A 288,358-nucleotide genomic window follows, 5' to 3' on the forward strand; every position below is an offset into this window, starting at 1 on the left:
GTTAGTGTGAAGTACATATGTATATAAAGGATTGATGTATATAAAGGATTTTGCAAATTTTAAAGCACTATGTAAATGTTAGCTATTACTATTTTATTACCCATAAGTATGCACCTAGATATCAAAGATTAAGGAATTAAAATGATGGGATGGGATTTAAAGGTCTGTTAGGGGAATATCCAGTTGCCAAAAATGCTTTCCAGATTTAAGAGTCTCAAAGTAGCATTTAGACTGGTGATTGGCTATATGATCTCTCTGTAGTGGAGCCATGATGGGAAAAGGAATGTAAAAAAATCTAAGTCCCCTCCAGTGATTTGTCTGAATTCACAAAATTCTTTCTGACACAATAACTCGGTCAGGTAGGTCATGCACGAATTCTCATTTCCATTTCACAGATCAGGAAACAAACAGATTCAGAATGGTTGAGTGATTTACCCAATTTCAGAAAGACCTAGAATCAAACCTGTCTTCTCACTGTAGGTCCAGTGAATTTTCTCCTACAACCAACTGCCTTAAAACAATTCAAAACACCCATTGTAATAGGCGGAGCTTCACTTCCTAGGATGCATTGAGAAAACACCTGAGACAGAATCAATTACACCCAGAAAAGGAACACTGGGAAATGAGTGTAAACTGTTTGCATTTTTGTTTTTCTTCCCAGCTTATTTTTACCTTCTGAATCCATTTCTTCCTTAGCAACAACAACAACAACAACAAAGAAAAAATCGGTTCTGCACACATATTGTATCTAGGATATACTATAACATATTTAATATGTATGGGAATGCCTGTCATCTAGGGGAGGAGGTGGAGGGAAGGAGAGGAAAATTCGGAACAGAAGGAAGTGCAGGAGATAATGTTGTAAAAAATTACCTATGCATATGTACTGTCAAAAAAGGTTATAATTATAAAATTAATTTTAAAAAATAATAATAATAAAAAGAGAAAACACCTTAGGATTCTAATTTGGGTTCCTCCATTAGACCAGGAATCTCATATGATTCATTACTGTGGTGTTGCACATTAACTGATATTTGGAGAGAATGTTTTTTCTCAGTTAACTATTTTTTTAATCACTTTCCAACCTGGGTTTCTTGAAATTGTATATACAGGCATCAAATGTGTGTTCAACTCCTTTGAAGACCAAAATAAATACATAATTATAGAGGAAAAGAGCCAAAGAACAGGAAAAAGAAAGAAAGAAAGAAAATGTCCCATAAAATATATGATATTTAGTTACTCTCTTAGAGCTCTGAATTTCCTTTTCAGCTGACCACCCAAAATCAACCTGATGAGACTTAAGAAAATGATCCAGGATGTGGCTCTAATCTGGAATTTTGATCTTCCTGTTTTGAAATTTTGAGCTGAACTAGGAAAAAATATGGGTCATGAATAATGTGTATCAAGCATGGTACATTGTCAGCCCATATTTAATTGCGTGCTTTCTTTTTATGAAAGTTTTGCTCTTGTTGTTTTACCCCAAGTAAAAACTGGTTGCCTCTGATTTTCAACAGCTGCAGTTCTGAAGGTTTGGTAAAATGGTCAGACATATGAATTAAGTTATGTTTGTTGATACCAAATGGAAAATTGTCCAACCACTTTTTGCACCCTTTACCACATCCTTCAGTCAGCTTTTGCAGGCTTGTTACTAAAGGAGACTTCTGCTGTTGATGGTACAACAATTTGCTATAAACCCTATACAACACATGACTGAGCTAACAGTACTGGATCCTTGCTTCTTTATACTTAATATAAGAGTTCATAATTCTGCCATTTTAAGTTAAATCAACAAGTTGAAAGCCATCCTCAGAGACCATTAACTAGCTGTTTACTTCTCAGATCTTCCCTTTTTCTGAAATCTCTACTTTTAATTAGTAGCAGTAATAAGAATATTATGCATGACTCTAAGATTTTCTTGACCAAAACTGTATGTTGTATATATCCCCTTAATTTGATTTAATGTGGAGAATAATGTGGTCAGATCTATGTTAAAGAAAATTCTTTTAGTAGCAGTATGTAGGAAGAGAAAGGATAAAGCCCTGAATTAAAGTAGTAGCTCTATGACTCGGGAAAGGGGTTGGATATGAAAGGTTTTATAAAGGTAGAAATGGCAACATCTGGCAACTGATCGAATATATGAGTTGTGGGACAGTAAGAATAAATGTGAAGAATGAAGTAATGCATCTGGAAGATTGGAAGAATATTGGTGCTTTCAAGAAGAACAGAATATTTCATAGAAAGGTGAATGTGCAGAGAAAGATAAGTTTAGTTTTGGACATAATGAATTTGAAATGTCTGGAATATTAATTTGACTTATTTTAATAGGCATTTTATGATCCAAGACTGAAGCTCTGGGAGAAGGCTTGGACTAAATATAGATCTATGAATTATTTAACATAAAGATGGTAATTAAAAGCTGTGACCTGAGACAATAAAAATTGACTATATTATAATGATGATGAATGAATTGATGATGTTGGTGGTAGTGTTGGTCCTACTTCAATTTATCCAACAATGGCATCTAATTCATCCCAGATAGAGTGTGGAACTCTGAGGAATTATTAGGAAAAGTTGTAAATTTGCACACTCAACTTTTTTTTTTCCGATGAGGCAATTGCAGTTAAGTGACTTGCCCAGAGTCATACAGCTAGTAAGTATGAAATAAATATCTGAGGCCAGATTTCAACTCAGGACCTTCTGACTTCAGGACCAGAGTTCTATCCACTGTGCCATCTTGCTGCCCTTTCACTTAACATATTGTTAAGTTTAGTTTGTATCCTAAAATACAAATCCATCATTTAAGTCTACACAATCAATAAAACAATAAATCAAACCCTAATTTGTAGTTTGCCAATTATTATTTCATGACTCCAGTTATACACTCCCATCCCATGTCCTCAGTTTGTTTTTGTTTTTTTCCAACTGTGATGCTCTGGTTTAAAGGTTTCCCCCAATTGATAAATGGTCGAAGGATATGAACAGGCAATTTTCAGATGCCGAAATTGAAGCCATCTATAGTTAAGTGAATTAATAATTTCAATCACTCTTCATTAAAGGAATGCAAATTAAAATAACTCCAAGGTACCACCTATGAGATTGGCAAAGATGACAGGAAGACAATGATAAATGTTGAAAGAGATATGGAAAAACTGGGACTCTAATGCATTGCTGGTGGAGTTATGAACTGATCCAGCCATTCTAGAGAGTAATTTGGAACTATGCCCAAAGGGCTATAAAACTGTGTATAACCTTTGATCCAGCAGTGCCACTATTAGAGACCTAATCCTGAAGAGATCACAAAAGAGCAAAAAGGACCCACATGTGCAAAAATGTTTGTAGCAGCTCTTTTTGTAGTGGCAAGGAATTGGAAATTGGGATACCTATCAATTGGGGAATGGCTAAGTTGTGGTATATGAGTATAAGTGGTATGTATGGTATATGAGTATAGTAGAAACTATTGTTCTGTAAGAAAAGAAAAGATGAGCAGGCTGATTTCAGAAAAGCCTGGAAAGACTTACAGAAACTGATGCTGAGTGAAATGAGTGAACCAAAAGACAGTAACAACAAGATTGAGTGATAATCAACAATGACAGACTTAGCTCTTCTCAGCAATTCCAATAGACTTGGAATGGAATGTATCTTTTGCATCTAGAAAAAGAATTATAGACTATTATACTGAATGCAAATTGAAGCATACCGTTTTTATTTTTTCCCTTATGTTTTTTTTATTTTGTTCTGATTTTTCTTTTATAACATGACTACTATGGAAATATGTTTAAAATGATTATACTTGAATAACCTATATTAAATTTTTTGCTGTCTTGGGGACATGGGAGCTAAGGGAAGGAGGGAGAAAAAATATGGAACTCAAAATCTTATAAAAATGATTGTTGAAAACTATCTTTATATATAATTAGGAAAAAAATAAAATACTAAGTGAAAAAAAAAAGTTTAAGATCTCACTTGTGACACATACTATGTAACTTTGGACAAGTTTTTTAACCTTTCCGTCCTCCAGATAACTCTAAAATTATAAGTTTCAGTGAAAGTACCAACCTGCATAGGTGGAGTTTGCTTACCTGAAATTTCCCTATGCCAATGAAATTGCAAGATCAATCCCTACTTCCTATTTTTATCACATTGTGAATCTTCCTTATTTATGTGAACCCCCCACACTGATTTACTTGAGCAACGTGATTTCAAAGCTAACTGAGAAGAGTCACCTCCATTCCCACTGTTCTACTGTTGCTTCTCACTGAAACAGGGTGGATGAGAATGTTCCATAAGAGAAGAATAAAAGGACTCCTAGTGTAACAAGGGTGGACCCTGTTGAGATAAGATTACATAAATGTGAAGTGTACCCAGTCAGGAATTTTGTTAAGACTATCTCTAGCAGCATTCCACAGCATAGGAGTGGTACTGGATGGTAGAGAGCTGTCAAGATTGAGGTTTAGCAACAGATGAGCAATGAAAGAACATGAGACAAAAGGTTTAAAGGTAGAATAGACTTTGTACTTGCAATTTTTGAGGCAGAGAAGGAAGAAAATAAGACTAGAGCACTTATGATGGACTCAAAGAACAAGAAAAGGTAGAGGCCTGCAGGTGCCAATGAAGACATATTTTAGATTTTAGGGGTTTAGTGGAGATTTAGTCTTAGAGGAATAAAGTTTAGAGAGGCTTAGAGACAAAGATGGAATGTTATGATCAGGGAAAAATTTTAGAGTCTAAGATAAAGGAGAAAGCATAGTTTTAGATGATTTTAAGAGTAATAAAAGTAATAATAACCAACATTTATATGGCACCTTTAAATTTGCAAAGCTTACAAGCCTTATCTCATCTGTTTTGATTCTCATTAGCAAAGCATGTGACAATTCTTGAAAGGGGATAATAATAGGATGTACCTCCTAGGGTCATTGTGATGATCAAATAAGATAACATTTGTTAAGAACTGAGTACAGTGTCTGGCACGTAATAAGTGAATTATTAATATTGTTTTCCTCCTCAAGTACTTTAAGAGTTGTCAGATAAAGAGGGATTAGATTTGTTCTGCCTATCCTGAGATGGCAGAATTAAAGATAATAAGCAGAACTTGCAAAGAGGCAACTCTAGGCTAAATGCAAGGAAAAAACTTTCTAATAATTAGAAGCATTCAAAAATATAATGGGCTATTTGGGAAATAATGTGTGCCTCCTCAATGGAGAATCTTCAAGCAAAGGGTAATCATCACTTGATTGAGTCCATTGGAGAGCAGATTCTTGCTCAAGGAGAGATTAGACTAGAGGCTTCTGAGGTCCATTCCAACTCATATATTCTGTGATTGTCACCTATGATGGACTTGGCTTTTCTCATCAATGTGGTGATTCAAGACAATGGCAATAGACTTGGGATGGAAAATGCTATCCACATCCAGAGAGAGAAGTATGGAGACTGAATGTGGATTGAAGCATAGTATTTTTGTGTGTGTTTGTTTGCTTTTTTCTTTCTCATGGTTTTCCCCCTTTTGGTGTGACTTTTCTTGCAGGACATGACAAATTTGGAAATATATTTTAAAATATTGCATATATTTAACCTATATCAGATTGTTTGTTTTATTGGAGAGGGGTAAGGTAAGGGAGGGAAGGAGAAAAATTTTGAACTTGAAGTTTTGAACTGATCCACCCTTCTGGAGAGCAATATAGAACTATGCCCAAGAGCTCTCAAACTGTGCATATTCTTTGATCTGTTCCCAAAGAAATCATAAAAAAGGGAAAAGGATCCACATGTAGCAAAAATGTTTTGCAGTGGCAAGGAACTAGAAACTGAGTTGATACCCATCAGCTGAAGAAAGGCTGAATAAGTTATGGTATATGAATAGTATGTAATATAATTGTTCTATAAGAAGCAATCAGCAAGATTGTATCATTATCATCCTCTCACATGAAGAGATCCATTCTACAGGTCTGAGTAAGATCTCCAGCAGCCACTGGCAGGTGGCTCCCCTATCACAACAGATAGACACAATTAAAAGCACACACCAGAGAGATCAGAAGACTGAGGTCAAAGTCAATTCTGATTACAAATCTGCTTGACCAGTCACCTGCGCCCCGCTTGGAAGGGAGAAACTGTGCTCTCTGATTTTCCTGCATTGCATCTATGGGAATCCTAGGAGAAAGCAGTATAGGCAATAATCCAGTATGGAGTTGTTTTGCATGAAGAAAAATCTCTGGATAAATATCCTTAGCAACTTCCCACAGAGCTGTGGGATATAGGGAAGAAGAAACTGACTCTAATGGGTCTTGACTTACATATTACTACTTATGGGTAGATCACATGGGCTTAGGATACAGCCGGTCCATGGATAATATTCATTTTTATTTATTTATAAAATTTTTACTTAAAAGTTCTATAATGATATATCTGCATGAACTTCAATAGGAGCATGGTAGGAATAGGGAAAAGGGGAAGAATTTCTTTAAATAGGGAACTGAGTCATAGATAATCCACACCAAAACCTAGATTAAAAAGAGAAACAAGGCACCACCCTTGTGCCAGGGTCTCACCTCTCTAGCTTACTCCCATCCCATCTTTAACTATGTCTGTCTAATAACTTCTTTTAAAAAAAAATTTTATTGATATATTTTATTTTTACATTATTAACATTTATATATGTTTGGAAGACACTTTGGAAGAAGTGTCTCATTAAAAAACAAAATAATTTAAATAGAACTAATAATAATAACCTTATCTAAAAGTACATATAAATTCCAACCTCCCCCATGTCTATTTTTTAAAGTAACTGAAAACTATTTTCTTTCCTTCTCACTTCCCACTCTATTAGAAAAGAAAACAAAAAACAAATTTCTTGTAAAAAATATGCATGCATACTCAAGCAAAACAATTTCCCTTCATGGCTATATACAAAAATACATATGTCCACTTTGCAACTTAAATCCATATGCTCTTAGTAATGGTTGAAATGTGTTTCCATCAGTTCTCTGGAATCAAGAATGATCATTTATTGATAATGCTTCTTCCAGCTTTCAAAGTTGTTTGTTTTTACACTGCTATCATTATTATAATATTGTTCTTCTGGTTCTGCTAATTTCATTCTTTATTATTTTTTAAGAGTGCTCAAAATTGTTCATTTTATAATATTGTATTATACTATAAATTGTTCTATTTCTGCTCATTTTGCTAGTAAATCGATTCAAATAAGATTTTTCCATGATTTTTTTTAACAGAAAGTTTCAAAGTAGTTTATTTTCACTTCTACATCAAAGCCAGGTATAGCAGTTGTAAAGGGGGAATTCAGTTTAGTTTAATTCACACAAATACTAACATTTATTCCTATGTTCGAAGTCCAAAAATGAAAATTTGCAATTAAGCACTAATAAAGCCACATGTTTAGATAATGTTTATCTTTAAAAGTATTACTAAAGAAAAGAAAATATGATACTGAACCTAAATTCTCAGCTATTAACACATGTTCTTAACTCTAGGAAGTCACAAACCTAATTTTATTTTTAATTCTAAAAATTATAAAATTTAATTTAAAAAATTATAAAATCTATAATTGAACTTTCTACTCTTTCTTTTGCCTCATTTTAAAGTTGGTCTTATATAATGGCTTTAGAATTCTTTATAATGGCTTCAGAATTCTTCTGAAACTCTTCAAATCATAATCCACTGTCTCATCCAGAGGTTTTATCAGATCAGTTTTTTGTTTGTTTTGTTTTGTTTGCTGAGGCAATTGGGGTTAAGTGACTTGCCCAGGATCACACAGCTAGGAAAATTTAAGTGTCTGAGACCAGATTTAAACTCAGGTCCTCCTGATTTTAGAGCTGGTGTATCAGATCAGTTTTAATTGGACTGAGTGTTACCTTCAGATTTAATGTCTTCACTGGTTCCATTGACTTCATGAGCATCACTTTCCTTCCATTCAGTATTTAGGTCATTACTTTTTTTCTTCACTACTGGATTTGACACTACCTTTTTTTTTTTTTTTTTTTAAATCATCAGATTTTAAAAATACTCTATCCTGACTTTTGCTTCTATATTATATGATTTTTAATCTTGATTTTTTGATCTTTGGTCTCAACTCCAAGATCTATGTTTTCTTTCTGATCTCTCATGGCTTTTGCTTCTGTCGCTCTTTACTCCTGCTCCACCTTCATTCATCTTTTATGATTCTGGTACCTACTGCATCTTCTGTAAGATTTGACTTGAATGCCTATTTCATGAATGTCTCCTCTTTGCCTTTTTCTGTCATGAACCTTCTCTTTTCCCTTTTCTTCCTCTTCTCTTCTTCTCTTTCCTTTCTTGTTCTCTTTCCCTCTCTCTTCTCATTCTTGCTTTTCTTTCTTTTTTTTTTTAAATGAACATCATATTCAGGTTCTTCACTTGTTTTCTTTAACTTTTCTTTTAATTCTTCTACAATGACTTTAATTTTTGGCATAGCCTATGTGTTGTTTTCCCTCTGAGTGATCATCTACTTGGGACTGAACATCTCCCACTATTAAAAAGGCTCCCACACCCTTCACAAACTTTCGTTTGTTTTTCTTGTGCTGCAAAAGTCTCAATGGTCTTTTAATGAGATTCTACTTTTAATTTCACTGAAGCCTTGAGATTTGGGGTAATGGAGGTGGGCACCTCAGGGATGTGTTTGACAATGAAGTCTTTGAGCAGAGCTGGAATACTGGCAAACATCAGTAAGGGTCATGGAAAATGTCAATGATATTGTGGATCTAAGTAATTCTCTTTGTTTTTTTTTAACTGTTAAATAATTTTCATCATTCCCTGGGCTTCTTCAGCTTTTCCTTCAGAACCCTATTCTTTAATCTGTTGCAGAAGTTCATCGATTTTGTCAGTTAGAACTTGAATCTTCTCTTCATTTTTGCCAGTCAGTCTAGATACTCCAGATGACTGCTATCTCTGAGATAGAGCCAAACAAGCAAGGGCTTGTCAAATTCTATGCTTTACTTCTGCAAGCTCTGTAAATATCACAAGAAATATGTCATAAACAACTTTCATAAAATGACAACTCTTCTCATACTGTTTCCATAGGTTTTCATCATGAATCTTTTCACATGGATCTGTGAACAATTCAGCAGGACAAAATCCACAGAGGTACTATTTACAAATGCTCTCATGATTCTACCACCTGTTGTTGCACCCAAGCCATCTCTTGTTCCCCCAGGGCTCTCAGGCAACAGGGACTGCAGCAGCAGCTGAAGAGGAGTCAAAATGGCGGAAACAGCACAAACAGCTTCCCCTCCATTTCTTCTTAAAATTGACTATTTCTTATTTTTTATAATATAATAGTATCTGGCTCCCATCCCACAGCTTAGGTTCAATCATTTCTGTAAAAACAGTAACTAGAAAACATAAGAATAGGTAGACTTTTCCTTACAATGATAGCTAGTATATATCTAAAATCAACACTTGCTATTACTTGCAATAGAGAGAAATTAGAATTCTTTCCAATAAATTCAGGGGCAAAACAAGAATATCCACTGTTAAAAATAAAAATAAATTTTAAAAAAATTAAACCATATTTATTTAGTTGTAAAAATAAAAATCTGTCCCCCCCCAAAAAAAAAGAATATCCACTGTCACTACAATTTATTTGACACAATCAGAGAAATGGTGGCTATTGCAACAAGACCAAAAAAAAAAAAAAAATTGAGAGAATTTGTACTTGGATGAGGAAATGGAAAGAGGAAATAAGGAAGAGATGAAACTATCCTTTTCACAAACAACATAATGATGGTCTTAAAGAACCCTAAAGAGTTAAAATGAATTTAAACAGTTAACTTATTAATTGTTTAATAACTTGGAAGTTATAAAATATATCCATCCAAATCATCACTATATTTAAGTAATAACAATATTACCACAGAATGAAGACCTATAGAAATTCCACTTAAAATGACTGTATAATGCACAAAATATTTGGGAGTCTACCTTCTAAAATATATGCACCCGAACTATATAAATAAAAATACAAACAAATGTTTATAGGAATACAGATCTAAATAACTGGGGAAAAAATTGCTCTCATAGATAGGACAAGCAATATAAAAGATAATACAACCTTAATTTAGGTATTCAAAGACAAATTCAAAAATGATTTTATAGAATTTTTTAAAAAATAAAATTCATTTAGAACAGAAAAAAGGTTTAAAATTTTAAAAGAAATAATGAAAAATAAATGTAAATAAAGGGGGCTTACTCATATCAGATTTCAAAACAGCAGTACTGCTACAAAGCAATAATAGGTAAAACAATTTGGTACTGGTTTAAAAAGAGATCAGCAGGACAGATTAGGTACACAATATACAAGCTAGTTCTTTTCCTAAAAGTCTAGTGAGCTGTTATTAAGACTTGATTAGCTTCCAAATCACTACTGATCAGAGAAATGCAAATTAAGACAACTCTGAGATACCACTACACACCTGTCAGATTGGCTAAGAGGACAGGAACAAATGATGATGAATGTTGGAGGGGATGTGGGGAAACTGGGACACTAATACATTGCTGGTGGAGTTGTGAAAGAATCCAGCCATTCTGGAGAGCAATTTGGAACTATACCCAAAAAGTTATCAAACTGTGCATACCCTTTGACCCAGCATTGCTGCTATTGGGCTTATATCCCAAAGAAATACTGAGAAGGGGAAAGGGACCTGTGTGTGCCAAAATGTTTGTGGCAGTTCTTTTTGTTGAAGCTAGAAATTGGAAGTTGAATGGATGTCCATCAATTGGAGAATGGTTGTGTAAATTATGGTATATGAAGGTTATGGAATATTATTGCTCTGTAAGAAATGACCAGCAGGAGGAATACAGAGAGGCTTGGAGAGACTTACATCAACTGATGCTGAGTGAAATGAACAGAACCAGAAGATCTCTGTACACTTCAATGCTGTATGAGGATGTATTCTGATGGAAGTGGATATCTTCAACATAGAGAAGATCTAATCCAATTCCAATAGATCAATGATGGACAGAAACAACTACACCCAGAGAAGGAACACTGGGAAGTAAATGTAAATTGTTAGCACTACTGTCTATCTACCCAGGTTACTTATACTTATTCGGAAGCTAATACTTAATGTGCAACAAGAAAATGGTATTTACACACATATATTGTATCTAGGTTATATTGTAACACATGTAAAATGTATGGGATTACCTGTCATTCGGGGGGAGGGAGTGGAGAGAGGGAGGGATAATTTGGAAAAATGAATACAAGAGATAATATTATAAAAAAAATTCTAAATTAAAAAAAAAATGAACTGCAAAATACTTTCAACCATATTAAAATGTTCTAAATAATAAGAGAACCATAAATCAAAACAAATCTAAAGTTTCATCTTATGTCCTATAAATAAACTGTTTTTTAAAAATAAAATTTAAAAAAAAAGACTTGATTAGCTCAGAAGGCTAAAGTCCAAGACAAATCTGAATGGATAGTTTCTTGGTGGTCTTGATTCAGTTAGTGGCAATGCAGAGAGTTGAGGTGTGAGAATCTCCTTTTGGTTGGTGCAGGTTCAACATGATGGAATTCATGAATTTGAAATGGTAGTGGCAAAAAAGGAAATTTTATTGTTGGCACTGCAGAAGTCAGCTTAGCTAGAAAGAATGACTTTCTCAGTGGCAAGGTCCTGGCAGAGAAATAAAGAGGGGTTATCACTGAGAAGAGAATGTCTTCACAGTGGGCAGGATCTTCACAGCGGGCAGCTATGCCTCTGCAAGTTATGAGTTTAAAATTGCCTTTTTTATAAGAGATGAATTGAATGAAATTCCTTCAATGTTGTCACTGCCCCCAGGCCTAGATTTCCAATTGAATAAGACCACTTAAATTTGAGCTAAGTAGGAGTGGTCCTAGACTAATTTTCAACTCAATAGAGGGTACAGCTACTCAAAAGAGTGTGTAGTTAGTGTCACCAAGTTAACAGAATGAAACTAATTATCTTGATTCCCTGAGGTGGGTCTCTCCCAGAGGAAAGTTTCTCAAGAGTTCACCCCATCTCTTCCTCCTCAAAGTCAGAGAGGACATTTTCAGGGTCCCCACCCCCTCTCTCCCCTTCAGTCTTCAGACTTTTTGGTCTTTCTGGTCACTTAAAGACATAAAAAGACTCATCCACCTAGAATAAGAGCTCTTTAGACATGGCAGATGTCCCAAGTCCATTATTAGTTATCATAATCTGCCCAAATTATGTGGAGGAAAGGAGATGACCACATCTACTAGATCCTTGCTGAAAAGATCCTTTTTTATACTATGATTAAATACATCTCCTTTTACTAACTATTAGAGTAATCCATGAGTCTCTCATTTTAATCCAAAATTACTAAGGGTCTAGTGAGTCAAGCTCAAGCCCACAACCTTCAAGAAAGTGGAACCAAGGTTCAAATGGGAGCTATTTCCTGGAAACTTTGCTAAGTACTTTTCTTTCCTTATTAGTCAATGAATACTCATTAAGCATCCACTGTGCAAAGTGCTTAGGACACAAAAAGATGCAAGATAGTCCCTGTCTTCAAAGAGCTCACATTCTAATGAAGAAGACAAGCAAACTATGTACAAACAAGTATTAAGTTCTGGATGAAGCAAAACAAAAATATTAAAAAACACCAAATAACTGACAAAGGAAAAGTTGGGACAAGATAATGACAAAGGAAAAGTTGGAGAAGGTTCCCTACAAAAGATGGTATTTCAGTGAGAACTTAAAGGAAACTGAGGAAGCCAGACAGAAATGAAGAGTAATTCCAGGCATAAAGGATAGCCGGAGAACATGTCTAGAATTGAGTGATGGACTATTTTGTTTGTGGAATAGAAAGGAGGCCAGTGTCGTTCCATGGCAGAGTATTTGTTGGAGAATAAGGTGTTAGACAACTGAGGGAGATGGGTTATAAATGGCTATAAATGCAAAATAGAATGCCTGGAGGCAAAAGAGTGTCACTGTAGTTTATTGAGTAGGGAGGGTAAAATGGTTGAATGATCACCTTAATTTTAGGAAAATCACCTTTGTGGCTTAATGGTAGATGGATTAGAATGGGAAGAGACTTATGGCAGGAAGGCTATTGCAATATCAATTATAAGTTGATGAAGGCCCGTACCAGAATGATAGAAGGTCAGAAATCATATTTGTATTGCAGGATAAGAGTGAGGTGTTTATTAGTTTTTTTTATACAGATGAGGAATCTGAGTCTCAGCAATATGAAGGGACCTGGGCATGTTCACTTGGCTAGAGGTGAAATTGGAACTCAAAACCATTTTGTATCATGGAATGATTGATGAAGAGTTGATTTAAAGCCAGGAAAAACTGAAGTCAAGTCCTGCTCCTGACACAATCTGATGTGTGACCCTAGTCAAGTAACTTCAATTTTCAATGTTCCAGGCAATTCTCTAAGATTATAAATTGCAGGGAAAGCACTGATTTGTATTGGTAAAGGGAGTTTCCTCACCGGGGAACTACCTAAATCAAGTAAATTATGGGTCCAATCTTTATCCCTTATTGCTATTTATTTCCACTACACACTCAACTATCTGTCTGCTAGTTCTACTAGGTTTTCTTCAAGTAGATTGTAAATTGTGTCAAGGATAGGAGGACCATATGAATATTTTGTTAAATTGTCCTTCATGGTCAGCCAATAAACATTTATTAAGCATCTATTATGTGCCATGTACTATGCTAAGCTGTGGGGATATTATAGAGAAAAGTAAAAAATAGTTTTTGTTCTTGAGGATCTCACAGAGATCTAAAAGGAGAGACCACATGCAAATAATCACATACAACAAGCTACATATAGGATAAATAGGATAAATAGGAAATAAGCAACAGAAGGAATGTGTTGCTTACTAAAAAAAAAAAAAAAAAAAAAAAAAAGGTAGAATTTTAGCTGGGACATGAAGCCAGGAAAGCCAAGAAGCAGAGTTGAATTGAGAGAGTATAACACTCTAACCTAAGCCTTCATCTTCTTAAACTAAGATTCCTAATCATTAAATAATTTGTTTGTGGGACTTTTGAAAAGCACATGAGTAGAAAATTCCACATTTCTTTTTTTTTTTTTCAAGTACCAAACATATTGCTTTCTATTTATACATTCTTCAGTTGATTGTTAACCCAGGTGGGGCAATTTTATTACTAAAAATAAGACAACAAATAAATAAAATTCACCAACCCTTCAAGAAAAGCAGCAAAAACTGATTGGAATTGCTCTTAATATTTGTTCCAGTGTGGAGTATGTCATGCTGGGCTGCTCCAGTAGAGGTCATTGCCACTAGGGAAATGCTCCTGGAGATTAGTTCAAGGTGAAGCAGGAAGTCCAGTAGGCTGTCTGAGCTTTGCAAACAACTAAAGATAAAAGTACATTACATTATGAGCTAGAATTTCCCATTCTTGACTCATTGTGATCATTGGCAAGGATTTTAGTAGTACTCATATTTACACTAATGATTCTGCTTCTTTTAACTCCTCCACTTTTCACCCCTACCCTTTATCACAGTAGCAGCTTGCCTGAGGGTAAAGAGCACTGGCTCTAAAGTTAGAAGAACAAACTTTCAATTCCAGCTCTACTACCAGTGCAGTTTGGAAGAAAGTGATTTAATCTCTCTGGATCTTAATCGCCAACTTTATAAAATGAAGGCATTAGACTAGAACAGGAATAACCAATATGCCACATGTACACTCCCAGAGAATAACAAAAATAGCATTTATATTGTACTTTAATGTTTCCAGAAACTTTACAAATATTATCTCATTTGATCCTTATAACAATCTTGGAAAGTAAATGTTTTTATTATCCCTATTTTCCTGATAAGGAAACTGAGATCAGCTGACTTGCCCAGGGATTTTGTGGGATTTATTTCCAATCAATAAAGCTATAACAACATCCTTTTTGGAGAGGCATATCTCACTCTTAATTTTCTTTATGAAAAATTAATTTTGTTTCTTACATGCAAACATATAGGAAACTCTAGAGTTGATTGTTTTCACATTGAAGCAGTTTATTGAAAAATCTATTGAAAACCAAGGGCAATAGGATCAAGGAAAAGACTGGGAATCCTTAGGTTTTTGAGGCCCCTTTTCGCACTAAATTCTGTGAAAAAGGAAAACAAGTAGATCAATAAGAGATGATCAGAGTTTACAAAACCACATTGAGCACTCTGCCCTCTTTAACATCACAATATCCCTATCTGATAGTTCAAAGTATATGGCAGAAACCCCATGTGATGGCAAAGGCTATGAAATGATTCATCCATGTGGTGAAGCCAGCCGGATTTCTTTTCTTTTCGCAATGGAATTTTTCCACTAGGTTCTTGCTGTTCATCCAGGAGAATATTAGGAGTCTCCCTCTCTGTTTGTTTTTCCTGTTGTCACTCACAGATTCTATAAATATTTGTTGAATGAATGCTGAATGAATGACTGGGTAAGGTCACCCCTGTAGGGTTACCAGCTGCAGCCACTGCCCCCTTGGAGCCCAAATATCTCTGCTGAGCAGCTGACTGTCATTTGTCCTTCTTCTGAGTGCCCTTGCAAACAAGGGAAGGTTAAGGGTCTTGGTGCTTCCTCCTCTCAGTGGCGGTGATAGGGAGCCAACAAATTGCAACAAAATCCAAAACATTATTACTTTGAGCACCAAGCTCACTTAGTTGCTATTAAAGCACCTCAGAGAACAATTACTCCAACTCTCCTTCATTTTGCAGATAAGGATACTGCGACGCGGCAGAGATTCAGTTCCTAAGGTTGCACAGGTATGTACACAGGTGAGATGTTCTCATCCCAATCCAAACCCCACCCCAATATTTCTCTACCAAACGCGCAAAAAAAAAAAAGTCAGTCTCACTCATGTGTAGAGTCTGAGTATACAGCCCAAGAAGATTATATTCCTTTGCCTCTTAATATAGATTAAGAGAAGATTCAACCACTAAGTTAGTCAGCTGTCCTTTTGTTAGCCATAACTACAAATTTCTGCCACCCCTTATATCAAATGATAAATCATTCATTGTTCATTTCTTTAAAACTGTCACTTGAGAAGGAAATGCCATTTATATCACTTTGTCCCCTAAGGGCCAGTACCTTGTATAGGGAAGTGTTTCCCTCACAGCTTTCTAAAAGTCAAGATGGTCATGAGTCACCCCAATGGACAAGGTCCACGTATAATATAATCAAACAGCATTATCACATGACTTTTCCTCATAGTTTTAGAGAAAGACAAGGTCACATTAGAATTAGCAGCCAATTCTTTTTAGTGGAATAAGAATAGGCTCTGTACCTATGATTCATTCATATTGAAGACTTCCAGACAAGCAACTACTTCTTCTCTGCAACTTATATCCTTAAATGCAGTCCAATATTTTGTCATGGGATATGAATCAGATTAAAATAGAATAGTTAACAAAATAAATAAAAATACAATAAAACATAGATAATATTAATATATGTTTTTTTTAGTCATTATGTATCTGTAGGGTGCCTTATGTATAGTTAACTCCTATTTCTATTTGAGTTTGATACTCCTGGCTTAGTTAAGTGATTTGCCCAAGGTCACACAGCCTGAATGTGTCCAGAGATACACTGTGAACCCAGATCTTCTGGTTGCAAGGATGCCTCTTTATCCATTATACCAGTGGTGTCAAACTCAAATAGACACAAGAATGCTAACTCATATAAACAGATCTTTGTGTGCATATGTTGACTTCGAAAACCACATATTAACATTATCCATGCTTTATTATATTTTTATTCATATTTTAAACTATTTCCAAATTACATTTTAATCCAATTTAGGGTATAAAATGAGTGTTGCTGGCAGCAGGTTAGGTACTTCTGCCCAACATCATACTGCCTCTCCTTAAAAGAACCTCTGTTATATCATTTGTAAATAATGATAATCCACGATCTTCTTTCTGCCTTCTACCCCTCAGTGCAAAGGGGTACAGGATAAGGTTGTCATTCCTTCCTTGTGTTAATAAATTGGTTTTGCTGTCTTGGGCTTGGCAAGAATGTTCTCTCCTCACTCCTATGGTTTAAAGAGCTACTGTACTGCTGGCAAATCAAAAGGGGATAAGGAGAAAGAAAGCAGGAGAATTAACATAGAACAAGATAAGAGTGGTCCTTATTCCACAGCAGTTTCTTTGAGGTAGCAAAGTTTATTCAGTAAGACCTGCCAGACACTAGGACGGATTGTCTATTATAATTGTCAATAATTATACAAACCATCACCATCATCTACAGCTCTTACTAGTACTACTAGATGACCTTTCTATATTTTTAATTTGAGCCTCAAAATACCCCCTATGAAGCAAGTAGTACCAGAGTATATATACGACACCTGGGCAAATCATTTAATCCTGTTTCCCTCATTTTCCTCACCTGTAAAATGAATTGGAGAAGGAAATGACAAACAACTCTGGTATCTTTGCTAAGAAAACCCCAAAAGGGACTGTGAAGAATTGGAAATGAGCAAAATGACTTAACAACAAACTTCTGAGTCTTAGTCATAAGATTAAAATTCTGGTGCCATTTAGCCTTATCCCTTTATTTTACACTTAAAGAAATTGAGACCCAGAGAGGTTGTCACTTGTCTAAAATTAGGCAGGTAATAAATTTCACAGAGATTTCAATTATTGTTCTCTAACTCCAGAGCCTGGCATCTTTCTAAGTTTTTGCTGTCTTCTTATTTCTTAGTCAGTTGGTGGTCAATTATCTTCTTCTCCTTTTACAGATGTGCACTTTCACTCTTTCTCTATACCCATCTCTTTATCTCTTTCTTTCTGTATCTCTCCCTTTTCTCTCCACTTCTCTTTTTCTCTCTCTCTCTCTCTCTTTCTCTCTCTTTCTCTCTCTTTCTTTCTCTCTCTTTCTCTCTCTATTTCTCTCTCTTTCTCTCTCTATTTCTCTCTCTTTCTCTCTCTTTCTCTCTCTTTCTTTCTCTCTCTTTCTCTCTCTATTTCTCTCTCTTTCTCTCTCTATTTCTCTCTCTCTTTCTCTCTCTCTCTTTCTCTCTTTCTCTCTCTATTTCTCTCTTTCTCTCTCTCTTTCTCTCTCTCTCTTTTTCTCTCTCTCTTTCTCTGTCTGTCTCTGTCTATGTCTCTCTTTCCTTCTGTTTCTGTTTCTTTGTCTCTTTCTGTTTGTATGTCTGTCTGCCTATCTTTCTATGTGTCTCTGTCTCTTTCTCCGTGTGTGTCTCTCCTCCTCTGGTGTATCTCTTAAAAATACTCCCTTGGGATTTATCATATGTTCCTTATGCCTTCCTACTCATTCAACAAAAGAAAAACCATTAAAATTCAGTTTATTCATAAGCATAATAATACAAAAAATAGAAAAATAGAGATAGAAATTCTGAGCCAGAGGACTATATAGTTTCACACTTGTATTTTACAGATGAGGAAATTGAGAACTTTGTACTTGAATTGGTTTATCTAGGGCCCTACGCAGATATAGATCAGACCCAGTATTTGAAACCAGCTCTCCTGATTCCAAGGCTAGTACTTTTTCTGTTATATTGCATTGCTTCTGCTGTCAATAAGAGAAAATAAGTATTTTAAATAGCAGGGAGAGAAATCCATATAATTATAACAAAAGATCAGAGACTTTTCTAGAATTCTCCTGGGAAAGTTATATGCATTCTGTTACATTTTCCCAACTAATTTCTGTAATCATTACAATGTAAAAGCTGGCTTACAATTTCAGAAATTGGACAAAAACTAATGGTTAGTCATTTATTCATTTCCTTAAGAGAGTTAATAATTGACCTGCATCAATGTTTGCCTTCCAAAAATCCATGGTAATTTAGTTTATTTTGGTTGAATTATGAAGTACTCCTTTCTTCCACCAAATCCATAAGGTATAGAATGGAACATGAATGATCATAGCTTTGTACTATCACCCCTTCCTCTACCCAGTCTCATCTCTCACTTACCCCTGCTCTGTTTACTTCCCCTATGCTTAAAAGCTTATTTAAGTCTGTGCCAGCAAGAGATGGAAGTGAAAAGTGCAATGGACCCCAGTTGAATCTTCATGAAGGAAAAGGGGTCAGGATGAAGGACAGAAGTATAAAAGAGTACCTTTTGGTAACTATGTGAGGGTAAGAAACTAGGCTGACTGTTCAATCCACTAACCTGGAACCAAAGTTTGACTGTACAGAAGTATGGTAGTTTGAGCAGGCCAGGCAGAAGGGAATATGACAATCAAAGAGCTATAAAATTCCCTTGGCCCTTGATTTTTTTCCTCCAGATAAAATCTGTGGCCATGCCAAAAAAGCTTATCCCAAAATATCTTTCTTGCTATTTAAGAGAAACAATTTCCTTTGTGCAGGGCAAAGTAATAAAGATAAATTACTTCCTTTTGTGGATTACTCACCAAAGAAGAAACTCTGATACTGAATTGATGGCAAAAGTGAGTCAGAGGAGCATAGAGGTGGGCAAAGAAATAATCATCTAGACCTAGTAGGTTTTTGTTGATTTGTTTTTAATTCTAAAAGGAACTCTTAAAGCAAGATAGAGAATATTCTGGATTGCCTCTGGAAAATTTCCTAATACCTTTAATGTCTGAAACAAAAACCCATCTTTTAATATCAATACACTTGTGGTGATATTGTACATCTTTAGAGTCATAGAATATTAATATCACTGAAGAATTAATCTTGTGGTTCAATCAAAGGGCAATGAAGAGAAGCATGGTGAGTTGAGTGGTACATATTATAAATATACATAGAATCTTGAACTTGAATGCATTGGACCTGAGTTCAGATCCTGCTTTTGCCAGCTTTTTTGGAAAGTCAGTCTGTCTTTTTAGGTTTCTGTTTCCTCACCTAGAAGGTATGAATGATTTCAGTCAGCATGGCACAGTAATTCGAAAACTGGGTTGGGAGTAAGGCCTAGGTTTAAATTTTACCTTAAATATTGGTGTTGAGTTACTTCAATCATGAATGACTCTTCATGATTCCATTTGTTATTTTCTTGGCAAGTAGAATGCCATTTTCTTGATGTGGTTTGCCATTTTCTTCTCCAGTTCATTTTACAGATAAGGAAAATGAAGCAAACAGAGAGAAGGTCACACAGGTCACACAGATGGGAAGTATTTGAGAATAGATTTGAACTCAGATTCAAACTCAGGAAGACAAGTTATCCTGACTCAAGGTCTGGTACTCTATATATCGTGCCACCTAGTTTTCCCAATACTTATTGTCTGTACAACTCTGAGAAAGATTATAAACTACAAATAATACCACTATCCACCTTACAATGTTGTTGTGATGATCAAATGAGTGATCAAATTCAGTGCTTTGCAAACATAAAGGGTTATATGAATGTAAGCTATTACAGTCATGAATTAGGAACAAAATGATGACAGAAGTACCTATATCAACAAGACCACAGACCATATAGAAATATTTAAAAATCATGAGTATTACCTATTTTCCTTTTAAACCTGTTAGTCTACTTATTTCTATCCTTTTGGTTTCCTTGGTAAATGGACTTCAAGATACAAAACTATATTTTTTTGTTGCTATTCCCTAGTCATGAAAGATTAAGGGGATCCACCCAAAAGAGTAAATTCCAGCAAAACTGAATAATGCTGATCTTACACAATATTAATTAATTCACTTTTTTTTTTTTTTTTTTTTTTTTTTTTTTTTTTTTGCTGAGGCAATTAGGATTAAGTGACTTGCCCAGGGTCACACAGTAGGAAGTGCTAAGTGTCTGAGGCTGGATTTAAACTCAGGGCTTCCTGACTTCAAGGCTGATACTCTACCTACTCTTCCATCTAGATGCTCTCTTTGGTTTTTATTGGTTTTGGGGAAGGGGGGAGGGCAGTTGAGATAGTTTTGTTTTTTGAATGAAATGATCCTGTCACCAAAATACAATGTTCCATGTCATATTTGAGAATTATTGAATCAAGATTGGTCTCAAAGAAAACTTAAGAAAATGTACTTATCAGAAAAAGTATGGAATCAAGGATATAAAATACTGCCTGGATCAGACACAATTTATGTGCTCCGTAACTTAAATTTTTTTCTTTTGTAATCCTTGTTACAGATGCAGTGAGGATAATCAGCAGCCATACCTTCAAATTTGTTCTGATTAGGCATATTCCATGGAGCTCTGAGATGAATGAGCAAGCCATGAAGCTCAGTTGGGTTTCCCTGAACTTCTGGTACATGCTCTGGCTCAGGATGAAAGACTTTTGCTAGATGGCACAGTGGATGGGGCACTGGCTCTGGAATCAAAAAGACCTGAGTACAAATTCAGTCACAAACACTGTGTGACCCTGAGTAAGTCACTTAATCCTGTTTGCCTCAGTCCTTCACCTGTAAAATGAACTGGGGATGGGAGTAGCAAACCATTGAGAGAATGATGAATTGCTGTGGTGCCACAGCAGAAATAAGGTCAGTAACACATAGCCAGAGAAGATATCATATGTGTCTTGATTAATGCCCTTAATTTTTTTCCAGCAAAGCCAAGACAGGCTAGAAGTTGGCACAAAGTAGCCAGTACAGCTAATAAGTCATTCTACAATGTATTCCTCCTTTAAAAGAAAAAAAAAATCATCTATTCAATTTATTTTTTGAAATAACTAGTAAGAAAATAATACATTTAAATTAACTATTAAAATTAAAGAGATGGCAAGCTCCTTAAGAGTAAGGACCACTTTTTACTGTCACTTACAGAATCCTGTACAATACTCTCAACAAATAGTAATTATTGGTTTATTGATTGATGGATAACAAAAGCAGAAGCCCATGCCTAACTGGCACATCACCCTTGGACATGTGCTAGGACTTGTTCATTGGGTTCTCTCAGCATGTCATTCCCTTTTATTCAAAAAGACATGCCACTGTTTCCTGTAGGCAATAACATGGATTATACATACTGACTAGTTTGTCACTTTCTAAACTACCTCTGAAATTAAAGATCTGGATTAAAGCTACTTCTGGGTTGTTGTCCCCAAACATATGGACTGAACTCTTTGAAGAAGACATGGGGAACTAATTACCCCCTGCTATTTCCAAATCTGTCTTTCCCCTTACTCCCAAAACCATGTGGAAACTTCCCTTAAATCCTTTGGGAGATCTGCATGAGGAAGTTTTGCCTTGATTTTGCTTGAGAAGAAATAAGGCTTGAATGTGTGGTATGTGTTTTTTGTACATAGCATGGGATCAGCATTTCATTCCCAGTCAAGAATGACCTTAGAGTTGCATGTCAATGAGCAGGGACAAAGTGAAATAATATCAATTCATATACAACTTTTTACATCTTTAAAAAACACTTTTCACGTGTAATGTGTCTTTTTTTTTTTTTTTTTTTGCTGCAATTATATATATCACATGATTTGACACCAAGCACAGGATTTTGAACTGCATTATTTAATTCTTCATCATGAAAATTTACTTTTATCTCCTTGGATATTAGACATACCTTTGAAGATTAATCCATTTTTTCCAGGTCTAGCCTCAATTATAGTCCATAGATTTTCAATTATCTTAAATCAGACCATTTCCCAGGTCATGGAGACATTAAATAATAATGCAAAGTTGTGTTGCAATATTCCATCTCCATTTGGGAATTTCTGTAACCCCAGAGCTATTTTTTTCTCCTGAGGCAGTTGGGGTTAAGTGACTTGCCCAGGGTCACACCGTTAGGAAGTATTTGAGGCCAGATTTGGGCTCAGATTCTACTGACCAGGGCTGGTGCTCTATCCATTTTGCTACCTAGCTGCCCCACCCTAGAGCTCTTTTGCTTCTCATGATATCATTATATTCATTAGAGTTCATGATGTTTTTATTAACATGAAGTTTTTTCAACTTTACTTGGACATATAAGTAAAAATTAGCTTTATCCAGTTTTTAAGAATCTAGCATTTGTTTTGTCTTGCCCAAGACAAGTGTTTTTTCCCCTCATAGTAGTGATACACAGCAGGGGGTTTTTTTTGTTTGTTTGTTTTGCTTTGCTTTATATTGAGAGTTTTTTATTTTTGTTTTTGTGTTTTTCTGGTCTTACTGTTCTTCCAATTACAGGAAGCTTATGTGGCATTACAGAGGAATCATCAACAACTCCAACAGCTGCCACCTCTCTCTGAACATCTTTGTTTTTCTGAAGATAAAGTAGGCTGTTTTCCAGCCATAGACTAGTTTTTCATTTTTTTAAACCATATTTTCCTCTGTACTTTGGTTTAATCTGTTTCATTGCAGGTTTAAGTAGTCTTAGTAACATATGATTTATCCACATGAACAGCAACTGCAGTAGCTTTAGCAATCATTGAAGTATTCTTTTAAAGAACTATAACTTTTGCAAATTATCTTGCAAATTATCCTCATGCAGATCTCCCAAAGGATCTAAGGGAAGTTTCCACATGGTTTTGGGAGTAAGGGGAAAGACAGATTTGGAAATAGCAGGGGGTAATTAGTTCCCCATGTCTTCTTCAAAGAGTTCAGTCCATATGTTTGGGGACAACAACCCAGAAGTAGCTTTAATCCAGATCTTTAATTTCAGAGGTAGTTTAGAAAGTGACAAACTAGTCAGTATGTATAATCCATGTTATTGTCTACAGAAAACACTGTTGGAAGTTGGAGAACAAGTGATTGATGTAACATCAAAAATGGGGTATAAAAAATAATTTTGCAAATCTTATCATTCTTTTTTTTTTCCTTTTTTGGCTGAGGCAATTGGGGTTAAGTGACTTGCCCAGGATCATACAACTAGGAAGTGTTAACTGTCTGGAGGCCATATTTGAACCACCTCGCTGTCCCTTGTCGTTCATTCTTAATGATCACATAATTAAAAGCACATCAAAAAAGAGCCAAGACATATGTATGGCATAAAATCCAGCCAACCAATCAACCAACAGAGAACTAATTTAAGATGGGAAAACCAGTTCAACTCAGTTTCATCTGAGCAACTTCAGACATTATGACTCATCCTAGTACATCTACAGAAGCATATACTCATATGGCCACTGCTGTCACAAAATGAAATCTTGTCAAAATCTTGTCAAAATTATTCCTTGTCCCAAATATTTATATCACCAGACATATAAGGAGAGCAAATAAGTGTCTAGTTTAAATATATTCCTACTGGATGACATTTTTCTACTTCACTTGTCCCTCTGTGGACATTCATTACTTATTCAGATTATTAAAAGTTTATAAGAAAACTTGATATTTTTAACAGGAACACTAGTTCCATAGGAAGAGTAATAATAATTATAATAATATGGATAAAATGATAGGCCTAGAGTTACAAGAATCAGAGTTCAAATCTGGCTTCAAACACTCATTAGTTATGTGCCCCTGGGCAAGCCATTTAATCCTATCTACCTCAATTTCCTTTACTATAAAGAAGGGGTAATGATAGAACCTACCTTCCAGAGTTGTTGTGATAATCAAAGAGATAATATTTGTAAAACACTTAGCACAGTATTTAGCACACAGTGGATGCTATATAAATGTTTACTCTCTTCTGATAATTATAACAATAATAGCAAAAAATAGCTAGCCTTTATATAGGACTTTAAAGGTTAAAAAGTACTTTATGTACATTAATTGAATTGATATTTTCTAGTTGAAAAATGACTTGAACAAAAGCTCCCTAGTGGGACTGGAACAGAAGAACAACTCAGTGTTGCAAAGATGAAAATCCATCTAGGGAAGTTAGAAATGGAAGTTGGAGAGGGAGAGAACAAGTGATTGATGTAACATCAAAAAATGGGATGAGGAAACAGAGAAACAAAGAGACACAAAGAGAGAGACAGAGACAGAGAGAGAAAAATTGAATTAATGAGGCTAGTCATCTTTCATTTCCCAGTTTCTTAAATGGATGTACTTCTTTGGATTTTCTTCATCATGTCCCAGTCTTCATATTTATACCTCATCAATATCCCCTATTCCTTGGATCCCTCGAATGGAGGATGGAGTGAGGAGCTCCTCCTAAAACTTCTACATAAGGAGGGGGCATAGGATAGTCATCTCTTTGTTTCTAACCTGGCTGCACTTTGGATTTCTTCATCATGCTTCTGTTTATGTGGTACTTTTCCTCTCCTCATTAGATTGAAAACACCTTGAGGATAGGGAGTGTTTTTTTGTATGTGTGTCTTCAGCACTTAGCATTTTTCTGACACATGCTAAGTACTTATCGACTGGAAGAAAAAGATGATTATATGTAAAATTATGACTCTCTGTTACACTAACTTACTTTTTGAGAAGTATATAATAAATTCATAACATTACTTTCAAAACTGTCCTGCTTATCTGTATTTCCTTCTGAACTTTCTTTTTTCCTCATCTGTTCATTTTAAGATTCTTTAAAGATCCTCTTATTTATTTTATTCTTTTATCATTACCTCCTCTTTTGAAAAGAAAAAAATCTCCCCTCCAAATCAAGAGACTAACACAATCTTTATAACAAATAAGTATAGTCAAGTAAAACAAATCCACACATTTGCCATGTCCAAAAACATACATTTCATTCTGCACTTTGATTCTATTTCTTTGTCCAAAAGAAAGCAAAATACTTTATCATCAATGTTCTAAAGTTACAGTTGATTAATGAATTGATCAGAGCTCTTAAGTCTTTCAAAGTTGTTTTTGATTTATAATGCTGTTGTTTAAAATGCTTTCTTGGTTTTGCTCATTTACTATGCATCATTTTTTGCAAATCTTTCCTGGTTTCTCTAAAATCACATTTTAGTAATTTCTTTCTTTCTTTCTTTCTTACTTTTTTTTTTTGTAATTTTTATTACATTCCTAATACCAGTTTGTTCAGTTATTCCCCAGTTGATAGACACCAGCTTTGTTTATTTGTTTATCCTTGCTACAACAAAAAGAGCTGCTATAACCATTTTTGTGAATATGAGTTTTTTTCCTCCTTTCTTTTATCTTTTGGGGAAATAGCCTTAAGAGTGGCATTGCTAGGTTAAATGATATGCACCATTTAGTGACTTTTACTATCATTGTGGTGATATGAGTGCTATGAGTTAGCTTAGGAACATAATTCCAAAATGCTTTTTAGAATGACTGGATCAAGTCACAGTACATTAGTGTTCCTTTCTTCTTACTTCCTCTTCAACAATGATCATTTTCCTTTTTTTTCCCCCCCAATCTGATAAGTGTGAAGTAGAACTTCAGAAAGTCTTAATTTGCATTTCTCAAATGAATTGTGATTTTAAATAATTTTCATATTTCTGTTGATTTCTTAGATTTCTTTCTTCTAAAACTATTTATATCCTTTGACTATTTACTTATTGGGGAATAGTTGTCATTTTAATAGATATGACTCAGTTTCTTGCTTGAGTATTGGATCTTTATCAGAGACACTTGCTGCAAATATATTTCCTATTGACTATTTCCTTTTTAATTTTAGCTGCTTCCGTTCTGTTTGTGAGGTGGAAAACCTTTCAATTTCAAAACTTTCTTTCATTTTATGTTATCCTTTATCTAACAGGCACTTAGTAAGTGCTTATCACAAATTTAATCATGAATTCTTTCCCTATCCATAAATACAAAAGAAAATTCCTTTCTCATTCTTCTTACTTGATTATGTTATATGTGTTATGTATCCAAACTGAGCTTATAGCATATAGTACGTGACGTTGGTCTTGATTCAATTTTTGTCAGACTATTTTCCAGTTTTCCCAGTAGTCTTAATCAAATGCTGAGTCCTTATTCTAGTAGTTCAGATTTTTGTATTTGTCGAACACTGTGTTACTATTTGTTTCTGTATGAGAGCAACTAAGTTTTCATGGAGAGAAAGAGGGAGAGGATGTTGGGGTTAGTCCCAGTGGGATGCTAAATCAAGAGGTTTTGAACATCTATGAAAAATATAAGAGCCCTCGTTACTTAGAAGTGAAGGACTTACTAACAGAGAACATAGAGCTTTTTTATTTATTTCATAGTTTAGTGTCTAGTCTGGGAAACCACAACTTCAATCAAGGCTAGAGAATGGAACAATTAGCATTTAGGACTTGGGAGAAGGCATAATTGTAGATCATAACATAAAGTTCTATATAAATGTCTCCCCCAGAAACCAAAGTTAAAGAAAGAAACATGCCAAAGTCACTGTGCCTTGAGAATGGTTGAGGAATGAGGGAGCTCGTAAGGGACTGTCAAATTTTTTAATGGAATTTAAAGACAAGTTCACTTCTGTAGGAAAAGGGGAGCAGAGGTGATAGGCCTGAGGAAAGGTAAAAAGGTTTAGATTAGTCACTGTGACTAATGTGACAGAGAGTAAATCAGAAAACAAAAGTTATTTTCAGCAAAAATGAAGGCTCAATTTAGATTAGATGATATGAATTTGTAGTGTACCCATTGGCATGATTATATGGCTTTCTCTAGCTTTCAGTCATTAAATATTAATAACTGGCTAACATCATAGGAACAGGAACAGAGAAATTCAGTGGCGGGGATGGCTCAGAGATGAGGACAAGGGGAACAGGAGTAGAAGTACAACAAGAGAGTAAGGAATTCAAGGACAGCACATAGTTGAATTATAGTGGAGATGAGAAAATGAAAGTAAAGTAGTGTTGGATTGGGAACATAGTGAGAGGTGGAAAGAACATATTGAGGGTGGAAAATGAGGTTAAGAGGAGTGGCAAAGGAAGAGAAGAAGTGACAGAAAATGATGATTAGGGAAAGACATTTCAGAATTTTAGGTCACTGTGGTTAGATAGTATAAGTGATAGTGAGACCAAAAGTATTAACATTGGGCGGCTGAATTACAGCCAAAATCCCAAGTACTAGGATAAATTCAACAAATTTTTCTGGCAAAACTGGAAAACAGTCTGGCAAAAATTAGGTTTAAACTACCTATGAAGATAAGCTCCAATTGGATATGTTAGATATAAAAACATCACATCATTAAAAAAAAAAAAAAAAAAAAAGTAGAGGAGTAAGGAAGAAACTACTATTTGCTATTATGGAAAAGGAAGTGTTCATGATTGAACAAGTAATAGCAAAACTCATAGAAGGTCACAGATTTTTCAATGGAAAAAATTTAAATAAAAAGTTTTTTTTTCCCCACAACCAGTTTGAGTAAAATTAAAAGGGAAACTATTAATTGGAGAAATATTTGCCATTAGTGTCTCTCATAAAGGTCTAATATTCAAGCTACTTAAAGAAACTCAAAAATCTATAAGATTTCTTTAATAGATAAATGGTCAAAAGACATAAATAGGCAACTTTAATAGAAAAAAATAAAGCAACCAATAGCCAAATAAAAATAAATTAGAGCAATATAAATTAAAACAAACTGAGGTAAAAAAAAATGAATAAATCAAAATAGCTGGGAGGCAGAAACCTTATATTCAGTATATTGACAGATTTTTTTTTTTAAAAAAGAAGAAGAATGGCAATTGTTGGAGGGACTGAGGAAGGAAAGGCTCACTAATGCATTGCTGATGGAGCTGCAAATTGATTCAACCATTCTGGAAAAGAGTTTACAGCTGTGGCCCAAACTTCACACTTTTTGGCCCAACAGTACTCCTTTGTCTACTTGACAAAGAAATTAAAAAAGAAGAAAAATGCAAAACAAGCAAACCCAAAAGTGTAAGAGCTTTTTTTGTTTGCCAAAAAACTTGAAACTAAGAAGGTTCCTATAAATTGGGAAATGGTAGAACAGGTTATATAATATAAATGTAATAGCATATTACTGGATAATAAATAAAGGGCTGGTTTCAGAAAAATTTAGAAAGACATATATGAACTGATGGAAGTTTAATTTATACAATAACAACAAAATTGTAAAGGAAAACAACTTTGAAAGACTTAAGAATTTTTGCCAGTGAAGTGACTCACCATTATCCTAAAGTACCTATGCTGAAAAATGCTACTCACTTGGTGACCCAAAGTGCATAATTAAGTATGGATTTTAAGACACAGTATAGAATTTTTTTCCTTGATTATGTATGCATTTATATTATAAAACATTGGTTTTTCTTTTTTTCTTTTTTCTTTAATTGGAAGGGGAAAGTTACAGATAAGGAAAAGCACTAGTAGTGGGGTTGCCAAGAGAAAAAAGATACAGAAAAAAAAAAGTCATTGAAGCATTTTTAGAATACAAAAGAGAATAAATAGTAGGATATCCAAAGGGAAAGGACAATTTTGAAAGTTATTTGCTAAAGTTATATATTTGAGTACAAATTTTGTGCACAATCCATTTTCTATATTCTACTTTTCATAGGAAAATGCTTGTTTTAAATAATCTTAAGTTCATAAAAAATTTTATTTTAATAAAAATATAGATCATGGTAGCTGAAGAGTTTGGTGAACTGGCAGTCCAGGATGTTCTGGAAGATGTTAGTAAATATATTGATATCCTTAAATGTGAAGGAAGGGGAGAAGATGAAGAATATGGGCTAAATCCTGATGGTCTAAAGGACAAACAGTAATCTTCGCCAGAAAGTACTTCATAAAACACAAAGTACCATTTTTTAAATGAGCTATTATTAACTACATCAAAACACTATTCATAACCTTGTTTCTGTGGGAAAATGCATTTGCAGTTCCAAATAAAAATGCCACACAGATCCTTCTGTCTGACAATAAGAGTGGGGGCTTAATCCTCCCCCACTTCCCAGCTGTCAGGGGGTAAATAGTCACATGGCAGTACACAGCAAATCACTTTCTAGAGTGGAGAGCGAAAGCTGCAAATGCTCCAAATTGGTCATGTAGTTTACGCAAGTCCAGTGAAGAGGGTTCCCAGAAGCTCCCAAACCTTAGGAAGCAAGTCAAAAATATTTCCCCATCAGGAGGACTCGGTGTCTCCAGAGATCTTTATGTCCTCAACTGAATCAATCTGAACAGAAGCTTTAGGAGCGAAATAATTCATTGAGTTAATGCATCCTCTTTTGAAAAATAAATAAACAAGTGAAAACAAACAATTAAGAAATACCTGTTATTTATTTTATTATCACAACAAACTTATGAATCAGGCCAGGGTCCAGAAAGTGGGTATCTATGAAATAATTCTTGAGGATACACTGGCAGGAAAAGACTAAAAATGACAGTTTGGGGGTATTCACCGATTTCATGAGATAACAGGGTGGGGGGGGTTGGCAAGGTATACATATTCTGTGAATGAGAGAGATTTCCTAACAGTACCCAGACATTTTCCAAGGGTATAACCAGCCTGAGAGTAACTAGCCTGAGAGGATGGTGAATACCTTTTACAGGAAAGAGGCTAGCCACAAAACCAGTAGGATTCCCAACTCAAGTTGTAGCTATTGGTGACTTGATCAATCCTGCCCACCAGATCAGATGTCCCTCTTTCATTGCCTCTTCACCTGTCCCCACTATAATCCACTGTTGCCACTGCAAGCCTACTATGTGATCATGTCTTAATTGCCCAGATTACGTCTTCCACATTCCAGGAATTTATTTATAACTTTCTTATCAAAGGAACCCAAGCAACTGGAACTAGTCCCAGGATCCAGATGTACTGTCTTAATCAAATCATTCATTAATATGGATACATGTGTGTGCACATTTACACATATGTAAATATACAAAATTTAAAATAATATTTTAAAGAAAGCAAAAATACTTTTGTAACCAATAGTAAATAAAATAAATATCATTTGAAATATTTATTTTAACTTTTAATTTCTGTTTTATATTTGTCTTATTATATATATATATATATATATATATATATAACATTTTGGGACAGCTAGAGGGCACAGTGGATAGAATGCTGGGTCTGGAATCAGGAAAACCTAGGTTCAAATGTGACCTCAGATAATTTCTAGCTGTGTAACCTTGGAACAGGCATTTAACCTCTGTTCAACTCAGTTTCCTGATGGGAATGATAATAGCTCCTATCTCCCTGGATTAATGTGAGAATCAAATGAGATAATAATTATCTAGCACTTAGTACAGTGCCTGGCACATGGTAAATGCTAGATGAATATTCGTTGTTATTATTGTTGCTATTGCTGTTGTTTTTGTTCTTGGGCAGGTAGATGGCACAGTGAATAAAATACCAAGCTTCATATGAGGTAGATCTGAGTTCAAATACAGCCTTGGACATTTATTGGTTACCCTGGGCAAGTCACTTAACCCTGTCTGCCTCAATTTCCTTGTTTGTCAAATAATCTAGGGAAGGAAATGGTATACCTTTCTGGCATTTTTGCCAAGAAAGCTCTAAATGAGGCTATGAAGAGTTAAACAGGATTGAATAACAAAAACAACAACAGTTGTATCAAAAACAATAAATAAAATATATACATATGAGTACATAAATACACATGTATGTACATGATCAAAAATGTATAATAAAAAATGGAAATCACTTATCTATGTATTGCAAATAGCAGTAGTCCCATTTCATAGATGAGAAAAAAAAAACTAATTCAGAGAAATTAAGTGATAAACTAGTAAGATGTAGAGCATCAAACTAAAGACTTTCAACTCCAAATCCAGACTTTTCCCATTATACTTCCCTTTCATGAAAGTCCCTGGATGCCATTTCAGGGATGAAAAAATAGGCCCTATGCAGGGTTCCTCAGTTGACATGAGATCCTGATAGTGCTTTTGACAGCTGAAAGCAACTTTGTCCTTTGTCAGAGGTTTTCTTAGCTATAGAATGAAAATTAAAATGTCCACCCTGCTTTAATCATGAAATTATAGTAAGGTTGAAATGACATGATGCATTTTGAAAGATCTGGAAAATTAATAACAACAATAATAATAATAGCAATACCATAAAATATTTATATAACACTTTGAAGTTTAGAAGCATTTTACAAATATTATTTTGTTTTATTCTAACAACCCTGGGGACATAGGTGCTATTATTATCCCCATTTTATAGATAAGGAGACCCAGGCAGACCAAAGTGATTTGCCCAGGATCATATAGCTAATAAATGTCTGAGGCTGAATTTGAACTCAGTTTTGACTATATAATTTGGGACTCGTCTCAGGGTCTCAGCTTTCCCATCTGTAAAATAGAAGGGTCTGAGATTTGTGCCCTAAAATTCTGTAAGGACCTATAATCTCCCTTCCCTTCTCTTTCCTAAACACATACTTTATCCTTGTTCCAAATATCTCTCAGGTTGGGGAAATCTGGGTCAGGGAAAGTGAGTGGGTGAAAAGAGAACTAGGAGAAAAAAAAAGATTCAAAATGTCTCTTTTGGAGTACAGAAGTAAAACAAATTAGAAAGCTGCAGAAAATAGGGCATAACATCTTGGTGGGCTCAGAAAAACATGCAGGTTTGTTCTACAGTTAGTTGCGTGGATGGTGAAAAGCCTGGACCAGAAGGCAGAAGATGAGTTTTGCCTGAGTCAGCTAGATAGTTATGGACAAATTGTTTTACCTCTCTGGGCTGTCATTTTTCTAAATGTTAAGGAAAGGGAAAAGAACAGGAAGAAGGGAAGGATGTAATTTCATCCTAAATTGAGAACTGGAAAGAATCTTAGAGGCCATCTAGTCCAGCCCCTCCACATCCATTTTGCAGATGAAAAAATTTAGGAGTTTATGATTTGCTCAAAGCACAGATAATATTTAGTCATAGCAAATCCAGATTCTGAAAGAGAGAGACAAAATAAGAGGAAAAATAGCATGCTATCCTGGGAGAACAGGGGATGTCCAGACACAAATTGGAGGAATTCTTGTTCTTCCACAGATAAAGACACAAAACAGAAAGGAAGCTCACAGGATTTACAAATTTCTTATCATAGTTGCAGGAATTCAGGTGCTCTCGTTGTAGGTCTTTATTTCCATGGCACTAAAGTTGTCCCATGTTTGATCACTTGGTTCTAACATTCCCTGAGTATATGATGATTACCCCATTTCAAAGGTGCCTGACAGAAAACAGTTTAGGCACTGGTTCAGGGAAAACAGAAATCAATCAACAAAGGGTGGGAGCCTCTAACTGTGGAGGGATTATTCCTAGAGATATGTAGAGATCTTTGTCACAGTTAAGGGTTCCTATCTAGAGATCTGTTGTGAGAAGTCTCCAGAGCCCAGAAAGGGAGGGTCTAAGTAGGATAGCTTGAATCCAAGTGACCTAAAGCAGGTCACTTGGAACTTTTGGACTCTTCCCTCAGGGGACACCCATGGCTCTGAAAATACGGGCATTTGCTTATTTTGGACACTTCTTCTGTTCCAAGAATTGCAAGATTTACATCCCTTGTCTGGGTAATTTAAACAACTCCATGGCTGTTGGAGAAGCAAGTATTTTTGTTCTGTGGTATTTGTCATTTCAGATAAATACTTATCATGAAAAGCCGAAAGGCATTCAAAACATAGGGACCATGCACTTGTGTTTCCCAGACATTCAGGATGACTGTCTGGTGAATTGGCTGAGACAAGATCCCCAGCATCTTCTTCTGAGATAGAGAGAGACAGAGACAGAGACAGAGAGAGACACAGAGAAACAGAGACAGAAGAGAAAAACAGAGAAAGAGAGAGACACAGAGAAAGAGAGAATAGAGAGAGGAGTAAGAACTTGCTGTCTTGGGAGAATATGGGAAGTCCAAACACAACCTGGAAGAAGGAACCTTCCTTTGACAAAGACATTATTTCATGTCTGAAATGAAATTAAATTCACAGGGTCTAAAAATTCTTATTGTGGTTGCAAGAAAAATAGGCAATCTTCTGGAGAAAAGCAGTTTGGATCACTGGGTAGGGGAGAAAACATTTTTTTTTTGTAGCATTTGAGACCATTGATGTGACTCTAGCTATTAAAGTGTCTACCCTGCTACATTAGAGTAGGGCCCATCTCTAATACTCATGAGGAGAAGGCAGGAAGAATCAGGCAAGAAGAAAGGAAGAAATGAAAGAAGGAAGAAAGGAAAGAAAGAAGAAAGGAAAGAAGGAAGAAAGGAAAGAAGGAAGGAAGGAAGAAAGGAAGGAAGGAAGGAAGGAAGGAAGGAAGGAAGGAAGGAAGGAAGGAAGGAAGGAAGGAAGGAAGGAAGGAAGGAAGGAAGGAAGGAAGGAAGGAGAGAAGGAAGGAAGGAGAGAAGGAGGAAGGAAGGAAGGAAGAAAGGAGAGAAAGAGGGAGGGAGGGAAGAAGGGAGGGAGGGAAGGAGGGAAGAAGGGAGGGAGGGAGGGAGGGAAGGAAGAAGCTTGATCTCCTTGACTACTTTATACCTGAATGATGTGAACTGTGAAAGCTGTCTCAAGATGGAGACAGTGTTTCTTTGTTTGTTTGTTTGTTTTATAGCTTTTTATTTGCAAAACATATGCATGGGTAATTTTTCAACATTGACCCTTGCAAAACTTTCTATTCCAAATTTTCCCCTCCATCCCCCCAACCCTCTCCCCTTGATGGTAGTTAGTCCCAATACACGTTAAATATGTTAAAATATATGTTAAATACAATGTGTTTAGATATTTATACAGTTATCTTGATGCTCAAGAAAAATCGGATGTAGAAAGAAAAAAAAAAATTCCTGAGAAGGAAAACAAAAATGCAAGTAAACAATAACAGAAAAAGTGAAAACGCTATGTTGTTGTCCACATTCAATTCCCATAGTCCTTTCTCTGGGTGTAGATGACTTGCTTCATTATTGAACAAATGGAACTGGTTTGAATTATCTCATTGTTGAAAATAGCCATGTCCATCAGAATTGATCATTGTATAGTCTTGTTGTTGCCATGTATAATGATTTCCTGGTTTTGCTCATTTCACTCAGCATCAATTCATATAAGTCTCTCCAGGCCTCTCTGAAATCAACCTGTTGATCCTTTGTTATAAAACAACCAATAACATATAGAACAATTCCAGAACATTCATATATCATAATTTATTCAGCAATCTCCAAGTGATGGGCATCCACTCAGTTTCCAATTTCTGGCCACTACAAAGAGGGCTGCCACAAACATTTTTGCACATACAGGTTCCTTTCCCTCCTTTAAGATCTCTTTGGGATATTGAGATATTGGGATTTGGGATCTTTGGGATTGACTGATATAGCACTAAATAAATAGATTAGTTTAAGTAGTATTGTCATCTTTATTGTAATAGCTCGATCTATCCAAGAACACTTGATATTTTTCCAGTTATTTAGATCTGACTTTATTTGTGTGGGAAGTGTTTTGTAGTTTTGCTCATATAGTTCCTGACTTTCCCTTGGCAGATAGATTCCCAAATATTATATACTATCAATAGTTATTTTAATTGGCATTTCTCTTTGTATCTCTTGCTGTTGGATTTTGTTAGTGATGTATAAAAATGCTGAGGATTTATGTGGATTTATTTTGTATCTTGCAACTTTGCTAAAGTTGTGAATTATTTCATTTTTTTTCCCTATCACTGTTTTTTTTTGAAAACTTATTTTTTATTATAGTTTTTTATTTACAAGATATATGCATGAGTGCTACTACTGGGCTTATAGCCCAAGGAAATACTAAAGAAGGGAAAGGGACCTGTATGTGCCAAAATGTTTGTGGCAGCTCTTTTTGTAGTGGCTAGAAACTGAAAAATTAATGGATGCCCATCAATTGGAGAATGGTTGGGTAAATTATGGTATATGAATGTTATGGAATATTATTGTTCGGTAAGAAATGACCAGCAGGATGAATACAGAGAGGCTTGGAGAGACTTACATCAACTGATGCTGAGTGAAACGAGCAGAACTAGGGGATAATTATACACTTCAACAATGATACTGTATGAGGATGTATTCTGATGGAGAGAAGAGCTAATCCAATTCCAATTGATCAATGATGGACAGAATCAGCTACACCCAGAAAAGGGACACTGGGAAATGAGTGTAAACTGAGAGCATTGGTTTTTTTTTTTTCATTTTGTTTTGTTTTGTTTCTCTTCCCAGATTATTTTTACCTTTCGAAATTTGGTTCTGCACATATATATTGTACCTAAGACATACTATAAGATATTTAATATGTATGGGAATGCCTGCCATCTAGGGGAGGGGGTGGAGGGAAGGAGGGGAAAAACTCGGAACAGAAGGGAGTACAAGGGATAATGTTGTAAAAAAAAAACAAAAAAAAAAAACTACCTATACATATGTACTGTCAAAGAAAATGTTATAATTATAAAAATTAATAAAAATTAAAATAAAAAAAAGAAACAAGATATATACATGGGTAATTTTACAGCATTGACAATTGCCAAGCCTTTTGTTCCAATTTTTCCCCTCCTTCTACCCACCCCCTCCCCCAGATGGCAGGTTGACCAATGCATGTTACATATCTTAAAGAACAAATTAAATTCATTGTTCTTTAAATGTTCGATAGAATTCACATGTAAATCCATCTAATCCTAGGGATTTTTCTTAAGGAGTTGATTAATATCTTCTTCTATTTCTTTTTTTTAAGTGGGACTATTTAAGTAATTTATATATATTCCTCCATTTCACTTAGGTTATCAAATTTATTGGCATAAAATTGGGCAAAGTAACTCCTAATTACTGCTCTAATTTCCTCTTCATTAGTGGAAAGTTGTTCTAAAGAGTAAAGTGTCCCAGAACCAGGTTTCTTTCTCCAGAAATCACATGGTTTACAAGGAGGGGGATCTTGTGTGTGTGTGTGATTAAGCTGGGGCCACCTTGGCATTGAAACTCCCACATAAGGTAAAGATGTGATTGGGTTGAAAGTTTTTCCTCATTTATGACTTAGAATGTGAGGTGATTTGTCCGGGCTAATCAGGGTAAAGATCCAGCCTATAGGGAGTGTTAGTGCAGGCCAATATAAAATTTTTGTGTGTTAACTGGACCTTGCCTCTCCTTGCCCAACTGCTTGTGGGGGAGGGAGATGCCCTTTTTCTTGAGATAGTAGTAAAATTCCTTTCTGTTTTTGCCTTGAGAAATCTTCTTAATTTATTTGATTTATTTGAGCTGGTGGTCTTGTCCCACACATGCCTCATCTGTAAAATGAGGGACTTAGATTAAATGACCTGTGAGATCCCTTCTACCTCAAAATCTATGATCCTTATCCCCTGTGGACTTCTTACCTTGGATCATTCCTCCAACTCTGTGACCCCATTCTCCTATTAATGAGTTCCTTCCAAAACCTCCATTTTGAGGAAAGGTCCAGGTCAATTGTCCTATATCCCTCTCCTTGAACTGCTTTTAACTGAGTTTTGCTCTCATTCCCCAAAGTGTGTATCATTCTCTCTCTGCCCTTTACTTTTAAGCTAAATTAATTATTTCACTTCAAGGCAGAAAATTTTTTGGTTTTTGGTTTTTTTATTGTTTAGTTTTTTATTCACCAACCCTTACCATACTGCACATAGTAAATGTTTAACAATACTTGTTGACTCATTGGCTAACTGATCCTGTAGGTATAAAAGAGGTGAGGTGCTAGAAAATACTATAGGTACATAATAGCAATGAAAGAAGCTGAAAGATAAGAGAGCAAGAAATAAGGGGTTTTCTCCAAAAGGAGTCAGGACTGAAAATAGCTCTGAGAGGATGAATTCATATGAACTTCAGAAAGATTTTCATCCTGGTCTCCATTTCTGCTCAATTGTGAACCACTGAAGGCCTCTGAGCCCAATAGTGTATATTTGAAGGAAAGGTACTCTGACTTCAGTCCTGAATCCAAAGATTTGGAACAGGTAAATTCAGTCTTAACATAATTTAGATAAAAAAAGAAGGCAGAGTTTAGTTGATGTAATCAGCTTAACAGTGGCTGCCTTCGGTGTCTTGGGAGCAGGATGGGTCAGATTGTGGGGAGTGGCCCCAGTGATGTGATTTGGTATGCAGCTGAATCACAAAGAGGTGTATAATCAGGAGGGGAAGACTGGGCATTCCAGAAGGGCACTGAATTGTACATATTCCTCAGACAGCTTTTAGAACTTGAACAGCACCTCATATTTTTATAATTATTTTAGTTAAGAAAAGTTTGACTATAAAACAGATCTCTTTGTCCTTTGTACTTGAATAGGACCAAAAATATAATGATGTTGGGGCCAAGATAGAGTATGTTTGATTGTGGCTGGCCAGAGCAATAAGAGGTTGGAAGGCTCTACCACATATTGGGAACAAATAGTCCATTTGAACATTTGGGAGGAAGACATTTCTAGATCTAGAGTGCTCATCTCATTTTTTCCTGGAGCTACTTCAGTTCTGCATTGTTCCTAGAGCATAGATCTTCTTTGATGCAAGCACTCCATGCTAGGTAGTCCTGTACCAGTGTCTCCCATGTCTCACAATAGAATATGCTAAAGTTCTTCAGAAAGATCTTGAGAAAGAATGAGAATAAGAAACAGATCAGAAGGTGCCATTAGTTAACCCACAAGCACATGCTAAGCACCTATGATGTGCCAGGCAAAGATAAAAATAAAATTGTCATCTTCCCTCAATTAATTTACCAATCAGCATACGATTGCTATGTGTTAGACTCTGGGGTTACAAAGATAAAGTTACTTATCCCTGTCTGATGTATAAATAGCTATGTGGATAATATGGGCAAATGATTTCCCCTTCTCCAAAACTCAATTTTACTTATCTGTTTAAAAAAAAAAAAAAAAAAGTAGGTTGGACTAAGTAACCTTGAGAGCCCTTGCTAGCCCTAATTTCTGGGATCTTCAATCTGTGATATGCACCTGAGGAGGTGCAAATGATGAGGTTAGTGGTCGTTATGAGAAGGTGCAAGAATTGGGTTGAGAAATCTTCTCTGTTAGGAGGCGCAGGTCCTATGAGAAAGAATTCACAAACCCAAAATTTGTGTGACAAAAGGGATTTATTGGCACTGAGAAGCCAACTTGCTAGGAAGACAGACTTTTTAGTGGGCAAAGTCCTGTTAGGAAGATAGCAAATGTCCTGGCAGGACAGTTTGCTAAGAAGATGGCTTCCTTGGCAAGCATAATCCTGTTTAGGACTTCTGCAAAGATATCTGGGCATGTAGCCCTAGATATATTAGGGTTTGCTTTGATATTTGGCCTGGAGATAGGAACCAATTCCTGAGATTGATTTACAATTCAATTTAAAATTAAATGAGATTACTTAACTGGGAGTTTGAGCCACTGAGAGTTGTTTGTGGCAATTCAATAGATTGTTATTGACCAAGATTTCCAATTGAATGAAACCACTTAACTGGGAGTTTGAAGGCTTTTCCCAGGGTCTGGGAGCTCCCAAAGGGGATACAGTTTACATCTGACCCCCAAAAGATCTCAGTTTATGTCACACCAACTCTGAGAATACCATTAATGCTCCTCCCATATGCTTAGCACTACTATATACTGACTATATACACTAGAATGTAGTATAGAGATTTAAACTCTTTTTAAAGTTTATCTAATCCAAGTTCCTTACTTGATACATAAGGCAATAGAGAAGTTTTGTGATTGGCACATGATTACCCAGATTGTAAGGGAAAGAGTCAAAAGTCAAATCCAACTCATTGTCCCTTCACAGTTGTATTCTTCCTATAGAGTCCCAGTTCATTTCCCCTATAAAAACTTGTTCTTAGGAAAGATCTAAATAATTTATACCCAGCAATGTTTTGGCAAATTATGTTTATTGACTGATTTTGGAAGTAGGTACTATTTCATTTTTGTTTTGTCTCTGGTATTTGCTTAGTACAATGTTTGAAATATATTAGGTGCTAAATATATTTGCTTATATATTAATCAATGGTACCTTCTGCTCTCTTTCTTGCTGCCCTATAGAGAGCTATTCCCCAGTAAAGAACATCAACTCACCCTGGTAAAGGTTCCTAACTAAAACAATATAAGAGTGTGAGCTGTTGTTCCAGCTATGAGAATGATCTGAAGAATTTAGTACTCTTCTGGGATGTCCAGTTAGCCAGGTAAAACAATTACTCCTAAAAGAGTTTTATGTTTCATCTGTACTATTAACATTTTCTTTATATTTTCTTAAATTAAAAAAAAAAATCCTGACTTTTTTGCATCTCATTATTTTTTCTTATTTTGTACTTAAGTTTAAAATAAAATAAAAATCATCCCAGGGGAAAAAAAAAAAAAAGAATCCAAGGAGCACCCATAAATTAGAGAATCTTTAAACAAGATATGATATCAAAAGGTTATTTACTATCACTGTACTAAAAGAAATGGTTTCAAGGAAACCTTAGAAAACTTTTATGAACTAATGCTAAGTGAATTGAACAGAAACAAACAAATAGTATATATAATATACTAAAACCAAACAATGTTTGGCTTATACATAGTTAAACATTGTTTAGGAAAGAATTAATTTCAAGAAAAGGAGAAAGATTATTTAAAGAAAAAGATAAAGAAGATGTATGTGAAACTATTGTATCTGAGGGACTATTATCCCTGGCTAATGTCAATGATGATGGTGTCTGAAGAAAATAAATATAGCATCTCATTATTTCTAAGATATAAATGCTCACACTGAAAATTTAACACTGGGCTTTCCCAAGCCAGTTTGACCTGACTCCAATATATCCTTGTTTGTACACTTGTTTGTATTTAAAATCTTAAACTCCTTCTCCTTGGAGTATTTCCATTTCAAGTCTAATTTTTAATTGTGGAATGAAGAGCTTTATTTCCTCTTAAAAGAATCGCACTCAGCTGCCAAGCAGGTGGGAATAGTAGGGTCATCGAAAGTATACACTATAACTGTTGGCCAAGGCCAGTCTTGGTAGATTTAGAACTTGAAAATGACCTTAGAAGTCAACTAGTCCTGTCAGCTCTTTTTACAGATAAAGAAACTGAGGCTCAGAGAGACCAAGTGATTTGTCCAAAGTCACAAATAGTATATGCCAGAACTTGTATTTGAAATGAACTCTGCTTCAAAATCCAAGGGATTTTTTTCTAGAGAACCATAGTTGATTGGTTATTTTTTGTGTGATCTTCAATCTGGGCCAATCAGTGATTAAAGCATCAGGCCTGAAATCAAGACCTAAGTTCAAATTTGACCTCAGATACCTGCTAGTTTGTGATCCTAGACAAGTCACTTAATTCTGTTTACCTCAGTTTCCTCACCTATAACAAAATTGCAAACTACTCCAGTATCTTAGCTAAGAAAACAAAAAATAGAGCCACAAAGAATTGGACATGAAATAAAATGACCTTCAATCTTCTTCATTTAATACTCTCCTTAAACTGAGGAAGTGTTCTTGTTATCTCTCTTTTACAGATAAGGGAACTGAGCTGGGAAGGGCTGAAAAATGATTAGCCTAGAGTTACAGAACTAGAGTGGGTGTCTTTGGCAAGGACTTGTCCTTTCCCTTCCTTCCTTCCTTCCTTCCTTCCTTCCTTCCTTCCTTCCTTCCTTCCTTCCTTCCTTCCTTCCTTCCTTCCTTCCTTCCTTCCTTCCTTCCTTCCTTCCTTCCTTCCTTCCTTCCTTCCTTCCTTCCTTCCTTCCTTCCTTCCTTCCTTCCTTCCTTCCTTCCTTCCTTCCTTCCTTCCTTCCTTCCTTCCTTCCTTCCTTCCTTCCTTCCTTCCTTCCTTCCCTCCCTCCCTCCCTCCCTTCCCTCCCTCCCTCCCTCCCTCCCTACCTCCCTCCCCAGCAAAAGGTAACACCAACTAGTGGAATGGGAAGAAAATAGAAATGTCTGCCTTAGCCAAAGCTATTACCAGGAACTAAAAAAGGGATAGTTATTGAGGACTAAAGAATAAATGTACAGAAGAAAACTAAAGGATTAACTAAGGAAATCTACATTAAGTGCTTTGGATTTTCTGGCTGTGGAACATCTTTTTTTTTTTTTTTTTTTTTTCTTTTTTCTCTCAGGAAAAATGTCCAAAGAAAAGAATTTAACTGAGAAATTCCAGATCACAGATACTTTAGGCAAGTAAAATTTCATCACATTTTCAGGAAAATCAAGGAAATCCTTCCAAATACAGAACAGATTTTTGACTATGCCAAGGACACTGATCACAACATTTTCAAGTATCTCTCTACCTTCATGCCCATTCCACTGGCCAAATGAATTAGAAATGTTCCTTCACTCAATCTCTTGAAAACAGAAAAAGGACAATGGAGAAGAAGGAAGATTGAATATGAATTGTGGTCTACCAAAGAAAATCTCAAGATGATAACAGTGGTTTCATTGCAGAAAACTGGTAGGGGAAAAATAAATGATTCTTAGTATTTTCCTGCAATATCTATAGGGAACAGAATAATTTAGTACAGAATACAGTAGATCAGAAGTTAGAGGCTCAGAATTCAAATTCATCCTCTGTCACTTGTTATTTATATGTTTTTGGGAAAGTCACTTAACCACTATGCAACTGAGGAGGTTAAAATAGATGATTTTAGAACACTCATGTGAATCCATTTACTAAACTTCAATCTTGTTCCTCTTTTTTGGTTGAGACATCTGGAAAATTATTTATTTAATTTCTTATTTCTAATAATTCTAATATTCTTATTTCTCTTAACATACATGACCTCCTCTTTGGGGCAGAAAAGTGAATCAGTGGGTAAAATGCTGAACCTGGAGTCAGGAGGACTTGAGTTCTCAGAAACTAGCTGTGTGATTCTGGACCTCAATTATAAAATGAGAATAATAATCACCTTCACCTCCCAGGGTTGTATGAGGATCAATTGAGAAAATATCTGTAAAGATACCTGGAACACAGTAAGCACTTAATAAATGTCTATTCCCTGCTCCTCTCTGGATGACAGAAAGGATGAAGAAAAGAAGTCAGGAAGGACCAAGTGGCAATTATAAGGCTCTGGTATAGCAGAGTATTCAATCTGGAACCAAAGATCCTGGGTTTGAATCCTTGCTCTGTTCTTTATGAACTATATGGTTTATAATATCTGTTAATTAATCTCCATGAATTTCATCTGTAAAATGAATAAATTGTACTTAATGCTTTCTGAGGTCCATTTCAGCTCCAAGTCTAAAATTGGAGGGAAACTGCTCCTGCCCTCAAGTTCTCTTCTACCAAGGTGAAGCTTTTCTTTGTTGTTGTTCAGTCATTTTAATTGTGACTGACTCTGTGACCCCATTTGGGCTTTTTTGGTAGAGAAACTAGAATGGTTTGCTATTTCCGTCTCCAGCTTGTTTTTACACATGAGGAAGCTGAAGCAAACAAGGTAGAGTGACTTATCCAGGATCACACAGCTAGTAAGTGAGGTTTTAGTGATCAAAATGCACAGTGGATAGTCAAAAAGACAGCCATCTCTGTAGAATACTGATTTGTCTTAGCTATCTTTAGAGAAATCTCATAAGGTAGTTGCCATATAGAGATGAAAAAATGTGCTGCACATTTCACCTATATCTTATCTTGAAAAAATAAAATAAAAGAAAGAATCTGCTATAGTATCCTTTTTATCTGTAATTTCATTTTGTCAGCATCAGATTGAGTCTGTGGTAAACAAATTGATATAAATGTATCATTCAATGCATGTTGCAATAGAGAATTGACCTCAAAACTAAGACTAATGACAATGATAGCTAACATTTACATGGTATTTTACAGCGTGTAAAAATTTTATAAATATTATCTAGTTTTATCCTCACATCAACACTGGGAATTTACTATTATCTCTTATTTTATACATAATGAAATGAGGCAGACAGAGGTCATACAGTACAATAAGGGTCTAAAACTGGATTCGAACTCAGTACTTCCTGACTCATTGTGCCATCTAGCTATCCTAAGAAAACCCATGTTGAAGTCATATCTCTGACACATGTTGGTTATGTGACCCTGGAGAAGAAGTGCTCTGAGCAACACATTGAATATTAATTGCAAAGGCACAACCTCTATTGGTAAGGGAGTCCCTTCACTTGGGAGTTCTCTATATCAATACATCATAGGGCAGCTAGGTGGTCCAGTGCAGGGCTTCTTAAACTTTTTCTCCTTGAGACCTCTTTTTGCCTGAGAAAATTTTATGTGGCTAAGGTGTTTCTGGCAGTGTTCATGCATGCAAGGTGTGAAATGTGCATATTCAAGGCTGCTGTGAAGTTGCATGAAATGCTGCCAGAAACAACTTGGATTCATTTGATTTTGAATTAATTTTTGGTCATTATATTAAGAAACATTTTACTGATGCCAGATTTTTCACAACCCCCCATTCAATTCCATGACCTGATATGGGGTTGTGACCCAAGGTTAAGAAACTTTGGTGTAGTGGATAGAGTGCCGGGTCTGAGATCAGTAAGACTTTCCCAATTATCAATTTAAATCTGGCCTCAGACATTTACTAGCTATGTGACTCTGGGTAAGTCTCTGCAAAATGAGCTGGAGAGGGAAGTGACTCCAGTATCTTTGCCAAGTAAACCCCAAATAGGATCACAAAGAGTTGGACACTGAAACAACTAAATAAGGAAGCTCCTATATGCCTCTTCTTTCCCAGATAATTATTTGGGCCATTAAAAATGGGAATAAAATGATCTAATTAGCATAATTTACATGATATTAGTATAATAATAATACATTTTCCATACATTTTGTGTATGAAATTGTATTTTTCCAGTTCAGTCACAAGAGATGCAATACAACTTAGTAAATAAATCAGGAATCAGGAAAGCACGAACTCTGACACTTACAATGTGACCCAGGCAAATGAATTGACCTCTTTATATTCAGACTAGAAGTTTAGACATATGCAGGGCACTCTGTATAGGTGGAGAAAATTGTCACATCAGGAGATGCTATGTCTCCACAACAACAAAAAAGATCACAATTATATCTTGTCTTATAATCATATAAGTTGCAATAGTAAATAATAGTTGCATGAAGTTAAAGAACTGATTTCCTAGTATACTCATGTCCCATTTCTTTTTTAGCATTAAATATATTTTTAAAAGTCTATCTATGAGAGTCTTTATTTTGGGGTGTGAAGACTAAAATCTGGTGGGAAGAATGACAGTGATATGAAAAAGAAAGAAAAGAGGCTCAATGAAACATTAACAACACACAAAGTAGAGCAGAAGTTCAGAGACATAGACAAGAAGTACAATGCTGATAATAATCTTTTACTTAAATATATATTGGAAAATAAAGTCATACAAAATATCCCCAAAGTCTTAGTACAACATTAAATGTAAAATCAATTCAAAGTTTCACATACAATTCTCCTTTTCTGTTCTTTACAGGTGGAAATATTCATGTCTGTTGATGTTTATCAAGTCCACAATTTTTTTAAAAAAGTGAAATATATATAAAAGTTTTATTCTAATTCCCTGGTATCATTTCATGTTTGAATACTCATTTGTACTTTTTTCAATTGCTATACAATCTAGTGGGGTAACTAGAATATAGTTTATTTATACTTGGGGTGTGAACATAAATACTGCAGAACTTAGAAACAGAATGAGCAAAAGATGCCATCACGGAAATGTATGAGAAGGGAAGATGGGCTAGTCATTTGCAAACATAAAGGTCATGACAGGTGGCCTGCCAGGTGCCTGTCTAGTGGTAGCTTTATAATTTCGGGAAATAGAGAAGAGGGCTTCCAGCACAGTAGACTCTATATGACAAATGCTTGGGAGTACACGAATAAGTGTCCTTATTGGATTGTGACTTGAATCTTTGAAAGGAGCCTCCAAATTGATTCATTCATAGATATGAATACTGATTATCTGTTGAGAAGCATTAGCATATATCCCTATATTTCAGGCTAATGCTAGGTGTTAGGGATGCAAAAATCAAATAAAACAGATCTTATCCTCAAGGAGTTTGTATTCAATCACATCACAGAATATTAAAGATGAGAGAAATCATAGAGATTATTCTAGTCCAATCTCTCTATTTTGCAAAGGAGGAAAAGTTAAATGTGGCAACAGGTGATTGTATTGAAACAAAATCACATTTGGTAGAGCTAGGACCAAATCCCAGGTCTTGTGTCTGCAATGAGTCCAGAGGTGTTTTTACATTTCCAAGGCACAGGGGAACTGTAATACAAAATGGAACTAAAGATAAGTAGTACTAAAGTACAAGTGCTATAAAAAGACTAAGTCCACTAGTTTTATTATCAATCATTCTATAATACAGAGAGTTACAGAGTTACTAGTACCTATCAGAAACCAGAATAATGAGTATTGGTAGCACTATTTGTCTGAAATCTGACTTTTGTATGTTTATTATCCAAGGACTCAGATGGTGGGTCCTCATTATAGAATCATAGAATTTTAGAAGCTTCTGCTTGCCCTACTTGTAATCCAGTGAAGATAGTCCATTTGGATAATAAACTATACATATCATACAAGGAAAGGGAAGGTTGTTTCTTTCGTTTGAATTTTCCTTTGAGGCTTTTCTGGCTCCCTTCTGTTATGGGTGATCTACTGTAACAAATCTCCTTATAAAGGTCTTATGGAATCATACATATGGAAAGTCAGTTGATTGTCAATCAACAAGCATCTGCTGCATATTGGGAAAAATCTGGTCAGGAGCTCAGCCTGAAAAGGTATGAAGTTATGGATCTACCTATATCTCTTTAAAATGGAGGTTTGGGGAGGAACCAGCCCATCAGAGAAAGAGACCTCAGGAGCAGCAGGTGCTTCTAGCATGAGAAATCCAGGGGTTAAGTGAGTTTTTAGGGCAAAGAGATTTCTGTGCATACGTGATAAAGTGTACCTTACAATTTCCTAATGAATGAAAATAGAGACTAGGACCCAGAAGATCTCAAGGACCTAAAGTAACTATATCTTATGACATGCCATAAAAGCACCAAGTTATTGTTTTATTGTCAATAAACAATAAAAGTATATACCTTCCCTCCCATATAAATGGAATATAAGCTTCTTGAAAATAGGCTGCCATTCTTTACCTTTTTTTGTAAGACTGCAGGACCTCCATAGTATATGGAGTGTATAGTAGGCACTCATTAAATCCTTGTAGAATTGAATTGAATCTGGTAGAAAGAGTTTGGAGGAAAAATTCATAAAACAAACTCCTTAAATAAATCATTCTTCATTCCTGGAAAGAGGAAGCAGACAGGATTTGGTCTATCAGTTGTAATTTTCTTGGTTTAGATGGTCATATTATTAAAAAAAAAAAAAAAAAAAAGGAAAAGAAATGGTAAAGAGGATATACAAGAATAGACTTTGTTGTTGTTTGTCTTTTGTTTTTGAAGAGGATAAAAGCCATCTACATCCAGAAAAAGGACTTATGGGAACTGAATGTTTATCACAACATAGCATTTTCATCTTTTTTGTTTGCTTGCTTTTTTTTCTTTCTCATTTTTTTTTCTTTTTGATCTGATTTTTCTTGTGCAGTATGATAAATGTGGAAATGTTTAGAAGAATTGCATATGTTTAACTTATACTCGATTACTTGCTTCTAGAGGCGGGGTTGAGGGAAGAAAGGGAGAAAAATTGGAACACAAGGTTGTTCAAAGGTGAATGTTGAAAACTATCTTTACATATATATTGAAAATAAAAACTATTTTAAAAAATTTTAATGACATCACAGGTGACCTGTTTGTAGAAGAAAAAGTAAGGCTGATGACTTTGTACAATTCTGCATCACTTAAATCCAATTCACAGGCAAACCAAGACAATGTCATTGGTCCTCTTCAAAAACAAAGGATGAACAACAGTATTCAAAGTCATCAGCTTCTCTCTCTTTTACAGACCCATCAAAACTCAAGGGTAGGATAAAAGTCAAGACAACTGGTGATGGCCTAGGATACAACTGATGAATTTGCTATTTTCCATGTTGGACCAAATTTCAAGTGTTCCATAGCTACTATTTCAGTTCTTTCATGACCACTGGAACAAATTGTTCTTAATTACTGGAGGAATTCTACTGGAGGAATCCCTTCACATGTTTGGGATAGCCATTTCCCTAAAGCACCAACAGGTTTGAGGTCTGTCAACCATCTGCAGATAGTTTTACCAAGGGATGGTCTGTACACATGTTTGTGTGGATGGCAACTCCTAACTCAAAATGACTACTCAGAGATTTCTCAAAGTGAAGAACTGAAGTTTTATTAGAATCTTTTGAGAAGCAGGCAGTCTAGTCTGCTCACTGTAGTCTTGAGAAAGGAGAGGCGAAAAATGTTTGTGGCAGCCCTTTTCATAGTGGCTAGAAGCTGGAAGATGAATGGATGTCCATCAATTGGAGAATGGTTGGGTAAATTATGGTATATGAATGTTATGGAATATTATTGTTCTATAAGAAATGACCAACAGGAGAAATACAGAGAGGCTTGGAGAGACTTACATCAACTGATGCTGAGTGAAACGAGCAGAACCAGAAGATCATTATACACTTCAACAATGATACTGTACGAGCATGTATGCTGATGGAAGTGGATATCTTTAACATAGAGAAGAGCTAATCCAATTCCAATGGATTAATGACGGACAGAATCAGCTACATCCAGAAAAGGAACACTGGGAAATGAGTGTAAACTGTTATTTTTACCTTCTGAATCCAATTCTTCCTGTGCAACAAAAAATTCGGTTCTACACACATATATTGTATCTAGAATATACTGTAATATATTTAACATGTATAAGACTGCCTGCCATCTGGGGGAGGGGGTTGGGGGAGGAAGGGAAAAAATCTGAATAGAAGTAAGTGCAAGGGATAATGTTGTAAAAAATTATCCATGCATATGTACTGTCAAAAAAAAAAAAGTTATAATTATAAAATAAAATAAAAATTAAATTATAAAAAAAAATACTGAAAAAAAAAAGAGAAAGGAGAGGCGATTTCACAGCAGTTAAGAGTGATTATATAGTCATAAACCACAGGATTCCATGATCTCCCTCCCCTTATCAAGTATAATTTTCACTACCTGCTCAAAGTTTGCTGAAGTGGAAATAGCACAGATTTGCTAAATTCTACTTAGGCCAATATAGTTGACTTATTACAGGTGTGTTTGCCTAAGTTTCTGATGGTAAGTTTGTTACAAGGTTTACAAATGCTCTATTATAAGGTTTGTACATGTCAAACCCATCAGACCTTCATAAACTAAAATTTAAGTTATAGGTTCAAGCTATCTTAGTTAATGATTTTATGAGAAACCACATAATACCTCACAATAAGAAGATTTATTTAAAGGTAAGTAATCAATCAAGGCAAGGATTAACAGGTTTCTAGAATAACCAAGGAGACTTAGTTTACTTCAAGGCTTCCTCAATCAACAAATAGAGATAGCTAGTTTGGAGGCTTCCTGAATATATCCAGGCCATTAAATAATTAGTCAAGTTCTTCTCTAAGGAGTTTTATAAAGTTCAAGGGGGTTATGCAAGTCTTTGCTCATCTTCCCAGAACCTTAATGATTAATAGATTCTTGGTGCTGAGTCTTGAATTGTTCAATTATTATTCTGAGAAGTCCTCAGTTTCCCTTTTCATTCATGCTGAACCTTCTTGGAGCTACAGGTGATATGGATACCAAAGGTGGATGGGCAGCTTTGAAAAGGGCTCAGCAATTCTTCATAGAGGAAGTGACTCCTTATTTCTTTCTGTCTACTGAAGAATCAGGGATCTTCAAGTCTCTCCTTTGAAGGGTGGAAGAGGGGTTAGTATTTTTCTCCTCACCCCTGGCACATGTTGGCTATGAGCATATGAAATGAAAGTACATATTTTACCTAGAAGTATCAGTTTTCTAGGTAATCTCTTCTAAATGTGAAATTCCTTCTAAATATAAAATTCCACACCAGACTCCCTTTTGTCAACCAATGATTTATTTAAATAAGTTTAAAGACTTCCAGCCAAGATGGCGGCATGGAGGCAAACAGCTGCTTGAGCTCTGCATTTTCTCTCAGAATTAATTTCATAACAAGCCTCGGAATTAATGCTTGACCAGAAAAGAAACCGACAAATAATCACCAACAGAAGACATCCTTGAAATTCACCAGAAAAGGTCTGTGTTTGCTCGGGGAGGGTGAAATAGACTGGGCGCAGACTGAGGGTAAGCAGCCAGAACTAGGCAGGCAGCTCACACTGTGCAGACTCCAGGGGGAAGTGGTGCAATCTCTGACGTTTCTGAGGAACAACCTTTACCCCAGTGTGGATATTCCATCTTGGCAGCAAGCCAGGATCATTAGAGAAGGTATAAACACCAGAGGTAAAGAATAAAACTCTGGAAAGCTAGCATCTCTGGGACCTGGCCACCCCCACCCCCACCCGGAGTGACTCAGCACATTTTTAGAGCCTCAGAGCACAGATGCAACACAGCCATTGCTGTCCTGTAAATGCCTCGCTTCTGTCTCCCGCAGTCTGTAGAGGAAGCCTAGTAACACCATCCAGCCCCATCCCCCCCCAGAAACAGACCAATTGTTTCTCTTGTCAATTTATTTTATTCGATTCCCGCTCTGACAAAATGAACAAGAAATTCAAAAGGGCTCTAACCATTGACAGCTTCTGTATGGAGAGAGAGCAGACTTCAAATACTGAGGAGACTAAAAGCAGACTGTCTCCAGAGGAATCCCCTAAGAGGGATATGATCTGTTCCTCAATACACAAAACTCTCATAGAAGAAATCAAAAAGGCTCTCACAAGAGAGCTAGAAGAGAAATGGGAAAAGGAAAGGGAAACTTGGCAAGAGAGCCTGGAGAAGTCATCCAGAGTGGATAAAGAGATCAAATCATTGAGAAATAAAATTAGTGAGTTGGAAAAAGAAAACAGCTCTCTAAAAAATAAAATGGATGAAATGAAAAAAATTCCATAGAAGAAAAAACTCACTTAAAAACTCAATTGGACAATTACAAAAAGATATAAAAAAAAGTGAGTGAAGAAAATACATCATTGAAAATTAGAATTGAGGGGCAGGTAGGTGGCACAGTGTATTCACAGTGTATTCACTGAATTCAGGAGGACCCAAGTTCAAATCTGGTCTCAGACACTTAATACTTCCTAGCTGTGTGACCCTGGGCAAGTCACTTAACCCCAGCCTCAGAAAAAGAAGAAGAAAAAAAAAAAGAAAGAAAAAGAAAATTAGACTTGAACAAGTAGAATTGAATGACTCAAGGAGAAACCAAGAAGTAGTCAAGCAAAACCAGAAAAATGAAACAATAGAAAAGAATGTCAAGTACCTCAGACCTGGAAAACAGATCCAGGAGAGACAATTTGAGAATGATCGGACTCCCTGAAAAATGTGAGGAAAAAAAGAGCCTGGACACTATTTTCCAGGAAATTATCAAAGAGAACTGGCCAGACGTTTTAGAAACAGAGGGTAAAATAGACATTGAAAAAATTCATTGATCACCTACTGAAAGGGACCCTAAAATCAAAACGCCAAGAAATATAGTGGCCAAGTTCAAGAACCATCAAACAAAGGAAAAAATATTGGAAGCTGCTAGAAAAAAGCAATTCAGATATGGAGGAGCCACAATAAGGATAACCCAGGATCTAGCAGCGTCCACATTAAAAGAACAAAGGGCCTGGAACATGATATTCCGAAAGGCTAAGGAACTTGGTATGCAGCCAAGAATAACTTACCCAGCAAAAATGATCATCTTTTTCTAGGGAAGAAGATGGACATTTAACAAAATAAATGAATTCCATCTATTCTTGATGAAAAAAACAGATTTATACAAAAAGTTTGATCTTCAAATACAGAACTCAAGAGATTTCTAAAAATGTAAAAAGAAATCTTGAGAACTATATTTTTGCCATAAAGATATGTAAAGAACACATGTATAATTTGTCCTAGAAACTAGAGGTGGAAAGGAAAATATATCATAAAATATAAATATATTATTATTATATTAAATATATTATATTATATTAAAAATAAATAAATATATAAATAATTATATATCAAAAAATAAATATATCATAAGAAAAATCATGAAGCGGCAAAGGTAATATCTGAGAGAAAAAAAAAAGAGGGGGATGAACATAGGGTGTATCACTAGACATATTCGATTTATGGTGAAACTTTTTCCACTTCATTGAAAAATGGGTGGGAAGGAGTAAGCTAAGGGGAAGGGAATATGGAAATTGTGAGGAAAAGGGGTAAAATAGGGGGAGGAAATTTAAGATGGGGGAGGCATACTAAAAAGGAAGGGCTGTGAAAAGCAAGTGGTGCTCACAAATTTAATACTGGGGAGGGAGGTAAGAGGGAAGGAAAGGAGAAAAGCATAAGCAGGGGTTAATAGGATGGCAAGAAATATAGAAATAGTCATTTTAACCATAAATGTGAATGGGGTAAACTCCCCCATAAAGAGGAAGCAGTTAGCAGACTGGATTAAAAGTCAGAATCCTACTATATGTTGTTTACAAGAAACACACCTGAAACAGGATGATACATTCAGAATAAAGGTAAAAGGGTGGAGTAGAATCTACTATGCTTCAGGTGAAGCCAAAAAAGCAGGGTAGCCATCCTCATCTCAGATCAAGCAAAAACAAAAATTATTGATCTAATTAAAAGAGATAAAGAAGGGTATTATATCTTGCTAAAGGGTAGCATAGGTAATGAAGTAGTATCAATATTAAACATATATGCACCAAGCATGTAAATTCTTAAAAGAGAAATTAAGAGAGCTACAAGAAGAAATAGACAGCAAAACTATAATAGTGGGAGATCTCAGAATTAGATAAATCAAACCACAAAATAAATAAGAAAGAAGTCAAAGAGGTTAAATAGAATACTAGAAAAGTTTGATATGTTGGCGAAAGCTAAATGGAGACAGAAAGGAATATACTTTCTTCTCAGCAGTTCATGGAACCTATACAAAAATTGATCATATACTAGGACATAAAAACCTCAAAATCAAATGCAGTAAGGCAGAAATAGTAAATGCATCCTTTTTAGACCACAATGCAATGAAAATTACATTCAATAAAAAGCCAGAGGAAAATAGACCAAAAAATAGTTGGAAACTAAATAATCTCATACTAAAGAATGATTGGGTGAAACAGCAAATCATAGACATAATTAATAACTTCACCCAAGAAAATGACAATAATGAGACATCATACCAAAATGTGTGGGATACAGCCAAAGCAGTAATAAGGGGAAATTTTATATCTCTAGAGGTCTATTTGCATAAAATAGAGAAAGAGAAGGTCAATGAGCTGGGCTTACAACTAAAAATGCTAGAAAAGGAACAAATTAAAAAAACCCAGGCAAACACTAAACTTGAAATTCTAAAAATAAAAGGAGAGATTAATAAAATTGAAAGTTAAAAAAAAAACTATTGAATTAATTAATAAAATTAAGAGTTGGTTCTATGAAAAAACCAACAAAATAGGCAAACTCTTAGTAAATCTGATTAAAAAAAGGAAAGAGGAAAAGCAAATTGTTAGTCTTAAAAATGAAAAGGGAGAACTCGCCACTAATGAAGAGGAAATTAGAACAATAGTTAGGAGTTACTTTGCCCAACTTTATGCCAATAAATTCTATAACTTAAATGAAATGGAAGAATACCTTTAAAAATATAGCTTGCCCAGATTAACAGAGGAAGAAGTAAATAGCCTAAATAGTCCCATTTCAGAAAAAGAAATAGAACAAGCTATTAACCAACTCCCTAAGAAAAAATCCCCAGGACCAGATGGATTTACATGTAAATTCTACCAAACATTTAAAGAACAATTAACTCCAATGCTATATAAACTATTTGAAAAAAATAGGGATTGAGGGAGTTCTACCAAATTCCTTTTATGACACAGACATGGTACTGATACCTAAACCAAGTAGGCTGAAAACAGAGAAAGAAAATTATAGACCAATCTCCCTAATGAATATTGATGCTAAAATCTTAAATAAGATATTAGCAAAAAGACTACAGAAAATCATTCCCAGGATAATACACAATGACCAAGTGGGATTTATACCAAGAATGCAAGGCTGGTTAATATTAGGAAAACTATTAGCATAATCGACTATATCAATAACCAAATTAACAAAAAACCATATGATCATCTCAATAGATGCAGAAAAAGCATTTGATAAAATCCAACATCCATTACTACTAAAAGCACTTGAGAACATAGGAATAAATGGACTATTCCTTAAAATAATAACGAGCATATATTTAAAACCTTCAGTAAACATCATGTGTAATGGCGATAAACTGGAACCTTTCCCAGTAAGATCAGGAGTGAAACAAGGTTGCCCACTATCACCATTATTATTCAATATTGTACTAGAAACACTAGCCTCAGCAATAAGAGTCAAGAAAGAGATTAAAGGAATTAGAGTAGGCAAAGAGGAAATCAAACTATCACTATTTGCAGATGATATGATGGTATACTTAGAGAACCTCAAAGACTCTGCTAAAAAGCTATTAGAAATAATTCAGAACTTTAGCAAAGTTGCAGGATACAAATTCAATCCACATAAATCCTCAGCATTTTTACACATTATCAACACAATCCAACAGCAAGAGATACAAAGAGAAATTTCATTCAAAATAACTTTCAATAGTATAAAATATTTGGGAATCTATCTACCAAAGGAAAGTCAGGAATTATACGAGCAAAATTACAAAACACTTTTCACAAAAATAAAGTCAGATTTAAATAATTGGAAAGACTATTAAGTGCTCTTGGATAGGCCAAGCGAATATAATCAAGATGACAATACTCCCTAAACTAATCTATTTATTTAGTGCTATACCAATCAGACAAGAAACTATTTTAATGACCTAGAAAAAAATAACAACAAAATTCATATGGAAGAACAAAAGGTCGAGAATTTCAAGGGAAGTAATGAAAAAAAAAAAAAAAATCAAATGAAGGTGGCCTACCTGTACCTGATCTAGAACTATATTATAAAGCAGCACTCATCAAAACCATTTGGTATTGGCTAAGAAATAGACTAGTTGATCAGTGGAATAGGTTAGGTTCACAGGGCAAGATAGTGAATAAAAATAGCAATCTAGTGTTTGACAAACCCAAAGATCCCAACTTTTGGGATAAGAATTCATTATTTGGCAAAAACTGCTGGGAAAAGTGGAAATTAGTATGGCAGAAACTAGGCATGGATCCACATTTATCACTACATACTAAGATAAGATCAAAATGGTTCCATGATTTAGACATAAAGAACGAGATCATAAATAAATTAGAGGAACATAGGATAGTTTACCTCTCAGACTTGTGGAGTTAAAGGTTCTGATAAAATATACAGAGAATTGACTCTAATTTATAAGAAATCAAGCCATTCTCCAATTGATAAATGGTCAAAGGATATGAACAGACAATTTTCAGAGGATGAAATTGAAACTATTTTCACTCATATGAAAGTGTTCCAAATCATTATTGATCAGAGAAATGCAAATTAAGACAACTCTGAGATACCACTACACACCTGTCAGATTGGCTAAGATGACAGGAACAAATAATGATGAATGTTGGAGGGGATGTGGGAAAACTGGGACACTGATGCATTATTGGTGGAGTTGTGAAAGAATCCAACCATTCTGGAGAGCAATCTGTAATTATGCCCCAAAAGTTATCAAACTGTACATACCCTTTGATCCAGCAGTGCTACTACTGGCCCTATATCCCAAAGAAATACTAAAGAAGGGAAAGAGACCTGTATGTGCAGCCCTTTTTGTAGTGGCTAGAAACTGGAAAATGAATGGATGCCCATCAATTGGAGAATGGTTGGGTAAATTATGGTATATGAATGTTATGGAATATTATTGTTCTGAAAGAAATGACCAGCAGGATGAATACAGAGGCTTGGAGAGACTTACATCAACTGATGCTAAGTGAAATGAGCAGAACTTGGAGATCATTATACAATTCAACAATACTATGTGAGGATGTATTCTGATGGAAGTGAATATCTTCAACATAGAGAAGATCTAATCCAATTCCAATTGATCAATGATGGACAGAATCAGCTATACCCAGAGAAGGAACACTGGGAAATGATTGTAAACTGTTTGTATTTTTGTTTTTCTTCCCAGGTTATTTTTACTTTCTGAATCCAATTCTTCCTTTGCAACTTCAACAACAATAAAATTCAGTTCTGCACATATATATTGTATCTAGGATATGCTATAACATATTTAATATGTATAAGACTACCTGCCTTCTAGGGGAGGGGGTGGGGGGAAGGAGGGGAAAATTCGGAACAAAAGGGAGTACAAGGGATAATGTTGTAAAAAATTACTACTGTACTGTTAAAAATGTTATAATTATAAAATTAATTTTAAAAAATAAGTTTAAAGATTATTTTAAAATGTAAAACATACACACACACACACACACACACACACACACACACACACACACACAATATCCTTGCTCATGAGCTATGCAAAACTGGAGTTAGACTGATTTGATCCACAGGCCATAATATATCCATCCCTGATCTTCATTTTCAGTCCTTGTTGTAATGGACAAGTACAGAATACTGATCTACATCCCATGGTTATGAAATTAATAAACTTGAAAATCACTTGAGGCTAGGTGTAAAGACAATTCCCTATATTCTATTAACCTAATGGTTTTAACCAAATGAAAAGCCAGTGACTACCTAGGAAACAAAAAGAATACCTTTTAGCAGCTAAAGATAATAGAATTTTCAGTTTCAAAAAGAGAACAGTTCTGAATTTTCCTTAATATTTTATTTAGGGTCATTCCTAGAGGGCCTTACAAATGGAAATACAGGAGAGGACCTGGTGTTTGAGTTGGTCATTGAAAAGCAAGCTGTACTTCAGATCATGGAAGTGCAAATTCAGGCAAAGTCCTTAAGCTAAAGTCCATGTTTTATTGTTATTAGATCTTAGGTGGCAGGCACAGTGAATATAAGGCTGGGCCTAGAGACAGGAAGACCTGTGTGTTCACATCTGGACTCAGACACTGTATGATCCTGGAAAAGTAACTTAACATGTATACCTCAGTTTCCTCCTATGTAAAAGGGGGATAATAGTGTGGAGACTGAATGAGATGAGGTGAGATCTTTCAAGACAGTTGAGAAAATCAAGTAAGGCTTCATCTACTTCAGATGAGTAGGCCTGAAGGACTTTGAGGATTGAGTCAAGGGCATAATTGAGTCCCCTTCCTGCTATCCTCCCAAGACACAATTTCCTCCCTATTTCAGTCAAATATGGGCAACTATGTACTTATTGGTCAAGTTGAATTTAGTGGGTAGATCTCGCAGTTAGACTCTCAGCCAATGAGGATAAGGGTCAGTGGTGGGGAGAGGGTGTTTGCATTAGGAATTAAAGGTGCTGATCCTGCCCACAGGAGGCGTTTCCTCTCTTTGATTGTCTGCTTGAGGGGTGGGATGCCCTTCTCTCGAGAATGTGCAATAAATTTTGCTTTACTCTAGAGATCTCTCCAGCTTTTTTTATTAAATGGTTACCCCTCACCATTTCCATACCACACAAGACTGAATGTGGATCAAAGTATAGTATTTTCACCTTTTTTTTTTACTTTTTTTTCTCATGTTGTTTCCCTGTTTTGGTCTGATTTTTCTTGCACAATATGACTAATATGTTTTAAAAGATTGTACATGTCTAAACTGCATCAGATTATTTGCTGTTTTAGGAAGTAAGGAAGAGAGAGACAACAATTTGAAACTCTAAATCTTACAAAAATGAGTGGTGAAAACTATCTTTGCATGTAATTGGAAAAATAAAATACTATTGAAGGAAAAACAAGAAAGAGTGCAAATAGTTCAAATCAAAGCCATTTATTGAAATGGTATAACTAGAAACATTATTATCTCTCATATAAATTTAGAAAATACTCTTCCACAATACAAATAATAATAACAGAGGGGGAAATAGAGAGAAGAGTTCAAAAGTAGTATTGCAGTGAGGGTTCATGTGAGGGGCAGTTCATACCTGTGATACTGGCCAGGTGTCCTCCAACTACTCTATCTTTTTCATATAGTCTCTGTTGAACATTGTGGACACAGCCCTGAAGCAACTGAATAGTGACCCACTGAAATATTTTGGCCAGATGACTCTTATGTACCTGAGCTTTTGCATTAGCTAAACTCTTCCCCCCAGCCTGCCCTCTTTTTTTTCTCTTTTCAAAAAAGCAATACCTGACCTCAGGATCAGAAGACGGTTTCTTCCAGGCTTAAAGACATCCTATCATCTAAGAATGAGATTCTTAGCCCCAAGTGTGAAGCCCTTTAGAATAAAGTAGTCAGTCCAAGCAAGCTATCATCCGCAGGCTTAGTCTATGTTTGTTTCACATTCTTTTCTAGTGAATCTCCAGTTATCTTGATCTCTATCTTGCCACTAGACCCAGCTAGCTCTGGAGGAAAAAGTGAATAAGGTGACTTTATACAATAATCCAATTCACTTGCATGACATAGACCTCCCCAGTCCTCTTCCAGGAAGAAAGGACAATCACAGCCTTTAACCCAAATTACTTTGGATTTCATAGATTGTTCAACAATAGGTTATTGTTTGGGCTTGACTGGTTTAGAGTGAATGTAAATAGCAATTATTTCTGTTTTGGTCAGAAATCCTGAGGGCTTTCACCTCCCAGATTATTTTGTTTTGAGCTTTTGACTAGGTAAAAGAGTCCATTCTCTGCCTCTATTTCTTACTAAGCTTTAATCATTGAATGGGAGTTGGCTTCAGTCAAACTGAGACCTGTTAAAGATTTTAGATCTCCACTGCATCCAAAATCATCCCCATTAATCTTGATTTCTATCCAGATGGCTCTGGAGGAGAAAGTGAGGCTGGTGACTCTGCATAGTCCTCTGACACTTTAATGCAATTCACTTGGAAGTCATGATGTCCCTGATGTCACAGTCAACAAACAACAATAACCTTCCTTCCTGGACTCATTCTATTTTATGGTGACCAAAAAACCCATGCTTTTGACGTGAGTGAATTCTGTAAAAATTGTGTAAAATAATATTCCCTTTGATCTGTAAAAGAATCGCAATCAGAGTCTCCCAGGCTCCAGAGAGTCTAGAAAATAGTCACATCCTCCCAAAATGAGATAAGCAGTATCATTCAAGGGCAAATCAACTCCCATGCATCTTTTGGGGAGTCGCATCCTCATTCAGGAAACTCTACTTTCATTCAATTGGGAGATTCTGGTCTGATAATCAGTTCAAACTGCTCCCAGATTTGCTCATAAAATAGGTTTTTGCCAGCTCATTCTTTGCAAACTTCTTCATTTAAGAGATTTGTCCTAAGAGAGAGCCTCTTAGTGAAAAATAAATTTCTCTTTTGCCAATCAATATTTCAGGAATGTGAATTCTTTCATGAAGGACCTGCACTGACCATTAGGGGTTTCCCACACCTCAACTCTCTGTACTTCCACTAACCTCATCACTTTCTTTTAAACAGACTCTTAATTTTATCAAATAAGAACAGTGTAAACAAAGTAGACTAGCATCTTCCCTTTAAACCTGTACTCTTAGAAAGTTATCTTTTTAAATTTACTTAATATTTCTATTTTCCCCAGTTACTTAAATGAAAATTTTTTTGCATTTATTTTTAAAATTTTGAGTTCTAGATTTTCTCTCTTAACCTCACCCCCAGTCCCTACTAAGAAAAGACATGTGAAGTTATGCAAAACATTTCCATGGAACTGATGTTGTGAAAGAAAACATAGATAGCTCCCCCCCCCACAAAAAAAAACCCTCAAGAAAAATAAAGTTGAGAGAGAATGCTTCAGTCTGTAGGTAGCTTCTTTCTCTGCATATGGATATGATTTTTCATAAGTCCTTCAGAGTAGTCATGAATCATTTTATTGCTGATAACAGCTGTCATTCAAAGCTGATCATCCCAGAACATTGCTATTAATTTATACACAATACCTTTCCCTTTGCTTGAGTTCATAAAGGGCTCTCCAGGTTTTTCTGAGAGAATCCTGCTCATCATTTTCAACAGAACAATAATATTCCATCATAATCACGTACCACAATTTATTTAGCCATTTCCCAATTGTTGGACATCTCCTCAGTTTCCAATTATTTGATCTGATAATAGAGCTGCTCTAGGATATATAGGTCCTTTATCTTTTTTTTTTTTTTAATCTCTTTTGAGATTCCTGCCTAGTAGTGGTATTGTTAGGTCAAAAAATATGCATGATTTTATAGCCCTTTGGGAATAGTTCTTATCTTTTATCATTTATCAGTTGGGTAATGGTACTCATAAATTTGACTGAATTTCCTTTATGTTTGGCCTTATCAGAGAAATTTGCTTCAAAATTCTTTTTTACAATTACTATTGTTAACTGTATATACCCCCTGTTTATTCTATTCTCTTGTTCCTTTCACTCTGTCCTTACACAAAAAAATATTCCCCCAATATGCTTCCCATATCCTATTCCCCTCCTACTTTCCTGCAGGGTAAGATGGATTTATATATCCATATTCCTCTTGAGCCAGTTCTAATGAGAGTAAGGTTCACTCCCTCCTCTTCTCCTTCCCTTCATCCTCTCCACTGTAAAGGTTTGTTTTTTTTTTTTTTTTTTTTTGGCTTCTTTTTTTACAGCAGATAATTTAAACCATTCTACTTCTCCTTTTACATTTCTCCCAGTACATTTCTCTCACTCTTCAATTTCATTTTTTAAAAATATTATCCCTTTATATGCAACTCACACTTGTGCCTTCTGTCTATATGTACTCCAACTGCCATAATAAAGAGAAAGTTATAAGTATCATCCTCCCTTGTAAGAATGTAAACAGATAAGTCTTATTAAGTCCCTTATGATAATCTGTTTCCTGATTAACTCTTTATACTTCTTCATCTTGTATTTGAAAATCAAATTTTCTATTCAGCTCAGGTCTTTTCATCATGAATGTTTGAAAATTCTTGAATTTTCCACCTTTAGTCCTGAGGGATTATAATCAATTTTGCTGAGGAGATGATTCTTGGTTGTGATCCTAGCTGCTTTACTCCCCAGAATATCACATTTCAAGCCCTCCAAGCCCTGAATGTATTAGCTGCTAAATCTTGTATGTTATCCTGACTGTGGTTCCGGTATAATTAGATTTTTTTTTTTTCTGGATGCTTATAATATTTCCTCCTTGACCTGGGAGCTCTGGAATTCTATTATAATATTACTGGGAGTTTTCATTTTGGGATGTCTTTCAGGAAGTAATAAGTAAATTCTTCCAAATTCTATTTAACCCTTTGGTTCTGGAATATCAGGGTAGTTTTTCTTGAAAGATGATGTCCAGGGTCTTTTTTTGATCATGACTTTCAGGTAGACCAATAATTTTTAAAATTATCTCTCCTAAATCTATTTTCCAGGCCAGTTGTTTTTATGTTTTTCACATTTATTTTATTTTATTTTATTTATTTTTTACTATTTTTCATTCTCTTGATTTTGTTTTATTGTATTTAATTTCTCATGGTCATTAGCTTTCATTTGTTCAATTCTAATTTTTAAGGAATTATTTTACTAAGTAATCTTGCAAATCTTTGGCCAATATTGCTTTGTAAAGAAAGTATTATTCTCCTCATTAGATTTTTTTTGTATTTTCTTTTGTATCACTCTCAATTCCCTTCCTGATTTTCCCTCTATTTTTCTTCTTCTTTTTTCTTTTTTTTTTTTTTTTTCCTGAGGCTGGGGTTACACAGGGTCACACAACTAGGAAGTGTATTTTTCTTACTTTACTTTGAAAGTCCCCTTTGAGCTCTTCTATGGCCTGAGATGGATTTTTAATTTTCTTGGAAACTTTGGATGTAGATGCTTTGACTTTGTTATCTTCTAAGTGTGGGTTTTGATCTTCCTTGTCACCATAGTAACTTTTTATAGTCAGTGATTTTTCTATGGTTTTTCTGTTGTCTGCTCATTTTCTTAACCTATTACTAGACTTTTGATTCTTTATTAAGTTTCCAGGGTGGAGAGTACAGTGTCCCAAGCTTGAAGGATTTTGTTCAGTTGTTTTCAGAGATGCTTGTAGGGACCTGTCCAGAAGTACTCTTTTCTGCCCTGAAACTATTAGGAGCATAAGATCTAATGTGCTAAAGCAAAAGAATCCTTACTCATGCTAGTAAAGAGACCTCCTGTGAGCTAAGACCTCCAGAAGCTTCCTCTAACCACCACTGCCCATACTTTTAGTGTGCTAATTTCTGAAGACCTTCTCACAAATCTTTCCTGCCAAGCATCTAAACCATGGGGTGAGAGATATGGAAACAGCCAGTACTGCTGCTGAGTCAGAGGTCCTTAGATCCATTCCTGCTTTGCTGGCACTGGGTCTGGGGGCAGGGCTATGCTGATATGACCTACATGGGGACAGCTCTCTGGATTCCCATACCATGCCCCAGACCTTTCCTGTTGATCTTTTAAGTTATCTTCAGCTGGAAAATATTTTACTCTATCTTTTAGTGTATTCTGATGCTCTAAAACTTGTTTAAAATCATTATTTAAAGAAATATGGAATGGTTTAGGGGAGAGGTCAGCAAGTTCCTGCCTTTACTCCTCCATTTTGACTCTACCTCCACAGAGTTGTCTTAGAGCAACTAATCAATGTATTTCCTGGATTTGTTTCTCTGAAGTCCAGGCAATGATCATCTCCACCACCAAATCATTCGGGTTTTCAGGGTCTCTAAAGTTTTTACTTCAGAATTTCTACCTTTGTCCAAATAAATACCTGATCAAAGACAAGGTAGAGGATATTCTATGCTTGGGAGTCAAAGTTGTTATTTCTGCTAATGATTCAGTAAATTCCTAACCTTTCCATATGTATATGTTGCTAGTAAAGATTTGAAAAGGGCAAGGTATATGGATGGGAGTCTTGTTCTAAACTCTTATAGAGTCTTAAAATGAATATCTTTTTGTTTATCTGTTTTTAACTTTCAATAATGACTGAGCTCTACCTGAACAATAAGACAAAGTAGTACAAACAAAACTAGAGAATAAAACATACAATTCTAATTCCTCAAAGCAAAATAAAACCTAACATAATAGTTAAGACAAATAAGTAACTGGCAAGATTGGCATATGCAGTGATATTCTTTACTTAACAACTTGTTAAAAGAAAGAAGACTTTAATTATTTGTTAATAAGGGAATATCAACTTCCTAGCCTCTATCTAAACTGAAGTGCAGTTGTTTGTTTTTCTTAAACTTTTTCACATACATATTTACAATCATTATCTTTCACCCATTCTTCACTCTCCTGAAGGCTACCAAGACTCATTTGCCTCCTTCCCCTGCTCTTGCCCCTCTTCTCATTGGTGAGGTCTTCCTAGGACTTGGCATCCCTTGTTCACTATTGGATATCATGTCCTGTTCCCCACACACACTTCCAATGTATACCTCAGCTTCCATTGATGTACTGTCTTCCTCCATTAGAATGTAAGTTCTTTGAAGACAAAAATTGTCTTTGAATTTGTAGCTCTAGCCCTTAACTCACTGCACTTGGTGTGACTATATTGTCCTCTAAGTTGTTTCCAACTCTTTCTGACCCCATATGGGGTTTTCTTGGCAAAGATACTAGAGTGATCTGCCATTTCCTTCTCCAGGTCATTTTACAGATAAGGAAACTGAGACAAACAGGGTTAAGTAAGGGTAGCATACTAGTAAGTATCTTAGGCCCGATTTGAACTCAGAAAAAGGAGTCTTCCTGACTCTAGGTCCAGCATTCTACCAATCGCACTACCTAGCCCTCCCAGGTGCATAAGTAATTCCTTAATAAATGCTTGTTGATTTAACTAGACTATGTGTTTTGCCCTTTTCATTTTGCTTTCTTCCCTCTATATCACTTCATTAATCTACATATTTTTCTTTATATTACACATCTCCTTCAACACCATAATATCCCAAGTTTATTCAGTTACATTCTGTGATAGTTTGTTTCCAATTTTTTTTTTTTTTACTATTAGCAAAAGGGTTGCTATTTAGGAATATCTATCTCTCTATCTCTCTACCTCTCGATCTTTCTATCTATCTATCTACTAGCATTCCATGGAAGAGTATCAGAGCCACTCTAGCAACTTCTAGTGAAAATAATTAGTTCTTTGAGATAATAAGCATTACTGGCCACTGAACAGGCCACTGATTCAATTAACTTTAAAAATGGAATGATTCCATCCTCTGTCAGTCTCTTCCCGAGTCTTGCAAAGACTCAGAACTCTTTGAGCCTTTGGTGGAGGGGTAGGCAAGGCTGCTGATGCCCTCACTCAGCCCCAATTTCTAACATCATGGTAGTAGAATGGCTACAAGCATATAGCAACTATAAGTACATACTCTACTTAGGTGAACTTAACTCTGGATTTTGATCTACTTTTTTTCCCTTTCCTATATTTAGGTGACTGAATAGTGAAAATGTGGTGTATGTTTCCCATCTAGAAAGCAACCCTGTAAGTTCAAAAGGTCCAGAGATCTTTTAGTGTCAGATACACTTTGAGAGAAACTTTACTAATGCTTCCTATGGAAGGAAGATGAATTTCAGTTCAAAAAATCCAATTTTTGCCAGGCTTCCCAAAGAAATGGATCCAAAGGGAATTACTTGGACAGTGCTTGGGCAGTACAAAGCCAAGGCAAATGTCTGTAGTATTATTGAATTGTTTCAATCATGACCAATTCTCTGTGACCACATATTTGGGTTTGTTTTTTTTGGCAAGAATATTAGAACAGTTTGGAATTTCCTTCTCCAGTGCATTTTACAGATGAAGAAGTAGAACAGGCAGGGTTAGTGACTTGCCCAGGGTCGCATGAGATTGTATTTGAACTAAGGTTCTTCTGACTCCAAGGTCTTACTTAGTTGCCTCCTGGGTTCCACCTAGGTGCCCCCAGAGTAAATATTTGGCAGTCCTGAAAACTGATTTATATATATTTTTTTAACTTAAGTATAAACCTGCTGGGAGAGCATAAAAGTAGTTGTATTATTATTGATGTATTTGTTAATGGCCTTTTGTGAGCCTCTAGTGTTGAGCAAGACTTTTCCATGAAGAAACCAAAAAATTTTCTTCTACTTGATTTAACTTAACATAAGTTTCCCAGGATTCTAGAGTGGGGACATTAAGAGCCTGCCCTTCTATTATGAATCATGATTTTCCCAGGACTAAACCCAATATATTTGTTTAGAACTGAGAGATACTCTTAACTATTTAGGGAGAGGACTAGTCCATTCTGCTGCTCCCAGTATAAGTTGTCATTATAAAACAAGGTCTTTTCTCCCCAGCAATAACCTCCTTAGAGTATAAACCTAATATGGATTAGTTATCAACCTTTTGCTATCTTTTGTTTCATGGTTCCATTTTGTTTCCAAAATGGTTGAACCAATTTACAATTCCAATAGCAGGATATTTATGTGCCTACTTCCCCCCAGTACTTCTAACGTTGATTTTTTTGTTGTTTATTTTTACCAGCTTTGATCATTTAATGGGTTTAAGATTATCTTCTGGGATATTCTAATTTGTATTTCTCTGATTATCTATTTAAATGTAATTTTTAAAATTACATTGTCATATTTCCTTTTAAAACATTGACTTTTAACCAGCTACACCCAGCAAAAGAACACTAGGAAATGAGTGTGGACTGCTTGCATTTTTGTTTTTCTTACCAGGTTATTTTTACCTTTCTAAATCCAATTTTTCTTGTGCAACAAGAGAACTGTATAAATATGTACACATATATTTTATTTAAGATATACTTTAACATGTTTAACATGTACGAGACTGCCTGCCAGATAGGGAAAGGGAGTGGAGGGAAGGAAGGGAAAAGTTGGAACAGAAGTGATTGCAAGGGTCAATGTTGAAAAATTACCCATGCATATGTTCGGTCAATAAAAAGCTATAATAATTTTAAAAAGAAAGAAATTATATTTAACAAAATGAAAAATTGATTTTTTAGAATATGTTTTAGCCAGGTTTCCAAGGATGAATATCTGTAAATTTTATAAATGTTTAATTTTTTTACAAATTTTGTTTCAGAAGAGAGAAGGGGAAGAGAGACAGAGACACACAGAGAGACAGAGAAATAGAGAGATAAAGTGTGTGACAGAGAGAGAGAAGAAAGGAAGTAAGAGGGGGGAGGGAGGGAAAGAGAGATAAGAAAGGAAGAGAGGAGGCAGAGAGAATGAATTTATCAAGTACTTACTATTACTATATGCTAGGTAGTATATTAAGCACCAGTGACACAAATAAAATAATAACAACAATCTGGTCACTCCTCTTGGGAAGATTATTTATTTCTAATAGGGGAAGACAAAGAAAAAGAAACTGGAAAACAGAAAGTAGTCAGGGAGTCCCCCTAAGGGGCAAGGCTGCTAATGAAGAGGGATTAGGTAGAAAAAGAGTGAAAATGAGTGGACAGTGGGAGGGGGGTGGTGAGTAGATATAGCCTAGCTGCCCCATGAAAGGATGGTCCAGGTTGGGATTTTATCCTTATATTTTCTGATTATACCATCAAGCTCTGCTTCCACTTTGATTTTTTTTTTTTAATTTAAGGGATTGAATACCTATTTTCACAAAGGATCAAGAGCCTCTAGTATTCTGGAGAAGCTTCTAGGTGAGAGTATTATTTTCATTTGTCAAGTCCTGATCTAGGGAACCACAAGTACTGAGAAAATGACTAAGTAGGTCTGATCCATAAATGCTTGATATGTGATGGCAGCAGATTGCTTTGGGATCAGTAATACAATAGAGTAGATGGCTAATGATCCTTTTGTGGGTATAGGTTTTGATAAGTGAGATCATAGCAACAGTAGAATGATAGAGATTGATGGGATTTTATAAATCATCTAATCCAAGACCCTCATTTGAGAAGTGAGGTATGTAAGGTCCAGAACAGGGAAGGGATTTTACATAAGCTGGCTAATAGCAGAAAGCCAGGATGACAACCATGTTTCTCATTTCACTTGGTTATTTCTGTTAAAAGACCTCTGATAAGTATCTGATATGATAAATCAGATAGCAAACTTGACTTACATTTTCTGTTAAGAGTTTTGGTTTTTGTTCTAGGGAGTATAGTAGCCCTTACTACTTACTTAATCTCTTTCCTTCCTTCAGTTTGAAGTCAAAGTGACATTTCTGGTTTTTATGTGAGGTTAGTATATTGACTCTACTGTGTTGAAATCAGCCCCCAAAGGGACCATATCTACCCTTGATATTCAGCAGTGTATACATGCTGGATAGGAGGGAGAAAGCCAGGCAAGATGCATGATCAACTGCACGGAATGAAGTTCTCTGGGGGTAATGCAGCATCTGTAGGCCATCTGTGGGTGAGGTATTTGCTGGACTGAATGGAAGTCCTGTGTCTGCAACTGTTTGCAATGCTAGAGTCTAGGCATTCTTCCAGCAGTTGGAGAAAACCAAATTCTATGCAGAACTCCCAGCCTTAGAGAAACTAGTCACCTGGAGAATAAGAGTCTTAGTAGGGAGAGTAAAATTGCTTTAAAGTAGAGGAAATATCATGAAAGAGAAAATATAGATATGCTATTCTCTATCACCCCTAAGTACTAAAGTTGAATTTTTATTGTTCAGCTTTCAGTCAATTCTGATTCTTTGTGACCCCTTTGTGTTTTGTTTTGTTTTGACAAAGTTATTGGGGTGGTTTGCTATTTACACCTGCATCTCATTTTACAGATGAGGAAACTGAGACAAATAGGGTTAAATAACTTGTCCAGGTCACACAGCTACTAAATATCTAAGATCAGATTTTAATGTGGGTCTTCCTGACTCCAGGCTTGGCACTGTATTGAATGAATTGGGTTAAATTACAGTGGAAGAGTTTTAGATTAGACATAAGATAAATGGAATGTTCTTGATGGTTGACTTATTAGCCAATTAGGATGAGATACTTAAGAAGATAGTAGATTCCTTTTCCTTGAAAGTTTTAAAATGGAATAGTTTGGATCATCTGCTTATGCATATATTTGCAGAGGTTCTAAAGCTGGTTTCTGTGAATCTGGTTTTAGACAAAAAGATAGCTAGAGGCATAGATATCAAATAACTGTACATCACTACAAAGGCAGGCAAGTGTTGCAAGTGTTTAAAGCACACAGACATGAGTTCAAAGCCAGCCTTAGAAATTTCATATCTGAGTGAACTTAGGCAAATCACTAAGCCTCACTTTGCTACCAAAGAATGAAATGGCAAACCACTTCAATTTCTTTGCCAAGAGAACCCCATGGAAGAAGTTCGTTGGGTCATGAAGACTCAGATATGATTTAAAAGGAATGAACAACAAGCCCTGTGTATTTTATTTTATGCATTTTAAAAACAACAGCATTTTTCTGAGAATAACTCGAAGGTTTCATCAGACTGATGAAGAGGTCCATCCCACATAGAAAGATGAAAGAACTGCCACTCACAGGTGGAGGATCATATGGCCAGCTGAGAAGTCATAGACCAAAGATATTACTTGCAGGATCTTTCTTTCTTTCTTTCTTTCTTTCTTTCTTTCTTTCTTTCTTTCTTTCTTTCTTTCTTTCTTTCTTTCTTTCTTTCTTTCTTTCTTTCTTTCTTTCTTTCTTTCTTTCTTTCTTTCTTTCTTTCTTTCTTTCTTTCTTTCTTTCTTTCTTTCTTTCTTTCTTTCTTTCTTTCTTTCTTTCTTTCTTTCTTTCTTTCTTTCTTTCTTTCTTTCTTTCTTTCTTTCTTTCTTTTTTTTTTTTTAATAAAAATAGCATTTAATATTTCCTCCCAGTTCCTTGTAAAAGTTTTTTTTAAATAATATTATCCCTTGTATTCATTTTTCCAAATTACCCCCCCTCCCTCTATTCCCTCCCCCCGATGACAGGCAATCCCATACATTTTACATGTGTTACAATATAGTCTAGGTACAATACATGTGTGTGAATATCATTTTCTTGTTGCACAATAAGCATTAGATTCCGAAGGTACAAGTAACCTGGGCAGACAGACAGTAATGCTAACAATTTACATTCACTTCCCAGTGTTCCTTCTCTGGGTGTAGCTACCTCTGTCCATCATTGATCAACTGGAAGTGAGTTCAATCTTCTTTATGTTGAAGATTTCCACTTCCATCAGAATACATCTTCATACAGGATTGTTGTTGAAGTGTATAGTGATCTTCTGGTTCTGCTCATTTCACTCAGCATCAGTTGATGTAAGTCTCTCCAAGCCTCTCTGTATTCCTCCTGCTGGTCATTTCTTACAGAGCAATAATATTCCATAACCTTCATATACCATAATTTACCCAACCATTCTCCAACTGATGGACATCCATTCATCTTCCAGCTTCTAGCTACAACAAAGAGAGCTGCCACAAACATTTTGGCACATACAGGTCCCTTTCCGCTCTTCAGTATTTCTTTGGGATATAAGCTCAATAGCAGCAATGCTGGGTCAAAGGGTATGCACAGTTTGATAACTTTTTGGGGCATAGTTCCAAATTTGCAGGATCTTTCTTAAAACTAATCTTCCTGCTACAGCCATGGCTCTCTTCCTTGAGTTAGAACCTCAGGGAAGAACATGGACCATAACCACAAAGAAGTTTCTTTAAGAATCAAATATCCAGTATCAGATAAAAACTTCTTTGACACAGAACAGATTGTCAGAAAGCCCAACCACAGTTGCAAAACAGGATGCCCATCTGGAGGCAACACCCTTTTCAAAGGTCTATTTGGGCTAGTCACAAATAAAATAGAGAAATATCTTCTCACTTGGAAGAAGTCATTACTACTATATGTCTTTTCCAAGTACACAATTTTCTTGAGCTTGACTTTTCTGGACTAATGCTACCTCGTGCTACCCATCCCTTTACCTGACCAACCTAGCCCTTTCCTGCTGTAATCCACTCCTTTCTTGAAACCTGCTTATCTGTGTTTTAAATCCTCCATCTGCTTTCCAAGGTGACAGTAAAAAACTTGGGATAAATATATTCTGTTCTGGTTTATTTTGGCAGGGATGAGATATTGTAGAAACAGCTCTAGGCTTGGAGTCAGGAATGACAGGATGAAATCCCAGCTCTATCATTTATTAATTATAATCATGAAAGTGTCTTAATTCTTGAGCCTGTTTTCTACTCTTTAAATGGGGGAAGAATCCCTTTCTCCCCTCTATCACTTGGAAGTGTTTTTTGTTTTTTTTTTCCTTCAAGACTCAACACAAGCATGACCTTTTACCTGAAGTTTTTCCTGATCTTCTCAACTGTTAATTGGGATTAAATGAGATAATATTTGTTGGGAACAGGAGATGGAGCAACAACGTTGGAGTAAGAAAGAGCTGGGTTCAAATTTTACCTCAGATACTTAATATCTGTGTGTAACCCTGAGTAATCATTTAACCCTGTTTGCTTCAGTTTCCTCATATATAAAATGAGCTGGAGAAGGAAATGGCACATCACTCTAGTGTCTTTGCCAAGAAAACCCCAAATGAAGGCCATAAAGAATTGGACCTGACTAAATAATAGCTAAATATTAAATAATATTTATAAATTACCTAGCATATAATACTTAATGCCTACTCCCTTCACTCTCTGCCATATGTATGTGTACATATATAGATATATACACACATGTAAATATAGACACACACATATATGTATGAAAACATATATATATTTGTGCATGAGTATATATATATATATTATACACATATTTATATATTTTTACCTATATTTACACATGCATGTATTGTCTACTCTAACAGTAGCTTCTTGAGAACAGAAACTTCTTTTTTTTTTATACTCTCACTGGAATATAAAGCACATAGAAGGTGCGTAACTACATGTTTGTGGATCAGTTAATGGTTATTGGGAAGAAAGTGTTTTGTAGAATTATGTAAACATGAAATTTTCTTTATATTTCTTACCAGGAATTCAAAATAAGGTGAAGAGTGGGTCTGTGAAAAGAAGTGGTAAGGAGTAGCAAAGACAACTCTAGTATTATATTCATTGACTGCTCCCTAGAAGTTGAAATGCTGTGTTGTGTCTTTTTATTTGTTACTTTAATTCCACTGATATAAAAAGCTCTCAGATCTATCAAAGCAAGCCAACACCTGTCTTGTGACTTCTAGTCTTAAGGAGTTATCTAGATTATTGAGAGAGTGACAATATGACTATTGTCAGTTTCAGTCAAGAAACAAGACTTGAATACAGGTTTTCCTGATTCTTAGGCCAGTTCTCTATGACCAACTGACTGAATCACAGGTCCAGGAAAAATAGGTGCCCTAATTAACTGGTGAAATTGTAGAAAACCATTTGGACTATCTCAAGATCTACAAAGCTGTGGGTAGACTTTGGTCCAGCAATACTGATGCATTTAGTGGCAGTGCAGAGAGTTGTAGGAGTCCTCTCTAGTCGACACAGGTCCAATGTGAAAAGAATTCATGAACCCAGAAAGTTTGAATGGCAAAAGGGAAGTTTATTCTGTTGGCACAAAGAAGCCAGCTTTGCTAGGAAGGTAGACTTCTTAGTGATATAAAGTCCTGGCAGAGAAATAAGGTTTTCACCGAGAAGTTCTCTTCACAGCAGGCAGGAGTCCTGGTAAGCAACTGTGCCATGGGAATAGGTCCTTTAGCATGGCATAATTCTTACTTCAGACTTCTGCAAACATAGGAGTTTAAAATTATCTTTTTTATAGGAAATCTGAGACTGGGGTTTCAATCAAATGAGATTCCTTCAATGTTGTCACTGCCCCCAGGCCTAGATTTCTAGTTGAATGAGACCACTTAAATTCCAGCTACTAGGAGTGGTCCTGGACTAATTTTCAGCTCAATAGAGGATGCAGCTACTCAGTAGAAATATCAGGTCCAGATCTCCAGCTAAATGAGACCACTTAAATTCGAGCTAAGTAGGGAGTGGTCCTGGCTAATCTTAATGAAACCACTTAACTGCCCCAAGAGGAGGAGTTTCAGAGGACAGTTTCAGGGCTCACCCCAAAAGTCAAGAAGGGCAGTTTCAGAGTTCACCCCATCAGTACTACTGCTACATCTATTCTAAGAAGATAGGCATTCCATCTCTCATCTCTACATTTTAGCACTGGCAGCCCCCCATGCCTACAGTGTTTTGTTTCTTCTTCACTTCTTACAAATCTAGTCTTTCAGGTCTTTCCTTATCCATTCCCTTGCTCCCTAAGCTATTAACAATTATTACTAACAAGTATGTAGAAACCCTGAGGGTCTTCCCCTCCAGATTTATTTAATTATTTATTTATTTAGATATTTTGGACTAGGGAAAGAAGAGATTCTTTGCCTCACTGAATGGGTGCAGCCTCAATCAAACTAAAGCCCTTTGAAGATCTTAGCTTAAAAAGGCCAAGGTCTCCCATTTTATCCATGGTCATTTTCAGTCATCTTGATCAACATTTTGCCACTGATCCCAGATGGCTCTGGAGAGGAAAGTGAAGCACGTAACCTTGCCCAGTCCTCCCTCACCTTGCATGTCATAGCATCACCTCCCTGATGTCATGGGCCTCTTCAAGAATGAAGGACAAACAAGAACCTTTGTGAGTAAAGCTGGCCCATAAACTGGAACTGGTCAATTGGAACATTCCTTCCTTTCCTCCTTCCTTCATTCCTTCCTTCCTTCCTCTTTTCTCTCTCCTTCCTTCTTTTCCTCCTTCCTTCTTTTCCTCCTTCCTTCTATCCATCCCTTTTCTCTTTCTCTTCCTCCTTCCTTTTCTCTCTCCTTCCTTCCTTCCCTCTTTCCCTCCCTCCATCCACATAGGGTATCATACCCTTACCTACAGATGCTCTTAAAAGCATTTTTTGTCCTTTTTTGCATCTCTGAACTCTCCCAAGATCTCTTGAGATTTACTGGCTACATTTCATTCTTAAGGACCATGCCTTAAACCAAAACCAATCTGATTCTCCTAAGCCACTAATAGGTCCTAGCCAAGTCCCATTTGGTCACTATTTGGGTCCAAATTGACCCAGATTGAATTTAAATAGCAATCATTTCTGCTTTGGACAGAAACCCTAAGGGTCTTTCCCTCCCAGATTCATTCATTTACATGTTTATTTAGTTTTTTACTAAGTGAAAGAAGAGATTCTTTGCCTCAATTGCTACCTAGCTTTAATCATTGAATGGATGTGGCCTCAGTCAAACTGAGACTTGTTGAAGACCTTAGCTTAAAAAGGCCAAGGTCTCCCATTGCATCTAGGGCTGTCTCCTCTCTTTTTGATCTATATTTGTCACTGAACCCAGATGGTTCTAGAGAGGAAAGTGAAGTAGAAGACCTTACACAGCCCTCTCTCACTGAAATCCAATTCACTTGCATGTCATGGCAGTACCTGCCCTTCTAGAACAAAAGGACAAACAACATCAACAGCCTTTACTACATGCCAGGCTTACTCAACCCTCACAACAGCTCTGGAAGCTGGGTGCCTTTATTCAGATGAGGAAACTTGGGCAAGGAAGTTAAAGTGATATGCCTAAAATCTAACAACTGGTAAGTATCTGAGGTGAGGAGACTCAAGTCTTCCTGGCTCCAGGTCCAGTGCTCTATCTACTGTCCTTAGCTCTTAGAGCTTTTCCCTCCTTTTAGCTACTGTGTATAAATCTTATAAGCACTCACTTATATATACATATTACCTCCATTAGACCACAAGCTCCTTGAGAGTACGAATTATTTTTTTCCCCATTTCTTTGTAATCCCCAGTGCTTAATAGTGCCTAGTACACTGTTATTATTTATCCTTTGTTTTCAAAGAGGATGGATGACATCACAGGATGATGTCTTGACTTTCAAGTGAATTGGATTTAAGTGAGGCAGAGGTGTACAAAGTCATCAGCCTCTCTCTCTCTTAAAGTCATTGTTGGATCAGAGGTATTGTCTTCAAAGGGTCACATTGTTAAAGTGAATACAGTAGACTAAGCTTGGATCCCAAAAAGAGTTGTGAAAAGGGACCTCCTTCTCTTTGCAGAAATGGTGAACTCTGGGAGTAGGACATTGAATACGTTGTCAGATTTAGTGGATATGTTGGTGAGTTTTACTGGAATGCTTTTTCCCCTTCTTGCCTCTGACTCAAGAAGACATGGGTCCTTTTGATGCGGACCTTACCTCTGAATGTCCCCAGCAACTCACTAAGATTCTAAGTTGTAGAACATGTATAGCTCTCCATTGATAAAGGGGGTTCTCTATATTAATTAGATCATCATCAAGTCATCAGATCATAGATTTAGCTCATAAAGGCCAACCCCTTCATTTTACAGATGAGGAAACTGGATCTGAGAGATACTAAGTAACTTGGTAAAGATCACACTGCTAAAGATATTTCTGAGGCAAGATTTGAACTAAGTTCTCCATTATTCCAAGCCAAGAATGGTATTCCTTTTGAGATACAGTAAAAACAGAACCGATAAACCCCAAAGGCAATATGCCCAACTTGGAATCAGGAAGATTTCTGTTCAAATTCTATTGCTCACAGTGTGTTTTAAGGATGAATAGTTTAACCCCCACTTATACTCAAGGATTATAAATGACATTTACCCAAAGAAAAATTGGTGAAAGGAGTTTTTTTCACTAAGAGATTCCTTATATTATCATCCTCATATATTATTGGTTTGGATCAAGTGCTAGGCATTGAGAGGATACCAGGAGGAATTAAGATAATGACTAATACATGTATACTAAGTACTTATTATGTGCTAGGCTTCAGGCGTGAGGATGACCCCCCCAACTCTTATTTCCTCACCCTAGCAGGAATGGGTGAATGAGAACAATTTGTTCCAACAGCCTGAGAGAACTGAAGCAGGAGATGTCGAGTGCTTATTACACCAAGGTCATCAATTGCATATCAGGCCATCAACAGTCATCCAACCTATCTTGCCTTTAGTCCTGCATTTGACTTCAAAAGAGAGATTGATTGCTTTGTATAACTTTGTCTCACTTAAATCTAATTCACTTGAAAGTCAAGATATCATCCTGTCATTGGGTCTCTTTGAAAAGGAAGGACAGACATGAAAAAGTGCTCTAAATGATTATTGATCAGAGAAATACAAATTAAAACAACTTTGAGGTACCATTACATACTTCTCAGATTGGCTAAAATGACAGGAAAAGATAATGACAAATGTTGGCGGGGATGTGAGGAAACTGGGACACTAATACATTGTTGGTGGAGTTATAAATTGATTCAACTATTCTGGAGAGATAATTTCATAGAGTTCTAGAGAGACTTACATGAACTGATGCTAAGTGAAATAAGCAGAACCAGGAGATTATACACAGCAATAGCAAGATTATACTATGCTCATTTCTGATGGACAGTTCCAGTGGTCTTGTGATGAAGAAGTCATCTGCACTCAGAGAGAGGACAATGCAAACTGAGTGTAGACATAGCATTTTCTTATTTTAAATTATTTTTTTTCATTAAAGCTTTTTATTTATAAAACATACACATGGGAAAATTTTCAACATTGACCCTTGCAAAGTCTTCTGTTCTAAATTATCCCTTCTTTCCCCCCATCCTCTCCCTAGATGGCAGGTAGTCTAATACATGTTAAATATGTTAAAATATATGTTAAATTTAATACACACACACATATATATATATACAGTTATCTTACTGGACAAGAAAAATTGGATCAAGAAAGAAAAAAAAACTGGGGAAAAAACAAAATGCAAGCAAACAACAACAGAAAGAGTGAGAATGCTATTTTGTGGCCAACACTCAGCTCCCATTGTCCTCTTTTGGTGTAGATGGCTCTCTTCATCACTGAACAATTGGAATTAGTTTGAATCATCTCATTGTTGAAGACAGCCAAGTCCATCAGAATTGATTATCATGTAATCTTCTTGTTGCCATGTATAATGATCTCCTGGTTCTGCTCATTTCACTTACCATCAGTTCATGTAAGTCTCTCCAAGCCTCTCTGTATTCATCCTGGTGGTCATTTCTAACAGAAAAATAACATTCCATAACATTCATATACCATAATTTATTCAGCAATCTCCAAGTGATGGGCATCCATCCAGTTTCATCCAATTCAATTTCCAGTTCCTAGTCTACAAAAAGGGCTGCCACAAACATTTTTGCACATACAGGTCCCTTTCCCTTCTTTAAGATCTCTTTGGGATATAAGCCCAGTAATAACACTGCTGGATCAAAGGGTATGCACAGTTTGATAACTTTTTGAGCATAATTCCAAATTGCCCTCCAGAATAATTGGATCCATATACAACTCCACCAATAATGCATCTGTGTCCCAGTTTTCCTACATCCCCTCCAACATTCATCATTATCTTTTCCTGTCATCTTAGCCAATCTGACAGGTGTGTAGTGGTATCTCAGAGTTGTCTTAATTTGCATTTCTCTGATCAATAATGATTTGGATCACCTTTTCATATGAGTAGAAATAGTTTCAATTTCTTTATCTGAAAATTGTCTGTTCATATCCTTTGACCATTTATCATTTGGAGAATGGCTTGATTTCTCATGAATTTAAGGCAATTCTTATATATTTTGAAAATTAGGCCTTTATCAGAATCTTTGAATGTAAAAATGTTTTCCCAGTTTATTGCTTCCCTTCTAATCTTGTCTGCATTAGTTTTGTTTGTACAAAATCTTTTTAACTTAATATAATAAAAATTATCTATTTTGTAATCAATGATGATCTCTAGTTCTTTGGTCACAAATTCCTTCCTCCTCCACAGGTCTGAGAGGTAAACTATCCTATGTTCTTCTAATTTGTTTGTAATATCATTTTTTATGTCTAGATCATGAGCACATTTTGACCTTATCTTGGTGTAGCAGTGGTCCTCAAACTTTTTAAATAGGGGGCCACTTCACTGTCCCTCAGACTGTTGGAGGGCCGGACTACAGTAAAAACAAAACCTCACACTCTGTCTCCGCCCCTCAGCCCATTTGCCATAACCCGGCGGGCAACATAAACTTCCTCAGTGGGCTACATCTGGCCTGTACAGTGTTAAGTGTGGGTCAATGCCTAGTTTCTGCATACTAGTTTCTAATTTTCTCGGCATTTTTTGTCAAATAGTGAATTCTCATCCTCAAAGCTAGGGTCTTTGAGTTTGTAATTTTGGTTTTGTTATTTTGCCCTGTGAACCTAACCTATTCCACTGATCAACTAGTTTATTTTTTAGCAGTATCAAATGGTTTTGATGACCACTGCTTTATAATATAGTTTTAGATCTGGTACAGCTAGGCCATCTTTATTTAAATTTTTTTTTTCATTAGTTCCCTTGAAATTCTTCCCTTTTTTTCTTCCAGATGAATTTTGTTATTTTTTTCTAGATCACTAAAATAGTTTCTTGGGAGTCTGATTGGTATAGCACTTAATAAATAGATTAGTTTAAGTAGTATTGTCATCTTTATTATATTAGCTCAATCTATCCAAGAGCACTTAATATTTTTCCAATTGCTTAGATCTGACTTTATTTGTGTGGAAAGTATTTTGTAGTTTTACTCATATAGTTCTTGACTTTCCTTTGGCAGATAGATTCCCAAATATTTTATACTATCAACAGTTATTTTAAATGGAATTTCTCTTTGTATCTCTTGCTGTTGAATTTTGTTAGTGATGTATAAAAATGTTGATGATTTATGTGGGTTTATTTTGTATCCTGCAACTTTGCTAAAGTTGTGGATTATTTCTAATAGCTTTTTAATAGAATCTCTGGAATTCTCTAAGTATAACATCATGTCATCTGCAAAGAGTGATAATTTGGTTTCCTCATTACCTACTCTAATTCCTTTCATTTCTTTTCATCTCTTATTGTGAAAGCTAGCATTTCTAACACAATATTGAATAGTAATAGTGATAATAAAATAACCTCATTTTGTTGTTTTATCCCCATTACATATAATGGCTTACTGATGGTTTTAAATAGATGCTATTGACTATTTTAAGGAAAAGTCCATGTATTCTTTACTCTCTAGTGTTTTTAACAGGAATGGGTGTTGGATTTTATGAAATGCTTTTTCTGCATCTATTGAGACAATCATATGATTTTTGCTAATTTGCTTGATATAGTCAATTATGTTAATAGTTTTTCTAATACTGAACCAGCTCTGCATTCCTGGTATAAATCCTAGTTGGTCATGATGTATTATCCTGGAGATGATTTTTTGTAATCTTTTTGCTAGTATTTTATTTAAGATTTTTGTATCAATGTTCATTAGGAAGATTGGTCAATAATTTTCTTTCTCTGTTTTCATCCTATCTGGTTTAGGTACCAGTACCATGTCTGTGTCATAAAAGGAATTTGGTAGAACTCCTTCAATCCCTATTTTTTTTAAAAAATCATTTACATAGCATAATCGTTCTTTAAATGTTTGGTAGAATTCACATGTAAATCCATCTGATTCTGAGGAATTTTTCTTAGGGAGCTGATTAATAGCTTGCTCTATTTCTTTTTCTAAAATGGGACTGTTTAACCAATTTACTTCTTGCTCTGTTAATCTGGTCAAGCTATATTTTTGAAGGTATTCATCCATTTCATTTAAGTTATCAAATTTATTGGCATAAAGTTGGACAAAGTAGTGCCTAATTATTGCTCTAATTTCCTCTTATTAGTGGCAAGTTCTCTCTTTTCATTTTTAAGAGTAACAATTTTATTTTCCTCTTTCCTTTTGCTAATCAAATTTACCAAGGGTTTATGTATTTTGTTGGTTTTTTCATAGAACCAACGCTTAGTTTTATTTATTAATTCAATAGTTTTTATTTTCAATTTATTAATTTCTCCTTTTATTTTTAGAATTTCAAGTTTAGTGTTTTACTGGGGGGGTTTAATTTGCTCTTTTTCTAGCTTTTTTAGTTGCAAGGCTAATTCATTGATTTTTCTTGTTATTTTATGCAAGTAGGCCTCTAGAGATATAAAATTTCCCCTTATTACCACTTTAGCTGCATCTCATACATTTTGGTATAACCTCTCATTATTGTCATTCTCTTGGTAAAATTATTATGTCTGTGATTTGCTGTTTCACTCAATCATTTTTTAGGATGAGATTATTTAGTTTTTAATTGCTTTTTGATCTATTTTCCCCTGGCTTTTTATTGCATCATGATCTGAGAAGAATGCATTTACTGTTTCTGCCTTTCTGCATTTGAATTGAGGTCTTTATGTCCTAATATATGGTCAATTTTTGTATAAGTTCCATGAACTGCCAAAAAGAAAGTATACTCCTTTCTGTCTCCATTCAATTTTCTCTAAAGATCTATCATATGTAATGTTTATAGTATTCTATTTACTTCTTTAACTTATTTATTTTGTGGTTTGGTTTATCTAGTTCTGAGAGAGCAAGGTTGAGATTCCCCACTATTATAGTTTTGCTGTCTGTTTCTTCTTGCAACTTTCTTAACTTCTCCTTTAGGAATTTAGATGCCATCCTACTTGGTGTATATATGTTTAGTATTGATATTGCTTCATTATCTATAGTACACTTTAGCAAGATATAGTTTCCTTCCTTATCTCTTTTAATTAGATCAATTTTTGCTTTTGCTTGATCTGAGATCAGGATGGCTATCTCTGCTTTTTTTGACTTCACCTTAATAGATTTTTCTCCAGCCTTTTGCCTTTACTCTGTATCACTCTGCTTTAAATGTGTTTCCTTTAAACAACATATGGTAGGATTCTGGCTTTTAATCTAGTCTGCTATCCACCTCTGCTTTATAGCAGAATTCACCCCATTCACATTTACAGTTAAAACTACTAATTCTGTATTTCCTACCATCATATTAACCCCCAATTATACTTTCTTTTTTCCTTTTCCTCTTTCCCTCCTCCCCAGTATTTTACTTATGAGCACTACTTGCCTCAAGCAGTCCTCCCCCTTTAGAGACCCTCCCTCATCATTTCTGTTTTCCTTTCTATTTATCCTACCCCTTCCCTTTTCCCCTTTCCCTTCCACTTTTCTATAAGGTGAGACCAAATATGACTAATATTCTTTCTTTGAGCCAAATCTGATGAGAGTAAGAGTCAATGTTCATCATCCTCCCTTCTTTGCCTCAATTATAATAGGTTTTATTTGCCTCTTCTTGAGATGTAATTTCCTTCATTTTACCTCCACTTTCCCCTTTTTCCAGTACAATCTCCTTTCCACCTCTAGTTTCATTTTTATTTTATAATAGTAAAATCAGATTATACATGCACTCTCTATGATACCTATAACAGAAATACTATTCTCAAGAGTTTTTTTTTCTTTTTACTTTTTTATATTTCTCTAGAATTATATATTTGGAGGTCAAATTTTTTGTTTAGCTCTGGTCTTTTCATCAGAAATAAATGAAATTCACCTGTTTCATTGAATGTCCATCTTCTTCCCTGAAAGAAAATGCTCAGTTTAGAAGAGTAATTAATTTTTTTTAATTTTTTATTTTTCCTGAGACTGGGGTTAAGTGACTTGCCCAGGGTCACACAGCTAGGAAGTGTTAAGTGTCTGAGATCAGATTTGAACTCGGGTCCTCCTGAATTCAGGACTGGTGCTCTATCCACTGCGCCACCTAAATGACCCTAGATGGTTGCATTCCCACAACATAGAATTTTAATTCTTTTTGTTGTTGTCTGCTTGCATTTTGTTTTCTTTCTCATTTTGTTCCTTTTGTATCTGATTTTTCTTATGCAGCATATTTGTGGAAATATGTATAAAGGAACTGCACGTTTAACATGTATTAGGTCACATACCAACTGGGGGAGAGGGAAAAGGGAGGGGAAAAAATTAGAACACAGGGTTTTGTAGGAGTGAATGTTGAAAATAATCTATGTATATATTTTGAAAATATACGTTTTGATTAAAAAAAGAAAAGAAAGGGCAGAATAGGGGCAGAGCCATTATGATGGAGTAAAGGCAGGAATTCACCCAACCTCTCCCTGAAACATCCAAATTCCTTTAAATAATGATTCTAAACAAATTTTAGAGCATCAGAATCTCCAAAAAGGGAGCAGATGATTTTCAACAGAAGGCAACTTAGAAGCTTAGCAAAAAAGGTTTGTAATAGCAGGACGGGAGTCCAGCATGCAGTCCCAATGCAGCCCTGGACTCAGCCTCAGGGTTAGACCCAGATGGGTCCCAGACAGACCTTTGTATGAACAATAGTACTAGTGACTTCCAAACCTCTCAGCTCAGAGATACCAAAGTGAACTTGGAAGGTCAGCAGAAAAACCAGGAGGGAACCCAGCATGTAATCCCAGCAGAGGTGGCACCAGTGCAGTCCCAACCCCAGCTGCAGCATCAGAGAAGTGGGACTTCTGAATCAGCCATAGTGCTAGAGGCTAGAAGTCCTACTGAGTTATTTCAATTTTGATTCTTCTGCTGCCTTGTGAGTGTGTGTGCTTGCATATGTGTATATATCTAAGCAAACAAATACCCAAGAGAGATACAAAATGTTTTGTGTGTGTGTGTGCAAAAATACTTGTAGTACATGTGCAAAAATGATATCAGCAAGATGATTTCAGAGAGATCTTGAGAGACTTACATGAACTGATGCTAAGTGAAGTGAATAGAACCAAGAGAACAGCAACAGCAATATTATACGATCATCAGTTCTGATGGATGTGGCTCTTTTCAAAGCAAGGTGATTCAGGCCAGTTCCAATAGTCTTGTGATGAAGAGAGCCATCTGCATCCAGAAAGAGGACTGTGGGAACTGAGTATGGAACACAAGATAGTATTTTCACATATGGAGGCTAAACTAGATGGCATATAAAAGTTATGAATTCAGAGCATAGATTCCATCAACCTCTAAGTATGGTTTAAGTCCCTTTAAGTAGATCCTAAGTATAGCTGTGCTGAGTCTCCTAGGGGTATATCTTCATAAACGATTACATATTGAAGCTCACCTGCCCCCCCTATATTCACTTCTTAGGATTAATATGTATTTTTTCATACTAATTTCCTTTTAGTGCAAAATAAGACAGAGGAGACTTTCATGAGAACATTAGTGGCTAGAAGGAACAGAGGTTCTAGGAAGAGGGGAAAGGACTCTGAAGGAGAAAATTGGGAAATACACTAGAAAAATGTCACCCCTTTCCTAATATTGCTCAAGACCAGCACTCATATCTATAAATTCTGTACAATTCACAAAGAACATGCAGTTCTTTACATGATATGAGATTTTTGGTCCCATGTTATGCAGTTTCCACAACTTGCTTATTTGATAGGTCAGTGAGCTTACATGGGTAAGAATAAAAATTTTCATGTGCATACCCTTTTATCCAGCAGTGTCTACTGGGTCAGTATCCTAAAAAAAATCATAAAAGAGGGGAAAAGGACCCACATGTGAAAAAAAAATGTTTGTAGTAGCCCTTTTTGTAGCACATAGTTATCTCTAACCAACTCTCTGCTGAGAGTAAAGTCTCTTTTTTCTCATTTGGAGCACTGATGATTCTATGATCATAAGTTCAAAATGGAATGGTATAGCTCTGTACACAATGAGAGCTCAATAACGACTTGAGTGACTGGGGCTTCATCAGGTGAACTTTGAAGAGTAAGAAAATAAGGAAATAGAAAAATGAATGTGGAATTCTCATATTCCACAGGAGGGGATACTACTCAGAAAAATAAATTGAAAAGACAGAAAATAAATAAGGACTTTGGGATGAATAACATTAAACACTCATGTGAGAGGTAGCTACATGATGCAGGGGATAGAGTCAAAAACTTGGGAGTCAATGAGATCTGAGTTCAAAGCCAACATTTACTAGCTGTGTGATTCTGGTCAAGTCATTTAAGTATTTACCTCAATTTCCTCATCTGTAAAATGAGCTGGAGAAGGAAATTAAAGAATTCCAAGTCTAAGTTTTATTGTTTGACTATTTTAAAAAGCATTTGATTGAATTAAGTAAACATATACACAATATATGTTTAATCTGCATTATTATTTTCTCTAGAACTTAAGTCTAGACAGTCAACAAAATTGTAAACTAGTTCCAGCATACCTCACTATCCACATAGAAAAACACAAGTGGATTAAAAAATGCCAATTACTCAAACTATAATATGAAAGGGGAACTGTTGTTATGATACAAATGATATGTATATGTGTGTATACAAACACACATTCTATAGTTAACAATGTTCTTACATTTTTAAAAATCATATTTGTGCAACAATCTGTGAGGGAAATAGTGCAAATATTACTTTTTCCCTGATTGCCTTTTGCATCAAACTATTCCTTATAACATTAGAGGATCCTAGAAGAGCCCTCAGAGGTCATTTAGTCTGACCTCCTCGATGTACAGATGAAGAAACTGAGGCACAAGGAGGTCAAGTAATGTTCCAAAGGTCACAAAGCATCAGATATGGTATTTGAACTCAGACTCAGAGTCATACCAGTACCCAGTACTGTACCTCATCCAAGAGAAAGGTGAGTATCACTGAAGTTGAAGAAATTAAGGTTGAAGTCACCTTAGGTGCTTTTTTTTTTTTCTTTTTTTTTTTTGGTGAGGCAATTGGGGTTAAGTGACCTACCCAGGGACACACAGCTAGGAAGTGTTAAGTATCTGAAGCCAAATTTGAACTCAGGTCCTCCTGACTTCAGGTCTGGCACTCTATCCACTTCACCACAAACCTTTTGTTCCAATTTTTCCCCTCCTTTCCCCCCCACCTCTCCCAGAGGCAGGTAGACTAATATATGTTAAATATGTTAAAGTATATGTTAAATATAATATATGTATACATGTCCATACAATTACTTTGCTGCACAAAAAGAATCGAACTTTGAAATAATGTACAATTAACCTGTGAAGGAAATAGAAAATGCAGGCAGACAAAAATAGAGGGATTGGGAATTCTATGTAGTGGTTCACACTCATTTCCCTGAATTCTTTAGCTGGGTGTAGCTGGTTCAATTCATTACTGTTCTATTGGAGCTGACATGTTTCATCTCATACTATATGTATGATCATCATATAGTATTGTTGTTGAAGTATATAATGATCATTTATAGGTCCTGCTTATTTCATTGAACATCAGTTCATGTAAGTCTCTCCAGGCCTTTCTGAAATCGTCCTGCTGGTCATTTCTTACAGAACATTAACTTTTTATTTTCAAACATATCCATTGATAATTTTTCAACACTAATCCTTGCAAAATCTTATGTTCTAATTTTCTCTCCCTTTCTTCTACCCCTTTCCCTAGATGCCAAGTAATCCAATATATGTTAAACATGGGGGGAATATATGCTAAATTCAATATATGCATACATATTTATATAATTATCTTGCTGTACAAGAAAAATCAAGTCAAACAGGAAAAACATGATAAAATAAAACAAAAAGAGTGAAAATTTGGTTTCCTTATCACCTACTCTAATTCATGTAATCTCTTTTCTCTTATTGTTAAAGCTTACATTTCTAATACAATATTGAATAGTAATGATGATAGTATTGGGAATGGTTCTAGTTTGTCCCCATTACATATGATGCTTGCTGATTGTTTTAAATAGATGCTACTGATCATTTTAAGGGAAATACCATTAAATCCCTATATTTTTTAGTATTTTAATAGGAATGGCATTGGTTATTGATAGTCAATCATGCTAATAGTTTTCCTAATACCAGCTGGTATAAATCCTCCTTGGTTGTAGTGTATTATCATGGCAATAACTTTCTGTAATCTCTTTGCTAATATTTTATTTAAGATTTTTGCATCAATATTCATTAGGGAAATTGGTCTATAATTTTCTCTCTCTGTTTTCACCTTACCTGATTTAAGTATCAGTACCATGTCCGTATCATCAAAAGAATTTGGTAGGACTCCTTCTTTCCTTATTTTTTCAAATAGTTTATATAGTATTGGGGTTAATTATTCTTTAAATGTTTAGTATTTATTTATTAATTCAATAGTTTTCCTACTTTCAATTTTATTTTCAGAATTTCAATTCTGGCACTTAATTAAGGATTTTTAATTTGTTCTTTCTCTAGCTTTTTTAGTTGTAAGCCTAATTCATTGATTTTCTCTTTCTATTTTATGCAAATAAGCATCTAGAGATATAAAAATTTCCTCTACTAACCACTTTGGCTACATCTCACAAATTTTGGTATGTTGTCTCATTATTGTCATTCTCTTGGATGAAGTTATTGTGTCTGTGATTTATTGTTTCATCCATTCATTCTTTAGGATTAGATTATTTAGTTTCCAATTAGTTTTTGGTCTATTGTCCCCTGGCCTTTTATTGCATATGATTTTTATTGTATCATGACCTAAAAAAAATTGTATTTACTATTTCTACCTTTCTTTTTTTGAGGTTTTTATGCCCTAATACATGATCAATTTTTGTATAGGTTCCATGAGCCTCCGAGAAAAAAGTAAACTCTTTTCTATCAATTTTCTCCAAAGATCTATCATACCCAACTTTTCTAAAATTCTGTTTGCCTCTTTAACTTCTTTCTTATTTATTTTGTGGTTCAATTTATCTAGTTCTGTGCATACTCTTTGACCCAGCAGTGCAATGGCACTGTATCCCAACTGTATCCCCACTGGGTCTGTATCCCAACTAAATCATAAAGGAGGGGAAAGGACTCACATGTGCAAAAATGTTTGTAGCAGCTCTTTTCATGGTAGCAAAGAATTGGAAAAGGAGTGGACACTTATCAATTGAGGAATGGCTAAACAAGTTGTGGTACATTAAATTAATGGAATATTGTCATTCTATAATAAATGATGAACAAGGTGATTATAGAAAGGACTGGAAAGAAATGCTGAGTGAAACAAGCAGAACCAGGAATATATTACATACAATAACAGCAAGAATATGATGATCAACTCTGAAAGACTTGGTTTTTCTTGGTAATTCAGTGATCCAAAAAAATCCCAATAGGCTTTGGACAGAAAATGCCATCTGTATCCAGAAAATGTATGTAAATCAACACATACTATATTCATTTCTTTTTTCTGTTTTTTTTTCCCTTTCTCCCATGTTTTTTCCCTTTTGCTCTGTTTTTTCTCTCCCAACATGATTCATAAAGCAGTGTGTATGAAAAAAAAAAAAAAAAAAGACTTACTACAATAAAAATAAATAAATAAAGCAAACTCAAACAGAAAAAAACAAAAACAAACCCAACAACTTACAACCCAGAATGCAGGCTCCTTGTCTCACAGGGTCATAGTTTTCAACAAGGGTACATAAGTAATTAAGAACCAGTTACCCAAAAATGCTCAATACCCTTAAAATTAGCTCTTGTTAGCCAGTACAAGCTAGCTCCAGCATACTCCTGGGTGCACCTTATGTTGGAAGAGATCTTAGTAGAATTATGAATACAATCTCACTATTTTGTAGATGAAGAAGTGAGCCCCAGAGAGAGGAAGTGACTTGCCCAGTCTAAGTGCTTGAAGTGGGATTCAAATCTATGTCTTCCTAATTCCAATGTCAGAGATCCATACATCTATCTACTATACCACAATGTCTTTCACTTTCTATTGGCTTTCATCATAGAAATAACATGGATTTCTGTTTTAAGAATCATACTTTAAACCAAAACCAATCTGATTCTCATTGGCCACCAATAGGTCCTAGGTCAAGGCCCATTTGGTCATTATTTGGGTCCTGATTGATTCAGATTGAATGTAATTGAATTATTTCAACTCCAGCCAGAAATCCTGAAGGTCTTCCCCTCCCAGATTCCTTTATTTAAATTTTTTTGAACTAGGTGAAAGAGGAGATTTTTTTGCCTTAATTAAGCTACCTAATCTTACTCACTGAATGGGTGTGATCTCAACAAGTCAAACAGATCTATTGAAGGCCTTAGCTTAAAATGTCCAAGGTCTCCCATTTCATCCAGGGCTATTTTCAGTCTCTTGATCAATAGCTTGGTTCTGGAGGGCAAATTGAGGTAGGTGACATTGCACAGTCCTTCCTCACTTCAATTCAAATTGCTTGCATTCTTTGATAATGATGTACAAACAAACAACAATCTCCACAACCATGCAATAGAGACAAAGAGATGTCTGTATTTATTCACTATAAATAATCCATGCAAACATAAGCACACACATATACATACTTAAAACACATATACATATTCACAATTTTCTACAAAAAGCTTGGTGGGAGAATTCACAGAAAAGTAATAGGCCAGATCAGGGAGAAGACTTCACCTTACAAATTAATGAAACAAAGGATTAATATCCTATGGTGTAAACATTCTATTTTCTTTCTTTTTTGTTTCATGGTCAATTCCAGGGGAGTTTAGAAACCAAGGCCTCACTAGCTTGGCCTATTCATTCCTCAGAATTTAGTCAATGAGAAAGAAGCTGGAGTTCTAGCCCATAAGTGAAATACCAGGCAATCCTGGAGGTGTCATTTTAGGCTCACCCATCTATTGCACAAATTAATTAGTCCTTTAGATTTCAGGTGTTCACAGTGCCTTTAACTAAAAGCCACACCTTTATCTCACTCTAATATCATGCCTGTTTGGCTTCTGAAACATTATAAAAGCCTTAGATAACTCTTGAAATCAGAACCTTGCCCACTCTTTAATAAGCTACACAGATTAAATTTCCCTACTTACCATTGTTTTCATCTACTTACATTGTACCAATGTAAGAGCTGGAGTCATCCTGTACAATTCTCACAAATCTTTCTATGGTTTTCCCTTCTTATGTCTGGCTTATGAACTTGTCCTGACATACTAATTTGTTTTCACAGAAATGAAATTCAAAGTTATCTTTGCATACCACAGGCCAAAAGCAATTTTGCATTTGTTAAGTGCTTCCAATGTGCCAGGTCCTATGCTAAGTGTCGGGGATTTTGCTGTTGTTTTGTTGTTCAGTCATGTCCAATTCTTCCTGGACCTATTTGGGGGCTTTCTTGACAAAAGATACCAGAGTGGTTTTCCATCTCCCTCTCCAGCTCATTTTACAGATGAGGAAACTGAGGCAAATCAGACTAAGTGACATGCTAAAGGTCATAAAGCTAGTAAATATCTGAGGGTATATTTGAACTCAAGTCTTTCTAACTCCAGCCCTGACACTCTATCTACTTCATTACTTAGCTGCCCTTAATAATGACTATTCACATTCAGCTCACATTCCAATGGGGGAAGAAGATAAGAACTTATATAAGTATGCACGAATAAAAATAAATAGAAATACATAGTAAAATAGTGCAAAGTAATTTGGGAGAAAGTGCACTAGCTATTGAAATGGGGACAGGGGATCAGGAAAGGCTGCATGAAAAAAATATAAACTCTGGACAAAGGATGTGGGATCAAATTTAACCTCAGATACCTAATTTCAATGTGAAGAGCAAGTCATCAAACCCACCTGACCCTCAGTTTCCTTAACTGTAAATGAGGAAGTTTGATTCTATGACCCCTGAAAGTTTCTTCCTCATCAGCTTCTGATTCAGAAGGTCCGAATCCAGGGTGCATGAACCCATAAGAGGATTCATGTAACACATATACACATATAAAACATATTAAAATTTCAGGGGGTCAATGAAATTGAGAGATAAAAAAAAACACCTTAATTTTTACTAATGTTGAACTGAAATTTAGCATTTCCTTCAATTAGAAATATAAGCATCAAGCCATTGTTCTGAGAAAGGATACTCAGGCTTCACCAAACTGCAAAAGTGTTGTGTCTCACACACATACACACACCAATTAAGAATTCTGGTCTAATATGTGTATATCTCCTTCAAGCTTCTAATTATAAAAAGGCCAATCCAATACATTACTTCATAACTATTCATTTGAACCAGAGCTATTCTTCTAATGTTCAGGCATTCAGACTCTGAAGTTATCCTCTGCTAATCACCACCCTACTCTTGCCAAGTCAGCATATTGAGGAAGTGATAAAAGATTAGAGCTGGAAGGCATTTTTACAAAATGTTTAACTTGGAAAGTTTAAGTAATTTTTACAGAACCACACAACAGAACCAAGACTAGAACCCAGGTATTCTAACTTCCAGTTCAGAGCTCTGTTCAATATCCTCAGTCAACTCATGTTTTTTTAAGTACCTACTATATGTCAAGCCCTGTAGCTAAGAGAGATAAAGAAAGGCAACAAACAGTCCTGCTCTCAAGAAGCCCACAGTCTAAAGGAGAAGACAACATTCAAACATTCAAACAACTATGTACAAAAAAGATACATACATGATAAATTGGGAATAGTGTCAGAGGGGAGACACTAAGATTAAGGCTTCCCCCCCAAAAGTCATGGGGGACAGTTTCAGGGTTCACCCCCATAAATCTCAGGAGATTATAAGGAAATTATAACCTATATAGATTGCTTGGGTGTACTTTAATTCAATTTCAAACTACTGACTTGAAATTTATGGACTATAAACAACATTCAAAATCTCACCTCCATTCCATTGCATGGGTTGTCCTTCATGCCTGGGTCTCCCCTCTGCCTCTTGGAATCTCTAGTTCCCTTAAAGGCTCAGCTTAAGAGAGGACTTAATTTCCTAACACTCCCAGTAGTTAGTATACATTCTCCACATATACCCTAAATAACATTGGGTTTACTTAAATATGTACTTTCTGTCAACTTAGTTTTCCCCCAAGTAAAATGTAAGCTCCTTGAGGGTAGGGTTTTGTCTTCACACCTGCAGGCTCCAATAGCCTGGTACATAGTAAGTGCTTTATAAATATATATATATTTTTAATTGAATGTCTGTATGTATCAGTTAATCAGTTAATTTTGAAGTCTTCTGAGTAGGGAAGATTTGCTTGAATTTGCCCAGATGGTATACTTAAAGATTCAGGATATAGAGAAGTTCAGAGAACCCAGTCCACCTGCCTCCATTTACACAAATTGCTTAAAGGCCAGTCAGGATTTGAAAAAATATACACTCTTCTTCTTCCTACCACATACCACTGCAGTATTTATCAATGAGATAACATGAAGTGCTATACAAATATAATTAGGATTGTGTTTGTTTTTTTCAACACAGGAGTGGTAGGAATGACTTTTCATTACTATTATTAAGAATTAATTTGACTTGTTTTCCTACCGAAACTAAAATCTCCAGGAAGGCAAGGGTTAAGTTTTATTCTTCTTTGTAATCACCATAGTTCTTAGCAACTATGTATATGTGTGTATACACATACATACATATATATGTATATATGTATATATACATATATGTATACTCACATAAATACACAATGTATCTATATGCCTACATATGTACTTTCTATATATATGCATATATATATATACACACATATACATACATGTATGTGTGTGTGAATGGACTAATAAATACAAAAAACTTTCATTGAAATCATGGATCCTTTGAGCATGTTGAGTTGTTGAGTCATTTCATTTCTATCCAACTCTCTGTGAGCCCACTTTGAGATTTCTTGGGAAACACTCTGAGGTAAGGGTGGGGAGGGGATTGGCCGTTTTCTCTCTTCCAGTTCATTTACAAGTGAGAAAACTGAGGCAAACAGAGTGAAGTGACTTGTCCTGAGGCACATAGTCAATAAATGTTGGAGGTCAAAATTGAACTCAGGCCCTATCCACTATGTTAATTAACTGCCCACCCAAACCCCTCTGAACTTGGCAAATTGATAAAGTATAAGGTTTCACATATTACCTACTGTTAACAACAACTAGGCTGTTCTGCTTAATTGTTTTCAAGGACTGTACTTTGTGGAGAGGTTTAGTTGTTTGTTGAGAGCTTGTGCTGAAACCAAATTTAACAAGAAATAGAACACATAAACAAGGAAATTTAGTCCTGTGGAAACAGAGAAATACTATGAGAACTGACTCAAGAATGGAAAGATTATAAACAAACCATGTAAGTGTGTGTGCCTTAATCCAAAACAAGAATTACTAGACAACCTTCACCCCTGTCCATATAACATGTTCAGGTCCTCACAGTCAACAAAGCCAATAAGTCCTTATAAGTTTGTACATTCTTTGCAGCCAATAAAAAAATCAAAGGAAATAGGGATTGCAATTTTTAGTCATATCAGAAAGTCCTGAGACTCAGGACAATTACTGGGAAATTATATATTTCGTATCTTTCAATTTTCTGCTTTGAGGAAACCCTAGATGCGAGCTACAACCAACATAAAAGTCCCTACAGAGCTGGGGGTGGGATGGGAGCGGTGTGTAACAAGGAAATCAAATTCCTTTCATTAGAGGTCGGGCTTCCCCAGAATTGACCCTGGTACAGATCACATGTTTGGGTCCAGATTGGAGGGGTCCCTTATGGAGTTTAAAGGAGTGAGATCCATTGATTGGTACACAGTGGAAGGTTTTTATGTAAAAATGGCCTCCTGTGAACTGTTTTGCATCTTAAACATTTTCAATAGGAGTGAAATCAAGATTGCCCCTCCTCAATACATATAGATAATTAACTATGTGAAAGTTGAGACATCTTTTTACTCATAACTGGAGAAACTCAGATATAAGCTAACATATGAGTATATTTAGAGGTTTTCCTAGAGTATTTCAGTATAAGGAGAATGAGCTAAAGAGAGAATCTGACCCTCTTGGATCAGATCCCTTAGGTTTGAACTTGGGCAACGTGAGAACCTTGGAGAACCCTGGGTCACATACATTTTTATAAAGTAATCCAATGCCTCTTGTCATGGTGCTCCACCAAACCACTTCTAGTAGTGTTTCTGCCCTAAACAGCTCCTTACCTTGTCCTTCCTTAGTCTCAGGTTTGTAAACATCCCTTATCTTATGCATTCTGCGTGGAATCTTGGGGGAAATGAGGTAGGAAACTCAGATGCTTCTACTAACAGTTGTTCCTACTTCTCAAGAGCTTTACTCCAGGGTACCCTTTATACAGAATTCAGCACCACAGCCCTTCTGTATATATTTACACACCTCTGGCCTTTGTTTAGTTACTCCTGTTCCTTGCCCATGACAAAATGGACAATACCTCTTCTTTTCCCAGACATGGGCAAGCACCCACTCCCATCAGCAGAAGGGAAGGACAGGTGAGAGAAGCTTTCAGAAAAGCTCCACTTCTCCCACCTTAGGGAACAAGGAGTAAATTTTCAACAACCTAAGAATTCAAGCATAAGATTATTTGGCACAAGTATCTATTTAACTGAAATTGATGTTTTAATCATAGTTTCTGGGAAAAACTGTGATTTCATAATGAATACAGTACTGGTAGTGGTTTATTCCATCCTAGATACACACTTGCCATATGATCTTGGTTAAGTCACTTCTTCAAGCCTTAGTTTCCTAATTTGTAAAACAGGAATAATAGCTCTTACCTAGTTGTGAAGTAAAATGAGATGATATACATAAAGTGCTTTATAAATCACAAAATATTACATAAATGTATTATTTAGGGTTATTTTATTGTCATTATTATTATTATTATTATTATTACTGTATGATATTGTGTCACCCAATGGTCTTTATATAAAATCTTTATAATCAGTTCTTTGAATGAGTCAGGGCTAAACAAAAATTTCTTTCATTCAAAGTTATATGAATCATAGAGTTGAAAGAAACAAAGGAAAACAGGTAGTCTAACTCATACCTGAAAGGAATTCCCTCTTTAATCTCAATCAATCAATAAGCACACACAAGAGCTAGATGGGAATAGTAGAAAGAGCAGCAGGGCTGGAATTAGAAAGACTTGAGTTTGAATGTGATCTCAGACATTACTTGCCGTGTGCCTCTGAGCAAGTCATTCATCTGCAAAATAAGGATAATAATAGCATGATCGAATGAGATAGTATTTGTAAAGTGTTTCATACAGTGCTCAGCACAGAGTAGATACTCTGTTAGATATTGAGGCTACAAAAGTAAAAATGAAATAGTCCCTACCTTCAAATAGATGAAACAAATGATTATAAAAACTTAAACACTTGGGTGATGAGAAACTCATTATCTTGAGTGTAAACTGTTTGCATTTTTGTCTTTCTCCCCAGGTTATTTTTACCTTCTGAATCCAATTCTTTCTGTGCAACAAGAAATTCATTTCTGCAAACATATATTGTATCTAGGATATACTATAACACATTTAACATTTATGGGACTGCCTGCCATCTAGGGGAGGGGGTGGAGAGAAGGAGGGGAAAATTCAGAAAAGAAGTGAGTGCAAGGGATAATGTTGTAAAAAAATTATCCATGCATATGTACTGTCAAAAAAAATTATAAAATTAATTTTTTAAAAAAAGAGAAACTCATTATCTTGTGGGGTAATCCATTTTACTTTTGGGTAGTATTACTGGGAAATTTTCCCTCAAGTCAAGTACCATAGAGGTACAACAATAGGTAGCTCACGTCTCAAAATTTCTTGAGGTGTTTTTAGCCAGTATTGAGATTATTTTTTTCCAAATTGGTCCAGAGAACTTAAAACCTTGATCCAGTGCACAGAATGTCATGTGGTGACTATTCTACTGATAGTGAAAAAGGGAGAAGGAAAAGCCTCAGCTCAAACCAAGAGTTATTGAGAAGAAAAGGGCCTCTGTGTGGTCATTTCATAAGCTGCCAACTTGGTGAATGAGGGCCAAAACTCATTTCTATACTCTCAGCCATGGTGAAAAGACAAAGGAGGTTTGACTGAAAGGAAGAAAAAAGCATTTTTAGAAGAAACGTGAAAACTACAGCCCTTTCTAGTATCAGAGAATTTCAACATTAAAATGAACTCAGAGGTTATCTGATCTGTACCTGAACAGGAAATAATCTGTATAACAATCCTGACAAGAACTTAGTCATCTAGCCTTCACTTGAAGACTTTAAATGGTGAATTCATTCCTCCAAAAGAAGCTCATTCCATTCAGAGATTCTAATAGATCAGTGATCCCACACCCTTACCTGCCCTTACAGCATGTCCCAAAAATCTTAGTGCAGTTTTAAACTTTAATGGTTTTTAGTAACCAATAAGATTTAATAGCTTTAAACCAGACTAAAACTTTTGGGATACCCTGTATAAAGCCCAAAGCTATCTCTCTATAACTATCACTTCTTATTCCTAGTTATATAAGTTTTATCCTACTATACGACAACTTTTTAAATACTTTAAAATGGTTATCTTGTCTACCTCCTCCCAAAATTTTTTTCCCATGCTAAATAGCCCATTTCTTCATCCAGTCCTCCCATGGCACAGTTTGGAGTCCCTTTATTATCCTTCTTACATTCCTCTGGACATAAGCCAGTTTGCCATCATGATCCCTAAAATATGTGGTCTGACCAGGGCATGAGACTTTTCACCTGTCTGGTACTGAGCACTCTCTTGTATGCTTAAATCTGATTTTGGCACATCATGGGACAGTTAATTGCTTCAAATAAATAAATATTTATTAATCACCTACTATGTGCGTAAGCACTGGGGATACAAAAAGATGCAAAAGACAGTCCTTGCTCTCAAGAAGTTTACAATCTAATGTGGGGGGAGAGGAGTAGGAAGGAGAGAGAATAACTAGTAAACAAATATATACAAAGCAACTATAATCAAGTGGTTAGAAAATGACCATTTACAAGCTATGTGATTCTATCACAACTTCTATTCATAGAAAGAGGATAATAATAGCACCTATTTTATAGGAGGTTGTATCTTAAATGAGATAATATTTATAAAGTGCTTAGGACAATGCCTGGCACCTAGCAGATGCTTAATAAATGCTTGTTTCCTTCCTTCTTTCCTTGACAAACAGTTTTGAAAAGAACTACTCCCTCCTGGAAAATGGCCCTCATGGAAAGAGTGGTTGCCAATAATGATAATAATTAGCATTCAAAGTTAGAAAAACTCTTTATAAATATTATTTCATGTTACCTCATAATAGCCTTTAGGCATAGATCTTAGTATTATCCTCACTTTAAAAATAAGTAAAACAAAATACAGCAGTGTAATTGATTCATCCAGAGTTACCTAACTGCTAACTCCCCCCTTGAGGAGGAAGGGAAGGGAAGGGAAGGGAATGGAAGGGAATGGAAGGGAGGAAGTGAGGGAAAAAGGAAGGGAGAGGGAAGGAAGGAAGGAAGGAGAGAAAAAAAGAAAAAGGAAAGTCCATATACTGTTTCATTTTGATAATTTTTTCCCTTTATCTTTCTTAAAAGTTTTTGGTTATTTTTGCTGCTACAAGGAGTGTCTTCTTGAGATAGGAGGAATCCATTCTAAAAATGAAAGCAATGCAACAACAAAAGATATGAAAGAAAGTATAAAATTACAGAAACAACATTTCTGGACTGAAGAAACCTAAAATAGATGTAATCTCACTCTTGAGTCTAATGAAAGTGATGAGGTCTAGAGTTCAGGAACCAAATAATAAGATTAGGGTTCCTGGTGTTCAAGTTGTTAAATGATGAAGCTAGTAGCAGCTTCAGGGTTCAGGGAACCAAATGAAGAGCTTTGGCTCCCCTAAATCTCCTTTGGATTCTGCACATGGGAACCCCCTTCTGGTAGCACAGAGGTCCTTCATAAAGAAATTTACAAACCCGAAAAGCTAGACTGATAAAAAAAAAAAGTTTATTATCGGCATTGGGAAGTCAGCCTTTGCTATGCATGAATAGAAAGACTGAATTTCTTAGTGGCAAGGTCCCAGCAGAGAAGTTTCTAGTAGAGAAATCTGGACAGAGAGGTAAAAAGTCTTAGGTGAGAGAGTTAAGAGAGAGTAATGCTGAAAGAGAATATCATCTCAGCAGTAAGAGTTTGCTGCTATGCCAGGGATGGCATATTAGGTCCTCTACAAGGACTAAGCCCCAAGTTGGCTCTTTTTATCTACAAGCTAGGGGCAGTTCTTGATGGGACTGGGTACATTTTGAACTAAATTGAACAGAAAATCTTCAATTCAATAGGGTTGGAATTCTCCAGCTCAGGACTCAACCAGATAACAGAATGAAGCTGTTTGTCCTCAGGCAGCATCCCCCACAGAGGCAGGATTCAAGGAGACTTTCTCCTTGAAGAAGTTTTAGAGAGTTTGGGGGCTTTGAAGGAGTTTTAGAGAGTTTCAGAGCTCCCTTGTCATCAGGATCAATAACTTCTGCTTGAGCCTGTCTGTTTCTTAAATTGACCAACACAACATGCTCTCAATTTGTTCTACTTCTTAAGACTTGCTTGGGAAATGCATAACTCTCACATAACTGTCCTGGGGAGTCAAAGTTCCTTTTTCCATTCTCTTATAAAGGTAAGAATGAATTGGAGAGTGGAGAGCAAGTTCTTAGCCCCCCTACCTTTTGTTATGAAAGGGAATCGTGAAATGGGGAGGAATAGGATTGCCACAGGGAGAATGCTTTGTAAGAGCTCTAAGCATATGAGCTGAGGTTGTTCTCATGACTATCAAGATAACCATTCTTAGCCATGATAATCTTCTTAGCTTTATCTTTATGTTCCAGTTAGCAAGAGGAAATCTTTGAATAATCTTCTAACTCCCTACTTTCTCCCAATTTTTATCTTTATAATTTTGAAATTATAAATATTTTATTTAATTATTTAATTAATAAAATAATACAGTTCTTTAATATGGAATAATATTTTATTACATTCATATACCATAGCTTATTCAAGCAATTCCTCAATTGATAAGCAGCTCCTCAAGAGCTATTAATATTTTTGCACATGTAGGTCCTTCCCCCTTTTTCTCTTTGGGATACAGATTTAGTAGTGGTATTGCTGAATCAAAAAGTACGCACAGTTTGGTTACCCTTTGGGCACAGTTCTAAATTGCTCTCTGGAATGGTTGGACAAGTTCACAAGTCCACCAGTAGTGCATTAGTGTTCCAATTTTCCCACATTCTCTCCAATATTTATTACTTTTGTTTTTTGTTATGTTGGCCAATCTGATATGTGCGAGGTGGTATCTCAGAATTATTTTAATTTGCATTTCTCCAGTGAACAGTGATTTTGAGCACTTCTTTAAATGCCTATGGGTACCTTTGATTACTTCATCTGAAAATCACCTGTTCATATCCTTTGACCATTTATCAATTGGGGAATGGCTTATAGGCCTATAAATTTGACTCAGTTTTCTATATATGTGAGAAATAAGACCCTTATCAGAGACACTTACTGTAAAGATTGCTTCCCAACTTTTTGCTTTACTCCCAATCTTAGTTGCATTGGTTTTGTTTGCACAAAAGCTTTTTAACTTAATATAATCAAAATTGTCTATTTTTCATAATGCTCCTTATCTCTTGTTTGATCATTGATTTTTCTCCTTCCTATAGTTCTGACAGGTAAACTCTTCCTTGCTCTTCTAATTTGCTTATGGTATCACTCTTTATGTCTAAATCAGGCACCCATTTTGAACTTATCTTGGAATAGGGTATGAGATATTGGCTTATACCTAGTTTGAATCCTATTGTTTTCCAATTTTCCCAGCAGTTTTTGTCCAATAGTGACTTTAAACTGTAGTCTTTGGGTTTACCAAATACCATGTTACTTTTGTCATTGAATACTGTGAATCTTGCGCATCAAGTCTATTCCACTGATCCACCAACTCTATTTCTTAGTCAATACTTATAATTACTGCTTTATAATAGAGTTTGAGATATGGTATTACTAGGCCACCTTCCTTCGCATTTTTTAAAGTTAATTTCCTTAATATTTTTGACTTTTTTTCTTCCAGATGAATTTTTTTTTCCTTTACCTCTAGCAGATAGTTTTTTGGTAGTTTGATTGTTATGGCACAGAATAAGTTAAAGTAGTTTAGGCAGAAATGTGATTTTTATTATATTGGCTCAGTCTGTCCATGAGCAATTGATATTTTTCAATTGTTTTAGCTTTGTTTTATTTGGGTGAAAATTTTTTATACTTGTGGCCACATATTTCCTGGGCTTGTCTTGACAGGTAGACTCCTATATGTTTTGTATTGCTTTTTTTAAGTTATTTTAAGTGGAACCATTTTTATCTTATTTGAAAGGAATTGGGCAACATGGGCTTTGGCTAATGTGGCAGAGGCTGTGGCCATAACGTCTTAGTGAAGATCACAAGAAACACTGAAAAAAAGTTCTCTGGGAAGATATAATTTCTCAGAGAAAATGAGCTACTATTATAATTAGAGAGAGCCTTTGAGGTCAGTGTTGATTTTGGAATTTGATCCAAGGGTTATCCCATAAAGCTATGAAATCTAGAAAACATTGTGGAGGACTAGCAAAGACACTCCTTAGAAAGCAGTATCCCAGATAAACATAACAAAGGACTCTCAGCCTCAAGGACAGCTTGGCAGTTTATATAGAAACCACAGAATTGCATAAACAAATAACTTTGGTTTTGCTTTCTGTGGATAGGTGTGTGTGAATTTTGAGTTGAAAAGGAGTATACTTTCTTCACCTTATCACATCTTTGTGACAGCCATCTTGTTTTTGAGGATTTAAAGCTAGCTTAGAACAATGAGGATCTATGGGGAAGAGAAATGAAAAAAAGACAATGTTCAGGTTTAATGCATACCTACAAGTTTCTACTTTTTTCTTTTAATTAACATCAAATCTTATCCAGTCCTGATTATAGTTCTGTTCTTTGTAATACTGATACATTGGTTGGCTGTGGAAGTTGATGGCCTGATCAAAGATGTGTCTCTAGCCATAATTTCCATTTAGATCAGTGTCTTTGTAATGGTCTATTCTCTAAAGTGTAATCGTTCTCTGGGAGCAATTTCCTTGGGGAGCTTCTGGAAACAGCCTTAGTTTCAGTTCAGTTCAATAATCCCAAAATGCAGCCAGGAGTTAAAGTCCAGATCTTTTATTGTCTCTTCCAAAATCTTGTCTCCTTCACTTGGAGCTCGGCTAGTTTTCTGGAGGCCTTCATCTCTCCTTGGTTCCCAAGAGCTCTTGTCTGAAAGTCTCCAGCCAGCTCAAAGGTGGAAGTGGGAATGAATCTTGAATCTTCTTCCCAGACAGTGGGCTTGTGGGTTTCTGCCTTATAAATCTCCTAGAAGTCAATCCTAGTTTGAATCTCCCAAAGTTCTCTCCTGAAGTTCCCTCCTTGACTGAATCCTGACTCTCAATCTCTGCCCAGTGTGCTTGTCCTTTTATATTCTCTCTAAAGGTGTGAAGTCTAATGTGTGAACCAGTGAGTGAGCTTCTTTAAAGGTGTAAGCTCCCTTAAAGGTATGAACTTCTTTGAAGGAATGAACTAAGTACATAAGTACCTTGTTTCAGGTTCTGGCCCATAACATTTCCTTGAAGGATCAGATCAATCATAAAGAATCATGCTAAATTAGATAATTATTGTCTCTTATCATTCCAGTGACTTAGCACATTGTAAAAATCCTAACATGTCTTGGTTTGTAATTAATTTCTTTGGGTTCTTGTCTCTCAGCCCCTCGATTAATCGCAACAAGAGGCATACCAAAAAAGAGGAAGTAGTTTGAAGAGTCATTTATTGGTGACTGATAACGTAAGATGTATCCCAGTGGGGTTCAATGTGAGACATGTTTCTGTTTTAATATTTACAAATGCATATGTTCTAAATGTCATAAAAATCTGCTCTCTCTGACAGATGCTGCTCTCCTAGTATAAATTAATTTGTCTGTATTACAGTGAAATCTTAAAGCCCTTGGTGGACAGTAATATAAAGAGATGAGATAGTAGGGGATAAAGTGCTAGGCCTGGAGTCAGAAAAGACCTGAATTCCTGGGCAAATCAAAACCTCACTCAGCTTCAGTTTCCTCAACTATAAAAAAGAGAATAATAATGGCACCAAGCTCTCAGGATTGCTGAGGGGAATCAAATAAGATAACATATGTAAAGCATTTTGTAAACCTTGAAGCGTTCTCTAAATGTAAGCAAGAAAGGGGGAGGGAGAATTTTTCAAATGCAAAAAGATAATATTGTCAAACTTTTAAAAGTGTATGTGAACAGTATTTGTCCCCAATTTACTGATAAACAAAATAGGACCATATAATTTGAAGGATACCAGTCCCCTCCAAAAAATAAATCTGTCATAGGGGTCTGAATTAGGACATTGTTTTCAGAAGGCTCTATTTAATGTGGGTAACTGAGTCAAATTCATAAAAATAAGAGCCATCCTCCAACTGAAAAATTGTCAAAGGATATGAATAAGCATTTTTCAAAACAAGGAATCAAAAGTCATGAAAAAAAAATGCTCTAAATCATTATTAAAGAAATGAAAATTAAAACCACTCTGAGACATCACCTCATATCTATCAGAAATGACAAATGAGTAAAAATAGATACACTAATAAAGTGTTGATAAAGTTGTGAACTGTTATAACTATTTTGGAGAATAATTTAGAACTATATAATTGTGCATCCTTTTGGACCCAAAAATACCATTACAATTACTGGACCCTTCTCATTTCCAAAATATATAGAGAACTGACCCTAATTTATAAGAAATCAAACCATTCTCCAATTGTTAAATGGTCAAAGGATATGAACAGACAATTTTCAGATGATGAAATTGAAACTATATCCACTCATATGAAAGAGTGTTCCAAATCACTACTGATCAGAGAAATGCAAATTAAGACCACTCTGAGATACCACTACACACCTGTCAGATTGGCTAAGATGACAGGAACAAATAATGACAAATGTTGGAGGGGATGTGGGGAAATTGGGACACTAATACATTGCTGGTGGAGTTGTGAAAGAATCCAGCCATTCTGGAGAGCAATCTGGAATTATGCCCAAAAAGTTGTCAAACTGTGCATACCCTTTGATCCAGCATTGCTGTTATTGGGCTTATATCCCAAAGAAATACTGAGAAGGGGAAAGGGACCTGTGTGTGTCAAAATGTTTGTGACAGCTCTTTTTGTTGTAGCTAGAAACTGGAAGATGAATGGATGTCTATCAGTTGGAGAATGGTTGGGTAAATTATGGTATATGAAGGTTATGGAATATTATTGCTCTGTAAAAAATGACCAGCAGGAGGAATACAGAGAGGCTTGGAGAGACTTACATGATCTGATGCTGAGTGAAATGAGCAGAACCAGAAGATCACTATACACTTTAACAACAATCCTGTATGAAGATGTATTCTGATGGAAGTGGAAATCTTCAACATAAAGAAGATCCAACTCACTTCCAGTTGATCAATGATGGACAGAAATAACTACACCCAGAGAAGGAACACTGGGAAGTGAATGTAAATTGTTAGCACTAATATCTGTCTGCCCAGGTTACATGTACCTTCGGAATCTAATACTTAATGTGCAACAAGAAAATGGGATTTACACACATATATTGTATCTAGGTTATATTGTAACATATGTAAAATGTATGGGATTGCCTGTCATCAAGGGGAGGGAGTAGAGGGAGGGAGGGGATAATTTGGAAAAATGAATACAAGGGATAATATTATTTTAAAAATTACTCATGCATATATACTGTGAAAAAAATTATAAAAAAAATTTATATCTTAAAAAAAAAAAAAAAAACAATTACTGGACCATTGCCAGTCATGTTGATTTATGTCTCATCACTGGAGTCTGATGACTCTGGAAAAGAGAATGAGGATGATGAATTTGCATAGCTCTGCCTCACTTAAATTCAATACATTCAAAATTCAAGACCTCATCTTTCATTATGTCAATGGTGCTCTTGGAGAATGAAGGACAAACAACAACTGTAAGTAGTAGTAGATGCTCCCTGAATATCTATCTAATTCAAGCTGGGCAGTGCTTCTTCTCCTCCTCCTTCTCCTGCTTCTCCTTTCACTTTCTCTTTCTGTCCCACTGTTCACATACTTATATGTAAGTGCTCTGTCCAAAGGAATATAATTCTTGATTCTTTATACTTCATAAGGTATGTTGGAATCTAGGAGTCTAGGATTTAGATTCCTGCCCCCTTCCTCCCCATTTAATCATCATTTTTTTTAAAAGCTGGGATAATCAACTTTTTGTGATTTGCTGCTTTCATTTATGATTTCTTGAAATACAGCTCTGAAAAAATAGTCTTTGGAAAAGTCCATTGTGATTCAAATGAAGCTAATTGATGCCTTTAAACTCAAATCGCTCTTTTATTGATTAATGATAGGTCCTTGCTCATGTTTGAGTTTTGATGGCTCAGAATAAGGGTAAATAACAATTGATTTCCATTCTATTCAGAAACTCTGATAAGCCATCTTTTGTCTCAGTTCTACCTACCTTTTAAGCATTACATAATGAAATTTAGGAAAGACCTTAGCTTAAGCATGGCAAAATTTCCTACTGTATACTGCTCCATTACCAATCATTTCCAAAGACTGGAGAAGAAAGTTCTGAGGCTGATGACTTTGCACAGCTCTGCCTCTAGTAGAGTCAATTCACTCATAAGTTAAGACATGATCTTCATGATGTCATTGATCCTCTTCTAGACCTAAGGACAAATAACAAATCTGAACCCCAAAGATAACAAAGAAAAATAATAAGATCCCAAAACATCTATAGCAGCTCTTTTTGTGATAGCAAAGAATTTGAAATTGAGAGGATGCTCATCAGTTGGGAAATGGCTGAATAAACTGTGACATATTATTGTGATAGAGTTGTTGTTCAATTCTTTTAAGTCATGTTCAGATGATCCTGACATCACTTGGAGGCAGGCAAAGATGCTGGAGTAGTTTGTCATTTCCTTCTCCCAATGATAGAGTACTATTATGCTATAAGACATAACTGGGGGATAGATAGTTTCAAAAGAAACAAGACAAGTCCTATATGAACTGATGCATGGTTACAGCAGTGTTCTAATGATAATTAGCTGTGAAAGACTTGTCTACTCTTATTAATGTAATGGTCTAAGACAATTCCAAAGGTCTCATGATGAAAAAATGTTGTCCACTTCCAGAGAGAAAACTTATGAACTCTGAGTGCAAATTGAAGTATAATTTTATCACTTTTTTGTGACATATTTAATATGGAAATGTGTTTTGCATGATTTCACATTTAACTGATATCATATTGCTTGCCCTCTCATTGGGTAGGAGAGGAGTAGAAAGAAAGAGTTGAAACTCAAAATTTAAAAAGAAAAGAATGTTAAAAGTAAATAATAAAATAATAAAAGGGAAAAAAGGAAGGTTTCTCCCTCCTCCCCTTCTATTTTCCCCCCCACTCTCCATACACCCTTAGTACAGGCAATACCTTTCTTTTCTTTCATTCGTCCCCCCCAAAAGTGTTAAAAATCTTTTTTTTGAGGAGGGAAGATGGGAAATTCACCCTAATGGGAAATGTTGAAATTACTTATTTTCAACACAGATCTAAATTAAGTGCACAATTAACACTTCTAATTTTCCAACTTTGCAAGAATTCAATTCAGTCCTTACATTTATTGTTCTCACACCACCTCCAGTCTAAAATAGGATGATATTATGTCTGCATATAGGGCACTGTTGGTGTTAAAGACAAGGAAATTAAGGAAAAGGGATAAATTGCATAGCCCCTCTCTGGGTCTGTTTCTGTGAGAAAGCAATGAAGAGTAGATAGACAATCTCTGTCCACTTTCTCCCCCACTTCCCCAATGAAAGGAACTGACAGAACTGTATTCTTTAAAGAAGGGGACATTGCTGACATGCTCAGATAAGCCCTCCTTCAGCATGAGGCTCCCCTCTTCATATCTCTGCCCCAAATTTGTTGGGTCTCTTACTGGCAATGTCCAAGGGGAGGGAACTTGGTTGCTTATTCTAAGATAAGCTTTAGCTTTCATCTGACAGAGATAGTGGTTTCTTAACTCTTTATGCCCTTTGATAGTATCAAATCCTAGAAAAGAGGGGACTGGAAAAGTCTGCTGGCTCCAGGCAGAGAGGGTAGGGAGAATATCTCCATTCAGAGCTTCAGTAAGATGACAGCATGTGCCCTCACATAGAGGAATGCCAGCCTCATTCAAAGCTATTCAACCAAATAAAACAAATATATGAAGAAGAATAAAGAATGTAGAGCAACTAATAGTAAGCATTTCACAGTTGAGCCTAATTGGCAAATAGCTCATGGTAAGAGTTCTTCTGGACTTCAGGAAAGAATCCATTAACTTGGCAGAATTGAATTTTTGTGGTTTTTGTTTTGTTTTGTTTTGTTTTAACCAAGGTGCCACAAGATCAGAAGGAAGCTACTCATCACTACAGGCCAAATAAGATAGAAGTAGAGTGTGGGAAGGGATAGAGAGGAAAAACTGGATTCATTAAGTTTTGGTTACTACCCTGAAATCTTCAGTTTATCTCATCTCTGGCAGAGGCCTGAATTAAGGAGTGGATCAGGTAGTTCAAAGAATTCTGTTCTAGCTCATTCCTGACTCTCTTCTCCCTTTGTTCTTCAAACAAAGCAATCACTTTAAGATACACTGTAGTCTTGTAATAATTCTATTCTTGGCTGGCACCATCACCTTCCAGTGACTTACCAAAATTATTAAAACAAAAAGGAAAGAGGTTACAAACACTTACTCCCTAGGCTCTTTTGTTTATTATTATTATTGTTGTTGTTGTTGTTGTTGTTGCTTTGGCTCCTTATATGTGAAGAGTGATGGTGTAACTATCAAGGATATGGTCACAATTCAGACATAGAATGCACCATAAGTATTATCAACCAAGACTGGATGGGTTTATAATATTAATCTGCACGATACAAGTGTTGTTGTAAATAGGCTTAAAAGCCTACTAGTCAAAGGAATTAATGTACATATTCATCATATTAAGCACTTGAAGAGCAGAGAGTTTGTGGAAGCTTATAAAAAAGAATCAGAAAAAGAAGGAAGAAAAAAGCAATTCAACAAAAATAACTATAAAATGTAGCTCATATTTTATACTCTTACATAAACATAATCCTTAATCTCTGCAAAGTATGAAGGAAGAGGAATTTTCTCAACTCTTCTCAAGGGCCACGCTTTGTTATTATAATTATATAGATTTCAGTTTCTTTTGTTGTTGTTGTTTATTTCTTTATTTATTCTGTATCAATTCATATAAATTTTTGCATGCTTCTCTGAAGTCTTCCTATTTACCATTAAAAGTATTCTTTCTAATACTCTTACAGTCTCTGCATCTACAACTTTGACATTGGCAAATTTTGTCATTGGTTTTTATGAAATGCTTTTTTTCCCCATGAAAGCCATTTCCTCACGACTAATCATCAGAATAAAAATGGGGAAAAAAGTTCAATATTGATTTGCATGTATGTACTGAATTTCTTTTTCCAGGATGAGTGCTTGGTAATTGGCAATACCAAAATTAGAGGGATAGAGACTGCAGTGCCGTCAGTGATATAAGAATTTCCAGATGAAGAAAATCCTAATCAATGAAAGTCATCACCTTTTCTCAGAAAGTTAGTTAGATTAGTTGATTTTGGCCAGGGCCAAGGACAGCAGTTACCTTCAATCTGGTTTTTCCTGAATCCAAAATGAACTTTTTTTTTTTATTAATTTTTATAATTATAACATTTTCTTTGACAGTACATATGCATAGGTAAAAATTTTTTTACAACATTATCCCTTGTACTCCCTTCTGTTCCAAGTTTTTCCCCTCCTTCCCTCCACCCCCTCCCCTAGATGGCAGGCATTCCCATACATATTAAATATCTTATAGTATATCCTAGGTACAATATATATGTGCAGAATCGAATTGTGTTGTTGTTGTTATTGCAAAGGAAGGATTGTATTTGGAAGATAAAAATAATCTGGGAAGAAAAACAAAACAAAACAAAATGAAACAATGCTCACAGTTTACACTCATTTCCCAGTGTTCCTTTTCTGGGTATAGCTGGTTCTGTCCATCATTGATCAATTGGAATTGGATTAGCTCTTGTCTATGTTGAAGATAGCCACTTCCATCAGCATACATCCTCGTACAGTATCATTGTTGAAGTGTATAATGATCTTCTAGTTCTGCTCGTTTCACTCAGCATCAGTTGATGTAAGTCTCTCCAAGCCTCTCTGTATTCCTCCTGTTGGTCATTTTTTACAGAACAATAATATTACATAACATTCATATACCACAATTTATCCAACCATTCTCCAATTGATGGACATCCATTCAAAATGAGCTCTTTATTCATTATACCCTACTTCTCTTGGCATATTAAAAGACATTTTCAATCACAAACACTTTCAATGTTTCTCTGAATGAATTCAGAGAATTCTTGTCAAAGAAAAATAGACAAGAGTTAGATTTTCCACACTTATCATCTTTTATAATTAAAGAAATGCATAAGCCCTTATTCATAATGGAATATGCTTATAGTAATAGTCAGAATTCTAGACTGAGAATCCTAAGAATTAAGTTTAAGCTCAGTTCTGCCTTTAATTAACTATTGATTTTTCCATATTGGCAAAGAGAACTGGAAATTAAAGAAGTTCCATTAATTAGGAAATGATTGAATAATTATGGTCTAGGAATATATTGGAGATTATACTATTATGAAAAAAGTTTCAGAGAAACCTGAAAAGACATATATATATACTAATACAGAGTTAGATGAGCAATACCATAAGAATAATTTATATAATAGCAAAAACTGTCAAGACAAACAATTTCAAAAGATTTGAGAATTCTGATCAACTCAACAATCATCCATAAATCCAAAGGATTCATGAAAAAATAAAACAAAAAAAAAAACAAAAAAAAAAAATCAACAGCATGCTACCCACCTTCTGACAGAGCAGATAATGAGGTACCCTTTTTTTGGTATGGTCAGGGCAGGAATTTGTTTTGCTTGACTATGGATATTTGTTTTGAAGAATTTGTTTTCCTTTTTTCTCCTAGCGGGGAAAGGAAGTGGAAGAGAAGAAAAATATATTTTAGTTAATAAAAATATCAAATTACATTTAAAATTTAATTTAAAAATTAAATGCATGCTCCTCTGCTTCCAAACACAGAGGTTCAAGTTTTTCTGAAGGGAAAGAAGAGGATAGCAGTAGCAAATTCCAGAGGACTTGTGTAGTAAGAATGCTCCAGGAGAAAAATTTCAGGACAGGCAAGTTTCAGATAGGGGAATGCCTAGAATAGAAGTAGGAAAAGAAACAAATGATCTCTTTCATAACTTTGCCAAAGGTCAACTCTATCCTGACTACTAACCTGGGCTCTCTCTATTAGCTAGAGCAGAATTCACAACAGAAACACTGAGAAACCCTCTTCCCAATCATGGTGCCCTAAGGAAGATGTAAAATAAAACATGGTATCTGAATCTTACCTACAATGTCCCAGAAAATGAACTGAAGAAAGGAAATGGGAAAACAATGCAGAGAACTTTAGCAAGTGAGAAGACTTAGGGGAAAGAATGAAAGGTGAGAGTTGAGCCTACAAGAAAGCCTGTATTTGAAGACTTGGGTCTCAGGTTATCTTAAACATCTGATAAATCCTAAGGTTTCAGTTATAAAATCTGGAACTCTTCTGTAAAATCTTGAGAAGATGATGGATGATTATGAGCAATATTGTCTTATAAGGGTAGGAAAGCCAGTCTAATTAAAGACTGGTAAGATATACAATATGCAGTCATCCAAGAGTATTCATGAATGAAAAGGAAGAGTGATAAATAGAAGGAAAATGGAGAAAATTCATAAAAATTATTACAACAAACTGTTTTTTCTATGAAGGATAGTGGAGCCACAGACTGAACCCTAAGATTGCAGCAGCATATTGAATCAAGCATATAGAAAGAAATTTGATAATTTGATTTTATTGCTGGAGGCAATAAAATTGTGGGCACACTGGGAGAACAGTCTCTAAGATATCTAAAGTGGGAAAGAAGATACCAAAGGCAAGGGAAAATAAGATCTCATTGATTTTTAAAAGTGACCAAAAACCATCAATAACTTCTGATTTTTATTTCTCCTAGCTATATAAAACCTTTTTGAAGTAATGCATATAAATATTAGGTAATTAAAGGACTAATAGTGAACAAGAAAATCAATTTGACATTAGTTTGACTAATTAAATTAGAAAACAGAGGAGTAGGCAAAAAGCAAACAGAAGCTTAGTAAGGGAAAGGCAGGGGAACATTGCCAGCAATATTCAACAGTGGACTACATTTTTACAACCTCACAATTGTCTGAATGATGTAGAATATATAAGAACCTATTGCTGCTGAATCTATTATTATTTTGTAGATTATGAAAAAAAAGTCCAATTCAACAGAGCAATATGACACCAAAGAGGTTTCTCAAGGTCATTCAAGATCCCTAGTTATGTAATAACAGAAATAACCCTCGTTCAATAACTGTCTGATAATAAACATCAGGTAAAAACATAAAACACAAAGATATGTGTTCCTCAAAAGTATTCATCAGTAGGATGGAGGAGATCCAGTGCAGAGTCCAGGTCAAGGAGGGATTTCCTATCAATGGTGATGACCTTCCGATACTGGTTTTACATGATATTATGTTTATTACAACAAGTCTCAATACATTGCAGTCTTCTATAAGAACTCTGTAATCAACCAAAGGAATTTAACCTGTCCATCCACACAGGAAAGACCAAATGGATGAAAACATGGCTAATGGATAAAGAAATGGAGACTAAAAGGAGAAGGAGAATGGGCTTTGATGAAATTGCAGGTTCTTTTTCTGACCCCAACCTTCCCATAATATCAAAGGGCCATCTTTTAGATACAAGCATTTTACTAATATTGCCATGTGACAATAAATTCTGAAATACCACTTTCCTCAGAAAAATTCAAGATGGGCATCTCAGAGAGGACAATTGAAGAGCGCAAGGTAGTGTATGCCTGCTACAAAATATAACCAACAAGGAATTTCAAATAATAATAGCACAGTGCCTGGCACATAATAAGCATTATATTAATATTGCTGTTGTGACTGTTAGTTTCATTATTATTGCTATTTTTAAATTATTATTGTTATTCTAGACCTGAGACTAAGGACTTCTCTCTTAGATTCTCACTGGTATCCATCACTGAGGCCTGAGCTAGCTAATCTGATCATCCAAATAAAGCTTCATGGAAGTACAATTTGAACACTTTGGAAATAAAAAAAATTCAAAAGGTGCCAAATACAAGCTGAAATTAATACAGGAGAGATATTTGATTCAGTTGGACAGATTTCTAGTTTTTTACAATTTTGGGACAAACACTCAAATTGAATGATTCAACCAAGCCCCAGCTGGAGGAAAAAAAGGAGCAACAGAAAGGTGAACTAAGGTTTGTCTATTTGCTTAATAAGCAATGGAGCCAGCTCATAAATAGTAGTAATAGATTTTTTTAAAAAGTTTATCTAGTATGTTCCTAATAACAATAATAACAATGGCTTCTACTTTTATGACCAAGATATACAAAGCACTCAGTATACATCAACCCACTTAATCCTCAAAACATCTCTTTTTAATAGGTGCTATTATTATCCTCCAGACAACTAGTTTCACAGTGGATAGAGCACTGGAGTCAGAAAGATCTGAATTTAAATCTGGCCTCAGACATTTATTAGCTGTGTGTCTATGGGCAAGTCATATTATCCCATTTACCTCAGTTTCCACATTTGTAAAGTGAGCTAGAGAAGGAAATGGTAAACCAGTCTAGAATCTTTGTCACAAAAACCCCAAAATAGGGTCATGAAGAATTGACACAAATGCACAACAATAACAAGAAATTATTATCTTCATCTTATGGATGAGGAAACTGAGGCTGCCTGAGGTTATATACCCAGTAAATATCTGAGTGAGGAAACAATCCATTATGCCAAACTGCTCACCTTCTTCTCCCTATCCCATTCTTCAAGTATAATTAAAAGTCTTACAGTCTCAACTCAATAACTAACTCAACTCAACACACGTTTTCTGAAAGTGCTGAACATTTATTACAATTACCCAGGCTTTAGGTAGACCCTCCCAAATTCACCAACAGAGCTGAGGCCTGTCAGTTACCCATAGTCTGGTTTATGCCATCTGCTGAGTTGGTTTTACCAGGGTGTACTCACGTATATGCTACAGCTTCTTGGAACCATAGGTGAGAGTTGAGTGTAGACACCCAAAGGAATTTGGCAAGCCCTTGCATCAGAAGTACTAGTCCTGCCTGAACACCTCATATACCCCAAAGCATGTGAAGACTCTTCTGGAAAAATGGGCAGATTAAAACAATTTATTCCAATGGCCATGAAGGCAGCCAAACAGGTACCATAGATTACTCTTTGAGTGTGGTCAGAAATCAAAGTCATAGGTTTTCTATAGTAGAAGGGGTTTGTTTTCTATTTAAATAGCTTAATCCTACTCAAAAGTACTTGTACATGAATACTGAGAGTTTCTCCATCCAGAAACTCCACATACCAATCACAAGTCTAGTCCTTATCCCTTTACAAGATATTGTAGTAGGCAAAACCAAAACCAAATAATCCTGTTCTGGACTTCAAGGAATTTATATTCAACTAAGGATGAGAGTAACACCTAGACAAAAAATACATATAAAGTATGTAAGTACACATATAGCAATTAAAAAAATAATTTCAAGAGGGAGAATAATGTCAAGAGGGAGACAGTTACTATTTAATACTTATAGACTTACTATTCAGGTTGTTGATCTATTTTCTCATTGCTGCCTACATTGACTCGCTCTCTTCCTTTTTTCAGTAATTTTCTCCTATCCTCAATAATGTCTTCTATTGACATTTCTTGTTAGCAAGTTGTAACCAATCAATATAACCAACCTGCTTTCACCCAGTCAAACTACTTTGTGTAATTTGTGTGTATCATTATATTTATGTATGTAGATACACACACATATGCATATTTTCATATAAGTATGTATATGTATATGTGTGTGTATTTGTATACACATAGAGAGAGACATGCATACATACCCCAGGAATTCCAAAAGGACCCTTTCATAGCTTTTAAAGATTTTTTTTGTAATTATACAATTTTTTGGATGTTACCGGGGGTTAAATGACTTCCTAGGGCCATATAGATAATAAATATCTGAGGCCAGATTTGAACTCAGGTTCTCCTGATTTCAGGGTCAATGCTCTATCCATTGTGCCAGGTAATTTTTTTTAGCTTTTTATATTTATAATTTTTAGCCACAGGGAATTACAAATTGTTTAGTGTTAGCATTTTCATTATTTATTTTATTACCTATAATACTAGGAAAAATATCATCTGCCAGTTATAACTTATAAAACACATAAAATTCTAACATCCTAAATGGGTAAAACTAAAACTACCCAAAGAGGCCTTTCTCTACATCCTCTTTCTACTATGCCATCCTGAGCAGTTGCTCAGCTCAACTATCCAATGTTGTATAAAAGGATCATATTAAAGAAAGTTCTTTAAGAACTGCCTTTTGCCATTGAGAACATATTAAAAATTAACAAATTCCAAAGCTGAACTTTTCCAAATGGAATAGATTTAAGCTACTAAAAGAAAAGTATAGATCTTCCAAATGTGTGTGTGTGTGTGTGTGTGTGTGTGTGTGTGTGTGTGTGTGTGTATGCTTACTGATGCACATAGATGTATGTGTGGCCTTTCAGGAGTAGGACTTGCAGTGGCTTTTCAGCTGAAGTCATCTGATATGCTCATCTTAGACATGAAAGTACATTTGCAGGGCACTACAATTTCTGCTGACTTATTATCTGGGATGATAACTTGGCTATACAACTCCTGGGTGTGAGCCTCTTAGACCAGGAAAACAAGCAAACACATATGTCCATGCTTTGTGGTTGCTCAGTTGTCTCCATGATCACATTTGGGGTGTTCCTGGCAAAGATGCTGGAACGGTTTGCTATTTCCTTTTCTAGCTCTTTTTATGGAAGAGGAAACTAAGGTGAACAGGGTTAAGTGACTTGCCCAGGATTACACTGCTATTCAGTATTTCAGGTTGCTGGATTTGGAAACTTGGGTCTATCTGATTCCATAATCCATTGTACCAGCGCTCTATCCATTGTACCTCTAAAGTTTGAGAAATGAGCGCCTTAGTCAAAATTAGGTCCAATTTCTGAAGTAAAAAGGAGTCCTGTTCCCTCACACTTTGTCTGAATGAGTCCTCCTCAAAAGCCAGAGGCACAGAGCCTAATCACACCCCAGGAATCCATTCAGGCCAGATTGACACATGGATCTGATCAAAGTCAGAACCCTTCTACTGGGTGGGCATGGGCAGAAAAACTAGTCTTTCCTTTTGTTATGACCAAATTAGATTAAGTTACTAGATAAAGTTACCACAGGGAGACAGCAGCTGGTGAGGAAGGTTGCAGCATTCAATAGGATTCATCTTATAGAGGTCTCCTAACTTTCAGTTCAAAGTTTTTTCAACTGAACTGTATACTGCCCCACCATAGAAGATTTATTTATTTATTTAAGTTCTTACTATGTGAAAATACTGGAGATAAACTTTCCCCTCTGTTCTTGTCCATATAGTAACATTCAATGTCCCACCTCCATACCTTTTCTTTAGCCTAAAATTCACTCCATCTTTAACTCTATCCTCAGAGAGTCACTTTCTTCCTTTAAGGTACAATTCAACCATCTTCTACATGAAATTGTTTTTGATGCCTCCAATCACAAGTGCCTTCAATCCCCAATTATCTTGTATTTAAGTACTTTTCATATATTTATATTTATGATATACATATACATTGTGTGTGTAATATGTAGATATTACACACATACACTTTTTGTACTCTCTATTATATTGTAATTTTCTTATAAGTAAGAATTTTTTTTTCTTTTTACTTGTTTCTCCAGAGTCTAGTGAGTAGGCATATAGTATATGCCTAATAAACATTTGCTACTTGAATGATATAGCTATTAAAATCCATACTTAGGAAAGTCAGCATGAAAATAATACATGATATAATTATAAAGAAGCCTGGGTTATAGTCTTAGCTCCATCAGTAATTTCAATATAATTTAACTTCCTTCAAGTTTTTCCACATATAAAATGGAGGTGACAGCACCTGTTCTATGTCTTCGAGATGTTATGAGATTATGTGTAAGAAAGCAACTGGAAATTATAAGGTGATATAAACATGAAGAAAGTAGATGGGCAAAGAGGATAAAACTCTACTTGAGGAATCAGGAGGCCTGAGTTCCATGGCTATGTGGCCTTGAAATGACATTCCACCTCTTGTGTTTTCTTTACTATTAACAAGAGAGGGTTGTAAGAGTTGAGTCTTGTCTATAGATAGATGGATAGATACAAACTAGATGGTTGTTTTTGAACTTTTTTCTTAAAGGGGATCATGGCATCAGGAAGGTGATGCCATGACATGCAAGTGAAATAGGAGGGCTGTGCTAGGTTGCCTGCCTCCCTTTCCTCTCCAGAGCCATCTGAGTTCAGTGGCAAGATATAGATCAAGATGATTGAATATGTCCCTGGATGAAATGGGAGACCTTGGCCTTTTTAAGCTTAGGTTTTCAACAGGTCTCAGATTAACTGAAGCTGCACCCATTCAGTGATTCATGGCATTATCTCCTGATGTCATGAACCTCTTTGAAAATGAACAACAACAATCTCTGTGAGTAAAGCTGGCCCAGAATTGGTCAGTTTAAAGACTCCCTCCTTTCTTTCCTTTCTTCTCCCTCCTTCCCTTTTTCCCCCTTTCCTGCTTCTTCTCTCCCTCCTCCCCCTTCCCTCCCTGTCTCCTCCCTTTCTCTCTCTTCCTTCTTCCCTCCCTCCTTTCCTTCCTTGTTTCTGCCTCCCTCCCTCCCTTTTCTTCCTTCTTTCCTCTCTCTCTCCCTCCCTCCTTCCTTCCTTTTTTCCTTCCTTCCTTCTCTCCTTTTCTCCCTCTGACCACATAGAGTATCATGTCCTTACCTACAGATGTTCTTTAAAGCATTTTTTTTCTTCTTTTGCACCTCTGAACCCTCCCAAGATATCTTGGGGTTACTGGCTAGTTATGTTTCTTAAGGATCAGGCCTCAAACAAAACCCATCTGATTCTATGTGGTCACCAAAAACTCCTAGGCCAAACCCAATTTGATCATTGTTTGGTTCCTAATTGACTCATTTCAAATGTAAATAGTAATTTCTGCTATGGTCAGAAACACTGAGGTTCTTCCCTTCCCCCACACATACATGTACACATATACATGCTCACACACATACATATAGCATGTGGTAAGTGCCAGGCAACAAACTAAAGGCTGAGTATGCAAATACAACCAAATAATATAACCACTATCTTTAAGGAACTAATCATCCAATGGGAGGTTTAAAGAAAGGAGAGATGGGATTAGAAGGCTTTTGCTGAAGATGTTTAGAAGAAATCCAAAGAGGGATTTAGGGATAAAGGAATGTCCAGTCTAGAGGGTCATCAATGAGGAGAATAAAATGCTTCGATTTTAGTTAGGTACATTATTACATATATGAAGAGGCTCTCAAAGCTATTGCAATGCAGGGAAGCTCACTAAAGCAAATTTCTTTGGCAATTAATGGTTAGGCAGATTGAACTCCTTGAAACTCTCTCTTAGAAGTCCAGAATCAAAATAAGTCATGGGGAAAGAGGCAGGCTTGCAAAAATAAGAAACTCTTCTTTCCCTAGGCTTTTACTAGTGAAGCCAAGGATGCCAGAGCCCCTTTCTCCACCCCTACCTTTCATGAAGTTGGAGAAGGTGAAGGAGTGGGAAACAGGTCTGAAGAAAATGTTTACCTAATTCATAGTATGAATTCTGACTATTCCTTTTATTATTCTGGCCAAGAAAAACTTATTTTTTGAAGACATATCCCCACATTCTTCTCCTCCTTGCCAATGCTGACTTTGACCCAAGGCATCAAATCATTATTGCCACATTTCTGCCAAGGCCCATTCCACAGAAATTCAAGTACTATCTTGTCAACTTATTTTTGTCCATCTCTCCTCAGAGTACCGCTGATGTTTATTTTTCATATGTTTTCAAGATTCAAAAATACTATGTTTAAATCATTTCACTGGGTACTAAAAGAAACATAAAGATCCCTCTATTCAAGACCTTTATGAGCTAGTAGGGATGATAATTATGATAGATAAATATTCAATCTGAACTGGAGGTTTTTTCCAATCTTTCTCTCTAAATCTTTGACCTACTTTTTCTAACTCCACACTTGTTACTCCAGTGTCTTCTAGTGTACTCTACTTGGATACCCCACTGGTACTTAAATCTTAATCAACAATGGTAAAAAGAAAGAGCACTGAATTTGGAATTCTTGAAATTAGTTTCTTTAAAGGGAGGAACTAGTTTTTCTTTGCTTCTCAAGTACATAATCTAATGGCTTGCCCAATGTAGGGGACTTGATAAATGTTAAATTTAAGTCAAAAGACCTGAGCTCAAATATCATTTCTGAACTTCTTGTACTTAGTTTCCTTGTCTATAAAATCATAGATTATAAGATATGGAAAGCATCTTAGGGATCACCCAGAGCAGAGTATAATGAATCTGATCTCTCTTCCTCTCCACTGTAAAAGGTTTTACTTGCCTCTTTTATGTGATAACTTACTCCATTATACCTCTCCATTTCTCTTTCTCTAGTACATTCCTCTCTCATCTCTTAATTTTATTTTTTAGATTCATGGCTGAATAAAGTGTGATTATGACAGAACATGATTATCTATAAGAAATAATAGTATGGCAGAAATTAGGCACTGATCAACAATTAATACCCTATACCAAAATAAGGTAAAAAGGGGTTCATGATTTAGACATAAAGGATGACATTATGAACAAATTAGTAGAACAAATGATAGTCTACCTGTTGGATCTGTGGGGGAAGGGTAAAATTTATGGCCAAGGAAGAACTAGAGAACATTTATGAAATACAAAATGGATAATTTTGTTTACAATAAAAAAGGTTTTGTACAAACAAAACCAATGCAGCCAAGATTAGAGGAAAAGCAGAAAGCTGGAGATTTTCTATAGCCAATGTTTCTGATAAAGTCCTCATTTCTGAAATAGTTAAAGAAGTGACTCAAATTTATAAGACTACTAAGTCCTTCCTGAATTGATAGTCAAAATTGATAAATATTTCAAATATGAACAATTTTCAGATGAAAAAATTAAAGTCATTTCTAGTCATATGAAAAAATGTTCTAAATCACTATTGATTAGAGAAACACAAATGAAGACAATTTCGAGATACCATTTCATACCTCTCAAATTGGCTAAGATAACAGAAAAGGATAATAATTAATGTTGAAGGAGGATGTGAGAAAACTGGAACACCCACTGTTAGTGAAGTTGTGAAATGATCCAACCATTCTGGAGAGAAATTTGCAACTATGCCCAAAGAGCTATCAAACTGTACATACCCTTTGATCCAACAGTCTCATTACTGGATCTGTATCCCAGAGAGATAATTAATTTAAAAAAAAAGGACCCTATTTGAAGCATTTCTTTTCATAATGGCAAGGAACTAGAAATTCAGTGAGGAACTTGCTGAATAAGTTATGGTTTTATGAATGTAATGGAATATTTTTGTTCCATAAAAAACGATGAACAGGCTGATTTCAGAAAAGCTTAGAAAGACTTACATGAACTAATACTGAATGAAATGAGCAGAAGTAGGAGAACATTGTACATAGTAATAACAAGATTATGTGATGATCAACTGTGATGGGCTTGGCTCTTCTCAGCAATGTGGTGATTCAGTGCAATTCTAGCAGACTTGGGATGGGAAATGCCAATTGCATTCAGAGAGAACTATGGAGACTGTATATGGATCAAACCATAGTATTTTTCACCTTTCTGTTTGTTTGTTCACTCCATCTAATAGAAGAGATATTTGCATTAACTCTGGAAGGAGGAGGGGTAGGATTTTAGGAGGCTAAGACAGAATCTTCAAAGCATGGGCAAAAGGAAACAAATAGAAAAACAGGACATATATTTAATGAATAATAGCTGACATAATATAATAGCTAACACCAATGTAATATTTACTATATTCCAGGCACAATGCTAAGTGCTTTACTATTATTATCTTGTGGCAAGGCAATGCGAAGTAGAAGTTGTAGAATTTATATAGGAATGTACTGGAAATGGGATTCAAAAAAACACTATAATCATACAGCTATCATTTCAGAGAAAGAATCTGAAGGATTTCCTAACTCCAATCCAATCCTTTATCCATACAATCTGCCTCTTAATACTTACATATTATTTTGAATTATGGTCTTTGTGTCAAATACCATTATGAAGTCTAAAAGTTCAACAGGACAAAGACTGGGTCTTAACTTATCTTTGTATCCCCACACAAAAGCAATGCTATTTTATCTTTCATGAAAAGACTTGCTACATTTGAAAGTGACCCAAAAAAAACCCCACCCCCAAACTTGTAAGGAACACCTTTACTGAAAAAGATCTATATGTACAAAAATATTTATTGTACCTCTTTTTGTGGTGGCAAAAACTGGAAACAAAAAAAGTACCTACCAAATGGGAAATGACTGTATAATACACATATAGGGACCGTACTATAGTAATATAATGGAATACTATTGTGCCATTAAAAAAATAATGAAAAGGATAATTTCAGAGTAACCTGGGAGGCCTTGTATTAACTGATACAGAGTAAAGTGAGCAGAAACCAGGAGAACAATTTATATAATAATAACATTATAAATTTAAACAAGTTTAAAAGACTTAAGAATTCTAATCAACACAGTGACTAACCATAATTTCAGAGGACCAATGGTAAAAATATGATACCTAACATCTGAAAAAGGGGATGATTTGGGGTAGAGATTGAGAAATATTATTTTTGGAATTGGCCAACAATTTTTTTTCAGAATTTGTTTTGACTATGTATATTTATTACAAGTATTTTGATTTTTTCCTTTTTTCCCAGTGTAAGGCAAAGCAGATAGTAGCAAGGAAAGGAAATAGATGTTTTTTCATTGAAAAAATAAGTCAAATTAAAAAAAAAATTCCCCTATTCCTCTTCCCCTCCTTATGCATTCTCCAGCCATGTCATCAGTTTACACAGTATGTGTGTAGTTTGACTCTTGAGAATGTATGCTTTCTAAGCCTGCTACTATCCTGTGCACCCAGCTAAATGTTTTAGTCAGGCTGTGCAATGTGGCTTAGAGTGCTTTAAGATCTTGACCTCTCAGCAATTATTTGTCAGGAACTGCTAGAGTCATCTTCTATGCCATTTATTTTGCAACATTCTGGATCAGTATTGAATTGGCAGTCTCAGCAGTTTTCAAATGGCCCCAGCAACCTAATTTAGCCCTTGCCAAGTTAAATTTAATCCCCCCCCCCTTTTAATAACATTGCCTAAATAATCAGGTGGCAAGGTAAATATAGACTTTGCTACATCTAGATAGAAAGCAATGGGCAGGATCACCACTAAATTATAGGTCAGTACACTGGATCAAGTAGCCTTTTCAATAGAATTTTCAAAGAGATCTATTCTTTTCTCTCTCCTTCGTGACTGGTAGGAGATATGATAGCTCTTTTGCCAAAGGAAAAAAAAATACATCTGTCTAATCAAGCTTCAATGGAACCAGACCGCACATATGAATTTTCACATCTACATACCAAACTTGTAACTTTTCCCCTAAGCTCACCTCTCTTCCTGACTTCACTATGTTTGTCTGTTTTCTTGATCACTTGTGCTCACAATCCCAAGAATCTTGGGGATACTAGCTCTTTTTTTTTTTTTTTTTTTTGGTTCTCCATAGCCACATAACCACTAAGATCTGACTTTTCTATCTCCCTAAATTTCTCCCATCTATCCCATTTTTGACCCACAATTAACAACCAACACTCCAATTCCCATTACTTTTTACACTGTGTTACAATCATCTTTTAAATCTTTACCCCAACATTACCACCTGGAATGATTAAAGTCCAAATTCCCTAGCCTGACCTTCAAAGACCTTCAGAAATCTGTAATCAGCTTCGATTTCTAGCCTTTTACTCCTATTATTCCCTGTCTTATAATCAATGCCCTGGTCATCACAGATTGTTTATTGTCTCTGACAAATATTTCCCTATTTTTTCTGCTTTTATCTATGCCATTGTCCACATCTTAACTGAAATTTTACTCAACTTGTAAGATCGAGTTTGAATGTTACTTCCTCTAAAGAATCTTTCTAACACTACCTTCTCCTTTCCCCACTCAATCCTCCTGTCCTATCAATGATCCTATCCTATAAGGAGTTCTTCATTTTTTGTGTGTTATAGACCCCTTTTACAGTCTGGTGAAGCCCCTTCTCAGTATAATGTTTTAAATGCATAAAATAAAATAAGATCATAAAGGAATCCAATTATATTAATGTTTCTAGGTGGTTCACTGGACAGAGCACTCGTCCAGGAGTCAGGAAGACTTTTTTTCACATCCAGCCTTAGACACTTACTAGCTGTGTGATCTGGGATAGACATTTAACTGCCATCTGCTTCACTTTCCTCGTCTGTATAATGAGGATAAAGAAAGCCCATTTTTCTGAGGTTTGTTGTGAGGATCAAATGAAATGACATTTGTAGAAGTTTAGCACAGTATCTGGCACATAGCAGATGCTATATAACATCTATTAATATTAGGATATAGCAATAGAGTTATCAGAAGATTAAATGTTAAAATTTCATAGACCCTAGAACAAGAACTTCTGCTCTAGACCAAATTAAAAGAATTAAAAGTGGTATGAGTGGCACCAGACTGGAAATGAAAGTTCTACCTTTGGCATTGTTGATATCTGGCAGCAATGAATCACAGGTCTCATCATGTGTCACATGTCTGGTGGAAATTCAGAGTCCTGGACTACTGATCTCTGAACTATTATAGCACTTAGTATTTCTCACTTAGATCCAGTAACAGGAATTTTGCAAACCAATCTGTGCCCACCAATTTGCAACATAACTCATAGTTATTAGAGACCTGTAGCTACATTCAGAGTTGTTTTTCTCCTTGGGAAATATTTCTTATATATAGTGATAGACTCCCCCCAAAATCATTTTCAAATCTTAGCAGCCAACGTACCCTCATTTTCAAATAATTCCTTTATGCCCATCCTTTCATTCCTGGCCTCAGATTTCACAGTCTTTCAATACTATCACAGCTCAATTTGGCTTTTATTAAATTTTGTTTTCAGTTTCAATATAAAAGGATCAGAAATGTTTCCACTTTTAGGCTATCAACTCAAATAGCCCAGGAGAATAGAGTTTAGAACCACATTTGAGAGATAAGTAAATCAAAGAGTATAAGAATAATCATATCTTAAAACAAAATTCTACTTTACCAATGAGCCCATCATCTTATCAGGATGGATTCTGTCTCCACAAGCACAAACCACAAATCTATCCAGGATCCCTCATGGAGTATAATGCTTTCTGGTCTATTTTATTCTGAAAATTCACCAGAGAAGAGGATTCACCTAATACACCACAGGCCATCCTTTGACTCCTTCACTCTTTTGTAAATACCAGTGCAATCCTCACACTGCTTGCCCATCTGCCCTCTTACTTTTTCATTACCAAACACAGGCATGTATATAAAATGCTTTGCGAGACTTAAAGTGTTTTACATATATATGAAAGTAACACTCTACAAATGCCAGGTATCATAAGGGCCACATGAATACCAAGCTTCTTTTTTAGTTACACATGTCCTTTAGGATATCTTCTATGCCACTTCTCTTGTACAAGTTATTCTATTAAAATATTGCAGGCTGGTTACACATACCTATGCAATTGTAATTCATTTGTGATTATGACATTGCAAAGTTTATTTGTTCCATAATTGGTAGTCATATAGCATCACAGGAGACTATTCATGTTTTAAAAAATACATTTGCAGCAGTGAGATATCTGCAGATCACTAAAGGAACTGAGAAATAACTGCTTTTTTTTTTTAAAGGATTTCTTCTAAATACAATATTTACCTTACAAAAACCAAATATGCATAGAAACAAAAAAAATTTTTTAAAGATTTTAAAATGGAGGAAACCTTAAATGTCAGTTTATCCAACAACTTCCTTATTTTACAGATAAAAAAATTCAGATCCAGAGTAGTTATGTGAAATAATATCATAGATCCTGTCCTGTTCTTGAGCTCCTCAATCCATCCCTACTGACCTACTCATTGCTCCACACATAGGACATGCCATCTCTATGCCTTTATATTATTCTTCATTATGTGCACTCAGTACTGGAGATATATAAAGATAAAAATGAAATATTATAAACTTATCAAGGAGTTTAATGGTCTGTCAGAGAAGATAAAATATGTAAATACATTTATGTGCATAGCAACACATACATATATACAAATACATACATATACATATATGTAGATGTATAAGGTAGTTTTTGTGAGAGGCAGATTGGATCAGAAAAAGTTTTGTGTAGAAGATAATGCTTAAGCTTAGCTTTAAAGGAACAAAAAGATTCTAAGCAATAGTGATTCCATAAACACTTTGCATTTCAGGTATGCATGGATATGAAGATGGGAGAATAGAAAATGGTATATAAAGAATGTCAAGAAGGATGTTTTTATTGGATTGTAGAATTCCAGAAAGTAAATTATACATAATAAAGCTGAAAAGGTTGAAGATTAGCCATGATGGCAACAGCTGACCTTAGAAGAAAGGATACTGTGCTAATACATCCCCAGTTGTGAAACAGTTTTGAGAAAGCTTATTAAGGGCCCAAAAGAGGGCCACATTCTATGAGAGAAACAATCTTAACATAGAATAACAGTTTTCAAAAAATCCAGTCTTAACAGTAAAAATGGTAATGGGGGGGTTAAGTGGGAAGTTTTTCATAATTAAAAAATAAGATTCTCACATAATTAGGGAATTTATTGGGATAGGACAAAGGCCTAGAGCTTAAATAAAGGTATAGAGAAGGCACTATAGAGGTAAATTGGGCTCATCAAAGCTTTATTAATAATGCTGGGTAAAAATAATGCTAAGTTTGAAGTACATGGAAAGTAGATTGGTTTCCCCATCCCCTACTAAGAGTGGAATTTCAACAAAAGCCTGATTGTGGTTTGGACATAAGACAGAGAGGCTCTGTCTCCAGTTCTGTATTTATACCTGGGGCAGAGTGGGGAGCAGAAAAGTACTATCTTATATCAAAGAAAAACTATGAGGACCTTTCCCTTCTCCAATCCTTCTCCATTAGGTTATCCACTACAACACATTTCCCTAAGGCTTTAAGGTTTACAAAACCTTTTCCTTTCAACAACCCTTTAAGATAGTAGTACAACTAGTGAAATGCCCATTTTAAAGATTAAAAAATTGAGGCTCAGAGAGACCAAGTGATCTGTTCCACAACATAAAAGTCATGTCCCAGACTAACAGAAATAAGTCAGTCACCATCCAAATTTTACAAATAATGGAGATGTTGAGGCATACAAAACTTGTCAAAAAGAGGTCACCTCTTTGTGCCATTATAAAATATCAGATTTTTAAAAGATTTTTCAAATATATTTCCTTGTTTGAGTCTCACAGCAATGGTGAGGAAAATAGGGCAATGAGAACCAAAGAGACCCAAAATCATACAGCAAATTCATGGCAGAGGAAGGGCTTGAGCCCAGATTTTAGGACTATCAGTTCAAGGCTCCATTAAATCATGCCAAGCTACATGAAAGTGCCAGCCTGGACACTTAATGGACCAGACTTTTCCCACCACAAACAGTCACACTGTCTTTTAAGACCTACCATAGCAAGGGTTAGAAAATAACTCAGTCCTTCCTTGTCTAGGGTATAATGGTTTCTTTGGGGCTAGTGAATCTGTTCCAGGATAAGAATTCAGTTGTGTTTATAGGTCCCCAAACATCTGGCAGCCATCAGCAAACAGCTTTGGCTTTTAAATAAAGGGCTTTTATTCTAGTGGTTAGGGGAAGAAAACAAACAAACCCAAGTTGAGTAAGTTGTTGACATCACCAAAAAAATCTCCAGCTTTTAATAGTTCTCATTTCCCTGTCTCATTGTATGGAGCATCCTTGAGGGGGAAAAAATAACTGATCCAAGATAAGTAATGATTTACCCCAAAACAGCAGACCAATAATTATTTGAATAATTTTATTATTTGTGTACTTGTATAGGGGAAGTTTGGCTTGGGAAAAGTAGAATATGATCGGATTTTTTAATTTGGAAAGCTGATAAAATCCTCTTTTCCTTTAGTTTGGCTCTCAAACATTACCTCCTACATGAAACCTTTTCTGATCTTCTCAATGGCTAGTACCCTCTCTCCCAAACTCAGTTACATTTAGCTACATTGTACTTATTCTCTTTATAATTTATTCTACATATACCCATATGTCCTTGTATCAAAATCAATTCCTTAGGAGGTAGGGATTCTTTAATTCAGTTTTTGTATTTCCAGTATTAAGCACAATTCCTGGTAAAGTATACTTCAGTATTCAAAATATGATTACTGAATGATTGGTATAATAATGGGAAAATGGAGACAGGAATTGCTTAAAAACCAGTTTTCAAGTTGGTAGGAAGCAATTTCTTATGGTCCAACCTTCTAACCCTTTTTCACACACAATGCCTCAAATATCCTCATAATCCAAGCTTTAATAAGAAAAACTCCATAGGAAAAATAAATAAATAGAAACACTCAGAGCTTGATTTTCCTACCTTAAACAGTTGAAGTTTCTCATTCAAAGAATATACCCCTTGTACAAAGCACTTGAAGATGGCAATTAAAAAACAGCTGTGGGTAATTGGTTCCCAAAGGGGATTGTTACCTTTTACATATTGAGCCCACCATCTTGCCTAACAAACTTATTTTAACTACAGGGTGTTAAACAAACTGTTAACTCTGATCTGATGCCTTACTAGGAAAATCTGGGTTACTATCCTCACTTCTGTGCAATTAAACTGCATTCCTTGTCGTGAGAGAGGATGGCTGTATGTTATTTTCTAGTGCCAATGAGTCATCTGATTACAAAAAATATCTATGGTAGGACTAATGTGACCTACCTAGGATTTCCAATGTGAGCATCTCAAAAAGAATATTTAAGAGAACAATAATTATTTAGTCTACAGAGGTTTCAGTTTATTTGACTCTCCAGCAAATCAAAGGGCTATGTTTGTTTTGTTTTTTTAGAGGGAGAAATACAGGTCATATACAGAGATATAGCCTATAATTACAAATAAATACTGCTTCTGCAAATCAAAGTGTAAGAGGTAACACAGGAAAATAGTGGACTTAAAACATTCTCCAACAAAAAATACACATCAAAATGCCAAAGATAATATTCACATTTTCAAACACTTTGTTTTCACAAAAAACATTTTTTTCATTAAATTTTATTTTTTTCAGTTGTCCCATATCTGTCTTCTCTTACTCCTCAAAAAGAGGAAAAACAAAATTCTTGAAACAAATAAACAGCGTTAAGGAAAATAAATTCCTGTATTGGCCATGTCCCAACACACACACACACACACACACACACACACACACACACACACACACTTCTGCATATTATTGATTCATCATTTCTTGTCAGGAGATAATTATCATTCATTTATCAGCCCTTTTAAATCATGACTCGTTATTGTGTTGATCAGAATTCTTTTTAAAAATTTTTTTGATTTTGATTTTGTCCCAAATCTTCTCCCTTCCCTTTACCCTCATCCTTACCAATTGAGAAGGCAAGAAATATGAAATTTAATATGCACATGAAGTCATGCAAAATCTATTTCCATATTAGCCATGTTGCTAAAAGGAAAAAGGCAAGAAAAATAAACAGGAAAAAAATGACTCTATCTGCTTTCAGAATTCATCAATTCCCTCTTTATCCCAAGGTGGAGAGTATTCTTCATCATAAGTCCTTTGGAATTGTCATGGATCACTGAACTGAACAGTTACTAAGTTTTTCACAATTTAATATCATTACAATATTGCTGTTACTGTGTACATTGTTCTCATTGTTCTGTTTATTTCATTTTGCATCAGTTCATACAGGTCTTCCTAGATTTTTCTAAAACAATTTCCATCATTTCTTATAGCATAATTGTATTCCATCACAATCCAAACTTTTCATACCCAAACTTTTTCAGCCATTTCCCAAATGATGGGCCTTCTCTCCATTTCTAATTCTTTTGTCACAACAAAACAAGCTTACTTTAAATGTTTTTGCACATATGGATCCCTTTTCTTTTTTTTTTAAATCTCTCCTTGGGGCACAGTTCTAGTAGTGACATTGTTGAGCCAAAGATTTATAACCCTTATAGGCATAGGTTCGAATTAATCTCCCAAGTGATAGGATTAGTTTTCAGCTACACTGACAGTGAATCATTAGTGGACATATTTTCCCACATCCCCTCCATCATTTCTCATTTTCTGTTTCTATGTAACTAGGACACTGAATACATTAATTTAGATAATATTTGAATTTTTATTATATTGCTCTATCTATGAGCAATTAATACTTCTTCAATTGTTTAGACCTGTCTGTGTGAAGAATGTTTTATAATTGTGTTCAGGTAGACTCCTAAGTATTTTATATTATTTAGAGTTATTTTAAGTACTCCATACACCTTCAATAGGAATTATTTTTCTTTTAATCTATGTCCTATAATACATAATGCAATTTCATTGGCTCTTTTGTAAAAATAAGGAGAAATAAGATTCAAGACCAAGGAGTAAAGGTTGCTAGATAAGATAAAATATTGTTTTTCAGTCATATTGTTTCCAAAAAGTGTAAACTACTAAAAAATTATATTACCAAGCAGCATATGTTTGCTAAAAACTTTCAAACACACAAACATTCTCATCAAGAAAGTTTAGTAGTTGGACTGCATCCCTGCTTCAGTGCCCAAAAGTCAATTACAAGTTTCCCTAAAACTGTTGTAGCTTATTATAGTTAAAGGTAATTGTAGTAATAATTTTAAAAGTAAATTATATATGTGAAATATATATATAATTGACCATAATACAATGACTATCTCATTCATCTATTTTACAATTACAAGGTTGAAATTATTTAGATAGAGAAAAGAAATTATCTAGAAAACTCACTTGAACATTGTTTGCTGTGGACTTTCATTAGATCTCATCCTAATTCTCAAAGGTCTGAACAACACTAGAATATGTTTTAAATAGAAAGTGGTCCCACAGCATTGGCACAATACCATTACAAAGATTCAGGGACTTACCTGTTCCCTAATAATGTAACTTCCTGATGAAAAAGGTCTGATTTCACAGAGTAGTAATGAGTCAAGTTATCAGAGCTTCTTGAATCCTTCCAACTATGCTTGACATCATAGGGTACAAAAAATAGAATTGTATTTGAATATGCTAGAAGAGGACAATTAACAGTTCATCTATTAGCTCAAGGATTTCTATTCATGTCAAGAATAGAAGAAAAATGACATACTAAATTCTATTCTAGGGTCAGCAAGGTGACACAGTGGATAGAGCACCAGCCCTGAAATCAGGAGGACCTGAGATCAAATCTGGCCTCAGACCCTTAACACTTCCTAGTTTGTAACCTTGGGCAAGTCACTTAATCCCAATTGCCTCAGCCAAAAACAAAAACAAAAACAAAAACAAAAACAAAAACAAAAACAAAAAAAAGAAAAAAACTTCTAAATTCTTTTCTACATCAAGTAAAAAACCATATCAAGCATGCCACTGACATTGAATTTGGAGAAATTCTACTTCTTTTGTGTAAATTACCCAAAAGTCTGACCCTGAGAATTTCATTCCTATCAATTTTCAATTGATTATGAGTTTAATAAAAAAAAATTTTTGACATCAATAGGAATTTATGCATTATTTCATAAATTGCAATTCAAGATTTCTTTTATTCTAAAACCAAGCAGCATATGTTTGCTAAAAACTTTCAAACACACATTCTCATCAAGAAAGTTTAGTAGTTGGACTGCATCCCTGCTTCAGTGCCCAAAAGTCAATTACAAGCTTCCCTAAAACTGTTGTAGCTTATTATAGTTAAAGGTAATTGTAGTAATAATTTTTAAAGTAAATTATATATGTGAAAATAATTATCCCATCTGCTCAATCAACTTAATATATCTATTATAATAGATATCATTACTGTGGTCAGTTCCTCCAGTAGTTTAAGTTACAGCTCACCATCCTATCTCTTCTATGTTCTTCCAGAAATCTTCTATTAAGTCTACCAACATGTTAAAAAACCTCTTCTTAGGTCTTTTAGTGTTTTGTAGACATTGGTAATAATGATGATCACAATAACTAGCATTTACATAATGCTTCAAGGTTTGTGGAATGAATTACATTCTAAGAATCTCAATCCTATTAAAGAAATGCCATTATAATCTCTATTTTGCTAATGGAAAAACTGATATTGAAAATTTTGTGTACTAGCTTAACATGAATCAATATAGCAGGCAAAAAAGGAAACATAATCCCCCTAAGTTGTATTCGTAAAGTGTTCAGATGAGAGAGATGTAGTCTGTCTTTACCAAACCACATGTGGGGTATCATGTTCACTTCTAGGTATCTATATTTTAAAAAGGATAGTGATGGGCTGAAACAACCAGAAGTAAACCTCAAGGATGGTGAGAAGACTGAAAATTGAAGGAGATTAGTATTTTTAGTCTGAAGAAAAGGAGATTTGGGGTATAATTTTCATCTTCAGTTTTTAAAGGACTACCAGTCAGAAAAGGGATTAAAACTGTTCTTTTGGGCCTTGTTGAGCAAAATATGGAACAGGAGACTTTGAAGAGAGAGAGAGATTTTGGTTTGACATCAGGAAAATCTTTCTAGTCATTAAATCTGTCCCAAAAGGAATAGGCTCGCTTGGAGTTAATGAGTTCCCTTATCATTGGAAGACTAAATGATTTCCTGCTAGGGACATTATAGTTAAGATTCCTGTTCAATAACTTCCAACCCCAAAAAAACAAAACAAAATCCCCAAAACAAACAAACCCTCAAAGCCAAGCAGTTATTAATCATGTGCCAAACACTATGTTAGACTTTGGGATACAAACACAAAAATAATGTAAGCCTTATCAAAAACTTTACATTCTATTTGCAGTATATGTGTTCAGTTAATAAGTATATATGAGTGCACTATGTGACAAATACTTTGCTAGGTACAGAATATGAAGAAGTAAACACCAGACAAGATAAATAACAAGTAATTGGGGAAAGAGGATGTGCTCAATTGAAGGAAGTAAGAATCACCTCTTAAAGAAGGTGGCACTGGAGTCTTGAAGAAAGTTAAGGGTCCTGAAAATTAGGGGGAGAAGCTTTCAACATAAAAAGTTATATGTTGCAATTTTTGCAGAACTGTATTTTATTGTCTACACAAAGACAAAGCATAATCATATTAATGCAGAATGAACCTAGTAATTCACAGGAAGAGGAATTCAAAGACCCAGAAAAAGGGAAATTCCAGGAATAGAAGATAGTTTGGGTAGAAGTATAAGAAAACAACATCACTTATAGAGGTACATGTTTGGCTACAATTGACTCAAGAAGGATAATATATTCGGGTATTAGTTGAACCAGATGAACTGTATTCCTTGCTAATTCTGAGAGTCTATGGCTCTCAAGGTGGGTTGAGGAGACAGGACCCTTTTCAATATCATGCTTCTCCCTTGCCAATAAAGTCTTTGGCTCTGTACATTGGCTGAGTTCTGGCCCTTGCATTTACTAAGTTGGTAGTTCACAAGATAATGAAACAATGCTTCTTTCCTTCTCCATGATTTTGGCCAAGGTTTGCCTTTTCCTTTCACTACAACCACTATCACCATAATCTTCATTATCAGAGTACAAAACAAAACTCCCTTGATAGGATAAAAGCTTTCAATATTTTGGGAGTTAGAGTTACATTTGGGAGAATTTGAAATAAATATTTAGAATATCTTAAGTATATTCAAATAAATATCTGAAATAATATTTGAAAGAAATATTCTCAGTACAGATTGTAAAACATGCAAAGATTCTTCTCCTAAGGAACTTCTGAGATCTCAGTTCACCAATATTTATGCCTAAAGACACAGTCTAAGCATTCTAAAAATTAAGTATCAATTCTGACTCTAGCTACAAATGACCAGTTCTCTCATTTATATATATATATATATATATATATATGTATATATATATATATATATAAATTTTTTAAAAGCTTAACAAGACATATGTATTTTACCCAAGCTTAGTGTTGTTACACAGATAATTCATAATTTGTTACAAACATAACAAATGTTTAAATAGCTATTAATATTGACTTTTTTAAAGCCTCTATATATCTTTTTTGAACGAAAGGTATAAGTAATCACTTGCTAAAATACTGCTCAGGTTTTTCAGTGAAAAACTATGCTAATACATATACACATATTCATATATACACATACACATACACATATACATGATATATTCAGTTTTCCTGGGTAACAATTACAATTGTTTACCTGACAAAATAAAACACATAAAAAATAACTTATCTCCATTTATGAAAATAGTCTAAGCAAGAAACAATGTAGCTCAATTAAGCTTTAAACAAGACTGCATATAAATAGGTTTTACTAGTAGCACCCTTTACCCTTCCAACCCCCATTTTATAGATAAGATGGGGAAAAAAAGGAAGAGAACTCAGAATTAACCATACCATAAAGCATTTAATCACTAAGATCATTCACTTACTAAGGAATAAAATTAACAAACTTGCTGTGAGCAGCTTGAACATTACAGCTTTGACCAGTAGGAAATAAAAGACTATGTATTTTTTTTAAAAAGAAGTTTGGTCTTTACAAGATATCTCAGTCCTCAAAAATATTTTGCTAAGGAGATAAAATCTCTTAAATTTTCAGAGACAAAAGGGCTTTTGTTTGTTTTTTTCTTAGTTAACTAAGAATTGTTAAGATTCAGAAATTTAAAATTTCAATTTTGGGCTTCTTTCAATTAGTTTTTACTATGTATTTCTATAACTTACCTTCATTATTATATCAGTGTTATACCTCAGTAAAAACCTACGGCAGCACTACTAGTATTGTACCATTCCTAATGAACATTTTCATATTAAAACTTTATATTTAGATGAATTTAGTAAAGCACTGGACAATCACTGAACTGATGATATGCAAAAAATAGGGGAAGATTTGGTTTCCAGTTGAGACCTTTTCTGTTTAGTACAGCTTAAATATGGCTGAACCATGGGGGTATTCACCTTATTTTAGTTTGGACAACTTATACTAATGTATATAATTATGCCAAAATATGGCTGGGTTGCTCTAAGAAAGCATTTTGGCAGGCCATGAACATTAGAGAGCTCTGCTACCCAGTTATGGAAGGAAAGCAAATCTCACCACACATATTCTTCATCTTCATCTACTATTTGTGTGCTCTGTCAAACAAGAGTCAAGTCAGTCACTCTGGCAAAGGTTCCCCAAGAGTCAATTTATTTTTCTGAAACTGACTCAGCTTTTGAAGGGAAAGATTCTAAATGAAATCTTATTTTTTCTTAATAGCTTTTTATTTACAAAACACATGCATGGGTAATTTTTCAGCATTGACCCTTGCAAAAACTTGTTTCAACTCTTCCCCTCCTTCCTCCCACTCCCTCCCCTAGATGGCTGGTAGACCAATACATGTTAAATATGCTACAAGTATATGTTATACAATATATGCATACATATCCATAATTATTTTGCTGTACAAGAAAAATTGGATTGAAATAAGGTAAAATTTACCTGATTAGGAAATCAAAAATGCAAGCAGACAAAAACATAGGGAGTGGAAATGCTATGTTGTTGTTCACACTCATTTCCCAGAGTTCTTTCACTGGGTGTAGCTGGTTCTCTTCATTATTGAACAAATGGAACTGATTTGGTTCATCTCATTGTTGGAGAGAGCCACATCCATCAGAATTGATCATCATATAATATTGTTATTGAAGTATATAATGATCTCCTGGTCCTGCTCATTTCACTTAGCATCTGTTCATGTAAGTCTCTCCAAGCCTCTCTGCATTCATCCTGCTGGTCATTTCTTACAGAACAATAATATTCCATAACATTCATATGCCACAATTTACCCAACCATTCTCCAACTGATGGGCATCCATTCAATTTCCAGTTTCTAGCTACAACAAAAAGGGCTGCTACAAACATGTTTGTACATACAGGTCCCCTTTCCCTTCTTTAAGATCTCTTTGGGATATAAGCCCAGGAGTAACACTGCTGGATCAAAGGGTATACACAGTTTGACAACTTTTTGAGCATAGTTCTAAATTGCTCTCCAAAATGGCTGGATGCATTCACAATTTCACTAACAATATGTCAGTGTCTCAGTTTTCCCACATCCCCTCCAACATTCTTCATTTTCTTTTCCTGTCATTTTAGCCAATCTGAGAGGTGTGTAATGGTATCTCAGAGTTATCTTAATTTGCATTTCTCTAATTAATAATGACTTGGGCATCTTTTTCATATAGCTAGAAATAAATTTCCATTTCTTCACCCAAAAATTCTCTATTCATATCCTTTTACCATTTATCAATTGGAGAATGGCTCGATTTCTTATGGAGTCAATTCTCTATATATTTTGGAAATGAGGCCTTTATCAGAACCTTTGACTGTAAAAATGTTTTCCCAGTTTATTGCTTCCTTTCTAATGTTTGCATTAGTTTTGTTTCTATAAAAGGTTTTTAATTTGATATAATCAAAAATTTCCATTTTGTGATCAATAATGATCTCTAGTTCTTCTTTGGTCACAAATTCCTTCCTTCTCCACAGGTCTGAGAGGTAAACTATCCTATTTTCTTCTAATTTATTTATAATCTCATTATGCCTAGATCATGAACCCATTTTGACCTTATCTTGGTGTATGGTATTAAGTGTGGGTCAATACCTAGTTTCTGCCATACTAATTTCCAATTTCCCCAGCAGTTTTTGTCAAATAGTGAATTCTTATTCCAAAAGCTGGGGCCGTTGCATTTGTCAACACTTGATTATTGAAGTTATTGACTATTTTGTGCTGTGAACCTAATCTTAAATTAAATTTTCTTGAACCAGTTCTCTTGACCATTTCAGAAAACTACAGTGATTTAGGGTTTTGTTCCCCCCCCCCCAGGCAATTGGGATTAAATGACTTGTCCAAGGTCACACTGATAGGAAGTGGTCAAATTTGAACTCGGCCCGATTTTAGGGCTAGTGTGCCATCAACTGCACCACCTAGCTGCCTCTGATTTAGGTGTGTTTTAAATGCATTAACCCACATCTTCTCCAAGGAGTCTAGATTTGAATCTCAGTCCCTCTTTTCATATCTTCCCATTGACAGTTACTCCTCAATTCAACTTCATCAGCTAATCCATCATTGGTTGTAACTATTTCCCCACTTGTCACTCCTATCTTCCCTGATAGCTAAGGGTTAAAATTAGTTGTTGGCCCAAATACTAGTTCTACCTACTGTATTAGTACTCAATTTGTTGACTGTTACCAGATATATTTTCTGTCCTTCTGGAAACTTAAAAGCTTTTTCCTAGTTCACAGAAAATCCCTTCTAGTGCAGTTTAGCTATGACAATCTCTCAGGTCCATCTGTTCCCATTCCTCTTTCCCTTTCATTTGGTAACCCATCTATCCACTGCTCTGTTAGGAATAATTGGGCCCCACACTTTATCCCACTTGTAGTTTTTTTTTTTTTTGAAAAAGTGAGAAAGGTAGGTAGAGAGAAAATCCTTATTCTTCTCTTTCTTCAACCAAGAAGTCATTTCTACCATCTAACTATGTCATTTTATGAAAGCGAGAAAGCTGTCTTAAACTTAGGTATCAGAATACTTAGCTTATAGGAATACAATTGTTGAACATAGAACAAGGTTATGAATTATCAGTCTGATGCTGATTCTGATTTGTGCAGACCTCCCTATATTCCTTATTCTTGTGGAATAGGGAGACTAGGTTTAGGAAAAAACAATAGGTCTGAAAAATCCTATGTCCCCCCCACACTGGATGTTTTCATGTTTGAGACTGTTGGGCATCGTGCATGTCCCTGGGACTCAAGGCCTTGCCATACTTGAAACAAAGAAATTTTTGCCTACACAGACATGCCCATGTAGCTTGAAATTATATCCATACCATTGCCCAAGAATTCATTTTGAGGACTCTCTCTTAAAATTCCATTTGTTTTTAACCTGCCTCCTTCCTTGTAATGGATATATATAGGCCTGCCATAGGTAATATACAAGCCAACATACAAGTGAACTTTAGAACACTTTTTACAAGCTATCATTTTTGACCCCTTTGGTGCTACTATATATATATATATATATATTCCTTCATATATTTGGTTAAACTTACCAATGAATTGTTTATTTGGAGTTGTTTTTGAGATTGGGTCTAGCTATCTCACTCTATACACTCAAATTCAGTAATCATATGCATATAAGTTTTAACCTGCTTTTTAGATACTCTGTTCCTTTGGCCCTCCCAAGGCTCTGGAAATAATATGGACACTCAAGTTCTTTGACCCTATGAAGCTCAGGACTCAGAGCTCAAGTGGTCACCAGTCTCAAGTTCCTCCAGTGGCAAGGCTTACAGGTGTACAGCCATGTCATCTATCTAAATAATACATTTCTAAGTGCTTTCTGAAAATCCTAAGTCTATTTTCTACATAAATGTGGAAAATTGACATCATATAATCATCTTAGATATGTAAGTGTTCACACTATATGAGGTCATATAAAACTAAAGAAATTGTTTTGGGTCACAGGTCATATTCTCAAACTGGTATAGCTATTTCATAATTGAGTAAGAACAATCTTAGAACACTCTCAATGTGCTCACTTTCCAACTATATATATATGTAATGTTCATCAGAGAATCAGTGATAATTGCACATTAGCCAAAATAAAAGCTTACCACTTATTTGACCTGAGGCTACAGAATCAAAAAGTCTTAACATTTTTTAGCACAGAACATATAAAAGAATAATTGTTATTGTTATTTACAATTGACTTGGAAGAATAGATTCCTTGAAGGCAATATTTTAATTTGAATCATAGAACTAGTTACTGTAAAAACCAAATTTGACATTCCTGAGGCATCCACTCTCTTTAAACAATCAAACAACAAGAAGGGAAAAAAAAATCTTTGGCTCATTCTTCTTCAGCAATTATCCCATATTTCTACATTGAAAAAAAAAAATCCTAGGCAACAAATTTTGTGATTTCATCATTGTCTTTCCCTTCTTAACTCAGAATTGGCTCCTTAGAAGTTTTAAGATACCTGTTAGTAATACTTCATGTTGAAGGCACTCAATACAATCCACTTTTATTTCCTGAAAAAATATTGTACAAATTTCCATGTTAAGTTCTTATAGGCCTCCTCAATTAGAATATTATGCACCAAGATTTGCAAGACAAGCATACTTCAGGTCATGGATATAGACATTTTATCTATACTTGATACAGCTTTCAACATTGAAATATTTCCCAGTCCTCCTCAAATTTTGGTAAAACTTTAAAAAAAAATTCTAATGCTTGCCATCATGTTTTATCAGTTTGCTTAATAAACTAATTAGAAATTATTAAGTGCTTATTTTACTATGTTCTAGGCAAGGGTAGGAAGCAAGGTTTAGAACTAGTTAGAAATGAAGTGATAACCTATTTCCAAGCAAGGTACAGTGAAAGCTTACCAAAATTGAATCTATTAACAGCAAGACTGTGTAATGATCAACTATGACAGAATTAGCTCTTCTCAGCAATACTTGATCCAAGAGAAAGAACCATGGAAACTGAATGAGGATTGAAGTGAACATACTATGTTCACTTTTTTTTTTCTTTCTCATGGTTTTTCCCTTTTGTTTTGATTTTTCTTTCACAACATGAATATGTTTAAAATAACATGTATAATATCAAATTGCTTACTGTCTTGGGGAGGAAGAAGAAAAAAGAGAAAAAATTGAAACCCAAAATCTTTTAAAAATGTTGAAAATTATTTTTACATATAATTGGAAATTTTTTTTTTAAACTACTAAATGGGGAGGACAAAAGTGATTGGGCACAAATCAACATTAAATTTTCATTGAGTAATGTGATGATATATTATGTGTAAAATTTAGCTCAATTTCACATTTTAGCCAGTAATGTGGTAATCTATCACAAAATAATTTTTTTTCTTGCATCTTATCCTATGCCTAAGGATTTTTCAATTTTTTTCAAAATTTATTTGTTTGAAAACTTTCCCCCTTCTTATATTGTTACTTTCAATTATTAGGAATGTATTTCAATTAGTAGCAATGTGATATTAATTACATTTGCATAATGCTCATAAGAACATAGATAATATAGAACATATATAATATATATTACATAGTATAAAACAATACACATTAACAGCATGAGATTCAAAAAAAATACAATTTTCCCCACTTATATCTTATTGTCATCAATTACCTTCCTTTTTTGCTATTTTAAATTAGCATTTATTTTAATTACCTCCTCTTAACTTTAAAACACACACACACACACACACACACAAAATCAAAACCCTCATAACAAATATACATAGTCAAATAATACAAATTCTTACATTTATTATGTCCAAAAATTTATCTCATTCTGAATCTTGATTCTATTATTTCTATTTCAGGAAGTAGCTACTGTGTTTTATCATTGGTTCTCTGGAACCAAGATAGGTCAGTCTTTCAAAGATGTCTTATAAATGATTCTCCAAGTTTGCTCAATTTATTCTGTACCAATTCTTATGTCTTTGGTTTTCCTGAAACCATGTCTTTCATAATTTCTTATGATGCAATAGAATTCCATTATATTAATACAGCATAATTTGTTCATCCATCCAACTCCTCTCTGATGGATACTCCCTTAGTTTCTAGTTCATTGCCATATATAAAAAGAACTGCTAAAAATATATTGATATACATGGTTCCTTTTCTTCCTTTGATTTCTCTGGGATATACATATAGTAGTTGTAGAACTGGATCAAAGATATCAACAGTTCAGCAGCTTTGGGGACACAGTTAAAAAATTGCTTTCAAAAATAGCCAGACTAATTCACAGTTCCAACAGCCCATTTAATAGGCCTGTTTATGCATAACCCTTCCAACATGTCATTTTCTTTTTCAATGTCAGTTTTTCATGTCTTTTTCAAGTCTGATGGGCATGAAGTAAGACTTCAGAGTTGCTTTAATTTTCTTTTTTTCTAATTAAAGAGCTCAGCAATTTTTTTTCATATCATTTTTGATAGTTTGGATATGCACAGTCTTTTGAAGAATACAAACAAGCAATTAGGGAAACATATTATAAATTTTAATTAGTTCCATATACATATACACACACACCCCCAACATACATGACTTTTTATCAGCAATTTGCTATAAAGATTTTTTTCCCTCAATTGCTGAGCTGGTTTTATTTGCATAAAAAACTTTATATAATCAAAGTTGTCTGCTATGTAGTTTCATTTAACCACTGTGTGTCTTGGTAGGTGGACTCTGAAGTATTTCATAAATTATGCAGTCATTTTAAATGGAATTTCTCTTCTTTTTTACTGCTAGGTTTTGTTACAAGTAAATATAAGACTATTTGTGTTGATTTATTTTACATTTTGTAACTGCTGAGGATAATTCAATTAACTTTTTAGTTATCCTAACTAAACCAACATATCAACAAGTGACAATTTCCTTTCTTCTTCATTTAGGCTTGTTCTCTCAATTTCTTTTCTGTCTTACAGCTAAACATAGCACTTCTACCACTAGGACTACATTAAATATTACTTTTGATAATGAAGATACTTATTTTATCTATGCTCTGGCTTATCTCCAGTCTTGATTTCAAATAACAAATGTTTGTCATATTAAGAAAAGATTTACTTATTCTCATTCTTTCTAGTGTTAACAGAAACGGATTATAAAATTTCATCTATTGATAAAAAAAAAAATCACAATTTTTTGTTCTTGTGATTACTATGATCTGTGATATTTTATTTTCCTAATATTGAATTACTCTACTATCCACCCCGTTTCATCCACCTCTTAGGTTTGAACAGAATTAACTTATGTGAATCTTTTAACTTGGATTCAATAGAAGTCTCACATGTGCACGATTTACAGGGGGTAATTTTGAAGCTTTAAGAGGCTTGGCAAAAAAAGCCCTTGAAGGTGACTTTCCTCTAGCCTTTAAACTACCATAGCTGAAAATACTATACTCAGTCTGCTTAGCTTAAAAGCTAAATGAACAGTGAATTCGTTTGACTGTTCTAGCATTTCCGCCCTTTCTCTCATCTCAAAGCAAAGCAGACCAAAAAAGTCATATAGACTATAAATGACTTTAATACGGCTGGTCTGTTTGTAAAGTGTAGTTGTCTCTTTCAATTTGCTAGTTCCACTGTTCGTTACATATTTTATTTCCTATACTTTTACTAATTAGCTAGCATTTAATGAGCTCTTAGTAAGTTTTTTTTAATTATTATTATAGCTTTGTATATACAAAACATATGCATAGATAATTTTTCAGCATTGACCCTTGCAAAAACTTCTGTTTCAACTTTTCCCCTCCTTCCCTCTACCCCCTCCCCTAGATGGCAGATAGTTCCATACATATTAAATGTTAAAGTATATGTTAAACGCAATTTATATATACATATTTATAGTTATCTTGTTGCACAAGAAAGATCGGATTTAGAAAGAAGGTAAAAATAACCTGAAAAGAAAAAACAAAAATGCAAGCAAACAATAACAAAGAGCAGAAATGTTATGTTGTAGTCCGTACTCATTTCCCAGTGTGTAGCTGGTTTTGTTCATTACAGATCAATTGGAACTGATTTGGATCCTCTCACTGTTGAAGAGAGCCACATCCATCAGAATCGATGATCATATAGCAATTCTGTTGAAGTATATATTGATGTCCTTGTATGCTTATTTCACTTAGCATCAGTTTATGTAAGTCTCTCCAAGCTTCTCTGTATTCATCCTGATGGTCATTTCTCACAGATCAGTAATATTCCATAACATTCATATACTGTAACTTATTCAGCCATTCTTCAACTGATGGACATCCACTCAGTTTCCAGTTTCTAACCACTACTTTCCCTCCTTTAAGATCTCTTTGGGATACAGGCCCCGTAGTAACACTGCTGGATCAAAGGGTATGCACAGTTTGATAACTTTTTGAGCATAGTTGCAAATTGCTCTGCTTGGATCTGTTCACAGTTCCACCAACACTGCAAAAGTGTACCAGTTTTCCTGCATCCCCTCCAACATTCATCACTATCTTTTCCTGTCACCTTAGCCAATATGAGAGGTGTTGTAGTGGTATCTCAGAGTTGTCTTAATTTGCATTTCTCTGATCAATAATGATTTGGAACACCTTTTCATATGACTAGAAATAGTTTCAATTTCTTCATCTGAAAATTGTCTATTCATATCCTTTGACCATTTATCAATTGAAGAATAGCTTGATTTCTTAGAGTCAATTCTCTATATATTTGAGATGAGGCCTTTATCAAAACCATTAGCTGTAAAAATGTTTTCCCAGTTTATTGCTTACCATTTAATCCTGTCTGCATTAGATTTATACAAAAGCTTTTTAACTTAATATAATCAAAATTTTCTGTTTTGTGATCAATAATGACCTCTAGTTCTTCTTTGGTCATAAATTCCTTCCTCCTTTATAGGTCTGAGAGGTAAACTATCCTACGTTCTTCTAATTTTTTTATAATATCATTCTTTATGCCTAGATGATGAACCCATTTTGATCTTATCTTGGTATACAGTTTTAAGTATGGTCAATGCCTAGTTTCTGCCATACTAATTTCCAATTTTCCCAGAAATTTTTGTTAAATAATGAATTCTTACTCCAAAAGCTGAGGTCTTTGGGTTTGTTAAACACTAGATTGTTATAGTTATTGACTATTTTGTCCTATGAACCTAACCTATTCCTATTCCACTGAGTCTATTAGCCAATATCAAATGATTTTGGTGACTGCTACTTTATAATATAGTTTTAGATCAGGTATAACTAGGCCACCTTTGATTTGATTTTTTTTTTTCTTTTCATTAGTTCCCTTGAAATTCTTGACTTTTTGTTCTCCCAGATGAATTTTGTTATTTTTTCTAGGTCATTAAAAGTTTCTTGGGAGTCTGATTGGTATAGCACTAAAGAAATAGATTAAAGTTTAGGTACTATTGTCATCTTTATTATATTCGCTCGACCTATCCAGGGGCACTTAATATTTTTTTCCAATTGTTTAGATTTGACTTTGTGTGGAAAGTGTTTTGTAGTTTTGCTCATATAGTTCCTGACTTTCCCTTGGCAGCTAGATTCCCAAATATTTTATATAATCAACAGTTATTTTAAATTGAATTTGTCTTTGTATCTTTTGATTTTGTTAGTGATGTATAAAAATGCTGAGGATTTATGTGGATTTATTTTGTATCCTGCAACTTTGCTAAAATTGTTGATTATTTCTAATACCTTTTTAGTAGAATCTCTGGGATTCTCTAAGTATACCATCATATTATCTACAAAGAGTGATAATTTGGTTTCCTCATTACCTACTCTAATTCCTTTAATTTCTTTTTCATCTCTATTATTTTTTCTTTTTTTTTGGTTTTGCTTGACTGATTCTTGGTGTCGAGTAATTCATTTCCATTTGTTGAAGTCTGATTTTTAATGAATGATTTTCTTCATTTACTTTATTTATTTATTTATTTTTGTATTTGTCCAACTGAGTTTTTAAATTAGTTGTTTTTTCTAAGGAATTAAATAATAATTATTATTTTCTTTTTCCAATTCACAAATTCTGTTTTTCAGGGAGTTGATTTTTTTTACTCTATCTTTTAATGAGTTACATGTCTTATCCTGACCCTCTTGCAAAGCTTTTCTTTCCTTTCCCCATTTTTTCTTCCAGCTATTTTTTTTTAAGATCCTTTTTAATTTCTTCTATGAGAGCCTTGTGTGATGGGGATCAGATCACATCCATCTTTGGAACAAACAAACTGTTTTTAATCTCCTCAGGGTTTGAACTCTGCTCTCTTTCTGTATAGAAGCTATATATAGTTAGAGCCCGCTTTGCCCTTTTGCTCATTTTGGGAAGAAAAAACCCCATAAAACAAAAAACTACGGTTTGCTTATGGGGGACAGTGGGGCATTTCCAAGCTGCTTCTACAGACAATAGGAAGTGGCAGTGAAGGGGCAGTGGGACAGCACCCACTGGCTGCGCTGGGACCTGAAACCAGCAGCAACGGAAAGGTAGCTAACTAGGGTTTCACTGGGACCAACTACTGTGACTGCACCTGGATCATGCTGAGTCACTCAGGTACTGGGTGGGTGTGGCCAGGTCACGAGAGATTCTAGGATTTTTGGGGTCATAGTCTTTACCTGCCAGAGTAAGTAGCCACACTGTAGTAGAGTTCTCCCCACAGATTTTCCACCAGCAGAAACCCTTCCCTGCCCTTGCTCAACATGAGTTGTTTCCCACGCTCTCACTGCCTGCCTGAGTCTGTGCTTGGCATAGCCCTGTTCCCATGTGGAGCAAAAACAGACCTTTTCTGGTGAATTTTGAGATTATCATCAGTTGGTAATGTGTGGTACTCCCAATATTCGTGAGTTCTGACAGTCAAGAATTTAAAATAAAAATAAAACTAATTCTCTATATCAAAAATAATTTTTGGAATGAGATAATCTCATTTAATTCCATTTCTTTTTCTTTTTTGCCAAAAGATGGGTTTATCTAGGGGAAGAGGTTACAAACAAATGAGGTAAGATAGGCACCAGAAGTGACAAATATGAAATAAGAATTGGGAGAGCAATAAGGTTATCATTATTAAGTAAAGAAGTTTGAAAGAATTCATTAAAGGCCATGAGGCTTAGGTATGCTATTGACTGGCAGGTTAGATCCATAGAAGAATTTAACAGACTAACCAGTTAGTTTTAAGTAAGGAGAAAGATGCTATTAGAGGGGAAGACACTATAAGGGGAAGACAAAACCACATAGTCCTAGAAAGAATTTTAGCAAAGATCTTCATCATGAGCAGATCTTTTATAAGAGAAATACAGCCTTGGGTGATTCTTAGAACCAAAAAAAAAAAAAAAAAAACCAGCTCAGAGGGAGGAGCTAAATGGAATTTACCTGGGAGACCAAAGATGCTAATCAATATCTCAAAGGTTGTTTAAAGATACAATCACCTTATATAAACAGGATAGTCTGGGACTTAGTTATGCCTGATAAAAGCCAGACAGGCTTCTTCCAGATAGAGGAAGAAGTCCACATTTAAAAAATAAATAAATAAATAAATCCAAGCTGGGTTTCTCTCATCAACTCTTGCAGGTTACAGCTCTGAACACCTTGGTAAAAACTGGGTCTTTAACTTCTAGGAACTAACTCAGAGAGAACTCCTTTTCTGTTCCACTTCCAAAACTTAAATTACCCTTTTAAAAAAAGATAGCCTGGAGGAACTTCACCTGACTTTTTAAGTTCCCCCCACCTAGCAAAATCCTATTCATTAAAATAAAGATTTATTAAGCAGCCACACACAAATATTAATCATACATATATACATGTCATATATTCATGCAGATATATATAATATTGAATAGTAATTTAGATGTATGCATGTCTAGATATAGACATTGTCATATCTGAATTGTACATATCTGAATATAAATCAAATAGTAGATACTTTTGGCAGGGCAAATACATGATACCAATAACTAATGTTGTTGTTCAGTTGTTTCATTGTGTCCGATTCTTTGTGACCCTATGAACCACAGCACACCAGCCACTTTTATCATTCACTATCTCTTGAAGTCTGTCCAAATTCACGACCAGAAAAGGCTCTGTAGTACTTTGAGCTGAACCTTAAAGTCATGGTTTCCACAAACAGAGGTAAGGAGAAAAGACATTGCAGGCATGCGGGACAGCATTTGCAAAATCATGCAATATGGAGATGGGATGTGTGGGGATCAGAATATAGAAAATATATGAAATTATTATGAAAAGACAGGCTGGAGTCAACTTATGAAGGTCATTAAACATGAGAGAAATTTTATCTTATTTTAGAGGAAATAGGGACCCATTGAAGCTTCTTTGAGCAGAGGATTGATATGGTCTTATCTGTGTTGCAGGGATATCAGTTGGTCAGCTGAATAAACAGAAAAGGAAGAGACTTGAGGCCACTGCCATGATCCAAACGAGAAGAGATGAAAACCAGAGTACCAGTTGCACAAGAACATTTGGCTCTTACACTAAGATTCTTTCACATGAAAATCTACAATTAATTATCAAGTAATTAAGAGATGGGCTTCACAAGGTAAATAATACAAAATATTCTCAACTAACACTGCTGCAACTGAAGAGAAAAGAATGCGATACTAGCTCAAACATCTTTCAATTCTACTCTAGAACTAATAAGGATGCTTGCTTCTCACCTCCATTGTTTACTCCTTTTTTGCTCATAGTTTAGGATCCATGGTTGGAGTTCCTTTTTCCTCAGGCAAAGGAAACTTGGGACAAGCAGGAGGAAGTCTATGGAGTTTATTTCCACTTTTACCTAAGAACAAAAAAAGGAGGGGCAGGCATGGAGATTATAAAAAGGAAAGGAGTTGAGAGGTAGAATATAAGGAGGAAAAAGAAATAAAACTTTTTTGTGAAGTTTTGAGACACAGTGATGGAGATAGAGATGCAGTGAATCAGTGAGCATTTATTAAGTACTCACTATGTTCCAGGCACTGCTAGGGATTAAAAAAGGCCCTAAAGGAGTTTATATTTAATAGGGGAAACAAGATGTAGCCAAATTACCAATAATTAAATGTCCAGAAGTTTATATTTGATTATGGAAGTAAAAAGGAGCCATAGAAGCTCACTGAGAAGGAGGTGTGATTTGGTCACATCTATACTTTACAGAAATAATGAAGAAACTATCTGAAGCCTAGATTAAAAATAAATGAGATAGAAATGTTAAGTATATAAATAATTAAAAGTAAAAGGAATGTGAATCAACATTCCAATTTTAACCTTTGCCTAATTTGTTAGTGTACTAGTAGAATTTTTTTTCAAAACAAGTTAATCTTTTGTTTTTAATTAACTGTTTCCCAGTGACTTGCCTTTCCCCATCTCAGAGAGCATAAGCTACACGTCTTGAAAGTCTCCTTGATGAAAATGAGAAACAGGCAGAACTTCACAGATCATTTTATATAATGAAATATATTTACTTACAGAAATTATTAAAAAGTACTATGAATATAACATTTCATTTATAATTTTTTAAAAGAGCATCTGATTTAGTAGTGCAAAATATAATTTATGTATATGCTAAGATCATAAGATTCTTTGAAAGATGCATTAACAGGGATAAACTTTGCATGATATTCAGATTATCAGTATAAAAACAAGTTTTAAAACAAGAAAAAGTGTGCTTACCAAATGTTTTTCATTATCATGAAGGATTTCCAGTGTAGTCAAAATGGAAAAAAGTATATCTAGATAAGATACTCCAGACACTGATGTGATCTTGCATGGATTACATCAAGTTTCAAAACATTATAGTCTAACTGTAAGCACCCAAGAGCTTAGCCAAATGATCAAAAAAAAAAAAAGATGAAAAAAGGCTATTGTCCATACTATAACATGTAGTAGTGAGGGGGGGAGGGGGGAGACAGGACCCTGAAACTAAATTCGGGGTTTCAGACTACAAAGAGTCTGGGAAAAAGAATACTTTCCAGACAAGCCCTTCCCAAGTTAAGCAGCACCATTCAATTGGAAATCTTGGTCAAATCATCCTCCATTGATCTTTTGGGGGTTATCCCGAACCTCTTCAACAAATTCAAACCTGTAGGGAAAAGCCTTCAAAATAATTGGAGATCTGGGCCTTTTTTTTTTTATTGAGTGGCACTGATTCTCTTTTCAACTGGAACCAAACTTCAGACCGCCACTAAAAGACAATTTTGAACTCCCAATCTCTGCAGAAGTCCAAAGTAGAATTATGCTGCCAAGGGAACTCTCTTCTTGGCACAGCTGCCTACCAGGACTCTTGTCAGCTGTGAAGACATTTTCTTCTCAGTGATAACCTTTGTTACTTCTCTGACAGGACCTCTTGCCATTGAGGAATCTGTCTTCCTAGCAAAGCTGGCTTCTCAGTGCCATAACAATCCCTTTTGCCCTTAAGAATTTTTGGGTTTGTGAATTCTTTCACATTGGACCTGCGCTGACCAGAGGGGATTTTTACTTCTCTACCACTAGAACAGCATCAGTAATGTTACATAGTTGTTACACACTTATTTACTATCATCTGTACCTTGGAGATTCACTGCAGATAGATAATACTCTGGGCTCAGAATTAAAAAGAAAATGATAAAATAGCTGGACATCTGAACAGCATAGTCCATGGGTTATTAATCTGGAGTCCATGGAAAAATTTCAGGGAGTTTGAGAACTTGGGATCTTCAATACTCTTATAATTATTATTTCAATATAATGTGTTTCCTTTGTAATCCCATTTTAAAAATTCTATGTATTTAAAAAAAATTGTTTTGAGAAGGGGTCCATAAACTTCAGATTGCAAAGTGATCCATGACATAAAAAAGTTAAGTATGTCTGTTCTGGCCCAATCTATATAGAAAAATATGACATAAGAGTTTTGTGTTCAATCATGTCAATTGTTTCTTTACCTCTACAGCTCATTTTTTAAAGCTCATTTTAATTTTACCTAAGGCAAATGACATTAAATCACTTGCTCAGGGCCATTCAGCTATTAGCTCTTAAAACCAGGTTTGAAATGAGGAAAATGAGTCTTCTTTTGAGGCTCAACACTTTATCTAACTGCCCCATGATATGAATTGCATTTGAAAAATAATATTTTCAAATATCCTAAGCTATTCCAGAAACAAAACACAGTATTTTTTAATACCAATAGTCCTGCTGATACTGGATAGTTCTAAACAATTTGTAAAACAATCAAAATTGTTATCTCAAAAGATAATTAAGAGGAAAAAATGGGGTAGAAATGGAAACATGTTACAACTACTGATCTAGTGAAAGGACTTATCCATATGTGTGGGTAAAGCAGGTGTGATGGTTACATAGCAAATGAGAGGGATCAGCAGGCTAATTCTATAGTAATGCCTATCTTAGTGTTGTAAAGAAGATGTATAGAAATGGCCTTAGCATATTCGATAATGCCTTATGAAAGGTTCAAAAGAGAATACAGATTAATTCCAAAGAGTAGGAAAGCCTCACTGAGTTGAAATCTCCACTTCTGGAGATAGTGTCCACATCAATGAGACCAATGAAGCTCTATATATCAATAAATTACTTTAAAGAGGAATTATTTTAAGTATCATTACTGTAAAAAGTACTACTTGTACTGCTTTTCTAACATTTAAAATTAGTATAACTTGCAGCCTCTGCTATTGCAATGGGTTTGAATATATTTATATTTGAAAACCAATTCAGAAATTGACTTTCAAGTTATAATAAGAATCCAAACTGTGTTAATTTTACAATTTAGTATCATCTAAAAAGTTGAAAATGCAATAAAGTATAACTTACCTACTACTAAAAAGAAGCAATGTGGTATACCAGTGAGTACAAAGAATACTGGACTCTGGCCCTTGTCCTGCTTATTAACAAGATATGTGTCTTGGGCATTTGCCCATTTACTTTTCATCTTTGGGTGTCAGTTCCTCTTTGGACCAGATGATCTCTTAGCCCCCATATAGTTCTTACCAACTTCTAACAAAATTATTTTGGGGTTTTCTTTAGTGTCAAATGCAGACTCTTTAATAAATATTAAATACAAGTTTAATTAAGCTGAAGTTCCCTGCATGGTCAGGAAAAAAGGTCTGGGAGCCAAATAAAGAATTGGAAATATATCACACTCAGTATCATTATATTATATATACTCCCTTCAAACTAAATTTATTAGCTCTTAAAAATTCAGGCTTTGAAGCTCAATTCATTATTATATTCTGATTTCTAGTATATAATAGCTAATAAGTTATAATAACAATAGCATTCTAAAGTTTATTGAAGTGAACTAATTGTTACCCATTTAATGTGCCAGGCACTTGCTAAAGCACTGGGGATACCTATCTCCCTTTACCCTCAAAATAGTCTGAGGAGGCAAAAGCATAACAAATCCTAATTTTATAGATAAGGAAACTGAGACATGCAAAGGTTGATGATAGATATCACACAAAATCACACTCAACTAGCAAATGTCTGGGGTCAGACTTAAAGCTCAGATCTTTCTGACTCCAGGATCTATCTATTGGGCTATCTAATAAGATTTTTGTATGCTGACATACTAAATGTCTATGTAAATAAAAAGAGAGACAGACAACAATTTTTAAAAAGTCTTAAGAGATAAGTTTTGATTGTATTCAAAATTTTATTTATTTCAACAAAAAACTCAAGACAATGATTTTAAATAATAAAACATGGTAAAGTCTATTCCAGACATTTGTTGGTATTTTTAAAGATAGCTTATTAAATTAAATTTGGACTCCTGCAGTTCTGTTGTGATGCTCTCTACAGCACTTTTATTAATTCTTTCCATTTCATGCTCAATCCATACTTCCTACACAAAGATTAGATTCATTTTTGTGAGCTAGATTCCACTACTGCAAAAAGCACACACACAGAACAGTAATTTTCCATATCTATAAAACATAAGAAGTCTGTTCAGCCTTTTTTGGTTTTGTTACATTGCCCACACCGAGATCAGCATAAAGCTAAATTTAAGCAAGGCTTCACTTTAGCAGTGCAATGAATGGCATCAACCAAACTTCATTAAACACAAACCAAATACAAACATGGTCAGCAAAATTAAGCTGTGTATTAGTGATGAAAAAAAGAAACATTTAGTGGGTCACAACTAGACTGGTTTTCATTGTGCAAGTCTCCTCAGGAAACATCACTACCCGATTCACATAAGAAATGGAACACGCATCAAAGCCTTTGTTCATGTAGAAAATGCCCTTCAAACAAATTCAGTGATATCATAAGGCAATAGAATATTAAACAAAATGAAGCAATTTGGCCCAGAAAAATGCTTATATAAAGTTTATACATAAGATACACACACACACATAGTACATTTTAAACTGTGTGTATATTTATCATTGACAATTAAATGGATTGGCTCAGTGAGGTGAAAAAAGTATCCATTTTCTATAAATACATGTAGTTATTGCTAATATGCTACACATTACACCTTGACAAAGAAACTGTAGTAACTTGGAAATTAAAGCTGCCATATTGCCATTGCTAGCCCTGCAATTAGCCGGTAGACATTCATTGTGACATGCCATCTAATTGTGAAGAAAAAGCATAAATACCACTACAAAAACAAAAGGCTTATGTACCATCCCTCAAATTTTTGCTCATTTAAAAAAAAAGTCCAGTTCACCACAAGTTAACATCCTGACAAGAGTCAAAAGCAAGTTTAAAGATATGATGGGAAGGGAAGAGTAAAATACAGCATGCATTTACAACTTACATTAATCTAGTCTATTTAGTTATACAAAAATTCAATTTAAATAAGACTAGACTAACTGTAGTAGGCACAAAAGAAAAGCTAACAGTAGACTTAGTTTGATACTGATTAAATTTAACAATAAACTCATCCTGCCCTTCTTAATACTCTACTGCAATTTAAATTTATTGATGACTAGAATATTTGCTTACTTAAAAAAAGATATCAAATACCTGCATCATGAAATTACATTCTTATTAACAATAAGACATACTGTGTAAGAAAATAGGTCATGTGTGAAATGTTTCTGAAATGCATTTTTTTCTCACAACTATCAAAACATTCACTCACACTAAAACAAAACCAACCCCCCTGAAAAAAGTTAAGGAAAACAGAATAAGGATTAGGGGTACAGGGAAAGAAGGATTTAGCTACACTAATTACAGCACAGTGATTAACAATGGTTCAAGACAGAACCAACAAGAGTTGGCCAAAAGGTTGCCCTCAATACATGGCTACCATTAAAAACCAAACTCAGTCCACTTTTGGTTCATTGCAGTGAGACCAAAAAAAAAAAAAAAAAAAAAATCTCTCTCATATATACATATAAATACAAGACTCCAGCTTTTTTGTTTTTTAAGTGTTTTCTTATTTGCTTTTGCAAGGCCTAGTTACCTAATACAATTTATATTTGCTCTGCAACAACTACAAGAGGTAGTCATAAAGCATGAAAAAGTTTTCTCCACTAGTCAGTCCCCTCACTGTGAACTATTGCACAATGATATTAGACACTCCATATTGGCATGAAATTACCATCTAGTCCTTTGCTAGCCAGTGGGCCAAAGATGATTTCATCCCATATATTTACCAGATTCGTCTACTGCCAATTCTGAAACTTTCTCTACTGAAGGATACTGTCATAGTGTTTGCTGCAGAGCAATTATATGTTCCTCTCTTATTTAAAGGGTCCTGGAACCAATTCTCTTGATTCTCTATTTGTACAAAACAAGGTACCAGTTGGCCAAGATGACACGTTATTTTTTTTTTCCTTTTTCACAGATGCAAGTGCCATGCAAAATAAATTAAAGAACAGATACCAAAACATACAAGTAATAAAACTATTGAAGGTAGATTTTTAAAGCATTTATATAAACATAATTTATAATACTTCTCTCTTTTTTCTTTTTTTTATTTTCTTAAATACAGTCACAAAGCTGTGGTTATACGTCAAGGATTTCCTCTGCCGTGCCTCCACAGCGTAATCTGTAGCGTCCTGTTCGCCAGCTTATAGTAGGGTCCCACAATGCCGATAGGAAAATGTATATTGTCATGGATTCTCGGATGAACCAAGCTACTGCATAATCAAGTTTTGAAAAACATAGAGCGCCACCCTAGGAATTATAAAAATTAACATTTAATGTTTTCTTTCTTTATTGCATTCCATGTCAAAATTATTTTAGAAACAAACTCCTGCTTTTATCATCACAATTGAATTTACATACAATTTAAAGTGTAATTTAAACTTTTTAAATACAAATTTCTCATTAACTAACAATGACTTCCAAATTTTTTTAAAAATTAACTATAAAAGAAAATCATGCAATGCTGAAGCAATTGTCATTGGTTAGTCCATCTATCATATATATCACATACAAAAATGTACTTCACACAGCTCACATTTCCTTTAGAAGAAATTGAAATAATTCTAAATACGACATTGCACTAACAGAAAATAATTGCTCAAACTCCCTGCCAAGACCCAGAATAAAACTGATGAGTGCTTCAGATTAATAGGTAAAGAATTCATTCAACTCTAAGTTTAAAAAAAAAAAAATTTTTTTTTTTAAACCAACTGCCAAGCTTTACATGCTTATCCACATACCTGGACACCCCTGAGTTGAATATAGTCAAATATAAACCAGGCCAGGCAATGACACATGAAAAATACCATGATATCCCATCGAAATACATGGTGAGCTGCCCATCCAATAATTAAACTAGCAACAAAGCATTCAGAAATTGGTTCACAAATTATTGTTGCAGGCAGCATATTGATTCGTAATTTGGTCCATCTAAAAGAAAAAAAAAATTATTTTAGAAAACAAACGACCCAATTTCAAAAACCATTAGTTTAATTTCTGATCAGACCATTTTTCTGGAAGACTACTCCCTTTAAGATTTTAAGAATTTTCTGTTGTACTATCTAGCAAAACAAGCTAAAAGCAAAAAGAATAGATTAATTGTAATGGTCCACACTCTTGATAAATAATACAAATTATAAAATCAAAACAAAACTTTTTAATTGAACACTTTTAGGTGTTAAACATTTTATAAAATTCTATACACAGTTTTATATAAAAAATGTCTATACAAACACACACACACACACACACACACACACACACACATACACCCCTTTTCAATGGACATTAAACAATATATTTGGCACCAAAAAAAAAATTCATTCATTAAATCAACAGTATTGAAAAATAAGGATAAAGGAAATAAGGTGCTTTTATTTACCTGATCATTCTGGATTGAAACTGAGAAATTGAATAGGACCCAGAATTTTGCATTGCAACTTGAGTGGCCATTGCAAACTTCCAACCTCTGGAAATTAATATATAAATAAGAAATTATTTACAGTTTTCTATACTAAAAATATCTACAATAATTTGTTTGGAAATAATTTGTAGTTTGGAAATCTTTTGTAAAATTGATGTTGAAGAAGACAAAACTAGCAAACCAGAAAAAATAATCTAATTGAAGTATAGCATAACTGTAAGTTGTTTTAGTTTAATAATATTTCTGTATTTAATTTAGCATGTTACATGTAAACTATGGTTATGCTAAGTATGCTAAACACACACACAACTAAAATCTGGATTTGCAGGACATAGAATTAGATGAGACCTCAGAAATCGCCTCATCCAATTCCCTTCAATTTCACAGATGAAGACATTAAAATCACAAGAAGTAATCTAATTTGTTTATAGCTACATATCTAGGAAAGTAATAGATCTGGGATTCAAAACTAAGCACTCTAAATCAGTTTTCTTTCCACTTCATTTTTCTAAGTAAACAGTATAGCCTATGAATATCATATACTTAGGTTTGGGGATCTTGTCTTTTCAATGTACTTTTGACACCCAATTTGAAGAAGTTTTCTTCATTTGTAAAATGAGTATTATAATAGCTTGTACCCCACCAATTAGAACCCCAGGATTATGGTGAGGATAAGGTGAAATTATTTATATTTTATAAATCTTAAAATGATATACAAATGCTAGCTATTATTAATGATCATTTTTATAGCATAAAAATTTGAGGCCAGTTACAAAGCAATTTTCATTTAACTTTTAGAAAATAAAAATATCAAATTAACTATGGGTCAATTCTGAAATCACTGTAAATGTTTTCATCTAAATTCTAAAAGGTCAAAACATTAAGTCTTGAATTACAATAAAATACACTTTTTCCAAATACAGAAATTCATATATCTTCCAATGAAAAAATTTCTTATCACATATGCAATCTCTTAATAACTCTAAATCATATTGTTAAATTTGAAAAAAAAATTGAAGCATCTAGGGATTTATTTCCTTTATTAGGATATAGGTAGGAATCATAAACATTGTTTACTTTTTCACCTTTTCATAATTCTTATATGCTATGCATGTTTACCAATTTAAAAAAAAAAGTTAATGCTACAAACCTTCAAATATAATACTAACTGACCACTGCTTTTCTCAAAAAAACAGATAATTAAGTTGGAGACAGTAAAGCATCTAAGTAATATTCTAGTGGGAAGAAATCTGTATACTCATTTATAATTTTTTTTAAATTGCTTTTCTACTTCATATACACATACTACTTTCTTTATGCTGCTAATAAAAACATTCTCATTTACGTTAATTATCTTACCTGTCAGCTATTGCTTTGGCCATAAAATAATCTTCAGCAATGTACTGGGCAAATGCAATAAGCCCTCCAGCTTGATCTAATACATCCTTCCTCATTAAACATGACATTCCTGTCACACACTTGAACCCAGTAACATTAGCTGAAATATAGGACCTTGGATGTGAAGTTCCAAAATATACCTGTCAAAATAAAAGTCAAAATTAATGTCTTTTGGTACTGAAATAGAAGTATAAACATGTTATTTTTCCCCTGAGGCAAGTGGGGTTAAATCTCTTGCCCAGGGTCATACAGCCAGGAAGTGTTAAGTTTGAACTCAGGTCCTCTTGACTTTAGGGCTGGTGGTCTATCCACTGAGCCACTTGGCTGCCCCATATTCTACCATTTTTGCAGGCAAATGTTTAGTTTCAAAATGGAACACTTGGGCATTTTAACACATTCTCAATCTTTATCCTTCTTGACCTTAATGCAGCATATGACTTTGTTGAACAACTCTCTAATGGATATCTTTTTTCTCTCTGAGTTTTCATGATACTCCTCTGTCTTGTTTCTCCTCCTATCTGTCTAGTCAAAATTTTTTTCCTTTGTGGAATTATAATCCATGTCCTACCACCTCAAACAATAGATACCTCCCAATTCTATCCTAGACCATTTTTTAGTTTCTCAATACCTTCTGGATAACCTTATAGATGCCACAATTTTAATTATCATCTGTATAATAATGACTAAATCTTTGTGGTCTGCCCTAGTTTCTCTCCCTAAACTCCAATTACATTTTCCCAACTTATGATATATTATAGCTTTTGAATTGGATGTTTGGATGTTGTTCAGGGGGGTGGGTGAGTGAGGGGAGGGAAGAATCCTCAAGTTTAACATACCTGATTTCATTATCTTTCTCCAAAAAAATCTATCCCTCTTATAAACTTTCCTGTTTCCATTGAGGACAGCATAATACTTCCAATCAAACAAGTTTCCAACCTTGAATCACTCCTAGCTATTCATGTTCCTTCACAGCAATGAGTTTTACTTCCTCATGCCACTCACACAGCCATCACACTTTTATTCAGAACCAAATAATTTCTTGCTTGGATTACTGCAATAGTTTCTTAATCATTCTACCTTAAGTATCTCTTCTCTCCAACTCAACTTATGCACAACTACCCAAGTGATATTATTAAAGCAGAAGGAAAGAAACATCTAACATTCCATGCTGTTTCCAACACTGCACAGGCCTATGCTTCATATATCCCTCCTCAATCCTAATTCTTAGAACCCCTAGTATAACTTCATACCTCAGCTTAAATGCTATATGTACAGGTGATCTCCTCACTATAGCTCCTTGAGGGTATAAACTTTTTTATTTTTATTCTTATATTCCTAGGACCTGTCTGAAATACAATTGGTGTTTAATAAATGCTTGAAAGCTTAGTCCAAAAGAGGAGACATGAAAAGACCCCTACCTCTGCTCTTTTGCAGAGGTCATGGTCCATAGTGTATGTAACAGTTTTACTTTTTAAAAATATGATCAGTTTTGTGAAATTTTTCTTTTTCTTTTTAAAAAAGTTGTAAGAGAAGACTCTCTGGGAGGGGAAGAGGAAAGGATACAGGGAAATTGATGGAATGTGAAAATCAAAGTTACTGATGAAATGTATTTAAAAATTGCTCATTGAGAAATACTAGCTCTAATAGACTGATTATCCTTATAATTTCTTTTATAAGAGGCTTGTAAGAAAGAAATAAAAAATATTATCTTGGCCTCTTCTTAACAAAAATAATTTTTAAAATGTATATATTAGAAAATATATAAAGTTTCATCAAGTATACATAAAATGTCTTTGAAAGAAAAAAATGTAGGTACACACTACATATTTTTCACAGACATCTCTATATCATAGGCTTTTAAGGAATAGGAAAATGATTATCTATATTCAGCTCAAATCTAGCACTTTAATATTTAATTTGAATTAAAAAGGTTAAATCACCTATTTGCAGATGTTGGCCTTTTTTTTTACCAAGGGGGGGAGGGAGAGGGAAAGGGAGAGGAGAGAGGGAAAGAGAAAGAGAGAGAGAGAGGGAGAGAGAAAATGAATTAAAGAAAAGGAAGAAAGAGAAATCAATCTGGAAGAGAAAGACCTTCAGGATTTCTGGCCAAAACAGAAACAATTGCCATTTATGTTCACTTTGTGCCAAAATCAGTGCCAAAACAATGAGCAAGTGTCATTGGCCTGGAATCTACTGTTGGTCAATCTATAAAAGTCAGAGTAATTTGGATTTAAGACATTATGCTTAAGAAAGAAATATAGCCCATAAATTCCAAGATATCTTGCATGTTTCAGAGATTAACATTTACATTCTTTTGGACAGAGCACCTACAACTGGTATAGTACAACCCTATGTAAACAGAGGGAAGAGAAGGAAAACAAAACAGAGCTGTGTTGCTCAGCTGGCTAGTTCCAGCTGAGTCCTCAGTGAGTGGCTCCTCCAACTCCTCACAGAGATTATTGTTGGTATTTTGTTCACCCCAAAGTAAAGGACTTTGGATCTGGCAACATAATGGCACTCATGAATACCATAACTTACCTGTTCTAATGTAGCAGCAAAACCCTGTCTATCTGCAACGTAGGGTAGACCATGAACCAAGCCTACTTTTTCTGTCATTTGATTAACCATGTCAGTAAGTGTGTCTGGAATTACTAGAAAAAAGAATGAGGGGATTAGTTTTCTTTAATTAAAATGTCAAAGACACTAAAAGTTTTTTGTGAATCATAATATAAATATAAAATATGACTGCATTTCAGCTTAAATATAACTATCAAATAACATTTCTGGGCAATGTGCCAAATTCCAGAAAAATACATACAACAAACCTAAACATTTACAAAGAAGAACTTAATAATAATAGTGGAGCAGAGTTCATGTCAACATACATTTATTTAGTGACTAATTGTGACTAGTGAATAATAGTGACTAATTGGGAGACTATATTAAGAATTATGCAAAAGAGAATTAGATGTGAATTTTAAAGCACTGACAATAAAATGTGTGCTTTAAGAAAAATTACCTATAAAAACTTACATAGCAAAGTTTTCATTCAATTAAAAAAAAAAAAGAAACCCTCACAATAGCATTTCTGAAAACAGTAAATTTCTCAACAACATTAAAAGGATTGGAATTTTAAAATCTTAACTTATGGGGCAGCTAGGCACAGTGGATAGAGCACCACCCTTGAATTCAGGAGGACCTGAGTTCAAATCTGGTCTCAAACACTTAACACTTCCTAGCTGTGTGGCCGTGGGCAAGTCACTTAACCCCAGCCTCAGAAAATTAAAAAAAAAAAAAAATCTTAACTTATAAGCAATTTGTAAGACAGACATTTTCTGTAAAATCAAAAGGAACACTAATCATTAAGACAGATTTTGAAAAGATATTTCCTTTATAACCAATGTAAAATACATTATGATTGGCTGAAATTGAAGAAGATAGATTTAGGAAAATATTAAATTACTGATGTAGTTTGACCAAGTAACATATGGACCTTTTCAATGCAATAATTAAATTTCAGATTTCATTATTATCATCAAATACTTGGTTAAATCATTTAAGTGTGTATGTGTGTGTGTTCAAATTAAAAAGAAAATTCAATATGGCATACTTGATAGCAAAATAGCTTGAGAGTCAAGAGTTTCCAAGTTGTCAAATATTTACTGTGTCATTCCAGACACAATCACCTAACAACTAAGTGTAACATCTAAGTTGCAGAATATTTGCCCATTTTCATTGATAGGAGTTTTCAAATAGTGAGTTCCCTACACTAATGAACTTAGATGTCCAGAACACTACACACAACCCCCAAAAATTTCCACTAAGAAATGTACCTATTGTTCTTTGTGAATACACATTGTTCTTTAAAAAAAAAAAAAATGAAATAATAAACAGAGGGAAAGATAAGGAAGATCTACAGATGTACAGATGCAAAAGTTAATTGGGTTACACAGAAGTCTTTTTGTATTTAAGAACGTGTTAAGATAAGTCCTTACATGTGCCGTTAAAGATATTAAGTATTAAAGATAAAGAATTACAATGTTAATTTATACATCTGAACCTCCACCATAAGCAATCATGTAAGGACAAAGTAACTTTTTCAAATCAGGAAAGAAGAGCTTGCAGTTAAATTATTGTTCAATTGCTTATGAACAAGCAAATTTATAAGGAAAAAAAAAAAACCCTCACCTTTGATTCCACTATCACAAATCCATATAAGATCATATTTTGCAACTTCATACCCTGGCATTAAATTATTAATTTTGGGATTAATCCCAACCTTCTTCCCACCTAAAAAAAAAGAAAAAAAATGAAAGGGATGAAATGATTCTATATACTCACTTTAAAGACATCATATAGTCAATGGGAAAAAAAAGACACCATAGACAACTCCACAACACACTTTACAAAATAAATATATTTAAAAACAGACTCTGTTATAAAATAAAAATGAACACTGAAAATTTTAATATTAACTTTATCTTATTTTTAAGAATTAAAAAAAAATCTAATGATATAGAAATTAGTTTTTTATCTAAAAGAAACTTCAAGTCTTTTGACCTTTGTGAATTTTGTAGCATCAGGTTTTCAGTTCTAAAGTCATGCTTTCCTTTCATTAATTGAATTACTATCAAATTAAATAAGCTTTCTGATTATCCTATAGTATCTTTCTGGCTTAGTCCCATAAAGACTGTATCTATATGAGAAAAGACAAACTCCTATCTGATTCCTATGTACACAGTAGATGTTTTTAAATGTCATTCAACTTAAATGACCCCGAGTATATTAAACATTAATACCAACTATCATATCTATGAATTCAGGAGCTAATTTTGAATTTCAGAAGCTTGTCTTGCTCCGTTGAAAGTGTATTCTTCCATACTTGACTCCCAATTTCACAATTTAACTTTTGGCTATTCTAAGACAATCAGTGAGATAAAGAAAGGTTTTTTAAAAAAGGTATTTCACATATAAAGAGAAATATAAATATGATGGGCAAATGTTTTCTTTAAATGACAAGACCATTTCATGTGAGATAATCTTACTCTCATTGCTTAAGTTTCTTTAAGAAGTTCACACAGTGTAATTCAAATAACTAAGGCCATATATTTTTAACAAGGAGCACAATGGTGGAAAATGTCAAAAGCTTTTGATATGGAGTAAAAAGATTTAATATCCTTCAGAGATTAAATAAATTAGTATCTGTAATCAAAACACAATTCATAAAACTCTACTATATTACATAAGACTATAGGTATGCTACAGTACAAAGAACAATAAAACAGGTATACAAGTGAATCCAAGAATTACTATTACTTACCTATAAACAGTCTAGCATCCACATTTGGGTATTTACCAAGAAGCTTTTTACATACATCAATAGCTGGATCATCATGATCTTGTACACAAAGCAGTATTTCATACTAAACAAAGAAATTATTGCAAGTTAATTAATTTTAAAACTTCAAAAATCAAGGATATTATGTCCATTATTTATCAATACTTATGGGAAACATATATAAATAAGCTAAAAGTTAAGAAATCAACATTGGTGACACAATCAATTATGAATATTTATTGAATAAAAGTATAAAGATCATGCATTTCTTCAGAATTTGGTTCTGAACAGGAAGGCAGGACCCAAAGTATTTAAGGTTTATCACTTCCACATATGGTTAGCCAGGGACTTTAAATTAAATCCAAAAAATTTCTATCTCTTTTATTGTCAACTAAGTTCTATTGAACAACATGATGTTAAGATTTGTAGTAAATAAAATTCTGTCTTGTAAAAGCTTAGAATCTTAAAACTTAATATTATTTATTAAAGATGAAATGATCACACTACAATTAATTTTGAGTGTACTACAATTAATTTCAAGAGACTATCAATGATTTTATTGTACTAAATATTGATGACTAAGTGATGTTTGCAGAAGACATATACAACTATAATCTGACTAGTAGTTAAATCTACTCCATGGTAATAAGTAAATCACAAAGTTGCCATTTCATACATTATTAATTTTTTGAAAGTGTTTTACCTTCAAATATGAAAGTAATACTAGTGAAAAAAATAGTGGAGAATTATATAATACTTTGAAGTTTTTATTTCCCAGGATTGATAATAAGTTTATGCTGATCTATTCAAGTCTCAGGCTCTTATGTATTTCAAGCAATAGAGAGAATGTTAAGTATTTGCAGGATTAAAAGCATACAATATTACTTTTTATGTGATTGCAAGGAATTCTCCCCTTCCCACCATGGCATAAAATTTCTACATGCCTAATACTTACTTTCATTTTTATTACTCTCACAACCACTTCCATTTACCCTATCAATAACTAAAGGTAGGTTCTAACTAGGATTTGTTTTCCATGAGAACTATATTAACTACTCTGCTATTTAGAAAACTAACAAAAATATGAGAATGGAAAAAGACATTTATATGACAACAATCTCTTAATTTCTTGAAATTTATGGGATGTCTAGGTCTAAATAAGTATCTGCAACAGTATGTAATTGAACCCATCTTTAACTTTTTTTTTTTAATTTACAATGATCTGTTGTTTTCACATTACATTCTTTTCCAATATATCCTTCCTCCCACACCCACTGGGCCACCCCTTATAAGAATTAAAGGAAAAAAGAAAAAGTGGTTTAGCAAAATTAACCAACATATCAATCAAGTCTGACAATCTATACAATATCCATAACTACAGTGCCCAATCTCTTTTTAGTCTAAATTTGACAATTACAAAACACTGAAATCCTAAAAGTACCATCTTCCTTTATTGAAACTCTAAAATTTTAGTCAACAATTGTATGAAGAATTCATAGACTCTTTCCTCAGAAGAAATTAAAATCACTAAGATTTTTATTGTCAAATTAAGCTGCTCAACCACAATACTGTAAAAAGTTCTATAATTTTTTCACATATTTCAGAAGATTCAGATAACATTCTGCAATTAAATATACCAAGAAAATACTTACAAAGATGATTAATTTACCAGCATAACCGCCACTACCATCTTTAACATAACTCCAATTCAATTAGGTTTCTAGTAGTTAAAAATGATACTAAAGTGAAGTTTGCATTTCAAGTCAGTTCTAAAGAACTGGAACATAAACAAATATCTTCCAATTTTCAACTGTCAAAATCACCTTTGTGTCTTGATAGTTTGATAATATTTCATTACTGTACTAAAATATTTAGCAACTGGCAATAAATAAGATACTAGATCAATTAAAGGCTGGTTATGATAGGACAAAAATTCTTCATATATATGTTTGCTATTAAAAGAATTAGTAATGCTTTAAAATATAGCCTTTATCGGGGCAGCTAGGTGGTGCAGTAGATAGAGCACCAGCCTTGAATTCAGGAGGACCTGAGTTCAAATCTGGTCTCAGACACTTAACACTTCCTAGCTGTGTGACCCTGGGCAAGTCACTTAACCCTAGCCTAAAAAAAAATAAAAATAAAAATAAAATAAAATAAAATAAAATATAGCCTTTATCAGAAAAAAATTCACCTTAAAAATTAAGACCTTAATCATTATAATGCTTTAGGAAAAAAATCATGAAATAATTTCTCAATTATATTGTCCAATGAGGGAAATATGAATAAATGAATGTGTAGTTTTCTAAAGGTTTTGATAATAGTTTATCCTGAATTATGCTTTTACTAGAATGACTAAAAAACTCATTTAATTATCTGTTTCCTTTTCTCTCCTTTTCCCTCTTTGCTCAAGGCTGAAATAAACAATAAAATTACCAAAATCTTTAAATTAAAAGTAAAAGGAAGGATATCTTGATAGTCTATGAATTTTTTAAAAATAATCTCTTGATATTTAATAATACATTTCAAATTATTTAAGCTTTCACTTTACAAAATATTTATTAAGACATTAAACATTTTAAAAGATCCCTAAATTTATAATAATTGATAATTATGTATATAAATTAACAATGTATATAAATCCATCAATTCAACTCCATAAAAATTAGTAAACAATTTTATAATAGTATAATAGTGAGTTTTTCTATTTTTAAAAGAAAAAAGTTTTAAAATGTACTACCTAATCACATTACATATTAAATGAGTATATTTCTACTTCTAGATAAACGTCCAGTTTGAAAAACACATCCTGTTTATAAAAAAAAGTATTTTGTTAAATTTGTATTTATCCTGACTAACTTTCCAATAAAAACAGAATACAGGAAGTAGAATGAATACAACAGTTCTGAATACAATAAAGAGTTTAAACAAGAAATAGTGAATGCTTGAAGAAAGTAGGTTAATTGCCTGATTCTTTAGCCTAATTTTTAGCTGTGCATTTCAAAAACTAATTCAAGTAAGAAAACAATGTAAATATGTAAGTTTTTGCAATGTTTTGGGACTGTAGTAATTTTTTTCACCTCAAACTTTAGCTGCATTGTAATACTAATTTTATATTTTTATACTAGATTCAGTTCTTTTTTAATACTTTTTACCTTCAATATTATGAAGGCATAACACCTCTGGCTTTCTTTATCTCTCCATTTACTTATTTCCCTACAAAACAGATTCACCTATTCTTAATCTATGGATCTACTGTCTTCTTTCTCAAAACACCACAATTTTTTGTCATTTTAAGCATTTATTCTTCATTTTGGCACATAAGCCATCTGAGATGATAGAATCAGAAATTCAGAGTGGAAGGGATCTTTTAAGATACATAGATTCAAATTTCTCATTTTATAGAAGAGAAAATACAGAATCAAAGCCATCAGAAGTTAATACACTTATTTTTCCCTACAGGACAAGATAATTGAGAAATTATCTTTTTTTTTTTCTTTTCTTATATCATTATTCTGTAAGGATCTTAATTTTTTTTAAAAGGTGAAATCTTTTTCTTATAAAGATTTCAAAGCATTTTTAATTCTACTAATAGAAAACAATTATTTATCTGAAGAATTTTTGTACTATCATGATCAGGCTTTTAACTGTTCTAATATCCTATTTATTACCAGTGATTAATTATATTATATTACAGTAATAAAAGTGAAGATCTAAATCCTTCAAGGTAGGATCCCAGATTCAAAATTCAATTTCTATTATATAGGATATAGATTCTACAAAGTACAGAAAATTTGCTTTACAAAATTGCTTTTGTGGCAAAAGTGTGGCAAATAACTTTGCCTCACTAAATGTTATGCAAAATACAGTGGTATCCATCTTTTTTAAAAGTTCACATATTGTATGGATCAAGTAAAGAAATAAATTAACACTTGCACAAATTTTAAGGCTTAACACACTTTCAGATAAGATTCATACTATATATAATGTCCACTGTAAGTCAAGATATAAGAAAACTTTAACTTGAGATATGACTGTATATTTACTTTCAAGACTCCATCTCTCCTCTCACCATAAAGGGAAAAATTATTTTGCATTTTAGCTAATGTTTGGCATTAGCTTTTTAATCTTGAGCCAAACCACGTTGTTTTTCATTTGTTTGTAGTATGTTTGTTTACATAATGCTTCTTCCATTAAACTATGAGGTCCTTAAGAACAAGGTCTCTCTCTTTTGCCCCTTTATGCAATGTTAGTGTTTAGCACAGTGCCTGAAATAAACTGGGTAGAAACACTTAATAAATGCTCATTGACCTATTGGAAGGGGCATTGTATTTGGAGTCAAAGAACATGGGTCTGAATGCTGACTATAGTCATTAGACTTTTCTGAACCTCAGTTTTCTCACCTGAAAAATGAGAAATACAGATGATCTCTCCAAATCTAAATTTTATAAAAATAGTGATTTAATGAAGATTTGATTTTATATGTTACTCTACATTTAAGAAACTATCTAGAGATACACATTCTCTTTACCACCTGTGCTAAGATTCATAAGCACATTAAAACTGTTCTTAGAGCCCATAGTTTATCCTCTTGATATCCTCTGTCAACTTAGCACATAGGATAATGTCTAGCACATAGAAAGTATTTAATAAATATTTGCTGACTGAATGACTGATATGAGCTATTTTTTTAATTCAATCATTTCAGTCATACCCAATTCTTCATGATCCTATTTGGGGTTTCCTCAGCAAACTTCCTAAAGTGGTTTGCCATTTCCTTCTCCAGGTAAGCATTACAAATGAAAAAACTGAGGCAAACCGGGTTAAGTGACTTTATTTACCCAGTGTCACACTGTTAGTTAAATATGAACGGTATTCTTCATTCCAGACCTGGTACTCTAGATGCCCCCAAAGCTATAGCTACCAAAATGTTACTGTTAAAATATCCTTTCCTGATAGGATATCAGCGATATCCTATCTCTGAGGAGGAAAAAAAGAATATGTTCTATCCCAAACCGGATTTAAAAAAATTATAATGATGTACTTACTCTGGGATAATCCAATTCAAAGAATGTTTCTAAATTGTTGATTAAGTTAGGATCCACACCCTTCAATGGTTTCAGAAGTGTAATGCCAGGGAGTTTGCTATATGGCTGTTTGTCTGTTGCCTTCTTGTTGAGATGTAAACGTCTGTAAAAGACAAAATATAAATACAAATGTTTAATATACATTATATAAGTTCTACAAGACAAGTGAACATTGTTTTTATAACACAATACAAGTTGTAAATGACAAACTTGACAATTACAAAATGTGAGTTACAAGTAGGTGTTTTAATGTTACTGTATATGGAAGGAAATCAATGGTACTTTTGTTATTTCTGGTCCAAAAAAAAAAAATTTCAATGCCTCCTCCATTTCTTATATGTCATTCATACACACCACATACATGATTAATAAATATATGCTATAAACATGGAAATTTGCCTATTGAACTGTATATTACATGAAATCAAACAAATATTTAATATTAGACACTATTATGAAGCTTTTTAAGAAATTATTTTAAACTACCTCCTATAAAGCCCAACACTGTGTTAGGTCCTAAGGATGCAAAGACAAATGTGTGTGTGTGTGTGGGGGGGGGTGTATAAACAGACACACATACATACATAAAACAAATACTCTTATAGAAGGAAAATCCTGTATGCAAAATCTTGAATATTGCCAACTGAAATACTCAGTTTACTGAAATTCATCATATTAACAAATATACATTTGAGATTCATAGATTTATAAAATGATGCTTGGGTTGAGTCATGAAGGAAAGCAGAGATTCTTAGAAAAGAAGGTGAGGAAGGGGCACTTTTGAGACATGCAGGACAGTCTAGTACAAAGGCCACAGAAAAAAGGAGGTTAGCCACTATGAAAAACAATTAAAAAAAAAAACAAAAAACAATCATTTTGGCTGTAAGGTAGGATGCTTACAGAGGAATAATAAATTATCTGGCTGGAGAAGTAGGTCATATTGTCAAGGCCTTTAAATGCAAACAAAGAAATTCAGATTTTATCCTAGAATAATAATAGGCAGCCATTAGAGTTAATTAAGTAAAGGGTGACAGGTAGGGTCAGCCCAGAACTTTATTTTTTTTTTTAACAATTGCTTTTTATTTTTCAAAATACATGCAAAGCTAGTTTTAAACATTCATCCTTGCAAAACCTTGTGTTCCAAAATTTTCTCCCTCTCATCTCAACTCCCCCTTTCCTTATATAGCAAGTAATCCAATACAGGTTAAACATGTGCAATTCTTCAAAACATATTTCCACATTTATCTTATTGTACAAGAAAATCAGATCAAACGTGAAAAAAAAAAATGAGAAAGAAAAAACAAGCACCCCTCCCCTCAAAAAAGGTGAAAATACTATGGTGTGATCTACACTCAGCCTCCATAGTCTTCTCTATGGATGTGAATGGCTCTTTCCAACACTTTTCTATTGGAATTGTCTTGAATCAACTCATTGTTGAAAAGAGCCAAGTACATGGCAATTGATCATCATATAATCTTGTTGCTGTATACAATATTCTCTTGGTTCTTCTCACTTCACTTAGCATTAGTACAGGTATATCAGTTCAAGTGCATCAATTCATGTAAGAGTCATCCTAGATTTTTTTTTAATCAGTCATCATTTCTTACGGAATAATATTCTATTACATTCATATAACATAATTTTATTCAGTCACTCCCTAACTGATGTCAGCCCAGAACTTTAGAAAGAGTCTTTAACAGTTGTATGGAGAACAGATTAGAGTAGGAAGAGACTTGAAAGAAGAACTAGAAGACTCTGATAAGGTAGTGAGTGTCTAAAGACAGATGAGATATTAGAACTAAAATAGAACTAAAAGATTTGGGCATCAATTGGTTATATAAGTAAGAGTTGTTGACAACAATAAAGTTGAAAATCTGGGGGAATAGAAGGATAATGGTGTGTTACATGTAATAATGTTGAGTTATTAAAAATAAAATTCAACTTTACAGCTTTTTCAAAATTAAGTGTATTGTCTTTAAAAATTCAAGACATATAATGATCCAAGGCCATCCATCTCAAGTCATCCTGATCACACTAGACCCAAATGGCTCCTGAGGATAAAGTGAGGGCAGGTGAGCCCTTCCTCACTTAAATCTAATTCACATCACCTCCCACATGATGACATAAGGACAAACAACAACAAATGAAAATGAGTAATATACTCACTTCAAATTTGTTTTTACATCCAAAAGGCTTATGTCAGCCACTTGCAAAAGTATCCAAGAGGCACTCCTACACCCAATCTCACATCTTAATTGTTAAGTGTACATATTCAAGATAGGCACTATAAATTACTAAAAGTCATGTAATCCTGAGGAAAGCACAGAAACAAGTTCTATTCACTTTTATTTAACTTTCTTTCATGAAACAAAAATTTTACATCCCAGTGAAGACCACCATAGGAAAACCAGAGATTCAAAGATCCAGTGAATAATGTCAAGAAGCTATTATGTTTAATTCCTTCTTAAAACTCTTACCTTTTTAAATGAAAAAGAGCTAAAGAAATTATTTTTAATGCCTGTATTCTCTGATAATAACAGGTAACTTATTAAATGGGAGATAAGGAAATTACTGGATGGAACTAAGTAACTAAGAAGCATTTAGTTTGCTCCCAACTAAAGATAGAGACAAAAATTAATATATTTGTTTTTCTGAGTTGTATGGACTGAATGAAAATAAAGGAATGCTATCAGAAACGAGTTATGGAATCAAAACTGTTTATAAATTAAACACCCCATTTTCTGAATATTATTAATTCTCTGTAAATTGACATTACTTTTTGAAACTGAAGACTAGCAATTGAAATAATAGCGTCAACTACATCTCAAAATTTTGCCTTTAATACAAGTAAAAGGAGTATAACAGAGTCTGGGATCTAACCCTATTTTTACCCTTTTGAATATGAATAATTTTTACAATATATAATATAGTGTGATGTACTAAATTATACTTGGTGCAATTGTTTATAACTTATTTTTTATAATTATCTTACCTATTCTGAAAAAAAAGGCAGAGAATTATTAGAAAATGAGGGGAAATTTTTGAAGATATACTAGAAGAAAGAAAAAAGTATCAATTTGCAAGATAAGAGGAAAAGATCTATACAATTTAGTCTTTGAATCCTTTTATCACATCACTGCTGGAACAAAAGTATTAGCTTGCTTTTATTGATTTCCTGAGAAACATATTAATGTAGTACATTGTATTAGAGAAAAAACTTAATGTAACTTTCTTTAGATTGAAAAAAAAGTTTCCCCTCTACTATGTGATCAACGACATATCACTACAAGTTGTGGAGCTTTGGTTAAAGTAAAATTCTATTCACTCAAGCTACTTCAGTAAGCAGATATATTTTTTCTCACCTAATTCCTATTATATAACTCAATTTTTCACTGGCAAGATGGTAGACTGTACTTGATCTCTAAGATCCTATTCAGCCACGAAATTCTATCTCTATTCTAATATCATTTACACCACATCACCCTTAATATTTCTCTAATTATTCTTTAAGAACACTATGACCACTAAATTATTTCTAGATTCCTTAAAAAAAACTGGTGGCATAGTAAATAAAATTTGAGGATTACTTTTTTTATGTTGTTGTTGAGTTGGATTAAGGCTTCCTCCTCTCCTGCGTTCTTTTTTTGGGGTTAAGTGACTTCCCCAGAGTCACACAGCTAGAAAAGTGTTAAGTGTCTGAGGCCAGATTTGAACCCAGATACTGACTTCAGCGCTGGTGCTCTACCCACTGTGCCACCTAGCTGCCCTCCCCCCATTCTTTTTGAAATAAACAAAGATGAGTTAAAGAAAGCCTGGAAAAACAGCATAACAAATGGAAGGTTATCTTTTGTGAAGTTGGGAGCCATTTTCCAGAATCCTAGCTTAATAAGGAAGAAGTGTGCTGTTTTCTTTTAAAACAAGCATATACAAAAAACAAATTATCTGGAGTTCTAATGGAGATAGATGAACCAATTAGAGGAAGTAAGGGCCCTATACCTAGGAAACTAAAAGGAGAATAAGGAGGACACCTATAGGGAAAGAGGCTGGAAAAATAAACCTGTGCTAAGGCAGAGTGAGTTCTAGGTTATCCTGTCATTTTCCCCCTCCCTCCAACTCCCTTGTTGATGCCTAGAATTCCTTTAGAAATGAAAAAAAAATTTTTTTTATTCTATTATATAGGACTATTCCCCACATCACAGTAATGATCTTAATAATAAAAAAGATCCAAAAAACCTCATTCTGTCAATTCCAGATCAGCTCACTTTAGGCCTAGTACCCAGTTTTAGTCTCTTTTTTTCATTTGTATGATAAACTTTATATAAGCAGTTCACTTTAAAAGAGCTATTTCCTTTATCAACATCATTCTCATTCACACTAGTCATAAGATTTATTCAGCAACAAAAAAAGGAAATGAGAATTGAGGAGAAACTTGAGGGTTTTTTAATTTTTGTAGAATTTTTCTAAGTTTCAAATCACTATTCTATTAGTTCTGGAAGATTTTTTTTTTATTCAAAAGGAGCAGAACAGAATACAATAAAGTATTATATTTTGAGAGAAAAAAAGAATTTTGGAATGATAATAGAAGCATGGAAGAAACAACATTTTGGTGAGAATTTGTACAAAATATTTAGATAGAATAAGTAAACTGAGTCCAAGAACCAGATCCCAAGAATGGTAGAGAAGCATGAAGTAACAAGGCTATTTTCCTTATTTGATTCAATGGGGCAACATGAAGCTTTCAAGGCTTTCTTCCAACAAGATAATTAATATATAACATAAAAATCAAAGGAGCTAATAATTTCATGATTTATTTTGATGACAATTTCATTATTCAAAAAGTAGAAGCAGCAACGAGGATACTTATTCCATATTTTTACTAGCAAGAACAAACTGGTTGCTCAAGCAAAAATGATGACAACTCTGGAGAAAGTCACTACTGTATCTTAATTTTATGGTAGAGAAAAGAAAGTAAGCATAGTTTAACAAGTGTCCTAAATTTCAGGATGACAGATTTTCAGAAACAAGAAAATATTGACTATTCATCTGCAAAAAATACTACTCTGATACCTTTCATGATGTAGAGATAGTAACAGCCTTTGAGTTCTCAAAGGCTCTAAAAGAGGAAAGCAAATGTAAGGAAGGTTCTGCTGTGCTACACTAATATCTTAACATCAGATTATAACCTAGTATTAGATTATTTCTGCTTCTGAGGGCTAATCTCACTAAATACCAGGAGCTATATATATGCAGAGAAGTTAATAACAAGAATGGCATTCAACCTCATTTTCTATTCTTGTTCCAAGGACAATCAAGAATGGCAGAAAAGGGATAATTTTCAGACCAAGTATAAATATTAACTGTTTATTGTCATAGTCTTATTTAATGCCTCAAGGAAATGACAGTGCCACAGGTACTGAATTATACCAGTGTTGACATTATTGCTATAAGTGAAAAAAGAAAGCAAGTTGCTTATAAAGAAAAGAATGCCTTAGTCTCCTCAGAAGCAAATAAAAGGTATTGATGGATCTGTTTACTCTCTTCATACAAAGGTAACAACATCAGTTCATGGAGCACTTAAATAATTTGTAGTGCTCAAAATGAGCTTAATTGGAAATATCTCCAAAATTACCTCAGTCTGACATTTTTTCAAAGGTTAAGATAAAGAAATTCTACAAAGGACTAAATAAAATATTCCACATTAACTCAACAATATATATACACATTAATACTAGATTTTGTAGATGCAAACAAAAGAATGGAAAAGGATAATTCTGTTGGACAGTACAGTACAGTTGATGGTCTAGATTTCAGAAAGTGATAAAATGTTAATAATGAAGATTAAACTTAAAAGTATGTCACTGGTATAATTTTCCCCCTCTTCTTAAAAGATATTTACCAACATATCACTGCATCCATACCTTCTCAACCAATACAATTCTTTTTCATTCCTTCCTGCAAAATCTCCATGAAGATTCACTTTATGTTTTGGGACCCTTCTCCTAGACTTCTTGGTATTCTTATCAGAATCTTTCATTCTTTCTAATATCTGAAGAATCATAGAATCATTATATTATAGAAATTAAGTAAAATTCATCTCTTTTACCTAAATATTTAGTCTTTGATGAGACCTCTACATAGTCTACACCAGTGGTCCTCAAACTTTTTAAATAGGGGGCCAGTTTACTGTCGCTCAGACTATTGAAGAGCCAGACTATAGTAAAAACAAAAGTTCATATTCTGTCTCCGCCCCTCAGCCCATTTGCCATAATCCGGCAGGCCGCATAAATGTCCTCAGTGGGCCGCATCTGGCCGTAGTTTAAGAACCCCCTGATCTATACAATTTGCCAATGTGTAACATCCAGCTTTTAAGAAGAGGGGGGAAAGTACACCAGTGACATAGTTTTAAGTTTAATCTTCAGTATTAACATTTTATCATTTTATGAAGTCTACAGCATTAACAAAATAATAAATCATGGCCTGACTTTTAGTGTTTGCCAAAGTCTAAAATATAAACATCCATATTAAAAATTTAGCAATCTGCTCTCACCAGTTTGATCTGTTTCCAGCAAACTCCCATATAGTATTGTATTATTTTAGAGGAAGTATCCACTTATCAAGGTCATAGATCTATTGAAGTAGCATTTATGTTATTATATTTAGATATCATTTAAATTTATTACTAAAGGACTTGTGATAGCAAATTTCCTAATGACTGATGTAATAAGCATAATGAATTTAATAAATAGAACTGGAAATCAGATAAATTTATTAATAAATGCAATAATCTGTGATGTTAATAATAATAGCTTTTAGCTTATAAATGAATCCAACAAGGAAAATGAGACTTTGAAAGATTCCTTAAACCTGCAAGCGACAAAAAGCAAAGATTAAACCTTTTGCATGATTTAGCTAGTCAAACCGGACAAAAAGAATGAAAGCCCAACTTCCCGAAATTAAGTGAGCTGTTGTAGAACAGTTGTCAACTAACTTGTCTATGTAGCAAAATAGTGAGATGATTTTACAATAGGGGTGAAAAGCCTAGTTGAACTTAATGATATCTGGTTATCAAAAAAATAAATTTAAATTCAACTTTAAATTTAACTCAAGTACTAACAAATGCAACTTACATTTAAATGCTACTCAAAAAGGGGAAAACTCTTTTGACACGTAAACAAACTTCCTTCGAGGATAATGAAAAACACACAAAAACATTGTAGGCCTAAAAGCAGCCACCAATTAAGAAAGCATTAAAGCTCAAACTCACATTCTACTTAATCCCAAAAATCTATCAAAATCCCTATACCTAATATTGGACAATTCTACAAGTATACTCTTTCTGTTATTGTTTGCTTGCATTTTAGTTTCTCTTCCCAGGTTATTTTTACCTTCTTTCTAAATCCGATTTTTCTTGTGCAGCAAGATAATTATAAATATGCACATATATCTTGTATTTAGCACATACTTTAATATATTTAACATGTATGGGACTACCTGAAGGAGGGGGTGGAGGGAAAGAGGGGAAAAGTTGGAACAGAAATTTTTGCAAGGGTCAATGTTGAAAAATTACCCATGCATATGTTTTGTCAATAAAAAGCTATAATTTTTTTTTAAAAATGTAAGTCATATGTCATGTTCATATTAGAAAAAGAAATTTAAACATTTCAGCAACTGTTTTCTTAACCACTCACTAATGCATGATAAAAATACACATACTTTACTTTTGGATCAATTTTGGTATTATACTCGACTGTGGCTGCACAAGGATTGATTGCTATGGGGCATTATATATGCCCTGCTAATTAAGGGCTTTTTAGATTCACATAGAAATCAGTCTTCACAATTAGTGTAAAACATAAACAGGATTAAGTGTCTTCTAACAGTCAGCAGTATAGCGCCTACTGTGATGCTAAGGGATTCTCATAGACTTTTAGCTTAAAAATAAATCTTAGAGAAAAACGAACAGTGATTCCCAATCCAAACCCTGAAGAATAACCAAAAGAGAATTTAGGATCAGTTGTCTCACTCATCTCTAATAACACTAAGAATTTGATGGTATCTTCCAATAACTGCTGTTTATTATTTAAGGAGCACTGGAAAACAAGGATGTTGAAAGACACAAATATATGGTCTTAAGTTTTTTGTTTTTTTTTTTTCCCCCCTGAGGCTGGGGTTAAGTGACTTGCCCAGGATCACACAGCTAGCTGGTGCTCTATCCACTGCGCCACCTAGCTGCCCCCTGGTCTTAAGTTTTCAAAAAAAAAAGTAAAAAAGAAATAACAGCAATAAAATATTAATAAAAACAGTAGATATTCCACTACAGACTTTCTTCTAAACTAATATAAAATTATTAATGATTACTCTTTGGATCTGGCCATTCAACTAGTTCTGAATATACCTGATTATGCTGATATTTTACATACATTTACTTTTTACAAAAGCATAGCAAGAAACTTTATTAATTGTTTTGTTAAAAATCTTGATAACCTCTATCTATAGGAACTCCCTGGTCTATCAGTCTAGTGATCTTGAATGGATCTTGTTACACAAAGGAGGGAAAGTGGGGGAAAGGGAAGAGGAATATTAGTCTCGCATGGCTCTCTTTCTTTTTTCCAGGTATTATTGAAAAAATGATTAACAAGCTCTACAATTTTGCCATGAATTACTGTCAAGTTCAAGCATCTAGAAGATTGTTCTCTCTTCACTTTTTTCAATAACTGGACAATTATGTTTCCAGACATGTAATACATCTCTCTTATTCTATGCCTTCCCTCTTTTATTTTCAAAGATCCCTAATAATGGCTCAGGAACCACATCAATTTATTCTTGGTATCCTCAAATACACTTTAATACAAGTGGCCTGAACTCAAATCAAGTATAATTGAATGCTCTTTTACTTAAACTGAGTTTCAATTCATCATTAGACATTTTTGTTGTGACCTTTCTTGTCCAAAAGATTTTCTTCTTGGCAGAGAAAACAGAAACAAAATAAAAGTTGAATAGCATTGCCTTCTCTTGTCATTATCACCCCCATCTACCCTGAACAGATAGATGCCAAAGGCCTTCAAATATCAGGAAGCTATCATGTTCCCACTAAGACTTCTCTTCTATTCAATAAACATTCTGTTTCACATATGTCGTGAACTCAACTCCCATCATCATTCCGGTTGCCTTTCTTTGGACTCTCTTCAGCTTATAAATGTTCCACATAAAAAGCAACTTACAAAACTGAACCTCATTGGTCCTACATTTTAAAGAATGAAATTATCATTTAAGTAAGCAAGAGATATTGGATGGTAAAGGGGAAAATGAAATGAAGAACTTAAGGATATCTGAAAATTAGTTTGCAGAAGATATAACTGAATACTAGAAAAGGTGACAATTGGCATAAAAAGTACATAATTCCCAATTTCTGTGTACAGTAGAAGAGACTCAAAGATAGAGTAGATTAAAAGAATACAGAAAGTCAACACTAATTCTGTGATGAATATAAGAAGGGATGCCAGAATATGGAAAAGGAAATATAATGATATAATGATATAAAATATAATGATGCTCACTGTAAAAGCATTATTCATCTCTGGTTATTTTTTTTTCCCCACAGCTATATTTATTACTATTTCCTTCTTATAGCTTCACAGTTCCTGATTCCTAAATCATAAGCAAGCTAAATGGTACAGTAGACTGCAGGGCCTAGAATCAACAAGAACTGAGTTCAAATCCAGTCTCAGATACTTATGTATCTGGGCAAATCAGTGGTTAGCAATGTGTTTCTTTATAGGATCACAAATTTAGAACTAGAAAAACCTCAAAGATCATCAAGTCCAACTTTCCCTACTTTACAACCTCTCAAGAGGTTGACTTGCTCAATGTCAACACTGATAAAAAGTGAAAGCTGAAATTTGAATCCAGATCTTTAAAATCTAAATCAACTTTTTTTTTTCCCTATAGACCAGAGGCAAATGACTCACTTCACAGTACTTTGGAAATCATTTAGTCTTTACCTAATGCCACCTAAAATCACATGACTTTTCAATATTTATACCAACTATTTTACTATTCAATAGTCTATGATTTTATTGATGTATGTGTTATGTCCATCAAAACAGAAGCCATTCCCTCTATACTTTAATAAAATTCATATAGAATTTCATAGATAGTGTATATAAAATGACCAAGGTGATGATGACAAGCTCCTATGAATTTGGTTAGGTTTATCTTTGGGCATATTCAGTTTTGTAGAATCTAACAGTTTAAATTATACTGGGATGTCCTTTAAGAACTGAGAATCCCCTTTATTCTGTAACAAGGAATCTAGAGAGTAGGACTTTAATGAACATTTTGTCAAGCAATACCATTTAGTCTAAATCTCTAAACCTATGATTTCATTGGCAATTAGAATGCTCAGTGAAGAAAGTCCCTTTTGAGGAAAATCAGAAAATGTTCTGCAAATAAAAGTTTGCGGGTGCATGAGCATACACACACACACCTTTCTCCCTTATCCCTCTAACTCCCTGGAAAGTTGCTTAGGAACTACAAGTTAAGCAAATTGCCTAAGATTACATAGCCAATACATCAGATATGAAATTTAAATCTAGGTCTTACTGACAGCTTCTCTATTCACTATTGCATGCTGTCTCTCTCTTTCAGAATATAAAGGTCCTGATCAATCTCTAAAACAGGAATAGAACAATATGAAAAAAAATGTTTAGGTCCAAAACTACTTTCATTATAACCGGCAGAGTGTGTATGTGTGTATTATCACAGATTTCACATACACACTAGTGTATATAGAGTATAACAATTAGCACTCTTCAAAGTTTTCCCTTCACAAATAAATTGCATTTTTTTATTAAGAAGCTCTCTACTAGTTTTACCAGGATATGGAAAGTACATTGCAATAAAAGTTCAAAGATCTATTTTCTAAACTGTTTTTTGCTACTTATTGTTAACCCTTGGCTATGTCATTTCTCTAGGCCTTAGTTTTCTCAGTTATAAAAGGAAATAGTAAATCTCTGCTCCACTCAACAGGGTAAGTACCTTGGCAATTTCAGATTAACCATGAAATATAAACTACTAGAAAGAAAAAGCAGATTCAGTCTCATTATTGTTGTCCTTACAATTCAAAAGTACATTTATTTTTAACATTAAAAATCACGCAAGAAAAATTAAAAGAGAAACAGATCATCCATCTCTCATAGATATGGAGAGGAATTATATTCTTAACCAAACAAGAAATGGAGGCATTTACAAATGATAAAACAAATATGATTTTGAAGACATGAAAGTAAAATGCTTCTGCACAGAAAAAAAAAAGAAAAAAACCATACTTAGGATAAGAAAGGAAGTAATGAAATGGAGAAAATCAAATTTTTCTGATAAAGATTTGCTATCCATGATATATATTAGCAACAAACAATAATTCAAAACTAATAGCCATTCCCCAATATATAAGTGATCAAAGAATAAAAATAAGCAGTTCTCAAAATAAAAATTTAAAATGCTGAGTATTCACAATCACATAAAAGAACGCTCATTTCACTAAAAAGAGCTCTGAGGTTCTACCTCATACCTGGCCACTGATAAGAAAAAAGTCCCTACATATATACCAAAATATTTACAGAAGCACTTTTTGTAATAACTAAGAATTGGAAACAATGTCCACTGATTGGAATAGCTAAACCAATTGTGGTAAATGAATGTCATGGAATATTACTATGCTTTAAGAAATGATATGTATATGAATACAGAGAAGCATGAAAAAAAATCTTCAACTGTTGCAGAGTGAAGAGGATATACACAATAATTACAACAATGTAAATAAAAAGAACTACACTCAATAAATCAAATGGTAACAAAATTTTAACTATAAACAATGACTTGAATAAAGAGATATAAGGAGGCACTCCCAAACTACTCTTCCATGGAAGTGGTAAGTTCATAATTGTGAACAATGCATTCACGCAATTCACTTTGTACAAGCCGGACTTTTTCAATGAATTGATCAGTTATGCTGATCTTTTCTTCTTTTAAAAATATGATTTCTAATATGGAAATTCCCTTTGGGAAGGGAAGAAGGGATAATGAAGATATGATTTAAAAACAGAAGACATCAATAAAAAAAATTATTTCAAAAAAAAATCAGCATATATACCATATATGTTCAATTCAAAAAATTATTTGGACAGAAGCTAAAAAAACTTAATCCCCTAATTAAAAGTGAATTATCTTACATCAACAGAATTTTTCTATTATCAACATGTCAAAAATTGTTTTCTATGTCAAATATTGGTGGTAATTATGTTATTACACAAGCATTGAAAACTTTAAAAAATTAAGCTGTTTCCTGCCTCCTCTACTCCCTTCCTCATACCTCCTCCCCCCAATGCTTTCATATATCTAAGAGCTACCTTCATATCTAAATCCTCTCATCTCTCACTTAAAGCCCTGGTATATCTCCAACTTCATATTTGACTCCTCCATCTAGATGTCCCAAATTCATTTCAAATTCAACATATTCAAAATAGAATCTATTATCTTTCACCCTGTAGAAACACTTGTAAGTTTCCTATTTCTTTTGATAGCACTGCCTTTCTTCTAGGAAATCATGTCTATCTACAACCATGGTGCCTTTAATTCTATGTTTTCTCACTTTCTATTTAAACCCAATATGCTGTAATTGTTTTGTTTTCTTTTAATCCACTTTTAACATATTTATTACCTATGTGACTTTAGTCAAGTCACTTAACTTCTCTGGAGTCAATTTTCTCTTCTTTAAAACTGGGGATTGGATTAGATGGATTCTGAGGTTCCTTCCAATTTTAGATTTATCATCCTATGAGCCTAGAAACATCTCTCACATTCATTTGCCTCTAACTCACTGCAATCATTTTAGTCCAGAAGCTTGCCTTTACTGAAAGATCCTAATTGTCCTTTCTACAAACTAATTCTGAATATATTATTTCCCTGCTCAAGTTGTTTCATTGCCCTTAGTATAAAAGACAAACATCTCTGTATATAGCATTTAAAAGTTTTCACAATATGGCTGTAGATGTATCTGTTTCTCTATCTCTTTCTCCAAACTGGTTACATAGGGCTCTTAATGCACTTTACCCATATTTACTATTCCTTATATAAGCCATTCCATCTCCTATCTTTACACATAATATTCCTTTTCTCCATCCACAGCCTCTTCCTCCCCAATGTTCTCCCTATTTCCAAATGTAGAAATTTCTACTTCCCTTCAAGATGCAGCCCAATTACCACCTCCTCTAAGAGACCTTTTCTGATTGTTCCAATTCTTAGTGCCCTCCCCCACCACTACTGCAATTCACTGTGAATACTGTAAATACCCTTTATGTACTATCTTCAAAGATATCCTAAGAACAGAAGTTCCTTGAGAGAGGGGCTACCTAATTTTATACTTGTGCCCCCATTTCTAAGTTCAGGATTTGGCACATAGTGGTCATTTAATACTTACTGATAAACAACAAAAATATATCTGAGGGATTCTATTTTAAAGCTGACCAGGAAAAAGGATGAATGAGGTTCAGGATGTTCAGCATAGACTTGACTATATTCACAGCTGTTCAACTCTATTGTGTTTCAGTTTTCTTTGTCAAGGAAAATGATCTTTGGACTGAAAAGGATACAACAACAACAACAAAAAATAGCTAAAGATCAGGCAAAATTCAAGATAAGAAGGAAGATAATAAAGTACCACAGTTACTCTTCAAGCTAGTAGGCTATCATTTAGTTCAAGCTACCAAGCTATCATTCTAAGATAGTCAAAAAACTGGCATATGTGAAGGCGAAAATACTCTAAAATATCCTTGAACAATCAGGGAGAATGGGACACCTGATACAGAAAAATGTCCCAGTTTCCAAAAACAGGGTTATGTCTTAAACCACAGGCCAGTAAGCTTAAGTTTAATTTTTGGCAAAATTCTACAATATATTTTTGAACAGATGATAAAAGTATAATTAAACTAACCTACTCGTAGTATAGATCTACTTTGTACAAAGCAGAATGTGATAAAATGTTATAAAGAATATGAGAAGGAAGAAAAAAATTTTTATCTGGGGGAAGTCAAGAAAAATGTTCTTAAAGGAAGAAAAGAATGTCAGCTAAGAAAGATGTGGAAAGAGTACATTCAAGATATAGTAGATTCTCAAAGTACGGTAGACCAAATCAGGGGAAAGTTGGTAACAGTTTGGCTAGAAAAGAATGTAAATAATACTAACAACAAATTGCATTTCTATAGCTAGCTCTTTATGATTTTTAACTTTATTCATTCTCATTTGATCCCTATAAATGTTTTGAGATATATACTACAGATATTATAGTCTTTTATAGATGAGGAAATTGAGGTTAAGTTACTCATAATTGAACTAGTTTAAGTGTCAGAACTGAATTCAAACTCAGATCACTTTCTAATTAGAAGTCTAAAATCATGATAACTCAAATAGAATGAAAAAAGCTTAAAAGTACACTGAAGCTACCCCACAGAACAACTCAACTTCCAGGTTGTTTTTATCCTTTGAACAAAGGGAAAATTTATTGAAAAGAAGAAAGTGATATGATTATCATGTATTAGTATGAGAATTTTTTTTTTCTCTTTTCTTTTTCTGATGAGGCAATTGGGATTCATGACTTGCCCTGAGGTTGCATTTGAACTCAGGTCCTCCTGCAGATGATAAGCACTGAGCTTACCAGTAAATTGTTTATATCCCAAGGAGATCTTAAAGGAGGTAAACCATTTTGAGGCAGCCCTTTTGTAGTGGCAAGAAAAATGGAATCTGAATGGATGCCGCTCATCAATTGGAGAATGGTTGAATAAATTATGGTATATGAATGTTATAGAATATTATTGTTCTGTAAGAAACAACCAGCAGGATGATTTCAAAGAGGCCTTAGACAGACTTATATGAACTGATGCTAAGTGAAGTGAGTAGAACCAGGAGATACGCAGCAACAAGAATATATGATGATCAATTCTGATGGACATAGCTCTCAACAATGAGATGATTCAAACCAGTTCCAATTATTTAATAATGAAGAGAGCCATCTACACCCAGAGAGAAGAATGAGTATGGTTTCACAATATGACATATTCACTTTTATTTGTTGTTTGCTTGCATTTTATCTTGCTTCTCTCTCTCTCTCTCTCTCTCTCTCTCTCTCTCTCTCTCTCTCTCTCTCTCTCTCTCTCTCTCTCTCTCTCTCTCGGTTTGAGTTTTCTTGTGTGGCAAGATAATTGTATAAATGCATATATTGGATTTAACATATACTTCTACTATGTTTAACATATATTGTACTACTTGCCATCTAGGGGAGGGCATGGGGGAAAGGGTGGGGAAATTCAAACATAAGGTTTTGTAAGAGCTAATGTTGAAAAATTGTCCATGCATATGTTTTGGAATATAAAAAGCTTTAATTACAAAATAATAATAAAATTATTTTAAATATTAGGATCTGTACCAAAAACAAAACAAATGACTAATCACCACCCACCTCACTGTATAATTCTAAATGTTCCTAAACTGTAACACTTAAGTGTTCCTCACTTTTAATCCTAATTACTAAAGTCAAATATGCCATCAGTCATGTTGATCTTGTATGTCACCCAGAGGGGTTTAAAATCTAAGAAACTTCATTAAAAGGTGCCTCTTAACACCTGTAACTTCAGTATTTAAATAGTTTCAGTATTCCTTATTCCCTTGATCTACTCTAATGCTAAGATTTACTTTTGAGGATTTTTTTTTTAATTTAAGAAAATATGTACTCAATTGATTTTTAAGGCCCACAAATAAAACATATTTTGAATCCTATTAAGTAAAATTTCAAGCAGTTAACTTTTACAAAGTAATTTTTTAATTATCAAAATCCACAACTATTCATGACTTCTACTATATTCATCCATGACATTAACTTTATGTAAAATGAAACATTGGTTTTAAAATCCAAAAGTTGGATCAGTTGAGTTTAAAAATTTTTTATAATAAAGAAGTTGGAAATAAAAGTAGAAGGAAGAATTGTTTGTTTCCTCTCCTTTGTTTTTTTATTAGTACCAGGAAAGAAATTTTAACTTAATTAAAAAGAACTAAAAATATTGTTTAAGGGGGGAAAATGAAATTTATACCTAATAATTGGGTTTTAATTCCTGTTCTACTTTTCATAATCAATTCACCTTGGACAAGTCATTCTTAGAACTTCAGCTTTCTCATCTAAGATAAATGGCTATTTAATTACCAGTTAAGAATTCTAGTAGAAAATATAAGGTAATGCCATTTCAAAAGTATTCACAATTGGCGAGCAAAAACAATTGATTAAAACTAGCATTAAATATGAGGTCAGGTATAAAGAAGAGTGGTTTAGATACTAGAAAAGAGGAAAAGACAGACTATTCTTTGGAAATTCTACTCTTCAGTAAAATGGTTTTAAATATGAGATACAGAAGGATAGCAGATTAGTACAGTCCTTTCTAGAAGAAATAAAGTACTAATAACTGTCCTAATGTAACAAAATGTAACAAAGAATCACCCCTTTTTACTTTTGATTGTCATAGCATTAACCTAGACCTAGAATTCTGAAGTAACACTAGTTTTAGTATCAAAACAACCTAATAAAACTTAATGTTTATATTTCTTTAACAGGATTAAAAAATCTTGCATAAAAGTTCTCTAGGCAAATTGCCCAAAGGAAATGGTAATTTTAGTATTTAAAAAAAATTTTTATCAGGAAATAGTGACTTTAACACCTAATACCAATTTGTCTTAACATTTCCATTTTGTTCATTCAAAATTGGCCAAATTTAGAATTGGAAGGAACTAAAGAAAACATTTACTCCCAACATGTTTCCCTTTCCAAAAGAGAAAATCAAGGTTCAGAGAGGTAAAGGTAGTTAACTTTGGTCACCTAGGTTGGAATTTAAAACTACTCCAAATTCAGAACTCTTTCCACTAATTATAGGCTTGGGGAACACAACAATAAACAATGATGGCCAGTGCAGCTTAAGTATTTCAAAACTTACTCACAAAAAAAGGACAGTATTCTAGATAAATAAAATTTACTCATGAAAACTGATTATCAATATTAGAAAGCTGTGGTAGTAGTAACATGTATCTACTACAGGCCAAGCCACAAAGCTAGGTTCTGATAACATAAAGACAAAAGATAACAAATCTTGAGATTATATTTTTATAGGGGTAAAATAGGAGAGGGAGTTTTGTACATGTAAATATGATTGTGATTCTAATCAGAAGTAATGGGCTGAAACTTTGAATTGGTGCACTTGAATCAGACAACTGAGCACTTAAGGCTAATTACCTATTCTATAATGACTATTAGCATATGTTTGAATTGCTCTTCCCTCAGTTAATTGCTGGCTCAAAGTTTGGGGTTAAGAAAATTGGAGGACATCTGTCAGATTGGCGATGATGACAGGAACAAATAATGATGAATGTTGGAGGGGATGTGGGAAAACTGGGACACTAATACATTGCTGGTGGAGTTGTGAAAGAATCCAGCCATTCTGGAGAGCAATTTGGAACTATGCCCAAAAAGCTATCAAACTGTGCATACCCTTTGACCCAGCAGTGCTACTACTGGGCTTATATCCCAAAGAAATACTAATGAGCGGAAAGAGACATATATGTGCCAAAATGTTTGTGGCAGCTCTTTTTGTTGTAGCTAGAAACTGGAAGTTGAATGGATGTCCATCAATTGGAGAATGGTTGGGTATATGAAGGTTATGGAATATTATTGCTCCATAAGAAATGACCAGCAGGAGGAATACAGAGAGGCCTGGAGAGACTTACATCAACTGATGCTGAGTGAAATAAGCAGAACCAGAAGATCACTATACACTTCAACAATACTGTATGAGGATATATTCTGATGGTAGTGGAAATCTTCAACATAAAGAAGAGCCAACTCACTTCCAGTTGATCAATGATGGACAGAGGTAGCTACACCCAGAGAAGAAACACTGGGAAGTGAATGTAAATTGTTAGCACTAATATCTGTCTGCCCAGGTTACATGTACCTTTGGAATCTAATGCTTATTGTGCAACAAGAAAATGGTATTTACACACATGTATTGTATCTAGGTTATATTGTAACACATGTAAAATGTATGGGATTACCTGTCATGGGGGGAGGGAGTAGAGGGAGGGAGGGGATAATTTGGAAAAATGAATACAAGGGATAATATTATAAAATATATATATATATATAATAAAAAATTATTTAAAAAAAAAAAAAAAGAAAATTGGAGGTAAGGATGAGAGGGGGAGAGAGGCAAGAGAATTTAACGTGGCCACAGGAGGAAGAGGATAAAAGTGGGGAGATTCTGGACTCTAGAATCAAGGAGGGATCCTTGGCAAAATTCCTGGCAGTTTTGTCCATCTCCTTCACTTCTCCCGCTAAAGACCAAGGACTTTAATTTATCCTGACTCTGCCTGATCCTGAGGCCTCCAGGGAGCTACATGGGACTTTACAATCCTAGACTCTCCATGATTTTTCCTCCAATGCAGTTCCCGTCTTTGTTCTTTAATAATACTTATAGAGCCTTTCCCAATATGATGGAGACTTAATTCCATGCATATGTTCCCTGATGTTTTTAACTCTACTTTTGTTCAAGTAATTTTTAGTACATGTCATCCAACATCTTTGGTTCAAGTGAAATTTTTATAATTTTGAAATCATGTGATTGTTCCATGCCAGACATCATACAATATATGAGGGGAAAAGGAAGGAAAGGAAGACGCCGAGAAAGAAAACAGACAAATTTTTGTAGTAGGGAGTAACTCTGCATTACTGAAATTGCTACACAATTTTGCCAACAAAATTTAACCCAATTTCTTCCTATTCAATTCTTAGTCCAGTTCACTATATATCAGTAGGCATAATCACAGATTCACAGAAACTAGAATTTTAAGGCATTTGAGTAGCCATCCAGTCCAACCAATATGAGGAATAAAATTTTATACCTGACAAGTGATCATCCATACTCTGCCTGAAGATCTCCAATAAGGTAGAATCTACCACATGTTTGTTTTTTAATCCCTTCATATCTTGAAATATTTCATCCACTTTTTATTCAGGTATCATCACCAGGAATTTTGCTTTGTATTTTCCCCTTTATATCAAACCTAAAGTTACTTCTTTTCAACTTCTCATTACTCTTGACGTTCTGTCCTCTGAGTCAAACAGAAAAAGCCTATTCCCTTCCTCTAACAGCCTTTCATATACTTAAAGGTATCTGTCATATTCTCTTTTAAGTTTTGCTCTAGATTCCTAGTATTCCTAGTTCTTAAAACAAGGACTCAAACCTTTCATAATTCTATTTGCCCACCTCTGAATGTTCTGCAGATTGTCAAAATTTTTCTTAAATTGTGCTGTCCAAAGCTGAATATAATATTCCAGATATTGTCTGGGTAATACAGCTTATATGAACTATTTCTTCTTGGAAGAAATGCCTCATATATACACAGCAAAGTGCACATTGGCTTTTCCAGCTGTTCCACCATACTGTTGACTCATATTGAACCTGCTAACTACTATATTTTTCAGATCTTTTTCAGACAAATTGTTTTCTATTTTTAAAAAGTTTTATTTACTTGGTAAGCAATTTTTTTTGACAGTTAATGTAAAAGATAGATGACAGACTATGTTAATGGCCACATGCTCATAATCCAGTCATTGTGAACTCTCAACCACTTAGGTTTTCCTGTATACACCACTAGGCCAATATATTGATTAGTCACAAATTTAATTAAGGAAGTGTTACGGTGTTTTAGAGCTCAATAGTCAGTACTATAACATTCACAAACAGGAATTTCTATAAAACTTCATCAGATATAAAAAAAGCCATCTTATATGTAATACTTTTCTCCATAATATAGTCCAACATTTCTGGCAAGAATATAATTTGCCTGATTTATTGTTTTGTTTTATCTTGACAATCAAGAGAAATAGTTCACATTTATCCTATGGTCACATTTATCAAGGAAAATTACAAGATCTTAAGTTAATGTAAGCACAAGATTTATCTTGTACAAAGAGAACCTTTAATGCTAATGTTATTCTAATGCAAAGGTGTTTTTGTAATCAACAATCAGGAAGTTGTTATACCTCTTTTACAGAAAATCATTTATGACGGCTTAGTTTCATATTTTCAACAATATAGACAATTTTCATAAAGTTTTTATAGAGATGTGGGGAAATAATGTGTTATCGTATTTTGTTATATACTTATTGCATTTTAATTGAATATTACTTGAAAGTTGTTCATTTCCTTTTTTTTTTTTTTTTTTTTTTTTTTGGTTTATAATACTGACACTGATACATTCTCTTTTTTTAAAATCTATCATCCAAGATATTTGAGAATGGATCCCTGAATGTTTTGATACAGATTCTTCCTATGTGGATTTGATCAGATATAAGAACTTATTTTCTGATGGAGAGCCAATTCCACTTTCTCACTGATTATTATAGAGTCCAAATGCTGCAGTTCTACTGTTACTGATGACAATGGATATCTATAGAAATTCTGAAAATCTGTTCCATTTTATATCTATTTGTTCCCTTCCAGTTTCAACTAAAAAGTCTCTCAAGTTAAGCCAGGTTAAGACTTGATACTAAGATTTCTATAAATTCACTTTCTTCTCCACTACTTTTTAAAAAATATTTTCTGAGGTCAAACTACTCATTATCTTTCATTTCCTCCATAAATATTTTACAAATGAGGTTCTCAGGATCACAGATTTAGGTAGTATTCTAAACTAGTGTTGCCCTTGGCTATCATATCTGTCTATTAGGCAAGGAGATCAATCGGAGGCATTTCTAGGGTTCTTTTACCTTCAACAGATCAGTAGTTATTTTATAACTGCTAAAATTCTCTTTTAAAGTGGCACTAATCAGTCAATGACTCTGGATTTTTTCTATTTCTTCCCCATTTTTCAGAAAGCAACAAGCATTATTTAAATGACTGTGCCATTTATAACAGTCCTGCCTCTCAAAGAACTTACATTCTATAATGGAGACAACATGAGCATATATAATATAGAATATAAAATAAAAAATATATAAATAAGTTAAATATAAGTGAAAGAGGATACTAGCAGCCAAGGGCAAAATCAGTAAAAGTACTGAGTAAGAAGTTAAGTTCAGCTCAACTCTGAAAGAATTGAAAGATTATGTGAACTATAGATAAGAAAAGAATATATTCCAGGTACTAAAATAGCAACAGTTTGCTTAAATTGGTCAGATTGTGCCCTTATCCTTTATTTTAATTTAGAATTGATTTTTCCTTTTTCTAAATAACTAATAATGTGTTTATACAAAAGACCTGATGACCATCTTGGTAAAGTCACTTCCAGTCAGGTTAAACTTAATTATATTTTTGGTAATGTTTTTTAGTTCTCACTACATCTTTTTTTCAGCTTTTTAGTCATGATATCCTACACTTTGCTTTCCCAACTATGTTTTACCATCTTCCTATGGGCATATTTGGCACATTAAAGTCAACAAGTATCAAGGCAAATATTAATTAAGTTTGAAGGATCTTGTCAGGTTCTTGTTTTCTTCCTTCCACTTTCATCTAAAAAGTCTCTCATGATAACCAAGAATAAAAAACTCTTGATGCCAAGATTTCTATAGATCAGTTTCCTATATACAGCTTTTCTATCTTTTCTGAGATGAAACTACTCAATCTTTCATCTCCTCCATAAATGTTTTACAAATGAGGTTCTGAAATAGTTGTTGGCATTAAATGTAGTTACCTTCACATTGCTGTTTGCTTACTTGCATCAAGTAAACCAAGGTGAAATGACCAAGAGTTCCATAAACTATTTTCTGTGGCCTTTGGATGATGAGAAAAATAACTGCACCAACTACTTTCCTGCAGATCATCCTTACATTGAGCTACAACTTCACTATGTCTTCTGATTTTAAGTACCTATGAAGCCCGTCAACAAGCTGGGTCAGTTCCTCAGCAACACTTCAGCTTAAAGTCAGTGGGCACATTTCATATATATCATTAATTTAAAAAACTAAAAATGATGTAATTCTGAAGTTTTCTTTGCCCACTTCCCCATCCTTTTTATTACTGCAACTGTCCCTGAAGAAATGTAAAAGAGTCATAGAATTCTTGGGATCATTTTAAATTTATTTTATTCCATGATTTAAGATGGCCAAAGAATTAATTCGTTACCTACTGGCAAATCTGCTTGTGACAAGTCCAGTCAGGTTTTAGAACTATAGACACTGTCTATTTCCAAGACCACATTTAAAACTTTTCCAGCTTAGCAAAACTTCCCAGAGGCATAGCCAGATTCACAACTGTTAAGAAAATGGGACAGAGAGCTAAGCAGAAATGGCTAACAATTACTGGAAATTTTTTTTCAACAACAGCATTGATAACATTTACCAATCTTTTTAAACTTTCTGGTAAAATCAGAGGGAGGGCATTCATAACTAGCCTATAAGTTAATATGCTAACAACAAACTGGAAAGAAAGGTGGGAGCATATAAAATGCTCCTTATGTGTAACCTTATGTGTGATGTAACATTTTGTCCATATCTTATCAAGTCACAAATATATCCAACATCAGAAGGAAAAAGAGACATGGTTTCATGTGCCATAATGCACCAAATCACCTTTTTTTTCTCATGTATAGACAAAATTTCAGTTCTTGCTTTTGTCAGAATCTAAAAAGATTATAGCAAAGTTAGTTAAATTACTGAGCCATTACTCCATATTTTAAATTTACTAATGAAAAGTGATCAGATGTTTGTAAAGGTGACAAATCTTTAAATTCTCATAATTGCATGCAGGTTTTGAGCTTTTCACCCTCAAAATACTAAAAAGAATCAAGACTTGAGTGATGAGAAAACGTCATATGTTACAGAATATGGAAAGTCAGACATTTGAATAGACAAATTATTTTTTCTCAAATAGATCTTAACTTTGTCAATACCCATGAATACTGCCTTTCAGTTTTTTGAATTCAAACATTTAAATTAATTACAAAGTTTAAAAATACAAAGGTTAAAAAAAAATTTTCTTTGATAATGTAATGCTCTAACATTAGGAATATAGAGCAGCATATTCAAAGATTTTTTTAAATGTTAGAAATAACAGAACTTAGCATTTTGTTCAATCTTCTGATCTGAGCAATTAAAAAGAAAAATAAGGCACAGAACTTGGTAAGAAGAGGACTAAAAGGGAGGGTTTTTGTACCCCAATCCACAGCTCTAGACTTACATGAAAAGATATGACACTTCCTTTTTAAAACTAAGAAATCATGCAGGCCAGTTCCAATAATTGTGTGATGATGAAAACCATCTACACCCAGAGAAAAGACTGTGGGAACTGAGTGTGGATCACAACATAGCATTTTCATTTCTTTTGTGTTATTTGCCTGAATTTTATTTTCTTTCTCATTTATTTACTTTTTTGATCTGATTGTTCTTGTGCAACAAGATAACTGTACAAATACATATGCCTCTATTGAATTTATATATATTTTTACCATATTTAATATATATGTGATTACTTGCCATCTAGGATATGGGATGCGACCAAGGAGAGCAGGGAGGGGAATTGAAACACACGGTTTTGCAAAAGTGAAAAATTGTCTTTGCATATGTTTTGAAAATAAAAAGCTTAAATTAAATTAATTATAACAATAAAAAATAATGAACCATGTAATTACAAACTAGTAAAAATGTTTTAACGCAAAATTTTAATTCAAAATTATTTGTTATGGCTTTAATTATATTTTGTACATCCTTGTGAAAATTCTGAAAAATAAAAGCTTTTAACATCAACTACAGTTTAAAAAAAAAAAAAAAAGGAAGAGGGGTTCCCTATTTAAGAACATGTGTCAATATTCAGTGAAAGAGGAATCACAAACACAAAAGTGAAGTCCTTATAATTTATGAACAAAGCTTTAATTTAGGTAGTGGCTATTTGCTTTACAAAGGAATTATTTTCCAAAACATATTCCTAATGATTTAACTATATCAATTTCCCATTAAGCTTCTAAATATAAGTTGATTTAACATTAGAAACACAACTTTTCAGAAACACACCTATCATATCCACAGGTATACCAACAGAAAAAGCCAAATTCATAAACGTGGAAGGAGGCTCTCTTTTTTTTTTCCTCTTTTTTTTCAAAATTTAAAAATATTTAAGTATATAGCAATGTGTTCAAATTTCTCCTATTAAACTGTAAGCTCCTTGAGAACAAGGACTTTAATTTTTTTTTCTTTGTATGCCTAATATAATGCTTGGCCCATAATAGGCATTTAATAAACACTAGCTGTTTGATGTAGCTTAATAGAAATCGTTAAGCAAACAGTTTGATAATACTTAAAAACCTCAGCTAAGTTGATTTTAATTCTATCAATGTTTAAACTCACAGTTTTGAGGCTCATAAAAAAATAAAATGTCTTTGTGGAAAAATTTGATAATATGATAATATATATCTGTTGTTATTATTAACAGAATAGGACTATGATTTGTTGGCAATACTACTTTTAAATTTAGTTATCAAAAGCAATTAAATTAACTATCTATAATTTGACTAACCACTAACTCAAAAACCTAGAAGATTGACTTTCAAGTTCCTTCATTAATCCAAGAAAATCACCAAGGCTACTAGCCTGGAATATGTTCCTTTATGTTTTAGAAAGTATCAAGAGTTGCAAAACTTTTCTTTAGTACTAACAAAGATAAATACACCAACAATAGTTGTGGGGGAGGGGAACAAGTCCAACTGTACTGGAATGGAGGCAAAAAGTAAGAGAAAAACCAGAATGTGAAAAAGCCTTTTTTTCCCCTTGAGGAAAACTGGAGTTAAGTGACTTTCCAAGGGTCATAAAGCTAGTAAGTATTAAGTGTCTGAGACCAGATTTGAAGAAAAGTTTTTTCTTAACACTACCTAAGCATGGGTAGATGGCACTAATTACTAGATACTCAACAAAGGATTGTGGTGGCAGTCCTTAGATACCTAATAGAAAGTTGTTTATCTATAGAAAGGATGAACTGATTAAAAAAAGAACTAAAGCTTCTTTCTTTTATCCGTAAAACTGCATTTTATAGATAGCTAAGTAGCATAGCTGAAAGAGTGCTCCAACTGGAATCGGGAAGACTCATTTCTAATCCATACTTAGACATGTATTAGCTGTGTGACCCTAGGTAAGTCACTGAACTGTATGCTTCAATTTCCTCATCTGTAAAAAAATGAATTAGAGAAGGAAATAGGAAATAGGAAAACATCCTACTATTTTTGCCAAGAAAACCCCCAAAAAGGTCGTGAAGGGTTGGACATGACTGAAAACTAAACAACTACAGAGAAAGATATAAGCCAACAAGATTTCCAAAATTTATATCTTTCCTATCCTTATTAAAAAAAAAAAAAAAACACAAAACATTTTAATCTCACTAAACTAAGTCCACATTTTAAAACGAGGGAAGGTTTGATTTTTGTGAAAAGAAAAATTCTCACGAGGGCTTTAAATTATTTCCACATTAAGGTAACTAGGCTCAACTGAACACTCAAGAAAACTATCAGCAATCCCAGACATATTCCAAACAGCTCAGACGACCTGTGTTGGGTATTTTTCAAGGTGGACAGGGGCTACACCTAAGTAAACAGATCAGACTCTTCCAGGAAGAGAGAAATCAATAGGGTGACCAGCAGGTGGCTGTGTGCAACTCCCCGAGGAAACAATCATCCCCTCAAAAGAAATGTGAACAATGACAAGTGAAAAAATACATCCACCACACCACAATTTTTGTTCCAAAGACTACTCAATCCCTACTCACATTTGCCCCGGGATGATTCTAAGAGCTATCTAAATAATAAAAAAAAAAGCCGCATTTCCCTTTCCTTCTTCCTAATGGCAGTCACCCTTAGACTTCTCATTCCCCAATCCCGGTAAGCAGGCACCCTTCGGCTCTGCACTCCACTGCAGTTGCAGTTCAGCATCCATACAAAGACAAACCTCCTTACCCCACCAGTTATTCTTATACATTCTTACAAACACATACATACACTCCCCCAAAATTAAAAACCTCAATCTACTTCCCTACCCCCACACTATTTCTCATAGTCTCCGCTGCCTCTGAAAACAACCTTCTCCATCCTCTTGCCCCTTCCGGGGTATCCCCCCAACAGTGCTACCCAGTAGGCCGCAGAGATAACAGCTCCCCATGGCCAGGAATCCCCACTTCACACAACATCCTTCCCAGGACCCTCCTCTGAGGGTTGCCAGGGCACAAGGTGCCTCCCCGCCCCCTCCCCACTTCCACCTTATCCATGCAGACTCGGAAAACAGACAGCACAAGCTGAATGCAGTCTCCGGTCTCAGGCACAGCCCCCGGCGACCCTCCCTCCCCGCCCCCCAGCTCTCGCCTCCACTCACGTGTAGATAATAGACATGAAATGCATGAGCCATAGCACGCAAAAGAGGGTGAACCCAAAAACGGCCATTCCCTCTTGGGCCAGGTCCAACACCGCCATCACCGGGACCGCCCGGCCCGGGCCACCGTTCCGGCGCCCGTCGACTCCTCTTCTCCCCGCGTCGTCGTCGTCGTCGTCGTCGTCTTCGTCGTCGCCGCCGCAGCCGCTGCCGCCGCAGCGACAGCCTCGGACGGCTGCTCGCGCAGCCCCGAGCCCGGCTCGCGCGCACCGGGGGCGCGGGGGAGGAGCTGGGTCCGGGAGGGGAGGAGGGGGAAAGAGGATGGAGATCGGGGAAACGGGGGCGGGGATGGCTCGGCCGAGGGAGCCAGCCAAGGGCGGGCAGTCAGCCGGCCAGGTCCGGGACGGAGAGGGGCTGCTGCCCGCGCGCGCCTGCGCGTCCCTCAGCGGACTCGGGATGCCCCAAGCTCCCGGCGCTGCGGCTGGAGCTGGAACGGCTGCGACGGACCTCAGGGGCCTCCTTGTTTCCACCCCGCCCCCGGCTAGAGGCTGCGCGCTCCGCTCCTGCTCCTTTTCCTCCTCCCTCTTCTTCCTTCTTTTCCGCCTTCTGTTATCGGCCGCCCGGCTCAGCGACGCGCTGAACCTCTACCGGCTCCCTTAGAGTCCCTTCACACACTAACCGAAAGCGGCTGCTCGCGCCGCAGAGAACCCGGTGCGCCCCGCCTCCTCCTGCCGCCTCCTCACCTCTCTCACCCGCTCCTGCCCAACCCCGCATGGCAGGCCCTCCTCAGCGCCTCCCCGACAGCCCCCACTCCTGCCACACGACTGCGTGACGTCACCCGTCACCGCCGAAAGGGGGCGGTGCCAACGCCCCGGTCCCGTATCCCCCACCCCTTCCCGTAGGCTCGCGCCCGGGGCCTGACTGGGCTCCGTTGTGCTCTCCGATGCTAGCCAGCCAGCTAGCCGGAGGGAAACAGGACAGAGCCGGGGCGTCTGGAACCTTTATCTCTCTCCCTCCTGAAAAGAAATGATTTTTTTTTTTAAAGTTCTCCTCTTTTCTCTTTTTATTCCTCCTTCCCTACAAAAGGATAAGCGGGGTGTGGAGCAATGAATGAGACCATTGGGGGGGGGGGGGGAAAGGAACAAGGCTTAGTATTGCATATTATCTAAAGGAATTCTTTCACTCTTCATCTCCACCTTCTGGCTTCTCTGTCTTCCTTCAAAACCCAGCTAAAATCCCACTTTCTACGGAAAGCATTTCCTACATCCTCCTTAAAGTCGGTCCTTTCCTCTGGGATTATTTCCAATTTATCCTTTATATCCAGCTAGCTACCTATATGTCATCTACACACATATTACCACGTAAAGATATGTGAAAACATAGAAATTCATGACATATATACACATATAAGTGGAGATATGTACACATATGTATTCCTACATGTAAAGATGCAATGCATGTCTATCTTCTTTGTATCCAGGCGTTTTTTTGTTTTCCCCATTAGACTGTGAGAACCTTAGGAGCAAGGACTTGTTTTTCCCACTCTTAGCACAATGCCTGGCACATAGTAGCCACATAATAAATGTTGTTTGAGGAAGAAAAGCAGAATATGAAAGAGTTGAGAAGTATTTCCATATAGCAATGGAAAGAGTCCAGTACTTGAGTCAGGAAAACTTGAATTCAAATTTTATCTAAACCACTTATTAACCATGTTCTACCCTGGGCAAATCACCTCATTCTTCTGAGCCTTAGTTTCCATATTTATAAAATGAAGGGTTTAGACTGTCTTCAGCTCTACCTCTTCCAATCCTAAATTAGTTCATAAATTTAAATCTAAGCCAATATTATCCAATAATCCTATTATCCTATCCTGCAAGATATAATGCTCTTCTTTCTCACTTCTGCCTCTTACCTTGAATTAACTAAACCACCTGGAGATGGTTTATTAAGCACAGATGAGGCTAGGAGAAAGGGGAATTTGGGATTTGAAAGAAGTGTATTTCTTTAATAGAGTTCTATGTGTTGTTGAAGACTTATTGGCCGGGAAATTGACTTTAGGGAAGGTATTTCTCAAGGTCTGGGTTTTATAGAAACCACAGATTGTAGTAGTTGGATGTGTCCATCTGCAGAAGGGCAAGTTTTGGTAGAGTTTATTTGTATGAACTCGTCTCAACTTGCTTTGGTTTGGTTTGGTTTGGTTTTTTGTGGGGGACTCCTTAGATTGTTCATTGAGCTTATACTTTCAAAATCTTTTTAAAGCTAATGGTTTAAAACTGTGTGTGTGTGTGTGTGTGTGTGTGTGAGAGAGAGAGAGAGAGAGAGAGAGAGAGAGAGAGAGAGAGAGAGAGAGAGAGAGAGAGAGAGAGAGAGAGAGAGAGAGAGAGAGAGACCCACTCAGAATCTATTGCTGTACTCAGAGGTCTGCTATTCTAAAAAGTTTTTATGGGGAGATTTTCAGAATGCTAGGAAATTATTTCTAATAATGTTTGAAAAGATTGTAACTTTTTATCAAAACAGACATTGATTTGTTTTGAACCAATTATCTGTCAATAAATGGTGCCATATGATTTTAATAAAACAAAAAAATTGCTTGGAGATGCAAGATAATTTGAAGAAGAGAATGCTAACAACTGGAAACATAATAGCTATCTAGAAGTGTTCGGGACATCTTGATTAAGAGCTCAAAGTATATGAGCCCTTTGATCTCAGAGGCAAGATGAATGAGGCGGGAGACTCATAGGGTATAAAAAGAGCTCCAGTTTATTATGCTGTACAGCCTTGTTGATATACATTTTTGCAAGCATGGTCAGCTCGTGAACAGTAGGCAATCCCTAATCACTATTTAAAGAAGCAGCTCGTGGGCTTTGTGCATGCATGGTATCTGCCAATGGGAAGAGAGTCAATCCAGCCATATCACCAACTTGCTTATAGGTGAGAGGCCCTATCAAGGCATTCCTTCTTATGAGCAGCTGTGCTGTGACCCTCAGACTGAACCTGTTACCAGTAGTGCATTACTGCTCCTTGCTCAACAAGGGCATTTCTGCAGTGGCAGAAAACTTGTGCATCAAAAGTCAAGGTGACCTCTTTACTCCCTTGTGTCAGAGTCCCACATTCTAGCATAGAAGAATGCCCAAATATTTTTATAGAATCTACTGTACTGAATATTACCCAAGGGATTTAACAATTTAGGTAAATAAAATGTTCCAAGAATATAATAAAATACTAAAATTTAAGACTGTAAATTCTATTCTCAATCCAATTTACTATGTAACTAAATGAGCTCAATCTTTTAAACTGGAGTGATATCATTTCATTTATGGGAATTGCTGTTTTGTTTTGTAGAAAGCTAAAGTAGCAATTGCTTAGTGATAAGTTTTCTATAATATTAATTTCTGACCTTGAAAACAAGAAGACCAGGATTCAAGTGTAGCCTCATATTTAAATTTTGCATCTGACAGTTCCATGATCCTGGGCAAGTCACTTAATCCTTCATTGCTCTAGACAATTCTTTGAGACTGTAAGTTGCAGATCTGCATTATTAGTAAAGGTCCAGTCCCTAACCATACTCTATCTAGCACTTTGATCAGGAGAAAGAATAAGAAAACTAAAAACAGAATGGTGTAATTCAAAAAAATATTAGAAATCAGTTTTCTGTGTGTAAACTATAGAACAAAACAATATGGTAACTAAAGTTACTGTTGGATAAAAGTAAATTTTGTGCACTGATTCTTCCCCTACATAACTGCTGATGATGCAGCAAATAGAGAACTAGACCTGGAATCAGCAAGACCCAAGGTCAAATCCAGGTTCAGACATTTGCTAGCTGTGTGAGTCTGAGCATGTCATTTAATTTCTAGATCAGTTTCCACAAATATAAAATGGGGTCAATATTACCTATCTCACAAAGTTGTTTTGGGGGTCAAATGAGATATTTCCTTACCCTTTACCCTTTTTCCTCACACTAGAATTATATGCCAATGACAATATGTGGCTTGGAAGTGATTGGTGGTCTTCAAAGAATATAGTTGTGGTACAAAAGCTTTAGTAGAACTTACTAATCTGGAAAGGAAATAAGCATGTTATAGGAAGACCAACCAGGACCAATTTAGCATTCTGTGTACAAAGTATTAGTAGTGGGTTGGTCATGGAGTAATGATATTTTGGGGGCAAAAACAAGTCATGGAAAGCATCCACAAATGTAAGGAGAAGATGCCCAAGATGAAAAAAAATCACATCTTTAAATACTAAGTATGCATTTTGTTTTAAGGTAATAACTCTATGACAGCAAAACTAAATCTATTGAAAATAGGAAGAGAGTTGATATAGTAGAGAGAGAAAGAGCTATCATAAATGTCAAGAGACCTAAATTCTAGTTGGTATGGCATTCCTAACTAGCTGTGAGACCTTAAAAGATTCACAGGTTCATAATCTAGACACAAAGAATGATACTATAAACAAATTAGAAGAACATAGGATAGTTTACCTCTCAGACTTGTGAAGAGGAAGGAATTTGTGACAAAGAAGAACTAGAAATCATTATTGATCATAAAATAGATAATTCTGATTATATTAGGTTAAAAAAATTTGGTACAAGCAAAACTAATGCAGACAAGATTAGAAGGGAAGCAATACACTGGGGAAACATTTTTACATCCAAAAGATCTCATTTCTAAAATATATAGAGAATTGGCTTAAATTTATAACAGTTCAAGCCATTCTCCAATTGATAAATGGTCAAAGGATATGAACAATTTTCAGATGAAGAAATTGAAACTATTTGTAGCCACATGAAAAGGTGCCCCAAATCACTATTGATCAGAGAAATGCAAATTTAGACAATCCTGAGATATCACTACACATCTATAAGATTGGCTAAGATAACAGAAAAAGATAATGATGAATGTTGGAGGAGATGACTAATACAATACATTGTTGGTGTAACTGTGAACTGATCCAACCATTCTGGAGAGCAGTTTGGAACTATGCACAAAAAGTTATCAAACTGTGCATACCCTTTGATCCAGCAGTGTTTCTACTGGGCTTATATCACAAAGAGATCTTAAAGGAGGGAAAGGGACCCCCCACATATGCAAAAATGTTTGTGGCAACTCTCTTTGTAGTGGCAGGAAACTGGAAACTAAGTGGATGCCCATCAATTGGAGAATGGCTGAATAAATTATGATATATGAATGTTATGAAATATTATTGTTCTGTAAGAAACGACCAGCAGGATGAATTCAGAGAGGCTTGGAGAGACCTACATGAACTGATGCAAAGTGAAATGAGCAGAACAAGGAGATCATTATACACGGCAACAACAAGACTATATGATGATCAACTCTGACAGATGTGGCTCTCTTCAACATTGAGATGATTCAAAACAGTTCCACTTGATTATGATGAAGGGAACCATCTATACCCAGAGAGAGAACCATGGGAACAGAAGGTAGAACACAACATAGCATTCTCACTCTTTCTGTTGTTATTTGCTTGCATTTTCTTTCTCACTTTTTCTTTTTCTTCCTTATTGATCTGATTTTTCTTGTACAACCAGATAACTATAAATATGTATACACATATAGGATCTAACATGTATTCCAAATATTTAACATGTATTGGACTACCTACCATCTAGGGGAGGGAGTGGGGAGGGGAAGAAGGGGAAAATGTGCAACAAAAGGTTGGATCAATGTTGGGAAAATTACCTAAGCATATGCTTTGTAAATAAAAAGCTTTAATTAATTTAAAAAAAAAAAAAGATTCATTCAACATCACTGGTCCTCAGGTCCTTCCTATTCTACAGGATAAGAAGGTTGTTTTAGATCTTTAAGATTATTTAAGAGTTTAGTTATTTTGTTCTGAAATTATGGAAACTTTATTTTCTTGCGATTTTGTTAAACCTCACAAACATATCTGTGTGTGTGTGTGTGTGTGTGTGTGTGTGTGTGTGTGTGTGTGTGTGTGTGTGAGAGAGAGAGAGAGAGAGAGACAGAGAGAGAGAGAGAGAGAGAGAGAGATGTGTGTGTGTGAGTGTGTGTAAATTCAGAGACTTCACCAATGTGGTATAGGGAACCAACAGTATAAGGATTACCTTGTGAGGAAATTTCCTCTATGAATAAAGTTCTTCAATTTATATTCTTAAGAGTATTGCCTTAGCTACTAAGCAATTAAGTGATTTGCCTAGGCCTAATAGTCATTATGTATTACAGACAAATGGATGTTGAGTGCCCACACACACATACAGAGTTTTTACTTTTCTCATCATTCTCTTCCTCTTCTCCCACAATATAGAAAACAATTATAACAATGTTTAATTGTTTTTCTTTTCTTAAATGATAGATAGATAATTTTTTTTCTGTATTGAAGTTCAGACCAAGCACATAAAATATATCAACTCAAATCAAAATTGAACTATAAAAACTTAGTTATGGCTGAACCTGAACTGAAACAAATGGAAAATTTAATGACTTAATTTCCTTGTCATAGAGTTAGGAAGGGAAAAGTAAACTTAAGACTGAGGAAACAGCTGCATGAGTTACCACAGAAAAGCAGTTTTATTAAACTTTGGCAACTTAACACCTTAACAGACTCAATTGCTCTACAAAGAAAGCATATGATATTTTATGCTGGAAATACATTCACTGAAAATTTTGCATTTTGTTTTGTGCTTTATTGTTAGGAAATTTTTTGAAAATAGAATTCTACAAAAAGAATCATAGTTCAATGAGTCACTTTTTTCAAATTTTAATTTTACATTACATCACCTTAAAAAAATTATTTTGTGAGGGACTAAATAAACCTGATAATCTCTATATCACTTGAATTAATTAGAAAAAAATTCAACTTTTAATATTCCTTTGTTTATATAGACTGAACACATTTGTTTGAGTGTTTTCTTTTAGCCAGAGGAACTTATAGTCACTACTCCACCTCCAGTGAATGGAATCATATTGCAGAAGCATCATTGTCACAAGGGGGAGTCAGCAAAAGAATCTGTTATATCTCAGGGATACTAATGTAAAATTAATTAAAATTGGAAAAGTTGCTGACAGTAGATCTATAACATATTTGACAGCTTAAATTTTTAAAAGATACTTAGTGCCTATTTCCTTAAAATGCTGAAGGGATATATGAAGGACTGAATACTGTTGTTTATTTTAAACATTGTTATATCTGTTACTGTTAAAGATTTTCTGAATATGCTAAAAAATCCCAATACATATCTTCAAGAGTATTCTAATGCAGATGTTTCATTTTTATTTGTATATTTAATTGTCATGATCCTATTAAGTTAAAGATAATCATGATTATTTTTCTGTATGATAGAAAATTGAACAATAATTATCCCAAGATAGATTGGTCAAAAATGCACGAAGTAGATAAGAAAGTCAATAAAGGCTGGTTTGAAATATGTTTTTCCTATGTCATTGATGTCATTGATTATTGATTTGATTATTTTCCCCAGAGTTAGAAGTACTGTTTGATACAATTTAGAAGAATGATCAATCTATTTGCTAAATAAAGATTATGTTAAACTAACAGTCTGTTACTTTGTTAAAAGGTAACTTTGTAAAAGACTAAAGCATTCAGATACTATGATAATCTCTTACAATGACTATTTGTTGAAATGATGAAATTGCTCTTCGTAAATTGCCATTTCAATGACTGAAGATAGTTTTTGTGTATGTGGGTGTGGCAAAGGAGAAATGCTAGAGTTCACTAGAGTTCAGAACATTCACAGCTGCTTTGCTAACTCGTTTTCAAATTACTCACCCTGTGCTCCAACACATTGCTCATTTTTCATGTTTCATGTGTGACTTCTAACTTATCTTAAAATATTCTAGATTTTGCTCTGATATAACACCAACTTTCTTAACGGAAGTTCGATTAGGAAAAGATTTGAAAATATGACATCAATTCCTTTTTATTTCTTTTAAATTCTTTTAGGAATTTCTTTTGCGGAATATTTTAAAAAATATTTTAGTGATGCCATCTGCTTTTTTAAATATCACCATAATTAATCTCTTCCCCACCTCTTTCCACACAGCCATCACATATAAAATATATTTTTCAAAGAAAAAAATTAGGGAAAAATCCGTTTTCTCTTTCTTCTTTTCTATTTACCTTGCATATTTCATGCTTCATATATATTTGTTTATGTATTGTCTCCTCCATTGGATTATAAGCTCCTTAAGGGGAAGGGCATGTCTTTTGCCTCTTTTTATATCCCTAGTATGTAGCACAGTGCCTTGCAGATGGTAGGTCCTTAATTTCTATGACTGATTGATTGAAAACTAGCCAATATATTGAAAAAGGCTGAAAGCCTTTCTGTGCATAGGGATGAGGTTATCTTCTTATATCTCTTCTTTGGATTTATTCTTGTTCTTTGAAATTTTGCTGCATTCTATGACTGATTTCAGAAAGACCTGGAGAGACTTACATGAACTGATGCTAAGTGAAGTAAATAGAACCATGAGAATATTATATACAGCAATAACAAGAGTATGTGATAATTAGCTGAGTTGGTCTTGGCTCTTTTCAACAATGAGGTGATTCAGGACAATTCCAATAGACTTTTGTTGGAGAGAGCCATCTGCATGCAGAAAGAGGACTGTGGGAACTGAATGTGGAACACATCATAGTAGAGATAGAAGTTAATCTAAAAAATATCTGGGGTTTTTAGCATATTGTAAGCTCAATGTGAATCTACAGTGTGATGTTATAGCTAAGAAAGCTAATGCAATTTTGGCTAAGATTAAGAGGAACGTAGATTCCAGGAATGGAAGAGTGATAATCCCCCTGTGTTCTGCTATCTGTAGACATCATATGTAGTAGTGTGTTCAATTCTGGATACTAGATTCTTAAGTAAACATTGATAAACTAAATAGCACCCAAAAGATAACAAGGAGAATAGTGTAAAGCTTTGAGTCTACATGGGTTGCCTAGAGAAAACAAGACTTGGGGGTGGAGGTAGGATGTTTTTCCATGCAACTGTTATTCTTCACATTTCTTCCTATTGGATGTCATCTTATTAGATTCAGCCCAAATCTCTAACTATCAAGATCCTGATTATTCTAGTAGGTTAGCTAATCCTCTAAACTCTGATTCATCTGCAAATTTGATGAGTACATCATTTGTCCCTTTATCCAAAACACTGATAAAATGTTAAAGTCAAATTAAAGATGACTTCTTCAAGTTAGTTACAATTGTGGGTGTGTTTTTTTCTTTTCAAGTTTGTTTCTCTCCAGTTTGGAAAATGTAAAGTGGATCTATGAAAAATTTAAATTATTCAAAATCATAAGGAATAGAATCAAAGGATAACTTGTTCTCTGAGTCTTAGTTGTATAAGTTGATATTTCAGAACACCAGAGCAAAATCCTTCATTTATGGTTTTTGTTTTTTCTTTACTTTTTTCCTTTTCTTTTCTTTTCTTTTCTTTTCTTTTCTTTTCTTTTCTTTTCTTTTCTTTTCTTTTCTTTTCTTTTCTTTTCTTTTCTTTTCTTTTCTTTTTTCTTTTTTTCCTTTTTTTTGCTGAGGAAACTGGGATTAAGTGACTAGCACAAGATCATACAGCTAGGAAGTGTTAAGTGTCTGAGACCAAATTTGAACTTAGGTCCTCCTGACTTCAGGGCTGGTGCTGTATTTATTGTACTTCCTAGTTACCCCAACTCTCCATTATGAAAATGATCTTGTTTATTAACTGTTCTTCAGAATTCTATTTTCTATAATTTAAATCAAATTCTTTCCTCTCTGATTTGCTTCTTCTACTTCCTGTACACAAAGACAAGTTAGATCACTGCCACCTTAACCAAACTCAAACTTATAAAACCTTAAGAATTTTTATAGTAGATTATTGTCATGGTTCAAAACAAACCTTATCTGAATTCTTTTAAAAACAAACTAGAACACCTTGTTCTGCTCACCACCACCATCCTTTTTGGACTTATATATTCTAAATATTCTAATGTAGATAGGTTCTTGAATGGACCACAGAGGTAAAATAATCACATTGAGAAGAGGGGGAGAGGAAGTCAAAAAATTTCTGTCATTTTTCTATGTGGAAAAAAAAAAGCTCCAGGATGTTTAAAGCAAATATTATGCAATCAAATAATAAAACTAGAGAAATATTTAGATTTGGAGACTTTAAAGTACAAATAAAGTATAATGAATAACAATTTTCCCCTTTGAATGGTGAATATTATAGAAAATACCCCTCCCTGTATTAGATAACTTGAACAACATAAAATATAGCAGCAAATGTGTTGATTGGTAGAAATTTTTGTTGTTTTCAGATTATAGTTATCTTTAAAAAGTGAAGCACTTTTATTCTTCAGAGGTGACCTCTCTCTCAAAAATGTTATAACATTTATCTGAACAGGTAATATCCAAACTAAAAGAGAATCTGAGGTGACAAGTGTTTGTTTGTCTCTTTCTGAATTAATATGGCAAAATGAAAAAAGAAGTTACTTAGTTCAAACTCAAAATCTGATACTTACTAGTTATGTAAAACTCTGAGGTGACTGAGTGAGGCAAATCACCTGTTCCAAGCCTCAATTTCTTTAGCAGTGGTACTGCTATGAGGGTACTATTAGCTTATATTTTGATAATGCTGTAAGGTTTTCAAAATATTTTATGTATAGTATTTGGTACTCATTATAACCTTATGAGGTAGGTCCTATTAACATGCACATTTTAGAAATGAAAAATCTGAGGTTGGAAGGTTAAGTGATCAGAGTAGAAACTACTATTATCTAAGGCATTTTGCCTGTTTGCCTCGGTTTTCTCATCTATAAAATGTGTGTAGTAATAGTACCTAGCTCCCAGAGTTATTGTAAGGATTCAATGAAATAGCATTTATAAAATGCTTTGTATATGGAATGTGCTATATAAATATTAGCTAATATATCTATTATTATCATATGTTAATTAAATGGGTAAATAAATGAATTATTTTTTCTGCCATTTAAACTCTTGCAAACTAGAGTATATATTTATTTAAATTGTGTTGTATAGCATCACACACAAATGGGTACTTGACTAAGAAATGTCTAAATAATTGATCTATAGTTTAAGAAAATAAAGTATTTTTCTTTTAAAAGATGGACAACTCAGTGACCATCCTGAAAGACAAGTGTGCATTTCTGGAATTAATATTTTAATATTTAATATTTAATAAATTTACTATTTAAAGATCTATGATTTCATTAATGTGAGCAATACTATTTTTAACCAGCTATTATTCTGCTGTACTATTGTTCAAACAATACTGATTTCTGTAGAGCATTTGTGATTCTGTAGATCCTCTACATCTTTGTCTTTACAGATTCTCTACAAAGATGTCTCTCTCAAAATTCCTTACCTGAAGACAACCTAGTGATAAGCTTTTCCATTTTTATTCAGTCTTGTCTTCAAATTACAAAATGTCTAGAAAATCTTAATGCAGTTTTTTAGCTTTAATAACTTCAAGAGTGTAAAATTGAAAATTACATTATTTGGCATATTTACTTAAATTTATTTAACACTTATTCAGTCTTATAAAATTTGCATGGTAAAATTTGAATTTGAATTTTAAACAATTTAGAACACCCTTTCATCCTACAATTCATGTATAATAGCTTCTCATTCTCACAAACTAGTGGTTTGGTAGAGGATGTTTTTTCTTGGCCACTTCATTTGCCTAGACTCTTTAGACATTAGACACTTGGGGGGGGGGGTTGGCACATTAAATGCTTTTATGCATTTGTGCATTAAAACATCGTTCTTTCAAGAAAATTGGATTTACACACATATATTGTATCTAGGTTACACTGTAACACATGTAAAATGTATGGGATTGCCTGTCATCTAAGGGAGGGAGTAGAGGGAGGGAGGGGATAATTTGGAAAAATACAAGGGATAATGTTATAAAAAAAAATTACTCATGCATATATACTGTCAAAAAAAATTTATAATTATAAAAAAACCCAAAAACATCATTCTTTGATTGATCTTAAGGCTAGGATTATAAATGTAATCTGTCCAGTTATTGAGCAGACACTGAAGAAGTTTTTACAAAATTTGAAAATCATCTATAGTGATATATTATACAAGACATGTTATTTTAAATTTTTTAATAAAAAACATGTCATTATGTTAAATTTTTGAATTAACTTTTCAAATATTTTTAAACTTTCTGGTATTTATACCTTTGAAATGATGAGCGTTTAAAACTGCACTTTTGGGACACATTGTATTCTATCATTGAACCTATCCTTGAAGTCTTTCCAGTTTCAGAATTTGTGATCTCCTGATGTATTTTGAGAATTTGAGTCTTTTGAGAATTCAGTGTTATTTCCATACTATAATGAAATAACAGAGAAGAATGTAGAATTAATTTGAATAAAAGCCTTGATGTGCTGTTTGAAAAACTTTCAGGACTATCTTTAGTGAATAGACCCTCTTTGGGCTTGTTTATTTTTAATTTTTTTGGTTTTTCTTGATATTCTATCTTTTGAGGATGGTGCATCAGAAATATGACAGAGAGACTCCCAACACTTGTCAAAACTGAAAACCACTACCTGCTTTTTTTGTGTGATAAATGTGGAAATTTATATTATTAGAAAAAATTTAAGATCATTGATATGAAAGCTGGGACACATGACTAACTTGATGGAAGATTAAATATTTTCTCTGATTCTCATGACCTTTCAAACCTCTCCAAAATAAAGCAATTTCATCTCTCTACATGATCTGGGATCCTAAGAATCCCAACAAAGTAAAAACTCAAAGAACTAATTACAGAGAATGCTAATCCCTAAAACCTAATATACTTCTCAGTATATCCTCCCCCACCAGTCATCACAAGCAGGATTGAGTTTGAAACAGAATTTAACTCCACAACCTGTATTCCACCACCACCCTCCCCCCAAAAACTGCAGACATCTAAATGACAGAAATTTGTCCAGGTTGTATGATAGTTGTGATGACAGCAAAGAGCAATAGCACTGTGTGCCACAATAGAGATTGATCAAGAATGGAGGAAGAGAGGGAACAGAATTTGCTTGTGTTGCAATAACAGTGCCAATGAACTGAGAAATTGAGGAAATGGGGCAGGACATGTGTGTTTAGCTGTGTGTCACTCCCTTAAGCCTGAGAAAAAAGTGTCCATCATCAACTGAGACCTATTGTGTCCCCTGAGAAGTCATTTAGAACAGAAATTGAAAATAGCAAAGGATGAATTTCTTGGTCTGGAATATGATTGAAGCTCTTTGAGATCCAATTCTCAAGGGAACCATCATCAAAGGGGAAGAAATAGGAAAATAAGCACTAAAAAGGAGAAAAGAAGAAAACTCAACTAAAACTCTTGAGCATAAGCAGAAAAACCAGTTGAGATGTTAATAGCAGAAGGAACTTGACCTCTAGATCAGGAGAAAAGATTAAAGCATCTATGTACGATATTATGTATAAGTGTTAACAAGACAAAGGAAATTCAATTAACCCCTGATAATGCAGAGAAACCTGTGGATTCCTAAAAGAGCATGGAACCACAGTTGAATGTTTCTGAATGTTTTAAAAGAGAAATAATATTTGTGACAGCACAATTTATAGTCTGCATAGCAGAAATAATTGGCAGAACAGAAAAACCTATGAATCCATGGTGGCATGCCTTGCCGAACAATCAAACAATGACAACCCCCCCAAAAAAGCCTAGATAATTGGGAATCCAAATATACAGAAATACATAGCATTTATAACAACTCTAATGTCTTGAACAAAAAAACTAAAAAATTTCAGGTTACAGGTCGTTTCTTAAATGTCCATTGAAAGCAGAAGTGGTTAATTTGAGTTTTGAGTGGTTGATTTGAGTTTCTGGTCTGGAGTAAGATATAGGGATGATACACTATTAGCCTAGTTAAAATATATTTGCTTTGAAACCTGAATATCAGATCAAGACTTTAAGTTGAAAATGGAATAGAAAGAATAAAACTGCATGTTGTTTTATATTACTGAAAAGGCCCTTAGATGACAAGACTTAGACAAAGATTGATGTGGGTGGGAGAAATACAGTCTTACCCTACAGAAAGGGGCTAGGTTTTTATTAGGAGCTAATCAAATAGAAAACTGAAAAGAAGATTATAAAATGCCAAAATCCAAGAGGATGAAGTAAACTGAAAAATGTATAGCTGGGGAATAAAGATCTAGCTTAGAAAAATAGTCTGGAGGAAAGAGAGCATATCTTAGAAGAACTGATCATTTGTCATATTCTCCACCATATCTCCAAAATTTCATTCTTTTATTGTTCTTACTTCTATCCCTCCTTTGTCCATCATATCAACTTGATTGCAGCTCCAATCTGCCATGACCCCTCATGACTTCATCATGTCAGAAACATTATAGCATTATATTATATAGAAAATAGCAAATACCCAAAAAAAAAAAAAAAAAGCAAGAACAAAATCAGTGTAGACAGCCAGTAATTCACAGGAAAGAACACCCAAGGGGGAAGGGCTATAATAAAATATGATTTCGGATTACTTATACATAAATATGAAGAGCCTAGGAAAATTTAATAAAATGAGATAAAAATAAAATACACAGATATCATTGAAACACAATGGGATGTGATTCATCACTGGAATAAGCCAATAAAAAAGTACACATTAGTCAAAAGTAATACATCAGATCAAAAGGCTAGTGGTGTCATTCATCTAATCCTTAATCTCTTCCATAAATTCCAATCCTTCATGTCTAATTGGTTTTTGTACATCTCCTTCTCAAAGTCTGCAGGTACAAAATGTAATGTATCTTTTTAAATTCTTATTCTAATTCTAATGTCTCTGTTGACAGTACCACTATTTTCTATAAACAGATTCACTTTTGACTCTTCCTTTACTTCCACCATCATTCAGTCATTTACCAAGTCTTGTCAGATTTACCTCTGTAACATCTTATATATATTACCTCACCACTCACATAGGTCTTACAATAGATCAGCTCCTATTCCCTAAACTATTGTAGTTCCCTCCTAATTGCTCTCCCTGTTTTCCATCTTTTCCATCTCCAATCCAATATTTATACAGCTGCCAAATTAATATATTTGAGACATGATGGTGGCACTCTCCTGCTGAAGAATTTTCAGTAGCTTCTTTGACATCTCTGGAACTCTGCTGGCGCATTACAGTGCTTTCAAGAAACAAGCAATTTGTTTAAGGCTGCTCCTTAATCAAATTCCTTGTGTAGTACTGTAGCATTGACCACAATGGGGAGGGGAGGTTTTTATATATCTGTCATTAGCTATGTGGGGGAAATGGAGGCAGCACTCTCTTGAGAAAGGAGAGAGAATCCAAGTGAACAAAAATCAGAAGTGTATCCAGATTAGAAGGAGGGGTTCTCTAGAATATGAAAATTATAATAATAATAATAAGGACTTAAGATAAGCAGGAAGCTGGATACAATAGAGAACATACAAGCCAGGGAGCTCAACATTGAATCATGAGAGTGATCTACAGATACTGTCTTCTAATAGACATTTTGTAGAACTGAGACTGATTCCTCTGAAATTTTTTATGGAGGCACGAGCTCAGATGTGTCCCACTGTGCTGTTTATTGTTCTAATGCATTAGTAGAGCCAGGGCCAGCCTGAAGATAATTTTAGTAGAATCCATGTTAGCTGGCTTCAAGAATTTGAAGGGCTGTCATAAGGAAGAGGGATTGGATTTTGTTTTGCTTGGCTCCAAGGGAAAAAACTACAATGCATGAGAGGAAGTTGTAAAGAACATTAGGCTCAGTAAAAAGAAAAAGGGCCTAATAACTTTGCCAGAACATGAAATGGATTGCTTCCAAAAGCAGTAACTTCTCCCTAATACAGTACCATAAAGGATATCTTGTTGAAGATGTTCCAGAGGGAACTTCTCTTTACATATAGGTTAGATATATGACTTCTGAGGTCCCTTCAAAATTTGAGCTTCTATAATTCTATAAATCAAAATACTTTTGTGAAAAAAAAGATTACTGATTCACCACTGGGATATATAATATATGGAGAGAATATTCAAGAGGATCTAATTTAACGAAATGGTTTATATACTCATCATAAGCTATAGTATTTAAAAACTCTGGGATTATAGATTTAGACAAGAAGAAACTTCAGAGATCATTTAACTCAACCCCCTACTTGATCTAATACCAAGACCCTTAGTTCAGGCTCTATGTTGGAATGAAATGGCACTTGACAGTCATTGAACAGTCAACAAAAAGGGGTTTGGGGCATTGTTATTTAATTTTGTCTGATTTTTCATGTAGGATTTTTCATGGATATAGTGTGCCACTCTTGTCCATGAGGTTTTCCTGGAAAAGATGCTGGTTTACTATTTCTTTCTTCAGTGGATTAAGATGTATAGTATATATTAAGTGACTTGTCTAAGATCACACAACTAGTAAGTGTCTATGACTCCTGGCACAGTACTCTATCCACTGAGCCACAGCTAAGTGGCTGTGACCAAGGAAGGGGTTTCTTTTGCCCTAACACAGCAAGGATATGAAACAACATAGCTCTTTGATTTTTTGAATATAATTCTTACCCTGGTCTCCATATAGAAATTCACCTGGTAATCAGGGAAGGAATGATATTTTCTGTGGTCCTTAGAAATATATCAAGTCTGAGAGACCTCAATTGGCTTGTGGCTAAAAGATTGTATGCTTCACAAAAACAAACAAACAACAACAAAAAAGAAAAAAAAGAAACTGTAATCACAAGGCAATTCTAATAGACTTGTGGTGAAAAGTGCTATTCCCATCCAGAGAGAGAATCATAGAGACTGAATGTGGATTAAAACATAGTATTTTAACCTTTTTGTTGTTATTTGTTTACTTTTTTCCTTTTTTTCTCATTTTTTTCTTTTGATGTGATTATTATTGCATAGAATGACGAACATGGAACTATATTTAAAATAATTCCACATATTTAACCTATATAGGATTGCTTGCTGTCTTGGTGGGAAGAAGGAGAGGCGAAAATTTTAGAACACAGGGTTTTGCAAAAGTAAATGTTGAAAACTATCTTTGTATGTACTTGGAAAAATAAAATACCATTAAATTTTTTTTTAATTTAAAAAAAAAACTGTAATTGGGGAAGCTAGGGCCAATCAGGCTCTAGAGAACTTTGTCTTCTTTTAGGGAAAGCTAATTCCTAAAGATTAGAGGAATATGAGAAGCCTGCTCTTCCCCATGTTAAAAATGAGGAGGAAAAGTTGAGTCCAGGAAATATAGCTAAATATTAATCCCACCATGCCATTCATTTTATGCAAAATAAACTGAGGATCAAAAAGATCAGGTAAATTATCCCAAGTCTCACAAGTAGTAAATAATAAAGACAGATTTTTTTTAATTGACAGTACATATGCATGTATAATTTTTACAACATTATCCCTTGCACTCACTTCTGTTCCCTCTTTTCTATTCCCTCCCTCCATCTCCTCCCCTAGATGGCAGGCAGCCTTATACATGTTAAATATGTTATAGTATATCCTAGATATGTGTGTAGGACCGAACAGTTCTCTTGTTGCACAAGAAGAATTGGATTCAGAAGGTAAAAATAACCTGGGAAGAAAAACAAAAATACAAACAGTTTACACTCATTTCCCAGTGTTCCTTTTCTGGGTGTAGCTGATTCTGTCCATTATTGATCAATTGGAACTGAATTAAATCTTCATATCCACGTCCATCAGAATATATCCTCATACAGTATTGTTGTTGAAGTGTATTATGAACTCCTGGTGTAAAGACAGAATTTAAAACCACTTCCTCTGATTTCAGATCCAGCATTCCTTTCTACAATGCTGCTTCCTGACAGTTGAAACCAAAGCCACCCACCAAGATCTATTACATTCCATTATATTGGAGGAGGTAAATTATTTCTAGAAGGATCAATATTTCACAAATCTTTGGATGACATAAATTGATTTTCATTTATGATATTGTCTGAAAAGCTTCATAATAGATTTTGTTTTAGCTTTCTGGAGGTTATTATTAAAGCAAAAGCCAAAATGGACAATTTACAGTTTGTTTGGTCATAAGGCTGATTTCAGGATATCTATTATTTTCTGGCATACAGATAAGGAAAGGGTGTCTAGGATGTTCAGGAAGCACTAGAGTCTCTGATATGAGCGACTCTCAAGTTCTTTTCATAGCTGCTCATTCACTTTTGATGCCACCTGGCATGTGCAGAGATCATACCTCAGTAAAATCATCTCAGCAGAAGGGCTAAATTAGTTTGAAAGTAGTCAGCAGGCCTCAAACCTATTGGTTAGTTAGGGAGATATCTACCCCAAGCATGTGAAGATTTTCCCCAGTGGAAAGAGGGAACAAAACATTTCTTCCACTGTCCTCGAAAGCAGCTGAAAAGTTTAGAGAATGAGCAGACATCAAAGACGGCATCATCCACTGGGTCCTCAGCCAATACCAGTTGTATTGACTTTTGTCTTGATACTGAACTGGGAGAGGGAGAGTGAGGCCTATGACTTCACATAATTCTGTATTACTTAAGTCCAATTCGTGGACAAGTCAAAACAACACCCCATGATGTCACTGGTCCTCTTCAAAAATGAAGGATCAACAAAAACAAATAAGGAAAATAGGACCCCAAGGGTCTGAGCTTCATTTCACATTACCCTCACTATTTCTGATACCATTTGCATTCCTTCCTTCCTTCCTTCCTTCCTTCCTTCCTTCCTTCCTTCCTTCCTTCCTTCCTTCCTTCCTTCCTTCCTTCCTTCCTTCCTTCCTTCCTTCCTTCCTTCCTTCCTTCCTTCCTTCCTTCCTTCCTTCCTTCCTTCCTTCCTTTTTTTTTTTTTGCTGGGGCAATTGGAGTTAAGTGGTTAAGCCCAAGGTCACACAGCTAGGAAGTGTTAATTGTATGAGGCCAGATTTGAACTCAGGTTGTCCTGATTTCAGGGTTAATGCTCTATCCACTGTGCATTTAATTTTTTAAAAATTTTATTGACATCTTTTACACTTTACCACCTTCATTTCCAAATATCTCTTTCTTAACTTTCTACCCCGTAAGCTACTTCTTATAACAAAGAATGACAAAAAAGGGGAGTTGGGAGAAGAGTTCAGCAAAACTAAACATCATATCAATCAAGCTTGACAACCCAATACTATTCTATATATGAATTCAAGATGTATACTGAATATGTGACTTTAGGCAAATCACTTAACTTCTCACTTCTACAGATAATACTTTAAAGATTCCAAGTTGCAGATCAGGTGCTGATTGATATAGTAGAGGAAGCTTTCTCACCAGAAGCTCATATACCATTGAAATCACAGGAAACAATAGGAAACAATAACAATAACAAATAAACAAAACAAAAATCTGAAAAAAATACAAAATAATATATATTCAGGTGCTAAAAATTTAGTAGTCAATTAAATAATCAGTAGTACTAACAGCATTTAAGTAGCAAATTAATGTACTTTAGATATATTCTTATTTGACTCTCACAATGCTATGAGATAGCTATTATTATTATCCCCACTTTATGGGTAGGAAAACCAAAGCTAAGAAATATTAAGTGATTTGCCAAGGATAAGAAAACTAAAAATCCCAGATCTAGAAAGAGTCATAGGCACAATTTGAGTTCAGATCTTTCTGATTACATATCTAATGGTTAATCCTCTATAATATAGAGACTATATTTACTATAAAATCTCTCTCTACACGCACACACAAACACACATAGATAGATAGATAGATATATAGATAGATAGATAGATATAGATATGATGTAGAGTCTAAATCACCTAGCAAATATTATATGTAAAATGCTATAACAGATAGATAGATAGACTTACATGCACATATCCAATAGAATATAAACTAGGAGTCCGGAATTATTTTATTTTTGTCTTTGTAGCATTAATACCTAATGCAGAAAAGTACTCTATATGAGGTTGAGAGTGGAGAAAGTTCTAACTGAGAGAACAAGGAAGGAATCATGAAGAACAGCATTTGAGTTAAACTTTAAGATCATTCTGGTCTGGGGTATTGAGGCAATATTTTCTTAAGTCCAATATTCTATGTTGAATTAATTTAGAATTAGGACTTGAGCTAAGCCTGAAAAAAATGGATAGGTATAAAAGAATCTTCAAACTGGAAGAGACCACACAGTCCAAACCATACCAGAGACATGAATCACTCTCCAATACCCTAAAAGTTGTCCTCTAGCTTCTGCTTGAAGATCTCCAGAGAAAGGGTCCCACTCAGTTTCTCTCATCTGTATAGTGTTCATAATAAGAGCACTTACCTCCCAGGACTGTTGTGAGAATCAAATGAGATAATATTTATAAAATGTTTTACAACTTTTAAAATGTTGGCTTTTGCTATAGTTATTATTGCTGTTGGTCATTCCTACTTTTATATAGCTTTAACTTTGGAAAAGTTTTCTTTATATTGAACTGAAATCTGCCTCTCTGCAATTTCTACCATCATTGCATTTCTTTGGTGCCAAGCAAATTTAAATGTCCCCATCCTATTTTTCTCTTTTCTCTGGATAGTTCTTCAGGCCATCAGTGTACTTCCTGAACTATGGCAACCAGAATTGAATATATTATTTCAAATGTGACCTTTGATCAAGGCAAGCAGAAAAAGACAGTATGACCAAATGTACAAGTTATAATTATTGATATATAGTATGGAGACTAGCTTGACCAAAGCAAAAGTCTATTAAAGAACAGTAAGAAATAAATGTAAATTGAGTAGAGCAAGATTATAAAGACCTTGAAAGCTAAACAGGGAAGTTTAGATTTAGAAAACTGGGAGTCACTTAAGGGATTTAGTAGAAGAGAGATAAGATGAAAGTTGCAAAAGTAAGAAAAATTTAGTATGGCAGCAGAGATGGTTCTGAGGAGGGAAAGACTGGAAGTTATGAAGTCTACCAAGAAGTTCTTGCAGTGGTACAGATGAAGTGGTAATGGTTTGTAGAGGACAGGTTTAAAAAATGTGTCCTGAAGAAAAGGGGAAAAAAGTGAACTACAAATCCAAGAAAAGAAAAATAGTGATCAAGTGATTCATTAGTAATCAAGAAATTGTTACCTATTATCAGAAGAGCATTTGGAGAAAAAAATTTGAGAAAGAAAAGGAAGGCATGATATAAAAAGAAGCATATTGGGCTAGAGAACTTGTGATTCATAGGCGACAAGAAGAGGAGCTCACAACTCAACCTCATATCAACGTCCCATATACATTTAGTGCCTAGAAGCATCCAGGACACACAGGGAATGGTTACTCCCTGGTTTATTATGCAATCTGAGTCCACATACCCTAAAACCATTGTTCGAAAGCTTTCATCAATGCATTTGCTTTTTTTTCTTTTTGTATTTACTTTTAAGTCATCTAGAGAGCATATTTTATTGAAAACAAAAGTATTTCATGAAATGGCATAGTAGGAAAGGCAGCAACAAAATATTTCTTCCAAGAACTTGAAGTAAACTCTCCCATAAATCAATATAACATCAATGGGAAGTATATATACATGAAGGGAACACACATGGATGATTGCACAAACACATGTAGCCAAGGAGCTAATACAAACACACATAAAGGGAACACATGAGATCAGTGAATACTCAAAAAAAGTTCACTCATGCCTCTGATACTTCAGAGCCTTTGGTATCTTCTAGTAACATCTTTACATGATTCTTACCAGAACTGTTTCTGGGTGGTCCCATAATCTCTGCTGAAATATTGTGTATCTATATATATATTAATATTATGTTGTTATATTGATATATTATTACTATATCATGTCATTTATTTTATCTCTCTCTCTCTCTCTCTCTCTCTATATATATATATATATATATATATATATATGTAGATATATATATATGTAGATATATTTGTAAATAGATGAATTATATTCACTATTCTGTCAAACATTGCTAAAAAGGAGACATAACCCCTGACCTGCCAGATGATACTTGGCTAAACATGGAGTTGTCCACTTTGGGCTCAGCAGAAATCCTTAGCTATCTCTTCAGAGGAAGAAGATATGCCGCCAGGGTCTTTCAACTTAAAGCCCATAGGTTTTTTCTTAGCTTTTTCAGAAAAAAGCATAAACCTCTGCCCAGGATCAACAAAAACTCTGTATCTCACCTTCCTCCTGATCCATCTTGTTCCTTTAGAGTCTTGGCTCTCTATATATCAAGCAGGAAATTCTCAGGAACACAGAGCTCTTTAGGGCAAAGATCAGGATCTTCCCAGATAATTAATGCCTTCAACTATGTTTTTTTTTTTTTCTTTTAAATCCCTTTCTTGTTCCAAGGAATATGGAGAGCCTCTATCAGGAATTTCATCCTAATTTATGGTGAGCTTTTCATAGGCCTCCCAAATTTTAATAGCTAAAGATTAAATGATAATAGTTATTTGCCTAATAAACTTCCAAACAACTCTGGGATTCAAGGTTCTCCAGCTTTCAAACTCTATCTTCTTTTCTTCTATGTAGAAGAATGGTTGGAGAAGGCAGAGAGACAAGGACAAGGGACAAGTTCATTGTCTTATCTTCCTGCCTAAACAAGTTCCTTGCATGTTTATATTCAGATATAACCAGGCCAGAATCTTGGAGGGACTTTAAAGGTGTGTTCTTATGTAAGTTTGTGACATAAAGGAAGTTAACTAATGATCTTAATCCAAGGAAGAAAATTCAACCAAATAGCGATCTCTGACACATTCCAATGATTAGTTACTGAAATATGGCGATTGAAGTATATGTGCCATTTCAAAGGAGTATAATGGATTTTTAAAAGAGGGAGAAGTGGGATTGCCTCATATATTAAGAAAATATATTTGAGTGGGTTGGTTATTATCCTTCCTTCTTGGAGAAGACTAAAATAACATCACTGTGTTAGAATGGAGTTGCAGTGTATCTGAGTGTAGCATATCAGACCAATAAGAGTTCAGAATGCTCTGCTACAGATAATCCATAATAATCCATACGAATATTTGGGTTAGCTTATCTAATTTTGCATATCTTGCATTTTTTGGTGGAGGTTAACTCAATTCTGCTTTGCTTAGCCTCATCATTTAAATGGGGAAAATTAATGAACTTCCTTATAATTCTCTTTTTAAAACTGATCAATTTTATTTTTTAATTTTCAATTATCAAATTATCAATTTTATTTGTATTTTCAATTTTCAATTATTTTATTTCCAATTCACAGAACAAGCAATTCTATAACAGTATAATAAAATGAAACTGCACATAAAACTGCAAATCTATAATAAATAATATAACTTGCTATTCCCTCCAAATATACCACAAAGTTATCCTGTAAATTCTCTTTTCTACCCTCCACCCACCTATCTAGAGATGTCTACCATTGGACAAAAATAGGTTTACATGCATGTATGTATTCACACATGTATACATGTATAATACATATATGTATGTGTGTGAAATTTTTCTATATATGTTTCTATTTATCAGTTTTTTCTCTGGATGCAAATAGCATCTTTCTTCATATGTCCTTTATTTTAAACCTATGTTTAATTTTGCCAAATTTTAACTTTTGTTATTACAACTTTTTTTTTTTTTTTGCCATCTCATGTATGTATGTACCTTTTTCTCCAACTTCCTTCCATTTCTATGAACATGAACTATGAGTAAATCAATTCTGTCTTTGTTCCTAGATGGGGCATGCCAATTTACTTCTCTATTGCCCTTTACAACACTCCTATAAATTTATGGTCCAAAATACTCCTTTCTAGTCATCACTTTCTTAAGCTACTCAAAGGCAAGAACCATCTTTGCTCTTACATCTATAAACCCAGTGCTTTTACATTCATTCATCCATTCAACCCAAAATGGTGAAGTATGATGGAGAATGTGTGAGTGAGGATCACTGGAGACAGAAATAGAAATGATATGGGTATAGAAAATATACTTAGAGTTCAACTTTAAAAGTCACAAAAATAGTTTGGGAAATGAGGGAGGGGGAAGTCCTGACTAAGTTTCTATAGCTACAGAGAAGATCAAAACACAAACTCACAAGAGACTTGGGTTCAAGTCCTTTCTCTGACACATATTGGCTATGTGACCTTGGGCAAATACCTTAACCTTTCAATGTCATCAGGCATGTTTCTAAGTCTATGACTACAGATGGCAGTAAAAGTGTTGATTTGCATTGGTAGAAAAATTTCCTCACTTGGGGATTCCTAGGCTAACAGCAAAAGCAAACAGAAAACCTCTGATGTTTCTATGATGCTTTGTAATTCACAGGGTATGTAAAATGCTGCCTGCTCAATAAACTTCAGTAGCTGCCTACTACCTCTAGAATCAAATAGAATAAATGCCTCTGATGTTTTTAATTTCCTGGTCTTCTTACACATCACTGCTCTCTACACACTCTAGCATCCAGCCCTACTTGATGATTTACTAAGCCTTACACCTGACACTCTTAAAACCATCTCTGGGTCTTTGCAGTATCTCTTATCCATGACTGAAATGTTATGGTTCTAATTCTTAGAATATTGTCTTTTGAAGGAGACCTTTCCCAGTTCTCACTCACTTCCTCTGCACCTGCTAGGGCCTTTCCAGATACTGCTTAACTGCCTCTGGGCAACATTGTAGACTGAACTCTGGGCCTGGAACCAGAAAGTTGGAAATCAATTCAAATATAATACTTGTTTGACCTTAGACAAGTCACAAAACAAATGAATAAACTATAGCAACAACAAAAACCTTCTGTTTGCCTCAGTTGCCTCAGTTGTAAAATGGGAATAATAATAGTATCATCTTTTCCAAGTTGTTGTAGGGATCAAACGAGATATTTGTATAGCATTTAGTACAGTATCTGACATATATTAACTAGGTGTTTAATAAATGCTTATTTCCTTTTTTTCTTCCTCCCTCCTTCTTTTTCTCCTTTCCTCCTTCTTCCTTCTTCCCTTTTCTTTCTTCCTTCATTCCTTCTTCTTTTCCTTCCTTTCAAGTTTATTTTCCATCTACTCAATATGTATATTGCTATTGTCCAGTGATTCAGTTTTGTCTAACTCTTCATGATCCTGTAGCCCATGGCACACTAATATTGTCCATGGGGTTTTCTTGGCAAAGATATTGGAGTGGTTTGCTATTTCCTTTTCCAATTTTCTCATATCTATTTATATATTTCCTCATTGGAATATAATGAAGACAAAAACTGAAGTTTGCTCTTGGCAGCCAAAGTATTTAGTACAAAGCCTAGTATGTAAGGAACACTTAATAAATCTCATTGGCTGCTTGATTGATCTCCAGAACAACATTTTGAATTGTAAAGTCAAATATAATTATCCTCATATTACACATGAGGAAACTAAGGCTTAGAGAGATAAAAGACTGGTATGAGATCACCCAGATGGTAAGTTATAGAGCAAACAATGTATCTATATCTTTTGATTTGAGAATAAATGCTTATGAATCCCTACCTCAGGGGACTTTGTTTTGTTTTTTGGTGTGTGTGTGTGTGTGTGTGTGTGTGTGTGTGTGTGTGTGTGTGTTTGTATGTGTGTTTTAACAACTAATACAGCAACTCTTCCATTTGTCCATTTGTTTCCTTGAGCACTTACACTCACAGGACACAACTATAAAAACTAGTAGTATGAAACAAGGCACTGAGGAATAGAACACATGTTAATTAAACAAGCTTGAATGGACAAAACAAAAGGCACTGAAAATAGAGGACTGACTGTACTACCATCAAATCAACTAAAGGTCATTTATTTAAACAAGACATAAATAATATCAAAAAAAGGAAGAATAAAATAATAATTCTATCTTTCACTAACACTGGAAAGAAAAAGGAAAGAAAAGATTAGAATTTTTTAAAAAGAGAGAGAAAAGAACTTCATATATTATGGCTTTTTGGTTAATGAATTGGTTTTTACACAATGTTTTTAATATATCTTATTGGTTACTTAATTGATTATGTCTCTTCATCTCTTAATCTTCAAGGGGAAAAAGCAAAACAAAATAATGATTTCTGTTTTCTAACTTCTGCATGAATCTACTTCTTAATGAATCCACTTAATTCAGTGCCTGATTTTAGTATATAGAGTTCTCCAGGAACAAATTTCCTTTGGATGGCCCACACATGATTTCAACCTCCAGGATAATAAAAATAGGAAGGAACAAGGAAGAATTTCAAACTCTCTTTTGAGACTGGATTGATATTTCACAAAATAGGCATGTTGAAGTTAGGATACTTTAAATGAGATAATCTCATGTTTTCAAATGTTTAATGAGGGAAATAATAACTTTTCAAAAATAAGGCAATGATTATCAAACTCAGTTAATATGTAGTTTAGTTTTAACTGTTTTTTTTCTTTCTTTTTAATTATTTTCTTTTAGATGAATAAGATGGAAGCACAGTTGAAAATAAATATGATGTAAAGGGGTCTTAGAAAGAGCACTGAATTCAGAGCCAGAACATTTACTGTCTCTTATTGTTTTTCTCTTATTCTATATTGTTTTAAGCAGTTATATGTTTCACAATGGATAGAATTCTGGATTTGGAGTCTGGAAGAACTCATGTTCAAATCCTACATCAGATACTTATTTTGTGGGTCTGGGCAAGTCACTTAACTTCTGCCTCAATTTTTTTCATCTGTAAAATAGATAACAATAGCACCTATCACTGAGGTTTATTATCAAGATCAAATGAAACAATATTTGTAAAGTATTTTGCAAGTCTTAAAGTAATCCATAATCCTTATTGCTCTCTGGTATTTAATAGATGTACATTATATTCATAGCTGGGTTGGAGGTTTCAAGGTCCAGATTTCAGATATGGTTCAGTTTATGAGGGCATATCCTACTGTCATGTGATTCCTTAGAAATGGTTTGACACAAGTCTGGAATGGATGTAAGCTAGGGAAAAGGTGCCTCAGACATTGTCTTCTACATCAAGGTGATTACTTCAAGTCATTTACACAAATTAGTGCTCAGTGACTGATTCTATGATAGCAATCCCTGATCTTCTCTGCCCTCTTAGAATCATTCGTTTCCTTCAAAATTCAGTTCAAGTGATATCTTCAAGAAGAGGTCTTTTCTAAAATCCCAAGTCCTTAGTACCTCAACAAAGTACCTTGTAGTTATGGTATAATCTATCTAGCTGTATTTTTATATATTTATTTACACACATCTTGTCTCCCCCAACAGAATATAACTTCTGTGAGAGTAGACTGTTTATTATTATTTTTTTTTAATTACCAATACCTGGTACAATGCTTGAACATTCAAATAGATTTATGTTCTCATCGGTTTGGTCTGCAGGTGCAAACCTACCCATGCTTGCCCAAACTATTTGACTCTTGTCAGTGTCTTCTCTTGAACTCACCACAAATGGTCCACCAAATTTGCTTAGAGGCCTTTCTTTCTTTCTCAGAACATTACAAGAGTACCAGTGGAACACTTTTGTTTATCAGCCTATCACCCCTCACCATCACTACATAACCAATTTATCTTTTCTTCCTATCATCTATTTTCTTTATGATATCGTTTGTTTATTTTCTTTAAAATTCCTCATTGATTTTATGTTGTAGCCTGTAACAATGTATCCCTCTCTATTATACTGATTCAGGCCACTCTGTGTGTGTGTGTGTGTGTGTGTGTGTGTGTGTGTGTGTGTGCAATTTCCTTAATTTTCATTTTTAAAAAAGCCTCATCAAGATGATTTTAACTCAGTTATTTTTGAAGGCCCTGGCTTTTGGTGGTCTGGTATTTTTTTTTAATTTAGGTGACTAGGAAGTTGCTTAATAGTTCAAGCCTTAGTCTGATATATTAATTAATTCTTAAAGATGGTTTTACTGTTTTGTTAGGGAGAATTAGCCAAGCTTATAGGGAAGGTATGTTGCTTTTATTAGATAAGCTAAAATAGTTTTTCTTTAAAGGTTTTTGAAGCTGTTCTTAAGATTTAGTTCATTCAGATAACCATGACTTAGGATATTAATGTAGCTTTCTAGTCACTTGAGTACAAAAACAGCTGGAACATAAGGGATCTTTCTTTCCTTAGGCTCTTGAATATAGTAGGAAAGATATAATCAACTTAATCAATTGTATGCCTAATAAATATACTGTCCCTGCTTTAATATCCTTCCCTTTCTATAATTAAATAAACTCATTTTGTTGCCTATTAAATGAACTACAAGTGTCACATTTCATTTGCAGAGCTGGGCCTTCAAACTATTACAATCATCTCTGGCCTATTACATGTAGTATTTTTCTGATCTGTTATTTTTTCAGTCATGCCTTACTCTTCATGATGCCATTTTGAGTTTTCTTGTCAGATATAGTGGAATGGATTCCCATTTCTTTTTCCAGCTCATTTTACAGATGAGAAAACTTAGACAAACAGGACTAAGTTACTTGTTCAAAGTCACACAGCTACTAAACATCATGAGGTTCACCTCATGCTTGAAACCTGAAGCCTTTGTGATCTCATTTGGAGTTTTCTTGGTGAAAATATTTGTAATGTCTGGGCTAGCTTTCTGGAGGTCCTCCAGACAGGCCTTGGTCTCAGCAGGATAGTCACCATGAAGATAGTCAGGAATAGAATCTAAAGTCTTTATTCTCACAGTCTGTCTCCTTCATCATGTGCATCTGTTACAATCTAACCCAGTCTTGGTCTGAGTAGAGGAGTGCAGGAGGCAGGAAAGCCACCAGGAGGATGGTCGAAGATGGAATGTTTCATTTCCAGTCCTTCTCAGCCCTTAAGTACCCTATTAAAATTACATCATTATAGCATACTGATTATATGTGAACTAGAGAACCATTATCTCACCAAATGCCCTGAATTAACACCTTGTTTCAAGTATACTTCTCCAGAGTTCTGGCCCTCTACAAATATTGGAGTAGTTTATCATTTCCTTCCCCAATTGAATTAACAGATAAAGAAACTGAGGCAAACAAAATGAAGTAACTCATCCAGGAGCCACACACTAAGTGTCATGAGGCTATTTGTGAACTCACAAAAATGAGTATTCTTGACTCCATGTCCAAGCTGAAGAATTATCTCTATTTTAAAGGAAAGCATAGATTCATTTTCTATTTTTTAATTCCCTTTTTTTACTTAACTAAAGGCAATTCCCGTCTCTTTACTACAGGAGCTAAACTGGGATTTTTTTTTAATTTTGTTTTTTATTAATTTTTATAATAATAACATTTTCTTTGACAGTACATATGAATAGGTAAAAAAAAATTTTTTACAACATTATCCCTTGTACTTACTTCCTTCTGTTCTGAGTTTTTCCCCTCCTTCCCTCCACCCTCTTCCCTAGATGGCCGGCATTCCCATACATATTAAATATCTAATAGTATATCCTAGGTACAATATATATGTGCAGAACCGAATTTTGTTATTGTTGTTGTTTCAAAGGAAAGATTGTATTTGCAAGGTAAAAATAATATGGGAAGAGAAACAAAACAAAACAAAACAAACAAACAACAACAACAAAAAATAATGCTCACAGTTTACACTCATTTCCCAGGATTATTTTTTTAAGCTTTTTTTAAAATTTTCAAAACATATGCATAGATAGTTTTCAACATCCATCCTTACAAAACCTTGTTTTTGAAAAAAAAATTTTCTCCCTCCCTTCTCTGTACTCCCTCCCCTAGATGGCAAGTAATCCAATATATGCTAAACATGTGCAATTCTATACATATTTCTATCATTATCATACTGCACAAGAAAAATCAAATTAAAAAGAGAAAAAAAAAAAAGAACCCAAAATGCAGGCAAATAACAACAAAAACAAATGAAAATATTATGTTGTAATCTACATTCAGGTCCCACAATCCTCTCTCTGGATGCAGATGGCTTTTTCCATCACAAGATCTATGGAATTGGCCTGAATCAACTTGCTGTTGAAAAGAGCCACATCCATCAGAATTGATCTTGTTGTTGCTGTGTACAATGTTCTCTTGGTTCTACTCATTTCACTTAGCATTAGTTCATGTAAATCTCTTTCTAAAATCATCCTTGTGGGATTCTTTTTTTTTAATAGCTTTTTATTTTTCCAAATACAGGCAAAGATAATTTTCAACATTCACCTTATATTTCAAATTTTTCTCCCTCGCTCTCTCCTTTCCCCTCCCCTTGACAGCAAACAATTTGATATCAGTTAAACAATTCTTCTAACCAGGTTATATTTCCATATTTGACATGCTGCACAAGAAAAATCAAATCAAAAGGGAAAAAAAAAAAAAAACACAAGAAAAAAGAACAAGCAAACAAACACCGCCACCACCACCACCAAAAAAAAAAAAAAAAAAAAAAAAAAAAAAAAGTTAAGATTCTATTCTTTGATCCACATTGCATTTCCATACTTCTCCCTCTGGATGTGGATAGCTTTTTCTATCAGTAGTTTATTGGAATTTCCTTGAATCACCTCATTATTGAAAAGAGCCAAGTCCATCACATGAACTAGGATTCTTTAAGTGAAGAGACAGAACAGAATTGATGATTCTTCTGTACCATTATGATAACAAGGATGGGGTAGGAATATCTATGAGATAAAGTTTTAGGAGCTTATTATCTTTCCATTCTATTTCCCCCATTTTTCTTGCCACCATTTCTCCAGACACTTTATAGACTCATCCCTGAAACACTAGAACTAAAGTGAGGTAAAAAGTAGAGACCAAAGTTAAAAAAATAGGGGGCTGAGTTTAGCAAGAACTGATCATAAGATCATAGATTTAGATCTAGAAAGAACTTTAGAGATTATCTTTTCCAACTACTGAGGTCCAGAGGAGTGAAATGACTTGTTAAAATTTATATATTTAAAGTCACACGGATAATAAATAGCAGAAGCACGATCTGAACCCATGTTTTCAGACTCAAATTCTGATGCCTTTTCCAGGACAAAGTCTTACATCTCAAAGTAATGTTCTATAGCAGCAAGAAGAGAAAGAGAAGGAGGGGATGGAAATCTCAATTTATAGCAGATAAAGGGGAAAGGAAGTTCCTGTGACTACCCAGCTAGAGCAAACAGTCTTATGTAAGTGCCTCAAATATGATCTATAATAAAGCCCATAAAACCTCATGTACACAAACTCTAAAACCTTTGTACCTGCCAAAACACTTACAAAGTTTGATGTGGGTGAAACTGAGAGAAGTAGACAGGTAGAAGAAAGGGAGAAGTGTTGAAGGGGAAAATGTCAAAAATCATAGAATTTTGAGATTAATCCACCTAGGAATCCAGGAATTCTTAATTTTTATGTATGTGAAGGCCTCTTTTGGTAGTCTAGTGAAATCTGAATGCATAAAATATATAATATACAAGATTACAAAGGAAATTGAAAACAGTCTACAGATACCCCACACACACACATTGTGTGTGTGTGTATGTGTGTGTGTGTGTGTGTGTGTGTCTGTAAAAAATCCATAGATGTTAGGTTAAGAACTCCTAGTTCTTATGTGATGTTCCTAAGGTCACAAAGAGTCAATATTACAATCCAAGTTCCCTGACTCCCAGTGTTCTTTGCACAAACAAAAGAGGGAAGTTCAATAAAACCAGTCTGCTGGTCTTTTAAAACTAGAGTCAGACATGCTTGATATTCTTTACAATTCAACTTTGAATTCTGCTTCCAAATCATTCTTTAAAGTACCTCTTTCTTGTTGTATGAATTAAATGCTATGATTCACCACATGTCTTTTGGGAGGAAGGAAAATAAACTTCATATTCTCCAATAAAGCCCATCATCCTAGCTATTCGTCTGAGCTTATGTAATAGTGGTGCAATTTGAAGGTAGACAAGCTAGTTTTGCAGCTAAGCATGTCTAGTTTTGTCCTACATATGTCTCTAATTGATCATACATATTTTTAAATTGGTGCTTTCTTTTTATGGTTATTTACTTTACAAAAGATCTCAAAACATGAAATCCACAATAAAAGCACCTGAAAAAGAAATTCTCTATAATCCAAAGGTTTTCAACTTTTTTGTGTTCCCTGGACCTCTTTTGCAGTCTGATGAAACTTATGTTCCCTTCTCAGAATAATGTTTCTAAATGCACACAATAAAGAAAAACAATTGTGGTCGAATGCATTTACACACTCCAGGATCAGATCAAGATCATATTCTTTGAGTCTTTACAAACCCATTTATGAATTCACAGGGGTCAAAGAGAAAAACTGAGCAAATCTTTTCTCTAAAAACCTAAAAAATTTTATCAAAAAACAATCCAGGACATACTGGACAAATACCGAAGTAAAACTAATAGCAACAGATGGTCAGCTTTCCTATCACTAGGAGAATATCATAATTGATGTTCATTAACTCACTAAGGTCCATCAATAGTCATGAAATTACCAAACTCTCTATATATTGACACATCTGATTGTTTAACTAATGTATTGATTATGGAATTATTAACACCTCAAAATGTTAAACCTGCTTTGCAATGACAATGTTTACTTTATATATATATACATATATATATGTATATATATAAAGTTTAATTGTGCCATCCCTGTCACAGACTCAGTCTGCTTTTCAAAAACCAAATTAGATAAGTACTAAGAGGCATATCACTGACTAGACTACCAGGTGATAAATATTTTTACCATGGTTACTCATAAAACATAAAGACAAAAAAAGTGGCTGAGGATACAATGGAGCATTTATTTTTTTCTTGATTGTATAGACTTAAGAACATTATGGAGGAAATGTTAGTGTTACAAATTAAGCATCATGTGTGCATTTTTATTTATTTATTTATTTTTGGAGAGGCAGTTAAGCACTTACTAACCTTTGGTACAATGCAATGAGTTCCCTTCCACTTCTTTTTTTAATTGCAATTTTTATTGACTAACAAGCATTTATTTTCTCTCCTTCCCATTTTAAAAATAAAAGCCTTACAATAAAGATGCAATCAAGAAAAAAAAAAAAAAATCCTGAGCTTCATCTTGGCCAAAAATGTGTTTCATTCTGAATCTTGAATTGATCCCTTCTCTGTCATCATGTGGATAGCAAGTTTCATCATCTTTTCTTTTTTTTTCTTTTTTTATTAATTATATTTTTTATTTACCAGATATATGCATGGATAATTTTACAGCACTGACGATTGCCAAACCTTTTGTTCCAATTTTTCCTCTCCTTCCTCCCACCGCAGATGGCAGGTTGACCAATACATGTTAAATATGTTAAAGTATAAATTAAATACAATATACATCATCTTTTCTTTAGAGTCACAGTTGATCATTGTGTTGATCTGAAGCATTTGTTTCTAGGTTGTTAGTTTTTCACAATGTTGTTACAATATAAATGTTTCCTGGTTTTTCTCAATCCACTCCGAAGCAGTTTAGACAAATCTTCCCAGGTTTCCCTTAAACTATCCATTTCATCATTTCTTATAAAACAATAGTATAAAACATCAGTCCTTATAAAACATTATATTCATATGTCATAATTAGCCATTCCCACTTGATGGGCAGTCCCTTAGTTTCCAGTTCTTTTCCACTTCAAAGAGAGAAACTATAATTATTTTTTGTACATTTATATCTCATTCCTTCTTCCTTATATATATTTATGTATATACACATGTACTCTTTTGGGTACATATGTTTATTATGTTACCAAAGACAAAGTAACTTTTTGAAATGCCCTACTTCTATAATTGTCAGTGGCAGAAGAGTAGAAAAGAGTGTAGATGAGGTTTCAAAGCATATAGTTTTTAGTCTATCTTACAAACATTAGAGAATTGGCATTCTATTTGAAATCCCTGTAGAATGACTGAGTGGGCACACTTAGAGGAAATGAATCATGTCAATATTGGCATTCTTGTTGTAAATGAAGTCAGAAGTCAAAAGGAAGTTGTAGTTAAATGCAAGGGTGACTCACAGGTTGTCCTTAGGGAGGTAAATACAGGAGTAGTCAGAATTATGTTTATAGTACATTCAGATCAGGTTCTTGATCAAGATGACATATCATTTAGTAAATGCCTGCAATCTGCCAAGTATCCTGGGAAAGAAAGAAGGAATGAAAGAACGAAGGAACAGTGGGAGGAAGGAAAGAAAGAGAAAGAAAGAGAAAAAGAAAGAAAGATCTTTATTTTTGAGGAGCCTATATTTAATATGTATAGTATCTACACAAATAAGCAAATATAAAATATACATCTCTTAAAAAGGTGAAGTCCTGAGCCTCTGGGAGTCAGTTACACTACAGGGTCTAGGGGACCAAGGGGAACTCACCTTTACCAGTGATCCTTTGTCTTGGGGTGCCAAAAGTAGAGAGGGCCTCTGGTTCTGGGGACTCAAAGATAGGAACTAAGATGCTATACATTTAAAGTGTTTTCAGGATGTGGCTTTTCCCTCATCATATGGGGCCTAGGATTGATGCTAAGATCCTTGGCTTAAAGCAGGGAATTTTTCTAACTTCATTAAAGCAAAGATCAGTTCAGGACAAGCATCCTGGGTTTTCTCCCAGAGGCCATTTAACTCTCAGCCCCAACCCCTAAATTCCTCCCTCTCCAAACATACATCTTTAATTGCCCTAAAGAGATAGCATAGTATGACAGAAAGAGATCATGACTTGCAATCAGATTTGATTTCTAAGATCTTTTCACCTCTGTGACTCTGGGCAAGTGAATTGAGCTCTCAGTGCTCCGTTTTCTTTACTATTATATATAACAATAAGCTTCAAGGCAGTTGCCAATTTGTTTTGGTAGAGTGAATTTTAAAAACGGGGTAGAAGGAGTTCTCTTCACCAATGAAATCAGAAGTCTGGTATACTTTCACACACTTTTGTGCACATGTATAAATACATCTTTATGTATCTACAAATACAGACATGAATTTGCTATTTATTTGTTACATGCACATATATGTATGTGAATATACATATTTGTACACACATATGACTATATCAAACTCTAAAGCATAATCTAATAAATATGTACTTGTACACAGGATATCACAAAAGCTTTCATGAAGTTTTAATCCATTAAACCTATGTATCTGTTTACATATATGTGTATGCCAGACCTGTACAATATATGTGTGCTGTTTTCATCAGTGAAATCACAGGTCTAGTACACACATTCATTTATACAGACACATGTGTGTATGCATCTATATATAATCATATATATGCATTTTATTTGTGAGTATATATGTGCATAAACATACTAAATTGTATATATTTATGTATATACATATGTACATCAAATTGTATAGTATGTGGTATACACAATGTATTTGTGTATATATACATCTATAATATACACACACGGGGATCTCAAAAATCTTAATGAAGTCTTAAGCTTTTATGTGTGTATGTGCATATCAGACCTGTAAGATATGTGTGTGTATTTTTTTTCACCAATGAAAACCCAGGTCTAATCCATACACACACACACACACACACACACACACACACACACACACACACATATGCAAACTATTATTATCCTACCTTCAAAAAAGTTAAATGAAAAAAATTTTAAAGAGCAGCAGATTGAAGCTATCTCTTTGAGTTGGGTCTGGGTTGAAACATATAGTGACAGATGAAACTTGTTCAAAATCAGCCATGTGTCATAAAGCAAAAAGTGTGGAAAGGTATTTTAAAATTGCCTAGCTGTGTACATCTATATCTTTGCAAGAACTACATCCCAAATGTGTAGTGATCTCTTTATTTCTCTGTTAAAATTTTTATTTGCTTAAAGACAAATAGTAACTAAGTGATAAGGACAAGAAATCAGGATAGGGAAAAATTTAGAACCTTCTTGGGTAGTGATTACAAGAACTATTAGCTAGCATTTGTGCAAGACTTTAAAATTCACAAAATATTTTAAACATTTTATCTCACCTAAGTCTCAAAACTCTGTTAGGTAAATGGTATTTTCATCTCCATTTTACAGATGAGGAAACTGAGGCATAGAGTAATTAAGTGACTTCCCCAGGGTCACAGAGATAAAATATTTGAGGCAGAATTTGAATTCAGGTCTCCCTGACTCTAAATTCAGAGCTCTCCATGTATTATACCACCTCAAAGTCTCACCAAAGAAAAATTCTGACTATCAGCACTGATAGAGAAAGCATAATAGCTCCCCATTGAGACTTGACTTTCTGGAAACACTAACTTCCTAGAGATGAAATTGAAGGGATGCTTTATGTGCGTGGCTTAAGAGATGGTATCTTTTGGGAATGTCTTGACAGAAACAAAACATTAAATCTTTCTATCATAATTTCTGCCTACTGCTTGTGTTTCTTTCTGTCTAAACTTCGGATTTCATTAACATAGGGAATTCCTTTCTGGGATGCAAATTGGCAGCTCCTCAGGGTCTTAAGGTCTTAGAGAGATGCCTGGGGCACAGCAAAGTAAGTGATTTGTTGTAGTTGTACTGCTCATAGTTATCTCGGGCAGAACAACCTGAATTCTGGCATTCTTGGTTCAAAGACCAATCCTCACTGCACCATGTATCATTGCTTTTAATCCAGCATGAAAAAAATAAAGACACTGAGAAGGATCATGAATTCTAATGGTATGACACAGGAACATGCTTTAATATTAGTGGAAAAAGCACTGGGCCTAGAGCCAGGAAAAACTGAGTTCAAATCCAGACTCAGACACTAAATAGCTAAGTGAGCCAAGGGAAGTCACTTAGTTCTGTTTACCTCAGTTTCGTCATCTGTAAAGTGCACTAGAGAAGGAAATGGCAAACTACAATAGTATCTTGGTCAAGAAAACACTAAATGGGGTTATGAAGAAGAGTTGGCATGACTGAAATGACTGAATAACAACAAAAGAAAAGAACTTCAGAAGAAAAAATAACTAGCAAGTATTTTAACTTTCTAGGGGAAAGATCAGCCAATGCTTCATGACGTCATGTCATATATATCATATTATATATAATGTGCATCTTATATATTGTGTATAATATAAATGTATATGTATCTTTAAGAGTCATTGATGGAAAGAGATCAGAGAAAGAGGAAATGGACGGATATTCATAGCAGCTTTTCTTTGGTGGCAAAGAATTAAAAACTGGAGGTATACATCAATTGAGTAATAGCTGAACAAGTTACATTATTGTGCTGAAGTAGATTGTGTTGGAAAAACTTGTGCATTGAATGCAAAATGAAGTGAGCAGAACCAGGAAATAATTACAAAACAATAACAATACTTAAAAGGCAAATTACTTTTAAAAACTTAAGAACACTGAACAATCTGGTTGAACTGACAATTCCAGAAGATTCATGATGAACATGCAGCCCATCTCCAGACAGAGAGACCAGATAGAGAGAAGTGATGGACTCATAATGAAGATTGAAGTCTATCTATCTAACTATATATTCATATATATGTGTTCGTGTGTGTGTGTGTGTGTGTGTGTGTGTGTGTGTGTGTGTGTATGGAAAGAGAGAGAGAGAGAGAGAAAGAGAGAGAGAGAGATGGCTCTAATGTGGGAATTTATTTTACTTTTTGCAGGGGGATTTGTTTTTCCTTCTTTCTCAATGGACAGGAGAGGGACAAAGTGAGGGGAGAGAAAGAGAATTCATAACTGAAAATAAAATAAAATTGTATTAAAAAAAAAAAAAGTCTTTAGTGTATGGAGCAGGTCATATACAATGACAACTTTCTTCTGAATAAGCAGCCACCTATCAGTATCTGTATCACTCCACCCAAATCTTGTTCCCAAGCTTTGCTTTCCTCATTTGGATAGTGACTTGATTTTCTCTGATTATAATTTTACCTCCTTCTCAGATACCTTTGCCCTTTCCCCTTCCCACTTTCCAAACTTCATGGCATTCAGACAATCATGACTGTACCTTTAGCAAGGTGAATAATTAATCTCACTCTCAAACCCTAGGATCCCTGCCATTGAAACTCTTAATTCTAGCTGCCTCCTTGAATCTTCCTGGAGCATCTGCAAATAAAGAAACATCAACAACCATCATTCTGATTTTAATGTGACTCAAGTTGGACTGATGTTAGTGCTGTGCTAACTTCGTGAAAATTCGATGATATTTTTTGCTTTTGTTTCAAGGGAGAACTACTGTTCTACACTGGGACTTATAAGACCTAGGTTTGAATCAGATGCAATTAGGTGGCACAGTGGATAAAGTTCTGGGGTGAGGAGAGGAGAGGAGAAATATGGTGTATATGGGAAGCCACCTTATAATTTGAATGAATATTTGGAGATTTATATAAGCTGCAAATAGCTATAACAATTCTGTCCTTTGTTACCACGGACAAATACGAGATGGCTAGATTCCTTTGAAATTTTACATTAAAACCACACCCTCTACCTCCAGCCCCACCTCCCTTAATGGGCAGAGTAGACTTTAAGACTGTTGCTTCATCCTGGTATGTATTATCCTGTGCATTTCTCAAGGGCTTTGACAACAGCACAAACTCTGGGAGAATCTACCAAGCTGGAAGTACTTTAAGTATAGCCCAACAATGGCTTGTGCCACCTTTACTGTGTTCAAAAAGGCTTATTGCCTAAAGGTTGGCTATTAGGGGATGATTTTTTTTTTTAGTCCATTGTAACTCCAGAAGGGTTACAATATGCATTTGCAAAGGGAATATGCACACCAGTGAAATTTATATTGATTTGAATTGTTACAGTAAAAGTGTGGAGGTGGAACACTGGAAGTAACTCTTTATACTAATGATGCCTGTTTCCTCATCATATTGCCTATGTTACTAAATTGCAGAACTTTGTACTGATTTATGGCTTTTGTTGTTTTTCTCATACTATCTTTAATGCTATACTTGGGATCAGTCAACCTGGATTTGAAATGTAAATGAAACTTTGGGAAGTGTCTTCATATTTCAGAACCTCATTTGTAAAATGAAAGCAGTAGATAGTCTCCCAGTACTTTCTAATTCTAGATTTGATGATGGTATTGACTATTCTTTCCATTTTTTTCTTCATGATATCTTCTGGATTGACTTTTCTCTTTTCCATTCCAAAAGCTACAATTCTACTTCATGCCCTTGCTCTTGGGAGCAAGATCTTAATCTTTTTGTGTCATGGAATCCTTTAGTAGTTTCATGAAGTCAGTCTACAGGCTCCTTCTCAGAATAATATTTTTAAATATTTTTTTAAAATGTTAAATTTCAGTTAGAGGTTAAAAGAAATAAGTATTTTTTTTTCCCATTTAATGTCATGGACCTCCTGAAATTTAACCATATACCTCCATGGACTTCATTTCAAGAACCCCTTGCTAAATAGAACTATCACAGCCCTTTACTCACTCAATTCCTCTATTCTGATCAGTTCTTTATAAAATCACTTAAATTGTCTCCTCTGACTTTCCAAATATTATAACTGATTCTCATGAAACTGTTGATCAAAATAAAAAGTTCTTTATTCAGATTACTGAAGTATTCAATGAGAAATTGAATCTTGACTCTTCCAGTTGTTACTTACATGGCCTTAAAAAACTCAATTCACCTATCAGTTGCAAAAATTCAATCTGCCAGAAAAGGAAACTGAGGCACATCTCTGAGTATGATTAATTTATTAGTGAGACAGGGATCCCTATGCAATTGAATCCAAGACCTTCCTCATAGTCAACAATCCCTTTGCTTATCTGCCAGCAGTTTTCATGGATCTTAGGGGCTCCCTAACAAAGCATTACAGTTTATAACTAGTCATCCTCAAAAGCTGGGGAACTCTTATAATTGTCTAAGGGAGATGTCCATCAACCACTACTATTTTGTCAGTAGTATATTCAAAACATTATGGCAAGGGAGCAAAGAAGCACAAGAAAATTGTATTTTTTCAAGTACAATTCTCTCAGAAATGGGAGGGAGGGATAGTGTTAACATAGTAAATTTTTAACAGAAGTCAGCAAAAATTCTTACACCAGGCCTAACAAATTATAAATCTAGTAGTGAAATAGTAATGTTGTTGTCAACACATGGTGGGTTAATTAATTGTAATCTACATGACTCTTATTCTTAAGGCATAAATTAAATCAAGCTCAATTCTAGTCTACTTAACAATATAATTATTGATACCTATTGAATTACAATGAATTGAATTAAATTGGGTAAATTGGGTGAAAATTATTTTCACATACATCTTTAGACCTCAGTTTCTTTACTTATAAAATAAATAGTTGGACAATGACTTATAAAGTCCTTCCAGATAGACACATGTAGGGGCAGCTAGGAGGTGTAATGGATAGAGCACCAGCCTTGAATCCAGGAGGACCCGAGTTCAAATCTGGTCTCAGACACTTAACACTTCCTAGCTGTGTGACCCCAGCCTCAGAAAAAAACAAAACAAAACAAAAAAACAGATAGACACATATGATCCTTTCATAATAATCAATTAATAATCAATAGCTGTGGTCTAGAGGGTCTGGGGATGATTCCCTCTTTCACTAAGGGACTCTAGTTCTGGGCTTATATTCAATCAGATTTAGTCTTGGCAAGCCTAGCCCAGATCTGTCTCTCCTTAGTTGAAGATAATGTCGTTGAAGATAATGTCCTCTTCTAGTTCAAGTTTATTGTTACCTTTAAAAACCTCCTCTGTGACCCATTGCAATGAACCTTGAGGCAGCTAGCTAGCTCAGTAGCTAAAGAGCTGGGCTTATGGACAGGAAGAACTGAATTCAAATGCGCCTGCAGATACTTGCTGTGTGACATATGGCAAGTCACAATCTCTGTCTGTCTGTTTTCTCAACTGTAAAAAAAAAAAAAAAAAAAAAAAAAAAAAAAAAAAAGTCAAAATAGCACCTAACTTACAGAATTGTGAGAATCAAATGAGATAATTTTGTAAATTTTGTAAATTGCTTAGTAGAGTGCCTAGCACACAGAAAGTATTTAATGAATGTCTGTTCCTTTTCCCTTCCCCCTAATCCTATTTTCTTTCTTCTGGAATGAAGTCTGTTCATCCTATTTTATAGCTTTAAGAAAGCGATAGATAAAATGTTAAGAACAGATGAAATTTAAAAGTGTGTTGTGTGTTTTTTGAAAAATTGGTCGTTAAACAGGATGAATACAGAGAGGTTTGGAGAGACTTACATCAACTGATGCTGAGTGAAATGAGCAGAACTAGGAGATCATTATACACTTCAACAATAAGAGTAACAATATGAGGATGTATGTATTCTGATGGAAGTGGATATCTTCAACATAGAGAAGAGCTAATCCAATTCCAATTGATCAATGATGCACAGAATCAGCTACACCCAGAAAAGGAACACTGGGAAATGAGTGTAAACTGTTAGCATTTTTTGTTTTTCTCCCCAGATTATTTTTACTTTCCGAATCCAATTCTTCCTTTGCAACAACAGCAATAACAAAATTCGGTTCTGCACATATATATTGTACCTAGGATATACTATAAGATATTTAGTATGTATGGGAATGCCTGCCATCTAGGGGAGGGGGTGGAGGGAAGGAGGGGAAAAATTCAGAACAGAAGGGAGTACAAGGGATAATGTTGTAAAAAATTACCTATGCATATGTACTGTCAAAAAATGTTATAATTATAAAATTAATTTTAAAAATTAAAAGAAAAAGAATTTTCTTGGCAAAAAAGAAAAATTGGTCATTAAACATTTACCAGCAGACCACTGTCTGTAACAGACCACTGTTACACCATCCAACTGCTCTGTTCTTCAAGACAAATTAATTTATTCACTTCTTTGACTCCCATCCCTGAACCTTTCTAAAGGCTATATCTTTTGTTTGGGATTCCTTACTTCTGTTTGGCAACTGCATCCTTCAAAAAGTTCTTGTTATAAGATTAGAAATTAAGCTTACAAATTAGAAGAATGTTTATATTTCCCACAATATTCTCCTTCTAACCTTCTTTAGTCATTCCACTTAAATAAATATTTACATCATATATCAATAAAAATCATAGCTTGCTCTCTCCAAAGTTACTCATTTAATTGCCAAATCTAAGAGCTTTTCTAAGTCCTCATTCTTAAGTCTCTTTGCTGTCTTTAACACAGTAGATCATCCTCTTTTCTGTCATACTCTCTTGTCTCGGGGTCTTCTTGGCACTGTTCTCTCTTAATTCTCTTCCAACATGTCTAACCATTGATCATTCATATTTTAATGAATCTTCATCTAGTTCATGCCTGATAACCATAGGTTTCCTCCAAAGTTCTGTCCTGGGTCTTTTTCTCTTTTTATACTATTTCATTTGATGATCTCATAAACTCCCACAGATTTGATTACAGTTTTTACACAGCTAATGCTCAGATCTGTATGTCCGACTCTAATCTTTCTCCTGGCTTCTAATTTCTTACTCCTAACTGTCTATTAAACATCATAAGGTAAATGTCCCTTAAAACATTTTAAACCCAACATGTCCAAAATTGAACTATTGTTCTCCTCATCTTCCATCTCCAACCTCCCATCCCCACTCTACAAACACACATCTCTTTTAAAATTTTATTTTAATATTCTTATTATTGTCAAGGGCACCATCATCCTCCCATTTATACAGATTTGGAATTTATATATCGTCTGACTATTCTCTCCCTCTCATTTCCCCTGTATCTACTCATTTATCAATCTTGTTGTTTCTACATTCATGCTATTTCTCTGCTTTTCTTCTGGGATGATCTCTAACCTATCATATCCATATATGCATATATATATGTGGATCTTCATACACATTGTTTACATAATGTCTTTCCCATCAAACTTACTGTTTTCCTCACTTTTCTTTGTTACAATATATGGCTTTCTGGGTTAAGTAAGGAGAAAGATATCCTGGAAATGAAGATCATAGAAAGATAAAATATATAAAATGGCTGTCCAAGATGGAAAAGAAATCATAGTTAATATTTTAATTATCATAAAATAACTAAGTACTTTTACATAGACTATATCATCAAATGATATCTTACTACTATATCTTGGCTAATATCTATTAGATTATAAGCACCCAGAGATCAGAAATTGGGTCTGCTCCTTTTATATAGTTTCTAACATGTATAATCTGGAGTTTAACAAATGCTTTTAAAAGTGATGTTGAATCAGGAGTGAAACAAGGCTCCCTACTATCACCATTATTATTCAATGTTGTATTAGAACCGCTAGCCTCGGCAATAAGAATTGAGAAAGAGATTAAATGAATTAGAGTAGGTAATGAGGAAACCAAACTATCACTCTTTGCAGATGATATGATGATATACTTAGAGAACCCCATAGATTCTACTAAAAAACTATTAGAAATAATTCATAACTTTAGCAAAGTTTCAGGATACAAAATAAATCCACATATATCCTCAGCATTTTTATACATCACCAACAAAATCCAACAGCAAGAAATACAAAGAGAAATTCCATTCAAAATAACTGTCGATAGCATAAAATATTTGGGAATCCATCTACCAAAGGAAAGTCAGGCATTATGTGAGCAAAACTACAAAACACTTTCCACACAAATAAAGTCAAATTTAAATAATTGGAAAAATATTGTGCTCTTGAATAGGCCGAGCGAATATAATCAAGATGACAATACTCCCTAAACTAATCTATTTATTTAGTGCCATACCAGACTCTCAAGAAACTATTTTAATGACCTAGAAAAAATAACAACAAAATTCATATGGAAGAATAAAAGGTTGAGAATTTCAAGGGAATTAATGAAAAAAAAAAATCAAATGAAGGTGGCCTAGATGTACCTGATCTAAAGCTACATTATAAAGCAGCAGTGACCAAAACCATTTGATATTGGCTAAGAAATAGATTACTTGATAAATGGAATAGGTTAAGTTCACAAGACAAAATAGTCAATAACTATAGCAATCTAGCGTGTTTGACAAACCCAGAGATCCTAACTTTTAGAATAAAAATTCACTATTTGAGAAAAACTGCTGGGAAAACTGGAAATTAGTATGGCAGAAATTAGGCATGGACCCACACTTAGCACCATATACCAAGATAAGATCTTAGGCTTAAAGAATGAGATCATAAATAGATTAGAGGAACATAGAATAGTCTACCTCTCAGACCTGTGGAGGAGGAAGGAATTTGTGTCCAAAGGAGAACTAGAGATCATTATTGATCACAAAATAGAAAATTTTGATTACATCAAATTAAAAAGCCTTTGTACTAGCAAAACTAATGCAAACAAAATTAGAAGGGAAGCAACAAACTGGGAAAAGATTTTTACAGTTAAAGGTTCTGATAAAGGCCTCATCTCCAAAATATACAGAGAATTGACTCTAATTTATAAGAAATCAAGCCATTCTCCAATTAATAAATGGTCAAAGGATATGAACAGACAATTTTCAGAGAATGAAATTGAAACTATTTTCACTCATATGAAAGTGTTCCAAATCACTATTGATCAGAGAAATGCAAATTAAGACAACTCTAAGATATCACTATACACCTGTCAGATTGGCTAAGATGACAGAAAAAAATAATGATGAATGTTGGAGGGGATATGGGAAAACTGGGACATTGATGCATTGCTGGTAGAGTTGTGAATGAATCCAACTATTCTGGAGTGAAATATGGCGTTAGGTTCTTACTAAGTGCTAATGAGATAATGAGATATTAGGTTCTTACCATGTTAAGTCGGTACTTAACAATTCTCTAATTCCGGCCCGGCCTTTAGGGGAGTTTTACTCCTTCGAACTCCTGGGGAGGAGCTTACATGTTTAGGAGGAGCAAGTTCATTGGTTGAAGCAGTTCTTCCCAGAAGCCCTTGCACTATTCCACACCCATTCTCTGGGAGGATAAAAGAGGGCAGCGCCAGAGATTGAGAGAGTCTTGTCTGGGTCAGACCTGGGGCGGCTCTCTGGAGGAAAAAGAGTCTCTACATGAGGTCAGAGTTGGCGGCAGTTGAGACAGCAGATCTCCCAGAGAGTGATCGGCAGTTTCTGGAGACAACTGAACTTTACAATCTAGAATTATGCCCAAAAAGTTATCAAACTGTGCATACCCTTTGATCCAGCAGTGCTACTACTGGGCTTATATCCCAAAGAAATACTAAAGAAGGGAAAGGGACGTGTATGTGCCAAAATGTTTGTGGCAGCTCTTTTTATAGTGGCTAGAAACTGGAAAATAAATCAATGTCCATCGATTAGAGAATGGTTGGGTAAATTGTGGCATATGAATGTTATGGAATATTATTGTTCTGTAAGAAATGACCAGCAGGATGAATACAGAGAGGCTTGGAGAGACTTACATGAATTGATTTCAAGTGAAATGAGCAGAACCAGGAGATCATTATACACTTCAACAACGATACTGTATGAGGATGTATGCTGATGGAAATGGATATCTTTGACAAAGAGAAGATCTAATTCAGTTCCAATTTACATCTCCCACTTTCTTTTGTTTTAGAAAAATAAGTGGTCATGACCTCCCTGACATCTCAAGGAGGTGAGAACCCCCAAAAAGAAGGTGATCACGCCTTCCCTGACTGCTCAAAAAAGGGGTGAAAACACCATAAAAAGGAGGTGGCCATGCCCTCCCTGACATCTCAGGAAGGGAGATGAAAACACCAAAGGAAATGGGAAATCAAATCAGATTAGCGGGTTTCTGAAGGAGCTCACTCTTAAAACAGGTATATATAAACCTATCAGTATGGGAGATATTACACATTATTACATAAATTACATAAGCACATACAATATAACACAGGCTAGTAGTAATGTAACAAATAACATGAATCAACATGAGGAATTATACATGTCCATAAGTCTTAGAAATAGTCCAAAAGGAATCTGTTGTCCATTACTTCATGTGCCAGGAATCCAACAATTCCTGTAAGCTTTGAAGTCCTGCAATAGTCTCATCTTGTGTTAGGGAATCCAATGATTCCTGCAGATTTTGTTTTTAGATCTTCTCCTTTGTTTCGAGGTTTTTCTCTTTTTCTGTCTCTCTCTCCAGGTGCTCATTGCCACCCATCTGATATAGAGATACAAGCAAACCCTTTCTCCCAAGCAGTTAACCTATCCAGTCCCTTCTATTTACCACTTTCTAAATCTCTTCTCATCACCTGGCAATTACATTGGTGCTGCTCACATTGAACACTGTTCTTCTGTTGGGTTAAAAAGCCTGTATTCTCCCCAATTGTAATTCCTTTCTGCCATCTGATTGCTTTTTGGCTGATAGATCATGTAATCTCTTTCTCCCATCTGATTGCTTTTTTGTTGATTGGTCACATCAGAGTCCTGAACTTCTAAAGACTCTCTGGGTGTAACTTCAGCTGCCATCATGCCCCACCTGTCTTTTGTATGATATCTTGGAGCTGGGCCCTGCCTCTCATTTCCCTGGGTCAATCTACATTCTGAGGCCCAGTGGAAGCCTTGGTTGCATTTTGGACATGGAGTTTTAGGTCTTCTCTCACCCTCCATACCTACATTGGGCTCTCAGATGTCTTATTGTTCCACACTGAAAAAATTCTCTCTAGAAGTCCCTTGCCAAGCGGGATCCTGTCTTCCCATGTACACCATAGTCTGGGTATAATAAGCATTTGTGCCCACTCTGGCACAGTATCTTATGATCTCCTCTAAAGGAGCATTTTTGTGTAGTCCCTATATAATTCTTCTGCAAACTTTTTTGGCATTTTCCTTAGCCAGTTGTCTTATCATAATTCTTGTAGCTGCATTTTCTCCAGTGATTCTTGTGACAGCTGTTTGCAAATGTCCTACAAAATCCACAAAGGATTCATTGGGACCTTGCTCTATTTTTGTGAAGGCTTCCCCTCGATTTTTTCCTGGGAGGGAACCCCAAGCTTTTATAGCAACAATAGCAATTTGTTCATAATCTCCTGTGGGGTAATTAATCTGTGCTGAATTCTCTGCATACTGATCTACACCTGCTAGCTGGTCAAAGGTGACTTGTATATTAACTCCACTATGACTATTTTGTTGGGCTTGTACCCTGCAAAGTTCACTATATTCTGAAAGCCACAAGTTTTGTCCAGGTTCTAAACATGTCCTTGCTATGGATTTCCAATCACTGGGAGTTAAAATTTCATAAGCCAAACTATTTAGCAACATCTTAACATAAGATGATGTAGCCTCATAAAGAGTGCAACCTTTTTTCAAATCCTTGATTTTTTCCAAATCAAAAGGAGTGTATCTTTTCCTTTTTTGGCCTGAAGAGTCAAGCTCTTCAATCACAGGGCATGCATTTATTAAATCAGATACATCCTGTCCTTCATTTTTTGCTTTAATTAATGCTTTTTAAAATCTTGTCATAGGCTGCTTCATCGGTAGTGCTATTTGTGTTACTGCCTCTCACCTTCCTCCTTCTCCCTCCACCCATGAAGGCTTAATTGAGGGGGGAAGGGTCATGAGATGGGGAATGCCCTAATGATTTCTGCTGTGAAGTTCCACATTCAGAAATGTACTTAACTCCTTTCTAGTCTAATTCTTCATTCTTTTCACCTAGTTTATTTGGATCCTTCCCCTCCTGCTCTTTCTTCTTTTTCCTTATTCTATAACTTATATAATTTCCTAAAGCCAGTTGTATTAAATTATATGTATTAAGTGTGTGTTTGGAAATTGAGTCAGGTCCATTTTCATTGTAGAATTGACATAGTTACTCTCCTACAAATTTCCACTCCTGTAGATCCAATACTTTTTCCATAAAGAAGCAAGGAGATGTGTACTGTACAGTTTCTAAAAGTTCAGTGATCTGCTCCCAAGTTATAATCAAAACTTGGCTTTTCATAAGTCTGACAATGCTCTCTACACATTCTCCTTGAATTGGAAAAGAAGGTTGTTTTCTAACCATCTGTCCCATTTTAGCTGAAGTACTACTTTAGCCCTTTAACAAAATTTCCTTGTCTATTTTTGTACTCACCCTAATTTCTGGGTTGAGGAGACTTTTCCACTGAAATCCGGATCAGAGACTTTTCCACTGAAATCAGGATTATGTCTGTTCCATGGTCAGATGCCAAAATGTAATATTCTTCTCTAAAATGTAATCTTCTCTTGTTGAGGTTTCCTTGGGGTCTCTGGAGGCAGCCTTAGTTTCAGTTCAGTAATCACCCAAGTGCAGCCAAGGGTTAAAGTCCAAATCCTTTATTGTCTCTTTCCAAGTCTTGTCTCCTTTTCTGTGGTCTGGTTAGCTTCTTTAGAGGCCTTGTGTACTCTTAGTTCCAAGAGCTTAAGCAGCCTGCCTTCTCTGGATTCTGAATCTCCCCCACTGAATCCTGGTTGAGGCTCTTAGCTTATATATGCTCCCTTAAAGGTTGAATCTTGTGGAACTATAGTAAGTACTAAGTATATGTACTAAACTAGAGAATTGTTAAGCACCATGCTAAATTAGGTAACTATTGTCTCTATCAATTCCACTGACTTAGCACCTTGTTTCAAGTTTTGGCCCATAACTTACTTACCTTCCTTCCTTTGCCTTCCTTTCTTCCCTTCCTTCCTTCCTTTCTTTCTTTTCTTCCTTCCTTCCTTCCTTCCTTCCTTCCTTCCTTCCTTCCTTCCTTCCTTCCTTCCTTCCTTCCTTCCTTCCTTCCTTCCTTCTAACACATCCTACATTCACAAAAAAGTCCTCTTATAATAAATCTATATAGTCAAAGAACATATCAACATATAGAGATTGTATGTCTCATCTTACACCTCTCCTTCATCATTCTTCTGACAAAGGCTAGAAGCCTGTTTCAATCCAATTCAAAGCTCTCTTTTGAAGTCATGATTTGTATTGTATTGGTTAGAATTCTGAAGCCTTTAAAAGTTTTTTTCTTTTTCAATACAATCCAGATTGTGATCACTATGCAAATTGTTTTCCTGATTTTGCTCTAGTAATTATACATCAATTCATAAAAAAAAAAAACAAAACCCCCAAAAAACAAAAAAACTTTCCCATGTTTCTGCAAATTCTCTATATTTATAATTTTCTATGGAAGAATGATTTGACTACACTAATATTAATATACTAATTTATTCAGCCATTCCCCAAAATAATGAGCACCTGTTTTGTTTGTAACTCATTGTTACAACAAGAAGCAATGATATGAAAATTGGGAGTATATTGATCTGTTCCCTTCATTTTTGACCTCTTTGGACTATATTGTCTAGGAGTGGTGTCACTGGGTCAAAGGTTATGTACAATTAAATCACTTTGGGAATGTATTTCAAATTATTTTCTGGAATATTTTGATCTCTTGGCAGCTCTATCAACAGTGCATTAGCATACCTATCCTCATACAACCCCTCTAATAATTTTCCTCTTTTATCATCTTTGCCAATCTGATTGGGGTATGGTAGACCCAGAGTTGAATTACAATTTACATATAAATCTACATATATTATTAAATAATTATTGTTGTGTCCAGTCTAGCTCTCTGGAGGATATTGGGACCAGCCTTGGTCTTACTGGAGGAATGAAGTAGGCAGGAGAGCCACCAGGATGGTCAAAGATGTAGTGTGCCATTTTCAGTCCTCTCTTAAACATCTTAAACATCTCAGTCTGATTTACATCATTACAGCACACTAAGTATGTGCAAACTAGAGAACCATTATATCATTAATCACACTGAGTATGTGCTGACTATAAACACCCTGCTGTAAGTATCACTTGCTTCAAGTAGAACACAGGTAGTCACACCCTTCTTGACTTCTCTGGAAGGGAGGTGAGAACACCAAAGGGAAATGAGGACCCAAACCAGATATTGTCAATGGGTTTCCTCTGGGCTGAAGGGTCTTATACCTTACCCAGAATTCCCCCACTATCTGTGGCCCTCTATAAGTAATTTTGAACATACTTTTATTGTTGCTCTTTCATTTAAAAATTACCTATGCATGTGTATTCTTTGCCCACTTATGTATTCTTACATAGTCATCTCAATTCTCTGTGTATCAGTTAAGACTTTTATCAGATAAACTTGAACAAATATTTTTCTCAATTCTCTCTTCTCATTCCAACTTCATTGATTTTAATTATATTGAAGTTTTTCAATGTTATGCAACTGAAATTATGCATATTATCTTCTATGATTACCTCTATTGTTTGGTTAAGAATGATTCCCCTCATAGTCACAAAAGATATTTTCTTCTCTTTTCCTCTATTATTTTTATGGTATGACTTTTTACATGCAGGTTATATTTGGAGTTTATTGTTGTATATGTTGTGAATTGGTCAAAATATAATTTTGCCTAACCACTTTTCAGTTATCCAACAATTTCTGGCAAACAGGGAATCTTTACCCCAGTAATTTGTAACCTTGGGTTAATTGTATAGAAAACTACTATATTCAGTTCCTTCATATCCTAATATAATATGTTCCTCTGAGCAACTTGTCTATTTTTAAAAACATTGCCAAATAATTTTAATGATGTCTTTTCATTTCTTTTTTTTTTTTTTTTTTCATTATTTCTCTTGAGAATCTTGGTCTTTTGGTCCTTCAGAAGAAATTTGTTATTTTTATATCTAATTCTGCAAAATAAACTCTTGGTAGTTTCATCAGTATGAAAATAAATATAGAAGTTAATTTAGGTAACAGAACCATTTAAGTTATTATATACGTGATTCAACCATGATAAATTCATATTTTTCCAATTATTGAATTCTTCTCATTTCTACAAAGAACATTTTGCAGGCATAGTCCTAAAGTCTTAATTGTACATTGATAGATTAATTCCTGAGTATTTTATGCACTTTATGTGATCTATATTCAGCTCAGTTGTTAATACAAGATGCCTCACATGTTCTAATTATTCAGTCTTTTGACTTTATTTCATTTTCTCATAATGTTGCAGGATCATTGATTTTAAGCCAGAAGGCACCTTAATAGTCATTTAGGCTACCATCCTAACTTTTGTATATGAAGAAACAGATCTCCAAAGATGCTAAATGCCTAAAATGATATACAATGATAAGAGCTGGTCCTTTGACTCTGGAATCATTCCTCTTTTGACACTTTCTCTCTTGAAGAATTGCATTGTTTCCCTTCTTTTTTTGTAAGATATCCACTTCTTGGGTATAGTTTCTCCTCTCTTTTTTCAGTTCTTCCTTCCTTTCTTTCATCTACTTCTAAGAATTCTTCTGACCCAGCATTTTTGGTGCTCTATTTGTAACCATAACTAAATTATTTTCTTTTTCTTAGGTTTTGTCCTATAATTGTCTCAATCCGTAACATTTCTTCATTGTCTTTGGAGTTTTCTTCTGTTTGCTTCTGTCATCATCCTTAGTTACTGCACTGGAACTGTGGGCAGGAGTCAAGCAGTGCCTTCTTTTGCATTCTTGGATGGAATGGCTAGGTCTGGTCTTTTCAACTTCTGCAGTGTATATGCTGGTATTCTGTTGTTGTTTCTGGGGTGGGATGGTTAGATACTGTTTCCATCTTTCCTATTCTTTTCTTCATCTCAGGCACTGTCTGGAAGTTTAGGCCATCTTCCACAGGCCCTACTTACTATAGCAATCTTCAATTTCATCCCCCATATGCTCATCTAGTTTTTAATCCCTTTGGAGCTGGCCTAAGCTCATTTTTTGAACTGCCCTTCCCCAGACATTCTCCCTGATTTAGACTGCATTATTCTACCTAGAATATCTATGGATTGTGACTGCCTCCAGGATAGAAATACTCATTGGTATTTTCCTTTGTTTTTGTTTTTTGGGATTTTTTTGTTTGTTTTGTTTTAATCTTTGTTTTATCTGGCATTCTTCCTCATGTCTGTAATAGTTTTTGGGGCAGCTGGGCTCAGCTGGAAACTTTCTCATCCTTATCTTTGCCAGAAACCTTGTGTTTTTGGTGCCTTTTCATTAAATAGTAATAGGTGGAATACCACCGGTTTAACTGAAAACTAGGGTGAAAACTGGCCTCCTGGCTAAAGCTGTCCCTCATCAAAACTATGCCCTTTTATGTTATCTCCTCATTTTATATTCACCCCTAATCCCATTATCCAAATCTATCCTCCAGACAAGATCTGCTATATTTATAAAAGGTATAAATGAATGATTTACTTAATAAGTTATCCCTTCTAAAGATAATTTTAATTCCCATCCAACTATACTTTGGATTTTTTCAACATATCATCAGGAACCTCATCATCCTGTAGTATCATATTAGTATTGGTACTTACACCTTTTCAATATTTCTGCCCCTGGGATCTCTCTGATTAGAAGTCAGAGAAGAGAGCTCCTCCTCAAATTCTCCACATAAGGAAATCATGCAGGCTAGTCATCTCTTTAGTTTTCTTCCAGGCATGATTCTTTGGATCTCTCTGTAACATGCTCTCCTGGCAGTTACAATTACTAGTCTGTCCTAGACCCAACAGAGTACCTTTGACCACTGTCCTTTGCAGTGTCAACTCTACCCGGCTTGCTTCCTCTGAGGCCTTCAAAAGTCTCTGGCCACAATTTCTTGAATCTATAGTTTAATAACCAGTAGCATGCTCAAGAACAGCCACGTGCAATCTTAAAAGCCTTTATTATACCTACTCACATAATGCCTTGACTGATGCCCTGACTTGTTGGTTCCCGAGTGAACACCTGGTTAGAAGACCCACGTGTTCACTACCAAAATCCTTACCTCTTTTGGCTACCCATCTTGGCTTGGCCACCCAGGCTAGGGAGCCAGGGTGAAGAGCGCCAGGTTAAAGAGAGCAACTGCTGCCTGCAGTGGGCTTACATAGGGCCTGTGAGGTCACACACACAGCCAATCAGCGAGAGAGTCACCCATTACGAAGCTATCTCATCGTGGCCAAGATCCCACCCAAGGGCAGTCCTAATATCCACAGAAATTACTTCTAGGCCTCAATCTCCCGATGCACTGTGTCCACCCATTTAAAGGGCCCTTACATCTCTCCATCTTATTCTTCTAATCTGGGTAACTTCTTCACTATCACTACCACCACCACTTTTCAGTTTCCTTTTTGTGTGTTGTCTTTCTCCATTCCACTATAAACTGGATTAAAGGCTTTCAACTGGAAATTAAGAGAATACTCATCAATTGGGTATTGGTTAACAAGTGGTAGCACATTAATGTAATAGAATACTATTGTGCTATAAAAAAATAACAAGCAGACAGATTTCAGGGAAAACCCAGAAATACTTACATGAACTGATGTTGAGTGAAGTTTTGTTCTGTTTTTCTTTCACAGTATGACTACTTAGAAATATGTTTCATATGATTGTACATATATAAACTACATCAGATTGCTTGCTGAGTTAGAGAGAGGAAAGGAGAGGGATGGAAGTAAAAAAAAAAATTTGGAACTCAAAATCTTATTTAAAAAAGGATGTTGATATGCATATCCTTTAATCCGCATTTGCTTCTATTGGATTGTTTATCCCAAAGAGATCATAAAAGAAGAAAAAGGATTCAGCTATTTCTAGTAGTGCTTTTTGTAGTGGCAAGGAACTAGAAATTGAGTAGATGCCCATTAGTTGGGGAATAGTTGAATAAGTTATGGCATATGAATGTAATAGAATATTATTGTTTTATAAGAAATGGTAAGCAGGCTGATTTCAGGAAAATCTGGATTCTTGGTTTTACTTGGCAGTCCTTCCAGCCATTTCAATTCTCTTATAAAAACTTACATGAGCTTTTGATGAGTGAAGTAAGCAGAATCAGGAAAACATTCTACACAACAACAGAAAGATTGCGTGATGGTCAATTTTAATAAACTTAGTTTTTTTTCAACAATGCAGTGATTCAAAGCAATTTCAAGAGACTTGGGATAGAAAGCATCAGTTACATCCAGAAAGAGAACTAGGGAGACTGAAAATGGCTCAAAGCATAGTATTTTTACCTTTTTGTTGTTGTTTGTTGCTTGATTTTTTTTCATGGTTTTTTTTCTTTCTCTGATTTTTTTGTGCATGATGAATATGGAAATATATTTAGAAGTGTTGCATATGTTTTACCTATATCATATTGCTTGCTGTTTGGGAGCAGAGATAAGAGGAGAGGAAGAAAATTTGGAACACAAAGTTTTGCAAAGATGAATGTTGAAAGCTATCTTTGTATGTATTTGGAAAAATAAAATACATTTAAAATAAAAAAACTGAAAATTGAAAATTATCTTTACATGTAATTGAAAAAATAAAATACTATTTTTAAAAATAAAAAAATAAGATCATTCCTTTTTTATTAGCATTTTTATATCCAGTGTTTAGAAAAGTGCCTGGCATATACTAGGTGCTTAATTAATGTTTAGAGATTACTTGATAATAAATCTATGTGATTTATGCATTTAGATGAAATATAAATGAAAAGGACTTCAAAGGTCATTGAGTCTAGCCATCTCATTTTACAAATGAAGAAACTGAAAACAAGAAAGGTTAAGTGATTTTCCCACAAGTAGCAAATGCCTAACTCAGGTTCTCTGATGCCAGAAACAGAGTTTCTTCCATTATGCCATATAAAGATTGGCATTATTTTTCATTATAAATTTTGAGGCATTAGAGATCCAGTTGGGAAAGATTTGGAGAACTTGGGGTCTTCCCAACAATCCTTAATGATATTATGTTGGTGCCAGTTGATAAACATAGGTTCAACTCTACTTCTGGTCTAAAGTAGGGAACAATTCTTCCAAGAGCAAGGCAAAGAATCTGCTTTGGAATGAGGTGACAGCTCAGTGTCTGCTTTCCTTTGCTACCTGACCACATGTTAGGAACTTAAGGCAGTTGGGACAGATGCTTCTCTCTTTTGCCAGATCATAAATACATGATTGAAATGTTGTTGTGGTGGTGGTTGTTTTTTTAATTTTGCTTTTATCAACAACCACAAGGAAAATGTGAATTACCTAATCTAAATTGGGAAAGGAAAAGAAAAAAAGTGCCTTTCTCACATGTCCACATTTTTCTAAGAAAACACCATTAAGATAAATTATCTTTTAAGAAGAGAAGCAAATGTCACATGATCCTTTTATTTTTTAACAAAGATCATAAACACACACACACACACACACACACACACATATAAAAAGCCAAGGAAGTCAGTTTGTTCCAACAAATCAAAGGAAAATTGAAATGTGCATTTTCTATTTTCAATTTCCCTCTTCTAGTTTAATTCAACAAATCTTTATTAAATACTTACTACTGGCAAGAATACATCCTAATCAATAGGGGAAAATATATTTCAAATGGAAATTTCTGACCTCAAGGGGCATAAATATGTGACATAATGTGGTGTGTGATAGATGGAAAAAAATCTGACAGGAAGAAAGTACTTTTATGTAGGAGGAACAAGGAAGGCTTTATGGAGATGGTATCCTTGAAGAAGGAAGGAAAAAAGTTTTTTAATAGGCAGAGGTGAGAAGGGAGCATGATGCACCAGTTTAGTACTTGTACCAAAGTGGAATAGAAGATCTAGATTAGAAAGGAGATGTTAATCCAACTACATCATGAGAGAGTATAAAGAGGAAATGAAGACTGCAAAGATAGATTGAAGTGAGAATATAGGGAGCCTAAAAAAGACTAGACCAAGAAATTTGTATTTCTTACAAGAGGAAAAAAGAAGAAAATGAATATTTTTGATGAAGGGTGAACATCTGTAATTTAGGAAGATTATTTTGGCAGATTCCTGAAGGATGTGAAGGCAGGTGTGGAGACCAGTTAGATTATTATAATAGACTTCATGAATAATAATTAGAACTGAACTAGTGTAGCAAGGGCCATACCACAGACCATGTAAGAGGATAAGCTTAGCCCATAATTTTTCCTCTCTGGTTATGTCCCCAAGACTAGGGGCTTTTTCTTTTTCTTTCTTTCTTTTTTTTTTTTTTTTTTACAAATTTAAAAAAAAAGTTTTATTAAAATAAAACTATACTCCAAAAAAGCAGCATATATTACATTTTAATTACAGAACAGTCTACTGTGCAAAAGGCACTAACCCAGAAAAGGAGATACAATGATACAATGGAACTATTTTAATCAATAAAATTTGTTTCCTTGTCCATTCACATCTAGAACTAAGGGATTTTGCTACAGTCATTACACATTATCATAAATAAGAGACCTACAGGTGAAGATATAATATCACTCTTCTTAGAGCAGATTAACGCTTACAAGGATCACTGGAGAGTTTTTTGGTGTGGATGGAATTGAGAAGTGGAGTTAGACATCCCATTTCTCTAGAATAGAAATATCTGGGCCCAAGGCAGTAAGATATTCTCATGATCCCCGAGGAAGGCTGTGAGGGCCTCTGGGTAGCTTTGCTCTGTACCTGGATTCTTGGTTTTACCTGGCAGTCCTTTCTGCCATTTCAACTATCTTATGTATTTTAATGTGGAAAACTTTGGTGGCTTTTCTCTACTCAATTAAGGGCTTTTTCAAAAATGGTTGCCAGGTAAGTCAGGAGGAAGTACCCCCTCAGTAAGGTATAAGATCTTCAGGGCTAGTTCTACCTTCCTCTTTTAGTAGGTTAGCATTCTTGGAAAACATCCAGGTCCAGGACAGGAAGACCTTGTCCCCTTCATGTTTTTTTCCATTGAGTCTCTGCTTTAGGAGTTGTAGTAGAGTTCCCCACCCCTCCTCTCCTCAGAAAGAATAAAACAGCTGATCCCAGCTTCTGACTCCAGGTATTTTCACTGACTATATCTCATTGCTAGTATGCTCTCACTTCTCATTTACTGCCTCTTGGCTTTTCTGACTTCCTTCAAATCCCAGCTAAAGTCTCACATTCTATTAGAAGCTTTTTGTGATTGATGTTACTTTATGCTAGTCTCTATCCTCTGTTGATTATCTCCAATTTATTCGGTTTATATCTTGTTTGAAAACAGTTGTTTTCATACTGCCTCCTTTGTTAGACTTTGAAATCCTAAAGAACAGAGGTTGTCTCTTAGCTATCTTTTTATCTCCAGCACTTGTCAGTAGTAGATGCTCAATAAATGTTTATTGGCTGACTGATTGACTTCAATCTTATCCAGTCAATAAGTAGCTAAACAACCCTGGCAAAGTACAATAAGTAAGTTTACAAGTAACTATAGTTCAAGTCAGAATGAAAATGCCTTAAAAAGGTACAAAGTACTTACAGGGATTCAGAAAAGGGAAAAGTTGGGAGAATCTGGATAGATTTCATGAAAGAAATCATATTGGAACATGATTTTCAAGACATGTTGACAGAATATAGAGGAAAAAATGGTTAGGGAAGAAGGGAATTCCAGCTGAAAGGAATAACAGCAAAAATATGGAAAATATACTAAACAGTAGAGCATGTTCAGAATACAATGAAGCAACCCAGTTTAGCTAAAATGCAGGCTGATACAATGACAGTTTGGAGTCAGGGCATAGTAGTCCTGTCAAGTTTAGAAATTTTGACTTCATTTGATGGAACTGGAGAAATCTTTCTAAATGTATGTCGACTGGTTCTACTCATTTTAATTGACAGCAATAGGAGATGAGCTTCAGACCTGGTCTAACCTAGTCAGTAACCTTGCACTATCCAATAATCCTAGGTAAATGAGACAATACACAAGTTTGAAAACTTTATCCAGCTTCATCTAATTTTTCCACAGCAATTAACAATAAATACAGTACTCCAATACTCCAATGGAACTATGACCTCTGATCTATTAAATAGCACTGGAGGAGGAGCTTAACATAAATAATAAAAAACATGAAACATCTTCTTAAAAGTATAATTCATGATTCAGAATAGTACTAGAAATGATTCAAAATAATTTTTCTGACAGTAAAAAAAAAATTAAAAAGATGGCCAAGAGCACATCAGGAACACTACAATGATAACTCTACCACTGTCACTAATTCCCATCACCAATCAGATTGGAGTACCAAGGCAGCTAATACGTCATAATTCTCTTACATGCAACCTATACTAGGCCCCAAGATGTTATCATAACAACCTATCCCATACCACCACCTAATGGAGTTCTTTAGCCCACCAGACAAAATCTTCCCTTTTCTGGAAACTCCACTAGGGATACTGCCAAAGTTTGACACCTTTGGCCATTACTAGAAGGCTATCCTCTTTTTTTCTGTGTAAAATGAAGATTACCCCTTATCTTTATCCAGGAACTAAAGATTACTTACTAAATCAATTAAAGAATCCCTTTTCTTTCAAATATAAAAATACAAAAAAGACAACTGTGCCAGTCATACCATTCCTCCATACCATTAAAAAGCAAAGTGCTCCCAATAATTCTACTCCTTGTTCCTTCAAACCTTTTCTAGGTAGAAGTTGTCTAAACCATCCTATGAAACAGAAAACTTGATAATTAAAAAAAAAAAAACTAAACAATTTTTTCAGGTGATATAGAACCTGAATGTGGATTAACTCCATAAGGGGATTGGAATAAAAAAGAGATGAAGAGGGTTAACTGGGATTATGTCCAAAATTCTTTATAAAGTGAGTATTTCTGAATACTCACTTTGATCACTGGACCAAAAAGCTCTCCCCATTATTGAGGAAGCATAGCTTAATAAAATTACAGTCTTAGGAATGGCAAACACCCATTCTGGATAATTAGGGGCACAATGACAAAGCAGCTATTTTAAAGTTCTATGCTGAGAAAAATTGGAACTAAATTTTTAAAAAAATTAATGTTTAAAAATTGGGGGGGGGAAATATTATTTAAAAAAATAAAAATCTGTATACCTATCTGAGGATGGTATGGGAAATGGAAAACTTACTGAGCATGAAGGCAAGAGGTCCAATTTTGAAATTTCTTTCACAGTAAAATGGGTTCCCTAATAAAGAGCAATGGTATAGTGGGTCTTTAAGAAGAATATTTTCTTTTAGGGGAAGAATTCTTAACTTTTGGGGGCAGGAAGTCATAGACCCTTTTGGCCAGCAAATGAAGCCTACACATCCCTCAGGATCTGTATTTTTTTTTTAATTCACAATTGAAGGAAATACTAACTATATGAGATAGTTTAGGTAACCCTAATGGATTTCATTTAACCCTCTCCACAATAATCAGCACAGAAGCTGACTGTACTGGTACTGACTTTCCTAAATTCATAATACCCATCTTACAATACACTCTTTCCTCCTTGATTAGTCACCACAACTGAGATTCAGAAAGGAAATCTTTCACTTACCTCCTCCTGAGTAAGAATAATCCCTCCCCTCATTACTCTTACCCCCTAAAAACTCTTGATATAAACTAGACTTTCAGGGGGTTAGTAGCCTGGATGCTGATATATAGCAATTGCTTATGTGTTTGGTGTCTTCCCCTCTCACCCCCTTCTAAGGAACTGTGACTCAGGTATATGTGCCTCCAGTCCTACTAAGATCTTGGTCCTATACTTAGAAAAACCAGAATATTGGCTAAATCTCAGACCTCTTAGAAAAAACTCATACTATCAGGCCCTCAAGTCCAGATACAAAGACATGGGTAATAGTATGCTAGGTAGTATAGAGGAACTATCTAAATGGAATAGTCACTCATTTAATAAGCATTTAAGTGCTTACTATGTGCCAGGTACCAGAGATAGAAAAAAAGGGCATTAAAGGATGTCCTGAAATTGGGTAAAATACAAGAATCTTTATTGCTATTTCTATGTAATTTTACTAATATCTTCATATACAACCCCACATGTTTCTACATAACTTTATTAAAATCCCTGTAAGCTACTTTATCGTTCTATACACTACATATTTCAAAAGCTATACTCAAAGCTTCTTGTGGGAAAGAGTATCATCACCCTCCACTCAATTAACATAGAAGCAAAAAAATGGTGCTTTCCTCTCCCCATAATTTCCAGGACACCTATTTGTATGGATTGTTCCTTTTACCCTGACAGTTATTAGGGCTACTCCAATCTCATACTGATAGTGGTCTGGCTGGGAAGACTAATTGCTGCAACCTGATGTCATTGAGACTGTCCAAAAGACAGGTTCTAATTGTAACCAAAGCAAGCAAGTCATGATGAAATTAGGGAAGGGATGGAGAGAAGAGACAATAGCCCCACCAAACCCATATCTTTCTAAAAAATTAATTAGAGCCATTTTCACAAATATAGAACAGGCAGTTTAGCCACATAAAATGGACAAATGTCAATAAAACATTTGGGGTTTCTAACTGGTCCAGCTGATTTTCCAAGAGCAAATTCTTTGTAAGCTCTGCAAGCTAATAGAACTCATCAAGTAACAAAAAAATTGTGAAGTGCCCTCATTAGACCACACTCTTATTAGTCATTGTTCTAATGATTCATTAGCTTCCTTTTAAAATTTTCTCCTGGTACCAACCCAGTTCTTTGGTGATGAAAGCTTGCCCAGCAGACGCTCTCTGATGAAGACAGTTACCCTCAGGAGGTAGTCTTAAAGGATAAGAATTTGATAGTCCAGGTATTGTCTTTCCACAGATGTCAGCTCCCAATCCTCATAATTACTTTTGCTCCCATTCTCTTCCCATGTGGACCTAATATTGGTAGAATATTTACCATATTCTCCAGTAAAACCTCCAAGTCATACTTCTTACTGTAATTTCTCAGTCTTAGTCTCCAGTCAGTAAACAAATATTTATGAAACACCCACTGATATATAAAGAAAAGTAAAAGATAGTCTCTAATCTCAAGAAGCAACCAGTGTAATAAGAAAACAATAGGAAAACTATATAAAAATAAGATACAAAGATAAATTGGCCATAATCAACCAACGGATTGAATTAGCATTAAGATGGATTAGAAAAGGCTTCTTAGAGAAGGGAGAAGATTTTAGCTGTGACTTGAAGGAAGCCAGGAGGTAGAGATGATGAGGGAGAGAATTTTAGGCTAAGGAATAGCAAGTGAAAATGTCCAGAGTCAAGAATTACAGCATCTTATACAAAGAAGCTAATGTTAGTGGTTGTCAGAGCACATGTAAATAAGTAAGTTGTAAAACTGGATAGGCCAACCAAACTCCAGAGATCTTCACCCTGTTCCTTTAAGGGAAACTAGCCCAGATGCTAGGTCTACCACACATTCTCCAATAAGTTTGTAAATGAGGTACACTCAACATGCTGGAGGACTTTGCTTTTATAAAACTCTTTACATTGCATGGATATCTGTGGAACATACAGACTGTACACTGGTTATCCTTTACTCTTGTTTCCTGATCAGTTAAACTTTCATGTTTATATCTTTTATACCATTTCTCCTATATAACTTCTAATTTGTAATATATTTCAGTCTGCTTAAACCTACTGTGCAACCTTCAATTTTCCCAAAGGTGACCAACTTCAATTCTTCAGAGACTATAACACTACAATGAACTATAACACTACACTACAACCTAAATCTTCAACTCACAATTGAATTTTATTGCAAGTCTTGTCTTTTCTACCTTCACAGCAACTCTCCTCTGTGTCTACAACATCTCTCTTTTGTGTCTGTTTCTCTTCACTCACATAACAACCACCCTGGTGCAGGCTTTCATCATCTCACTACTGCAATAGTTTTCTGGTTAGTCTTCCTGCCTTACTCCATTGCATCCTCCACTCAGCTGTCAAGATGAATTTCCTAAAGTGTAAGTCTAACCATGTTTTAGTCACCCATACAGTGACTTCTTATTTCCTCCAAGATCAAATATAAAATGCTGTTTGGCATTTAAAGCCCTTTACATCCTAGTCTCTTCCCAATATTCCATTCTTCTTTATTACCCTCTAGACACTGTCTAATCCAGCTACACTGATATATTTATCATTTCTCACATATGACTCTATGTCTCCTGACTCAGCACCTTTTCATTGACTGATCTCCCTCCCTCCTTTGCCTCCTTGCTTCCCTGGATTCCTTCAAGTCTCAGTTCAAATCTTGCCTTCTATTCTATGATCTTTTCTATTCTACCACTACTCACAACTGCAAGGGCACTCTGTCTCAGACTATGCATAAGTTATACACAACAGATTCTCATCATTCACAGAATGCTAGGGGTGGCATAGTGGATAGAGTGCTGGACCTAAGTTCAAATTTCGCCTCAGACAATTACTAGTTATGTGACTCTGGACAAATCACTTCACCCTGTTTGCCTCAGTTTTTTCATTTGTAAAATTCCTCAATTGGAGAAGGAAATGACAAACCATTCCAGTGTCTTTGACAAGAAAACTCCAAAAAAAGTCATGAAGAGTGTGTACACAACTGAAAATAACTAAGTAACAAGAAAAATGTTCCATAAAGCCACCAAGAACACTAAATTAGTAAATACTGACAATTTCTCTTCGGGGAAATACAGGATTAGGTTATTGTAAGCTTCCGGTCATGTTTACTTTAGCACACATACAGATTGACAAATTTCCTCTGTCTTTTTCTGGAGGTACTGTATTGTTGATTCATTAACATTTAATTCATAGCCAACTTCACTGTAACTCATGTCTAAATAACACATGTATTTTCTCCATAAGATACATCACATACTTGAATTAGTAACCCTAGACAATACTTTAATGCTATGCTTGGGAGCCATTTTAAGCAGCAAAATCATCCCCTAAAAAAAACATTAAAATGAGGAAAGTGGGATACTAAGGAAACAGCAAAAAGGACACTTGTTTATATTATGAGAGCTTAAACAAGAAAGGCAGAACATCATATTATTCAGTTTCACATATCTTGGTCAACTTAAATTTTTTGCAGCTCTTCACACTACCACAAATGACCCTGAGATTACCATATCAATTTGGGGGTTATGTATAAATTTTAGTAACTGGAAGAATTAGCAAATTTGGAATCTTCAAATAAGGAGGATCGACTGTAATAGTTATTTAAAATAGTTATTTGCATACTTCTGTCATTAGAATCTGAGTTATTTGAGGGTAAGTACCTTTTGAGGGGTTTTGCTTTTCCCAGTGTATTTTTAGTAATTGCTAGCTGACTATCATCCCAGGCAACTGAAATATCTTTATCTCCGTCTTTGAGATAACATTAACATTTTATAATGTGAAACATAGTGTATGGTTATAGTATTCCACTGCACTTGAGAATTTCTCTAATTCCAGAAAAATATTCTTTTTTAATATAGCATTCTTCAGTTCTCCAGTCTTTTTATTGTCTTGCTCATGGTAGGCTTCTTTAACAGGAGTTCAATGAGTGCCCAATCTAGTCATATGATCTCCTATGTAGACGCTGGAACATGGAGAAGTATGCTGTTGCAGTTTCCTGTCTCCTTATATGTTTGGTAAGCAAAGACAACATGCTGCTGAGTTAACATTAAGCTTGCCTATAGAGGACTCCCATTAGAGTACCTCAAATTCTTTCCCTTTCTGTCTATATTCAAGTGACGAGTTCTATCTGGCATAAGGCAGAGGATTGGGGAGGAACCTCAATCCCTCTCATTAAGAGCTACCATAAACCCAGTGAATCATGGTCTCCTAGGCAAGGCTGGGAGGAAGAGGGAGTCTAGCCCCTGTTTGTGTCTTATTTCCTTCAGTAAGTGAACTGATGATATTTCAAAAGTTCCAAAAAACAAAGTCTAAGCCAGTTTTCTGGCAGCTGAGCCCTATGAGGGGCAACCTGCTTGACCCAGCATAATAGCTGATTAATAATAATGAAGATCCTATAGCAGGGATACACCTCATCCAACAATTAGGTCATATTCAGAAGCAAATTTAGTAAAGTTGGTACCTAGCACCACTTAAATTCCTACTTTAAATTATAATTAGGGAAGGAAAGATTGAATAGTTCCATGAGTCTTGTACTCATGTCCAGTTCAGGGTCAGAGTCCTCTCTTCTGATCAAAAAGTCTTTCCTGCCCAGCCAGCAAATAGACAGGAAACCATAATTGCATAGCTACGCAGGCTTTAAAATTCACATGGGTTCTTGGATCTGGCCAAACACTCTGCACATGCACATAAGCCTCTCATTGGCGGGTCTCCTCCTATTACCCTTTTTTTTTTTTTTTAATAGCAATAGTGAACAGATGTTGGTATGATTTTTTTTTAAATTTTGTTTTGTTTTGTTTTGTTTTTGTCTTCTCACGGTTTACCCACCTTCAAAAAATTTTTTGATATAGTAGAAAGGAACCAATAACAGCCTCTTCAGATTTGAGCACCCCCCTGAAGGTCTTTGCTGATTTTCTAAGGATGAATTAGGCTGTTTTTGTAGTAATAATTCATCAGCTTTTATTAGTGTTTTTTTGGTGTGTGTTGAAATGTTTGACTACAATTTTTGGACATTTCTTTACTGTAATATTCATTCTTGAAAAACAACAGAATTTAAAATATAATAAAAAAGAATAAACACAAGAAATCTTTTAAAATTTCCCTAGTTGCTAGCACTTTTCCCACCTAGATTGCTTTCTATATACTCTATACATTTTATGTGTGCTTAGTTTCTTTTATATATTATTTCCCCCAGGCAATTAGGGGACAGTCCACTGGGTCTAAAGTCAGAAAAACCTGAGTTCAAATCCAGCCTCATACACTTACTAAGTGTTTGAATTGGGCAAATCATTGAACTTCTATTGCCTCAGTGTGTGGATAAAAATTATCTAACCTACAAAATAAAGAGACTGTTGCAAAACTCTGAGCCAATGACACTTGGGTGTCCATGGTCCCCTCTAATGAAGTAGACCTCAGATCTTTGAGACAATTTGAGATATTCCCTTATTCCAAGGCCTTGTATTTTTTTTTATTATTATAATTTTTTATTTACAAGATATATGCATGGGTAATTCAGTATTGACAATTGCAAAACCTTTTGTTCCAATTTTTCCTCTCCTTCCCCCCAGGGCCTCCTCCTCCAGATGGCAGGTAGAACAATACATATTAAATATGTTAAAGTATAAGTTAAATACAATATATGTATACATGTCCATACAGTTATCTTGCTGCACAAGAAGAATCAGACTTTGAAATAATGTACAATTAATTTGTGAAGGAAATCAAAAATGCAGGTGGACAAAAACAGAGAAATTGGAAATGATATATGGAGTGGTTCACACTCATTTCCCAGAGTTCTTTCACTGGGTGTAGCTGGTTTTATTTATTATTGAATAAATGGAACTGATTTGGTTCATCTAATTGTTGAAGAGCCATGTCCATCAGAATTGATCATCATATAGCATTGTTGTTGAAGAATACAATGATCTCCTGGTCCTGCTCATTTCACTCAGCATCAGTTCATGTAAGTCTCTCCAGACCTCTCTGAAATCATTCTCCTGTTCATTTCTTATAGAACAATAATATTCCATAACATTTATATACCACAATTTATTCAGCCATTCTCCAATTGATGGGCATCTTAATTTCCAATTTCTAGTTTCTGAAGGCCTTATATTTATAAAGTTTGATACTCAAAGATGCAAATATGCATGATAAAATACAGAATCTTATTGGTTGATATATGATGCATAAGCAAAAGTGAAATGTCAGCAAGGTCACGAATTAGGTGAAGCAAGGAATACCTTTACTAAGGGGTCACAAGATGGATAGGTTCCTTCTTAGATTAGGCAGGAGAAGACAATATAAGCTATACATATACCTCAAGAACATAAGGAGGGGATAACTTTCCATATTATGCTGCTACCCATGCTTGATTTATCCAGGGAATTTGAGCAAAACATGACAGAGATATCTTTGTCAGCATTCTTGTGGTTGTACAAATAAGCTCCATAGCTGGCAATAAATAATGAATATTACATTAAAGTTTGAGGTCTGGTATTGGTCCCTTCTATTAGAATCTATATTCCTATGGGACTTACACAAAGTATGGATTAATAAATTGCTTATTCTTATATCTATTATTAGATGATTAATTAATTTTACTAGATGAATATATTAAACTAGTTATTAACAATCATTATCCTTAATAAAATAGTGAACTGATTAAAGTGTGAATAGGGGTCTTCGATGAATCAACTTTCTCATTAGTTTTCTCAAGAGTAAATTGGTGATAACACTAGCATCTACTCTCAGGCAGACGTGAGGTTTAAATGGGATATTTGTAAAGCTCCTGACACATAGAAGGAATTATATGTATTTATTCTCTTCCTTCCTTGTTCATTAGAATGTGAGATGTGTAAGGACAGGGAATGTTTTTGCCTTTCTTTATATGCCCAGTACTTTGCACAGTGCCCATAAGGTAGTAAATCCTTAAATGCTACACTGGCTGACTTTTTACTGTTATGTCATATAACTCAACAATCAACTGATAGAGAAGTAATTAAAGATGAGGAAACCCTATTTAATTCCAATATAAATTCAGTCTTAGATATGTACTATGTGACTGAGCAAAATCACTTACTATCACTTAGCCTCAGTTTCCTTATCTATAAAATGAGAACAATAATAGCATCTACCTTATGTTTTTTATAAGGATCAGAGGAGATAATTTAAGTACTTTGCTAACTTAAAGTTTATAGGAATAATGGTTATTGTATTATTATATTAGAAAATGAGCTCCTTCAGAAGAATGGATTTTTTTTTTTGGCCTTGTTTTGCCTTTTCATGTCCAGCATCTATTAAAATGCTTTGGAAAAAGTAAGCATTTCATAAATGTTTGTTGAATTGAATTGATCCTATTTTATTGTATAGATGAACAAGCTGAGGCATTGATAAGGAACCTTTCAAGAGAACTGTCCAAGCTAGTTAACAGAAGAATTGAAACTAGAAACTCCCAATCTACTTTTCCCCATGACATGTACAACCATGTGGAAACATAAGTGGGAACAATGAGTACAGATAGATTTCGCAAGTTTAGCAATGAAAGGAGGATACACACACACACACACACACACACACACACACACACACACACACACTCATACTCATGTATATATATATAACCAATTAAATAGGAAGAAATTGAAGATTTGAGAGAGAGGGAATCTTATGATTATAGAATCAATCTTTTGGGGAATATGAGAAAAGGCAGAATCTAGGGTATAACTAGAGAGCTCAGAAAAAGGGAAGGAATTTAATCACAGACTGGAGTAAAGGAACTATGTCAAGGGATTTTGAGTTCATTCTATAGAAGGGAAGAAGATGGAATAAATTGCTTTTTTTTTTTCCCCCCAGTAAGTTTATCTGCAAGGAGAGAGGCAGGGAGGTGTGGATAGAAGCTTAAAGAAAGAAGAGAAAATTTGGAACTGATACTGTAGGGAATGTGAGTCAATTGTGTTCAGTACTATCCAACTCTTCATGACCTCATTTGGGGTTTTCTTGGCAAAGATACTAGAGTGGTTTGCCATTTCCTTCTCCAGGGAGTCAATTAGGAAGGAATAAAAGGATCATCCTGTGACAGTGAAGACCCAATTGAGATTCGTCAACATAAATTTTTAATGGACTCAGCACAGTTGCATGAGGTTATGTCACTACCTCTAAAACCATTAAGCCTCATGTGATAATGTCAGTATTCATATTATTTACTTCCTTCAGGTGAATGTATACTCACTAGTCACTAGACAAGTATCTCACACTCAGAATATCTACTATTAAGTTATAGGCTTTAGGTCTTCTAAACACTGCAATTATGAGTCTCTTCTCTCCACTTTTCTGTCATTCTACAATAGTCAGGAACAGAAGGAAACAGCAGAGCAATGACACTCTATTTGTTTTCACAGGCTGCCAAGACCATGGAGATTGTTCTCTAGTAGTCAACCTTCTTCCAGGGATGAACCTCTCCACTCTTAACCAGGAAACAATTTGCAAAGCAAAAGTATTCTGACACTGAACTATACTTGAAAACTTCATAACATGCTAAATAAAACTTATTTTTGAAATTGAGAGCTGGAGAAGGAGAGGATTATCCATAAGATTTTCCCTCTTTCAGCTTAATTTTCTGTTAACTATTCACCATTGTGCATTTGCTAACATATCTATCTGTCTCTCTGTATCTACTTATATTATCTGTTATCAGTTGTCATCATGTCCAGTCATGCTCAATTTTTGTGACCCCATTTGGGTTTTCTTGGCAAAGATACTGTACTGGTTTGCCATTTCCTTTTCCACTTCATTTTACAGATGAGGAAACTGAAGCAAGCAAGGTTTAGTAACTTGCCCAGAATTACACAGCTAGTACGTGTCTGAAGCTGAACTTGAACTCAGGAAGCTGAGTGTTTCTGAATTCAGGGCTGGCACTCTATCCACTGTACCACTTAGTTACCTATCATCTATCTGTCTACCTGTCTATCTTCTATCTATATCTCTACTAATTATCTCTCTCTTTACATATATATAGCTATCTGCCAATCTATCCCTTTGTTATTAAGTTCCACAATGTTATGCACACACACACACACACACACACACACACACACACACACACACACAGCCACATTTGATCTTTAACAAGCTTGCCATGTATAGAGGAAAGAAAAAATGAGGAAACTGAAAATTAGAGGATTTAAATCGCATAGTTAATAAATGGGATGCTAACACCTGAAAAACATTGTTGAATGAGAATCACACTTCTTTCTCTCTGGTCACCAATGATTTCTGACTGAATGTGTCCAAAACAAAACATTATTTTCTCTAAAATTCACTCTTTTTCTTAACTTTCCTACTTCTAGTGAACAGGCTTACAACCTTAAAATCATCTCTGATCCTTCACTTTCCCTCAACCTAGATACTTAATTATTATCCAATCTTGTCAACTCAATATTCACAACATTTTTCATGTCTGTTCCCTTCTCTCTGCCTAGTTCAGGTTCATATCCCTTTTTGCTTGCAATATTGTAATAGCCTTCTATTTCTCTATTTCCACCCCATGTTTCATATACCAACCAAAGGTCATGTTACTCCCTTGCCCAAAAAATTTTAGTGGCTCTCCATTGCTTTCAGGATAAAATATAAAAGGAAGAGGAGAAGGAGAAGGAAAGGGATGAAGAGGAGGAGAAAGAGAAGGAGAAGGAGGAAGAGGAGAAGGGGGAAGAACCAGTGGGTGATCTTCATGCACTACTGGAACTCTTTGCAGCATATAATATTGGTCTGGATGATTCTTCAGTATCTATATCAACACTTTCTAAGTATTTTTTCCTAAGTTGGATAAGTATCAAGGTAAAAGGAGAGATGAAATTTCTAAGTAATGCAGGGGATAGATCCCTCAGCCTGAAGTCAGGAAGACCTGAGGGCTATGAATACAGTAATTTTACATGGTTATATCTATTTGTGTCTAATGGTAGTCATCTTTAGAATGAGAAAGTGGAAGAAAAAAATGGGGGGAGAAGAAATTTATATGATAACTATTGTATATTTAAAAGGAATAGGAAATTGGACATGGTAGATTTGCAATTTCATTCAGTCATCTTTTTTATTATACATATTATACAAATGCTTGTTTTATTTCATAAATTAATTAAAATTAATTTTAAATTAAGAGTAATTTTTTTAAAGCCCACACACACTGAAGAAGTCTAACAATAAAGTATCAGGGGAATCAGGGAACATCACAGAGGGAGAGTCACTAAAGATTTTGAACAGAGGACTAATATAGTCCAAAATGTTCCTTAAGAAAATTACTTTGAGAATTATGCAGAATGTGAATTTTTTCATCAACTATCATAATAAAACTATACTCAATTGGAAAAAAATTATATGTAAGAAGGGGGAGGAACCAAGCATTTATCAAAACACCTATGTGGCAGACTCTGTAATGAGTACTTTAATAATTATACTTTTTTTGTTTGTTTGTTTAGGCAATGGGCGTTAATTGACTTGCCCAAGGTCACACAACTAGTAAGTATTAAATGTCTGAGGCCAGATTTGAACTAAGGTCCTCCTGAAACCAGGGACAGTGCTCTATCCACTGCACCATCTGGTTGCTCTTAACAATTATAATAATAATAGCTAACATGTAAATAGCATTACTATGTGTTGAATACTGTGCTTAGTACTTTATAATTATCTCATTTGATCCTCACAACAATCTGGGGGCATAGGTGCTATTAGTATCCTCATTTTTACAGATAAGGAAACCTTAACAAACAAAGGAGTTTTTTTGGGGGGAGAAGGTATGTCCTGGGTCACACAGCTAGTAAATGTCTGAGACTAGATTTGAACTTAGTTTTTTCTTACTTTGTACCCACTGCTTTATCTATCATATCATCAAGATGTAGGAGAACAATTATGAGCCTACTTTCATAGTCTAGATGAGAAGTGATGAGCATTTGAACTAAGATTGTAGCTATGAATGAAAATGAGAAGATGAAAATTGTGAAAGTACAATTTTGCAAGATTTGACATGTGATTGGATAAGGAGGCTGAAGGAGAATAATCAATGATGACTAAGATCCCAAAGATACATGATTAGGAATGTGTGAAACCCTCTACAGAAATGAGAAAGTTTGGAAGTCAGGTCAAGGTAATGAGTTCCATTTGGGGCATGTTGAGTTTTAATTGCCCATACAACATCCAAGTAAAGATACCCCGTGGGCATTGGTAATGCAAAACCAAAGTTCAGAATATGAATATTTATTCAAATGATTGGGAAAAAAAGTGTTAAGACCAGTCACTGGCAATCAGTCTTACTTTATGGTCTAGGGCTCTCCTTTCATATATGTTCTCACCACACAGAAACACACCATTACCAAAACAGAAGAAGAAATTCAGAAAATGCTGAATTTACAGAGTAATACGAGCCTAAATCTTACTGACCATCTCTCATCACTGCTCTTAATGTTGGCATTTAGGGTGCATGGGAGAACTATAAGACCTAAACAACTCATCATTTCAGCTCTTTCCTATGCTCCTCATCTTCTCCTCCCTGAAATCCCTCTCTATCCCTAAGAGATCTAATGAAATGAATTTTGTATTTAGAATGAGATGACCTGGATTCAAACCCTAGGTTTCCATTTACTACATGAATGATACAAGAATCTTAACTACTCTAACTTCTCTAGCCCTCAGTTACCTCATCTGTAAAATCAAGGAAATGAACCAAAAGACCCCTTCTGTCCTTTCCAGCATCATAATCTAACTCTTTCCAAGCTCCAAACTGACTCACTGTTCTTATTCTACACTGATTCTTGAATTACCCTTTCACCTTACTAAGTTCCTCTCATACCAGACCAACTCACACTCACATGATCATCTAACAGAATGAGACCACAAGATCATATGAATACATAGCAACTGACAGCTATAGTTGAGAACATTTTTATATCTTTACTATTGTTGTGTATACCTTCAGGAGAAAATGATGGCTTCATTTTGTTTTCTTCTCCTTGGCTTCTTAATTGTTCATTAAGGAAGATATTTTTCATTCCAAGCCCCTGATTCACCCAGATAAAAAAAAAAATACATACATATAATAATAAAAATAAAAATAAAGCCCAGCAGACATGATGACCTGATAAGATTCCCAAACTGCTTAAAGTAAATTGAGTTCTTCCAGCCTAGTAAATCTATGACTGGTGCCTTAATTCTCCCAAAGGTGCTGCCATGTCTCCAGGGCAGCCTTGAAAACAAACAAACAAAAATTCCTGATCCATTACAATGGATTTCTTATGCACTGAACTCATCTGCTTGGAAATCCAAAAGAAATGGGATGCCCATGACAAATCATGATTTTGTCCCAGCCTCCCTTCTTTGATAAATTATTAATAAAGGATAGATTGATAGCAACCCCAAATGAAGGGACAAGACAAATTTAAATGTTTTAACAAAGCTGACACCTTGATGGCTCACTTTAGCCCAAGAAAAGTTTTTTCCTACTCCTTCTCCCCACCCAGTATGCCATTTGTACATTATTTCCTTTCTCAATAATAATATAAGTAACTAGATCAGCCTTGAATAAATTGGGATGAAAAATGATTTGTTCCTAATAAAAATAATTGAGATTTAACTTCTTGAAGAAATTAGCAGTGTATGATACATTCATATTTTTTCTGGATTAATCAGGAATTATGTGATATTTTTAATGGAGATTCGTAATCCTGTATTTGCAGTTAGATAAATTTTGATTGAATGGTTAAACACAAAAATTAGTCACAAAGATTAGTCATTAATGGTTTAATATTAATTTTAAATGATTTAAATGAGGTCTCCCTAGGATCTGCCCTTGGTCATGTGCAATTTAACATTTTTGTAAATAGAGAAAAGCAAAATTGGAGTATATTGCAAACAAAAGAGATAATATATTAGATTATGAAGTCAAATTCCAAAAAGATTATATGACAGGTTAGAAGGCTGAGCCAAATCTAAGATACAATCGTGATATATGTATAAATACAATATCTATACAATATAGTTATAAATACAATAAGGAAAGTCTCACAGTTGGATCCAAAGGATTAACTTCACAAATAAATAAAAGATTGGGATACCATGACTAAGCAGTAATCCATCTAAAAGAATTCTAGTTATAGTGAAAGGCAAACCCAATATCACAGTATGATATGAAGAAAAACCTAAATTGCTAGGTGGTGCAGTTGATGAAGTACTAGGTTGGAAATCAGGAAGAATCAGGAAACTGAGAACACTTAGATCCTGGGCAAGCCACAGTTTCCTCAACTATAAAGTGGGAATCATAAGAGCATCTATCTCACAGGAGTGTTGTGAGAAATACATATGATAATATTTATAAAGTACTTAGTACAGAAACAGGTATGTAGGAGGCTTTTAATAAATGTTTGTTCCTTTCCTTATATTGATATGCTGATTATATCAAAGTAACCTCTCTGGATAGATGAGCCCATTGAAAATTGCATTTTGAAGCATTTTGCACTTAAAACTTTGATCAAAATGTACAATAATTCACTGATTTCATCACTCCATATTTTCAAATATGGTTTACTGGTTTACTGGTCTCTCTCTTAGTAGATCAATCCAAGACAGACATATAGAAATTATAGGTTATGCTCAAGGTCACACAACTTGTGTCAGTTTTCCTGATTCTAGGCCTAATACTTTATTTGCTGAGCAACTGTCACTTTATGTTCAAGATGCTGTCCAGGTTAGAAGCCTGAGGGATTTCACAGTCAACTGAAAATCAACAGCCTTCTGATGAAATGAACTAAAAGTATAATACAGAAAGAAAAGTGCCTTAGAAATCAAGAGTCCTGGGTGATTGTCCTGTCTTTGCTACCTTCTATCTTTGTGACTATGAGTAGCCTCTAGTTCTAAAATTCAATTAATTGTCTATATGTAATTTGTACTAATTCTCACATTGCAGATCTGGGGGAATAAAACAACAAGACTGATTTCTTTCTCCAAATATCTTTCCCCATTAATTCTGCAAAATAAATACTATGAAATAGTTTTATTGTTCAGTCATTTCTGAATTATGTTCAACTCTTCATGACCTCTTTTGGTGTATTCTTGGTGAAGATACTTGAGTGGTTTGCTATTTCCTTATTTTTACAGATGAGGAAACTGAGGCTAATAGGGTTAAATGACTTGTCCAAGATCATATAAACTGAAACTAGGTATGAATTTAGGAAGTCTTTTTTATACTTTAATCCAGGTACTTTATTGCATCACCTTCAAATCCAGCCACTGACATTTATTATCTGTGTGAACCTGAGCAAGTCATTTAATTTCTGTTTGTTTTCATTTCCTCAATGGTAAGGCGGGGATAATATCATCTATCTCCCAGGGTTGTTGTAAAGATCAAATGAAATGTACAGTACTTAGTAGAACACATGGCAAATGAGGGCTATATAAATAAATAGAAGTCCTCTTGAGATAATATTGTAGCATCTAACAAGTAGAGTACATTTTTACAGAATGGAAGTGCAAGTCTTCTTTTCCTAAGAAAACCCTAGTGTGATATCCTGCCTTAGCATATTTTTTTTAAATGATAACTTTTTATTTTCAAAATATGTGCAAAAATAAATTATAACATTCATTCTTGCAAAACCTTGTGTTCCAAATCTTTTTCCCTCTCTTCCCCCATTTCCTCCCCTAGAAAGCAAGTAATCTAATATATGTTAAACATGGGCAATTTTTCTATACATATTTCCACATTTATCATGATGCACAAGAAAAATCAAATTAAAAAGGGAAAAAATGAGAAAGAAAAAAAAGCAAGAAAATAACCAAAAAAAGGGTGAAAATACTATGTTTTGATCTATATTCAGTCCCTACAATCCTCTTTCTATATGCAAATGACTCTCTCCATCACAAGTCTATTGGAATTGACCTGAATCACTTTATTGTTGAAAGGAGCCCAGGCCATCACAATTGATCATCACATAATCTTGGGAAAAAAAAAAAAAAAAGAAAGAAAGAAAGAAAGGGGCAGCTAGGTGGCGCAGTGGATAGAGCACCAGCCTTGAATTCAGGAGGACCCGAGTTCAAATCTGGTCTCAGACACTTAACACTTCCTAGCTGTGTGACTCTGGGCAAGTCACTTAACCCCAGCCTCAGAAAGAAAAGGAAAAAAAAAAAAAAAAAAAAAAAAAAGATCATCACATAATCTTGCTGTTACTGTGTACAGTGTTCTCTTGGTTTTACTCACTTCATGGTCATGTAAGTTTCTCCAGGCTTTACTGAAATCACCTTGCTAATCGTTCTTTCTTTCTTCCTTCCTTCCTTCCTTCCTTCCTTCCTTCCTTCCTTCCTTCCTTCCTTCCTTCCTTCCTTCCTTCCTTCCTTCCTTCCTTCCTTTCTTTCTTTCTTTCTTTCTTTCTTTCTTTCTTTCTTTCTTTCTTTCTTTCTTTCTTTCTTTCTTTCTTTCTTTCTTTCTTTCTTTCTTTCTTTCTTTCTTTCTTTTTTTTTTAATTATAGCTTTTTATTTACCAGATATATGCATGGGTAATTTTTCAGCATGACAATTGCAAAACCTTTTGTTCCAACTTTTCCCCTCCTTCTCCCCACCCCTTTCCCCACTTGGCAGGTTGACCAATACATGTTAAATATGTTAAAGTATAAGTTAAATACAATCTATGTATACATGTCCATAGTTATTTTGCTGTATAAAAAGAATCAGACTTTGAAATAGTGTACAATTAGCCTGTGAAGGAAATAAAAAATGCAGGCAGACAAAAATAGAGGGATTGGGAATTCTATGTAGTGGTTCATAGTCATCTCCCAGAGTTCTTTCGCTAGGTGTAGTTGGTTCAGTTCATTACTTCTCTATTGGAACTGATTTGGTTCATCTCATTGTTGAAAATAGCCACATCCATCAGAATTGATCATCATGTAGTATTGTTGTTGAAGTATGTAATGATCTCCTGGTCTTACTCCTTTCACTCAGCATCAGTTCATGTAAGTATCTCCAGGCCTCTCTTGCTAATCGTTTCTTATAGAACAATATTGTTGCATAATATTCATATACCATAACTTGTTCAGTCATTTCCCAATTGATGGGCATCCACTGAGTTTCCAGTTTTTTTGGCTTATTTTTCTTATCTGTAGCTCAGCTGTCAGATAGGCACAAGGAAATTGTCTCTATTAATCCCCAGTTCCGGATGCAAACTAACAGCCTAAATTTTGTTTTGTATTTTTGTTTTTTAATGAGAATTTATCTTGGGACTCTTACCCTTTCTAGTGGCAATGTTGAGGTAATGGCGTACAGTCAGACTCTTCTCATACCAGGTCACCAGAATGATGGGATTAGCCACCAAAATGATGGTTATGGGGTGATATCCCAAAAGTATATTGGGGTTACAAATCTGTGTCATAGGTCATCCTAAAAGAATTTGTAGACATAGACCTAAATCAAAGGGCAAAGATTTTATTATTCTAAGAGTAGGCTAAATTCTAAGAGGAGTTAGCAAGGAAAGTGAGTTTTAGCACTTAACAGGGGGAAAGACAAATTCCTTAGTGGAACTCACAATTAACCAGGAGGAAGATACCATTAAAGGGGCATCATGAGGTAGGAACACACCATTGACCACTGGGTTGAATTCACAGAGGAGTTAGCCTACTAAACTCAGAAGTAGGTTAGTGGAGGAAATGGATTACCCCAAGGCTGGCTAACCTAAAAGAGATTTAACAACCTAAAAAGACTTAGCTCAGATCTACAGTACAAGCAGATCTTTTATGAGGAAATATAACCTCAGGAATTTCATATCATAGCTTGACTTTCTGATTGGATACAATAAGGTGGGGTTTCAAGATAATAACCACAAGTCCTACAGAACAAAAGATCTACTTAAGAAAATCCAATCAGTGTAAGGCTAAAATATTCCAATCAGTGTTCCTCCTAGTTTGCTTCCGGGAGTAGCTAGACATCCAGCTTGTATACAATGATTCAGACTTTCTCTGCTAAGGCCCAACTAGCTACCAGCAATAACCTAACAAAAGTCATAACCTGAGATGTACTTCCTAAACAGAATTCATGTCCTTTGTCTATCTTAATGGCACAGAGCATCCTACCTTTGGTGGATGGTCCTTTTCTTACTTAATGTAAATCTTTCTATATGCTTCTGAAATGAGGTGGCAGCTAAAAGTCAATCCCCAATCCTGTTTGGCTCATTTCATTGGCTCAGAGGGTCATAGAAATCACAGGTGGAAGAGAACTCAGAGATAAAATAGTACAAATGCTGTCGTTGACAGGTGAAGAAACTAACACCCAGAAAGAGAAAATAATTTTTCCATGATCTCATTATTTTTAAATGACTGAGCTACCAAAAGGAGGAGAGAGAAATCTTTTCCCGTCCTTTAAATCCATTTCCTTAAAGGGGCTCAGCTCCTTCACTTCTGGGGTCCCTTCTGGATTCATCTGAGCTGCTGAATTCTTCCAGCATTCAGCTATATAAAGCCCTGAAAAATCCTGGCCAATTTTTGCTAATCCAACAAGATACTAGATAGAGTACTTTTAATTTCATCAGAAAAAGATGCTCATATTTTGTAAAAGAATTATGGAATATTATATTTGCTAGGGATATGATTGAGTGTTTTAAAAAAAGGATAAACCTTACGTAAAGCCCACCAAAATTACAGCCTACAAGCTGTAGAGAATCTTAATTTACACAAATATAAGAAATTTAGTTTCTTACTAGTTGCTGAATAAGAACTTCGTTCTTTTTTTTTTGGGGGGGGGGGAGTGTGAGGCAATCAAAATTAAGTGGCTTACCCCAGAGTCACACAGCTATTGTCAAGTATCTGAGGCCACATTTGAACTCCAATCCTCCTTAAATGAAGAATCTGTACTATATCCATTATGCCACCTAACTCTCCCAAGATTTCTTTTTTGCTTTAGTTGGGTAGTGGTGGGGTTGTTGTTGTTGGTGTGTGTGTGTGTGTGTGTGTGTGTGTGTGTGTGTGTGTTTCTAACTCTTAGTTTCTTCTTAAAAAGAAAAAGTAAATAAGTTTTTCTATTCTGATTTAGTGATAGAATGTCACTATTCCTGATAAGAGACAAAAAAAGTTTAAAGCACGTACACAAACATTTATAAAGTCTTTTCCCTTTGGAAATGCTTAATTTCACATTTAGATCTGTCATTATTCATTACAAGAATGTGGAATCACCAGACATCAGAACTGATCATTGCCAGTTCCTAGTTCCAAGCTTAGTTCTCCATCTAAAAAACCTATGCTAATCTCAAATTGACTAATAGACAGATTAATAGTATTAACTCTGATATATCCATCCATCAACTAATCTTTATTATGTGTCTTCTTTGCACCAGATATTGTATACTGTACTAGGCCTTGGGAATATAAATAAAAAAATGAAATAGTATTCACCCTTAGATAATTTATATTCTAATGGAGGAGACAATAAATACATACATATGTGTATGTCTGTATCTAAGTAGAAGATAGATCTATATAGATCTATAGACATCATTAGATCTATGTAGATAGATATAGACACATACATATAAACAATGTACACATATACACATACAAATACACAGGTGTTTGTATATGTTTATATATAGATATTTGTGTGTTCAAACATTTATATATGTTCACATATATAATATTATTGTGGTTCAACCATTTTTAATTCTTTGTGACACCATTTAGGGTTTTCTTGGCAAAGATCCTAAAATGGCTCATCATTTCCTTCTCCAGATAATTTTACAGATGAGAAAACAGAAGTAAATAGGATTAAGTGATTTGGCTATGGTCATACAGATAAAAAATGTTTGGTCTTCTTAACTCAAATACCAGTGCTCCATCTATTGTGCCACATAGTTGTACCTACATATACCTACAAAATGCATACAAGCATCAAGATAATCTGGTTGGGTTGGAGAGGAAAAGGAAAGTCTTAGATGGTTAGAAGGACCAGAAATGACCTCATGAAGAAAGGACATTTAATTTGATTCTTAGAGGACACCAAGAATTCCAAGAGATGGAATGAGGAAGAAGTGTATTCCAGGCACAAGAAACAGCTGGGGAAGAGCAAGGAGATGGGAGATGGGTATTGTTCGTGAACAAAGCTAGTAGATTAGTAAGGCTAAACAGTAGAATATGTGGAGGAAAGTAATGTGTCAGAATAACAGGAAGATAAGAAGGGCATAAAAAACATGAAATGCCAAGTTTAAAAATGTATGCTTAATCTTAGAGATACTACAGAGCCATTAAAGTTTTTGAATAGGAAGTTGAAATGGACACAAGTGTCTTTTAAGTCATTTTGGTGGCTATTTAGAGAGGAATAGAAGTAGGCAGATAGGTGGCATAGTGAATAGGCATAAGCCTTGGAATTAGGAGGGCCTGACTTTAAAACCAGTCTCAAACACTTACTAGCAGTATGATTCTGGGCAAGTCACTTAACCTTAGTTGTCTCCAAAAAACCCCCAACAACCAAATGGGGACGTGAAGGGTTGGAAATGACTGAACAGGAATAACATTACACATACACACACGTATTGTATTATTATTGTTTGTCCTTCATTCTCGAAGGGACATTAGGGAGGTGATGCCATAACATCCAGATGAATTAGACTTAAGTTACAGAGGGTACAAGGATCAGCCTTATTTTCTCCCCCAAAGCCACCTGGGCTCAATGGCCAGGTAAACTGAAGATGGCCTAGAATGCATTGGGAGATCTTGTTTGTTTGTTGTTTTTTTTAAGTTAAGGTTTTTAACAAGTCTCATTTTGACTGAAGTCGCATCCATTCGGTGATAAAGGCTAGGTGGCAATAAAAGCAAAGAATGGCCTCTTCCATCTAGTCTAAATAAATGAATGGATGAATGAATGAATCAATCTGGAAGGGCAAGACTGTCAGGGTTTCTGGCCAAAACAGAAATGAGTCGATCCATCCCTGAACAGTGGTGTGTGTAGGTAGACAGCTATGTAGGTAGACAGGTAGACAAATAAGTGAAGAAAAGAAAGAAAGGAAGGAAGGAAGGAGGGAAGGAAGGAAGGAAAGTAGGAAGGAAGGAAGAAAGGAAGGAGAAGGAAGTAGAAGGAAAGAAGAAGGAAGGAAGAGAGAGAGAGAAAGAAAGAAAGAAAAGAAGAAACACTTAAGTCAGGGAGACTAAATAGAAGACAAATGGTGATAAGGTGAGAGAAGATAAAGAATCTGAACTGAGGTAGTGATGGCTGTATGAGTGAAAAGAAAGAAATGTACACATCAAAGATGTAGAAATGGAAACATTTGACAACTGATTTACATGAAGGTAGTGAGGATCAATATTTGGGTATGATGTTTAGGTTCTAAACCCGAGTACTTGTAAGGATAGTAGTGCTTTCAAGAAAAATACACAAGAAGAATGATTTGAGGAAGAGGGAAGATAATGAGTTCTGTTTAGAATATGTTGAATTTGATTAATATAGATAAATAGATAACATTAATTCAAAATGTACATAGAAGTATATATAAAGGCACTTTGCTCATTATTGAATTAATAAGAAGAATATCACCATAAGAAGGATGAGAAGTAAGGTAAAAGAAGAGAAGAAATGAAAGATATTTTAATATGAAATCTAGCTCTCATGAATGTTATACTGAAGAGGCACAATAGTCCTCTAGTTAAGAATTATTAACTTAACACCCTTTCAAATTCTAGAAAGAGATTATAAGAGGTACTTAAGAAGGTGCTTGGTAAAATTGTATAGGTAGGGCATTCCCATGTTAACAAGCATATATAAAATTGAATGTATGTTTTAACTACAATAAACATGTTTCTACAACTCAAGAACACATTGAGAGTGTCACTGATGTGAGTGGGTTGTTTGGGGCATACCACCAGATTTTATCTAGAGCATTTACTGGCAAATACTCTGCCCTGGACTTGACATTGTCTCTTATATTGAATGCCTAAAGTTCATTGTTATTCATTTGAATTTTTAAAAACTCTTTCATAAATTTCTTATCTTTATGCTGCCTTTGACTCCCTGATATCTCACTTAACACCACTGACAAGCCAGTTTTCCCAGGGCCACCAGAATATAGATTTTTCAGACTAGGATCAAACATCCATTAGTCTAATTAGAGATGTGTGCTGGATTTATTCTTCTGTGTTTTATTTTTCTCCTTTTAAGAAGTTTTCTTATACATTAAACAGTGCTCCCCCCCCCCTTTTTTAAGTTGTCCTATACCAAATTAATGGAAACTGGACCTTACGATAAAAGCATCAATTTTTAAATGCTGAACTTAAGTTGAATTCTTTCCTGAACTTCACCATTTTTAGGAAACCTGGACACATAAATTTTTTCACATAATAAATTATACCAGTGGAATACAACAACAAGTAAAAAGAATGAGACCCAGGCTCTACAGGTGACTACAAATGAGCTCTGTATGAGTCAGTTACCTGATTAACAATAGTGCTTGTACCTACGTAGCCAAAGGCATTTAATAAGAATGAGATAAACTCTCTTTGTGAAGCATTTTGAGCACTTTGGAATGAAGTTCTTCTAGTTTTCTCTTTATTTGTCTATAATTGCTAGCATTATTATTATTATAGTATCAAATACCACAGAATTCTTTGAGTGTACATCCTTGTGTCTTCTCTAGTTTCTATACACCTATCGTATGTTGAAATCCATGTAAACTGAACTGAATACCATCAGCCTGCCCATCCAGGATTAGGTAGATGGGTAAAAGGTTGTCTTGAATAATATTGGTGACCAGTTTAAAAGAACAGGTAGAGAGGATCATGGAGAGGCTAGTAATTTCACTGACAAAAAACTAGGGAAATAGAATCTGCTAAGATTAATAGAGTTACTCCTGGACTTCTCAGTCTAGTCTGTGTGTGATAGATTATTCAGTCATTTTCAGCCATGTCTGACTTCTCATCACCTCATTTGGGGTTTTCTTGGCAGAGATATTGGAGTAATTTACCACTTTCTTCTATACCTGACTTCACAGACTGAGGAACTCAGGCAAACATAGTTAAATGATTTACCTAGGTATACACAGCTAGTATCTGAGGCCAGATTTGAACTCAGGGAAAGGAGTCTTCTTGACTCCAAACCTGGCACTCTATCCACTACATCACCTAACTGCTCCCAGATAAAGAAATCAGTACTTAAATCAGGTTGTCCTTCCCATGTGAAGATATGGAAATACAGGGGCAATTAGAAATAAAAAGTTTAGTCACATTCTAGGAGCTATTTTTTTTTTTTTTTTTTTGCTAAATATCTAGCCTTAAAATTTATCATGTGATCTAATGGCTTCTATTAGTGAAACCAGTGATTAATATGTCCATCCAATTGAATTTTTAAATATAATCCAGGAATGCAACTACTCAACCTTCCACTTTTCACTCAACTTCCTCAAGAATAAAATTTCTGTTCTCTAGAAGAAGATACAAGGCAGAGAATCCATAAAAGACAGAGAGGTAACCAGCTGGGAACATTGGTCCTTCCTTTGTGAGCCAGGACTTTACAAAGCCTTCCAAATAGTTTGAGAAAGTCATTAAGTTTCCCCTTGACGTCCCCAAGTCAGAAAAGCACATTTACTTTAGCTGATAATAAGGAAATGTGGTATTCTGATACTAAATCATCTCAATTGACCTCCCTGAATTTATTACAACTTGTCAGTTTCTTTGGGAACTTAGCATTTAACACAATATTCCTGATGTGTCTTGGTCAGTTTGGAGCACATTGTTTCCCTGAACATAAAATCTGAACACTTCTATTAATGAATTCTTCTATTAATTGGTTATGCTTCTTTAGACGTACCCTGAGATTATATTAGCTCATAGCAACTGTATCAAATGTTGACATATATTAACATATTATGATTGTTAAAAATCCATACATCTTTTTTTCACACTGAAAATCACTAAACTCTAAGTTCCTTAATGCCAGGAGCTATAACTTTATATTCCTAACCCCTAGAAAATGACCTACATGTAATAGAACTTTAATAGCGTGTATCAAATTAAATAAGATCAACTACTGCCAGGCTAGGTTCTCTGTTGTATAATTGTATAATATTTTAAAAACTGAAATGGAGGACTTTACATTTCTTCATTATGTCTCATTTTGTTAATTATACCTTGAATTATAATATGTTTAGATCACTTTGAATCTTGAATTTACTATCAATCTCAATACTTAACCTTTCCAATTTTTTATTCCTTGAAAATTTTAGAAGCATTTCTTCTATGATTCAATTTAAGTCACTGATAAAAATGATGAACACAATAGGGTTAAGAACAGAACTCTGAAATTTCAGTGGAGGCATCCATTCTGGTCAACAAACAACATTAATCAATACTCTTTGATCCTTATTGTGACATAAGTGAGGATGTGACAATTGCAAATGTAGAATCATAAGATTTTGAGCTGAAACAGGCCTTAGAGACCATTGAATTAACTTCCTCATTTTATAAATTAGAAAATTCATATCTAGAAATGTTATGTGACTTTGCCCATTGTTAAATAGGTGATAAATAAAAATGAAATGATTCTGTTCCAGAATCCCTGAGTTCAGGTCCAGTATTTTATCCACATAAAAAGAACAAACTAAGAAAGTTTTGTGTTTTGTTCACTTTTTTTAGCCAATTTTTAAAAAAGCTTTTTTATTTTCAAAACATATGCACAGATAATTTTTCGACATTGACCTTTGCATACCCTTGTATTTCAGATTTTCCTCTCCTTCTCCCCACCCCTTCCCTTAAATGGCAAGCAATCCAATAGATGTTATACATGTTAAAATATATAAACATATTGATATAATTCTCTTGCTGCACAAGAAAAATCAGATCAAAAAGTTAAGTAAATGAGTATGAAAACAAAAGGTAAAGGAACAACAACAAAAAGAGCCAGAATGTTATGTTGTGATCCACATTCAATTCCCACAGTCCTCTCTCTGGGTATAGATGGCTCTCTTCTCACAAGATCATTAGGCCAATATTTGTAAACACAAAGATCAACAGTGCTCTTCAATCTAGTATCATCAACACAACTAAGCCATCTCCAAAGGATGCCACCCCTGGCCTCTACCTGATAACTTCCCATTTTAACTAAATAGTCTTGGTTGCTAAATTCTAAATTCTGTTGTTTCTAGACTGCCAAAGCACTAGAATATCATCTGTACCATGTAGATTAGACTTCCTCTACATATGACAGTTGGCAACAAAATTCCATTTGTCATATTAATTTTTAAAATCTCTGTTATAGATTTATCTCTTGAATTTTTTAATATTAAAAAAAAAAAAGGTAAAAACCAGCCATTTATATGACAAGGCAGAAATGCTCCAAAGTAAGCTTGCTCTTGTGAGATTAAAATCTTTCTCCTAGCAACCTCAAAATAAGAGCCAAGTCTTTCAACATCTTCTCCAAACCCAACAAACCCTTTGTGATGTGATTTCTTTTGATACAACTGGTTATACTTCTCTATCTTTTGAAGAATGAAATCAAGGTCCTTTTAATCCATTTGAAGTGCTGCCCACTAAATCAAATGAATGGATCTATAGAAGGAAGTCACTCTCTTGACTATTGCTAAGCTAATCTTTATATTGAGTAAATATTAAGAATGATTCCAAAAATAACATCACATATCAGGAAAGCTTGCTAAAGTTTGTGCTTCTGAATTTGATAGTTAACTTATTAGATGGTTAGCAGAAGAAACAGATTTACTAAATTTGAAATCAAATTTCACCTTAGTGCTTCAGAAATTCTTTTTTAAAAATACATTAGGATTGAGGATTAAATTGGTTTTACTGGGAATTACTTCAGCCAAATGGGATTAATCATAATGTCTTTCTCTAAGGAGCTTTAAAAATAAAATACTAAATGCTCTTTCATCTGACATTATCTCTGTGTAGTGATACCTGAAAGAGTGACAACTCACGGTCTCTTCTACTAGAGGTAAGATTGGTTGTCTTTTTACTCCTGAGTATAAACTCTTCATTGATTGACTGCATTAAAAGTCAAGCTCTGAGAGAAGAAATGTGATATTCAGTTGCTGGCATCTGGAAGTTTGACCTCTTTTAAGGAAACATAACCAGCATGCACAAAAGCCCCAGAGGGATGGATGCCCCACAGGAGAAAGTGCTGAGCAGAGTAAACTGTCCATCAGTAACCCATTTCAGCTGTGTTTTCATTTGGTTTTCTTTAACTCCCCTGACATATTTAGTAAATTCTGATGCTTCACTTCTGCCTGATTTGGGCTTCTGTTTACTGAATCTAATGTAATCAACTCATTTGCCAAACCTCATCTCCCATATCTGACATTGACATGTCTCTTCTCTACCTGACTCAGGTTTTTTTGACTCTTGTCTTCCTACCTTATCAGCATTTGCTTGTCTCTGCTTGAAGTTCAAGGAATATACAACTTCCTTCCATCTCTACAATATTGGACTGACTTAAAAATAATAATTGCTCACCACTAACCCAGCAGGGAAAGCAATGAAGGGAACTTATGCAGGTAACAACAAAGGAGGCATGGCTCTTTGTGACAGGAAATATACTAGTATTTCCACCTATAGTGTAGCACCTATAAGTAGTGACTACTTAGACAGGCAGAAGCCATTTCACTATTGCTGGCATATTTAAGGTTAGGATTCACTGCCTACAGACTGGAGTTCTCACTGAGCAAGGGGGTATGGAAGCTATTTAAGATTCCAGATGATTTTTCCCTACTGTGTGGAGTACTCTATCCATTTCCAGGAGACATTCAGATAAGTAGGTTCTATGAGTGTTTTCCTTAAGCATTCATTAATGACTGTATAATTAAATTGTCTTGAGAAGTGAACACTGTCTCCTAAGGAGTGGCTTGTGATGAGTTGATGTTCATAGTTTCAGCCAAAGCTGCCTACCCAATAAGTGTTTTCTGAGGCACTCCCATCTTTAGAAGTGAGATAGTAGGGAAATTAAATCCTGACAGATAACCATCCTATTGGGCAACATGGAGCAAAAAAGTACACCAATGAGAGTCAATATAATATGATAAGCTAATTTTAGATAATCAGTAGTCATTCAAGTAAAGGTTGCTAGATGGATTGAACAAAAGTGTACTAATTTGAAAATGACTATAAATCATCATAGTTTGAGAATCATTATGGGAAAGTGGGGTTCCTCAGCCCTGGCTCAGTAGAGGAACAGATCAGTGGGCTAGCCTCCAGTTCCAGCTCAGAAGGCTCTGGGAATTTAGGCTATTTCCTGAAAAGAACAGGCAAAGCTACCCTCTGCAAACACAAGGGGCCCTTGTGCTCAATGCTAAGGCTCAGAGCTGCACAGGAAGCTTGGCACAGTACCCCCTTTGCCCCAGGGGCAGAGCTTGACCATAAAAGTAAAAAAAGAGGAAATACCAAAAGAAAAAAGAAAGAAAATGAGCAAGGAACAAAAAAGAACCTTGACTATAGAGAGCTGCCATGGTGACAGGAAAGACCAAAACACCAACTCAGATGAGGACAAAATGTCCACAGAGGAAATCTCAAAGAGTAATATGAATTAGTCTCAAATCCAAAGAGGCTTCTTGGAAATGCTCATAAAAGATTTTAAAAGGAAAATAAGAGAGGTAGAAGAAAAATGAGAAAATAAATGAGAGGTATGCAATAGAGAGTCAACATTTTGAAAAAGGAAGGAAAAAAAATTGACTGAGCAACAATAGATTAATGGTTAGAGAGATGATCTTGGAGTTATGAAGCCTTGGATTGAAGTCTCACTTCTAACAGCTGGCTGCATCACTCTGGGCAAATTGTCAAACCTTTTCATTTTCAGGCAATTCTCTAAAACTATAAATTGCTGAAAGGAATCAATCTGCATTAGTAGAAGAAATTTCCTAATCTGGGAGTTCTTTAAACCAAAGAAATTATCGGATTCTATGTTCTGTCCTCTATAACATATTAAACTTGATAAGCAAGTATTTCCCTTAAGTCTTAGAGTTTTAGACCTGGAAGGATATTAAAGATTATAAAATTAAATCTGAACTTCCTGGAGATATAGTGAATTTCCCTTGATCAAGCAACTAGGAGCAGAACACAGTAGTTACAGGGCCAGGTCTAGTGTCAGGGAAACCTGAATTCAAATCTGTTCTCATAGATTTTAGTTAGTTGGGTGACTCTGGTGCACGTCATTTAACCCTGATTGTCTCAGTTCCTCATCTGTAAAATGAGCTGGAGAAGAAAATGGCAAATTGCTCCAATATCTTTTTCCAAACAGAGTCACAAAGAGCTGGACATGGCTAAAAAATGAATGAGTAGCAGCAGAACTCCAAACTAAAATGCAAATATACAGATTCTTCACTTAAACTAGTAGAGTGAACCATCACAACAATACTGGCCAAAGAGAAAACTTTGGAAACTGAAGGTAGTATTGATTTCCAAAATAGTAAACATAATCTGTTTTCTTATTAAACATACAGATACGAACACTGTCATGGTATTGTTTAGGTTTTTTTTTTCCTCTGCTAAAGTATATTTTTTAAAACACACACACACACCAAAGTACTAGAGAAGTGTACCATGCATCCTTTTCTTTTTTATAAAATTTTTTTTATTATTAGTTTTATAATTATAACTTTTTTTTTTGATAGTACATATGCATGGGTAATTTTTTACAACATTATCCCTTGCATTCCCTTCTGTTCCAAATTATCCCCTCCTTCCCTCTACCCCCTCCCCTAGATGGCAGGCATTCCCATACATATTAAATATATTATAGTATATCCTAGATACAATATATGTGTACCATGCATCCTTTTTAAAATAAATTTATAAAGTTTTATAAATTCAAATTCAATAGTACCAGCACTTGTATAACAGTTAATTAATTAATTCTCCTCTTCCTCCCTTTTAATAGAAAGTTAGAGCTCTCTGGCCTCAATTTCCTCCTCTGTGGCAGGAAGGGGCTAGAAAAAATTCTGCTTTAGATCTCATTGAGGAACAATGTGGAATTTTTGTGGATTTTCAATACATTGACTTGTATCCAAAGACCACATCTGTTGATGGTCTGAGTAAACCATGCTATTGGAAGAAAACTTTGTAAACCTAATGCTAATTATATAGGTGATTTGACCACACTAAATGCAAATCAATTCTACTAAAAATCCAATGCATATTTTTTATAATTGCTGATTGAAGTTTCTTCCCCTACCCCACCCAAAACACTTTCTTCTTCCATATTTCCATCTCTTTTTTTCACCTTCAAAAGTATTGTGCACACTTTTTCTGAATGTTTTTGAGTCTGGAATGTTGATTTTAAGCCAACTAGTCACATTAAAAAAAAAGCAGTATGCAAGTTTTACAAAACTTTTACTGTGGTAAGGAAAACAGAAAAACATGATATGTGGAGCAAAATTATCATGGATTTCTATGAGCATTCAAAACCCAAAGTGAACTCTACTTGAACTCAACCCTTTTCTAGTAAAAGAATAATCTCTCTTTTCCTCTATGCATACTTTTGCTGCTACAGGAGCAGGCCATTTAAAATCTGCCCATTTAAAACTACTCAGAAGTTAATATGCTCGATTTTTAAATAAAAAAATTGTTTCAAAATAATTTATTGAATTAAATACAAATAAGAAAAAACAAAGTAGAAAAAAGGAAGACAGAAAAGGAAAATAAGAAAACAAAGCAAAACAAAACATTGTCATGTGCCCAGCAAAATGTCAGGAAGAGTTAAAAAAATATATTACAATAAATTTTCCATTTCAAGAAAACATATATAATAATGGAAGAAATTATATCATGAGTATTCAATTTTCTTTGCTTCCTTGTTAGTTATTCTTTTTTTCTCAACCAATATGCTCAATTTTTAAAAGGATTGCCTTTTTTCCCCTTAAAATGTTGTCAGGACTCTTATTCAGTTCTCTTGGTGTATGGTGTACTTTGAAGAGAGCACTGGATTTGACATCAGAAGACCTGTATTCACTTCCTTGTTCAAATGCACTCTAGACTAGCAGTGACTTCAGACGAGTCACTTAATCTCTCTGAACCTCAGTTTCCTCACCTATAAAATGGGGCTAGTACTAGACTTGGAATTAGGAGAACCTGAGTTTAAATTCAGCCTCAGACATTTACTAAGTCCCTTTCCCCCATTTGCCTCAGTTTCTTCATCAATAACATGAGCAAGAGAAGAAAATGGCAAACCACACTATTATCTTTGCTAAGAAAACCCCAAATGGAGACACAAAGATTCGGACTGGACTGAAAGAACTGTACTGCTTAGTTTATTGTGAGATAAGTGCTTATCTAACTAATGGACCTGTTTATGATAGTCTAGCTTTATTCGACGTAGGTTGTCTTAATTCTAAACATGCCCTCCCTATTTCTGGATTTTCTATGCCTGAAATTTTTCTCTTAGAAGTTTTCAAGCTTTATGTTGTACTTCCTTTAATCACTCAGAAGGGTCTGCTAAAGATTCCACTTCTCCCTATAAAAAACCCATGGTCTTTTAATTCCCATGATTGGATGGCAACAAAGTGACTCAGTAAACAATTACGACTCATAGTGAGCAAAGACTTGAGTTTGAATACTGTCTCAGACATAGGTTGCAATTTGACCCTGGATAAATCTTTCCACATCTGCTTCCTCTTATATAAAATGGGGATAATGATAGGACCTATTTTACAATGTTGTTGTGAAGGTCAAATGAGATTACACATATATAGAGAGTACTTGGCAAACTTTAAAATGCTATATAAATGTTAGTTATTATCATCAGCATAATTGTTGTTTTTATTATTATTGTTATGACTGAGCTACCTTGTAGTAAAGATGAGATCTTGCTGTTTCCATACTGACTTAGGAGGAGTCACAAGAGCTGCAGATCACCTGGGTACCAGGTCAGAAAGGCACCTCTTAAAGGATTATCCATTCTGGAATGTTATTGCTCTATAAGAAATGATAATAAGCATTCTGATTTTTGAAAAGCCTGGAAAGACTTACATGAACTGATGCCAAGTAAAAAGAGTACAACCAAGAGAACATTGTATACAATAACAACAAGATTACATGATGATGTACTGTGATGGACTTGACTTTTTTGAACAACGAGGTGATTCAAGACAGTTCTAATAAACTTGTGATGCAAAGTGCCATCCAGATCCAGAGAGAGAACTATGGAGACTAAATATGGTTCAAAACAGAGTCTTTTTGCTCTGTTGTTGTTGTTGTTTTGTTTGCTTGGTTTTTTCCTTTCTTATATTTTCTTTTTCCTCTTTTGATCTGATTTTTCCTGCTCAGCATAATAAATATGGAAATATGTTTAGAAGAATTGCACATGTTTAACTTATATAGGATTGTTTGCTGTCTTGGGAGGGGAGATGAGGGGGAAAGGAGAAAAATTTGGAAGATAAGGTTTTGCCAAGTCAAATGTTGAAAAATATCTTTGCATATGTTTTGGAAAATGAATACTATTAAAAAATAATTATCCATTTCTCTCTAACTCTCTTTAGACTGCCATCCAAATGTATACTCCATGAACGTCCTTTCCCTGTCTCCCTACCCTGCTTTACAATGTCTCCTTTGCTTATCCTTGTACTGTTAGTCCTTAATTTTAGAAGAGGATCAGTGACATCATGGGATGATGTCTTGATTCCTGGGTAATGAATATAAGTGAGGTGCAGTTGTGCAAAACTTTATTCTCTCTCCCAGAGTCACTGAAGTCAAGTGACAGGACAAATGTCAGGAAGACCAGGTACTGAAGTCTTATCTGATATACTAAGTTACTTAACCTCACCTGTGGAGAAGAAAGAAGGAGGAGGAGGAGGAGGAGGAGGAGGAAGAGGAGAGTTATTTTGTCTGAAAGTTTTTATCCCCTGATGGCTAATCTTAGGATAATGAGTCTCCCCAAATTTGTTAAGCTGGTCTTTACATAAAAGACACACACTGATAGTGAACCCATTTTCAAAGCTTTTCTAGTCTGATAAAACCTTAGCAAGCTTGTACCCCATTAGCCAACTTCAAGAAATGAGAATTATTTCCACATGAAGATGAGATATCAAATAGGATTTCAGTGCAAAAGAAAAAATAACAATAACAATGATCCTAAGGACTTATTTTTTATTGTACTCTATCATTTAAAAAGCATTTTTTTATGTCCATTATCTCATTCATGTCTCAGAACAATTCTACAAGAAAGATAAGGCAAAATATAATCATTCCTTTTTTACACAGAAGGAAATTGAAGTTTAGAGTTATTGAATGATTTGCCACACCCACAGTCTCACAGTTCACAAGTAATAGAACTGAGATTTTAATCTGATATTCTGACTCAAAAGTCAATGAAATTCTAACACACTTTATCCCATACTCATACTCTAAGTAATAGCTTTATTAAAGCTACTTATTTTATTCCTCAACATCTGTCATTACTTACTACTTTCCTACTACTTTCCAAATGGACCACTTGTGCTAAGTCTCTCCCAACTTTAATCTGCACTCTCTATAAGTACCAAAATGATTTTTCTCAAGTATAAATCTAAGTCAGCAAGTCCAGTTCCCTCATTTTACATAGGAGGAAACAGAGACCCAGATGTGTTATATGACTAGGCAGCTAGATGACACAGTGAATAGAGATCCAGTTTCAAATCCTATCTCAGACATTTACTAGATGTGTGATCTTGGGCAAATCACAACCTTTCTGTCTACTAAATCAACCTCATCTACTAAATGGGAATAATAATAGGACTTACTTCTCAAATTTGTGTGAAAATGAAATGAGATAATATTTGTGAAGCACTTTACAACATTTAAAGCACTATTGGATGCTTGCAATTATTGTTCAAGGTAATAGCAAATGGCCATGCAAGGATTCCCAATTAATAAACTGAAGATGCAATGGTATCTTATTCTCAATCATTTGTGTGATAGTGATGATATGATCTGCTTCAGAACATTATCTGCAAAAATTAGCCTATCCCCTTCTTATGTTTTCATCAAGGAAACTCTAGGGAAGCAAATAGATAGCTTTTTTAAAAATAAAGACTTTACCAGATTTTTAAATCATTTATTAAACAAGTTATTCCCCAGTTGATAAATGGTTAAAAGAGTTGGCTAATATGACAAATAAAATGATAAATATTGAAGAGATGTGGGAAAATTGTGACACTGAGGCATTGTTGATGGAATTGTGAATTGATCCAACTATTTTGGAGAACAGTTTGGAACTATTCTCAAATGGCAATCAAACTGTGCATATACTTTCATCCAGCAATACCTATTGGGTCTATATTACGAAAAAAATTTTTTTTAAAAAAGAACTTATTTATATTTAATTATTTATAACACTTCTTTTTATAGTAATAAAGAATTGGTGGGGGGGGGGGTGAGCAGCTAGGTGGCACAGTGGATAAAGCACTAGCCCTGAAGTCAGGAGGACCTGAGTTTAAATCTGGCCTCAGACACTTAACACTTCCTAGCTATGTGATCCTGGGCAGGTCACTTAACCCCAATTGCCTAAGCAAAAAAAAAAAAAAAAAGAATTGGACATTGAGAAGATGCCCATCAATTGGGGAATGGCTGACTACATTGTGGTGTATGATTGTGATGGCAAACTACTATGCTTTAAGAAATGACAAGCAGGTTGATTTAAAAAACAAAAACCTGTAAAGACTTAGATGAACTGATGCAAAATGAAGTAAGCAGCACCCAGTGTGGAAAACTGACTCATTAATGCACTAATGCACAACTGGTGGAGCTGTGAATTAATATAACCATTCTACAAAGCAATTTGGAACTATGCCCAAAGTTCTATAAGATCGTGCATACCCTTTGATCCAGTATGTTTGGTCTATGTCCCAAAGACAGTTTTTTTTTTAAATGAAAAAAAGTACCTATTTGTACAAAAATATTTTTAGCAGCTTTTTTGTGGAGGCTAAGAATTGGAAATCTAAGGGATATCCATCAAGTGGGAATGGCTAAGTAAGATGTGGCACATGATTATGATGAAATACTATTGTATTTTAAGAAGTGACAAGCAGGATAGTTTCAGAAAAACCTGGAAGGACTTCTGTGAATTGATGCAAAGTGAACTGAGCAGAATCAGAATATTGTACACAGCAGTGGTTCTCAAAAAATGGTCCAGAGAATCCTCGGAGTTCTCTGAAATCCTTTCAGAGAGTCTACAAATTTAATTTTTATTTCTAATATGGTAAATTACTATTAAAATAATCCATATAAACAAAAACTCTTTGGGCAGATCCTCAATAATTGTTAACAGTATAAAGATACTGAAAACAAAAGTTTGAGAATCACTAGTATAGAGTAACAGCTATATTGTGTCATGAAGAACTGTGAATGACAGCTATTCTCAGCAATGTAATGATCCAAAACAATTCCAAAAGACTAATGATGAAACATATTATCACATCCAGAGAAAGAACTAATATTGTTTGAATACAGACTGAAGCATGCTATTTTCACTTTTGTTTCTTTTATTCTTTTTATTTTATTCAAGTCTTCTTGCTCAAAATAACTAATATGAAAATATTTTATATGATTGTGCATGCATAACCTATATTTGATTGCTTACTCTCTGAGATAGGTGTTGCAAGGGAAGGAGGGATAGAATTTAGAACTGGAAACTTTAAAAACAAAATCACAAATGTTAGAAATTGGTTTTGACATTTAATTTTAAAAAAATATTAAATAAAAAGAGCATTGTACATTGAACATTGTAATAGCAATATTGTATAATGATTAACTATAAACGCCTAAGTTATCTCAACAATACAAGAATCCAAAACAAAGGATTCATGATGAAAAATGCTGTCTCCAGAGAAAGAACTGAAGTCTAAATGCAGATCAAAACATATTATTTTTCATTTTCTTTGTTCTTTTATGATTTTTACCCCTTTTGGTCTGTTCCTTCTTTTACAATATAACTAATATAGAAATGTTTTACATAATTGCACATATATAGTCTATATCAAATTGCTTACTGTCTTAGGGAGTGAAAGAGGGAGAGAGAAAATTTGGAACTCAAAATCTTTTAAATGAATGTTTAAAATTGTCTTTATATGTAAGGAGGGAAAAGAAAATAGTTGTTAAAAAAGAAAAAGATGTGCTAAATGATCTACTTCAATATTCTCTTCTCTCTAGGTTACTTGGTTTTTGTTTTTGTTATTGTTATTATTTTTGTTTTTCCATATTCTCTCTTGGTCCTTCTTCCCTTTATCTGACTGCTTCTCTCAGTCTCCTTTGCTGAATCTTCATCTAGGTCATACCCACTATCCATAGTTTCTCTCAATAATCTCTCCTGAGCTCTCTTCTCTCTCTCTATGCTTTTTGATTTTTAATTATCTTCTCAATGCAGATGAGTCTCAGATACAATTGTGCAGCTCTAACCTTCTTGCTGACCTCCATTCTCAAGTCTACAATTTCCTACTGAATATCTCAAACTGGATATCCTGAAAATATCTTTTTTTTTAAGTGATTAGATTATATTTATTACTTTTTAATTAAGAAGGCAAGGATATCTTTTTGTATTAATTTTATAATTATAACAGTTTTTTGACAGTACATATACATAGGTAATTTTTTTACAACATTATCCCTTTTACTCCCTTCTGTTCCGAATTTTCCCCTCCTTCCCTCCATCCCCACCCCTAGATGGCAGGCATTCCCATACATATTAAATATGTTATAGTATATCCTAGGTACAATATATATGTGCAGATTCGAACTTTGTTGTTGTCTGCCACAAACATTTTGGCACATACAGGTCCCTTTCCCTTCTTTAGTATTTCCTTGGGATATAAGCCCAGTAGTAGCACAGCTGGATCAAAGGGTATGCACAGATAACTTTTTGGGCATAATTCCAGATTGCTCTCCAGAATGGTTGGATTCTTTCACAACTCCACCAACAATGTATCAGTGTCCCAGTTTTTCCACATCCCCTCCAACATTCATCATTATTTGTTCCTGTCGTCTTAGCCAATCTGACAGGTATGTGTAATGGTATCTCAGAGTTGTCTTAATTTTCATTTCTCTGATCAATAGTGATTTGGAACACTCTTTCATATGAGTGGAAATAGTTTCAATTTCATCATCTGAAAATTGTTCATATCTTTTTGCCATTTATCAATTGGAGAATGGCTTAATTTCTTATAAATTAGAGTCAATTCTCTGTATATTTTGGAGATGAGGCCTTTATCAGAACCTTTAACTGTAAAAATGTTTTCCCAATTTGTTATTTCCCTTCTAGTCTTGCTTGCATTAGTTTTGTTTGTACAAAAGCTTTTTAATTTGATGTAATCAAAATTTTCTATTTTGTGATCAATAATGATCTCTAGTTCTCCTTTGATCACAAATTCCTTCCTCCTCCACAAGTCTGAGAGGTAAACTATTCTATGTTCCTCTAATTTATTTATGATCTCGTTCTTTATGCCTAAATCATGGACCCATTTTGATCTTATCTTAGTATGTGGTGTTAAATGTGGGTCCATGCCTAGTTTCTGCCATATTAATTTTCAGTTTTCCCAGCAGTTTTTGTCAAATAATGAATTTTTATCCCAAAAGTTGGGATCTTTGAGTTTGTCAAACACTAGATTGCTATTTTTATTCACTATCTTGCCCTGTGAACCTAACCTATTCCATTGATCAACTAGTCTATTTCTTAGCCAATACCAAATGATTTTGGTGACTGCTTTATAATATAGTTCTAGATCAGGTACAGCTAGACCATCTTCATTTGATTTTTGTTTCATTACTTCCTTTGAAATTCTCGACCTTTTGTTCTTCCATATGAATTTTGTTGTTATTTTTTTCTAGGTCATTAAAATAGTTTCTTGGGAGTCTGATTGGTATAGCACTAAATAAATAGATTAGTTTAGGGAGTATTGTCATCTTGATTATATTCACTCGGCCTATCCAAGAGCACTTAATGTCTTTCCAATTATTTAAATCTGACTTTATTTTTGTGGCAAGTGTTTTGTAATTTTGCTCATATAATTCCTGACTTTCCTTGGGTAGATATATTCCCAAATATTTTATACTATCGACTGTTATTTTGAATGGAATTTCTCTTTGTATCTCTTGCTGTTGGAATGTGTTGGTAATGTATAAAAATGCTGAGGATTTATGTGGATTTATTTTGTATCCTGCAACTATGCTAAAGTTCTGAATTATTTCTAGTAGCTTTTTAGCAGAGTCATTGGGGTTCTCTAAGTATACCATCATGTCATCTGCAAAAAGTTTTTTTTACAGAACAATAATATTCCATAATATTCATATATCACAATTTATTCAGCCACTGACTGGTCATTTTCACTGGCTTTAATGTGCCTCCTCTTCATCTCTGTCTCCTGGATTCCCTGGATTACCTATCGCAGATTGTGGGATGAGGGCATATTTTGTACCATCTCTTAGTAAATATCTATTTCTAAAAGCTAATTGAGCATGCCAGACTAGCAGACAATCAATTCATAGTCACAGCAGGTAGTATACTGACAGGAATTCATCAAACAATAAATATTTATTAAGTGGGCATCCAGGGTCATCTCTAGTCATACTGATCTATAACTTGCTGCTGGAGCTAAATGGTTCTGGAGGGGAAAGTGAGGCAGGTGATCTTACACAGCCCTCCCTCACTGAAATCCAATTCACTTGCATGTTATGGCATCACCTCCCTGATGTCATAGTCCTCTTCAAGAATGAAGGACAAACAATAATAATAACTGGAGAAGGAAATTGCAAAACTGGGATGGGGTGGGGAATAGGGGGATTTGTAGATAACAGCAACCTGGATTTGGATTGGTTGATAGATATGAGTGGAATAAAATTCAAAGAAAGAGAGATTATTAGATGGAAGAGGGCATACCTGGAAATGGCAATGGGGAGCAAGGAATATTCCAACTTCCCTTCCTTGAGTAGTAAGCCAAAGACAATGAGTGAGCTACAAACCATCCCCCAATCCCTCAGGGATGTCCCTTGAGTCCATTTGTTTTGGCAGTCTAAGCAGGCTACATCAGGACTTAGACTGCCAAAACAAATGGAATCTTGTGGTAGTGGTTCCAGAGCCTTTAACAGTAGAATCAACATGATAAATGAAGTTTTTGCCAGTTTTTTAGAGATAGGAAAATTAAAGCCAATAATAATGGTTTGTTCATTTTGTAGGTTTCAGCACCCTCTAAAAAAAAAATACAAACTGGGAAAGAAAATCAAATTTCCCTGCAGTTGTTTCCTGAAAAGGCGGAAGCTATTATTCTTAGCAAGAATGTCCCTGGGCAAAATTTATCTTTTTCACAAGAGCATAGACAGAGATATATGGAAGGGACATTGAAGACTGTTAAGAACCATGCCTGGCTGGTTTAATATTAGGAAAACTATTAATATAATTGACCATATTAATAATCAAATTAATAAGAACCATATGATCATCTCAATAGATGCAGAAAAAGCATTTGACAAAATCCAACATCCATTCCTACTAAAAACTCTTGAGAGTATAGGAATAAATGGATTATTCCTTAGAATAATCAGGAGTATATATTTAAGACCGTCAGTAAGCATAATATGCAATAGAAATAAACTGCAACCTTTCCCAGTAAGATCAGGAGTGAAACAAGGTTGCCCACTATCACCATTACTATTCAATATAGTACTAGAAACGCTAGCCTCGGCAATAAGAGCCGAGAAAGAGATTCAAGGAATTAGAGTAGGAAATGAGGAAATCAAACTATCACTTTTTGCAGATGACATGATGGTATACTTAGAGAACCCCAAAGACTCTGCTAAAAAGCTACTAGAAATAATTCAAAATTTCAGCAAAGTGGCAGGATACAAAATAAATCCACATAAATCCTCGGCATTTTTATATATCACTAACAAAATGCAACAGCAAGAGATACAAAGAGAAATTCCATTCCAAACAAATGTTGAGAGTATAAAATATTTGGGAATCCATCTACCAAAGAAAAGTCAGGAATTATATGAGAAAAATTACAAAACACTTGCCACAAAAATAAAGTCAGATTTAAATAATTGGAAAGACATTCAGTGCTCTTGGATAGGCCGAGCGAATATAATAAAGATGACAATACTCCCCAAACTAATCTATTTATTTAGTGCTATACCAATCAGACTCCCAAGAAACTATTTTAATGACCTAGAAAAAATAACAACAAAATTCATATGGAAGAATAAAAGGTCAAGAATTGCAAGGGAACTAATGAAAAAAAACTCAGAGGAAGGTGGTCTAAGTGTACCTGATCTAAAGCTATATTATATAGCAGCAGTCACCAAAACCATTTGGTATTGGCTACGAAATAGACCGGTAGATCAGTGGAACAGATTAGATACAAAGGACAAAAAAGGATACATCTATAGCAATCTAATCTTTGACAAACCCAAAGATTCCAACATTAGGGATAAAAATTCATTATTCGGAAAAAACTGTTGGGAAAACTGGAAATTAGTATGGCAGAAATTAGATATGGATCCACACTTAACACCATATACCAAGATAAGATCAAAATGGGTCCATGATTTAGGCATAAAGAGGGAGATAATAAATAGATTAGAGGAACAGAGGATAATCTACCTCTCAGACTTGTGGAGGAGGAAGGAATTTATGACCAGAGGAGAACTAGAGATCATTATTGATCACAAAATAGAAGATTTTGATTACATCAAACTAAAAAGTTTCTGTACAAATAATACTAATGCAAACAAGATTAGAAGGGAAGTAACAAATTGGGAAAATATTTTTAAAAACAAAGGTTCTGACAAAGGTCTCATTTCCAAAATATATAGAGAACTGACCCAAATTTATAAGAAACCGAACCATTCTCCAATTGATAAATGGTCAAAGGATATGAACAGACAATTCTCAGAGGAAGAAATTGAAACTATTTCCACTCACATGAAAGAGTGTTCCAAATCACTACTGATCAGAGAAATGCAAATTAAGACCACTCTGAGATACCACTACACACCTGTCAGATTGGCTAAGATGACAGGAACAAATAATGACAAATGTTGGAGGGGATGTGGGAAAACTGGGACACTAATACATTGCTGGTGGAGTTGTGAAAGAATCCAGCCATTCTGGAGAGCAATCTGGAATTATGCCCAAAAAGTTATCAAACTGTGCATACCCTTTGACCCAGCAGCGCTACTACTGGGATTATATCCCAAAGAAATACTAAAGAGCGGAAAGAGACATATATGTGCCAAAATGTTTGTGGCAGCCCTTTTTGTTGTAGCTAGAAACTGGAGGATGAATGGATGTCCATCAGTTGGAGAATGGTTGGGTAAATTGTGGTATATGAAGGTTATGGAATATTATTGCTCGGTAAGAAATGACCAGCAGGAGGAATATAGAGAGGCCTGGAGAGACTTAAATCAACTGATGCTGAGTGAAATGAGCAGAACCAGAAGATCACTGTACACTTCAACAACAATGCTGTATGAGGATGTATTCTGATGGAAGTGGAAATCTTCAACATAAAGAAGATCCAACTCACTTCCAGTTGATCAATGATGGACAGAGGTAGCTGCACCCAGAGAAGAAACACTGGGAGGGGAATGAAAATTGTTAGCACTAATATCTGTCTGCCCAGGTTGCATGTACCTTCGGATTCTAATGTTTATTGTGCAACAAGAAAGTGATATTCGCACACATGTATTGTACCTAGACTATATTGTAACACATGTATAATGTATGGTATTGCCTGTCGTCGGGGGGAGGGAATAGAGGGAGGGGGGGTAAATTGGAAAAATGAATACAAGGGATAATATTATAAAATATATATATATATATATATATAATAAAAAAAAAATTAAAAAAAAAAAAAAAAAAAAAAAAAAAAAAAAAAAAAAAGAACCATGCCTGGGTGAAAGGACAGTTCAATTCTCTGAGAGCTTCCGAAGCTTTGGATTGTGACATTTGAGGGAATTTCGGGGCAGCTTTTACTGACACAAGTGTTGTTTGTGTACTGGGAATGAAATAAATTGGAGGCAGAGAGAAGAGGAGAGAGGTCAGACAAGGCAAAGGCCTCTCAGTGGAGAGGTCAGAAAACAACTGCCTCTCATTCTCCTTGAATCACTATCATCTGCTCACAAGAAGAGGTAACAATTCCAGGTAAACCACAAAAGCAACAGATAACAGAAGACCATCTAGTCCAAATCCCTTTTACAAAAAGAGGAAAATGAAACACAGACAAGTTAAGTAACTAGCCCTAGATCATAAGGTAAGAAATGATAGAGACAAGATTTAAATACTTGGCAATTTAGTTCTTTTTCAGTGGTTTCTGACTCTTTATGACCTCATTTGGAGTTTCTTGGTAGAGACAGAGTGGTTTACCACTTTCTTTTCTGGTTCATTTTATAAATGAGGAAACTGAGACAAATAAGGTTAAGTGACTTGGATAAGGTTGCAGAACTAGTGTCTGAGGCTACATTTGAACTCAGGAAGAGGAGTCTTTCCAACTTTACATCCAGTGTTCTACTCATTGTGTCATCTAGCTACCTCTGAATACATATCCTCTGACTCTGTTGATGTAGTTTGAGGACCAAAGTGATGTAGGTAATGTAGATAAATGATAGTGGACATCAAAAGTTGGGGTTCAGTTATGTGAAAAATTCACAATGGCCATTCTCTTTGGCAGGAGATAGATTTATTTAGGGGAACAAGTTTCAGACAAAATGAAGGGATACAATAAATACCAGGAATGATAAATATGAAATAGAGTTGTGAAAGCATATGAAAGGGGGCAGCTAGGTGGCGCAGTGGATAGAGCACTAGCCCTGAATTCAGGAGAACCTGAGTTCAAATCTGGTCTCAGACACTTAACACTTCCTAGCTATGTGACCCTGGGCAAGTCACTTAACCCCAGCCTCAGGGGGAAAAAAAAAGAAAGAAAGCATATGAAAGACAAGTTACTTGGAACTCACAATTACCTAGTAGAAAGGGAGCGCTCCATGAGGTTGGGGCATATCCTTAGCTGGCAGGCTAAATCCTGCTTCGCACCCTAAAAGAGTTAGTTAGCTGTAAGGAGGAGAAGTAGAATTAAGAAGCATAGTAGAGTTAGGAGAGATACTATGTGGCATGGGGCAGGGGAGAAGGGTAGGGGAGTAGGGAGATAAGGAGAAAGATACCACAAGGCAGTGTGCCATAGCAGACAGATCCAAAGGATGGCCCATAAGTAGATTATATAGGAAAATTTAACCCCAGGGACATGATTGGGCAAGGTGAGACTGTTTGAGACCTCTAGAGAGGGTGGATCTCAGGTTTTTGACATAATTTGAATTTCAGAATGGACTACCTCCTCAGAGTGTAGCACCATGGAACTAAACTGATCTCTATCAGTGCTTTCTCCCAGCTTGCTTCAGAGATCAACTCTGAAAAAACACCATTCAAGACCTCATCATTATATCTTCTGATATTTTTTTTCTGTGTAATCTCTGTTTCTCTGGAGAAGAATGCTGGGGTTTTTTGTTTTTGTTTTTGTTTTTGTTTTTATCTCTTCAGGAAAGCCCTCCTATCCTCTTTCCCTTCTCCCCTCATTATTTTCAGGAAAGATTTCATATTAGTCATTTACACTTTTTAACAAATAAATTTAAAGCAATTAAATGGTTTCCCAGACATAATTGCCCTTCAAGCCTTCTTTCTAATTGTGGAATGAAAAAGTTCATCATTTATTAAAGGATTCTGAGGGGGAAAGATAAGTAACCTCTGAAATAGACATTACAAATGGCCCCCCATTTTATCTATGTAAGAGCTGGCCTTGTTTAGAAGGAAAATATATAAATAAATTTGTCCAGGAGCAGGTAGAAGTTGAAGTAGATAGAGCACTGACCCTGAAAGCAGGAAAACCTGAGTTCAAACGTCCTATTTATACCCTCTAAACAAGTCACCTAATCCGAATTGCACCTCTTCCCCCCAAAAAATATTAGACATTTATCCATAAATTTAAAGATAGAAGTAATGTCATTTAGTTCACTTTCTTCATTTTATAAACTGAGGAAAGTCCAAGAGACTTGACCACCTAGAGGCAGCTAAGTAGTATGC

General features: G+C 34.7%; 1 protein-coding gene and 1 pseudogene across 1 annotated transcript; both read right to left on the reverse strand.

Annotated features, from left to right (window-relative positions):
• Positions 1 to 7,839: 7,839 nt before the first annotated feature.
• Positions 7,840 to 141,516, reverse strand: LOC141550483 (luc7-like protein 3; annotated as a pseudogene).
• A 3,933-nt stretch (positions 141,517 to 145,449) lies between these two features.
• UGCG (UDP-glucose ceramide glucosyltransferase) lies at positions 145,450 to 188,172 on the reverse strand. Its single transcript, XM_074280880.1, has 9 exons — positions 187,378 to 188,172; positions 160,902 to 161,043; positions 155,839 to 155,941; positions 154,707 to 154,808; positions 153,057 to 153,169; positions 150,480 to 150,658; positions 149,079 to 149,165; positions 148,438 to 148,627; positions 145,450 to 147,946 (listed from the first exon to the last, which is right to left on the reverse strand). The coding sequence occupies exons 1-9, from the start codon at positions 187,473 to 187,475 to the stop codon at positions 147,776 to 147,778; spliced, it is 1,185 nt and encodes a 394-aa protein (XP_074136981.1). The 5' UTR covers positions 187,476 to 188,172; the 3' UTR covers positions 145,450 to 147,775.
• Positions 188,173 to 288,358: the final 100,186 nt, after the last annotated feature.

The sequence above is a fragment of the Sminthopsis crassicaudata genome, chromosome 1 (genome assembly GCF_048593235.1).
Source record: "Sminthopsis crassicaudata isolate SCR6 chromosome 1, ASM4859323v1, whole genome shotgun sequence".
Taxonomy (NCBI): domain Eukaryota; kingdom Metazoa; phylum Chordata; class Mammalia; order Dasyuromorphia; family Dasyuridae; genus Sminthopsis; species Sminthopsis crassicaudata.

Excerpts from the sequence above, each read along its gene's own strand:
- UGCG (XM_074280880.1), bottom strand. The coding sequence starts at position 187,475 with ATGGCGGTGTTGGACCTGGCCCAAGAGGGAATGGCCGTTTTTGGGTTC. Across the intron at positions 153,170-154,706 it reads TTGTGATAGTGGAATCAAAG|TAATTCCAGACACACTTACT; the intron begins GTGAGGGTTTTT and ends TCTTTTTTCTAG. Across the intron at positions 147,947-148,437 it reads TTCAACTCAGGGGTGTCCAG|GGTGGCGCTCTATGTTTTTC; the intron begins GTATGTGGATAA and ends TATAATTCCTAG.